Below are 288,358 nucleotides of genomic sequence, written 5' to 3' on the forward strand. Positions count from 1 at the left end.
TTATAAACTGATGCTGATACCAAGTCCCACACTTCTCTATCTCCCAGGGCTCAGTATTATTCACCACCATACCACGAGTATTTCTCTATCTCCTGGCATTTCCTTTAAAACTTTCTTTTTTCTTTCACTTAACAAAAGAATTTATACCTGAACTATAAAACAAAGTGTATGTGCAAATGAAAAAGATCATGATTTGGAAGATGGCAACCATTTTATATATTCCTCTCTATAGATATACGTATGTATTTCATGTAACTAGACTTGGATAGTAAACTGTATATTCACTTCTGCTTCATGGGCGTTCTCTGGGTAGGTAAACACTGTAGGTCTTGTCATGTTGTGATCTCAAAATAGATGAAAAAAGTTTGGTAATGTGCTTTTTTTTTTTTTTTTTTTTTTTTTTTTTTTACAAACATCCCACTACTTTTGAAATGTAACTTTCTTCTTTTTTTTAATGAAGGCGTCTGTGCTTTTATTTTCTAGGTTTTTATTTCCTGACTTGAACACTGGTTCTATCTTGGCGAGGCTTTTGAGACTGTTGACTTGGACCTATGGTTGTCTGAACTTTTTTTGCAGTATAACTGTGATTTGAAAACATGGAGCTCGATGCTGCTAATGCTTACTACTGCTTCAAAGTTTGTAGTTCCCACCTTAATTTTTCCTTTTTCTGTACTAATAAGCAAATCTTATTAAACGTAGTTGTATGACGCTGTGAAACCTTGTGGTCTTTTGCATGGCATCCTTTCCCATCTCTGTCCCCTTATGTACCAGAGAGCTGCCCAGTACTAACTTTGCATTACGCCCCTGGCAACTTAACACATATTCATTCATCTGCTCTCTCTGTACAGTGGATTCATTCTTGAGATTCAGATGGTGAGGCAGTGATGAACCATCCATCATGAACTGTTTCTTTATCTGACAAAACATTTTCACCACAAGGTTTGTCAAGTAGCTGTTCTGGAGCTTTCAACTGAATCACACAAGCTTCCTCGGGAGTGAAACTGAAGTATTTTACTTTGAAAATCCATCTGTCTGAAGAGCATCATTTCAAAAACTGGATTTTTTTCTTCCCTTGAGTTCTCAAATTCAGATTCAGCAAATTCAAGTGTCTCGTATTAAAAATAAATTATATTAAAGTTGCTTGAATATATTCAATTTTAATTGAATTGACTCACCTTCTGATTTAAGATTAAAAGAAAAAAAAGTTGCTCAAAGCAGATCGATAAAATTCAGACACTAAAATTCAAGGTGAAAAAGTCATCACAGCAACTGGAAACCCCACATTCTTCGATTTTCTATCCAACCCTGTGAACCTGAAAAGTTTCTGATACCGTAGAACTTGAACTTGTCTTGAAAGAATTCAAATATTTTCAAATTGATAGTTTTTAGAGATACAAGTTTAGCAGTATTTAAATTATAATATATATTCAGCAGTGATTATACAATGAGGTATTTGGTTGCTTATAAGATTCCAGTTCATCATGGCGTGTCTCTGCTTCATACAATTTTCCACTTTCCTGAGCATTTGAAAGACTTCTATTCATGCCGTTTTAAAAGCTAAGATTTGAAGTTCAGTCTTGACCTTGGAAACTGAAGCAGTCTAAAGTCACCACAGGATCAATGTAGTAACTTCAATTGGTCAAGAATCAGCTCTGAGTCTCAACTTTAAGGCCAATGTGGACGAAAAAACTATCTGCTGCAGTGTCTGCATCCTTTCCTAACATTTTCCTTTGTAGAGTACGAGTGTGTAGTGTAATAAAGTAGGAAGTGGTCCTTTAATATGTATCTCTGTGTCAAGAGGTTCATTGGCATCTAAATCAGTATTATTATTCTTGGATGTACAACCACGCCATCTACTGGCCATCGCCAACAACATACAAAGAAAAAACAGATGTAGTTCAAAGGTCTGTAGAATTTATTACAATTCCACGATCATAAACAAAAAGCAGCAATTACAGAAATATGTACAAGTCTATTATTCTTTTAAAATACTTGTGACAGGTTTCAGGTACCAGTTTCAGCTTGGCCCCATGTTCAGTCTCTGTAATGCTGCTTCAAGTGCAGTGCTTTCCCAGGCCTTTTTTTTCCTTTTTTTTTTTACAACTGGACACCACACAGATCCAATCCTCCACCAAAGCCTCTCGATGGCCACAGCTCATGTGAGTAGATTCTCCTGAAGATGGTAAAAACTAGTGCCACCTGGAGGCTGGGAGTCATTTTGTTGAGCACTAACGGCTCCTGAGCTCAGCAGTCACCAGTGTGCTATAAAAAGCCAGAACACTGATGACATCCTGTGGTTTCTCCAGTGAGCCTGGCACTCTTGCCCTGGTTCCCTTTGTCATACAAAAACATGTTTGTATCTATCAGTCAGAGAGGTGTTGACAGGCGTGTCTGGGTACAGCAGTGCTTTTAAGACTCTGTGATGAGGGGTGGGGGGGTAGAGGGGTAGATAAGGAGGTCCAACTGGGTAATGGCGTCTGAAGCGGTGTATACTTTGGCAATGCAACGTCAGAGGAGGGCAGTGTGCTGTAAGGATAACTAGAATTATGATACACTGTTTGCTTGAGAGCAGAGTAACATCACTGTGCAGTGGTGAGGCTGCTGTTCACCAACACTGGAGACATGTGTCGTTAATGGTATATCATCATCATCATTATACCTTATATTCTGTTAGCGGTTTTGTAAAACGTTTGTTGGCAACCTGGTCGGTTGCTCTAAGCAAGGAATTATGAGATTTCTGACAACATTCAGAAACATCTGAAGGAAATGTTTCAACACTGTTACAGCAGACCAGTGGGTTGTGGAGCACTAAAATATAGATTTAGTTCTTATTTTAGTTATTGCTTTGGGACATGTACTGTAACTAAGAGCTATGAGTGACTCCTTATGGTTAGCCTGTTTAATGGTGTGGGGGTGGGCTTGGGAGTGGGACAGATAATTGCAGCAGTGGGCGGGTCTCCTCAGGCTCTGACCAGGACCTGCTTGGCCAGCACATGGAGGCAGCGAGGGGTGTTACTGCAGGGAGTGCATGAAGCTGTCCAGGTTGTACTCTGTGTCATACTGCTGCTGGTCCCACAACTCTCCCAGGCCGTCCAGCACCGACTTCATCGAGGCCTTCCCTGAGGTCGATGCCGTCTGCTCACCCTTCTCACCCTTATTGTCCTGAAACACATTTATACACCAGGAAGTTAAGCCCAACGTGATGATCAAGACATGCACGAGGAAGTGTGTATATCAGTGATACATAGCAATGTCAGCTACCAGGCTTCTGTCAGATGGTTTTTTCTTATCAGGCTAAGTTGCACAAATGGACAAACATTCTGTTACACAAAAACAGAATAAACTCCCGCAGGGTTTTCACTCCTGATAATTCTCATCTCCCAAATCTTTTAGTTACTAAATGATGGTCAAAACCAGTGGTTCTCAAACTTTTTCACATCAAGGAGCCTAAACTGACACAAATTAGACCACAGACCCCCATCTGATAAGATTTTAGCTTTTAGATGTTTTATTACAGAATGTTTGAAACCCATGACCAAAATATTGTACATTCTGTGTTTGTATTATTTATGGATGGAATTATAGGGAAAATAAGTGATTCCCCTTCTCACTGGGGATCCCTAGGAACCCCCTCAAAGACACCTATGGGCCCCACTTCTCTCCTGTGTGAATTAGCACCTCTGTTCTATTGCTCTGAAATTTGAAGGTCTATTTCTTAGAAATGTGCAATTCTTTCTTCTTTCAACCATGGAAATCTTTGTTTAAGGTGAAGCAGGAAATCTCTGTTATAACCAGCTGCAGGAACCTTGGCCTCATTAACACCTGTACTAACATGTGATCTGCACCTGGATAAATTATCCAGGTAATGACATCTGATCATCAGTCCTTTCTATTTACACCTACATTAACCTGTTTTCCCTTTTCCAGAGACGATGTCCAGATACTTTTCCAGATATTAATATTGTTAATAACGGGTGTCTTTACACCCAATTTTACCAAGTTTAACAGATTAGGCTTTTGAGGAATACAGACAATAACCAGTTTACTTAATAGCATACGGTGGGGCCCAAAGGTCTGAGACCACTTGCCCTCAGACTCCACTGTATGCACGTACTCGATGTCAATACCAAATGTATGCTTTTTGTTTTTAATTGATTAAAAAAAATGACAAAGTTACTGTGTAATTTATTTTATTTTGTGGGATAATTTATTTTACCTTATCCTCCATTATTATAAGAATGATCAGACCACAGTGCCCATCATGAATTTAGGACACTTGTGAGTTACTCTCAACTTCCTAGAGTTGCAACCTGTCTCTGTCCAAAGCCTTTAGCAATGCAAAGACATTAACACTTTACACTGTGCTGACAGCAAAGACAAACTACAGTGTAAACACCTACATAACTGATATTGTGACAAAAACATAGTGAATTTAGCTCCCTGACATCTAGTCTGTGTCTCACCTTGTCGAGGGTGAAGAGGTTGAGGAGCTGGTCTGTGCCCATGCTTTGCAGACTCGTGTTCTCTTGGCTGATGATCGTGTTGGCGATGCTCATCTTGAATTTCTGCAGACCCATTATCTTCTCCTCTAGTGTGCCTCGTGTGATCAGCCTGTACACGTTCACAACCCGTTTCTGCACAAACACAAAAAATGCTGAATGTTAACAGCATGTATGAGACGTGTGGGACAGTCTGCCTCCCTGTCTGTTTCATTTTGGTGCATTTTGCTTCACTGGTTTCAGACAAGAGCAGCAATGTCATACAATCCAAGGCTGTTTAAAGGCCATATTTAATAATGCATGAAGGAAACACTGATGAACAAGTTACTTCCTATTGTGGCAGCTGCAGAAGCATCTCGAGTTCAGCATCATCTTTATGCAATTTAAATCTATCAAAGCAAATGATGATCCAGATGCAAACAGTAGTAGTCAATGACATTGCTAATATGTGGCTGTGTGTGTTCTTTATTCTGCTGTATGCCAAGTGTATCCAACAACAGTACCTGTCCTATCCTATGGGCTCTGTCCATGGCCTGCAGATCCCTCATGGGGTTCCAGTCATGTTCCACAAACACCACAGTGTCTGCTCCTGTCAGGTTCAGACCCAGACCACCAACATGGGTGGTCAGCAGTAGCACGTCAATGGATGGGTCATTGTTAAACCTGAGAGAAAAAAGCCAAGGGTACAGGATCAGACTTTAGTAGAAGCTCACAGTCACAATTAAGTTATTAAATAAATCCATTTGTTGATGGTAAAGCGATTGTATGACCTGGAGACGATGGAGTGGCGCAGGCCGGCCTGCACGCTGCCATCTAGCCTCAGGTAAGTGACAGTTGGCAGTTTGGGTTTCAGCAGGTCATGCTCCACAATGTCCAGCATACTCTTCAGCTGACAGAAAATCAGCACACGATGCTGGGCCACCACTGCCTCAGTGCCCCCCTCCGATCCTCCACCTCCACCAAGACCACAGTCCAACAATAACTGGAGAACAGAGGGTGTAACAAGTTGATCATCAGGGAATGTCTTCATTAAACACAATTTCTTTAACACGCATTCATTTTCATTTAGTCTCAGTTCATTTCATGAAGGTAATGTGTGATAAAAAGAAAACAACTAAGTGTAACTATTTGTAACTTGTCTTCTTATTGTGATGGGAAAGATTGAAACCATCATATGTGCGCTCTCATGTAACCTAATTTTAACCCCTTTGTAGTTAATACTGAACTGACAGTTCCAGTTAGAGCTGAATTGCCCTCGACTGTGGTGAAGGAGTATTTCTTTATCTGCATTCTTGCCCCGCATATCTTGTTTTTCCTTCTGAGAATTTACAACTACCTGTCTGTGCAGCCAGACATCAGAAGCTGCCAACTAGGGGAGGATACTCCCACATCTTTGTTTGCTGTGGTATAGGATGCTGGATTGATCTCTGTATAAGTGCTGAGCCCATTTGCAAATGTTATATTTGAATGAAACCCATAAAGACAGACCTAAATCTTGATTCTTACTTCAGATTTTCCACAACAATGTGAAGCATATTCTAAACTCCGGCCCATACGGGCAGCAGTGATGTGGTGTAGCTGATGTGAAAGCAGACATTCAGCATTACCTGTTTGAGAGCAGAGAGTTTGGGCGCATGCTGAATGTCCCGTAGGCTGGAGTTTTGACTTGCCAGCTGCTCAGAGATGCGTTTGTACTCTGGATGCTGCACAGTCAACACCAGGCTCGGGTGGTTACACAGCTTTCGCAGGTACTGCAGCGCCTGAAGAAATGTAGATATGAAGGACAATGTGACTGCATGGTGAGAATGAGGAACATTTATGAAAAGATAAAGGCATACACAGTATTAACAAGGAATGCTTTGATTCCAAACCACTACACATCTGCTCTGTAAGACAAACGTTTTCATCCAAGAAAATTATTGGAAAGAATGGAATAGAAAAAATTATTGGAAAGAATGGAATAGAAAAACTATTTCTAAGAAAAACCACACTTGCATAATCACTTAAAAAGGTAACTTGGAGTTTTTGAACTCTAGTAACACTATGAAGCAGTTTTTCATGAGTTACTCCCTGTTTTGGTTGTCTTGAGCACAAAGGAGGAGGAGGGAAATGCACTCAACACATTTGTTAGAGCTCAAGGACACACTCTAATGCATTTTGGTAAGTACCCTCCACAGGGCACATTAAGCTCTTGTTGTCGAGCAGATTTACATGTGACGTCCGCAAGAAATAAACATTTAGAAAAAAATGTGCACCTGGAAGACATGGCCTGTGGCCTTCAGTTTGGGCTTTTCCTCCTCTTCTGTAGAGGCAATGGAGATGCTGTCCTCCACACTGGCCTTGGCTCGAGACTTTGCAAAGTCTTCATACAACTGAACCTGCGGGTGGTGAGACAGCAGAACATGTTGTTATACTCATTATCCAGTTGTAGTACCTGTGGAAAATAGTCACAATGCTAGAATCATCTAGTAGAATCATCTAAGCGTTCAGCCCATTTACAGTGCATTAAACTTCCATGGAGGCCTTTAGCTGGACTAATATAATTTGCTACTTTAGGTCAATAGAATAAAACATTCTATATAATTATATCCTTCAGCAAGAAAAATGCAAAGCTGAGGCACTTGAACAAGAGGTAAAATATGCAGGTCCCCAATGTTAATAGTGACAGACCAGCTGTTTGCTGTGTGCACTGGAATTGACCATTAGATTAGAGTCATTAGGGGCCAAGAGTACCTGTAGAGGACTCAGGTTGCAGTAATAGTCCTGAATGATTTTAGGAGGAAGGTCCTGGAGGACATCCTCCTTCATCCTCCTCAGCAGGAAGGGTAGCACCTGCCGATGTAGGGCCTCCATTGCCAGGACACCTACAGGGACAAACCAGTATTAAACACAGTTAATGTCCTCATCTTAATTAGCCTCATAGTAGAAATAGGATGTTGTAAAAGTAATAAAGAGAGAAAATGCCAGTTTTTATATACAGACAGATAGCTGACATACCTGCCTCCTGTTCCCTTGAGGAACTTTTGGCGTCACGACTAGCCAGGATCGGTTTACCGTAGCGAGCAGCAAACTGCCGCTCTGTTCCCAGGAAGCCCGGCATGAGGAAGTCAAACAATGACCAGAGCTCCAGGACGTTGTTCTGAGGATAGACAGAGATTAAATAGCCATGATTTGAATAACAGACACACAAGGAAAGAACTACAGTTTCAAAGACCAATTTCAAGTGAGATCTAAGATGGCGTCCAACCTGAATGGGTGTTCCTGACAAGATGACTCGGAAGTTGGCAGCCAACTGCTTAATGGCTTTGGAAAGTTTGGTTTTCCCATTCTTGATGACATGACCCTCGTCAAGAATACAGTAATTGAATTTGATATTTCTGAAAAATTAGAAGAGACACTTTTACAACAGGATGCCTTCCTCCCAAACACAAAACAGACTCATTATAACTGGAACAGTACTCACCTAAAAAAGTCAATGTCATTCCGTACAACATCATAAGAGGCTACTATGAGATTGTGTTTTTTCACTTGGTGTTGCAACCTGAAAAAGTAAATGTTCATTCAGCTTCACCGATTCTCTCAAGAGGATATCAAATTGTTATGTTAGCTGTACCAAAATGTAATATACAATAATGGACCCAATCTGTATCAGAAAACAAATTATTCAGATTTAAGAAAACGTAAAAATGAAGTAAACTGACTAATCCTCACCGCATTCGTTCTGTAGGAGGCCCCGTGTAGTGCAGCGGGTTGAGGTATTCTTTACTGCAGAACTTGCCCACTTCGTCCACCCAGTGTCCAGTAAGTGTGGGGGGACATACGACCAGGGAGGGCATGGGGCTGCAGTCTGCAGCCTTCGTCTTGGCATATTCCTGAGCCCTGAACAGACATACCACAAACAGGAGGCTGAGTCAGGTTTACTTACACAGCAATTAAAACATAAAAAAGAACCAGGATGAAGATGGGATCAAACAAGTACATCAAAACTGGGACACATCACTGTTGATGTTCAAACTGTCAAACCCTGTTTTGTCTGTTGTTTGACAGTACTGCACGTAGCATTTTAGTCATCAATGAACAACATCTTATACAATGCTTTTTCATCGTTTTCCTTCTCTAGCCAAACTTTGCTTTTTAACTGTGGTTCAACTTCAATGAGAAATTTCATCTGTTGACTTGCGATAGTATTTGATGTCAATACACGTAGATGACTGACAAGAACTCAGCCTCCTGTAGAGATAAGGTTTTTCTCTGCATTGCCAATTGTTTATATTAACTTGAAAAAATTAGGAAAGAAAGCATCAAGTCTTAACCTTAAACTATGTTGAAGTGGTTAGGAATCCTCTGATTTTGAAACAGCAGTAGTATTAGTAATATATCAGTATGCGACACTGATGACATGTAAAAGATTAAAGCTTAAATTAATGACAAACAGGTCTTACTGTTCAATTATAAATGTTTTTAATCAAGATAGACACATGTTCTATAGTGAACAGCCAAGTGTGTGATGTTGCTTCTAAATGGTTCAATATATGTTGTCAAAAGACAGAGGAGCTGAGTCTGTGTGCTGATTCAAAGTAGTTGAACCATATCAAACAGTACTACCAGTAATAGTGTTGTTTGGACTGGGTACCTGAGGTAGTGATCTCCTGCCAGAATGCAGATGGATTGCAGCGTCTTGCCGAGTCCCATGTCGTCACACAGGATCCCATGCAGCTTGTATTTGTTCAGGAAGGACAGCCAGTTCACTCCATCCTGCAAGATGAAACAGAGACTTTTCTCCTGAGTCCGTTAAAGTTGAGTTGTTCAGGACCTGGCAGCGGTGTGTTGCCCCACAGTAGCAACAATGGGAGAAGCTTTTAAACTGGATTTCTGCACTGCTCCATTAAAGAGATTGATGGCTGGTCTCAGCAGAGCTGCAAGCAACCAACACTTCCAGCCAGAACCCACACACATACCCAATCTCCATTTGACAGATTTATATTTGCTCTGTGAGGAAAACAATGTTGTCAGTATCTCTGTTGTCTACATCGCCAGCCTGCAGCATTTAAAACAAAACCTCATTCCTGAATCTGACAGAAAAATGTTCGGTCTCGAGGTGAAGGGGCAGGTCAGACACAAAACACTAAACTGTTCCAACATTTGATTAAATGTGTAAAAACACAGGCTGTTAATCCTTCTTTTACTGCTCGAGGGGGCATCGCAGAGATGCAATGAGCCCAGAAAACTGGCACACACCTGCTGGTACTTCCTGAGCTCAGCCTTAATGGGCACAGGGATCTTATAGTTCTCCAACTTTCTTCCATCTAGCAGTTGCTCCAGGAAGTGGCGTTCTCTGGCTTTCTGACGGATGAGGTCAGCAGACATGGCTGGAGGGTCTGGTATACCCGCCTAGTAGATAAGAGGAAAAACTGTTACCTTCAGAAGCAGAACACTTAATAATGACATGATATCAGTGCATTAAATAATGACTGGTCTGTTTTGTTTGATTAAAAACGCATGGTAGCCTTCTGTTCAGGGTTGGTCTTAAAAAAGTTAATTTTCTAATTCAAATCAATCTTCATTTGAATAATATAAATTCATAAAATCCAGAGATCATCTTTTAATATACGTCTTTTACAGTCTATGGTCCTTGAGTCTCATCACCACCCTTCCAGCACCATGAGATCTGGCGATGTGAGAGACAAAAACATGGCAGACATGGCTCCACTGAGGGCACCAGTCTAGAGCCTTAAGGCAGATGTATGGTTGCTATTCAGATTAAAAAAAACTCTGAAGACAGCGAAGAGTTGGACAAAATCATATGCAAGATGAGCAAGAAGCCGGTATCGGAAGAAGCTGCGTGAACCAGCAATGCACGTTACATGCCTAGCTGTTATTTTTTGAGATGTGTGTCCAAACTGTTGGTCACGTTAAATTAAACAGTGAATTAATGTAACTGCATTGCGGTCCATTCATTATGTAAACATTAATATCTTTAATAATGCACCAGGTTAGAGGAACAATTTACAGCATTGGTTCTGAAAATCTCATTCAAGTAAATGTATATTTTAACTGAAATATCTCTAACTGAATCAATATTGAATCGAATTCAGGAAATCAGTGGCCATACAGCCCTTTCTGTTTCAGTGCTCCTACCTCTAGTGGCAGCAGCCGGATGAGTGTAGCAAAACACTGGGTGGCCATGAAACGAATACTATCACTGGGGTCGCTCATACGGCCCAGAACTGGTACAACCAGCAGCACAATGTAGGGTATGATGTCCACATCCAGCTGCTCCATCACACCTGGTGAGATGTTGGTCAAGGAAAGTATTGTACAGAAATTATACAGCAACAACTGCAGGTGCCCACACCTTCTTCACCCTAAGAGCATTACTGCACATTTGTTATGAAATAAATTGCTCTAGGTACAAGAGCATGACAATGGAATCTGAAGATGTCAGTCTGTGAAGGATACAGGCTAAAGCCTCGATGGCACCTTCCTGTTTGGTGCAGTCATCAATAGCAGCTAACCAGGGGAGTACACACTCAAGGAAACTGTTCATGGTCTCCAGCGTGGCTATCTTACTGAGCACACCCACACAACGTGCTGCCATGTGACGCACCGCTGTGTACGGGTGCTGCAGGCAGGTGAACAGATGTGATAGGTGCTCCAATAGCTACAGTACACCACAAAGAGAGCAGATACATTTGATCAAGGCTCATTCAAGACTTAAAGGCTTAAATTCCAGTAGTTGTCCCAAAGTATGAGAGAACAATCTTGGTGAGTCAGTCTTACCAAAGGTTTGAGTTCAGAAGCCATGGCCCCAGCCATGACCTCCAGAACTTGCAGAGAGTTGACCAGTTCTTGGGCTGCAGTGTCTCCCCTCTCCAGCTGGACCTGCCTATCTAGAACACACAAGAGACACACACTTATCATTACTGACTATATGCAGACCATTTGGACAGTCTCACCTTTAATTTGACCAGGTTCATGTCAATACAGAAAGAATAGTGTTGGAGATATAGCAGTTTTAAGACCTGGGCCCAAATTGCAAGGGTTCAAAAGTAATTGCACATTTGCCTACTAAATGTTTCTTGAGCAGCCGTGTGTCACTTCAACATTATTTCATGCATGAAACAGCTCACAAAATAGGTTAAAATCTATCAAAGACAGTTGATTTGCCAAAATCAACTGTTGGATCTCGAAAAGCAGGTGTGCACAGGAAAACAAGAAAATATCAAACAGGCTGGTCGACAGAGGAGCACAAGTCTTGTGTACAAGCAGAAAATTATTGCATGGTGAGGAAAAAAACCTTCCTGGCAGCATGAGGTGGACATGTTTCCTTTTCAACGATCAAGATACTTCATGACCAGAAACACACAGACATTACCCAAAGTCATCACCTCGTTTTGTAATGGCCTGAGCTGTTGTGTGGGCTGTTATGATAAGAAGGCTACATCTCCCACACAGATCTTTCTATATTAATGTAAAACTAAACAAATAAAAGCTGAGACATGGCAATTTAGTGTAGTATCCATTATTTCATTTCAAATTAAATGTGCTGAAGGTCAGAGCCTGATGAACAAAAATTGGGTAACTTTTCAAATACCTTAAGTTCTGGACTGTACATGAGTATCCACATCAGTACACAAATGAGTGGATTATCTTGAGGAAGTAAAGTGAACTGAATAGACAAAGACAAAGCTGATATTGATCATAGATATTTATACTACTATAAAAACTACAAGTTTAAACTGAATTTTGGAACTAATTGCAACAGTTAGCAGCATTCAAGCTGCATTAAAGGCCAGAAGACTACAAGCCAATTATGATGCATTTTAATACTTGCTAGAAGAGTATTTGACCTTTTTACAAAACACACTAGAAACAGTAGAGAGGAAGTTGCTATTTGGCAAAAAATAAGTTTTTAAGTGTAAGATTCAAAGATTCAAATCTGATTAAACCAATCAGCATACCAATGCACTGATTTGCAGTCACTGCTGTCCTGAGTGGTCCCACTGTGTTCTCCCAGAGGTACGGCAGAGACTTGGTGAGGTCTACACCAAAGTGCCTGGCAACAGTTGTTAAGGAAAACTCTGCCCCTCTTCTTTGAATAAGAAATGGTTTTTTGCTCTGAAAGGAAGAAAAACATAAAAGGGGTAAACACAACATGTAAACAAAGCTAAATGTGAGGTAAATGTTTTCAGTAACCCTCTGTACCTCGTCATTATCAGTGCTGATAGTGCTGCCAGGAGGAAGCTCTGTGGAGGGGGTCTTTGGGGCTTTAGGTGCTGGGCCCCTCTTACTAGTGATTGCAAATGCTGCCCTTTGGTGGCGGTATAGTGTAATGATGCCGCGGGTTTTGTTGACCATGTGATGCATGCCGTCTTTCTCTAACCCACCACCTAACAGCATGAAAAATAGAGAGTGAACAGCATGCAAGCAAGCACTTCTTCATTGTTGACACATGATCAGAGGGCTGTTGTTCTTTTCTTTTTACAAATGCAGAAAGCCAAACTCACCATGTCAATTTTGAAATCCTGCTGTAAACTGACAGATTATTTAAAACGAATGAAAATAAGCCAAAGCTTCAAGGGCTCTTACCTTTTGCATTTTCCTGTGTGGGGGGTACGGGGCAAGCAGATGAGGGTGTGACCGAAGAGTCCACGCAGGCCGAGGCACAGAGGTTTTTGATAATCTTGGGGTTGGGGCATGGTGAGCGTCCAGCACACTGCTGCAACAGCTTGGCTATAAAAGAAGCAGCATAACCCTGAATCAAGGTGTTCTCTTCTCGCTTGATGGCCTCCATCAAAGGCCTGACCAGTGGGTTGAGCTTGTCAGGAAGCACTTGCAGGTTAATCACCGCACATGCCGTGAACATGTGGACGCGCAAATGCAGCTGCTGCCATTCTGTGCTGGTCTCCAGCACTGTTGCCTGAGCCTGCTGTCGTTTACTGTCCAGCGCCTGCCACTGTTTAGACTTCACATTCAGACCTGCTGTTGACTCTGTAAAGATGGTGGTTACCTAGGGAACAAGCGAGAGGAGAAACTGAGTGACTGGAATGGAAACGATCGGTTACAGAGTGCAATATCCATTAACCTCTGGAGCTGAGAATCAGCTGTACCAAACCGTTAATACCAAAGCTGTCAGTTCAGGAAATAAAAACCTTGACAGAAAACAAATTACAGTTGGACAAGATTGAAAACTCATGATAATAGCAGCCAAATACAGCCACCTACTAAATGTGATGACACTAAAACAACAATGAGTTGTTTCATACAGTTACAATGGACAGATTGTTCCAATTAGTGGTGTAATGATATGCAAATTTTCTGTCTTCTTTCAATTTATTTTTTATAAAGCTTTAACATTAAACAGTAAGACTCGATTGATGATTTTTCAGAAATTACAGTGCATCTGAAGAGCTAAATTACACTGCTAACACCCAAAACTGGACGTTAGTTATTGACACAGGGTGAAGTTAGTAGGTTCACATGCCTGTTCAAAAACATCACATATAGTTCTGCTTTAGGTTTGATCTATCTCTTTCTCCATTTACCTCATTTCTACTGAGTTCAGGATGAGAGTGGGTGGTGAAAAACTTCAGCTGCATATGTGTTCATATGTATGTGCATGTGTGGACTGACTTACCAGTTCATTGGCTTGGTCAATGGTGAAAACACTACAATTGAGGCGGTCTTGAAGGTCTATTTGGGCATCAGCTAGCAAAGCAATGAGCTGCTTGCACTCATTCTGCATGCGTGTGAAGGGGATGGCGATCTCATCATAGTACAACTGCTCAGACAGAATTGCCAGAAGACGAGGCTGTACCATGGATGACACCACCTGACAATCCTAAGAGAGAAATTGGAAAAGGTAAATATGCCTCATTCTGTTATGCTCATACCACATCCAAAAAGTGGTAAAACAATTTATAATGATTCGACAATAAACAAACTCAATGCTCAAGCTATTCACCTTCTGCAGTGCAGCCCACTCGCAAAGCACCAGAGCCACAGCTATGCGCTGCAGGGCAGACTTGGAGTTGAGGTGGAAGAGCAACAGATGGCCTAAAGACTCAGCTGGTCGGATCTCCTGAGATGCAGCGTTGAGCTGAGGGTCACAGATACACCTACACAGAGCCCCGAGCAATCTGGATTACAAAGACACAAAGAGAGCAGGGAAACACCGTTAGGACTGTTAGCATCTTTAAAAACAATTTTTCAAGAAATTCAAGATTTTCTTTGAGAGAAAGTCACAAGTTCACCTAAAGATAACTTTTTCCTTTTAAAGCAACAACCCAAACTTACTTGGCAGCCATGAGGCGAGCTCGCACCACTACATAGTCCCTTGTCACTGGGTCATCTGTCACCGTCTCTGCACCCGCTATGTACTCCTGGACCGTTTCCTTCACCTGATTGGTCCCCTGACGTGCCTTTGTACCAGCCTTGTCCTGTTGCATCAGCAAAACATTATTTATTACGCCTTAATTAAATGGAGTTCATCATAAATGTTGCTTTGGGCAGGCAAAGTAACAAGCAGCTTATAGCCATCACTGAATTAACATGTGTTTCTCCTTCTCTGTTTAAATACAAGCATGTTGAATCAGTTAGGTCCATGCAGGGTAAAGCTGTTCTCATCTCTAACTTGCATTCATTCTCCCTCAGCAATCAGCCCCACCCCATTAAACAAACTGACCGTGACTTCCCTGCTGTATTTTTATGCTCCTTACAGGAGCTCCTCTGGCTTAAAAACCAAACATAGAAGCCCTGGCTGTGAGATTCTTCTGTTACCTTCACACTGTCTGCTAGTCTGCCACCTATCAACCTCAGTGAGGTGCATTAATTTTGTCTGATGTGAAGTCACTTGCATCATTTTGGTAAACTCTGCAACAGAAACCCCCTACCATCCTCACAGACATATCACACTGACATTACCACTGCACACCCACACAAATAGTGAAGATCAGCTGAGACAAGAAGTATGTAAGAATAAAAGTACAAGTCTGATTGCTATGAACCTTGGAGCGGGCTTTCACTTCCAGCAGCATGTTCAGGTCAATAGGAATGTGTGAGGCCTGCATCATGAGACAGAGCCAGGCACCCATCCATGGACAGCTGGCTGCTACCACGTACTGATGTGGCGCCTGAGACAGCAGCTCCATCCACACCTGCACACAAGGACACGCATTAACAAAACAAAGCAAAATCCAAAAGGTCATTCATATAAAATAAATGAAAAATGAGACTTGTGAAAGTGAAAAAAAAAATTAAAAAAAATAAAAACTTAAAATGGAATTGTAATGTTTCTTTTTTTTTTTTTTTTTTTTTTTTTTTTTTTTTTAAAACAATAGTCATAATGTAGGTCAACTTATTAGTTTTACCTCTCAGAGGAAATTATAATGTGGGTAATGCAACAAACCTTTTGAATCAGTTCAAGGATTTCCTCATTGCTCTCCAGTATGCAGGACTGGAAGATGTGCCGGAGCATATCTTGTAGGATGGGGTTGATCCACAATGCACAGCTCTTAACAAAATACATAAACCACATGCATGCTGTAAACAACTGTTATCATCACATCGTTTTTGCATTCAGCCTAGTGTCAGCTGCTTTCAGCTCTTTATCTGTTTGCTTCTCTCCTACTCTCTGTGCTCACATATACAATATTTTAATTCAGCTGAATTCCGAAAAAAGCTGTTATCTCTTTCTGTTTGACAGAAAACGGAACAAGTTTGAAATAGTGACTGAAACGTGGCCCATTAAATCCTGATTTTATAACCATGATGTGGTGACTTACAAAAAATCACAAAATCACCAAAACACATAAATTAAAGACAAAGACTGCTGTGATTTCACCTATATTTACTTGTATTGATCACTCAGAGATAAAGCTTAAAGTGACAATATCTTTCTTATTTTGTCTCTTGAACAATGCACAGCCTCTGTCTGGGTACCAGGCTGCTGCTCCACCTCCCTGCCACTCACTGAACAAACTGGACGCAGAGAGAGGTGTGCCTCTCGCTCATGGAGCAGTACTGGCGACTCTCCTCCAAGGAAAGTAGCTTAGGTTTGTCCAAAATTGTGCTAGGTTTGTCATGGTGTGCTTTTCTGAAAAAGAAAGAAGTTGCTGCAGGGGTCTGAAAAGTTGAAAAATCTAGCTACAAATGTGCCAAGTTGGCAACACTGCTTATTCACCCCCCATTCATTTTGACAGCAATGACCAATGTGGAAAGTTCAATTCTCGGCCAGCCAATCAGCAGTGTAACATCATGACTCAGTGACGCGGCATTCAGCTGACCAATGGTGAAATTTGATCACTCACTTAGTCACTGACTTTCTCAGCCCTGCTGTTACAGTCCAGCAAAAAAAATGTGAATATAACATTGGTTGTTGTGAAGATAAATAAGCCAATTGTATAACACTTTGTTAAAACAGTATGTAGAAAAATTAACAAGTATTTTGTCATACATAACATGAATTTCCAATACCTCTAGGTCAAATTTACCTGGTCAGCCTTAGACAGCAGAGTGAAAAGGGTTTCCAGTGCTGCACGTCGTACTGATGATATAGTGTGTCTCAAGAATGGCCAAACCCGAGGAACCAGAACTGTTAGTGACTGCTGCATGCTAGAGTAGACAAAAAAAGTGCATCAATATAAATATACAGTCAAGAAAGGTCATGAAACACTGTCATTTAAAAAAAACCCCAAAAAAAACAAACAAACAAATTGAATAAAAGATTGCATTTTTACAAGGTTACACACTGAACCTCTGCTTAGAATCAAAATTCAGTGCTCATCTAATTGTGTGTTGTTTGTAGCAAGTCTGTTCAGAGGTGGCCATGCATTGTCTGACTGTGCGCTTTTATGTAAATAAAAGATCAAATGAAGTTCTGCCAACCTCCTGGCACAATGGTGAGACTCGACTCCATAACCACACAATACAGAGGAGATCATTTGCCTCCCTTCAGCTTAATGACAAAACAGATGAGCAATAGTCAGCTTCTATATGCCAAGGCCACAATGTGCATAACTGCATTTGACATGTCACACAATCGCATGTCTTCTAATCCACCGAAACTTTAACATACTCGAATCAGATTTGGCTACAAATCTGCAAACTTATCTCATGAAAACACTGGACTTCACCATAGTTTCAACATGCATTGCACAATACAACCCCCCTCATGGCACTCTTCACTGTTTCCCTTGCCCTTTTTTCCCCCCCCTCTTCTCACACTTCACTGTTGCTTGGAGTCAGCCAAATTTATCCAACAGGTCATTCATTTGACTTTTATGCTATGAATCCTTCTGTTTCAGGAAATTTGTATTTTGAAATCAACATCTATTAATTTCTCATGGTAAAACATTACTACTGTACTTTCTAGTTTACACAGCTACAACCTATGAAATCTAGCATCTATCTTATGTCAAATTACTTCTTTTTACTAAAGGTCACACCAATTTTACAACATGTTGTGCTGTCAGTGAAGTGACTTCCTCACTCAGTTACAATACAAATCTCTTGGAGTCTCCTATTATTGAAGAAATCAATAAGAATGATTTTCAGACTGCAGTATTTATTAAATTACCTTCAGAAACTAACCTGCACTGTCGGACCTGTGGATAGGTGAGCAGTGATGACAGCAATGTCATGATGCTGTTGGTGGAAGCAGTGAGGTCATCCAGGTCTAAAAGAGCATCCCATAGTGTGTTCACTATAAAGGGTACCTGAGAGAGACAGAATTTTACAACTAAAGTAAGACCTCTGAAAATAAAACCTGGATGTGACACACTACAACAGAGACTAAAACTCAGTTGTTAATGGTACTCTTTGCCTCTCTGACCTTATTTGGCAGTAGCTGTACCAGGCCTTCTACCACAGGGATGAGGGATGCAGCTGCCACGGCTCTGACATCATCATCTAGGTCCTGCAGGCCTACAGTGATGGCCGGGAGCACCCGGGGCAGTAAGACAGAGATCAAGTCCTGAAAAACAGAATGGAAGAGACAGATGAAGATCACCACAAATGTATGGCTGTGAGATCAGAAAGAATGGCCTCTACAGTGACATCTCTCTATAAGGAGCACATATGTCCTACCCCCACAGTTTGTATTCATGACCATATGGCGCTCAAATCAAATACATTGTAGAACCATGCTATGCTTATTTCACAGCTCATCGTGTACACACAGAACAGGTGGTACCTGTCGGACAGCCAGGGCATATTTGATCCCTAGCAGCCCTCCATGACGGACTTCCCACTGGTCCTCTTTAAGCAGATTCAGCAGGACATCTACTGTCATGGAAACACCAGTTTCATTCATGTGGCGAAGGGCCACGCCAAGCGTCTGGGCACACGTTTCCCTGACAGGAGCCACCACCTGAAAAAGGGAGAGATGTATAAATTGGATTATATAAATTTAGGAGGACATCTAGTTAGACTCAGACTAGCTGGATAACTGGTTAGAATATATTTGGCAGACACTTGTCAAGTAGGCCAGTCAGCCACCATTTATATGACACATGATGCTGTTTGATTACTTATTCCTTACAGTGTGATATATTCATAACAGTGTCATTATTTTAACTCTCAGTGGAGGGCTTTGTATTACCTCTTATCAAGATGTACTAGTATGCCCAAAGGAGATTGTTAACACACCTTGAAACCAAAACTACACAAGGTCAATACACCGATTCATTTCAAGTCTGTTGTTGAACTAAATAATGTTTCAGAGAGTTTTTCACCCTGCCAGGGATAAAATTAATGACGAGACATGGGACGCAAGGGGAAAACACAAAATGACTACTTAAATATATATATAAAACTACAATGTCCCTTAATCTGCTCAACTCCCATTGACCATTGATTATGGTCATTTCTTTGTAATAATTATACATCAGTCAGTAACTTTTCCTCAGACATCCTGTTCAGTTTTCTGAACAAACAAAAACAAACAAACCTACCTCATCAGATACAAAATCCCCAAAGCGGTCTAGAGCGAAGACACAGAGGAGCCGGATGACCAGGTCCTCTATCCACTCCTGATGCTGCCGCAACATCTAAACCGAAAGACTTCATGTCATGTTCAATTCTCACCGATATGTTGAAAACCCTGAGGAGAAGGATAAAACATACCTGTTCTCCAGTGCTTCCCACCAGCTTTCCACCACCAGCACCATGGGACTTAAGGATTTCTCTAAGACCTGTACCAGCACCATGACGAACCTGTAAACAACCACATACAATACAATTTAATTTGTTTACATTACACAGCATCATATAAAAAGGTGGTTCTTTATAAGCAGGTTTTTACCATTTTGAGGGCAACTTAAAAAAGGATCAAAGTTTCTTTGGCTGTGTGTGTGTGTGTGTGTGTGTGTGTGTGTGTGTGTGTGTGTATTATATAAACAATCAATGTATTATATATAGATTATTCACACAAATTATGAGACTTAAATTTGGTAACAGGTCCCAATCCTGAATTTTTATGTTTTGGTGTTTACAACAGATTGTTCCTTTAACTCAGCCCAACTCCTCATGTTCAACTGTGTACTGTGTACTATCAGTTAAAATGAAGTATCACATCATTTAAAAAATGCTTTGTTTTTACCTCCCATGAAGGATTGAAGAGGTCATTGCATAGCTCCTCACAGAAACTCTCCAGAGGCCACTCATGTATCTAAAGACAATACAGCCGAACATCAATTTCACCTTTATAGAATTTGCACTGTTTATATATTGTCATTTATACCAGTCATAGAAATGAAATTGTTGAAAACTTGACATTAATGAGTTATTGGCTTCTTTTACCTCTTCTAAAAGATTGGAGTTATCTGGAACGTTGTCGATTAAGACTTTATGCTCTGTTGCCGGTTGGTCAATAACTACATTGGTGGTTTTTCTTCTTTTCTCTTCAGGTTCACCCTCAAAACTATCGTTACTAAAAGACAGAGAGATCACAAAGTAAATAATCTTATCTTCAGAACTAATCAAATTTACATATAAAAGTTCCAGATCTGTCAAGACGAAATGGGTCCAAACCTTGACAACAAAATACACATTTTGCTGTATATGAAGAAACAAAGATTCTTCAATATGTATAACTTTCTCTCAGACCCAGTATAATTATATCTACCTGGGTGAGTATTTCAAGAGATCTAGATGAAATATGACGATAACACTCTGCAACCATAGTCAAACATGTTGTAGATACACAGTATGCATAATCATACCTCTTTTCATTTGGATCCATGTCTCTGGATCGTTGTTTTGCCACTAGTTTAGCCATCCTCTTAGCCTTATTCTTCTGACGACTGCTCATGCCTGGCCGGAACTCTGAGTCAATCAACTCAGCAGCATGAATAGGCTGAAAACAAAAACAGTGGAGCTGATTATACATTATTAAACGAACATTGACATCATTGGATACACTTTAATATAGAACAGTACAGAATGAATCATTTAACAAATTAATTCTCTAGTATAAAAGAAAAACATGAATCTCTAAGTGGTCAATACTGCTTCAAGTGAACCTAACCCCCCCCATCCAAATCAACAGCGGCTCTTATAGACTAACTACAATCCCCCTGCTTATTCATGCACAAGTCATCTTATTGTTTTATACTGTACAGGACTTTATGCAGGCACAGACTGTCTGTTCATGAAGCCCCATACTGCCGGTTCCATTGCAGCTACCTGTGCCACACAAAAAGTTTAGAGGATTATTATTTGTGGCACATTTGACGAACGACATACCAATGAAGCAGATATATAAAAGGTGTTCACTGTACTGTATTATTACACTGACAACAATGACAGAACAATTTACAATGTGACCCAGCCCTTCCCAGTAAAGGCACACAGACAAAAAACTGGAAACACAAAAAACAACCAGGTTTGATTCATAACAGCTTGAGGAAAAAAAAAAAAACAACTGATTCACCAAAACCACTGTCAGGCCAAAGAAAAGATGACACAATCAACATGACCATTATACAGCTCTTTGAGCAGACATCCTGTTCAGACAAGCCTTAGTGCTACAATGCAAAAGGTGTAAATTAACATAACATGTCACGAGTCACATTTGTGCCTCTGCACTTCACAGCCTCTGTGTTCGCAACACAAGTCAGCCTGCCTCTCTGGTCTTTACTTCATTCAAGTTGGCCAGATAAGTTAGTTAAGGCCATGACCTTAAACCACCATATCACTCACTACTCACTACACAGCAACATTCAACTGTCCGACAACAGGCAGCCACTTCCTGCAACAAACTTCTGATTATCTTCACCTATTTTTAAACTTGAGTCCATCCAAGGCTACAGCATGCAGTAAGAACCACCAAAGGACACAAAGTGCATACTCAAAGAATTTGCTGAGTCAAAGCTAAGAGTTTAAATTTGAGACCCACTACATGGTTGCGGGAGCTGGATCCAGCTGTAGCTTTGCTTCCATGGGCTCTAAGACCAGTGGATTGACAGTTATAGTCAAGGTCCTCGTCATTGAACAGCTCCTCTGTGTCCATTCCAATAGCAGCACCCATGTCCAGACCCAACTTCTTCTGAAGAAGCTTCCTCTGGCGAGCCAAGCGTTCCTTAGGGTCCATCTCACCTGAGAACATATGACAGGAAGTCAGGGGAAAAGTTTAGATAGGGTGGAAAAATGGAGGAAGGGTACATTGTATCTGTGTGAGGAACATTGTGTGTGTGTGTGTGTGTGTGTGTGTGTGTGTGTGTGTGTGTGTGTGTGTGTGTGTGTGTGTACACACAATAGTGTCACTCTGGAGCTATATGCAGCTAGGAGGCAAACTGATTAAAGGTAGGGCCACAAATAAATACAGGAACAGTAGCAGAAATAACCCTGAAAGTCACCTAGAAGTTGCTAAATTTAGTAAACTTCAACAGCACAGGGCACCTTGAATTAGAAGTGAAAGCAAGTCACAGAGAAACAACTATTGGTACAACAATACAAAAAAAAAGACAAACTGACAAAATGTTCAAATTCAAATGACCAACAAAAGATAAGGATGAGTAGCTTTCCTTATTCAAATTATATTCAAAGTCATGACTACATAGCCCAGCTGGATGTAGGGATGGGTACTGAAACCCAATTTTAAAAAACAGGCCCTGCAGCTTAATTACTAAAGACCGCAGTATCGATAAGATCAGACGTTATTAGTTCTACTCTCGATACAGGGGAAATTAAGAAAATTAATTTCCTCTTCATTATTGCCACATAAAAATTATCTCGCACAATTTATCTCAGCAACTCTGTTTCTGATTTAGACAATAGTTTATGATGCATTTTCATCGATCCCACACACACACCTCTTGGTGACAAGGGCGGAGAGAACGAAACATTCAAAAGTGTGGTTACATTTCCCTGGAGTCGATGCTGACAGTGCTCACTGCCACAAGTGCAACAAGTCTTTTGCATGTCAGGGCAGAAACACGAACAATCTATCAAAACATCTAGAGAAGGTCCATCACGTACAGGCGGAGAAATGCAGTTTTGCCTAGCTCGTAGTTCATCTGTCGTCTCTCCAGATATGTTAAATATGTTAGCAGTCTGGAGGCCACACACTGAGTTAATTTATATGAACATGGGTTAATGATTAAAAGCAACCATTAATCAGAATGTTCAGAGCATCAACTGAACTGTCGTTCAGAAATTCCGTTTCAGCTTCAGATCACTCAGGGGTGGATTTAGTGATTCGGGGGTTAAAAGACTGTCGAAGAAAAAGTCCTGTAGTAGATCATTACATTCGTTTTACATTTCATCACTAAATCAGAGACTATAATAGTGATTTGTTCAAAATACGTCTGTTTCTTTTGCTGTAAAAAAAAAAAAAAATATTTCAATAGCCACATTGCGTATGATAGTGATTTTTCAAAAAAATAATAATGTTGGAGTTTGCTACCCAAGAATCTTAATTTATATACAGTACATACAAAAAAAACAATGTTAATTCTGTTTCTTTTTTTCCTATTAAAAAAGACAAAAAAAACCCCAAAAAGAACTAAAGTACCAGATCAATGAGCAGTATCAGTAAGAGTATTGGTATCATTAAAATCTATACCATTAAATTCATTAAAAAATGAAACCTAGGCTTTGCTGGTTGTGTGGTATTTCTGTTTGCATCAGAATCAGCTCCAGATATTAGTGGTGATGTTGCTGTAATCCCCTCTTCAGTTAATTACCACATATCACTACCTACAAGTGTGTGTAGTGATGGAGGTGGGGAGTAAACCTGGTGCACGATGTCATGACAGATTCCACAGGTTGGAAAGCGCAGACTTAAAACCTGCCAATTTGCAAACCTACACAAAAACTGACACAATGGAACATTCTCTTATTTTTTTTTCAACGTGTGTGTAAAAGTGTGCTAATTTTGATGTTACTACAAACCAGTTTTGTCATCCTGTAGCTCAAACTCTGCCCCAGCAGATCCCAGCAGAGAGGCCCCATGTTTGAGTAGGCGGGAGATGTCAAAGTGGTAGAAACTCAACCGGTCACAGGAGGAGTCCTCTGGTGACAAGTCTTCACAAGACTCTACAGGAAACAAACAAACAAGTCTCATCACTGCACATTTGTCCCTCTACCTACTTAATGAATCTGAGGCCACTTCTACACTAATGCAGATAAATTTGACATGGTATCTTTTCCCTCCAGTACCAATCAACTGAACTAAAACAGCACAAACAACTGACATCACATGCATTGTTAACTAAACCCAAGGTATACAACAAAGCCTGATATCATTTCACAAAAACATCTACTGTAACTAAAAAGCCAGTGTCTGATGTGGCACATACGCACCACCCAGAGTCCACAAGATTAGTATTTCAGTGAACAAGTCTAAGAGCTCACCCTCTTTAGGCTTGGGTGCCGGGTCCCACTCAGGAATATTCTTCACAATGGCCTCTACAGCTTGGCCTGCTGCTATACGAGTGTCCCAGTTGGGACTCCTTAGGTAGGTCAAGACCTTGTAATTGAAAGAAAATAGATTTAATTTACTACATGTACAACTTAGACTGAAACTGTCTGACCTATAAAGAGAAAGTAAAATGGCCAACACAAAACTTTTTTGTCCTTTTGTTGAGATATTGGGGACCCTCCCACCCCCCATTATTAATATTTTCAAATATGCAGAGGATGACATTATCTTGGAGGCTGATGATAGACTGTTAGGACGATACATCAAACACACACTTTTGATAGGAGGTTGTTGAGTTCATGCGGGTGCAGTTTGACCACTTCTCCAAGCTGCTGGGCTGCTGCTTTCCTGGTTACTGGTGTTGTTCCGGTGTCAAGCAGGATAAACAAACGATCAAGTCTAAAGACAGGTTACAAAAAACAAAACAAGTTCAACAGAAACCTCAAAGACAATGCACAACGCACAGCACAAAACAGACAACATCCTGGTTCCTCTTCTTCAATTTTTGATGCTCTACTGTGCGAGGACCACTTCCAAGCTTTGAGCAAAACCAGAAAACCAGAATAAATTACCTCAATCAATATGATCTTTGTTTTGTTTTTTTCATTTAATTCTGAATAAATAAAAAGATAAAATAAAGGTTTCTTCATTATCGCAAATGTTCTCAATGTAACACATGCACCCATGGATGAAACTGTTCTCTATTATTAATTGTTTGGCTTTGCACCAAGGTAACCTGTTTAATGATCCTGGTCTTTCACTGAGGTCATTAGCGGTCTATTAATAAAGTGGAGTGGATTAGGGATGTACGGGGCGTGACCCCAGATACCAGTAATACTTAAGCTGAACTACAGATTACTCTATTTGCTATGCAAAAGACCACTGACACCACGTGGAATTATCACAACAATCAAAACGGAAAGCACTAGCTGAGACCACATCAAAACTAAGTAAGCCAAAGATAACACTGGTGCATTTAGCAATGACGTTAAATATTACCACGATGTGAGCATCAAGGGCAGGATGCAAATTTACCACTTGACAAGCTGCTGTGTTAAAATTTGCACTGAGTAAACCGGGTTCCTGTTCCGTTTACCAATATTTGTTGTACACTGGTAACAAATGAAGGTATCTCATGGTTGCAGACTGGCTTTCCTGACACAACTTCACTGTAACGTTAGTTAACCGGTATTTAACGGCAGAGCATCAGCAAAGGACTGGGAGACACTTAAGTGTGAAATTAATTTTAACTGACACTTCGCACCTGCAGTGAACATGAGTCCAAACTGACTTATGAGCCCAGTCCGTCCCCGGCCTGCAAACTCAAACCACGAGTAGTGACTAAGTTACACCATAACGTTGGTCTGTTAGCTTCCTGGCTGCTGTTAGTCAGCCGTCGCCATGCCATTCTTTGCCAAATCAAAAGCTAGCAGGTATTAGCAGGTTAGCTAGCTAATTGTTAATGAAAGTCGGAGAGACAGAACCGAGTCAGTATGAGCGTAAGTCAAACTTACCTTGATACAGCCATGGCCAAAAAATGTATGGCCTTTCACGTCCCGCATTCAACAGGCAGCCAGTAATTTGAGGCGTTCTCCTCTTTTCTGTTTAACGTTTCCAATGTTACAGGCTACAGTAGATGAAGTCATTAGCTAGTTAGCAGCTACCGCTAGCTAGCCGAGGCCCAGGCTTCTGCTTGTGGCCACCCCAACTCTGTCTACCGAAGAGAGTGACTTCACCACCAATTCATGGCTTCAAAGTTACCCCTCTTGTCTCTTCGGTATCTTCTCCCACAAAATATCGCCGAGTACCGTACGCATATCAATCTATAGCTCAAGCTACCCTTCAGAACTCTTCGCGGATAAATATTTTAACCTAATAAGATGTAAAGAGTTATTTTGTTGCACGTTGAGGGCGACCCAGAAGACTGTTTTTATATGAGGAGCCATCTTGCATTTATTCCTTCCTCCATAGCAGGCGGAGGCTGATTGGCTGGAAGCATCGGGGAGAGCCAATCAAAAAGCACGTTAAAAGAGGAAACGAATGGAAAGGAGAAAAAAAAGAAAAGGGATAGTTTATATTTTTTCCCTCATTGATGTTAGATACATTGTTGAGCTTAACGTGGCTCTAGTGCATTTAAAAACAAAAAATAACACTTACTTAATTAGGTATGCGTGCTTATGTATACGTTTATGTATGTGCAAGCCAGATATAATTAATTTATGTTGTCTGAATTAGAATACTGGGGCTCTGTATACCAAATTGCTTTAATTGTTTTTACATTTATTTCGCTATACTTTGGCTGTATTAACGTTGCTTACAGTTTTATTTTTGCAAGTGAAGCCTGAGCTGTCCATGGTCGTGAGGAGCCAATGGCTTTCCAATCCGTTGCATAGCCTTGAGTTAACAATGGCAGAGAATGGTGTTTTAGAAACCATTGGTGTTCAGCAAAGGTTAATCATGCTTAGTGTTTCTGATAGCTGCTGTTTTGGTGGTCTTAAGCAGGATTATCCGGCTGGGCAAATATGCAGACAATTAAGTGGGCAAAAGTTGTGCTGCTGGCATCTTACAGATGTAGTATTTTCAGTATGCAAATAATATATTATATTGTCCTTGCAGTATGACAACACAACTGTCAGTACACCTATCAGACACAGTCACACAAACCTGAACACACACACCCACACCTTACAACAATTTAAAAAAAAAAAAAAATCATTTATCTGATCATATTATGTCTGACTTTTTTCCTTATGACTTTTTCCTTTTTCTTGCTTGTACATTTTCTAGTTTTCTTCCTGAGGTCATGCATGTCCTTCATATGACTGCAGAGGGTCCTCAGATAAATGGTGCTTAAAACAGATCTAAACCAACACATTCAAAAAACTATGAATATTTACATTTAGCTGATTGCTGTCGTGCCAGTTTTTACTGACTCTTGTCTGTAATTTCGTGACAAACTCATCAGTTTGAGTTTACTAAATCTCTTTCATCATTACAGCAGTACAATACAACACAATGTTTTTCACAAACTACTGGAGCAATAAGAAACTTTATGGGGGGTTGGTGCACACACCCTTTTATTTCCGTAGCTGTGTATGTGAGTAGTTTACTCAAAGTTGAAATGTTAGTGTAGAGAGACCAGGAAAAGAAGGCATGGCTTTATGGGTGACCTTTTCTCAGTTTGTCCTCATAATATTTCATGGTCTTTTAAATTGGGAGACTTTCATGTTACAGATTTTATTTCTTTCTCAGAAGTTTAAGCATCCCAAAGGAGGAGTCCTATTTTTCTGCCATAAATGTGATGATGGACTATCACAGTACTACAGTATGACCTCTGTTGTTTGAAGGTTTATTCCTTTTTTCTTCTTGCAGCTGTTTGTTTAATTCACAGACCAAGGTTTAAAATCTTGAAAACCGCATTTTTCAGATCTGCAAAAATCCCAAATAATTTTACTGATAATTATGTAAAATCTAAAACTGTCATATGGAGGAGGGAACACTGCATACATGTGATCACTCTAATATCACACAGTGGATGAACACCAAACGAGAAACAAAGGGCAGGTTTTGAGCTGACAGAGTTGCATCTAATATCTAAATGTTCATCACTGTATGAAAGCATCACTGCACAGAGTAGTTGCATAGAGTTTGAATTGGAAATGATTTTATCACATAATGAGCATCCTGTCTGTTTGCAGAATGTTGGTTATGAAACATTGTTATGCAATATCTAAAATAAGCACAGAGCTTTGCAGTTTGGAGTACTATGTGTGCTCACATTTAGATTCCACTAAATCCTGTTTTATCTCTTTGGGGCAATGCAAAAGTATTAAGTATTATTAAATGATCAACATGCTTTTCTAAATAGGAAACCAGTATGTTTAGCCCATGGTGTTGGTTGTATTTATCAATTCATTGTTTTGGTTGTATTTAAGTGTAATTTAAACGTGTCCATAATCCATGACCCATTTACCATAGCAGCACCTTTGACGGTAAATGATAAGAGAACCATGACAAAAATTAAAATGCAAATTTTTTTTACATCATTTATGTTGTTTATTGAAAAATTTGTGGGAGGAAACTGGAGCACCCAAAGAAAACCCACGCAAGCACGGAGAGAACATGCAGTCTCCATACAGAGAGAAGGCAGCTGGTCAGTAGACTGAAAAACACAACTTTCCTGCTGTGAGACAACACTGCTAACCATTGAGCCAAAGTGCTGCCCTCTATTAATTAACTTTAGTTGCGTAGTTCTTCTTCTTCAGGGCCTTGCAAGTGCTGCATCATCAAGCTCCTGAGGCCTGTTGGTTGCTCCCATTGCAAGCACCCTATCATCTCCTCCTGTCTTCCACCCCATCAAAGCCAACAAGGCATTGTGTCCTCTTTCCTTCCTTTGACAAAGCAAGCTCCACTTCATCAGTAAAGATGACAGAGGTCCGTAATTCTCTGGCAACTGCAAAAAGTGCTTCTCACCTTCTCCCACTTATTTAGAGGGCAAACTGGCAGCTTTGATGTTGAAGAATTTGACTCGACTGCTTTGGCCAGCATGGTCCAAATAAAAGCAAACCACTTGCTTGAGCTCTCAGCCCAGTAAAGAGCTCTGGCATTAAAGCAGGTAGGATGACAATCTCTTGGAGTGCTTGCTTGGCCATATCCTGTCCCGCAATGTCTTCAAAGGATACAGACGCTCCAGTGCCAACAATTTCATTCTGAATCGAGTTGGCCAGTGTGCTGTCCTCATATCCCTCTGTAGCAGCTGTTTCAACCTTGCTGGTTTTCCAATTTTGAGCTTTTCCCACCTGCAGGGTCACCTTTGGATCAGTGGCTCTAGTCGGGGGGGTTTGACAGCAATTGATGGTCTGATGTTAGTGGCCACACCATGCACTGCAGGCTGGCTTTTAGGACCAGGTTTTGGTTGTTGACGAACATGAGTTGAGTTCTTGGGACCACTACTCTATTAAGATGCCACTGATAGCTCAACAAGGGTAAGCCTGTTTTTTGCCATGGCAAGATTTTTGATGATTTTATCTTGAAGTCTTGGTCACACTGAAAACCTTATTCTGTGATCTCTCCTGCAAAACCCTTTTCAAGCACATTAATACATTTTTTGCACCACAGCACAGCCTCCCCCTTTTCACCTGTATCATCTTCAGCAATTCTTAATGTCCCCCTATACTCATCTGCATATGCTAGTTTTTCATAACTTCACCACTGTCTTTGTTTTTACATGTGTTACTGTTTACTTGTTCTAAGCAATGCATCCGTCAAGTTTGAAGTTGATTAGATGAGAGGTTGTCAAGAAAATCAAAGGACAGACAGACATTAGTAGGATTATTTTGCTTATATTTAAGTAAAATTAGAACATGTCCATGTCCCAGACATGACTTAAACACTGCAATATTGAGATGTAGCAGCTCGACTTGAGCATAGCTGGGCTTAATGTCACCCACCACCCTCCTTTCAACACCTCGCAATAACACATGAATATTGAGCACATTTATTTTAGAACTGACAATGATGCTCACTGTGTTTCAATCTGAACTGACACTGTTTCACCTCCTGATGTCAGTTAATTGGGCAACAGAATCCAGAAACAGCTAAAAAAAATATATCTAAAAACAGACAAAGCTTCACAATAACATTGTGCGTAAATGACATGATGAGTTTTATTTGGAGAAAATTATAACTTGAGTATTTGCTCAGATGCCCGAGGCAGATTTTCCTCAGGAATACCTGCAGATAAGTGGAAAAAGAGAGAAAGAGACGGATCTGTCTTATGAAAAATATGATGGATCTGGTCATAAAACATCTAAATTATAGCTGCAAAAGTTTCTATCACTATAGAAACAGTATCTTGCTGTGTATTGTATGACCTATCAGGCCTCTTCATCTCATCTGAATACACTGTTGAAACCTCACTCACATATTCATACTGGCTCTTACTGTATTTGTGCCACCTGCCTTTAGAAGGCAAATAGATCATTAAAACTAAGTGAAAAAGAAAGATTTTGACATAATGTAATGACAGAAAATATATTTTCAAAGCTTTTAACTCAGTAAATCACCTCAATCTATGTAATAGGTTTATTAATCCTCCTTCATAGAGTGGACAATATGATTTTCATGAGGCTCTTTGTATGTAAAGAGCTGATGAATGTGGAGGAGGAGGATGCATCAGTCTCTGCTGCATGAAAATGTGATGGAAGTCCTGATGTGATCCCTGTTTAATCTGTGACTAAGCTGTCCCATGTAACACTATTACATCAAAATCACACCAGTGAACTCTCTATAATACTTAGATAGCCTATGGTATTACAAGACAAGGCTTCTTTGATGGTATAGTATAGCAGTCCATTTCTGACAGTGACCTCAAAGTTAGATCTTCAATATGCAGACCCCCAAAAGTCCAGGGATGTCGTCTGTGTGTGTTTCTCTTTTAGACAGCGATAGTCCAGCAATCTGTCTGAACTGGAGACAGTGCAGTTCATCTGTTTTAGTCAAATGTCCCACTCTGACTTGTTGACAACACATCATTAATTAACTTCACCTCTTGTGAGATTAAAAGGTCTTTATAAACCTAAACATTGAAAAACCTGCTGTCACCTGCTAACTAACTAATTCACTAACTAACTAACTAACTGACTAAATGACTGACTGACTGACTGACTGACCCACTGACTGACTAACTAAGGGTTTAATCGGATATTTTATTACAAATCTGAGGAGTCATTATGTATGTTTTCAATCTTTCATTGTCAGGATTATCCAAAAAATAATCCAAGATGAAACCAAACATAAAGTTACTATTTTAAATACTCCAGCATTAGTGGCACTGGGAGAAGTAATCACTCTTGTGTGAACACAGGCATTATTTGTCATAGCTAAAATGACGTAAATGGTTTTGTTATTGTCATCTCTATAATTATCTCTCCACGAGAGAAAGGGTGTTTTAGCGATAGCAAAGCAAAACACCAAGTGTGTTGGCACCTGTAATGTACCAAAGTGAGCCTTGGATCAGTCCTTGCACCCATCTCCCGTTGTTGTTGTCTTGTGAACAGAGACAGAGAAACGTGAGCTTTCACCTGGAGGCCCTGAGGGAGCAGTTTCACAGTAGAATAGCTTGATAAGTCAGACTGCCTCCAGTGTGTCTGTGTCGGAGCATCACCCATTATTCCATTTGAGGAAGAAATATGTCCAGTTTTTTGTTATTTCTTATTCTGTTGTTCCTTCTATTTCTCTAGCGTCATCTTTGCTTCTTCAATTTGAATCAATTAAAAAACATGGTTTCCCCACAACTGATGTCACACCCCCAGTCTGGTTAAAGAGACACAGCTGTTATACAGGTCACTAATTCACCACTAATGTTTAACTATAAACCTCTTGGGCTTAAATGCAGCATTTATAAGATAAATCGAGGCCTCAGAAATTAGTAAAGCAGTTAGCAGTTAGTAAAATTAAGTGAGTATCTTCCACATCTTCCAGTTACTGTCTTTTTAGTGCAGAATTCACTCTTTGTGTTATTATCCCTGCACTGGAGTTCAAATGAGAGAATTTGTATCTTTCAGATAAAACTCTTTTCCATATAGTCTATATATCCTCACATATCTGTGGTGTCCACAGGGGTTAATTTTAGGTCCCCTCCTATTTCAGTCTATAAAGTTCAATCAGGAAGAATATCTTTATGCCTCAGTCCTTCACAACTCTCTCTTGCTCTTTCCCGCTCTCATTCCACTTCTTGTGATCAGCTAACTTCAGGTGCTTTCCAGTAACCAATCAGATTTCGTTATGATCTCAACCAGCCAATTACATTGTCGCTGTCAAACTTTAAAATCTGTTCTCCTCTCTCCTGCTGTCAGCTGTCATTCAGTGCATAGTGCTGCAACCGTCCTCCACACCATCCACCTCCAGTCTTCATATCTAGTGCCAGGTCAACATCTTAGACTCCATCAGACTGGCTGTATCTCCAGGGCCTGTCAATCAAGATTTCGCGAAGTGTTTTATGAATAGAGAGATTTAAACTGTGCAGTTGCAGTTGCAGTATTTCCATTGCTAATGATACTTGGAATTACAGTAATGGAGGTGTGTGTGTTGTGTACCTAAGTTTAGACAAGGTTCTAGCTCCTGTCAGTATGACCAATCATTTTATCACTGTTTCAGTTTTCTCTTTTCATCTGTGACTGGACGGTTCATTGGCTTGCTGAACACTGGCACCAAGATAAACCACACAAGCTCTTTCAGAGGTCACCCTGACTCACCAGAGGATGACATCACACTGAATATTACACTCATATATGTACATTTTGAATGTGGGAAATACAATTTGCTAAACTATGCTAGTGCTTGTTTTTTAGTGCAACAGATGGGTGGGTGGGTGGTTGGGTTTTTCACATAAAACATTTGAGCAACCACAGAAAAGCATGTGAAAGTCATTGAACTCCTTCCTTTTACAGCTTGTCTCCTGAACTTTGTCTGGAAATGTAAATGAAAAAAAAAAAAAAAACTCATATGGTTTTGAGATTTCAAGTTTCCCATGCTGCCTGGTGGTCATCCTCTTGACTACACACTGGACTCTTTTGACTGACAAAAGCATGAACACAGGGCCAATAGGTATTTTGAAAGGTGTGTGGATAAGTGGCTTCTCTACCCAGACAGAGGAGGACTTGGTGAACAAATAAGGCGGTGAAAAAAAGCAGAGAAGAGCGGTGTAGCTGCCTGGTTGACATCATAAATCTTGGTCCACCTACTGGTTTGGCTTCTGAGCTGATATCCAATGTGTCTGGGCGGGGGGCGGCAGCGAATCATAAGCAGCGTGACGACTTCAGTCCTCGTCACTATATTCATCACTCTGCTTCCTCCTCCACAGGAAACTCTGCAGCTTATATTCCCAGAACGGAAATGCTATTTTAGTGAGTCTGCCACATCATGACATGTAAGAATCAGGACTGCATCAAAGGTTTACTTGGCGCTAGACCACATTGTTTTATAACAGGAACTGATTTTAATTAAGATCTCTCAAGACCCTGACCCTAAGTATAGCCACGAGTCCAGAGTCAGAGGCAAATAACAAAACACTGAAGTGGAAGGAAAACAAAGTCATTTGGAGTTTATGTAACAAAGCAGAGAATGACTTTGTGTCTAAAGTTGTCCTCTGATGTCCAGGAGAGTGAGGCATGCGGTTCACCCCAGAGGTACAATTCTGATACACTAGAATAAATATTTAGCTTCTCCTTTCCCAAGCTTTGACTGACCAATCCTATTCACTGAAATAAGATAAATTAACTGTGCAACTTTGACTTATCTCTTGAGAACAAAAGCTTATTTTGATGATTTTTAAGAGGCAATATTGTATGTGCAGGAGCAGCGTATCAGAAATATTGAAACACATAGACTGCTGACATGTTAATGACATCACTGAGTTTAATGTCAGAGCTTATCTTTCAGCACACATGAGCTGCAAAGCCACAGAGAAGAAAAGCCTCATCAGAAATGTGACACATACTGCCCTCTGCAGACTGTGGGTTGACTTGTCACAGGACATAAGCTGTTAACGATGGTATATACTGTATATTTACTGTGTGAATCACTTACTGCACAGAGTGTATAGATCACAAACAGTATAAAGAGTTATTGACTGGTGGCTGTGTTATGTGTTTGGCTCAGTATCGAGTACAAACAGAGCAAAAAGGTTCCTCAGAGTAGAATAGAATAGAATAGAAAGCCTTTATTTTCATTGTATTCAAAATACAATGAAATTGAAAATGCTACACCTGATTGGTGCATGCAAGTTAAGAAGAACACATTGCACAAAATATATCACACAGTTAAAACCAACAAAAAAAACAAAAAACAAATAAAAACAATAAATATAAAGTGCTAGTCTTCAGATTGCACAGTCCACAGTAATGATTGCACTTTTTTTTTTTATTTTGTACGTTGATTGAGAGTGTGAATGGCTTTAGGAAAGACACTGCTCAGGAGTCTGGGGGTCTGAGTTTTTAAAGTCACCATACATTACCATACTTATACTCAACAAACTGTTATTGTGACAAATTAAAACCAAGGGAGACATTTAAAGGAATGAGTACAGAAACATAATTAATGCAGATGTATTCATACACGTTCAAACGATCAGTGAATGGTTTGAGTTTTCAACACCAAATCATTATTTGTCAGTTGTCAGTCAATTGAGTTACGCTGTCGAGTTTGTTTACATCAGATCTGCCCTAGGTGACATGCAGTAGCAACTCTTCTGAGACCAGAACAGATATGATCTAAACTTTTCCAACAAACAGGAAATATGTTGCCATGGATGAAGTGAGTCAAGCTGTGGCTTCAACTTCAACTCTTTTTTTTTTTTTGACCATGTTTGTTTACATTTTGGAAAATGAAGTGTAGCGAATGAGCTATTTCAACTTTCCTGTTTGTTATATACCATTGGATTCAGTGACAACTCTCACTGGATCACTGAGAGTTGAGGGGCTTCTTTTTCCACTGATTTCTAAGCAGATTTATGGATGTTTATTTGCAGTGGTGTCATCATGTCTTTGTGTTCAGGTCATATTTGATGACTTGTTAAATGATCTTCTTCATCTGGTTTGGAGATCAGTTTGAGTGTTCAATATGTGAATAAATGTAACCAGTAAAATAAGACATGAGGAGCTCTCAGCAAGGTTGGAGACCCCTGATCTATTCCAAGGAGCACTGAAGCTGTACTGGAGCCTCGGTTCTGCATTTATATATTTTTTTCCCCTTTCATCTTTTACCCATGATGCATTACTTTTTGGACAGTTTATACTTTTATTTGATAGAGAAAGTGACAGAAAATGAAGGAAGAGAGAAATGGGGAATGACATGCAATAAAAATGTGCACTCAGAATGTTTCAGTTGCAGTTCATGGTCAGCACCTTACCCTCTTGGGCACCCTTACTTTCACTGGATTGGCTTATTGCTTGTCTGGACATCTCATTTTTTATTAACTGGCTGCTCTCACTGCTGAGTTGAGGACCAGCCAATATGTCAAATCCAAAATTGCTTCTGGGTTCGCTGCCACTGCAGTGGGGACGTTTTGTGACTTTCATGTCAAAAACAGAAACAGGTCTGTTCTTGATATTTCTATTTCAGTCAAATATAGTTGATTCATTTCGTTTCATGTTTCCCAATCCTTGTAAATACTGATGATTATGCAATCAGTTGATATGAGAGGTCAGGATATTTTTTGTGACTCACTCGTCTACACATACACATCGTGTCACTGTGGGTCAAAAATATGCTTGAAGCCTCTGAACTTCAGCCAGTGGTGGAAAAAGTACACTGATTCTTAACTAAAGTAGAAGTAACAATAACACAATGTGAAAATGCTCTTTACTAGATGTTAAAGTCCTACATTTAAGGTTTTACTTTAGTCAAATTACATGGATGTTATCAGTGTAATATCAAAAAAAAAAAAATTCAGCTAGTTGACTTCTGTTAAAACAAGATGAAATTATCACTCTTCTGTGACAGATTTTTTCACTTGTTTTAAGAAATTAAGACTTTAGGATCCAGCAATAGACTGCACTGTGCACAATGTTAACCTAATTCCAACAATCAGATGAATGTAGTTGAATGAAAAGAATATTTCCCTCTGAATTGTTGGAGTACAGGTAGAACATGGCAGAAAATGGAAATGCCTAAAAATTGTACAAATACTTGACTAAAAAGACGTTTGTTTTCTCCCACAGACACTAAAAAAGTTGATGCATGGTGTTGTCCTCAATCACCCATGTCTAAGGATTTTGATACAGCAATTATAAGATCAAATTTTAAACCAGAACCTATTTTAGCTAATATCATGACATATCAAAGAAAGAAAATAGAGAGATATTTCAGTTCAACTAACACAGATTTGTATTTAATTTAAAACTATCATCATAGGAGTGCACAGCACTGACTGAAATCCTCTGTGTACAGAAGAGCAACAATTACGCAAATAAATTGTGACATCTAGAGGAGTATTTTCTTTCCTAGTTTTACAAATGACACTCATCAAAAAAAAAAAAAAAAAAAAAAAAAAAAAAAAACTCAAGGTACAGAACACCCAAACAAACTGTGCTTTCTTATCTCAACCACAAACCCACGTAAATCCCTTTCGTTACTGCCCTTTTAACTTAGCATAGTAATAGTCATGAAGACTCTAGGCACAAGGTAAATATGTTCAATACTTCTGAGGTACTTTGGCTTAATTAAATACAAGACTTTTGGTCTGTAGCTAAATTATACAGTAACACTAGTCGGTACAGTGGTGCAAACTCTGCCTCTAATCAGCTCACAGCAACATTCACTCCTGATATCTCAAACATCTTGAAAAAAAAAAAAATCCTCACGAAGGCTCTCCACAGAAAATTACAGCAGAGTATCCATATTGCACGTTGCGTACACCTTATGGTTCAAAGTGCTGCACCAATCTCATCAAGTCTCTTCAAATTAAAAACACGCTTTTCCCTTCAGTGTATTCTGTTGTGTTCAAGAGAAACACATCGCCACCTCTTTTCTCTTCCTCCCCACAAATGAAGAAATCCATCATCTGTCAAAGCACGGCGCGGCGCAGGTGTAGTGCATGCTGACTTGGTAAGCCCTGTTGGTGATGTTGGACTTTGGATCCAGTGAGGCGGTGATGGCCTGGGTGCTGCCGTGCTGGGGGCCGTTCGGAGCCTGCAGGCCGGTGGTGGAGTGGCTGAGGTAGGAGGCAGGCCTTTGGTTAGCCTGCTGAGGATACTGCACGCCAGGCCGGTGCAGGTACTGGGCCACAGTGGCTGTCTGGCCTGAACTGTGGTACACCATCTGCTGCTGCTGCTGCTGCTGCTGCTGCTGCTGGCCGGGCTGCTGGCACTTCTGCTTGTTGGCCTCTTTGACATCACTGTCATGTGCACTGAGTAAGAAAAACGGACAAAGAGTGGCACTGTTGATTAATGAAAACATCCAGTGCTACAGGAAGAGCACTGACTTGTGTCTCTAGTTGAATGTGTAGCGTGAAATGTTTAGGCTACTGTCTGCTCCTACTGTGTGTGAGATCCTACTGTCACTGTGCTGCGTGTGTCAGCATGTACTGGGAGTCGTCGGCATCTATCTGTATCACGCTCACCAAGATAAACTCCATGTCTCTAATTGTCCCTGTTGACTATAGTCATTTTGATCAACAGTATGGAATTCAGCGTTATCTGAGCCACACACACGGATACGCACATGAGTAGCTTCTCAGCACACGGGACGAGGTTCTCCCATGTGTAGCCTGTGAGGTGCTGCAGGCGGGGTGGCCACGTGGGGGACAGGTGGAGGATGAGGCGGGAGGCGGCCACACACGCAGCAGCCACCAGTGAGGGGGCAAAACACAAAAACACATGATCTGAGGGGAGAAAGAAAAAAAACAGCGATCCATCACCACATGCAGCGAGAAACTGTACTCCTCTGTAAAGGAAAAAAATGCAATGTTACTTCATATTTTGTCAGAATGGAGAAGAGGCCAGAATCTGACTTTCTGATGTTCGTTTTACCATATAAAATATTATTAAGCCATAAAACGTTTCATGAAAAGAACATATAACATTTTCTGTAACTACAAAACAGAGCTAAAAACCAAAAAACGGCAGTAACTGCTCTCTGGATGTGTAGTTGTGGATTTTTGCTTTGTATTGCTGTCCAGACTCTAGTAACTTTACTCTGGTTTAGTAATTTGTGGGTTGTTGAAGCAGCTGCTACACTCATTGTCTCCCTGCCACAGAAAGACAGCCAACCAAACAGCTACAACAAGAGTGCTATATCAAATGAGAGCTGTGAGAGGGTGAGAATTAAACCAATGTCAAATCTGAATAATGTCTTTTGATTTAAACTCAAACTTTTCTCCAATTTTGGGACCAATGTGAACTGCTTCAGTGAATACTATAGGTCTACTATAGGTCTTTTGATCACCTATGAGACCTGAAAGTCCAAATACCATTAAAAAAAACAACTTACCTTGCAGGGAAACCTCCAGGAAATAATCAGCATACTTGGCCATGTATAGTTTAGTCTTCTCCAGGCAGGTCATAGGCCAGCCATCATGGAGGTCTCCCTCATGGACAGCTATGGACAGGCAGTATTCTATGAAGTGAGCAGCTGTGGGCAGGTACAGGTTCCACTGGAAGGTTTCCAGCAGGAGCAGCTCCATGTGTAATAAACCCTGCTTGGTCAGGACCAGGTTCATGGAACTCATGCAGCCCAGATTGTTCAGGATCTCCAGCTTTGGAACCCGATCCTCCCTTTCCTCAAATTTACCTGCAGAGAGGAATATTTGAAGGGTCACAAAACATAACCTCAATGCACACTGATTAGTCGGAGTCAGTGACACTTACTGGCCAACAGAAGACATGAGAGTGAGACCATGTGAAGCTGCTGCACTGTGACATCATAGCGGTCCATGAAGAGGTCCAGCAGGTAGACGGCCAGGTGTCTGGCAGCAGGACACAGCCTGAAGCGGTTGCTGACGATGGCGATGAGGTCTGCAAAGTATCGTCTCAAGTTCAGCTGAGGGGACTGGCCTTTGTAGGATGGCAACTTGAGCTCCTGTTAGAGAACATATTGTGTTTGAGATCTCAGAGCACACAAACTGGATGGCCATTAAATTCTAGTTCAGTTATAATCTGTTATAATAATATGTATACACAAAACACTTTGCAAAAATATACTTAATACAAATGCACACATTAGAGCCAGACTGACAAATTGGTCTGGGCCATTATTAGATCATCACAGATATACTGATATCAGCATGTGTCGCCTGGTAAGTAACAAAATACAAAAATGTGCTTGACATAATTCAGAGACAATATCTCCATTACACAGTTCTGTCTGGAGAGCAAAGACAAGTGCAAAATCACCTTCTGGTTATAGATTGCATGGACAGTTCTTATATATAAATTTAAAAACTGAAAAGATCCTTTATTAAAAATGTTTGTGTATGTTATGTTATTTGAAAAATGGACATATATCAATATATCATCAGATTTTTCATTGGTATCTACCTTTAAAATCTCCTATCTAACACAAACAAACACAGATATGCGAAAACACAGATATCCAACACATAGAACTCAGATTTAACAGGGGATGACGAGACGATAAAATACAAACAAATGAATAAAAATACATGAAACAAAGACAAACTTTTATGCATAAATTTGATTTAAAAAAAACACAAGATTAAAAAAACAACAACTCATGGCTAACATTTTTTTTCTGTTTTGGCAGCCATCACCAAATTATTGTGTCCCACTCACTTTGTACCGTAGCGCTTGGTAAATATCTGCTGCCAGTTGTCCTCTCCACCATTGGTCCTCCAGCTCCATTTAATAAAGCGCTTTGGAAACCTGTGAGAGGCAATAACAATCAGCTAATACCTGGTGCTGAGGATGTTCTGCCCATGGAAAAAAACAGTATCCGATGCACAATGACACTTTTAAACTCGGTGTGGGTGTCATGCAACACCCACATAGCTGTTCACGGTGGCGGATCAGGACGGGGCACCGTGATCGATCGCCTGTCGTTCATTGTGTTTTCTCTAATCTAAGAAATTAAAAATGTTAATGTTGACGGTTCAAAAGTGGAGACTCACCCAACGAGCACATATGGTGAATGTTACGGGCAGTTTCACTGAAGTAAACTTCAATTCAAACTAGCCGAACATGCTTGGCTACACTCATTGTTGTAGTGTTGTAGTCAGCTCAGCACGAGTTCAGCAAACGGTACTGTTACCTTCAAGTGCTACCGGAAACACTAACTTCATGTTTCCGAGCGCATGAACAAACAGCGGAAAACCCAATAAAGGTGAAAAGCACAAAAAATGGTGGTAAAATAGGTTGGATTTTTAACCACCCTTTTGATACAAGGCTACATTATATATCATATCTTATTATGTTTTCATCTTGCCTATTCGCTTAAAACAGACTAAAAACAGGTTCATGCAGCCTTGATCCACTTTTGAAATTGGAAACCTACACGAATGAACGCCTTGGTAGAATGTTTTTAGCAACTAGCCTAATATCTAAGTCCGAATTTCTATTGTCTCTCAGAGGCAACTTCTGTGAGTGAGAATTTTTCCTATAAGCACTTGAAAGCATCATTCCATCGCTGGGACTGATAGAGCACACAGGACGCAGCCAATTACAAGTGAGTATAACAACTGTCAATATCCAATCGCTGCATAGATTGCCGGCAGCCAGATGCAGCCAATACCCAATAAAAGGGAATGGAAAAATTCTGATTTATGAACTCCAGTATTACAGAGCAAGATGACTGTAACATGTGAATTGATTGATGTCCGGAATTTAATTGGAAAATAAAATAATAAGAGCTGTTTACTGTTGATTGAGGATCTGATCATTATTTCACTACATGCTTTTCTAAAAGCCAAAGTGAATTTTTTTAAAATTTAAAAAAATATTTTTTTTACAGAATACAGAGTTAATTGAGGACAATTGCAGATATCCCTACAATTAATGTCTCTAAAATGATGCCACACAAAATGTTTCTATAAACCAGGGGTCTCCAACCTTTTTTACTTTGAAATCTACTTTGACAAATTAAAAGGGGCTGAGAGCTCCTCATGTCTTATATTTCTGGTTACATTTATTCACATATCATATCAAAGAACAGGACTCAAGTTGAGGTTCATGCACAGCTTGACTCACTTCATCCATGGCAACATATTTCCTTTTGGAAAAGTTTAGTATATATCTGTTCTGTTATCAGAAGAGCCGTCTCCTACGGCAGATCTGATGTAAAACAAACTTGACAGTAACTCATTTGATTGACAACTGATGATTATTTGCTATTGGGGGTGTGTCTGTGTATTTGATTTAGTTGCATTTGGGGTAAATTTAGTGATTGAAGTTGTGTTGCTTAAAGTTTGTACTCTGCATCCCTGGTTTGCTCATACTATATTCTCAGAAACTTTGGATGTGCTCTAACAGGGGGTGAGCTACTGGTAGATTGCAAGCCACCTGCTATTAACTCCGTAGATTCATTGGTTAAAATGCATCTGGTTTACTTCCCTTCAGCTGCTATAAAATATAGACTGAAATTCCAGATACATTAAGAATACATTTTTGGACAAAAGAGCAGGCCACAGCAAAATGCTATTCTGTAGCATGTGAGATATCTAAACACTATGTTGCACATATGCAGGTTACAAACATTTGAACTGTGTTTTACCTTCTGTTTATCTGGCAATGCTGACATAAGCCAGGTCAAATTGACCTGGGACATTTTAAGCTATTTGAAGCAAATTTAAGATGAATATATGCCATTTACCCAAGCTAGATCACACTTAGCTTTAAAAGTAAGAAGAGAAAACAACAACACTTGTTTTGAACGGATATTGTCAGTTTTCACTTCTACAATTCTGCTATCACTGAACCTGTTTACCTTGCTCTCTTACAGTGGTACCGAGCCACCCAGAGCCCAAATGCACACCAAATGAATCCTTTAGTTTTGTGTCATAAATGTATAAAATATGGTGCAAATCTGATCAAAGAGCAAAGAAAATACATCTGTGCATGACGCATGTACCTGTGCTTATGTGTTTGGACACACTGCTGTGACAGAAACATTGAGATTTAGCTAGTTTTACAATAAATGTAATCACCTATTTTGGTACATGTACTATACTCAATCTAGTTTCACCAGGGCAGTCTGACCCCGTCCTAATAGATTAACAATAACAATATTTTGTGTGTAGTTGGTGAAATGTATTCCCATACATACTCCTCCCAGAAAAGAAGCCATGCATGTTTAATGTTGACAAAATGCTCAGAGTCATTTCAAATTCAAAATGGGTCAGTTTGCCCCAGCAGCACAGCACAATTCAATTTGACCCAGATAGGTTAAAGCAACATCAATGTTACACAATGGCTTCCCTGTCCTTTGAGAGAAAAAGGACTTTCATCTAAAGCCATGTTGTCCCATGTTACCAGAACAACTCAATTTGGCGATCACACATAAAAACACTGTTTGTATATGTCATTAAAACGCTCAGAAGATTATATATATCAATTTCAAAGACATGCAATATTCAGTAGCTTTGTGTGTGAAAAAATTAGATTTATTAAAAACCTCAATCTCACTGTGTAGTATAGACATTTATTGCCAGGAAAATTAACTATAAAGCATGTTCCTTTTGATATGTTTTTATGGAAACATTGAAAATCTACTGAAAAGAGACATCATAGTTGTTCCGTGTTGTGCTTAAACAATAAAAAAGAGCAGTCCAGAGGTCGTGGCTGCTGCTTGCAGGGGGTGAGTCTTAAGAGGATTGGTAATACTATCTGCTCTGTGGTAGAAGCTGTTGAGGTGGTGGGTAGTCTTGTTCTTAAAGGATTGGAACTGTGTCCCAGAGGAAACAAAGGGTGTCCTGGGTGGAAAGAGCTGGGGTCTGTCCTTTCTCTGCCTTTCTTCCCCCTGGTGTCGTGCAGTTCCTTGTTGGAGGGCAGCTGACAGCCATTGACTTGCTCAGGAGTGTGAACAACCCACTGTTGTTCTCTCTGTGAACAGTCTGACAGAAATACCAAAGTTGAGGATGTCAATGGGCTGTCAGTTATTGATATTACATTTGACCGGCAAGTGTAACGATTCCTGAGTGTTTGCAGAGGGAACTTTATCTTTTCAGGAGGGTGTTTGTGATGCCAATGACTCATCTGGTTTCTAAGTTTAAAGAATTGATTTTCTGCTGTACATCAGAGGTTCCTTGGCAACTCAAAGGCTCATCTTTACCTTATCTTGGTTTTGGTATGGTTCTTTTTCAGGTTGTAGGCAGCACAAAGGTTATTCTTCCCATGTAGGGTCATGCCTATGATTTAGTAGCAAACCTACTTACAATATGTCACACAGGAATGTGACACATAGACTGGACTGGAGTCCATATATTGGCAACATGTGTCTTATAAGTCAAAAGAATACATGTACAAGATACATGTAAGCAGTATAGAAGAAATGGTAAGTTATAATACATATAAAATGTCAGTAAATACAAGATAACATGATGTTAAGTATGAAAATGAATTGCTACATGTATCTAAAATAGTTAATTAAATATGTTTTTACCGAAAAGATCACTGGTGTGAACTACAGTAATCTACAGCCTATCATCTAGATGCAATAAAGTGTCTCACATTTACTGAACTCAAGCCCAGCCGGCTATTTTTATGGCTGTTATTGAACTGTGGGGCGCAGCACTTCATTTTGTGTATTTGTGAACTGCTGGACAGACACAAATGGCATCCTGCTTCTCTCTGTCATAGCAGAAGTATGCTACAGCCTCATTTCCCATGTGTTTTGTAAGACAATGGGTTTAACATTATGCACTTTACTTGCCTGGGCTAACAAGACGCATTCCCTGTTGAGCTAAACACAGTTTCTTTGGTTTTATGCTAACTATGGCCATATCTTTAGTGTTTAAAAATGTAATATTGTAATATAGCTTTATGATTTAAAGGGACAATGTGTAAGAATTGTCCGTCTGTCCAATTCATACTCCAAACAAAAAGGGGGCAGTTTATTAACAGAAAGTTGGAGTGTCAACCTCTATCGTAAGAAACAAGGAAATGTAGGCCTACTCTTTCGCCACTCCTCTCCTTTCCCATGTGCCATAGTTGGACTGACGATCAGGCATACCACACTGCTGCATTGGTTGACAAGTGGACCATCAAAGAATTCATAACGTTTTTACAAGCCCTCTGTGTGTACCTGTCATTCACGGTGCGCAATGGAAGCGTGATGCATGCACATTCTGGGACTGGGCTCCCTGGCCACTAACAACCATTTTTCAACACTCACCCTCACGTTGGGCTAATGTTAGCTTGAATAAATCTAACCTGCATGGATTGGGGAATAATATTTTCCACACAGATTTACCTTGCAATCTGATTATGTAACTGGTATGTTGTTTGCTTCAGTTATGATTACGATTTCACACCCTGCCTGTCCAATCAGGGAGATGGGGAAGATGTAATAGTGGCAGGAGTAGAGGATGAGCCCAGAGAGGTCGAGGACTGGGCTTGAGGAAAGAGTGGAGGAATATTGCCAAGCGAGGAGGGCAGCAACACAGGTTTATAGCCTACTCACAGTTACTACTTTTTCATCCTCTTATGTTGGACTGAGGGCAGACTACAGTGACTCACTATTGCCTGTTGAGGTACAGAGTTGTATTGTAACATGGGACAGGCCAGGGCTAGTGGGTTAGCATGCTAACTTCAGTAGATATCTCTGCAACACAATACATGGACCTCTTGAATATGACATGTAAACTGTTTTTTTTTCACATTCTGTTGATAATCTTGATAAGTTTTTAATGTTTTAAACTAAAATACTCACACATTGGCCCTTTAAAACAAAAAGTAGAATAAGAACAATTTAAGAAAGTTTATCAAAATTCATGCATTTTTTTCTTTCAGTCATTTTAGTTGATTGTTGTTCTGCACATTTACACAGAAGTTCATTTTACTTGTAAGATGCCCAGGACCCTTTAACCTTTTAACCAACAAAGCCCTGGAGCGCCTTGTTCAGAGGCTGATATTTGTATTTTCACCCCAAATCTGCACACTATTGCAGTATTTTTAACAATTAAAGACATTTTTCAATTATATAGTTCACCTGGGTGTTGTGGTGGGCCCATAGACTTAATATCTGGGGCAGATCACTGCAGGGGTCTTGCCTGGCAGCATTACATGGAGACATCGAATGTATTTGACAGTAGACATATTGTAGTCGAACTGTTTACCATCCTGCTCTCTAGACTGACCTTAAACAATTAAACTGAGGGATAGCTATCAGCTGGTGAAGACAGCCTTTATTGTAGGTTTATTAAAGTTCACCTGAAATGCAATTTTACAGCATTTTGTTGTTGTTTCCCCTTTTGCTGACATAAGTGAATTATGTACATCATTACATTAATGCAGTGTGAGCAGTGTTTGCGTAAAAACAAGTCGGTGTGGCTGTAGGCCCCAGACAGGACGGCTCTCTATCAGAGGCACCAGCTAAAGGCTAAAGGAGCTCAGAGGCTGTAATCCCCGGATGAGACCATCATGGCTGCCACTCGCTGAGCTGTCAAGCTCTCCACAAAAGAAAAGGTAAAAACCGAGACAACTACACAAAGAACTACAGCTTTATTATTTATTTACACCAGCCGGTGCGTTTAGCTGCAGCAGTAACTCGATGCAAAGTTAAAGAACGGGTCTGGTGTAACTTTGTCGCCACGCTTTTTACTCTTCAAGTTATTTCGTCTTTCTAAGCTCTTGTGCGTCACGTTAATTCAAATCACTCAAACGTTATTTCAGAAAACGTTACAGCAGTTAGCTCGGTTACTTAGTAACAACGTGTGTTTTCGTGCGAAGGGGAAAAGGGGCTTTTACGGTTTCACAGTGTGATAGTTTTGTCTAAACTTCACTATTCCCAAGGCGTTTGTTGTTCGTTACAAAGGCAGTCTCATCACTTTGTTGTGGTCAAGTCAAACTACACAATGGCCGCACGATTCGCCGATTAATCTGCTGCTAAAAAAGTACTGCCTAGTATTATTTAAGTATTTTCATCAGTGCATTTCTTAGCTTTTGGTGTTTTTTAGTCGCACCTCGCACCATAGCGCATTTAGTTGTGTTTTGAGCGGAGTATGAAGTTTGTTACTACTGTGCGAGCAGGTGAGCTTAAGTGCAGTTTCCTGCACCTGGTGGCTGATAAGAATCGAAGTTCCTTGTTTTATACCTGATGTGAGTGTGATGAATTAATATCCACGCAGAGCCAGTTTGAACCGTGGCCAGCAACAGGTGGACTTAGAGTAAAATAGCATGCAGAGTAGGACTGTGAATGCAGCCTCTGTTTATGGGTTTAGTGTGTAACTGCAGTCTAGCACACAGAACATGCTGGGTCTTTTCAAAGCATTTCATGACAAAAGTGAATGAAACAAGCACTCGGAGTTGTTGCATTCATCTTGAAGCTGCATTATTTTTAGTTGTGTTTTTTTCCTGCACTTTCAGAAAGCTGAAAACCCACGGTTTCAATGGATACTTCTGCAGCTACCTCCACAGGAGATAATAAACACCGTTTCATCAAGAGGACTAGAAACTGGCACAAACGGCTCCACCTCAGGAAGACCGCCGTTCAGCCCCCAACTATGCAAAGTAAAGATAAGCGTGGACCAAAGAAGATAGCAGAAGAATGGGAGCAAAGCAAAGTGTGGCCTTCATCAAAGAAGACCCCCCAGAAAGCACAGCAGGCTAAGCACAGGACAAATGACAGCGGAAATACACTTAAGTTCATATGCTCTCAATGCAGGGACAACTTGGAATATGTTCCCAAAGATTTGGTGAGACACTTTGAGGAAAAACACAGAGGGAGCTCACCAGTTTTTTCCTGTCATATGTGTGCTTTTAACACACACGACTTCTCCTGTCTACAGGTTCATCTGTTAAGCCACAAGGACACTTTTTCTAGTTGCAGCATTTGTAATGACAACGTTCAACGCACATGGCCAGAATTCAGTGCACACCTGACTAACTATCACTGCCATAATGGCAAATATTCATGTGAAATGTGTCAGAGATTCTCCACAGAGGACGTTAAAGTATTTTTAGAACACATATGTGTGCATAATTTGGGCGTGGAAGGAGCTAATGATGATCTGTTGCCACCCACGAAGGACAAGAAACAGATTGGGCCTAAAGCAACCACTCAGACTTTATGTTGTCAGCACTGTGGCTATGAGGCGTCTCAGAAATGGTTGATTACTAAGCACATTAAAGCTGCCCATGTTTGCCAGAATGGTAATCAGAGGAAGAAGAAGAAGGAGCTTCATTCCATAGCAATGAAACCAAATGACCCAATCCCAAAAATGAAGCCTAGATTAACAAGAAGTGCAGTTAGGGAAATGTGCTGGCTGACACAGGACTGCCTGTCTCTGCCAGGGAGAGAATTCCTGGATAAATACTGCCATCTGTCAGATCCACAAACAACACTAGAGGAGACTCAGCAGTTTTTGATGAAATCTGTTGCCGGGGAAACCGGTGACCAGAAATGGACCAAGGCTCTTAAGACTGTTTTGTCAAATGTCCCTCAAGAAGTGAATCTTCACCCAAAGTCGGAGAATGGCATCATGTCGAACTCATCGGATCTCACTGTCCTCACGGTCAAGAACAAGATAACTGTAGCTCAGCACGGTGCTGCTTATGCCAAAAGATTGAAAAGGATGACGTCATCAGATAAAGAAACCGTTTTCCCCGAAAGTGCTGCTGATGATACCCGGGGTGTCATTGACCAAAATGGGTGTCAGTCAAATTTGAACGATCATATACCTTGTCCACAGATTGAAACCAAACTACATAATGATGTCTCAGTGTCAGCCCAGAGTGAGGCATCCGAGTGCACTCAAATGCAGGAAAACAGAGAGAATCAGGAATTAAAGGCTGATAAGGAAATTGAGGAACATGGTAAAAAACACCAGGAGCCTATGCATGAAGAAGTGATTAATATCTCCAGTGAGCTTAAGCTGAAAAAGGAGAGCGCAGAGCAGACATCCATTCATAAAGTCCTACCAAAAAATAAGAGACGGAAAAGAAGACGGAAACGAAAGACAGCATCTAAAAAAGTGGATAAAAGATCATCAGGACTGCCCTTAAAGATAGTCTTGAAGAAGAATCCTGTAAAGGAGAAGCAGTGGGTGTCACAAAGCTCCCTGTCTCCATCAGGAGATGGTGCCATGGAGGACTATCATGGGCTGCCAAGTCCTCATAGAACAATGGAGACGACAGCAAAGCTTCTTCAAAATGCGCCGCTGACAGAAGTTCAGCAGAAGAAATGGACCAAAGCTTCCAAGACTGATCCTACTGAAGGCATCACTTCAGCTCTGCAATCGAAACCAGGGGAAGAGCTCATCCCTGGTTGTGCCGCAAAGCCATCGGGGTCTAAAAATATGGCCGAAAATGAGCCTGGCATGCTCGGAGGCTCGTCGTCGACCCATCAAGAAATACAAGATGACGCAGAGAGGTCGCAAAATTTCTCAGAAACAGAGGTTGACAAGAAAAGTTCAGCTGCTAAGACGGGACAGTCAAATTCGACAGCTGAAGTAGAGATGTGCCCCAAGAACGTACCCTTCCAAACATCAGGCAGTGGCATGGACTGCCATGTGTCGGACAATAAGAGGAGTCCAGCAGCTGGTGGAGTGACTCCTCATAGCAGTTACACACAGTCTTCCCCTGTTTCCCAACCTGTTATTACACCACAGGGTAAGACTGCAAATTATAGTTTCTACACAGACATTATGGTTAAAGATTTAACAACAACGGTATTTTCTTGACATGCATTTTAACATTTTATTTAAATTTTACATTTAAGAGCACTAAATAAGCTGTTTGTTTGTTTTTTTTTTTTTAAAGCATTTTGAAATGAGTATTTTCACCTTATATCTTACAGGTAATTTAAATCTGGAAGATCCAAGTCTTGCTCTTTGTTTAGATCAGAGAGAGACAGAAGTGCCTGCAGACTCCTGCCCAGATCTCTTGAGCAGCACCCATTTGCCTGTGGGGAAAGCCATCCAACAGGAGCCCTCACCAGCCTCTGGGCATCGGTGGCAACCGGCCCCAAGAAACCAAGAGAGGACCCTGAAGTTAGTAGCCATAAATCCATCTCAGTTGGTAAAGCGTCCAGCGGGAGACCAGCCTGTCGTGGTGCTAAATCATCCAGATGCCGACATCCCTGAGGTGGCCAGGATCATGGAGGTCGTCAACAGGTACAGAGGAGAGGTGCAGAAGGTCATGCTGTCCCGCAGGACTCTGAAAGCTCTTTCATCCATGAACAGCAAGGTCCCTGAGACAAATGACCCAACAGATGCCCCAGCTGACTCTGTGCGGCTGGGTAATAACTCTGTACAGGAGAGGTTTATTTTGAAGATGAAACTTCGCAGGTTGAGCAGGAAGAAGTATGAAGTAGTGGGCGCAGTCTCTCCCAGCAGGGACGTTGCAACAAAGTTTCGCTGCTGGTTTTGTGGCAGGGTCTTTGCGAGTCAGGAAATGTGGATGGTCCATCGGCAGCGACATCTGATGGAGTGGAAAAGGCCAAACTGTGAAAACTCTTGAATGTCGCACACACTGGATGAAAAACAAAAAAAAAACTAGTCTGGAAATAAGACGACGTTGCAATACAACAAAGTAATAATGGAAACCGTGATTATCCAGTCTCCTCAGTTTTTTAAGGTCTTAATAAAGAGTGGGTGTTGTTTTTTTTTTTTGTTTTTTTGAGGAGAATCAAATCATTGTCATGCTTCCTGGAGGATTCATGTTCTCAGGGTAATTTAAACATTTACCTTTGTCTCTCTCCCAGTAGCTTGATATAAACTCTCTCTACAGCCACATGGATGTGGTGTTGACAATTTAGTTCTTTGTATTTTTTTTGTATTTTGTCTACGCAATAGCTTTATTTAAGGTGATTTAAGTACACTGTCGTATGGAATCTTGTATAGAACACTGTCATGTATATTTGCCATACCATCTTATGGATCAGTTTATGTACGGGTAGGCTATACAGTGTGGTAGCTATAATATTTATGTTTTTGGAATGGGACGCAGAGACCCACAGGTTACTCAGATATACCAAAACTGTGTTTAAAAACAAAAAAAAGGACAATAAGCTGTTTTATTCAACATTTATTTATGAACTTAGATTTAGTCTTTATATACTTTTCTTTATGCTTTTTTTGGGCCTTTGGATGAATCTGGATTTGTACAATTTTTGTATTAACTACAACGAATTATGTACAAATCTGTAGTAGGTATATTTTCATTTTCATTCATTCAGTGGAAGCAGATATCCCTTTAGACACGATTAATTTTAAAACGTAAACCGGTGTTTTGTGATGTAGATCAAATACTTGGATTTTTAAAGATTAAGAGGCCTGGATGATTTTTTTTTTTTTTTTTTTTTTTTTTTTCTTCTCAGCGAGTTTCCTCTCGTTTGACTTGAAATGATAATCTTATCTTTTAATTGCACTATGAAAGGAGGATTTATATTTCCTGTTACCTCACCTTATCAGGCCTAAGCCTTTTGACAATCTCAACCAGTGTCCTACTGTGGCTAAACATTTCCTTACGCTGCCATGATCCCTCAATATTCACAGCAAAGGGAACTGTGGCTCCTCTGTATGTGTGTGTGTCAGTCAAGGAGAATTGGACAGATGTACCTAAATTGTGCATGTATCCCCGGCTCTGGAGTGTCAGTAACTCGCTGTATATGTATATATCTATACATATATACATACATATATATATCTATATATATATACTTTTTCAATTTAGATAAAAGATTTATAATTGTATATAGTCCAGCTAGAGGTACTGTAAAATATTACCAGAGAATTTTCACCAAGTGCCTAGGAGTTTTTATTATGCAACCGATGTGCATGAGTATGATAGCATTACTTGTTGAACGGAGAATAAATGAAGCTGTTGTCATTTCCTGGTTGTTTTTTGTGATGACTGAAGATGTGAGCTGAGTGATGAAACACAAGAAAAGAGTTTTATTAAAACAAAATATACAACTTTGTGTTTTTTTGCTCTAAAGTACTGCTGTCATTGCTGGATTATTTGTCTACCTGCTTCTCTCTGCTACAGCAACACTGTCTTCTTCCTTGCATTAATTTGAATACACTTTTTACTGACAAGCATTAAAAAAATCTTAATAAAACATGAGTTAAAAAGTCGTCTGAGTCAGTGCTACTTGAGCTCTGCATGGCCAGCAGTGCAGGCAAGTCCGGCGTACAGTCCTGTGAGCAGCACCTCGAATTAACAGTGCGGGAGGAGAAAAGCATCACGTGATCAGTTCTGTAAACACTCTTGACAGTAAACACAGCAGGTCCGTACGCACGAGCCCCGTCGCTCGGCTGTTCACCAGCTCGTCTAAGGCTTCATGGGGTAGCACAGCTTGGTGGCATCCTTGGTGTAACTCTGGCTGTCAATCAGCACCAGAGGAGTCCTCTGGTGGTTCTCAATGATGTGGCAGATGCTGGTGAAGTACTGAAAGAAAAGGAGGAGGAGGAGGAGTTGGTCGTTTGAATACTGCTGAAAATTATCACAGTCAGTTAATCAGCTGAAATTTTATGTTTTCCAAATGTTGCTCTAAGCTTTTTTGAATTATTTTAAAAGCTGATTTACGGGATGCTTCTATGCTGCCTTCCAGGAACGGTTGAGGTGTTTAATGACAGTTACATTGTCTGTGTGACACCACCATTTTTTTTTAGCCGACCTGAGTATTACAAATTGTGTTCATTTTTATTTTTTATTTGATTATATTTAAATAAAAAAACTGAATCACTTCCCCATGAGTTTCAGCCTTCCTATGCTCAATATCTAAATGTGTTCACTGTTGCCAGGAACACAGAAGAAACTTAAGAACAACTTAATGTAGAATTAAAATGTTTACCACAATCTACTCTTCAAATCCCAACTTCAACAGTCTTTCTTTGAGAACTGGATGAAGGCCTTTTTTAACACATTCTGACAAGTGACATTAGGAAAAGCATCAATGACAACATCAGTGATGGCTGATTTCCATTTAGCTGCTTCAGTTTTAGGGTCCTGGTATTGTTCATGCTGTCTCGGCCTATTTACTATATATGTGCGCCATACTTCCTCTTCTCCATTTAATTTGAGTGTGCAGAGTCCGAGAGTGAAATTTGTGCTCGATATAGCAACCTCATGATTTCCTGCTCAGAACCCCACAATGTAATGCGTCCCATTTTACAGATGTGAAAACAACTACTGTGGGACTCCACAGCTGTCAGTGTCCAGCCACTGTCACAGTCATAGCTGAGTGGAAAATGAATGGTATAATATTATTAGTTACACTGAGTTACACCTGTGCTTTTCCTGTTATGACAAGTCAAAATGTGTATTGTGAAAAACCCTATTGTACAGTCTGATGCAGGTGAGGATATGATCTTACATGACTGAACATGCAGTAAAACCTACCTTACCTTGCCTGAAGGAGGTGATGATATAGTGACATTAGTATCAGTACATTAGTATGGATTTAAGTGTCCAATGGTTGAGCTGTTATTTCAAAGCCTATTCATCCTGCATATAACTCAATTCTAAACTTTATTTGGCAAACTAATACCACTATAGTCAAACAATAATAACATCTTTAATGGACTTATAAACCAACAGCCGTAGTCAAACTTTACTCCCACCTTTTGTATAAACTTTATTACTCAGGGGAAACTGCCCAGACAGAAGTAAACATGGCTCTTTTGTATATACTTAAAGCATTGCGGGCAAAGCATTGATTAAACCCTTCAAACTCCAGGGTGTAGACCAAACTGTAGGCCACAGCGACCGACACACAAAGTCAAAATGAGAGAAATGAAACCCTCTCCACTCTTACCTCCTCTCCTCTCTTCTGTCTTCCCAGTGCATACTGCTGAGTGTTTGGTATGAAGCGGATTGGTATGTTGTACACTCTGCCCTTGTAAAACACCACTAAAGTGTAGGGCTGATGTACGTCTTGGCCCGAGCTCTTCCTCACCATAAACGCCCCGTCCTGAAACAGAAAGCACAAAGCACTCACAGTCGGACCCAGCAGGGGGGTCATGGGAAATAATCCACATAATGCTCAGTTGGATTAAGAACAGTAAATAAAAGGATTCTCACTTTATTTGAGCGAAGCAAAGCGTCATCAGCAGTCTTGCGGTCACATGCGCTGGCATACCAGGGCTTGTTATAGACATCTGCATCCTGAGAGTCAGAGGGAAACAGAAGAATGTTTAACATAATATAATTTGTTGAGTCATTTAATTCATATTTACAATGTCATGTTTTATATGCATCACCTTATCTCCGTCTAGTGGTCCATTATCAGCAGAAACACGTTGTCTGTCAGTTGGTCCTGGGACATTAGAGACACAAACATTATAATTATGGTGCTTTGTTGTGATGTAGCTTTTAGAGTAATATAGCACATAAAGTTATAAATATGCAAACATTTTGTGTCTAAACTCATGTCACTTTATGCAAATGTATAAAAGTCCTGTGCATATGGTCACACAGACACGAGGAGCTGTACTCACTGAGGGAGGTAAACTGGGGAATAGGAATCCTGCAATAGAAACCACAAACAGAACATACTGCAGTAAATACACAGCACAAAGCTGTGATTATAGGCAATTTCTCTAATTCAGGTAGCATTAACAGTGTATAATGCACAGTGTCAGTATAATGCAGAGTGTAGAACTGCATGTTGCAGTTCTTACTTTGGTCGTTTCAAGTCCAGTGTAAAAGCTTTGGGAGGAACTTTGTGGTCAGTTTGCATCACAGGCAGCGTTTGGCCTGTGGAAATCCAGACATACACTAATTAATCTACAGTATGTTTACTATTCAGTAAAACATGAAATCTGTAAATAGGTTTTTCCGTTGCTTCAAGGCTTATACTGTACATATTTAACCTGCTTTATCTGTTTATTCACCCCCTTTTAATTGGAATAGATTTAATGTGGAAAATCTGCAAGTGATAATGACTTCTGTTTCATCTGAACTCATCAGTGTACATAAATAAACGCATGTATGTAAGTGCAGCATATGTACGTACAAGTATGTGTGTAATTAGATCATCATCGAGGCATCAAGTGCGCAACTCGGCCACATTATTGTATACAGTATTACACACAGAGTAAATGAAATGCATGCTGGCCACATTTTAATGTGGGTTTCAGGGAAAGAGATCAGTCACAGGAAATAGATGGCACTAACTGGCTGATTGTCCAGCGTTTAATAAAGGCTCGCTCTGGTGCGACGAATAATGCAAATGAATGTTAACACTTACTTTCAAATTCCCTTGGCTTTGATTCTGGCTTCTGCGACAGACAGACAGTCAAATACATTTTTTAGCATCATTCAACATTAGTTTATCATATGAAAGATTTATCTAATAGTCCAAAGTAAAATACAGCGAAACAAGGATGATATTCCAGGTTATTTGCAGCGAGTATTTTGTCTTTGTGCATTAAAAAAATATTCCTACCGGCCTTAGAGGGGGTTTTGGTGACCTCCTGAAAGAAAATGAGATGATCAGACATCCACTTATTCCCGTTTTAATTTAAACAGGTTTCTCTATATTTACATATAATCAGAAAAATGTTAGAGAAGTGGTGCTTACTCTCTGGGCAAAGGTTTGGGTAGAAGCGGAGGAGGACCCTCTGCAGGTTTAGGACGGGAACCTAGAAGAGCATAATAATAATAATAATAATTATAAATAATAAATAATAATTTAAATATAGGTGATCTACCAGTTTTTATGACTGTATAGGAATCTAATACTCCTGTGCCGCTGACTTGCCACTAGATGGCACACCATACTTGAATGATTCATGGTAGAGCTCTGTACGCAAGTCAAGAGGAGAACAGTTGTTTGATTTAATACTCACTATCATCTGGATCGCAAACTTCGTATTCGTCGTCACCTGTGGGCTCCTGGACCTGCAAAATCACAAAACCAAGAAGTCAGGGTCCTCCTGAACATGCGACGCAGATCAAACACCTCATTTGAATGAAATCTTGTACGTTTGTCAACACTTACAGGAGTGGGAGATCTCCTCATATTCACTCTAAAAAGAAGCAACAACTCATTTTTAGTGTAGTAATGGGAAAAAAAAAACAATGTAATAACTTTAAAATGATCTTATTGGGACCTTTCTAACAGACAGTACCTGGGGCTGGGTATCGGAGGTAAAGAGTGTGACTGTGTTGTGGGGATTGGACACAGCCTGCAAGGTAGATGCAAGGAAATGATTTGTTTCAGAGTCTCGTCGAAATTATTTCCAAAAAGCTTTAATCTCACACTGAATGAATGAACTGAAAGCGTAAGACTGACCTGCTTGTTAGAGGAGATAATGAGCTCTCCTGTAAAGAAACCATAAAATGTCATCAGCTTTTAATTCCACATATAAAAGCCCCTTAAAAATACTTGTTAATTTTGTAACAGCTCACCTCTTTGTCGGGAACTTCATAAAAATCTGAAAAAAAAAACCAAAGCCAAAATTAGGCAGAACCACAAAAGCCTCCATTTGCTGCTGCATTTTGTCATTGCAACAGCATCAGTACCTGGCTGAGGGCGTGTCTTGACTGTATCTCACTGTAGTGTATTTGTAAAGGAAGCAAAAGGGGGGTTTGCATAATATAAGCTATTACTCAGATATATTATATACTGCAGTAAGACTCAACATAATGAAAATGATGGAGGATCATTTGTGTTGGAAGCGCAGAATAGAATATATTGTATATGGGAATGTTTTTGGGTCAAAGTTATGAGTCCAGTTATGAGTTATAAGTCCAGGGTCATTGGTTTGGTTTAGAAATCCCTGTTTTATGTTTATTAGAGGACAGATCTGAAAAAACAAACACTGTAGCCTATATCATAATGTGTTCAGTTTTTATAGTGGGTATTACTGCAGCCTGTAGAATTATTTAGAGCTATAGAGAAAAGCTAAAGCTCCAGATCGAAGATGACTCTATGCTCAGTGGATTGCCTGTTTAGATTTCAAGTATAACCAAATATTTCCCATGACCATAAAATGATTTCATTTTACACTCCTGTATGTGATACTTTTTACACCATGTCTTGGAATTGCACAAAATTTTGTGCAGACAATTAATTTTTAACAGACAACTAATTAACTGTAATCATTCACCCCATTATATCATGCACAGTTTCTTTAGTACAGTATTCACTTGAATGGGAAAGTGGACTCATGGGTTTGGACCCCACTGTACATTCGACACAGGGTAGTGACCAGTAACCTACCGGGACTGGGTGAGCGTTCTGGTAAGGGTGTAGGCAACATGTGTCTGTCCCTCCCCGCTCTGCTCCCAACATGCATCTTATGATCTGAGGAGAGGCATGCAGAGAATTATCTCTCTCTCAAATTAAATCGAAGGCAACTGGACTTGTATTTGTCTGTGGAAGACGTTTCGCCTCTTATCCAAGCGGCTTCATCACTGATGAAGCCGCTTGGATAAGAGGCAAGCGGCTTCATCACTGAGGCAAGCGGCTTCATCACTGATGAAGCCGCTTGGATAAGAGGCGAAACGTCTTCCACAGACAAATACAAGTCCAGTTGCCTTCGATTTAATTTGAGAGAGAGATAACAATGACCTGGACGAATGAGAACATTCACAGACATGCAGAGAATTATTCATTTATTTCACATATTTTATTCCCAAAGTCTTTTTCCTCTATGTTTGGATGTGTATCTTACTGGCAGGTGGATTCTCTGCAGGCTCTACGTAGTTGTCGTCATCATTGCTGCCGTCTGGACTGACATAGTCTTCCTGCAAAGCAACATATTATGAAAAAAAGAGCAACATCCACATTTAATATTCAATGGAAGCTATTTACCAATACACAGGATATGTTATCCACAAATAAGAAGAAGCCTGTGGTACAAATTTATGTAAACTTGAGTTTAAATGCTGCTTTACTTCGTCGGTCCCCATGTGGGTGGGCTCAGGGGGAAGTTGTCTGGAGGCTTTGGCTGGGCGGAGGGGCTTCCTGGGTGGCCGGCTGGGACGGTTACGGCAGCTGTCTGGAAAGCAGAAGCAGAAGCAGAAACAGGACATCAGCATTTGCATGAAGCACTACTCACAAGCCCTCTGTGTATTGCAGCTTTGGATGAACAGTGTGTCTATTGAAGAGGCTCAATAAATTAATTCCACTTCTGCAAGAAGGGAGTGATGACTACGAAGGAGAAAGTATAAAACACATAGAAACTCAACACATGCAAAAATTTAGATTGAGCACTAGAGGAATTAATAAAAAAAACTCAACATATTCATATTGACAAAAAAGTTTCAGTTATAAAAAGCAGTAAATAGTGTGCCGTGCAGATATGACTGTACTGACCGAGGTACTCCCCCCTTGGGATGGAAGCAGAGGGAGTTGTGGGGAGGGCTCTGTGGCTGGGTGGAGGCTCATAGCTGTCATCCTGGTTTTCATGTGGATCCTCATACGTGTCATTATCCTGGAAACAACATACTTCAATGTTACAAACAAACAAAAAACAACTGTTTGAATTACTTAACTTACTTTATTACTTTCATTTTTCCCAACTTACATAATCAGGTTCAGACAGTTGATCATCACTGTCCCTGTCATGGTCTGTAAACAGAGATTTAAAGGGGTTTCATTACAAAGAGGGAAATATGAGCCATAGATGGGTTCAAATATGTAAAAGCAGATATCTGAATAGTGGATTTCATCATATCCAGCTGTTCAAAACATATTAAAGAGCAGCATTAAATTCATAGGAGCAGGTTTACAAGTAATCTCAAAACAAAGCCTCAGCAGGTCTGTTGAGGAACCAGCAGAGCGTGTCTCCTCACCTCTTCAACTGCTGAAAAACCTCTCGACATGTGATTTTATTACAATTTGTGTGATCCAATTTGAACAGGAGCTTGACACAATTAAGCACAGTGCGTTCCTGAAAACAACATCTGGGAACAGCTGCGGTGACATATACTTGTTGTCTTGAAGCTCAGCTGCGAGCGGAGTGAAACTGTGGTAAAGTTCAACGTGGTTCTCCACGTGTTCCCTGATTAAAACGGTCTGATCAGTCAGAAGTTTATAATCCCATGTTTCCCATGTGTCTTTGCAGGAATGGGGTGAAAGAATGTGGAGTGAACCCGGTCTGACAAGTCATCAGAGACAAAGAAGTAAATGAAAAATGATTAATGATGTATTAAGTGTATAAACAGTGAATGAAGTGAATAAACAACAACGGTTAAAAACAACAGCTCTTGAGGCTGTTGTGAATGTAAACACCATGGTGCTGATATGAAACTTACACGGTGTGATTGTCACAGGCAGAAGTATCTCAGTGAACATATCATCTCCATGATGAAATTAGAATCTTATCAAATCAAAATTTTCCTCAATTCAGTTCAGTGATTTTTGAGTCTTTTTCAGTTCAGTTCAGCACCAACACACATCATCTTCTCCAGAGGTGGAAGTACATTTATTACACTTTGTTACAATTTTGAGTTACTGAGTATTTTTATTTATTTTTTATTATTAATTTAATACTAATACTAATACTAATTCTAATACTAATGCTACATTACACCAATTTGCCTCTCTTCATTGGCTCCCTGTCCACGTCAGATCAGACTTTAAAGTGCTTAAAACCATAAACCTTTTATTCCATCTCGTTCTCTGGGTTCTCAGAAGACGGTCGTCTGCTGGCTGCAGAGGGCCCCCCCCTCATCTGGAGCAATCTCACTGCCTACATATCAGACTGTCTGACACTGTTGAAGCTTCATCTTTACACATCATCATCAGTTAGCACCGTATTCTGTTTGAGTGTTCACAGACTTTGTACCTGTTACCATTCTGCCACTTAAACCCCGTGACTACAGTAGAGTCCATGTTGTCCTGCTGATGAGACTGTCAGCGCTCTGAAAAACACACTGCATCTGTCTAACTCTGTTTGCTTATTCCCTCAAGCACATGAGTGTCCAGGCTGTGTGTCTTTCTCTGTTCCCCTTCTCTCTTTCCTTCTCTTTCCTCTCTTGTTTTCGTTTCACCTCTCTCTCTCTCAGCCCAACCAGTCAAGGCAGATGCCCCCCCCCCCCCCCCCCCCCCCCCCCCCCCCACCTTGAGCCTGGTTCAGCAAAAGGTTTCGGCCTCTTAAAAGTTTTTCCTTGCCACTGTCACCACGCTTGCTCATATCCTGAATCTCTGTACATGATTTGACTGAAGTTTGACTTGACCTGATAATATAATATACTGCCCAGCGAGTCATTTTACTTTTGATACTTTAAGTATATATATTTTTAATAACACTTTGTACTTGATTTTAGAGTATAATTTAAACAATCTCTGGATAAAAGTGATTTGTTATCAGTAAAGACACTCCGTCATGTTAGGTTTGGATAAAACCAGGAAAATTGCTGGTTATATGGTGATCTGTGTGAGTTTGAAATTACACTTCTCCTGTATACTGTACATGTGTTGCAGAGACTCGGTTGTAAAATTGTTGTTGTAAAACCTCTCTGTACTCTTCTTTTTTTTCCAACTTTTCTCCAAGTCGGTTTTAAAACAATGCTCAGTATGGTTACGTAGAATGGTCACAGCAACCAGTAACTCTTTCAATGTACATATGGGTATTTCAGCAGACAGACTCCAATAAAGATGTTCTGTCCGTCAACCACAAGACTCTCCACTAAAACAATTATATCATGTGTCTCTGGGAAATCGTCAGACAGCGACTTACAGCCGCAGCTTCGTTAACACCATTTGATGTGGAGGCAGTGATGAAGACGCAGCTCTTACCTCTATAATCTCGCGCAGGTACCTTTGGAAGTGGTTTGCTTTTCAGTCTGCCACATAAAGAGATTTTGACAACAGTGATTTGAGTGTGAACACATCCCTTTACTATTAATACAAGATGTCAATTCTAATAATAAGATGTTGAGATTTCAAGTATTAGAGTGTAAATGTTTAAGTACTGACACTTTGTCTTGGTGAAAGACACTTTTCATTTCCATACATCACAGCACACACCTGTGCTGTAAAAGTGTGAACAGTCTATATTTACGTAAGCGTACTTAGGTGACTAATGTGCATTTTTTCCAGTATGAGAATTAATTCAGTGCCATTACACTATCTGTCCTTATGTGTCTACAGGGGACTCATTTCAGGAAAGGAAAGTGAAATAACAGACATCTGTTGAAGTTATTTTTGGTTTGCGGGTCTCTCTCTCTTATTTCAACGATTGTGAAAGAGGAATTGACATTCTTCACTGATACATATACTGTATACACACGATATTGGAGATTTTTTAGATCAACAAATTTCCCAAGGTTTGTATTTCACTTAACAATACATGAATTTACACTGATGTATTTGCACTGTGTTTTTTCCCCCCTTATATTTAGCATATAGCAGTAAAGATCTGGAAAGTGTAGACACTGACCTTCTTAGTTTATTCAGTAAGCTGCCATCGTTTTTCTTGATGTCTTGAACGATCTTCTGAAGCTGCCTGGAAAACACATAATAATTTGGTACAGTCATTCAGAAACAAGGAAATGAATTTTGTAGTACTATGAGCGGCCCAGGTTTCAACCCTTTTGTTGCCTGTGGTGAAATATTAACAGATTTTTCCAACACTGTGCTGCACAAATGTAAGAAATTGTGGTTTATTTTGTTGCCAAAGCACCAAATGTAGTCACAGTTTGGCAGTTATTACAAAACTGACAGCGTGTCATCGTCCACATGGATAGAAAAATTCAAATAAAATTGAAACTCTTACCGAATCTTTGCTGTGGCAGGAGCAGCAAGTTTACCTAACGTATCCATATTCATATTTAATGCGAAAGTTTGCATTTTTTGGTTCTCATTCCTGGTGTGCATTGAGCCTGTACTGCCACATTGTTGACAGCAACTTAAATGAACGCTGTGTTTGGCTAGAAGTCGTGTCTTTGTCATAGAGGGGAGGGAATTTGTTCTTTTCACCTCTGTAAGAAAAAATCAGTTCTCTTTTCCACACCCCCCTAACACACACACACACACATACACACACAGATTTCAGTGATCACACCGTGTTTATTTTCATTTCAGAACGTACAGTACTATCGTCTGCAAAGAACTGTATGACCACATTTTAAAAGCTTCCTTCCTCACAAGCGGTATAATTTCTGATGTTATTGCTGCTGGACGTCCATGACTGTTTTTAACTCTAAACAGGTCTATGTGTAAGGTCATGCATGATCAGTCATGGAAAGTACCATGTTGTAATCCTGAGGATTTTCTATATATAGAGAATAAGAGAGTGCACAATCTTTCCTGTCACACTGGCAGGCAGATGATCTATTACAGCATGTGTGTGTGTGTGTGTGTGTGTGTGTGTGTGTGTGTGTGTGTACATATCTTTCTATGGTTGTGTGGACAAATTTTGGTTCAAGATTATGGTTGTGAAGAGATTTTGGGAAAGTGAAGAGATTTTTGGCTGGTCCTCACAAATTCAAGGGGCTGTTTGATGGCTAAGACTTGGTTTTGGGGCTAAGGTTAGAATAAGGTTTAGATCATTTCATTGAGATGGTTAAGATTAGTGCAGTGGTTCCAACCTATGGGCCACGAGGGTTTTGCAAATGGCCCGACAAATCAGTACCAAACTGTACCAAGCAGTACAGCCAAAAATGTCTTCACTTTCCCAAAATACCAAACAGTATAGTTTGGTACAGTTTTTTGTAATTATAAAAAATTTAAATATAAGTAATGTTTTTAAATGTCTTAAAATGAAATGATTTGAACAGCTTTATAATGTTTTCAAAAAACTTTCATTGTTTTTTTTTTCATATTAAGGCCTATTACTGCGATAAGCTTATGACAGGAGATTTTATGTTGTCGCTGACTGGACCACACGGGACACTTGTATTGTTATGGGGTCCGATGTTGGTCACTAACATTTCGGAGATTTGCAAATGCACCGCGAGTCGGAAAAGGTTGGGTACCGCTGGGTTAGGGTAAGATGCTACAGAATGCATTATGTCAACAAGTGTCCTCATAACTATGGAAAGACCAACATGTGTGCCTACATGTGTATGTGTGTGTGTGATCACCATGCTGATGTTTCGCAAAATAATGTCTGATAAATGCCTGCTCTAACTCTAATCACAGTGAACCACAGCAGAAGTGACGAACCAAACATGTTGTCTGTGGTGAGAAAAAGTCCATACTGTGGATTTTTAAGGAGCCAACTGTGCATGATTCATAAGAAAAAAAAGCCTATAGTCAGCATTTAGTCTGGAGCTGCTCTGCAGGAAATGTGAATAGGACACCTGTATGCTTATAAGTGAAATATAAACTTTGTTTTCCAGCTCATTCTTTCTTTCTTTGTTCCACAAGTTGTTCCAAAAGGTAAATTTCTACATTGAGTTCAACTGTCCAGGAAGACCAATGGACACACTGCACGCTATAGAAATAACATGTGGCTTCCTTGTTCAACGAGTGTATGATTAATCACATAAAAACAGGAACTCAAAGAGAAAAGTATGGGTTTACTTTTGGACTGACAATATTTTTGAAAGAATTTAATTGAGCGAAATTTAATTTGCCATATATGTGCAAGATATACTGTGCAACATTTTTTAAATGCAATTTTAATTTGATGTTATCAAAATCCACCATTAGTGCCAAGATTAAAATAAGATAAATAAATAATTTTCAGTGAGTTCAAAAGAAAAATCTTACCTCATATATAATAAAATGTGAAATGGATTTGGAAATGGATTTTCATTTTTACATTGTAAAAATTAAAATTTTAATTTTGTAATAATTTTAATTTGTGTTAAACCATAAATTCACACTGAATCTTACTTTCATCATATTTTAGCTGAAAGGTGCATTTTCAGACACAAATGTCCTTATTAATTATATATCAATTATAAATATTACATATAAAATGCCAAGTGCCAGTTCGACTGACTGACTCATTTCAATCTAATAGTGTCAGTTTACACACACACACACAGACACACACAGACACACACAGACACACACACACACACACACACACACACACACACACACACACACACACACACACACACACACAGACACACACACACACACAGACACACACAGACACACACACACACACACACACACACACACACACACACACACACACACACAGACACACACACACACACACACACACACACACACACACACACACACACACACACGCTCACATAAACATGCATACACGTGGGGATACATGAACAGGAACATTCATCACAAACAAGAACAAACATGCTGACAAATGTGCAGGTGCAGTCAGACAGGCAAACCTCTCTACACACATCTGCATAGACACACACACACACACACACACACACACACACACACGCACACGCACACGCACACACACACACACACATTAATCCAGCTGTATGTGTGTACAAGTACAAACTATTTGCATGTACACACACAAACACGCACATTTCTGAGGCATCCTGTTATTTTAAAGTATTAAGGTTTGGATGGTATTGGAAGTATGGAGGTTTGTAGACATAAAGCACATTGCCCTTGTGTATAATCATGTCATTTAAATTACTCAAATACTAAATCAGTACTAAAAATAGATAAATAAATGAATAAATAAATAAAAATAATGACAAAAAATATGTAGACTATCCCAATCAGTATGAGGAGCATTCTATGTTTTGTCAGTAACTTCTGTGCTCCTGAAATGTGTCACTCTCATGACAGCAGCAGCAGACGATACAATACATAGTACCCAGTACAGCACAGTACAATAAACAAAAACAAAAGAAAAGAATTGCTGGGTTTGTGGGGTATGATTGACGTGTGTGATGACAGCGGTATAGAAGTGTTACTTACGGTTGGTGGATGAGACTAAACTTGCTCATGTCACTGTCAGACAGGTTCTGTGAAATCATCAGAGAAAGTCAAGTGTAAACACACGGTGACAAGCTGGGGATAAATTAGAGATCACAGAGTTCACATTCCTTATAGCAGAGATGATACTGCAAGTGTGTCACCTTCACTAAATACATGCATCCGAGCAGTGGTGGTAGCAGCTGTAGAAATGCATTACCTCCTAGCTAGCAGGAGGTGGCAGCATCTCACTAAAGGCCATTTCAAATGCACGGTTAAGTTTTTTTTTTTTTGTAACCCTCGTTTTATTTCTGGGGAGCTAATATGGGAGATGCAGGGTCAGAGATGGGTGCATACATTAAATTCATACATATATTATAATAATATCTAGCAGTACTTCAGTTTTGTAGGTCAGATATTGCAGCACCTCCATGGAGACGTTGGTGGTTGGGTGCCTTGCTCAAGAGCTCATTGATGATATAAAAATAGGAGAATGAGCCAAATCTGTAATATTTCATTTATTCAAGACAACAATGAAGCTAAGTGTTATATGGAAGAAGAAGAAAAAACAGGATTTCAATTTCTATAAAGAGAAGCACAGATAAAGAGATGTATTATATTTTCTTTGACCTTATTTCCCTTTTGTGAATAAAAACCTGCTGACTTTCAGGTGAAGAGTTTTCTCCTCTAACCAAGAAACACATCACCATATTACACAATTTCACAAAAATCATCAAACATTTAAAAAAGTTTAACTGACTACTTGCTGCATTGTAATATCTTTTTTTTGTTGCATTTTAATGTCTGTGTTACAGTAAGGCAATTCAGATTCATAAATGAAAGGAAAATGATTACCATAAAATATGCAACAAATCCCACTAAATTATGTATTTCCCTCTTCATTCATAATTCATTGCTCCAGGTCGTTACTTGCTCTGTCGCTATTCTGTTTTATATTTGTCGTAACGTGATGAAGATCCATGACAACAGATGTTTGTAAAAGTCTTTATTGTTCTTTTAAGTTTGTAATGTGTCAAATGAACAAATGGATAAAAGCTTGTTAGGAGAGGTTAATGTGTGAGGTACGGGTCTAATATGGCTAGTTAATTGAGATATGAATAATGTATGGATGGCTCTTTATGTGCGGTGTCTCCTGTGAAACATGTGTAATGTACTTTTGAGATGCCTACAGTTGATTGTGTGGTAGTTTTTCAAAGCTGTTTATAATTTATTAGAGGTATTCCATGGGGTGTGAAGGGGTGGTGGAGGCTTGATAATCCATTACCTTAGTGTGTGAATATGCATGCAAGAAAAGCATGCATTTGCTGTAGCCCACAGCACAGTGAAAACCCCCTTTAAAAACTTGTTATTTAATCATTTGTAAATCAGATTGAGATCACTTAATATGAAAGGCTTTACCTCCTTCAAAGAACTGAACCTTGGCCTCACAGATACACACTTGATCATCCCACTGGCTTACAGGGGAAAAAAATCCTATCTGTATAAAATCAGACTTAGCCTTTTGACACCGAATGAAATATCAAATAGTCCGCCCCAGTGGATACTCAGGCACTGCTCCCACATTGAATTATTTATAGGATTGTCTGTGCTTGTTCGAATGAGACACAACGGTTTTACAAGCTGCAGCCTCTCCTTTGTACTATCACCCTCACTCATAGAGTGAAACAACGCTCTTAATCACATTTTAATTTTTACACCTTTTTATAACTTACATACAGTCCAATTAATATGTGGACACAGTTTTCTTTAGCTTCTTGAATGATGTGATCTGTGTAAATAGTGATATGGATAGAGCTGTAGATTATTTGAATGTGTGCTTTATTGGTCTTTATATTTTTTCCTGCTTCCTTTAATAGTGCAGGTGGGCTGATTTTAACATCACCTGCACTGGTCAGTGATTTTAATCCCATCTGGAGTGAATATGTGGGTAATATTCCACCCCCACCCCAGAATTAATTGCAGCTGTAATAACATACTAGTTTTATGTGGACCTTGCTGGTCCTCCTGTAATTTCACTCTCATCTGGAGCAACATCTTTGTCTTTTAAAATGGATCTGAAGTAGAGTTTTTTCCACCAAAAGAGCTGCTTTCCCTTCCACTTTTTTTTTTTTTAATCAGCTCAGCATGAAATTTGACTTTTGTGTGAAAATGTTTTTGCTAATCTCATAGTCAGAAATGTGTTAAAACCAACCTGTCGGCCTGTTTAATAGCCAGCATGGTAACAGAGAGAAATTAAAGCTATCAGGAATACAAAGCATCTTCAACTCATTAAATTGGCTAAACAATAGGCTACTCTTATCTCTCTAGTTCTCTGTTTTCACTTTTATTTGTAGCACTTTCATGTGTACAACAAAATGCAACATTAAATATTTTCCAGGCGAGTCTGAAATGAAAAACTGACTCTAAGGCTACTGGAAATACTTTTGCAGATACCATTTTTCAAAACTAAACAAAACAAACTAATTGGACAAATGATAAATTTAACCTGCTGCTTGGCTCCAGGAAATGTTTAACAAATTTCATGGCAATCAACCAAAGGTTGTTGAGATATTTCAATTGGTACCAAAGTTGTCGGCTTATATCAACATTGCCATCCATAGAGATATGTTTGTAGCATGGGTAAAAAGACATTCAGGCTTGGACATATATTGTCTGGATTGTTTCTGTTGTCTAGAAATGATGCCATAGGAATAATTTAAAATCCTGAAAAACTGTTATCATCAGCTTGTTGTAAGTTTTGCAATTGCTATATAGCCAAAATTAGCATCAACAGCTTTTTACTTATCAGTCTTGCTGGTAGCTTCAGCCACTGTTGTGTTTACAAGACAAGTGGTTATAAAACGTCCTCTTAGCAGCGTTACTCCCTCAGGGCAGCCTGGGCACTACAGTGACCTGGTATCGGAAAGTGATGAGATGGGGCTAGCTGGTTAGCATGCTAACTTCAGTAGAAGAAAGGAAGTGATAGAAATAGAAGCACAGTAAGATGGTTGCAAGAGACAGCTCTTGGTGAATAAAGGAATAAAGTTTGATGCTGAACTCACAGCATTTCTTCTAGACTGGTAACTAAACAGCTGCTAATGCTAACGTTAGCTATAAAGCAATAGCAAAACCATCAAATAGCTCCTTTAAATTATGGTTTCCAAAACAACCTAATATAGCCTACTCCATATGCTTACATTAGAATGGATTTGCAATTGGACAGATCTATTTCCTTGAGTTTCAAAGACGCCTTTGCTGTCATCTCTGCATATAAGATGACCCGAGGCCCATATTCTCTGTGTACAGCTGCCAAAGCTTAAGGTACATTACCAAGTGTGAAATCTCAGTTTCACCCAAAAACAGGCACATGAATGACTGCTTTTTGTTTCTGTTCACATGTGGCTTGCTGTGGGAATGGCAAACAGTGAGCAGAGGGTTAGACATGAGGAACATTTATTAATGCTTTCCTTGATAATGAGTTTCATTTCACGATACAGAGAACAGCTTCGCAGCTACATGCCCACAAAATTACCATTGGTTCTTTCACAGCAGTTGTGCAAGGTCTCATGACTGTCATTTTCACATGTTCACATATCCACACCAAATGTCCCAAAATTACAGGTGTTACAAGATAATTCTGGCTTAAGAATAATGTTCCTTTAAGAATAATGTTTTTCTCTTTTTCCTCTCCAAGGGAACTATGTCAAAATTCAAATTAGATTTAGTGAGGGTGAAGTTGGGACTGTATTAACACCTAATCTCTCGTGAAAATTATATTCGTTCCCTCTCTTTTCAACTATACCCTATATACATTTATAAAAACGTCCCCATAAAGCACATATCATTTGTAGTTCAAGCATTCCACTGTAGACGTCTGATACCAACAACAAAGTAATCATGTGATTTCTATTTCAATAGATGTGTGCATAGGCTGTCTTTTCTGAGTGGCCTTTGTTTGTAGTGTTGATGTCATACACAGACGTTGAAAGTGACTTCCTAAACCAGCCGCAGCATCACAGAGATGGAGGCTGACAGTTCTTTTGATCTACTACATGTCTCTTTTAATCTGTCTACCTGTGTGATCGAACATGGCATCAAAAAGATTGAGATTACCTTTATCTCTGCTTTGCTGGCTGACTGTCATTCCTATCAGCACTGTAGTACACTGTAGTACATTGCCACCCACCACTCAGACAGAATTAGATTGTGTTTTTTTTTTCTCCCCCAATTTTGAACTGATGAGGACACATTGTAGGTGTGATGTGAAGAGGATGCATTTGAGGCAGAACCTGATGCTGCCTTATGACAGCAGTTTAGATCTGTATTGCCTACTTACTTGTATCTATTTACGTAAGGTTTTTATGACCTTTGCTCCATCTACTATATAAACATCATATGAATATGCAGAGTAAGCCAAAGGCAAAGCTCAGCAGCAGCACACTCTCTGGATGACATTCAGACCCTCTCTGCCCTTAGACACATGCTGAGTGGAGCTCCTGATGAGTCAAACACAACTCACTATAAACAATTTCTCCTCCTTTTCTGCTGCATTTGTAGCAAGGATAAGTTTAAATAATGTGATCATGTATGTATATCAAATTCAAAGGAATGCATTAATGGTATAAAGATTCTTTCCGGACATATTTTTAGACATTGAAATATTCTCATGTTGGTGTCTGATATGATTATTCCACAGAAAACTTAATTACAAACTGTCTCCTACATCACTGAAAAGCCCTCTGTCAGACATGGGCACTAGAGGTTTCAACATCACACTTGCATAAGTTGCTTGCATGTCTGGTTTCCAAAGCAGCTGCGATGTCACGAAATCCTGTTTGTACATGAGTCTTAACAAACTTTACCCCTTCAGATATTGTAAAAATGGCCTTGTAGTGACAGACTCTGCACACACATCATTCTGCAGTGAAGCGCAAACATCCAAGCTAATTGTAAGCAAAACACATTTTAGAGTGGAGGGTGGCTATAAGTTTTTGAAGAAAAAAAACTTATATAAATATACACCTAAGTATATCTGTTTTATTTCACACTGCTTTGTAACACAGCATTGATTCGATCTATACTGAAGCATCAAAGCGTTTACAGTTTCTCTTGTAAAATCCTCCTGAAAAAGAAAGTGACATTTCACTGCTACAGGCAACTGTGAAAAAACGTCTGCTCTTTTTCTGTTCTGCCAAAAAACAGAAGAGGAACTGGATAATTACAATAAGCAGCAACACTCATGCTTGAAGAAGTAAAGAGCACCACCTACTGAAACGCACTTCATCAACAGAAAAGCCGAGATAAAACTTGCCTTGAACTGACAAATGTCTTTAGAGTAATGGATTTTAGAGCTAAAAATGTTAAAACATAAAAAACTGTGAGAATACAGATTGATGATTAAATATTAAAACTTTTCTAAGAAGTATATGAAGTAAAGACAAAGTACAAGGACACACAAGGACAAAGAGAGAAATCACAAATAATACTCAGTGTTTTCTCTTAATAATTAGTAAGTATAATTTTGGCAGGTAATCCATCAAGTCAACTATATATTGTCATGTTTTAGTGGTTTATGTGCTACTTTTATTATAGTGTTGTTTTTAAATTGTGTGTGTATGTATTTCATTGTTGAGTTTTATGTATTTTAAATGCCTATTGATGGACAGACATTGCAAACTACCTTAGGCTATAAATACTGTGGTATGTGGCATTGGATCATGCAACTATACTGTACTTGCCCCTGTACAGATAACATTGTATAAATAAATAGTTTATAAGAGCCTCTCCTAACAAGACTAAGCCCTCCTAACAGGTCAGGAGTCAGTCATGCTAGCAGCTCTGTGAGCTAAATACTAATGTCAGCGTGTTAGCATGCTCACAGACTGGGTGGGTTTCACAACTTGTCACCAGACCAGCTTCTTCTTCTTAACCTGTAGGACTGGCTCAAGGCCCCGAGCCTGGCTACTGGGGCTATGAAGGTTGTCATACCTGGTCGCTGATCCTGACTCTGGTTCTCAACTCTTGGCACTATTTTTTTTTCATTTTCTCACCTGTTAGTGGTCTGTATTTCCTAATTAATGAAGCAGGCCCTCCCAGTCCCTAACAGACAGGGCTGGCAGCCTGTAGCCAGTGCCAGGTTTTAGAAACCAGAGCTTGGTTCAGGGACCAGGTTAGAGCCTGAAGTTACCAAAAAAATGGAGAGGGACTTAATTGTGGGTATACATGGAGAGGGATTAAAGAATGCCCAGACCAGGGACGAAGAGTTGGGGTTTAGACTTGAAGGGCCTAACACATGGTTCTTGTATTGGGCTCTGCTTGTCAACCCTTAGCATTGGCTACAGGCTCCCAGCCGTGGCTGCTTGGGCATTGAAGGGCCTGACACCTGAACTCACCTCTGTTTCTCAACTACTGGAACTGGGTCTAGGCCCTGTCTGTTTTAAAGTGGGCAGGTCTCACACCTGGTCACCATACCAGCTTCTTCTTCTTAACCCCTGGGACTGGCTCAAGGTCCCAGCCCTGGCTGCTTGAGTTTTAAGGGTTTCATACCTGGTCCCTGATCCAGACTATGGTTCTCAACTCTTGGCTTTAGTTTTTTCATTGTCTCACTTGATGGAGGTGTGGAAACAGTTTCTCATGTTGTTTAATTAATGAAGCAGGCCCTCCCAGTCACTCACAGACAGGGCTGGCCGTCTGGGGCTAGTGCCAGTGGTTGAGAACCAGAGGCCAGTTCAGGGAGCAAGTGTGAGACTCTCCAATGCCAAAGCAACAAGGGCTGGGGGTCTGGAGACAGTACCAAGGGTTGACAAACATAGCCCAATACAAGGACCAAATATGAGTCCCACCCAGTAACACCCTCTTTCTTCCTCCCAGGTCTGGGGAGTAATTAGTCCCCCTCCATGTGTACCCACACTTAAGCACCCCTCCTTGGATCCCTAACTAAAGTATCAACAGGAACATTTTGAACAGGTTTTGAATTAATGAGAAAAAATGTGAGACTGTTTCCACACCACCGTGATGTGAAAAATCAAAAATACAAAAACTGCCAGTGGTTGAGAACCAGGACCTGGTGTAGGGACCAGGTGTGAGGTCCTCCAATGCCCAAGCTTGCAGGGCTGGGGCCTTGAGTCTGTGCCAGGAGTTAAGAAGAAGAGCCAGATACAATTTCGGAATTCAGAGACCCTTTGTCCGTTTACAGTTTTCTTTCAATTACTAACAACTAAAACAGTTTTCATAAAAGTAGCAGTTTAAGGAGTTCAGTATTATTATAATAACTGTTTATTTAATTACATTTAAATTCAATGGAGAAAACGTGTGTGTGTGTTCACATTTAAGAAATGTACATTTAATTAATCTGTTACTGTAAATGGCTTTATATAGGTCTTGTGTGTGCAGTGAGTTGACAGAGTTTTGCTGTCAGATTGTTGTAGCGAAATTATTGTGTTTCTGAAGAGCTGTGGTGTCTCCATAACATTCAGTAACTTATATCTGAAACAACTGCAGCTTCAAATCCTGTGTGACATTATGATACTATCTTGACTAATGTTAATAGTACCAGTAGAGTGCAATACGGTGAACCAGGCTGGGACGCACTTGTTGTCCAATGCTTTTGACTTTACAAGTCACAAAGCACTGAACAACAGCCTGGTTCATCACTTCTTTGTGCCTTCTGGAAGCACTTCTGTTGTTTAGCATGTAGCGTGTAGCATGTAGCATGTTTCTGTATTTGGTAGTGTTGGGAGTATTTGCAGCACGTGAATTGCAGTGCATTGAGCTCTCAAAGCCTCTGTAGCAGTCATAGTACAGCTACCAGTCATATTGATAGCATTCTAGCTGCAACGACTTCTTTTTTTTTTTACTTCTCACTTGACGGTGGTGTGGAGACAGTTTCTCATGTTTCCTCATTAATGCATCACCTATTCATAATGCACCAGTAGATACTTTAGGTATGGATTCAGGGAAGGTACGTATATGTGGGTACACATGTAGGGGAACTGAGGAAAGCCTACACTCAGGAGGAAGGGTTGAGGTAAAACCCAGAACAAGACAGGCTAGGCTGGCCACCTGGAGGGAGTGGCAGGGGTTGAGAACCAGAGGCCAGTTCAGGGACCAGGTGTAAGGCCCTCCAGGGCCCCAGCAGCCAGGGCTGGGGGTCTGGAGCTATTGCCAGGTGTTGAGAATCAGAGCTTATTTCAGGGACCAGGTGACAGGCGTTCTAACAACCATGAATGACAACATTTTCAACACCACCCTAAAGTGAGCAAAATATGGGAGGGGGACAAGTATGGGTACAAATGGAGGGGAACTAAGGAAGGCCCAGACCCAGGAGCAAGGGTTGGGGTGTTGACTGGGAGGCGGGGCCAGTCAACACCCCAACCCCCCTGATCTCTGCTTGTGAACCCTTGGCACCAGCTCCAGGCCTCCAGCCCTGGCTGCTTCGGCCTGGGAGTGCTGCACACATGCTCCCTGAACTCGCCTCTGGTTCCCAACCCATGGCACTGGCTCCAGGTTGCCAGCCCTGAACTGTGCTCAGTTTAGGGACCAGGTTCAGGTCAGGGTTCAGGGTTCAGGGTTCAGGAACAAGGGTTCACTGAACTGGCAGATCCTCTAAAGGGCCATCAGCGTGGAAGGGAAGCATCTGTGATCTGCCATCTTCAGGTCTCTCTACAGATGCTCTATGGACAGTCAGAGATTTGCCAGACATAGTACTGTACTCAAACTCAAAAGTAACATTTCTGTCTCATCAAACCAAAGAATCTTTTTATTATGCTTTCAGACTGTCTTTTAAATACTGTTTGGCAAACTCCAAGTGAGCAATCACATGCCTTTTACTCAAAGTGGTATCCGGCTAGCCACTCTACCATAAAGGGAGGTAAAGACTGATTAGGGCTGCTGAGATGATTGACCTTCCAGAGCTTGGAGTACCACAGCAAAAGGTCTGAATACTTTTGTAAATAAGAGATTTCATTTTTTTAGTTTTTAATAAATGCAAAAATGTTTAAAAATATGCTTTCACTTCGTCACTGGGGAAAATTTTTTTATCCATTTAGAATTAAATCTAAAACACAATAAAGTTTGCAAAAGGTGAAGGGGTCTGAACACTTTCTGAAGCTGCTGTATATGGCTTATTATGTTTACCATCTTACTTTAGCCTGTTAGCATGCAGATATTTGCTAGTTAGCCCTAAACACAATGGCAATTGGTATACAATGAGAATACCTAATGATAATGAATCATTAGTAATTATTATTTGGGAACCTACAAAAATGTTTGAGCCAATCCATACAGAAGAAACATGTCACTTCAGATCTAAAAATGACAACCCACCATAAAGTAGGCGTCATCCTCTCAAGACCACTAATATTGCACATTTTCACTGCAATCCATCCAATCATTGTTCAGATATTTTAGTCTTGGCCAAATGGTGGACTGTCTGACTGACATTGCCATCCATAAAGCCAGACTATTAGTAGTGTTGCTACAAGCAGAAAATAATGAGTCCGTAGTATTGAATGAATAGGTTATAGGTATGGACCCACCATAGTCATCAGAATTTATCCTCTATGGACTTAGAATATGTGCAGCAAAATGCAAGGATATCCATCAAATAATTGATGAAATATTTCATTCTGAATCTCAAATGTCAACCTCATGGTGGTGGAAGAAGAAAAGCCGGGGGATCACAAGAATTAGTATAATCCATCCTCTGGGGGCCATGAATGTTTCTACAAAATTCCCTGGCAATTCAATAACTGCTGAGATATTTGAATCTGGACCAAAGAAGTGGACAGTGAAATCCATACAGCCATACTCTACAGGTCTGTAGCTGGTTAAACTGAAGGTGTGTGTGTGTGGTCGGCTGAGCGGCCATTATGAAATATTCTTGAGCATGTGCTTATCAGGGCTTAATAAAGCTCTGGTGTACCGACTGGATCTGTAGCTATGGCATCTATGAGTCAATACACATATTGTATGTATGTGCATTTTTCAGTTCTGCACTGGGATCCTGCACATCAAAGCCTCTGCTCTGAAACATTCATAATTTTGACTTGTAAAAATCCACAGTGAGCATATTTGGGAGAGATAGGGGGAAGTAGTTCAGTGATGCAATGTCCCACCTGAAATGAAATCACTTCATAGTCAGTGATGAATGAATAGAGGTGTTGATTGAAGCTCTCATTTGTTAGAGTGACAAGAGGTGTTTATAAGTGGCCACTAAAAAGATGCAAATGAATGAATGCTTCTAGAGAGAGGCCAATGCACAGGAGTGCATTACTCTGGTATCATTACGCCCCTCAAAATACTAAAAATTAAGAAGTTATAAAGCCGTGCTTAAGCTATTTCACTGCATAAAATCCTCTTCTCCCTCATGACTGAAGCAGATTTAATGATACTTAACTGAAATAAGTAGGGATCACAGCTTTAATAGGCCCGTGATTCACTTCACAGCTCTCACTCTCTCTCCCAAACTGAGACACACACAGCTTTCACCTGCACTCATTGTGTCAGCCCTCAGAGATCGTGCATACAATGTGGAATAATGTGACAAAGCAGTGAGAATGATATCAAAGCAGAAGTTGCAACTGACTTACTTCCATATTAGAGGGATCGCTCAGTACAAACTGATGTGAAGTAATTCAAGCAAGGGGGTTTGCATTAGTCCTGTTTCATATCCTGTAAACTCTCCTCTGTTTGTCAACTTTGTAGATTTATATATTACTGCTTAGGATTCATTCAATCTAAAATGTATTCATCAATTTATTCAAGAAATAGAAATTTAAAGGTTTGGGATTCATGTATCTACTCCTCCAAACATAACTGACTTAAAATAAACTAAAATAACAGTGAAAATCATACCAAATTTTTGGCATTGAAAATTCAGTTTTTGTTTATTTATTTATTCATTTATTTTTAGCGAAACAGGCACAAACAACTCCAGGAAATGTAATTATGCTGTTGTTTTTAATACCTTAATTATAATAATAATAATGATTGCTTGGGAGGATTTGTCCATTTTGATGTAATTAGAATAACAAATTGAACACAACCACAGCCCTGATCTGATCCTGAATGGATTAGCAGATTATGTAATGGCAAAGAGGGATGGAAAGAGTGTTTTCTGGAAAATTTATGTGAAAGAAGAAAAAAATGCAAGAGATTGACTCACCAGAAGTCTTTGTCCATTAATTCTCAGTCTTTTTACAGTGCTGGCGCATTCTTGCATTTTGTTCTGAGGGCAGGAAACACATTGATTCAGTTTCCTGAATTGACATTTACATTTAAACACAGATTTACTGAATTTAATTCCAAAACACTTCCTGTCATGATCACTTTGTGTGAACACTCGCTGGAGTTGTATACAGTGTGTATAGTGTGCATGATGAGAAGCTGTCAAACATGATCCACTACTGAAGAAGTGAACTTTTAAATCAGGGGAAAATAGGTCAACACTCCTCCATAATATCCACTGGCTTTCTGATAGTGCCTCATTTCATCTTGTACTCACCTTGCACATAAAGAGGGCCACTTGCGCCTGGTCCCACCCCTCACACTCTTCTCTGGACGGCAGGTTCATTTCTGTCTCAACGGGGAACCTCAGAGCAGGAGTGAGCTTTTGGAAGTACAGTAATAGACTGACTGGTCACGCGTCACGGCACTGACACACCAGCCAGCTTCAGCAGGGTGAAGTACGCACAGGGAGGTCACCTCATTAAAGCCAAAAGATATTCTCTGTCTACGCTGGAATGTGGAAATTCATGGTACTTAAAAAAACCAAAAGAAATCTAAACTTGTAGCTGACACTGCAGTAGAGGTATCCACAAAAGGGAAGCAACAACTTCCTCATAGTCATTATAAATAGAGTACACTTAAGAAACAAAAGTGTCATAATAGAGTGTCCCATCTTAGGCACGCTTCATTTACCATAAGGCACGGTGTTAATTTTACTATACATTTTTGCACTCTATATAGAGTGTGTGTTATTTGGAAATTTTCATCAAGAGAGGAAATGGGGAATTTTCTTTGTTGACTAGCATCTCAGGTACAAGAAATATGACTGTGATCGGGCATGTCAAGAACCAACACCTCAGTGAGAAATCGAAACATATGATAAAATACTTTTAACTTACATTTTCTGTTTTATCAGACTGAGTCATGCAGTGTTGGAGATGACAAAGGTCCACTGCTGAATTTGGTGATTGGCCCTTTTCTTACTTAATGTTAGCTATATGGATATACTGCACCAAGCAGGGTTAGTTTCTGATGTAATTTAATATGTAATCAAAGGAACAGATTAACATTTTGGAAAACTTCTTGCCAAGATTTAATGAGAGTTGATACCTAAAAGTTGCCCACTTACGCAGCCAACAGATACATAGCAACAGATGAGCACAATGAGCAACAACCTCTTCAGGAATGAGCTTTATCAGAGGTGCTCATATGAAGATTTTCTTACCTTTGAAAATAAAAAGTTGTGGTTTTGATCAGTGGCTGACTGCAGTGACCTCAAATTAGTGAGTGTTCAGAAGGTAAGCGAATCATCTTGGCTCCATACTACATACTAAAGCATAGACATAAGATTGGCATCAATCTTCTCATCTAAATCTTGGCAAGAAAGCAAACAAGCTTATTTACCATTCAACTGTTCAGTTAATTCAGGAACTGAGTATGACAGTGATGAATGGTCGGAAGTTGTTTAATTTGTTTTGTCAAACTACAGAATCATCACTTTTCTACACAGACGACTACAGTTGCTTTTTTTTTCATGCCTCTGCGCCGGCGACAGCCAGGGCCAGAGGCTCTATGTTTTCAGATTGTGCGTCCCACGGTTGTGAACGTGATGTCTCAGTAACACCTTGTGGGAACTTCTTTAAATTTGACACAAACATTCACTTGAACTCAGTGATGACATGATTAGAATTTGGTGGTCAAAGGTCACTGTGTCCTCACAAAACATATTTTTGGCCATAACTTCACATTCTAATAATGACACAATGTAATCCATAAGGATAGAATGAAGTGATGACACTTTATATCCAAAATTTCAAAGGTCAACTTCACTGTGACATTATGATGTTTTGCAAGAACACTTCTTACCATTATTCGACGCTGTAACACAGGAAGGTGAGACTGTGACTCTATTTCCTGCAGCTTGGCTGGTCCGCGGACTTTACAACCATATCATTACTTCTTATCTACATGTTCCAGTTATTTTCAGCAATGGTGTGCATGTGTTTGGTCCTCTGTTTACTCGACACCAAACTGAAAACTCTTTAGCTATCGAATACAACCTTAAAACACAGCCACACACTTAATATGTGAATGAGGAATGAGGACGTATATAAAATAAAACAGAAGGAAACCATTTCTTATCACTTCTATTTGTTAAGTTTCATCAGTAGCTATACAGTCTTTTACTTTGTTAGGAAGCATCCTCGACCTGAAATATTATAATATGATACAAAGCAGTAACTCCTCAGCAAGAAAACTGGATAATAAGACTCACCTTCAGGCTGTGTGTTTTCTCTTTTTTGATGCTCTGTTGGTTATTGATTCCAAAATATTTAATTCACAAACCTACTGGACCTGGCACTTTTTGACATGCTGTGGGAACAAACAGAAGAAAACAAACAGCTGTCAAAACAATGCTGTTTGCTCCAAGCACTGAGGTTTTGATTTTATATGTTTTCAACATAAAAATCTATCTATCTATCTATCTATCTATGGATGAGGACAACACTTTTTCCCTTTTCATCCAGTTCTTCCCTTGTGTTATTCACACACTTAGCTTTAAAGCTTTACTCTAGTCAACATTTTTACATAAACAACACTATGTAACTAATGTGGAAAGGGTTTTGAAACTGATAAACACTCAAATCTTTAGCTCCCCTCAGCTTTATAGAGTATTTGGTAATTGTTTTAGGATTTTCCTCTAACGAACGTGTTTCCAGCAGGAGCAGACAGCTGCGGTCACGGGTGGCATGAGTAAAAATGAATTAAATGCAGGCAGGAAGCGAGTGAAATAAACATGAGAATGAAATTAACAGAAACAGAAATGAAAATAAATGCACATCCCATCGTAATTGCCTACGAGACAGCCTACCAACAACCAACCTATGACAGCGCAATTTGCAAAACAGCAGACAACCTCAGAAAAGCTTCATGCAAGCCCTGCTTCAATAGAATCTGCATCAGTTTTGAAGTGAGTGACTGTGTAGCCAATGGGTTTAATTAATCTTGCAATATGCATGGGTTTGCTCTCAGCTTTCCTGCTGCCTTTTCCCAGTGGCCAAAATGTATTATAAGGTTACTAATCCGTCTAATTCCACACTATCTGACATCACATTGTGTATATATTTTGTATATACTGTTGTTTCATAAAAAATATGATATTTACACTGAGTGAAATATTCACACCCAGAAATAAATGTTTTTTATGGGTGCACTATTCCATCAAATGGAAAAACTATATAGATGAGAGATATTTAGACCCTTTACTCAATTAATAATAACAATAAAACAAAAATAAAATGACTCCTTTACAAGTAAAATTCAGGTGTTTGAAGTAGTACTATCAGCAAATGCATTTAAACCTGCAATAACGATTTTGGCCACTTGGGGCAGCGGAAACAAGTTGTGGACACAACATTGACATACATTAGTGTTCGTTTTTAAAGCTATTTTTAAATTTTGTGTTAGTCTGTGTCCTCAGATCAAAGGTCTATTTGAATTTTTGTCATATTAATCAACCTCATCCTTTTTAGTTACAGTCATTTGACTTAAATATTTTAATCTTTTTTAGGCATCAGAAAATTAATTGACAGAAACATTGTGAACATTTAAGTTAGTGGAAAGGTACAGCAGTCCTGCAATAAATACTCCCCTTATAATGTTCAGTTTTGTCGGGACTGTGTTATACTTATACAGTATGTTTATAATAGGTTGTACACTACTATTTAAATAAATTTGTGAATAAAATACTTGAAACCTCTTTGCACACAACACAAGCTGGTACCATTCAACTGGCTACTGCCGAGCTAACTTAGCTGGCTAGGCTAATAGAGGGGTGTAACTCTAAGTAGCCATAACTTTAAGTACAGGGATGCAACTATACTGTAAGTTGTGTCAAATCACACATACCCTACAAACAGGACAAAAATTACTGTTTAAGACTAATTCTCTATGATTTAATGAATAATTGCTACCACTCTGGTATCTTTGCTCTCAGGCTAACTTATGAAGGAAGGATAACGACAAAGGCGTCACTCCTAACTGGTGGACTTTATTCAGCCGAATTGGGTCTCACAAAAAACATTGACGGAATCTCGCGGGATTTGAATACAACACTACACAAAGGTGTCCTGTGATTCACGGACAGTGCCAGCTTTACAAATGAGGATGTTACACACTCCACATAAAATATTTATAAGAAGTATCAATTTAATGTGATAAACTATCATTTGCCATCCATTCATTCTCTACTACTTATCTGAGTCTGGGTTGCAAAGGCAACAGTCTCATCAGGGCTGCTCAGATGTCACTCTCCCCCGACACTTCCTCCAGCTGTATGCCAGTAGATGCTAGCCGCCATGCAGACTGGTAAGATGGATCCGTCTCACCCGCAGGTTGGTTCTCCTGTCAGTTTCGGAGCATTCATGTAAGGCGCTTCTGTCTGTTAATGTAAATGTGTTTTTAAAACATTCAGCGGGCCTACAAAGCAGCTAGCTAGTAGATGGCATGGCTAGCATCGTCAGCATAGGTGAGTTTTGCTTAAACAGCTTTCACACTGGACTGGGACTTGCAGTGGCCTGACATAACATGAAGTGGGTATTTTAAGTATTTCAAGCTAAAGGATCCTTTTGATTCCTCCCAGTGATTTGACACGTGAGCAGAACAAGAACTACTGTCCCCAGCTGTAGCCCAAGATGGAGTTGCCGTTCCTCTGCGGGACAAGAGACCTCCCTGCCGGTGAGCAAGTCAGCAGCCACTAAACTTTCTAATTGAGGTATGTACCTATAACACCTCATAAAGACAGTATTATGGGTGAAAAGTAGTGGTAAGCTAACAAGCATCTGAAAGAAGCTCAAAATACTCAAAAGCTCAAAGATAGGAATCACAGCTTCCAGTCAGATCTTTCACTACAAAACCAGAGCAGAAACAGGATGCAGATTGTGATTAAGATTGTGGACTGTGAATCTAAAACGAGCCTCACTGACACCATCAAGTTCTTTTCCTATCACTGTGTATTTTACGTTAGTAGCTAGTTTGGGGAAGTTCTTTAAAGGTTATTTAAAGAACCTAGAAACAAAAAAATGTACCTGTTTGCTGGGTCGTCAGATATTGTTTAATAACTTCAGTTTTGTATTGTCAGTGTCTCATCTTCATCATGGGAAAAAATAGTTGTCAAATATTTCACAATTTTCACTCACGAAATTAACATTGCAACAGTTGTTTATTTACACATCCATGGGCTACATTACCTTTAATTTGGAGTTGTGTTCACATGGTGAAAGTAGTTCAATATTCACTATCTTTTAGCTCTGTTTTTAGTCTCTACCAACTCCTGGGGAAAATATCTGGCTCTTTATCTGCTATATGCTCCACTATGTTCACTAAGTAGTCTCTAATTGTATCTGTCTGGTGTTTGGTGCAAAGCAGGTAATGGACAGTGGGTTTGTAGAGTCTTTTACCTGAAAACAGTGGCCTTGTGTGGTTGAAAAACGACACTATGAAAACCAAAACAGTAAAGTTAAGAGTCGGGTAGCTTAACACTGAGCTGAAACTCACTGTAAAACTCTGAGGGAGCTGAGGGAAGCTGCAGATTCAAAAGGGGTTCATCACTATCACTGTCCCCCTTTCACTGTCAAATTGTTTTCATATTTTCATTTGATATATTGTTATTGTAAAAAATATCAGTTATAGCTGCTTATCACATGTAGAAGTAGCCCACTCGCACACACTGGCCCCATTTAGTGTTATATTTCAACATTGGATACTGACATAATAATGAAGATGTAGCATTTCAATTTCACAGCTGGTCGAGGTGGAACTAATACACTGTTGTTGTTGAAGAAAAAAACTGAAAGTAGCAGAGTGTAAGTATAAAGCAGCATAAAATGGAAATATTCAATAAAGTACAAATACCTCTAAATTGTAGCCTACATTACTTGTAGTAATGTACTTATCGAATTTAAACCACTGGGTGTCTTTAGCATCATTTTCTCAACCTGACATATTCAGTATCTGCTAGAATTAACATTAAAATAAAGTGAATAAACTGAATATGTATGATAATTATAATTATCAGATGATTTTATCATGCACACATAGAGCTACAGTAGAAAGTTAGATGAGAAATTGGGTTCGTTGCTCTTGCAGTGATTGCTACTGGCAGTGTAAGAGCCATTTGTCTCAGTGATGTTCAAATTTCATCGGTCTCTGTCTGGATGGGGGCCAGCACCCTCATATACAGCTGAATGATTGGGGGGCTAAATCGTCAAACAATTAGTGGCGTCTGCCCTGTGACACCCGTTAACCCCCGGAACTCCGCGCTAATGAGAGCCGTGTAATAATTTCTGTGAAGCAGACAGAAGCAAGGTGTGCTTATTAAAGCGAAGAAATGAACAAAGTGGTAATTAGATGTAGAATCAAGGCCTGTAATGATGTTTTTTTCCCCCCTTCACCTAAATCAACAAATCTTTCCTATTTGCTCTGCTGAAGCAGATGCATCATGTTGTAATTACCTCTTTGGAAACAAAAGGAATAGATGAGTTCAACAGATTAAATCCATTTTCAGTCTGCGTTCCTGACCACTGCATATTCCCTGGATAAATGTTCCTGATTATCAGTGGCTTGCATATACAGTACCTGTGTGTGTGTGTGTGTGCGTGTGTGCGCAAAGGCCGTTCATGAGCTTTTGGGATCTCGGGGGAAATGCCCACAAAGGCTCTCATTTTAGGCAGTAAGCTAATTAAAGTGGTGGAGCAGATGGTGCAGACTTGGTCCGGACATAATGAGACAGTGAGTGGCGAGACGAACTGGACATGGCAGGACAGCTGTGAGGGGTTTGTGAGGTGACCAGGACTCAGGCATCTCCCAGGAGTGAGACTCCAGCCAAGACAGTAGAGTTACAACTGCAGGAAAAACTTTTGAGTAGCTTTTTAAGAAGCAACTGGATGAGGCTGTGTTTACTTCCTCCAAACGCATGTGTTTGCAGAAAAACTTCTACTACTGGAAGCGAATAATGCCATGCCAACAGGGTGTTTTCATCTTTTTTTCTCACATCCTCAATCATTCGATCTTGGCAGGTGGTTTTTGGTAAACACCAAATCCTCAACACCTGTTGCCAGAAGCTTTTTCCTGTCTGCCAACTTTCACCAACCCTGCTCCAACTGTCACACTGTCCCACTATCAGGCAAGAAAAAAAAAAAAAAAAAGGAAAGCTACAACTGTCAAATAAACAACTGGGGCCTTATCAAAGTGGGTGTTTTTCCTAGGTGGATGTTAAGTGGCACGCAACAACAACAAAAGCACACTTACGCAGAAATTCCTAGAGATTCAGAAATACTTTGGATAGCTCCTCTGAAAAGAGATGTTCCACACTCCCATTGCGCCTCGTGTGAGGAAAAGGTCGAGACCAGTGGAAGCCGGCGCTCCAAGGCGTGAGGGGGTGAAGTTTGAGGATGTCAGACTGTACCTGGTGGAGAGGAAAATGGGCTGCAGCAGGAGAAGCTTTCTGACCCAACTGGCTAGGTCAAAGGGCTTTATTGTGGAAGACATCCTCAGGTTGTAAAAAGCTTGCTATTTTGTTGTTCAGTGACTGAGCAGAGGTTTGGTGCTTAGAAGCTTTTCTGAATGTGAAGCTCAGGAGAACACATTAATGTGCAGCTTAGAGAGATGCAGGGGGGTTGGGGGTGGGTTTTTTTTACACAATTTTTTGGGTTTGTGTTTTTTTTTTTTTTGCTCGGATACCAGTCAGAACAGTTTGACCTTGGCTTTCAAGGGCTTATTTTAACCCTAATGAAATGGAAGGTCATGATACGACTTAAAGGCCTGTTTGAGCATGGCTGCACTGTTTGCAGCCAGGCTAGTAAATGTAAAATGAACTCATTTTATTGCTTAAACATTAATTTCTCATCTATAGAAGCAGAAATGATTGGGATAATGTAAGGATTGTCTATACACAGGTATCAAATTTAACCTGCACCCCAGATATTTATAGTAACGACAGATCAGGCTGTTAAACTATTCCTCTAAAAGAAAAAAAAAAAATTTAGGGCATAATTAAAAAGACCAGCTCTCTAGTGAGATATTCATTAATACTTTGTGGCATTTTCTTTAAAACTTCTCCCTTTTTTAAGAAGTTTAGGTTCAATTAGCTAGTTAGCGAGCCACTATTGACTCATGAATACTTAATTAAGGAAGGGCCAGGGCATCCATCCTGCCTCTGCTACACGTTAGTGGATTTTCCCCTCTGAGCCATAACTCAGCTCCTACATAAATACGTTTAGGAAAGGAAGAAATGGGCTAACGCAGCTACAGCCTGTTGGCAGAGAGAAGACTTAAAAAAAAAAAAAAAAGGAAAGGTAACAGAGCCCACACAAACTTTTTTTTTAATGAGTTTGGTGAAAGTTTTCTGTTAAGTTGCACTTAAGGAGAGATACTTGGTGAGCTTGTTTCTTGTGGTGATGAATCATCCATTGTGCGGTAATTATGGAAGCAGCATGCCTTCTTCATTTTTTCTCCGTCTTCAGTTGAAAGTATCTTTTAAATCCCAAACTGTGAACACTGCGGAGGTCCTCTGCTTGACGTCCGCAACAGAGGCAGGTTGCTTTCAGGCTTGTCATACCGCTGATGCCACCTCCCATTTTTAAAAAGTTGAATTTGTTATTGTGAGCTAGGCAGCTTAAAACTGACTCTGAGCTGCTCTGATGAGCAGGTGTGTGTGTGTGTGTGTGTGTGTGTGTGTGTCTGTGTGTGTGTGTCATTTTCAAGAACTAATTTGACTTTAAGACGTTCACAGTGAGGGCTGCTTTTCCAAATTAAAGTTACCTTAAGGATGAAATTAGCATGTGATTTATATGTAGTCAATAAAGGGTCCTCATGAGTATAGTACAACTAGCAGGTGTGTGTGTGTTTGTGTGTGTGTGTGTGCGTGTTTAAATGCATGCAGTAAGTGTGCCTGCCAGCCGTGCGCCAGCTTGGCCATGGCAGCATTCCCAGAAACACAGCTTGAGCGCTCCTACGGTTACACTTGGCTTGATACAATTGTTTGAAACCAACGACAGGAAATAGAGCGTGCCTGCCTCAAACTGACATGAATTCTGCAAGTCGACAAAACTGATATCAGCTGCAGTTTGATAGCAACACCTCCCGTTATCTAGACTTACACAAGTTATAGGCACGCTGCCTTGAGCATATGGTCTGATACACTGTGTGCATTCCTCTGTGCATGAAGGCATGTGCTCACACGCACGCCCACACGCGCGTGCTCACACAGACACACACGAACACATGACGCATGCACACACCATGTCTCCCCTTGTCCTAATTTCAAGTCTGATGCACATGAACTTGGATCCAGATATCGACAAGTTTGTCCTGGCTGATTGATGAGCTGCAATAAATGCTCTTTCACGAACGGCAGGAAACACACGCCCGTGCGCACACACCCACACACACACACACACACACACACACACACACACACACACACACACACTGGCCTTTGACAGCATAGCACAATTTAGAATATAACCATCACTCTGAAGTTTAAGCTCTCCTTTAGTTGTTATGCCTGTCCATCTTTTGGTTTTCACATTATGTATTTTACAGTGATCAAGGGGGTATATTTACCGCTCTAAATTCTTAATCATTTCTAAAACAACGTTTCTTCAATTTCAGACAATGACAGACAAAAGCAGAATTCTCATTCCTAGCTGGTGACAGTTGTTTTTTTTGAGTGACGTTCCCACTGTTGCTAGCAGATTTCATCAGCTGTAGCTAGCTGGCTAGCTAAATGTTCACATCATGATTCGGTTTGAAAACGCATCCTCCGTGTGACTTTTTAATGCTTTCAGTTGTAAAGGGTCTCAACTACACTCATGATGCCTATGTTCATATTGTCTTAAGCTAACGGGTTAGAAAAGACACGGAAACAAAGAAAAATCATTGCCCTTGTGTTGCAGTATAGAGCTTCTAAATCCTTGTGTAATCTGTAACCTTGTTTTACACATTACGCATAGATATTCTAGCTTGATCTAATTAATTTTACATTATTGATTAATTTTATCTACCGTCTTACAGTGATTATCTCGGTAAAGATGGCTCATAGGAGCAGCTGTGAAAGGCAAACAGATGAAACCTCACCCTGGTGTAAAAATCTGTTGTGGACATACGTGGTCTTAGATATGCTTGTTGTTTTTTCGCTTTTGGAAGGGATGGCGAGGGTGGCCGCCGGCGAGCAGGACAGAGAGACGACTCGAGAGAGTTCTCCATATCAAAGACCATTGACTTAAGCCTGTCCTTGTGTCTGGGCTCAGAGTCCCACTGATTCAGGGAAGTACAATCTGGTGCTGGGCTTGCATTTTTGCTCATTTAACATGCCAATCTGCCGTTTTACATTCTGTGTGGCTAGGCGTTAAGATAAGGATCCAAATCAGGGGCTGGATTATATCTTGGTAAACATGGCACAAGGAGACAATGCTTTTTTTCCCTCTATGAACGTCAGTTTTGTTCCAACATAGCAACTCAACCCCTGGTGATCTCAGAGGGAAATAAACCTGAGAGCCAAGTCTCTATTACTGTGGTTAGACAACTGTTCACGGCCAGTGAGTTTAAGCTTTTGTGCCCCTTAGATACCTCAAATGTGTCTGTGTTAGAGGCTCTTTGTCCATGTCTTTGTACTGGGAAGGATTTTATTTTTTAAACACGGACCATCAGTGGCTGGACTGGTATGCCAAACAGCCAGAGGATTAGTTTCGCCAGTGATTTGGTCAATTAGGCCTCAGCCTGAGCTCTGCTGGGACCTCCCTTAAGGAGTCTTTCCACCGATTTACCCACGTCAGGAGAGAGGAAGAGGAGGAGTGTGGCGAGGGTAATTATGCACGGCTGGGTGCTCTGATTGGGTATGGTAGTTAGACTCTGTTGCAGGAAGCAGAGGGGAGGAGACCATGATAAAAAGTCTGTTGAACGTCTCGGCGGAGCTGTAGAAGGCACTGGTTGAATGAGTTCAGCTATCAAACAGTGGAGGGAGGCACTGAGGGTCTGTGCTGATTGTTGTTCACCCAGTGTTGATCCCCAAACAGCACGGATAAGACCATGATGCTGAGATCTGAGCTGCATTTCAAAAGCATCACTTGAACTGTTCCCCTCTCTAAAGGCTGCTGAGAGCAAGACAGGAAAGTTTTATTTTGTTAAATCAAAGAGCGAAGGGAATCTTCCAGTTCCTGTGAATCCTACTAATCAGTAAATGTGGAATCAAGGCTTTTTTCTGCTTATATTTTGCACTAAGAGAAACATAAAGACTTAAATCAACAAATCAAGCTCTTATATGAGTGAACAGGTCAAACACAAACTCAAAATTTTCTGCCAAAGTTAGAACAGTTTTGGTTCTTTCATCTAAGAGATTTCTGTATTTGTTTTTTTGTATGTGCTCTTCTCACTGGTCTTGAGTGGGCAGGCTTCGCTGGGAAGAATTTTGCAACATTTCTCTCAAAATCAGATGGTAGTTCAGGGGCTGTGTTGTTGGGCTACAGACAGTCAAATCTGATAATACCACTGTTCAACTCCAAAGAAATATCACATAAAGATGTTTATTAAAACTTTAATTCCAGTTTTTAATTATTTGTTGTCATCTTATGTTTCAGAGAAATACTTACTAAGTTTTCAGGGGTATTTAAGCAGCTATAATCAATATATTAATTTTAACAATTGATCACATGACTGGTTGAAGGGGGTCGCTCATGGTGTTGAAAGCACAGAGAATTATCACCTGACTAAGCAGCTCTATAGAGTTCCGCAGGGATGACGTATTTTTGTAGGCCAACCAGGAAGTTTGGTTTTATAATTGTTAAGGCCTAAATACAACTGTCTGAACTACACCACGGTGGCACGACCTCAACGTCACCACCACTAAACTTCCAACTTGTAGTTTGATTTAGCTCTGACCTCTTCTAGAAAAGCCTTTCTTCTTACAGAGTTAGTGATAGTTTGCTAAAGCGTCATGACTGGGCTATTTACTGACGTATGTTATCTTGTAGAATAAAACATGGAAATATCTTAAGCTTGTGTTAACCACAGACCTTATTTCAGACATCTAACCAAAAACCCATAGACCGGAGGTGCTAAAATGCCGGGTTTTAGGACTCATTCCATTCCTTTTCCACTTTTTTTTTTGCATCTTTCAACTTCTTGTTCTTGTTTTTTAATCTGCAGATTTACTGTTTTGGTTTACTCTTACTTTTCACCAATTAAAAAAAAAAACCCTCTAAAACCCACTGTACACTACTTCCCTAGCATCAAATGGCAGAAAGACAGAGCTGGTGAACACAGTGGCACATTTAGCAGCTAAAGATCCAGATCCAGAAGTTGGTGGGGACCAAAACAGAGATAACAGAAGAGTGAATATTAGAGTTTTCCAAGGTGCCTAGAAGCACAAGCAGTTATCCATATAAACTTCAAAGATGATACTATGTTGGTGTTGTGTTCACAGATTTTTCTTCCTGCTACCCACAACTAACAAAAAAAAAAAAACCTTGTCTTCTCCGGTTGTAGCGATGTGGTCACTCATATCGTGTCAGAGGACACCGAGGCTTCATCTCTGTGGACATGGCTCAAGGGGTGCGAGCTGAAGAATCTACCCAGTGTGCACGTGTTGGACATCAGCTGGTTCACTGACAGCATGAGAGAGGGGAGACCTGTTGCTGTGGAGACCAGACATCTCATTCAGGTTTGTGTGTGTGTCACAAGCCAGACAGAAATATCCAGCCACATGTAGAGGAAGCACTAGATGGCACTACTAGTTTTTTTATAGGGTATGTCAGATAAGCATGCAGTACTTGATGCTTTGAGGAAACACAATCATTTATTACTTTTTTATGCAGGAAAGGCACATTGTGGAGTTTTTCTGTATATTCTATATCTACATATAATGAATAAGCTTCCTCTCTTCTCCCTGCAAATCTATAATGTCGGCCCCCTGACAGGGAGGACAAATCTAACTTCCCTCTGTCTCTGCTCGTAGCACCACATTTCACCTTTCTGATAGCAACAGAAACATCCCCCATATTGCACGGGGGTGTCAAATAAACCTATCAGCTGGATGTCTGGGCTCCGAGCATCCCCACTTAGTGAAACGCATATACATAGACACACACACACACACACACACACACACACACACACACTGTGTTTTCCCTTGCGGATGGCACTACGAGAGCTTGGCAGCATATGGATCCAAAATAAAGAAATATGTCGTCTCTTTTTCCTCCCACAGTGGAGAGGGAAAAACACTCAACTCCTGGAGTCACGTTTGCCAGGTTCCATCTACGTTTCCTCCTAACAGCCTGTGACGGCGTTAATGGTCACAGTGACATTCGCTGTGTTTATGCCTCCATGTGAAATCCCCCAGAAACGCTTTCCTCTTGCTCTAGCATTGTTTCCACATAGTCACGTCAGCGTGGCACATCAGTGGCATGCTTTTAGCCGGCTGCATCATTAAGTGACAAGGCTAATGATGCCATGCTGGCATTTATTGACCCATCTCCCCAGGTAACCACAAGCCCACTTCTCTGCTTGCTTTTGTGATGCCTTTGCTCTCCGAAGCCAACAAGGTAATGCGCGGTGGCATTTATCTGCGTGGCGCTAGGAGATTGTTTTTTATGAGAGATAAATCCATTTAAGGGGCTACCATGAGATAAAATATTCCCTAAAATGGCTACTTCTCGGGCACATTTGCCTGCAGCTCCTTTTGATAGTCGGAAAATGCAATGTATTTCACAATCATAGATATTCTACAGCAAGTTGGGGAGGAATTTTAAGCATTAAACCTACTGAAATGTAACATTTTCCATTACTTCTTGGCTTGCAGAGAGGCTGCTCAGGCTGTTTAAGCGGAGAGGTGGTAAGATGTAAGAATATGCTGCCTAAAAAGGAAGAAAAATGGAAATGATTGCCAGGGATTTAGAGTTTTCATCTGGCTGGTGAACATGTGTCTGCCTTTACTCTGTGGTTAGCAGACAGGTCGGCCGGGCGACTGAGGAGGATGTTAGTGTGTAGGTGCGTGGGTGCAGGGCCAAGCAGACTCCCTTTAGAGGTGGACCCCCTGTGACCTTTGACCCTGCTCAACAGCCCGAGAGGATTGCATTTACCCACCTGAGTGCGCCTCCTCTGCCTGCGTGACAGGCATCATAATGACGGGAAGAAGAAGCCTGGGGTGCGTAGAGGAGGAGGCTGCAGGAGTGGGTGAGGTCCTGCGACGCTTCCTGTACCTTTTCATCTCAGCAGATGGTATGTGGAGAAATGAAGCCGTGCCATGTAGGCTGCACACATTGGTTTAGTTACATCTAAGCCATACAGCAAAGGTTGAGAGGACACAGGAGAGAAGGCCATGAGGGGATACGCTGCCTCTGAGATCAGTCTGAGAGCTTTAGCTGCCACAGAGTTATAGGCCTGTAAAATATCCAAGCCCAGATGGGGAAAACCAGCCTCTGCATGCTGATGCACAGGCGTTTGTCTCCATGGACCCACAATACCATATTGGATTAAACAAACTGCAGCTGAGGTGGAAAAGTGAGGGAGAGCCTCCTGTTGTATTTAGAAGGAGTGCAGTTAGGGAGTTTCTAAGGCATCTTTACTTTTGATTGGCAGAAAAATTGTGCTGTGAAATATATTCAAAGTTATTCCATTTTTTTTTTTTTTTTTTTTTTTTTTTGGGGAGAACAGGAAGGCTCCTGGCAGAGAATAAATGATGAACATTTTTTGAATCCCTTACTGATTGATTCAGCCCAGCAGTGTGAGAGGAACCAGGTCTTTTCATTATCTTTTTGAGACACCCCTGTTCCCTCTGCAGCATCTATCCCATTCAACACGGTGCGGTGACAGTCTCTCCATCTTCCTCTTTCTCCTCTTCTTCCCCTCTCTGTATCATTCTCCCACCCATTCCATGGGTAATTTTATGGACACAATGTTCCCTTTTGTGATGTCTAATTGTCTGCAAGAATATTAATATTACATTGGTAATCCTTTTGACACATATATTACAAATGGGGAACCATTTCTTCATAGAATGAAAAGGCAATTTACAGGAGGCAAATTGGATGATGGCAAGCAGATTTGTAATGCCACGGGATAGGTAGTGTAATGGATTTGGATGCCACCAGACTGTGAGATGAGTGTCATTAGCCTGTTGCCCTGGAGACACACAGTCATAAAAATAACTTCTCCAAGGCAAATGGCTACATTTTTGTGTAATTCAATTTGAACGCTTGGCTCTGCGCTAGTCAGGAGTAACCTTACACACATTTACACATTTAGCCTGTCAACAATTTGCCAAGACTCAGGAATTAGGACGATATATGACTGTATGTATGTGTGTGTTCATGAGTCTCTGGTTGTCTGTGTACACAGGACATCTTGCCCACATTTCCAGGAGGTCCTACAGCCACAGTTTCTCAATACGCCTGCCAGAGACGGACAACCACAGAAAACAATAACAAGATTTTCACAGTAAGAAAATGCTATCTCACCTCACTCGACACACAACTGCACTTTTTCATGTTGGCCCACCAGAGGCTGTACAATGTAAAAAAGCCCGCTAATCTGTTCTGCTCTAATTGGATGGATGGCTCGCTTCACTCACCAGCGCTCTGACACAGCTCTCCCACAAAATACATTAACCTGCAAATGAGTAGCATCTGTAGCTGCGGCACGTCGGAGGTGGAACAGCTGACATGCCCACGATCCCTGGCACGGGGGACTGGCACGGACACGCCCTGTGGCGCCGCGCGCTACGCCAAGATGGGCGATGGACGTGACACTCCTCACAAGCAATGATGGATCTGTCCCTCTGCCATCTGGTTGGGCAGAGGTGGGGGTGGGGGTGGGGGTGGCTGAGGTGGGCAGCCGAGGAAGGAACGCTCAGGTTCCCACATAGAATAGGGAAGTGGTTAATTGGCTTAGGTGCTGATGAGCGTGAAAGAAAGGGGAAACAACCAGGTCCTGGTAACATACCTGCAGGTGCACAGTGGGAAACCAGGAACGAGCCAGTAGGGGGTGGGGGTGGGGGTGGGGGTGGCTGAGGTGGGCAGCCGAGGAAGGAACGCTCAGGTTCCCACATAGAATAGGGAAGTGGTTAATTGGCTTAGGTGCTGATGAGCGTGAAAGAAAGGGGAAACAACCAGGTCCTGGTAACATACCTGCAGGTGCACAGTGGGAAACCAGGAACGAGCCAGTATCTACATAGAGTCAATGTATTAAACAAACAAACAATAAACCACCACAGAGCAGCTTGCTGATTGTATTTGACCTTCATTTTTGATAAGTGATTAATCAATAAGGGCATTTATCATGCAACGATGCCACATTGTTGCTGTTTCCAGCTTCATCAACGTGATGCTTTGCTGCCTTTTTATCACTGTAAATAGCCTGACTTTGCTTTTGGACTGTTCACAAGCAATTTGAAGATATCCCTTTGGGAAACATGACATTTTTTTTTCCTGACATTGTACTGACTAAACAATTAATCTAGAAAATAATTAGTCATAAAATAATTGAAAGATTAAGCTATAATAAAAAAAGTAATTACTTGTAAGTTTAATAGTGCTGCTGAGACCTTGTGCAACATTCACTGTCTCGCTAAAAGAAGAAATAGAGCATATACTCAGAAATGCATGAACATTGGTTTACTCATGCATTTCCCTTTTGCTTGTTTTGATGCTATATTTGGCTCAGAATATGAAACTGGAGGTCTGAGATGTGCAATTTCACTGTGAAGTCACTGGCAAACCTATGTGTGTGTGTGTGTGTGTGTGTGTGTGTGTGTGTGTGTGTGTGTGTGTGTGTGTGTTTGTGTGGGAGTGTGGAGACCTGCTGATGAGCTTCTCTAAGACCTATTAAGCACAGCTTACCGAGGGCTTGTTTGGCATCTGTTCCATAATGACTTTCTATTTCCCACTGACGGTAAACCTACATAATAGACGCACACACACATGTACAGAAATTCACCCACGCGTATTGAAACTCTCACACACATGCACAAACATGTTTGTTCACGTGGGCAGATGAGTGGAGATGTGCGCACCCACACATGTCTCACCTGCAGAGGGCTGCTGTTCAATTTCTTATCCTCTGTTTCTTTCCACATTAACTCCATAATTAGCAATCCCACTCAATTTCCCCATCCCCATGATTAACTCATTATCTCCACATAAAGCCACATCAAAGAAGACTTTCTGATGAGAGAGAAAGGTTGCACTAGATGTGGTCTTGAGGAAGCCAAAGGTAAAGCGCAAATACTGAGGCAGACAAAATGCAATTACTTGAAATATCTTAGTCAGACAGAAATAGAAAACTTAGTTGCCTTACCCTTTGACTGTAAAACAAGTCTCTGATTAGAAATGAGGCACAGCAAATCATATCATCTACTGTACTGCGATAATGAAGGGGCGAGCGATTGATCCACAGCGGCGAAGCAGTCCTTGATCTGCCCTGCCGTCTGCTTGATTGTGAGAGACAATAATGATGTAATCCCAGTGAATACATGTCTAATGAAAAGGCTTTTAATGGTGCTGAGATACTTAAAAATGCTTGTTATGTGTGTGAATGTGTTTGTGATTGCATTTATGTTCTGTATATGGGTGTGTGCATTTAACCTGTTAGTATGTGTTTGTCATCCAGAGTCAAATTGAAATTAGCCAGTGCCGCTGTCACCTAGCAACAACAGTTTGTCTTCAAGTGATGTCCTGAGGGTTTTTTTTTTTGTTGTCATTATTTATGTGTGTATCTTTATCTTGTTTGCAAAAAGAAAAACGAAAGCCCATGCCACTCCAACATTTGCACTCAACTCTTACAATCTGCACTCTGCGAGGGAAATTTTGTTTGTGTAACTTCAAAAGATTTGCACAATACATAACATATATATCAACAAATAAAACTGAAAATAACAGGAATTTAGACATTTTAGAAAAATGCTTGTCTCTGCTGACCCCACCCCCACCCTCCCAGCCCCAAGAGCTAATGTTTCATGTCAATAATGCAGACTCCAGAGTTAATAGAATTCTGTAGAACATCCACAAGAGGGGACCTTAAACTCTGTGGGACATTCATTTGTTAGAAGGACAATTACTTTTTCCAAGATGTATTCATCAGTCAGTTAAACTTGAGTCTCTCAGCTCAGTTAAGTGAGTCTCTATTAACTCATGTTCAGCGTTACTCTACAAGAGCATTAACTAACAAAGCAGCTCTTTCACAAAATTACAATTAGAGCTAGCAACAGCTTCTCCAGCAGTATGCTAGCAAAACAGTGTTGGCTAACAGGCTATTACACTGAAAACAGCTATTCTGTGTATTCTGACATTTGACAGGAAACCTCCACCTGCAAAGGTCAATTATTCTTAAATTCATAAAGGTTTATATTTGTAAAACATTCCTAAAGCCCAGAAAAGTGATTTTGTGTCTGATATTGAACCTTAACTGTTATTTTTTTCCTGTGTGTTCACCAACTAGTCTCTAGCTATGTCTGTCTCCTGTTTGGTGCTGGGCATTTAGTGGGTTTTTCGAGTGCGTTTGCTGAAAGCAGTTGCCTCCCATGGCCGGAAACAGTGTTATGAGAGCAGTGAGAGTGAACAGTAGAGCTGTAAAGTCACAGGCCTGACATTTGAAACTCACCATAAAGCTCCATAAAGCTGAGGGAAGCGGCATATTCAGGTGATAATTCTCTGTAGGTTCATCACTAGGAGCGACTTTCACATTTGTCACATTTACCTCATCTACACCTGTTGATAATTATGGGTGATTGCAATTGGATAATGCTTTACCACATTAAAGTACAGATGTAAAGGCACCTAAGACGCAATGAGTAAGGATTGTGATCTGACAAAACCACCTCCAGAGTGGGTCAGGGACGGATTTTTGACAACACTGAACACAAGTGTAAATGCGATTGCGTCGTCAGTCCATATTCAACAACTACGTGGGTGGAAATACGTAATCATGTGCTACTGTTGCAAACCAGTGAGGTGGTAGCTGTAGGCAGCTACCAGATGGACCAACTGTGTGCTTTCAGTTTGGTCCAACAAAAATATACAAGTGAAACTTGGCAATTTGTAGTGCAACCAAGCTTCCTCTTCCTCTTCCTCTTCTTCTTCTGGACTGAAAGATCAGATCTCACTGTGGACTCAGGAGAGACGTATTAATACCAGGGTGAAATTATTCATATCTAGATACATTCTGGATATGATGGGCTTTTTAATCCCAGATGTAAATGAAGTAATTGTTGTCACATTTTCATCTTAAACATTATTATTATAAAAATACTGACGATTGCTACGTTGCTAAAAGATTTGAACTCCTAATAGAAAGTGCTGCAGTAGATACCAAATGTATTAGTAGAATATGAATAGCAAACCCCTTCACTTTTCCAGAAAGATAATGAAAGAGAGATTGGAGCTACAGAAGCGCGTGGAACAAACAGGAGGAGGTGTCAGGACTTTGACTCCGTAGTAACTGTTGTAACTTTAAACAAACACATCTGCAACAATTCGGCAAATACACTTTCTTTGGCAAGAATTACAAGAGAAGATTGATACCACTCTCGTATCTGCGCTTTAATTATGGAGCCTAAGCCACAGGGGGATTCGCATAACATCAACATTTCAAATTGAACCCATGGCTTGTTTTGGTAGTCTTACCCAAGGACAAACAATAAACCCATATAATTCTCACCACTATCAAAAACCAATTTATTTAATCAACAAGACCAATTTATTTTACAAAGATACAATGTAGTAAGGCAAATATACACTACCCAGGGGCTTTAGATGACGTGCGTGTATTCATGTGTATGTGATGGTGCACCACTGTGTTCGTGTGTGCTGTTTATGCATACAACTGTATGTGTGGAGCGATCCATTAGACAGAGAGAGGAAGTGTAAGAGGAAATAACCTGCGATGATTTTTAGGAGGGGGGGGGCATCCGGGGCCGGCAGGGTGTGATGGAGGAGGAGGAGGAAGTAGGTGTTGGGGGGAGGTGTCAGGATCAGGAAGAGAGGATGAGCATCATCTCAGCAGCAGCACCCCAGTGAGGTGTCAATCACACACTGGCAGCAAGCGGCCCTTCATTCCACAGCCGTGCACTATTGATTTATTCTTCCCTGCTCCCTCTTTATCCCTCACCATCTCTGCCTCGCACTCCCCCACCCCTCTACCCGTTCATACTGTGTTCACTCTCACTCTTGTTGTCTCTTGCTGTATTATTCTCGCCGTGTGACTGGGAAAACCACAACTCTTTGCACGAGTACACACACACACACATACACACATACACACAAGTCAAGCTCACACACTCTCTTGTTGTATCTGCTCAGCCCTCTAGTCTTCTGCTGTCATAATTTTTACCATAAACCTGGTGCACCATGACACAAAAATTGACATTTGTATCTTGGTTGATTGACATGCAACATCAAATGTTGCCCTACACACACACACACAAACACACACACACACACACACACACACACACGGAAACATAGAAGCACGCACAGTATGCCAGACTAATGAGGAGAGGCAAAGGAAGAGTTAGTGGGAGGAAGAGGTACAGGGAGAAAAGGCTAAACATCCTGAATTTGTTTCCCTGCAGCACAAGGCCTCAAATGCACTGATAGCAGACACGCCACGGATGAGGAGCTGGGTGGATGGGGGTATGGGAGCACTGAACCTTAAATGCATCAAATTGATTCCTTCCATCCCCCAGCGGAGTTAGCATTCACAACTTAAAAAGCCAACAAACAAAAAGCTATAAGGATCAGAAATGGGTCACACATTGCTGCTTTGTCAGTACTTGTTTAGTTTATTTTGGAAAGATGTATGAAGGTTTACTCTTGCCTTGACTAAATCTTGTTAAATTTCATATTAAAATGCTTTGAACTTTTCTTTGAAGGTGCTCTTAGGGAACAAGTTAGACACCGTGCGTTTCATCATTTGAGGTAAATCTTGAAATTATATGAAGAAAAAAAAAATTGAGAATTATGCCCTCTACTTATTCATTAGATATGAGAGAGATAAAATCCATCTCCTAGCTGTTAATCGTGTTAAAACTCTTCTCTGTGGGTTCTCTGACCTCCTTTCGTGGTTTCTCTCTGCGCGTGCAGTGTGATGGGCTGCTGTGCGAACATGACTCGCAGGCATGTCCGTGATATCCGATGGCGGGGGGTAAATCGGCGTGCTATATCAACGTCCCTGCGCACCAAGTCCCCCTACCAGCCTTAACTCCTGATTAATTAGATAAATGCATATGCAGGGTGGGTTTTCAAGCCTGCAGCGCTGAGTTCATGCAGTTGCTACAACAACATGACAGTTGACAGGCCAGCTGCAGCGGGTGTGTGTGTGTGTGTTTATGTGTATGTGATGGTGCACCACTGTGTTCGTGTGTGCTGTTTATGCATACAACTGTATGTGTTGAGCATCTTAAAATCCTGTTTTTCTACAGGTGAGAGAATTAGGTGATATAACTGGGTGTTCGTGTTTTAGTCACTTCATCCACTTTCTTATGACAAGCATCAACAAGACACAATAACTCAATCAAATCACCCCTCTAGTATAAAATCATTTCTGATTTAAAGAAATACACCATCATTTTTAGAGGTTTGCTTTTTATTGCTCCTGCAATATAATATTTTGGCCACTTTGGGGACGCACAAGAAGCTGTAACACAAAACTGACATAGTAGATATGTTGATTGTGTTAGCAAACAGTTTCCAATTTGCATATCCAGTAGACACAGTAGCATTAGTTTTGAGTTCAAATATCTGGCTCTTTAGCTGCTAAATGCTTCACTGTATTTACCAGCTAATTGCTTACTTTCCCTGTCTGCTGTTTGATGTTGGGTAGATGCCTAACATTAGGTCTATTATAGCTCTTTTGTTGGGAACTACAGTGGCCCTGAGAGCTGCAACTTAAGAAGACACAACACGCTGCAAATTCAGAAAACATCATCAAACTGACAACACATGCAAATACACATAACACAACAGAAGTGTTTTCAGGGGACACTAAAAAGTGGTGAACCTGGCTGGGGATTGTTCAATGCCCAGCTGTGACTTTTGAAGTTAAAAGTATTGGATAAAAATATTTTCTGCCTTAATTCCAATAGTTAGAAAGAGAGAGAGAGAGAGAGAAAGGAAAGTCAGAGAGAGAGAGAGAGAGAGAGAGAGAGAGAGAGAGAGAGAGAGAGAGAGAGGGGATGATACAGCGCAAAGGGCAAAAGGTTGGACTTGGACCCAGGTCGCTACGATTAGGATTACACCTTGCTTTTAGCCTTAAGCTAGGCTAAAAGCTATCTTAAGCTAGTTTAAGATAGGCCTAGCTTTGTTAATTAGCAAAGACTGGAATACTTTTATAGATTATTGCTTGAATTTTGAGTTACACCTCTGTTTGTGTATGTGACGCCAACTTTTAGCTTTTATATCTACCTTCACTTTTAGCAGAGAGCAAAGAAGGGGGTGAAAGGGCATGCATGCAAATCTGTTTGCATTATTTTGAATTGATATAGTTCATTCTCCCCATAGAGAATCTTACATTCTTATTCTACTGGATTTTATACCACAGAATGTCTATTTTTGATAATCCAGAGTTTAGCCTGTGGTTATTATTAAACAAGATATTTCCAGACAAACCTCTTGTAACACACCCTGCACACTAAACACTGGTACTACACAAGCGTGCCCTATCACCTATCCAATTATTAGCTTGCTCCTCCTATTTGTCGCATGCTGTGAGGAGAACCCAGCTGTGCGTGTGTGTGCTTGTATATCTGTGTGTATGTGTGTGTCAGTTTGTGCGTGTGTGTGCTGGGATGTAAAGGGTGGTTTGCTTTCCATGTGCTGCAGTAAACGGGTCATTGCGTCTCCTGGGAGAGCTGGACTAGAGTCGGCTGCTCACTGACCTGAGGCTGCACGTCTGCACAGGACTGCTGCTGGTGCAGTGACCTCAGATTGTGGCTTGGCTAGAGGAGGGGAAACGAAGGCATGAATATGGCAGAGTTTGTCCCGAACTTTGGTCACACTGGGCTGCATCAAGTCCAGGTCCTGGATTTAGAATTCCTTAGCCTGTAGTGGCTTCCAGTATGTGTCCTTCAGGCACTGTGCTATGGCAGACTAGTTTATCAGCTGTGTGGTATTTCACTCATATGAATTTCTATTATTATTATTATTATTATTATGCTTAAACATAACTAATTCATGCATTACATAAAGGGCAGAGCGGTAGCGTGCTGCTGACCCAAATGTCACTAGTGATTACAGACTAATTTCTGAGCTCCTTGTGCTATTTAAGGCTTTAAAGAAGATACAACACACTGTTTCCTCTTCTTAAAGCTACACTAAGCAATATCCTGTTACTGAACTTGAATTAAATGAATCCCAGTACTGTGAAAGGTAGTTTCGATCCTACTGAGAATCAAACGTTGTCTCCTTTGGCTGCAAAGTGACAACAGGTCATCAGCAGCACCTTAAGTCTTCCATTACTATCTCTTTCCTAAGTTCAGGGTCAGTGCCACACTGTCATGGCTTACGGGGACACTTGAATAGAACTGAGCAGCTGTCAGTGTTATTAGTAACACCTGTGCTTTTCACACTATGACAAGTTAAAATGTCAGCTGTGAAAAAGGACTATTGTACAATAGCTGCCAAGCCTGAAAAGGTGGTCAGAGAAGGTAAAGGGCTCTAAGTGAATCATGCATTAGAGCAGAGTTTTCCATAAGCGCCCAGCCTGATGTCCAGATGGCCGGACATTAAAACATTTCCAGTCTACTACTCTCCAACTGTTTCATGTCATGTCACCGTCACTTTTTATAACCTTATAACCTTATAACTGTAACCTTTAACCGGATGAAGGATTTTAGTCTTGGACGTCTGGCTCTCAAGTTCCTCTCGCAGCCCCTCCCTAATGTTCTGTGTCCGCCCAAGAGCATCAGAGAAACACAGATTTTTATCCTGAAACTGCTTGATTCAAGGTTTTTACCGGGTTTAATGACCTGGTCCGTTTGCTTTGGAGAAGAGGGGACCTTTGTAGATAATTTGGCTCCTGGTAAAAACCTCCTGAACAATGAAGGAATTCTAACCTTAAAAATAAAATGGGAATGAGTTGTTTAAGAATTTAGACAACAACTCCCATGATCCCACGCTAATTCATGACATCATCGTACTCCGTCATTTGTTATTGTTTTGATTGAGAGATCCTTAGCGGCCAAAAAGTGAACTTTAGAGAAAAAAAAAATTAAATTATTAATTAATAATTAATTAATTAATAAAAATTATAGACATCTTTAGCTCAAGTTGTTGGGCAGCAGTGGTAGCACCCCCCCCCCCCCCCCCCCCCCCCCCCCCCCCCCGTCAACCAGCTTGGCTACTATTTTCACCCAGCTGGACATTGCATGCACTGGTGGAAATCCCTGTTAGAGCCCTGGATAATTTCTCAGAAGTTGGTGGAACAAACAACAAGAAGGGAGGGAATTAGCCTGAGAGACCAAAACCATTCTTTGTACCGGGCTGTAAACACGTTTATTTCTGCTGTAAAGTTGGACATTTTAACATGGGAGTCTAAGGGGATTGACTCACTTTTGGAGCCAGCCTCAAGGGGCCATTCGAAGAAGTGCATCGCTTTACATCTTCCATCGTGAGTCTGACGATGTTGCTAAATTGGTGGATTACTCTTTTCAGGCATCAGTATACTCTTGTAGTTCTTGTCAGGTGGCTTAACAGTGTCTGAGATGCCCTTTCCCCACGCCTTTCTCTCCAACACGAGGGGGCTGAATCTGACAGTTTCAACATTCATGCCCAGTTCATGCAGTGATGCAACTTCCCTCTCAAACTGTTTCTGTCACTTTTTGTGAATATACTGTAAACAAGTGCAACACTATGAATTCCTTGTAGGAGAACCTGAAAGTGTGTACTGTTATCTCCATATTTATTTATTTATTTTTTATCAATTATCATATCTCACCTCTCTTTGATGATCTGAATTTGAAAGTGTCCATTTGGAACAGCTATAAACACTTTTGCCTCTGGACGTGGGCAGACAACACATGATACTAGTTCTTGTCAAGCCTAACCTGTCCCTTAGATTTACATTCAGTGAGTGCTGGAAAAAGAAGACGTAAGTATGATGCCCATGTTGTTGCTTCTTCTTCTTCTTCTTCTTCTTCCTCTTGCTTCATGTTACCTGCTGCTGAGCTGTAAAAACGAATCAGTTCGATTTACATACAGTATTTGCAGGAGAGCTTCTTGCAATGTTCCTTTATTGCTCCACTAGGTTTTCAACAACACACAGTGGCTTTCCAGTAATTACAAGATGTTCACAACCTTTCACAACCTTTGTCTTTCAGTGCACTATCATGACACCTGTTTCATGTGTTAATAATTTGCAAAAACATTAGCTGCAAGCTGGTGGTATACTGTTGCTATAAGGTTGCTTTGAAGCAATTTAAGTTAGCATTCAGTTGAACTCTGAAAATAACATCAATAAATTCATTGCTGTTTTGTCAGAGGCCTCTTTCATGTGGGTCTGGCTCTTTTGATGGGTGCCACTTAATTCAACTCTTTCAGTTTGACCCTTTGTAGTGAGAACAGGTGGCTTTGCTTCTGAGCATTCTTTGTTGCACAAAAACTTCATTTTATCGAAGGAGCAGCTTTGCACAGCATCAGACCTCCTTCATCATTATTGTTGATGCATGGAAATGGACTGAACAGACATAATACTCCGCACACAGAATTTGAATAGGTTGAAGAAGGTAGAAAGAAAGAAGAAATTGCTTTATCCATACTGGGTTTGTAAAAATTCAACACATGGCAAGAAGCAACTTCATCTTTGAGGTTAATAATAAAACTTGTGGGTTGGGGTAGAATTTCTGAAGGAGGCGTACAGAGTAAAAACACACCAAATTAAAATGACATAGTGAGATAGCACATCAACACAAAATTCAATTATCACATTTCTCTCATTTAGAGAAGCACATAACACTAAATGCTTAGGGGTTTGGCAAGAATACATTTTCATGCAGTGACACATTAGCATTTTGAGTTATATGCTTATATAAATGAGTGAAATGTGATAATTGTACAAATACTCTTTTCCATGATATTTTAGACGTGCTGCACAATTTTTTTTTTTTTTTTTGAGCAGTTTGAGTAAATGTTCAAAAACTGTAGTTTTTCTCCCTAATTGTTGTTAATGTTTTTTTTTTTAATGGGTTTAAACTGAAGAAACTACACCTGGCACCTTATATAAGTAAGAATTTCATATTCTTGTTTCAATGAAAACCAGTTTGTTTCATTCAGGAAGGTGGTGTTGGCAGTGATGGAGTTCTCATATTGCAGAGAGAAAACCCACCTGCAGCTCTTCATTCCTCCCTGCACCAACCTGCTCCATCCCAGAGACATTCAGACAGAAACCTCATTTGAAACACTTTGTCATAACCGACATAAACATATTACCTGTTTAGCTAATGAGTGGCTACACTGATGATCCAGCTCTTCTGTGGTGACATGTTTGGTTCTGCAACAGTAGCTCATCACTTGAGCAGCAGCAAACCGTGAAGTGATCCAGCTGAACACGGCGCCAACTATTCAGCTGCATGCCAGTATTAGAAAGTGTGACAGTGGAGTTGTCCCATGAAGTGATTTTCTTTGCAATAACAATAAACTTTAAATGCAAATGATGTTGACCCTCCTAGTTCTAGTAACTAGAAGTAGGATTTAGTGAGGATCATGTGACCATTTATTAAGCATTTAATAAAGTTTTACCTATAACTCTTAAACAATGAAATGTCGGAAATATTTTATTATATCAATTCTCTTTTCCTCATGGCAATATTAAGTCCAGTCTTTACCAGATTTAGTACGTAATAGATTTTGACCCCAAAAAAGTCATTCATTTGTTTTTAGCTCTATAAATGCTAAGAAAAAATTATAAATTGCCATAATTCCTGAATGCACAGTGCAATTAAAAGTAAATCTATATGACTCACACACATCCATTCAAGGAGCTATTTGTAAGTTTTGCTATTTCTACATAGCCAACATTACCAAGACTGGTAAGTAACCAGCTGTTAATGCGAAGAGCATCATTGCATTTGCAAGACAAGTGGTTACAATACGCCCTCAAAGCAGTGCCATTCAGGCAGACTGGACACTACAGTGACTGGTTGGTATTAGATTGTGACAAAACGGCTGCAAAAGGGTTGCTTTCCACCTCTGGAGACTGCTGTTGGTGAGTAAAGGAGTAAAGTGTGATGCTGAGCTCAGCACGCAGCGTTTTTTTTTTTCTAGACTAGTAAGTAAACAGTTGTTTATGCTAACGCTGCCTATGTAGCAATAGCAAAACTTACAGTTATCTCCTTTAAGAGCAATGCTACAAAACTGGATCGCAGTTTGTCTGTTGACAGTGCTATAGTATCAGTATCATGAATACATTTCCATATTTCAGTTGTCATGGGGTCTGACTTGTTGTAAATACAACAATATACAACAAAGCTGTGAATACAACATGGACATGTTATCTCCTAACGGTGTAGTTAACAATTAACTTTTAACTTTAACTTTTTTTTTTTATCAATTGATGCATGTTTAGTCCATAAGATTTAAAAACAATTGTCAACTAATCAATCCAGCTAATAGTTGCAGCCCCAAAATTGATAAGATAAAAATTGTCATTGGTGAAAATGTAAATTGTTGTGTTCACCAGCATACAATGAATTTTTGACAGTGCTGTTACAGAGCAACTACGAGAGTGATGAGAGTGAACCAAAACAGTGAGTTCGTAGAGCTGATGGTGAACTGCAGAGTTGGAGGTCAATTCAATAAATTTTTCACTATAATTGCAGCACAGCTTTTAATAAACAACTTTAGAATTAAAAAAAAAAAAAGAGGCGTGTATGGTCTTAGCAGAGTTGTGCTCTCTCTGTATGTTCTCTACAGTAGATACCTTCATTCAGGGTTTGAGGGTTTGTAAAGGGAAAGTCAGTGGCTGTCCCTGTGGGCAGCCTGTTGTGAACAAGTGGAAAATGACAGATTCCAATCTGGTGTTCACCGGCCTCTAATGTCTCTGTCCGGTCATCCAGAAGAAACCAACATGCAGCAGGTCCTGCTGTACAGTGACAGCAACAGGGACAGGGACAGGGACAGAGAGGGCTGACAGGGGAGGGAGGAAGGAACTGGAGGGAGTTCAGTACTCTGTCTGGTTTCCTGTCTGGTTCAGTGCATCTCACATGTGAATGCACACCTGACACATTTTCGATTGGTCTCTTACTCCCCTGGTTTTCTCTTCCTTTGTGTAAATACAGTAAGCCTGCCTTATTTAACATACGAGTGAAAATCTCTATTTTTGCTATCTTAGCTACTCTCCTACATTATTCTTCTACCTCCCTTCACCTGTCCTTGCCTGCCTCTCGCCATAGGAAGCGTTTGAAGTTTTGGCAGAGAGCTATGAATTCAACGAGATCGAGGGTCCGTGTCTGGCGTTCAGGAGAGCCGGATCTGTCCTGAAGAGTCTGACCTTTGAGGTGCGGAGTCTGGGGGACACTCAGGATCTGCCCTGCCTGGGGGAACATACTAAGGAACTCATAGAGGTAAGGCCGAGAGTCCACTCAGAGTCCAGCTGACAGCCAATTCATCTGTGTGATGTGTTGAGAGTCATGTTGTCATGAAACAATAGTGCTCAGTTTGGGCGGCCGTGCTAAATGCACAGGACAGCAAACATTTTTAGTCTTCTGGGTTTGATTTTCTGACAACGTACAGAAGCTTGTGACTGTAAAGTTTTCAGACGCTGCCTCTCAAATTTTCAAAGTGTTCAAATCAGTCCCTGCTTGCAAACAATACATGATGTAATGTCTTTTGTGATGGATCACATCTCTCACCACATGACTTTCAGGTCTCTTAAACATGATTTTCAAACTGTTGTGAAATGATCTAAAATCAGTGCCTGCCTTGAAGGTAGGAAGTCGCTCTAAACACTTTGGAAAAGGCATTGGAGAACGGCCAGCAGCGATGCTAAATATAGGAGATGTGATTGATGAACTGAAACAGTCAAAATTAATGCTGCAGTAAACCATGACCTTTATGGACTTTTATTACTGATTTATATGAAGTGCAACAACACTGAGAGAACTGACTAACTCCACTATAAAACAGTAACCCTGGCCACTTTCTAATTTAAGGTATACACACATTTGATATTGCTGCAAAGAACAACTTAACCGCCTCATGGTAACACGCTTGATTAGATAGTTAGGTCGTGGTGGTTTTGGTTAGCTTCTGAACATTTGAATTGTATAATGTATGTGAAAGCTAATACGTCTTTGCTAGCTAGTTGCAAGAGTAACAGAAACACAGCACATGAAGAGTGTCGCTATCTGCCACCAATAAGCTATAAAAGCCGATGAAGTTATAATTGTAATGCAATCTCTTTTTGCCGAATTGTGTTGCTGTCAAATTGTATTTCAGTTCTATGAAACTACTGTACATATTATTAATATACATATTAACATTCAGCAATATGTCGAGGGGTGATTTAGTGCTGCATTATATAAATGACCAATATCTGACTCTTGTAAATTCGGGGTTATGATCTAAGTCAAAGATAAATGAATAGCTGACAGAGTAACAGCAGATGTACTTCCACTTAAAGTGAAACTGTCAAAGAGAGAGACGAAGGCATTTTAAAAAGCAGCAGCTGTATTTTGTCTCGGGACAGTTGCTCCCTGCTCTTGTTTTAGAGATGCATGGAACAAAGGAAAAGGTGTGATGCACATGCACATGCACATACATCGCAAACATTTGACCCTTTTCTTTTAGTTTGTAAGGAAAGATGTGATGAACAACTACTACTCAAATAACAGCAAGCCCATGAAGATAAAAGTCATCCTGCTGGAAAACAGCACACATGAAGGGCCCACTTACTGATACTAAAATAGTTCTGAACAAATGCAGCGTTTAGCCCTGTTTGAGTAACATGTGCTAAAAACTACAGTGCCTGGCAGGAAATTACTGACCTTATTTAAAAATGAAAATAAATTTTTGTGACTATAAGAAAAACACAGAATAACACCAGTATTATTCTTTAAATAATGTGCATTCAGTGGACGTCAGAGCTATAAGGAGGCAATTAGTGTGACACTGGAGTGGTACATAGATAGAGTGCTGCAGGGATGATGTATTTTTGAAGGCCAACTCAGAAGTTAGCATCACCCTGGCTCCTTGACAAAAAGCCAATGGGATTTTACGATAGCCTTTGGATTACTGCAGAAAATAAACTGTGTCAAACTAAAGTTTATAAACACGTGCATGTTTCGTTCAGCAGGATAATCACAATCAAAAATGAACCACTTTTATGATGTATGAAGCCTATACAATTGCCAGAGGTAAAAAGCTAATCTTAGGCTATAAACAAACTCCACCACAGTCACATGACTTAACGTCACCACCACTAAACTTCCAACTTGCGGTTTGATTTAGCTCTGACCTCTTCCACAAAAGCCTTCCTTCTTACAAAGTTACTGATAGTTTGCAAAAGTGGGAGTATAAACACAACGAGGCTGTAAAGATGGACTGGTGAGTAGATCGGTTTTCGTTTTCAGCTTGATGATGTTTAACGTCCCTGACAACCTCTGTAGTCTCATTTAACCACTTGTTAGCAACTGGCCTTTTTAAGAGATGTAAGAACTTAAAGAAATCACAACTGGGGTATTTACTGATGCATTTTATGTCGTAGAATAAAACATGGAAGTGTCTTGAGCTTGTGTTAACCGCAAAAACCCATTCAAAAAAAGGGAGAGAACCGGAAGCGCTAAAATGCTAACCGGTTTTCCAACTGAAGTGATGGCTGTTGGGAACATAGTCACCATATACTTGTTGACAATAAGAAAAACATACAACAACACCATCATTCATCAATGTACAGTACCAGTCAAAAGTTTGGACACACCTACCCATTCATAGGTGTTTCTTTATTCTGATTGTTTTCTACATTGTAGAACCGAAGACATCAGAACTATGAAATAACAATATGGAATTAGTAGCCACCATTTACCTTGATGACAGCGTCGCACAATATTGTGATGATCTTAAGCAGCTTCCCTAAGGCAGTCGCCTGGAATGCTTTTCAATTAACAGATGTGTCTTGTCAAAAGTTAATCGGTGGAATTTCCTGCCTTCTTAATTTGTTTGAGACCATCAGTTGTGTTGTGTCCTTGAAATGTTGCTATACAGTAAATAGCCCTATTGGACAACTGTACTAATCCATATGATGTCAAGAACTGCTCAAATAAGAACAGAGAAACGACGTCCATCGTGACTTTAAGACATGAAGGTCAGTCAGTCGGGAAATTGCAAGAAGTTTGAATGTATCTTCAAGTGCAGTTGCAAAAAACATCAAAACTATATATACTGAGTTTTAGTTTTTTTGGCACATTTTTGCTCTGATAGAGAGACCAGCTCGAGTCTACAGGGGATATTTCAAAACAAAGGTTTTTGCTGGAGAATTTCTTTAAATTTGTCTCTGATTGTTTCTGTGCACTGTCAAGAAGAATGTACCTGAATCTTTCTTCTTCTAACATTAACAATCTGAACAAATATGCTTCGTGGACACTGAAGTGGAACATATTGCAGAACACATTTGCTGTGAGGTATTGAGGGTTAAAAAAAAATTCAATCTTTCAGCAAGATATCAAGAATGGTTTTGAAATCCCGAGTCCTAGAGAGACGCGCTAAGAAAACTTGCCACACAGATGCTCACACATGAGCGCACACACTGACAGGCATCACACAAATTTACCTTGTCTTTTAAGGGGGAAAAAAAAAAAGGGAAAAAAAAAGTCTTATTGGATCACTTGGCAATCATCCCATCACCTACAGTCGTGCTCGGGGCAGAAATCATGGCAGGTTGTCAGAGGAAGTGTCGAAAAATGTTTGCTCGGAGAGAACGCCGAATCCCTGTAGGTGAGCTCTGCAGTCCAACTCGCTGACACATTAAACCTAACATACACACTCTGAGCAACTTTCAAAATCTGTCAAATATCTCAGCACTGATGCATTAAACAAAATAACATAATTGTACCACAGAGGCCAAATTAGACTGCCTGCGACTGACCTCTCCCTCTTGTTGTTCTTACATGATTCAGACGTGCGCCCAGCGGTGGAAGTTTTTTTTTTTTTTTTTTCCACTAGGTTGTCTCTTTGAACAGATCGCGGCTCAAAACAAGAAAATGACATGACACGAAAAACAAAGTGAAACCAAACAGAGTAAAAACAAAACACTTGATGTGCCTTTGAACATCGGAGTGACACTCTGTCAGCAGCGACTGAACCGCTCGCCGCTGACTGAACATCCAAAGTGGAGAAAAGATATAAACCTACTGACATGAAAGTCTGGGAGCACTGAGGCAGGGTTGGGGATGAATAGTCAGTATGTGTTTTCTGTGCGTGTGTGTGTGTGTGTGTGTGTGCGTGTGTGAGAGAGAGAGAGAGAGAGAGAGAGAGAGGCGTTGTGCATGTGACGGAGTGTGTCTTCCCCGGAGCAGGGAGTGTGTTGAAGCATTATCCTTGTGTTTGAGGTTGGACTTAGCTTGAGGGTTGAAAAGCAGAGGTGGACGGGTGGATGCATCATTGAGCAGTGAAGGCTGCTTTAAACTGCACTGTACTCACATTCTGGATCGGGTTCACTGGTTCATTGAAGCCGGATGTCATCCCGTCACGCACGGGCTTAAAATGCACAAACTTGCTGCTTGTAAACCGCACAACACGCAGGGCTCATTTCCAACATTAACAACTTTTACAATTTCCCCGCGGAAGATGGTCGATATTAACCGGATAACTGCTGTCTGATTTTACGCCTTCACATAATGAAGACAGTTAAAATGTGACCAGCAAATTACTGGTGCTCTGCTGAGAACAGGCAGACAATTAAACGCAGAGCAAAGTTGTTTCAGAGGAAACAATTGAAGCTGGGGAAAATATTACCTTGGGCTTTTTATGAATGCCATAAAATCGGTGTTAATCCCAGGTTTCACAACAACAAAGTCATTATTTCCTGAAAAGAAATTAAATGAGGACACCTGATTTAAGTGGAAACTGTTTGCAAATGTGCAGCAAATTTGGGGCCATTTGTTAATAGCTGATGGAACATAAACCGAGAGGAAAACATGCCGATACTGACACCAGTGGTGTTTTCCTTTTAATAATGTCATCTACTTTTATGTTTTGCAGGAGATCCTTCGATATGGCCGCTCGTTTGAAGTTGAGAAAATACTCTCTGATGAAAGGTATCAAACACTAAAGGTCAGTAGAATGAAAAACAACTCCCATCGTTCATGTGCTTTCTCCATTCTGCTGCCTCCAAATCACTGTGAAAACGATTTTGCATCCGCTATCTCTTAAGGACGTGGCGCTCTTCAAAACTTTGAATGCTAACCCCCTCTGAGAAGAGGCTGTCATTTCAGAGCATGTCTGCTTGATTACGTCCTTACCTCGTTTCCTGCCAGCTGTTCACGAGTGTGTTTGGGGTTGGACCTAAGACGGCTGAGAAGTGGTACCGCAGAGGGCTGCGCTCATTCAGCGACGTTCTCACAGAGCCCAGCATTCAACTAAACCGGATGCAACAAACTGGTACATCAACATCTCATCGTCTCCACTCTGCCATTCAAATTACTGTGCTGAAAAATACAACTCGAGTTTGCTTCCAAGAAAGACTCAAAGGCCTAATCGTTAAATTTCTCCAGAGGAGGCCTGCATATCATTTGAGGCTTTTTTTTTTTTTTTTTTGTCCCTCTTTTGTCCCACAGGAGGTTTTCTTATGTGAGGCTCTAGCTGTAATGTGTTTTCTCTAAAGCGAGATGAGATGTGACCAGCAGGGAGTTTACAGTGAAAACACAATGCAAAAGGCAGCAGGAGTATTTTTAATAAAAATCAATGAATAGTGACTGTGAGGGGGGAATGCTTGCTGTGGAACAAGCGCTCATCAATCAGCTGGTCAGAGAGGGCTGTGAAATCAAAGAGCATGCGAGGCTGCTGACTTACAGTGGAAAAGTTATGATTTGTTTGACATGTAACCTTATAGGTAACCTTATAGCAGAAGGGTTAAGTGATGCACATGGCAGTATTGCATAGTTTATGTGAGGATGGTCATCATGTTGAGTCACACAGATTTTGTGATGTTTCTACAGTTGGATGAGAAAAAGTGTAAGAAAGGAGCTGGAGGACGTAAGAAACAACAGCACCAATTTTCTTTTCTTTATTTCGGCTCGGGGGATGTCGGTGTCAGTCGTTCTGTCAGTTGAGCACTTTGGTCCAGGCTGAAATATCTCAGCAACTATTGGATGGATTGTGATGACATTTGGTACAGACATTTATGGTCCCCTAGAAGATGAGGCTTATTGACTTTGATGATGCCCTGACTTTTCCTGTAGCACCACCAGAAGGTCAAAGTTTTTCCTCCATCCTGGTAAACAACTCAACATCCAGTGGGGTGGACCGGCACAAAACTGTACAGGCATTCGTGGTCCCCGGAAGGTGCATTCTGCTGACTTGGGTGAACTCTAGTGCCATCATGAGGTTGACATTTATTTTCAGTGTAATGTCTCCACAAATAATGAATGTTTTGCTTCCTACATTACAGCACATGTCCCCCTCATGATGAGCTGTAATGAATTTTGACTTTGAATCTAACACCATCATTAAGTCAGAGTTTAACTGTGTCCAATAATTTGGTTTATGACCAAATATCAGAAAAACTAATGAGATTCCCAGCAGTCTCAGCTGTGCTTTGTACTCTCTCTAATTAGCAAATGTTAGCATTTAGCTCAAAGCGCTGCTGTGCTGTGCAGTACAGCCTCACAGAGCTGCTCTCATGGCTGTTGAATCTTGATCTTGTTTCCTAACATTTAATCATATTATTATGATACTGGCCGTTGTTTCCGCAGGGTTAAAACATCATCGGTGTTTTCATCATTGTTTGTCACTGTTACCCATGTTGCCCATGTTCCGTGTTGCACATTTGGTAATTGGCACAAAGTGAAGCTGAAGCTGATGATAAATAATAAAAATAATAATGATAATACATTTTATTTATAGTCAAGGCACTCAATGACATCTTACAGCACACAGTAGAAGAAATAAAATAGAAAGTACAAGGCATAAAATACAAAATAAATTACAATAAATAATAATTAATAATAAATACAATTGCATTTGATGCTAGTGATGGAATGAAATAGAATAGGCAAGTTTGAATAGATGTGTTTTAAAGTGGGATTTAGATAGGAAGAGAGTCAGTATTACAGATGTGTTATAGAAGTGAATTCCAGAGGCAAGGGGCAACACGGTTAAAGTCTCTAAATCCCACAGTTATTGTCATGTCATTAAATAATGTAGTTCATTTTGAAGATATTTGGCAAGATTATTAGATCAAGATCACAACTTACAACTATGCCGTGGTGATGGCACTAGAAACCTAGAAACCATCTTTCGGAGACCATGACCATGTCCGGGCAAAAGTAATAGTCATCCATGGGTCTTGAGATATTTCAGCCTGGAGCAAAGTGTCATTGCCATCCCTAGAGCCATGCCACTAGCCTGGCTTAAAAACAATCAAATAATGAATTGGTTCAGGAGGGAAACTGAAGCAAGTGCGGAACAAGAAGTTTTAGTTTAGAGCATATTTTTCTCTGGGGTGATGCAATTCTCAAATCTGAAAGGAACAGCTGAGTGAACAAAAATACAGCGATGCAAGAGCAGCCAGACATGCAGATAACATCGGCTTCAGTTGCTGCCAGTGATAGAAATCCCACAGAGCGTTTAACATACATGGTTAAATGTCTCTAAGGGGAAACACTGATATGCAGCTTTTCATTTGTCTGCATCATTTCTCTGCTGCTCAGAATGTTACTGGATGCTCACGCCGTACTGTGGCACTGCATGAGGCGGTAATTCAAAACATGATATTACACTGCTTACTGGGTCCCATTCAGTTGAAGCTCCATCTGATAATGTATTATACTGACAGACATCTTCATCAAACTGGTCACAATCCATCATTGGGAACACTGCGGTCTGCGCTCCGTGCAGAGAAATAATGCCAGTTTTTGACATGGAAAATGTGTTTGAACCCTGATCTCGCCACCGTGTTCTGTAAATCTTGAAATGGCAGAAACATGAATTATCTTATTCATTTTACTGCAGCACAGACAGAAATATCATTACATTTCTTCTTTATTAATTGATGTTGTTGCTCCGTCTGTTGTAAGGGTAAAAAAAAAAGGGAATTGATGCTTTTTATGTAGCGAAAAAAGAAGAAGAGAAAATACAAAGTGAGATCCATGAAATCAACAAGATACCCATCAATCCATCCGTCATAATTTAGCTCAGTCTCAGTGTAATCCTCTTGTGACTGCAGGAGCCAGCACATCACATTTTACCTTACTTTTAATTCACCCTGACTCCCCACTTCCCCAGAGCAAATGGCTGTGATTGATGGCTGACTGCCAGACTAATAACCACGTGGTCTTTTCCCTGCAGGTTTTCTGCATTATGAAGACATCTCCAGGGCTGTCAGTAAAGCAGAGGCCCGGGCCCTGGGGAACATTATTGACGAAGCTGTCCATGCGATCACACTGGACGCCGTAATATCTCTGACAGGTGGCTTTCGCAGGTACAGGACTTGTCTCCTCTTTTCAGTGTTGATATGAGGGTTGAAACAGAACACTTCCATCTCCACTATTGTTAAACTGATTTTGGTTACGCAGAGGGAAATGCAAAGATATTAGAAACGTCTCAGGAAGTCTTCTTCTTCAATCCCATGTGGCTATCACTTATAACTAACTACTGTCACAGCTCTGTGTGTGTGTGTGTGTGTGTGTGTGTGTTGGTAGATGCCTTAGAGCTGTTGGTGCCTAAATGCATCCTCCTGTTGTTAATAATTAGTTGATAAAATTGATTTATTTGACATTTAACTCTGCTGATTATCACACTCTCTTTGTTCTCGAACATAAAAGATAGAAACTTGAGTGCACAGCGCAGGTCATACACGTTTTTGCATTTACATTAAGACGCTGAAATGCATTACATTGTCAATCTCAGAGTGAATGGTGAGTGCTCTTGTTAAGCTACCCACTGTGCACTACTATTTGTTCACAGCTGGTTCCTCGCTTTTGTCGCCTTTGCGCTGCTCCTTTTTTTTTTTTTTTTTTTTTTTTTTTTTTTTGTGTGCGCTGTTTTGTGCCTCAGTAAGTGTGGAGAACTCTGCTCTGTGGTGTTGTAAAAGTCCAGCCATAACCAGTGGCGTGTGCAGTAAATAATTCAAAAGCAGTCTGCCAGTAAGGACAGACGCTTGCCTCTTAGCAGGGGTGGCAGAGCTGCCATGGCTTAGCTGATGATCTTTAATAGCGGCTGGGCTTCGAGCTTTACATGTTGCCAGGGAGATATCTCTTTTTTTCCCCCCATAAACCTTATGAAAGATTCACTTTTCTGTCCAGTTTGGCAAAGGATGGTAAAAAAATATCATAGAATGACTTTTAATGTAACTTGTACTGTGCCTACACGATGATGCTAAATGCTAATATTCTAAGCTACTATAACAGCTACACAGGTGGAGAAGTCTCATCAGTTCTGTCCCAATTCCATATTACATACTAGTTTTAGTGTGGAATAGCAGTGGACTAACACTATACACTAAAATGCATAGTACTTTATACTGTGTTTGCAATTCATGTACAAGAAGTCTGTTTCATACTAACAGGAAATGATACAGTATTTAGAGTACAGTACTGAATCAAACTGAATTTAAATTGTTGCTGCCAGTTAAACTTACAAAGAGAAAGCTAAGAGTTTCAATGGTTATTTTTTGTTTTCTGAAGTGTCTCTAGAGCCGTTTCACGACCATCTATGAATAGTTTAGATTTTTTTCCAGCTATGAATAGCTACAGTTTTACTTTCCCAGTGTGAACACACTACATACTCAAAGAGTTGGCTTAGAATTAGCATGTAATATGGATGTGGGACCAGTGTTGCATAATTAACTTGAAAAATATAATCATTTACTCATTACATTACTCATTACTTTTGTCGTTTAGCTCAGCTCTTACTAAGGGTTCTTTAAAAAAAAACTCCAAATCCCCCAGAGTCACATGGCACATGTGAAGAAATAATAGACTGTAAATAAAGATGGACGCACCCTTGGTAATGTCACCCATAGGTTTCGTGTGTGGAGCTGAGACTTTTTTTCCATGTCTGTTTAATAACCTGTCACTCAAAGAGGCCATGCCCTCAATTATGCAGAACTTTTAGCCTTAATAAGAATTCAAATGGACGAGCTATATTAAAATTCACCCCCTGTACAGTTATCATGAAAGGGGAAATTAGCTATAGAGTCTGAAACCGTTTTTCGTACCAGGCTGTAAACATGTTTATGTCTGCTGTAAAGTTGGGCATTTTAACATTGGAGTCTATTGACTGATTGATTGACTCACTTTTGGAGCCAGCCTCTGGTGGCCATTTGAAGAACTGCACTGTTTTTGGCACTTTCATGTTGGCTTCATTTTTCATCCCTGGAGGTTGCCGCTTGGTAGAAATACAAAACAAAGCATTATGGTTTAAAAAGCAGCCGGTCTCCATTTCCACATCAACTTTCCACCTCTCAACAAAACCAGAGGATTTCAGAGAGTAGACTTACCAGTAGGTCATGTGAGCAAGCCCAGTAACAACACTAAAAAAATTAATTTGACAATTGCAAGTTGTCCAGGAATCACATTTCTCCTTTTTTGGTAGAAGCTAACTTCCTCATCTGGTCAAACCAGACCAAGTAATATTATAGTAGTAAAACCCCTGAATGTATTGAACTGAGCAAAGGTGCCTTTTACTGCTTGTGAACTTTTTCAAGAGGAAATTTTGCGTTATTTCTCCTCTCAACAGTTACATAGTCTCACTTCAATGCCCAGATCCTGGTGTCTATTTAATTAGTCTCTGTGGTTGTAGGTCCATAACTTTCCCAAGTAAAGATGGTATCAAACAGCACAAGAAGAAAAAATCCAATATCTCTAATCTTCAAAAGAATAAATGACAGCAGGAATGATATCTGATTATGTAAATATCTGCTCCTCGGGGGGAAAATGTGGTAAAAGAGATGAGGAAAGTGATTAGAGCATCATGGATAGTTAACATCTAGAATGAAGGGGAGGAACAGCGCTAGATTTATGGGCCAGGAGTCTGCTACAAAGCGTAAAGGGCCTGTGAGAGAGCTTTTATGGCAAACTCAGGGAGATGAAGCACACATTTACTTCATCTCATATTTGGTGTAGGCTTGGGGAGTATTACGTGAGGCCTAATTGGAATCATGCAGAGCTATAATTGAAGAATGATGACTTGTACATTATAAGTCAGTAAGTGAGTAATTTACCTTTATCTTGTTGAAAAGCTGATTCTCCAGACATGGTTTAAACGCAGCGGGAAGCGTTAGAAGGCCCATTACACCAAAATAGTGCATATGCTCTCCAAGATGCCAGCAGCACCACTAATAACCCACTAATTCTCTTCAGTGTGACATATTTGAAAATGTTCACTTCTAAAGTCCTGTCAAAGCTCGATTTAATTACCTATAATTTCCAGCCTGATGTAGAGTCTCTTATTAACTTTATCTTTCCAGCCGATAGCCCTTGTCAAAAACGGAGATACGCACATACTATATACCTCTTTAAATAGATGTACTCTGCTCTGGCAAAGCTTTCATCTCTGGATAACATACACAAAGAAATAACGCGGCTCCCGAAAAGTTTCATGAAATGAGCGTCGCGCTCATGTAAACTCAAGCTGTCATCCACTTCAGAGGTAAACAACATGGCGAGGATTTGTTGATGCCACTGACATTAGCCTTATTGAAAGGACAGCTGTGGAAGGCGGGTGACAAGTCTTAAAGCGGTTTTGTTGGGTGGGGGGATTAAAAATAGATTAGGCTTGAAAATACAGCATCTATCACCACTGTGTGTGAAAGGCTCACGTGGTGTCAGCGGAGCACTGTATTTATTTCAGTGTGAAGCTGGCAGGTCCCTGCTGTGGATCTTATTTAACATCAGATTGTCTGGAATAAGACTCAAAGTGACACTGATGAGGGGGCCGATGGTGTCTGCTTTCAAATCCTCAAACAGGGACTGAGTCCCATTGCATTGTTTCCCTGGAACAACAACTGAGATAAGTAATCCTTGTCACTTCGGTTCGGGGTGTCGTGATTTTTTAAACTAACTCTATTATCAGCTTACAGGGGAAAGAGGAAAAGCAAGCTGTCCGATAATGACGTATGGTTGAATTAAACTTTGCACTTAGAAGGTGAAATGCACGGTGACAAACGTAGCCGCTTCCACACATATAGCCCCTCTTAACTGCTGCTGAACTCTGTCCTTCCTGCAGATGAATGCATTCTGTGAAATTTCCAGTCGCAGCAACACTTCCCACGTCTGTATTATTCATACGTGTCGTCCACACAACACTTGTAAATAACCACATGTATATTTTATGGGATTTGTGCAGAAAGATTTAATAATTGAACGTTTTCTCTCACGCAATAAAAGAGTAGACCGGCTATATTCACACCAGGTGTTTAGAGATCTACTGCTCCGCTCTCCGCGTTGCACTTAATTTAAAGAAACTCCGGCGGTGTTACCGTGCTCAGTCCATCAAAGCTAATATTTTCAGCTGAATCTTTCTGAGCCTTATTGCCCACTGACCAGGAAGGGATGCTTAATGCTAAATAAAAACAGTGCTCTGAAGGTGCTCCATTAGAGGCAGAGAAGAAGGAGGGGATGTGCCTGACATGGTGTTGGCTAATATCCGCTGACTGGGGTTGAATTAGAGCAGCTATCTGCACAGGCCCGACACATACCAACGCTCTGATGCAATCAAGAAGGAGCTGTCTTCTCAACTAACCATGAATTCCCATGTCAGCCTCTCACTCGCAACCACGCTTCGATAACATCAGGTTGTTTGTTTTTTTTTTTTAATGCTGATTGGAGGTAAACTGAATTTATGCTGATGATCCCTCCGTCTCTTTCCCGCTTTGGTTTTTTGCTATTCATGGCACACATTTATGCAGTGCACTCAAGTGAGTTTTGCCAGCGCAGCAGAGGCTAGCAGTGAGATTCACTCAACAACTTGAGTGCACTGTACAAGCTGGAAGTGTTGTAGAGTCTCAGCTTTGCCAGTTAAGAGTTTTGGGGGAAAGCTGCACATTCAGCAGATGGAAATCTGTGATGCATTCTCAAATCGCTCTGTACTACCAGTCAACTCATTGAAGAAGTGTAAACTCTTCACAAAACTCCTACACGAAGACCACTTCATTTAATGCAAATGTAAAAGTGAGTACTCCCACGTCTCCTATTATTTTAGAAAGAGAATAAATTATATACAGTCACAGTGCAAATGACTGTGACTAAAGCAGCATCTGCTGAGTGAACCTGTGAGCCAGGCACTCAGTCCGTTAATGCCACAGGGGTACATGCTCTCTGCCACTAATGCTAACCATTAACATTATCATGCCTTGTGGAGCTCTAATGGCTGTTTTTTAATACTTCCTTGCTCCTTGAATTAGCCATGGTGACCTTTGAAGCTTTCCCACAAGTCATTCATGTCTCTCTCCATCCCTTTAATGTTCCTCTCTCTTGCCGCCGTCACTCATTTGTTAGAGGCGGCGAGGAGAGATCAAACACGGAGCCTCGCTGCTGCCGAGGCTTCTTTGGAACATATCGCCCCCTTGTCATATCCCTTTTGTTATTAGCTGTGACACTAGTGCTGTATGATTGTGCCTATCGTTTATCATATAACTGTTTGTGCGTGTGTGTGAGTGGGTGTTGGGTAATGATCAGTTTGAAATGATGCCTGGCTTTTTGGCAGGTAGCACCGGTGTAGGCGAGGCCTGGAAGAGGAAACCTTTGTCATTTGAGGCTGGAACTTCAGCTCTGGTCGTTTGTGTTTGTTGTGTCTTTGTGTTAGCATTGCTGTCACCTTCATGGCTGATGGAAAACCTGCCATATGAGGCTGCTTTAGTGGGGGGGGGGGGGGTTATAATCAGTGTTGCTGTTTAACGTTCCATGTGACTGCTGTTTGAGTCATCCTGGAGCCTGTCTTGGAGCATGCACTGAGTTAAAGGCATGGAAACACTTTCAGCACGGCCAGTCCATCACAGGGCTTACACACACACACACACACACACACACACACACACACACACACACACACACACACACACACACACACACAGAGACACATTCACTGTCATATTTACACTTTGGAACAGTTTCCACTTTGCCTGAGTTATATGTGTTTGTCATAATTCTCTTGTCATCTTGCTTAAACGCTGAAAACACCAAGCCATAAATAAAGCCACTCAATCCCCCGTAACTGGGAGGCACACGTCTTTGTGTCTTTGATCATTTGAATTATTGAGACTTCACAGGAAACTTAAACCACTGAAGTCTGCAAGCTTTAATATATTTTTTTGTGAATCGGGGTGTAAGCAGAACCGCGCACACGGGCTCACTGTGTAGACTCACGTGGGTGTGGCCAACTGCTTTTGTAATTGTTTGGACTGGAGGTGAGCATGTGCAATCCTGGCACAGCATGCACCAATCTGGAGAACTGGCTGGAACATGATGAATATGTTGCTGGTAGGAGGAATACATTATCAGCAGGTGGGGATGGAGTGGGCTTCAGTGAAAGCCAATCAAATAAGCTCCTCTCGTGTCCTTCAAAAGCACAAATGTACAAATACAGATTCGCTTCCAAGGACAGGTGATGCTGCTTGTGCACACAGTGTTGATGAAATTCACATTTCATGGAGCTTCAAGAAAATGCTGTCACCATGTGTTTAGCAGTTAATGCTATAATTTAGTAATTAGTAATTTTTGCCAAACGTTCATTGGTAAAAATGCAAGGCAACTGGACAGTCTGGCATCAAAGGTACAACTGTCCTTATGGGTTCTTACAAAAGCCAGTTAAACAGGGAATTAGAAATTATTTATATACCGTCAGTAAATTCTTCCCATAGTTCCCCCCTTTTCGGTGATGTGATAAACATCAAACAAAACTATCTATTCCACAGATGGCCTGTGACCTCTGTCCTGCATTTCCTAATATGCATCTCCTCTCTCAGGCTACTTAATACTATATGGGACCTTTAATACTGTTCTTCTTCCTATAGCACCCACTGTGCCTGATGTTAACTCCAATTTGGCCTACTCATCAACCATTTCTAAATTTGATACAGTGATGGACAGTCCTACATCCTAATAGCCAGTAAAGCTTTGCTTTCACCTTTGAGGGTCAGCAACATGTATAGTATGGCAGAGAACTGTCCACTCTCTACAAATCGCTTTCCCCTAGTGAAGAAGCCTGCAGAACAGACTCCATTCTCCTCTTGAAAGGTCATAGAGTGTTGCTTGCCAAGCTGCTGGTTTGTCAGCCAAGGGTTACCTACCTGAGGTACACTTATGGACGTATGACAGCTGTATTCAGAGACTTGAAGGCTCCATTCATATCTGCAGCCTTGGGCTTGTCAGACTAACATTTCCCCTGTATGTGCATGAGAACGAAGGCTTCACCTCAGGTATTTTGGTTCAGAAACTTCTCTCATTACCACTCTGTTGCTTTCTATTTGTCTAAGCTGCCCCCTGTAGTACAGGATATCTTTAATGGTTTGTGAGCTGTTGCTGCCACAGGTGTCTTCGCTGAAAAGTCAATCCCCGTTGTGATGGGCTCCACATGTAAAGTCCTGTTCATTCTGGTGCCACACAGCTGTTCATAGATCATAGATCAGGCTACGAAGGGACCGCTCTGTCCAGCTGGAGTGTTTCCGTTCATAGAGCTCCACTTTATAACCATCGTGTTGTGTTCATGATGGTTGATACAGCTACATCACTTTGGCCTGATTCGTTGCAAACTCCCAATATCTTTCAGGTTATGATGTAACCATTGAAGCAGGTGTTATGGTGCTCCCACTGCCTTCTGGAACAACTGCTCAGTATGCTGAGTTGTACGTCCAGACATGTGCCATGCATTTTGCATGTATGCACAGCTTTGGTGCACTGTGGAGACTAAGCGGGTCTATATTATAAAATATGCAGCTCACACAGGTGATTCCGTTTCCTAAGGTATCATGTCAGTGGACATTGCTGCTACGGTTATCCAAGAAAGGTTGAATCGAGGCCAGTGTTGGTGTTATGTTTTCACAAAAGATTCCAGTTGAGGCATCCACAAGCTTCAAATGCATCCTCATGAATGAGCGCAAACACCTGGTCACAAAGATGAACACAAACAGCCCCAGGATCCAGGAATAACACAGACACAGTGGGTGGTGGAGAAAAGATGAATAAACATTGTCATCCCATACGTCTGCGGAGTATCTGAGAAACTCCAGAGGATCTTCAACGAGCACTGCATCCACGTGTTTTTTCAAACCCAGCAACACACTAAAACAAAAACTGGTTCCGCACACCCAGAAAAGCAATCTAGTGTATTCATAGTCCAGTGCAGTGAGGAATGTGCAGACCCATATATCTGTGAAACCAAACACCCACTAAGCAAACACATGGCTCAACGCGGGAGGGGCCAGCTCCTCAGGTCAAGACTCGGCAGTTTGCCCACACCTGACGGATGATGACTAAATAATACTAATGTTTAACTAAATAAAATGCACAGCCAAGCAGAAAAGTTTGAAGCTCTCATGAACCTATTTTACCAAACCTGCTGACGATGCCAAATTGATGAATAAAAAAAAAAAACACATTCTCTGGTCAGTCTCCGTTGACTTAAATTAATGTATTTATTCTGGGCCCAGGAAACAACCTCTATTCGTGAGAAACAGTATAGAATCTGCTTAACTACTCCTTCCCCCAGCAGCCTGTTGTACCGAACTGCAGTGAGGACAAGGTCATAGTTAGTGTCTTCCCTGAATAACAAAGTCCAGTCGGAACAGTTCACAATAAACATATCTCAGACTGTGGGCAGGCTGGTGTCAAAGGTCACAACAACTCTTATGAGTTATCTCAAAAGGCAGCTGAAATGTTATTCAGTAATTATTTATATGCATTTCAATAAAGTATACCACACTCATTGTAACAAAATAAATTCCAACCCTGAAATTTATAAACCAAGTCATATTTCTAACCCACAGCGTGTGGAAGGGTTTCTGAGGTAAATATTAGGACATACATATATAATACCAAGCGGCATGTTCAGTCATTGTCCTGAATAACAGGAGTGATTTGAAATCTGTGTGTTGTCAGTGATTTGTTGGGCTGATTCCAGACAGAGGTCTGGCTGAGTTTTTTGTTGTATCTGTTCCTGCCTGATAATCACTTGATAATCACTTACAGTACTGAAACAGCCCTTTGCTGCAGTTTTGCTGACAGAGAGAGCGCATTGTGTGAGCCCAGTCAGACTCCATATGGGTCTGCTTTATGACACAGATCCAAGTAGAAAATGATGATTCTCATAAAAGTTAAGCTGTGACAGCTGCGGCAACAAAGAGGGAGCATTTACACTTAACAACTTAGTACAAATGACTTGTTTGAATAATGAAAAAAGTCAGTGTCATTAGCTTGGCCTGTGCTTTTAATAGCTCCGTCTGCCACTTTCCCTCTTCATCAGTTAAAGATCGAGACTGAAAGATAATTCTCCTCATTTATCCTGGATGCAGTGAGTGTGTAACAGTGTTGTGTTTTTACCTCCAGGGGGAAGGAGTTTGGCCATGATGTGGATTTCATTGTGACCACGCCAGAGCTGGGGAGGGAGAGGAGTCTACTACCTGATGTTACTGATCGACTGGAACAACAAGTGAGTATGTTCTTTAGTTTTTTTGCACTTAAGAGAGGTAATGACTATGAACTATGTTTTGTGAATCAAGTTTAGAGTTTATGAAATTAGTTTGGTATTGGTTTAAATCCAAATCACTGACTTTAAATATATTTTCGAAAAACAACTTACTGAAGTAAATAGAAAGGCACAGTTAAGTGGCAGAAATAACAGAGTGTACAGGGCGTTGCAGAATACCCTCTTGGAAACTTGAAAGTGGATGAGTGTTTCATTACAGTAAATAGGAGTTGTTTGAACACTGTTTTGCATTTAAAGCTGAATTACTGGAACTGGTATAGAGTTTTTTAGAAAGCCAAAACTTTGGAGTCCATCTGGGCGTTTGTGTTTTCATATCCTGTCCTATCAGTCCATTTTTAGGTAAATCTGTTCCTAGTATACAGCGCTGTACCTAAGTAACTTAGATCCACCTTTTTGCCTTATGAAATGACATGTATTACACGCGTGATCATGAGGCTAAAATTGGGTTTGAAGAAGAAGATACCTACAGAATACATGAGAATAGAATAAATCAACATCAGTGTACAACATAATGTAGTTCTGTACTTTTAAACCTACTATTAAATTAGGACCCCTCTTGACATGATCTTAATACAAATGTAACATTTCAATCCCCATAAGGTTATTTATTGCAGGGCTGTGGTATTTGATTGAATTATGTTGTACAGGCGTTGACTCTACTATCTCTCTGTAAGTTAAAACTTATTCTAGTTATAAGATAAGTATGAATGTCAAGATTCACGCATCACAAAACAGGTTGCAACACAAAACCTACTTCTAGCTAGATTACACTCCTAGATATTTACACCTACACCTATGCACTGATGGATGTAAGTGAAGTAACTGGACCAGCTGACAAACTGCATGTTAGCTTGCTAACAACTGACCCATGTAAATCTGAGGAGTAAAATGGCTAACATGGAGCACGGTCGGTATGTTTACATAAAGGTGTTGATATAAATACACTACACGACCAAATAGCATTGGTGCAGTTAGTATAATCAGGCATTTCCTATTCATCCTAAACTGCACGAATACTACCAACTCTGACACTCATACTTTTCATTGTACGTTTATAAAGAATTGGCAGTCAAATTTAATATATTGTTTGACTGGATAACAGTTTCACACTGACTTCCTGTTTATGTAGTTAATTGATTTTGATTGGATGATTTTAGTTTAGTTAGTTTAGTTTTTCTTAGCTGAGAAATTATTTTAAGTTTTAACGGTGTGACCACATTTAATAAATCACTAGTTTGAAACTAGCTAGCACTTACAGGAATTGACGAAGGACTTTAAATATAATTGGCCATATTTTGTGGCAGTGCACTGACCAGCGCAACTAGCACTCTGACCGTTCGGTATTTTCCTGACCTTGAATTGACTAAACTTAACTGGACACCAAGGAATTTTTTGTAACTGTTGCCAACTTAATGACTTTTTGTGAAAAAGTCCAGCAATTTTTTGGGCAAACCTCCTTCTGCGTCTACTCTGTTGAGTGCGTGGCAGAGAAGCGGCGTGGCCACTGACATGTACAAACACTGTTGGCAAGGGCCATAGGTGGAGGGTGTGTTTTTTAGAATACTTCTTGCCTCACACCTGCCTCCGTTATGTGTGCGTGTCCCCTGCGTCGCTGCTACCACCAGCTCTATCTTTCTACACAGGGTTTTCCTTGGATAACAGCCATCAGCAGGCTACTCAAATGTTGGATTTCTTTTCATTATAAATTCATTTCTGATATATTTTTGGCATAAAATGTCAATAAAATGCCACTGTCTCCATGTGCAGATGCTAAAATGGTTTAAAAAATGTATTATTTATATTTTTTCATGCCTGTGTCATATTCAGATTGAGCCCCGAGATTGAAACTATAGTGAGAATTTTAATGAATGTTGCTAGTATGATGTCAATACGACATTAACAGGTCTTTTCTCTGTCTGTTTTGCTGGGAACTGCACGCATCACGTGAAAAAAAGGCTAGATGACAAATCTCTAGATCACCCAACGCAGCTGCGAGGCAGTGCGTCCGCTCTAACCCGTTTACATGGGTGACTAAATGAAAGCAAGTATGTTCCGCAGCCGCCACACACACACGCCATGCAGCCAGTGTGTTCCCAGCCTTAAGGACACACTGTATCTCTGACTGCAGTTCATGCTGTATGTTTCGCTAATAAGGCATTAAATGGAGTTTGTCACTGTTCCATCATTCAGAAATGTGTCCTTGGAAACTTACAGCTGCCTTTTCATAAAACTTAGACAGACAGGTCATCGCGGTTCTACTGATTTAGCCGCCTTTAATGGAAAGAGATTTGGAAAGGGGAGTGAATCGGGTAAAAGAGAAATAGTACAATCCAGCAGGTTACTTTTAGAACTTTCAGCAGGACTTTCAAGGACCGTAGACAGCACTGGAGATCCTTAAATGGAAAATGGATCCTTTAGTGGCGAATGGGCACAAAAAGAGAGGTGGGTGAGAGTAGAGAAAAGGGAGAAGATTAATGTGGGAGAGAGACAGATAACGGCTGATTGAAGCGAGAGAGAGAGAGAGTAGAAGGTGAGAACAGTGGGAAAATGTGTGAGTGAGAGATAAAAACCCAGAAACAGACAATGTTAATGGCGGGCTTTGTTTACATACACTCAATGGTTTAATTATTGGCTGTACTCAAATGATGACAATTATTTGCTGCTAATATCACAGTAATGTGACAAATATCAATGTGCTGCAGAAGTGTCCAATTAAAACCCAGCGTATGTGGACACATTTATCTAATTACATTAAAACGAGGTCTGAATCACAAATGTACAAACACAAGTCCAGTGTGTTCATATTTATAACGTACTGATTTTATCTTGTTTTGTAATAAAAAACAAAAACTGGACCTGGTTGTTGTTCAGCCGTGAATAATGACCCTGCCACTCGTGATCCTGTGAAGATCAGCAAAGCGTTTCTCTCGTGTCCCCGTTTGAATCTGAAAAAAATTCCACACTCTCGTCCAATGCATGTTTGTTGCATTTTTTTAAAAAGCCATAGCAGTTTTGAGGAAGTAGAATTTTATTAAAATATAATTTACAAGAACTTGAACTTCATGTCTCCATGTTTCTGTTGTACAAATGTAAAATGCTAATTTAAATGAAACTAAACTAAACTAAACTGCCAGAGGTATTCCAAACAAAAGACAAGAGGCTCTTCTGTTATACCCAGACTGAACTGTTTTCTTCCCTGTTAAAAAAAACATGTTTATTTTGCACTTAACATCACTAGCATTTATCGTTTCTAAAACAGTTTTTAATAGCAGACAGGTGGGAATTAAAACATAAACAGTCACTGGTTCCAGTCAGTAATTACTGAAAGGCAGTAAATAATGATAGTATTAGCTACATCTGTGTTAAACAAATTACAATGTCTGCTCTGAAAAAAGGTCTATTCAACTGTTTTCACTTCACTTTTCAATAGGCTGTCTGGAAATGCACTGACTCAAAGCTGAAACCAGACCTGCACTTTTAAGAAATCAGGGACAAAACTCACAGCACTTATTTTAATGAAAATGCATTGCGAAGTTCAATTGAAGTTAAAATGAGGCTCCAGCAGTCTGAGTTTTCCAAATGAAGTGGCTCTCTTAAAGAAATGACTGTCCTTTTAGTACAAAATTCCCTCTTCGTATTTCTATGGACAGTCTTTCATTGCTCAGCTGTATAGGAGGGAAGGCGGTCACAGGTTGGTTTGTTGTAGGGACACAACTATGGTGTTAAAACACCCTCAGAAATATTCATAAACATGTGTTATGTAACACAGTGATTCGTATCTGTACATTTAATTTACAACTCGTGTATCATCATTTGTGTATTTGGAAAGCTCTTCTCTGCATATGTGAATTTTGTGTGACACAAGATGGACACAAAAGGATCCACAGGAGTAGGAGGAGATTCAGAAATATAACATTTAAAAATGTTAAGCTGACTTACATATGATGATACACGAGTTATAGATTAGAGGCACTGATACAGATTTATAGATACAAATCACTGTGCATTTATTTGTGCATTGTGTTTTACCAGTTAAATAACTTGGCATTTGTTTGTGAATAATTTTTGACTGTTTTAACACCAGCATTAACACTCAGTTTAGCTAACTCAGACTGCTGAGGCTTCATACTGTCTTTGGCTGAATTTTACAACACGTTTTTGCACAAAGAAGAATTGATATAGGTTGTCTCGTGCAGTGCAGTCACTCTAGAAAAGTTTGAGCAACATGATCAGGAGGACTAATCACAGTGTCCGGCAGCTTTTTCACATGTATACAGCATTGTTCTGTGAAAACTATGTGTCTCTAAAACTTTACTTTTACTATGGCCCTGTCCAGACCCAGCATTAAGATGCATCTAAGTACGTCTCTTCACACCCTGCATTAAAATGCGTCTCCACATGCATCTCGAGTGACCACTTATGATCGGATCTCACTTCCCTGCTATAAACACGTAGGCCTGCATCATTTCAGTTTGCAAAGACCAAATGTGCCAATATATATTTTATGCGTCCGCCTGTATGTGAGGGTCCACTAGGGTCAGGTGATGTAAATTTCATCATTGGAGGGTGTACGTGAGGCTCTGCAGACATCCACATACCCACCAATTTGTTATGTCCCTGCAGACGGTCCACACGGCCGCTATGCTACAAGGAACCAACTGCACATGAGCTGGAAAACGAACATGTACACTGAGTTTGAAGAGAGGCTGTGTGAGGCCGTTCGCCGCCACCCTCACCTCAACAATTCATCTTTAAAATAATAAATACAGCACGCCTATGGTGGTCTGTTGTCAGTGTGTGTGTGTGTGTGTGAGAAAGAGTGAATCAGTCTGCTGCGCACAAGCTGTAGTATGACATAAGATTTAACTCATGTGATAATGTGGTGGGCCGCCACAAATAAATCAATGAACTGACACTGTGAGATCTGTAAAAACATTTTTCAGTTCATTGTGAAACTGTGTTGGGACTAATCAGACTGTGGCAGAGGTGATCAGTTGAGCAGGCGGCCCTTCAGTGTGACCCAGGGACGCATTTGCATTCACATGTGCAAATGTGGCCACATGCAGCTCAGACCACCTCCAAATGTTGAGTGATCGGATTTCAAATGTGTCCACGTGTGACCACATTTGGAGGGGGTCAGAGCAGATTATGGTAGCATTCTTTTCCCGGGCCACATTAAAAAAAAACATCTACTCTACTGATGTCCTCTGCCGCAGCCTTGTCCCACAAGTATTTTACTATTTCAGATGAGTATAATTGTATTCCGTAGCCCGACTGGTTAAAACAACAACACGTTTGGTCTTTGCAAACAGAAATGATTTACAGTGGGTCTAGAAAGTCTGACCCTACTTACCCATTCAGGTATAGGTGTTTATTTGCATATAGAGCGAGGAAGTGAGATCTGATCACAAGTGGCCACTTGAGACATATGTGGAGACGCATTTTAATAGCAGGTGTGAACTGACTGAGCCGTCCACTTGTGTTTGGATCATCTGAGACGCATGTTAATGCAGTTCTCAGCCGTCTCCTGTGACTCTGGGCGGTGGCTCTGAGTCTATACATATACCTGTTTGTACAAATGAAATACTTCACATCATGCAGACAGCTCAGTTTCCACTGAACACGATGACACAGCATGTGACATCAAAACTGGATCTCCAAAACCAAATGAAAATACATTATGGACAATATCACTTACAGGAAATGTACAGTACCTGACAACTGGTGAAAAAAAAAAGAAGGGGAAGGATGTGGAAGGAATTTTTTCTTTGTCAACACAGTCCCCTCCGTTAGATAAATGCGTAGTTTGGAGGTGGTCATGAAAGGAGACAAGTGTTTGATGAAGAGCAGGACCACGCTGTCTAGTCTAGCTGCCGGATTCTTTTTTGTCATCACTGGGTTTAAAAATAAATCCCTCTGTCCTCCACCACTTTTCCATCTACACCTCCACATGGCTCCCCACTCCTTCAGAGGTCCATCCAGATGATAATTACCTCCTACTCACTGTATGTTATTGCGGGAAGCTCACACCTTTTGCAGCCACTTAGATTCACTATAAGTGGAGGGAAAAGGAGGTGAAGGTGTGAAAGTATGTGTGAATGTGCGGGGATAAGGAGGTAGAATGGATGTGAGACAGTGAATTAGGCAGGTAGGGCAGGTGTTAAAAAGGCTTTAGGAGCCTAAGAAGGGACGGCGTGATACAAGTGGAACCTTTTTCTTCTCAGCAGGCAGGATGGAGCGGGGACTGGTCTGCAGGGACGAGGACACAAGAGACAGTGATTAAGTGGAGGTAGCAGAGGTTGACTCTAAGTCGTGTAACCTTGTCATCTGCAATCAAGCCCCCGGGGGCCCACGTGTCTTCACGCGGGCCTAATATCACGGGCAGTACCCCCACCCCCCACCTCCCCACCCTTTCAGCACCCCTCATCAGCCTACAGGGAGTTAAAAATACATCTATCTAAAAACGTCCTTGTAAAAACGGGTTCATCATTTTTTTTTTCTCTCCTCTCTCTCCCTCCTCCTGCTGATATTCTGAAAGCATAACTTGGGGGCAGAGGCAAGGTCACCCACCAGCTTCTGTGGCAGACAGATGAGATTCAGCTTGGCCCTGGTAATAGCAACGGAGAGACGGAGAGGGCCATGTTTCATCCTCCGTCCATCTGTCATCTCCGTCTCTAAATACTGTATAAGTGCTGCTTTCTGGAGGCTGAGCCGCGTATGCATCGCCGCCATTATAATGCCATTCAGCTCAGGCTTTGTTGTTCTGCATTTGATGCGAGTCGATGTGGTTAGAGATCGGAGAGTTTTCCCTTTGGTTGAATAAGTTGATTCGGGCGGAGCTGCCCATATAGCTGAGGTTATTTTGCAGTCACATGGAGTTACTCACTGTGAGATCTAAATAAAATCTGAGCAGTAAAGGCTACTTTGACTGACATTGAGAGGACACACAAATCGCTGCACTTTAATTTCAGCAATCAGTCTCTTTCATTCTGGCGAAGCTGCAAATCAAAGTCAAAGCGCAGTTCAAACAGTCCTGGCTAACACACGCTAATCTGCGACTTGAAGGCAGGTTTTGAAGTCTCTTTCTGTGAGTCAAAGAGAATGCGAGATGAGATCTAAGCGCCTTGCGCTCGTCCTCTGGATGCAGGTGGCTGTGTTGGCCACGGCGACCACTCTTCACATCACCTCTGAAGAAAAGACCCTGAGTTAATAATCAAATAAAAAAAAAAAAAATCTCAGCTTTTAGATCACAGTTTCAAAAGTCATGTTCACTTGACTCTTTTTTTCTTTCAGCGCTCAGAGGCAAAGCTTTGGGGGAAAGATTATCTTCCCGCTGTCCTCCTCTGTAATTCCCTCTGTAAACAGTTTTGGTGAAATAAGCTTACTCTCAGATGCTCGCTGACATTACCTGCTGTGTGGGAGATGATTACAGAGCGCTACTGGGCTAAACAGCCCCCGGCGTTGCTGAGACGGGGAACTTCATGACATCCTGTTTTTATGGTGGATTTGCGAGTGTATGTGTGTCAGACACAACGAGAGAGAGACTGAGAGAAAGCAGCGCAGCTGTACTGTATGTGCGTAGGCAGGAGGGCTGAAAACCTCATTGAACGATGGGCATCCATATTCAGGTACTTAATGGTCTGTGCAACTGTCGCCATAATGCATTAATACCTTTCTCAGGAAGGCATCAATAAGATTCAAGGCTGAGAGAAATGTATTGCCAGGAGGGACCGAAATATCTGCTGGAATACAGGAATAAGAAGTGACCTACATTTGCGGCCCTATGTATGAGATGGGTTGCAGACCTTCTCCCACAACTTGTCTGAAGTGTGGCTCGAGGGGATTTTAATTTCAGATTAGTCAGTGTTTAAATGCTTTTATGCCATCATTCTGGCCTCATTATCTAAGTGGGAGCTGCCAGTGCCTTTAGCTAAGCTTTTACAGAACGTAAAGGGAACTTTAAGAATCCCTCTCCCTGCCTATTATTGGAAGGTGAATGGTTATCTGTAATTGCAGAGGGGGAGCGATCCAGAGGTGCAGAAGAGGGTGGCATCAAGAACTTTTTGCCTGTGATTGCACGACAAACGAGTCCACCCCTGAAGATAATTAGAGGAGGGAGCTGGTGATTTCTTTGAGATCTGCTCCCTCTGCGCGTCACTCAAGGTTTTCACCGTCACCACCTTGGATTTCTCACTACCCCCTTCCCTCACTGCCCTCTGGGAAACGCTGTCCTTGTCTGATAACGTGTGCGGCTCGACAGAGGCAGGACTGTTTAGCAGCGGCTATGCTGACAAGGTGTTTAATGTTTTGTGATTAACCTAAGTCATCGGCTGGACAGGCAGAGCGGCTGCTCACTGCAGTCGCTTCCCCAATTATTGCTCTTTAAGGAGCGTGTGGCAGATTTATAGCCAGTGAGAGGAGAGTAGTATCCCAACAATTACGCCGGGCGCTGGAATTAAATTGACAATTTGTAATCTTAATCGCCTTAATACCCCTGCATCCAGGGAGAAGCATAATCAGCCAGGGCGAGGCCTGGAGCAAATCAATTCACAGACTCTGTCGTTTTCTTCGCTCTCCTTTTCTGTCTCTCCCACTATCTACTCATCCACCTATTTCTTACTTTCGCTTACAGGTTGAACGCTCTATTCTCTAACTCTCTTGCACTCACTCCATTTCACTTTTCTCTACACTTAAGCTTTGTTTCTCATCAGTGGCCCTCTCTCCTTCAACACACTGACATCTTACTTGTCAGAGATTTCCATTATCTAAGGAGTAGAACCATTTACCAGGGAATGGGCTTCAGCCATCTACCATGGCTGACTGGAGGCTCATCTCTCTATTGGATCTTACACTCAACCGTCCCTTTTTTTTTTCACCACTCCAGGCTCAAATCAGTCTGATGACAAGTCTCAGCAGATGTTCATACAGCAGTCACAGAGTCCTTTTACCGACTTACCTTTGTTCGTTTGGCATGACAAAAGTTGCATTTTTTTAAAGTTGAACTTATCCAATCGAGCTGATTTGCTCTTGATTTAATAACCGAGCAGATTTCATTCATGAATTCATTTCACAAGTATTAACATGACTTACTGCAGCTTCTAAAAGATTGCTCCTTTTGACTTTTACATTTTTTTTGATAAATACACAATCAATGTACTTAAGTGCGCTAAAACAACAGAAGACATGTCTGATAGAGACAACTGTAGTGGTTCAACTGTGGGCCTCTTTTTTTCACCATTGTTCACAGGCTTGGTAGAGATGCAACCCGATATGTTGTAAATGTTTTGTTTTTTCTCAGAGGACTTTTATGTTTTTTAGCAATTTATTTCTCTAAGCAATAAATCAGACTTATAAATCCTAATTAAAGATTAGTCGGTAATGGCTGAAAGCAGCAGCTGTTCCTATTCATTTGGCCCAAAATACTCAAAAATGCAAAGGGCATGCTTTGACTTGCATTATGACTCTTGAAATGTAATTGATAGGTTAGCCACACTCAACAACAGTGACCTGTTTTACTTATGGTTGAATGAAAGTTCTGTTGTTGTTGCCATAGATTTTTTTTAATTTTTTATCAGCACATCATTTTCATTACACTGCCTGTTACACCTGTTTGTGTTTGAAATGACTGATTATTATTTGATGCTACAGTGTCATATTTATCTGGATTTACATCCCAAAGGACACTGCTTTAAAAAATTTTTTTCATCAAACTATAAAACAGAAACTTTCATAGTTTGAGGGCAGCTAGTTTTTTTGTTGTAAGACCGTTTATTGGCCCAGGAGCCAGATTTTTGCCCACAGTCATACCAGCAGCTTTGTTAGTCTGTACTTAGGAACAGCAGCATTTGAAGCTTGATGCTAATGTCAGCATGCCAACATGCTCAAATGGTGATGTTTAGCAGATGTAATGTTTACCATGCTCACCATGTTAGATTTGTGTGTTAGATACTAACATTTACTAATTGGTAAGAAGTACAGCTAAGGTTGATGAGTGCCCCTAGTTGAGCTGATGATGGGGTTAAATGAGAAGTCATGTGATCACCACAGTTACAATTACAATTCATCCTGAGGAGCACAGGAATGTGTGTACCAAATATCTAATAGTTTCTAAGAAATGTCTCTCACAACCACAAATGTCAACCTCGTGGTGGCGCTAGGTGAAAAATCACATGTTCACCAAAGAATTCATTGTCTGGGGACCATGAATGTGTGTACCAAATCTCATGGCACAGTAGTTGTTAAATATTTCAGTCTGGGCCAAAGTGGTCCATGTACCCACCGACTGATAGACTTTCCAGAGCCACACCATTAGAATACATGAGACAGTCACATAACCCATTCACATGAGGAAAAGAAAAAAAAAAGCACTATTAATCAGACCATCCATTAGTCCACTAGGCATCCTCCTCCTCGAAATTCATCTCATTTCTCCACTCACTATTTTAAGATGGCAAATATCCAACCTCGTTTAAAGAAACATAACCTTGACTCAACCATTTTCAATACCTCCAGGCCTGCATCTAAGCTGCCTTTTATCTCCAAGATCATGAAGAGTCTGATTTTAAAGAAGCCCACAGTGCTCATGGAAAGCAATAACATTTTGTAAAAATTGCAGTCAGGTTTCTGACAGTACCACCACAGCACTGAAACTGTGTGTTGAGATTGTGAATGATCTTATAACGAAACTAAGAAACAGGGCTACGCTGCGTGATAGGGCTGTTGTGGTTAAGTACAGCATTTTGCTGCAAATGAACCCCAAGTTTTTGCTAGATTTCAAATAAAGGGCTGTACATGAATTGGTGTACCTAGGTTCAATTCTAGGTCAGACAGTGGGAGCAATTGTCATCAGATTTCTGGCAGACTGGCAAGCATAGCTTCACTGACAGTATTCATCCTGTAAAACCTTTGTACTTAGACATTAAAGGTCCCATATTGTATAAAGGTAGATGTCCATGTGTTGTTTGATTATAGAGCAGGTCTAGGTTCTATATTAATACTGTGAAAGTATCAAAGCGCTCAGTCCACAGAGAAATGCACACAGCCTGTATTCAGAGACTGAACTAGCCATCAGGACTTCTGAAAGTTTGTGGTGTCACAACACTCAGCCATGCCCCAAGCCCCGCCCACCTGGACCCACCATCCAACCTCACAGGATTTGGTTTCTCTGTGTTTACCTGAAATCTGCTATATTATCATATAATCACACAGAAAATAGTCAGCCAATCAGAAGAGAGGCTCAGAAGAGCCTCCTCTCTTCTGATTGGCTCACTGACCTGTTGTTACTAGAACTCCAGGATGAAGCCTGAGAGAGGAGATGTAAACCTACATTGAGATGGTTTTAGTTCTTAAAACCACAAACACATCTTATAATAGATACCAACACTTCAAATTAAACACCTTTAATGAAAATTGCATCACTTTTAGACAAGTGTATGGGACTGAATGTGACCAAACTTTCCACAGCTAATTTGTAACAGAAAAGAAGTTGTTTTGATTGCCTGGACAAAAGCGAATCTGTTGGTGCTTTAACAAATAACATCAAGCCACGCAGTTAAACATTTTACTATAATTGTGCCTTTTGATCCAAGTTAAATCTTCCAGTAATTGAGTTTTTTGAATACAAATAAAAAAATGAAATTGTTACTGCCAGTCAGTGACAGACATCATCATGCAGGCTGTTATATCCTCCTGTTGTCTAAATGACTGTAATACTAACAAAACATGACGTGGGTTTGGAAATATGTTATCGATCAGATTTAATTCTGATCAACACCTTAGATTTGACTCCAGTACTTTTAGCCTTCTCTGATCTAGCATGCAGACTGTGATCCTCAGATAGGGCTGTTTTTGGCTGCTCTCAAGTCAGGGGTAAAGATGACCGGGTTTTTGCTGTCAGGGTCCCTGGGTGATCACTTGAGCTCGATTGAGTGGATGCCCTCCTTAAAGTTGCTCCCCAGGACCCATGGGGATTTTTCATAATTTTAGTTGCACGACTAAAACTGAATTTAATATTTATCTTCATCCTATAAGTTTTCCAACCATTAATGTTTTAATCGTTATGGAGAATACCTTAAGGACTGACGTGTCTGGCTGATATATAGTAGTATATGAAACTTAACATAAATTATTAACTGCAGATATTCATGCCAAATTGTTTTATTTCTCTCTCTTTACCAGGGCATTTTGCTGTACTGTGACTACCAGGCCTCCACCTTTGATATGTCCAAGCTTCCCTGCCACAGGTTTGAGGCTATGGACCACTTTGCAAAGTGCTTCCTGATCTTGCGGCTGGAAGCAAGCAAAGTGGAGGGAGGTCTCAACAGTACCGAGGAGGACAGCAGGGGCTGGCGGGCGGTGCGCGTGGACTTGGTGTCGCCACCTATGGATCGTTACGCCTTCGCTCTTCTGGGCTGGACCGGATCCAGGGTACGAAGGACTGTAGAGACTCAGTGGCAGTGAGGTTGCTGCAGGTGGAATCCATGAGTAGAAAAAAATGTAGAAGATCCTCTGTTTTTAATGATTAATAATTTATTGTGTGCCAACATCATGTAATAAAATGTTTCTTAAGTGCAAGAACAACATCAGGATCAAGGTAGACTTTATTTTACCAAAAGGAGGTTTGATTTGCAGTCTGTTTCTAAGAAGTCAAACGTTGTAAACATCTAAATGACCTTGAAAGAAACTTGAAAGATATTGAAAATACACAAAGTTGAGCAAATGTATACCACTATAAAAATAACATATCTGTAATGTCTGATATCCAAAAAGCCTCTTGCTACTGACATACAAAGGTAAAAAGTCCTCCAGGAAGACAAATGCATTCATTATTTCCTTTCAATGCCATAGAAACAGACAAATGAAACAGATATTTGATTTCAGACTATTGATCTTTTTCTTCCACAGCAGTTTGAGAGAGACCTGAGGAGGTTTGCTCGATTAGAGCGGCGGATGCTTTTGGACAACCACATCCTGTACGACAAAACCAAGGTACTCAGTGCATCAGTAGATACACAAGTGGAACTGATGTCTTTCTTAGTTAACTAATAACATTAAAAAAAAATCATAAGCATAATATTTATACTAGCTGTGTAGGTTAAACATGACACAATGTTGCATGCAAATATGGGTCAAACTCTTTTGTCCAGGCTGAAATACCTCAGGCATTCATATATATGACATAATTACTATAATGTAATGATTTATGCAACAAAATATCTTATAACATACACAAAATCTTTTGTCTACTCTGTGGCATAATCCACTTCCGTGCATATGTCCACACAGCAAAAGATGCCAAAATAGAAAATAAAATATATATAAACAGCTCACCGTACAAGCTGCAAATTGAAGCAGGTAGCTGAAATATGTTTGGAATTAGATATCTAATTTAAAACATGTTTACTGGATATATGGAACCAACCAAAGAGTATATTTATTGAAAAGGGATGAGGAAGGCACAGATTTCTTTGGTAAGGTATGGCAGATCACATTTCTCTTTTTTTATTATTATTAACAGCAAAAAAAATGGCATTTCAGTTTTTGGATATGGGACCTTTTTCTGTTGCATCCTGACTTCATGATTCAGACAGGTGAGATAGGTACGTCTATTTTTACACTGAAGTCCTGAATGTCTAAGCTTATACAGTGATTTACAGCCTTGGTCACTGGTGTGCTGGTGAACACGTTGCTGTGATGCAAATTTCATTCATCACAGAGGTTTTGCTAGTGGTTGCTAGGAGCAGATAATGTTTTTTAAATGTTCATCAGAGGAGTATGTAGATTTAGGAGAGTTGTTGCTGTAAGACAACTTACAACAACTTGTACAGTTGTGTTGATCTATCCATGTTTGTTGCTATTGTTATTATGAAATAATGTAGCTAGGTAGCTAGCTGGCTATGTAGCTAAGGAAGACGATGTCCCTAGTAGGCTACCACTAGCATGCAACGTGTATTCCTAGCTAAGTCTAAGGTGCCAGTGGGCTAGTTTTTGGTAGCCTTGCTAGTTTTTCTAAATAAACCAACTGTTCCTGAAACATTTATCTAGAGCACAGGCATACATGTGGCAAAGTTTGTGCAGTATCCAGCCAGTTTCTTTATTGTTTCACCTCCGTTCCAGTTTTGACAAAGCAGTAGTCACGCTTAGCCAGACCATCTCTCTGTGCCGTCAGGCTGCACCCATTATCATTCTGCTACATGGGGAAAAAAACACTCTGGCTAAATTGCATTTCTGAAATGAATCGCGGTCGTCTTGGGCAGCGCTGAGCCCAGGATGCAGCGACAGTTGTGCTGCAAATTAGTGTCAGGGGGAACTTGGGAACATCTGTCCAAGGGGAGGCAACCACTGTTATTAAAATGGTTAATTCCCTGCAAGGAAAATGCCACAAAAAACAGTAAAAGACATATGTCTGCTATGTGGTTAAATGATCCAAATCTTCATCAAAACGTACCCTTTTTCAGCATTTAGGCTGTTAGCTCAGCAGTTGTTGTTTCCTGAAGCAAAGAGGGGAAGCGGAGGGGGAGGAGAATGCCTCATGAGATACGCGGCCAGTGGCAGCCTATATCCAGTGAATCAGACTAAAGCAGTACCAAAGTTCATCTGAAACAAACGACAGACTTGCAGCTAGCCAGCCTGCCTCCAAAATATGTACTCTCCATGTACAGTTGTACAACTCAGTAATTTGAGGTAAATGTGTATTTTATCATCAACAGGGACACAGAGGAAAGTTACTACACATCAGGATCTAGTCTAAATAATACCTGTTTGATAGGAATTACTTCTCATTCCGCCTGTCATAGTCATGCAAACAATGGCTCTATAAAAGCGTAAGCCACTGAACAGAATGTTGACACTGATGATGACTGACCGTAAACATCTTATGTGGAACTTTTCAGTCCTCAGAACAGCAGCGAGCTGTATGTGATGTGTGTAGGAGGACTGTGAGGTACTGTGGCAACACCACAAACCTTGTTAAGCATCCGAGATTTAATCACAGTACAGAATATGATGAGGTTATGCAGCAGTGGTCTAAAGAAGAGGAGAGCTGCTGCTCGGGTGAGACAGTCCTCATTCAGTCCTTTGGCAGCGGCAGCATTATCCAGGTACAAAGAGAGAGGAGCTATTGGTGACATTTATCACTGTCACTGACTGTAAATTCACATCTGTCCAGGCTCCAGTTTATGGTCAAACAACTGGAGCCGCTCACACCCTTCAAACTATTCCTTTCATTCAGATTGAAATAAATAAATGCCAGCTAATTAAATAAACATGGTTATGAAATAAGTAATGAAATAAATAAATGCTGCAATAAATATATCTCCGAAGATCAGTGCCTCACATCACATAACCCTCAGATCAATTCAATAAAATATTTATCAGTGACATTATTATTTTCAAAGCCCAGGATGCTGAAGTGGCCGTTTTATTGCCAATAACACTGTATATTTTAATGACACTCACATATCCATCTTAAATGATTTGCTCTAGAAGCAACAACCCTTACTTTACTACATGTAGGCATATGAGCAGCCAATATGTTCACTGACCCAGCCTCATTTGTTTTGACTGGCAGTTGACAGATTCACAGACTCAATTATGCATTTATTATGGCATACATTTTTCTTAATGTGTATTTTGCTGCTATTTTTTTTTTTTTTTTTTACTTAAAATTCAATAACAGGAATTCTATATAAGACAGTAAGCCTATGCAACCTGTCGCTTCCTCTCCTTTTAGTGTATTTTGTACAAAGTATCGATATCGTATTGTTACTGGAGATATCATCCTGGGTTTTACTTGGTATCGGATCAGAGTGGTCTAGTGGTCTCAGACTTTTGGACACGTCGCATTATATGTCCAGGCTGGTAGAGCTGTCGTAACAGCACACCTGCATGTTTGATGTTTTCTCCTCCTCCTCCTGTCACGACCGTTATACCAGAGACAACCGTTGGAAGGAAATAGTGGCCAAGCTCCAGCTGCCAGGTAATATTTTTCTGATTGAGCAAGCTTGTTCGTTTTTTGGCACTGGTGACTAATGTGTGTGAAAGAGGGAGAGGGAGGGACGGAGAGAGAGAGAGAGAGAGAGATAATATGAGCTTCGTTTGGTAGCCAAGACAAACCTCTACCTGATTGGAGGAGCTTTCTGCAGGTGCAGTGTGAGCAATCCGGTCGTGGCTCGACGATCGGACTGCAGGGCTTGAGCACATAAACTGTGACCTTTGACTTTACATCGCAGGCGGTTTACTCGTACAGTATGCATTGGAACTTAACACCTACATTTATGAAATTGCAGTGTACGTAGGGTATGTGCATGTCAGGGATGCTCATTTAAAATTTTTTCCCTCACAGATAGCTGACACTTTATAACCGACCATTAACCTACAAGATTAAAAATGTACAGACGAGTATAGACAAGTGTCTGTAACCCATTAAAAAACTCTTTTATTTATTTTCTTAACTTTTTTTCATAAGAAGGGGTTTATTTTTACATTTGGAAAAAAGCAGCACAAACAACAACAGAACAGGAGGATTTATGCATTTCTATATCACCAAATTTCTGTTCTCAAATCCTCTGTAAAATATACTATAAAATATACTACTATCTATCTATATAGTATACAGACATAGAGGTGGAGTATGTGAAAGACTGAATCAAAATCCACCATCAGTGAGTGCAAAGGCCATCGGATCAGTGTTTTCCACACTTCATACTATTGGGTGGGATCTTCCACATCTCCCCTCTGAGTATGTGTTTAGAGTGAATTACTGCCAAAGCACCAGTCCTCAAAGGTTATCGGAAGGATTAGGGCCTGCATGTCCAACAGCCTCAGAAAACTTTGACAAGTCATCTATTCTGTGCAATATATGTGTCGACTCTGAGCGAGCGGAAAGTTGACACTGGAGCGAGAACAACATTTTTAATAATAGCACTGTGTTTAGTGGGAGGTAGGTGGGGTTTAGCAGGCCAGACACAGTGCTCCATCTCACACACACACACACACACCTACACATACACACATATACAAACACTGCACAAGTGAATGCAGAGTATACATGACTACATCAGAGCAAGTGAACAAAACGCATCTTAATGTTTCAATATGTAAAAGCGAGCTTGTTAATGTGAAGGTAATTGCATCAGGGAGTTCATTTACACATTTCGAAATTAAATAAACCACATCTTACCTGATACTATAAATGCGCGCAGTGAAAGAGAGTAAATGTATTTGCAGCACAATTTAACCATTTAACTCTTTGCTTGCCTACAATGCTGGAGCTAATTAGGTTTTCATTAGGAACTCCTCTGTTGGAATCATGTACTGATTCTGCTGCAGGAGGGATAAAACAGTGGTTACGTTTGTTTTCCTCCAGTGTTGAAAGTTTCATGTAGTGGTGATAATAGCTGTTAAAATGGGCTGTCATGGGCAAAACAGTCGAGTCTTCAGTCATGGCACATGAGATATTTTTATCCATGCAAAGAAGTAATTTTCCACATGTGAAAATCAGTTTTGAAAACTGGTGTGATGAGCTCAGAGGGAAGGGTGACAGATGGCAGGGATTTTTACAGTTACCACGCAGAGAGCAACAAGTAAGAGAGTGTGAATTGTATTCAATGTAATTGAAGGAGCTATATAGCTACAGTTAGCACGAACAGCTGTTTATTTAGCAGTCAAGAGCCTCAGCCCTCGTTGTGTTTACCATACAAGAGGTACTGAGCAGAGCTACTTCTTCAGGGCAGATTGGAGGCTACAGTGACGCAGTATCGGAAAGTGACGAGACGGGCCAACTGGGCTGATCAGCGTTAGCTAACCTCAGTGGAAGAAAAGAAGTGATGGAAAAAGAAGCAAAACAGTAGGAATGACATTTGATGCTGAGCTCACGTTTCTTCTAGACTGGTAATTAAATGTTAATGGTAATGTTGGCTAAGTAGCAATGGCATCATTTACAAATAGCTCTTTTAGAATATAGCTAATAGCTAGTTTGAGATGTTTTTGTTTTTTTTGTCAATGAAGCCATGTGCAGTCTTTAATTCCAAGTCATTTATATGTCATATATAAGCTGGAGTTACACAACCTCAGCTGTGTTTTATCCTCATGATAGATATACAGCTATGAGACAGTGAGATATACTCCCTACCACCAAACAGACCCTTAGACCCTAAACTCACAAACTTAATCAAGGACTAAAACTATTTTGGCCATTTGATTTTGTATTTCCACCACATCTGAAGAGCTGAGAAAATGAGGCAAATTAGATCGATAAGACATTAGAAGTGGCTTTGTTTGAGAGGCCACGTTTACAGAGTCACTTTGTTGTTTTTTTGCTTGTTTAATGATGTTTGATTGTGACATACAGAGATGCTCTGTTGTTTTATTTGCTTTTCAGTACGTTTTGAGCCAATTATTCTATTAGCCTATTGACAGAACATTAATAGCAAACAAATTTCAATCAATTAGTCATTTAAGTCATTTATTAAGCAAAAATCCACATCCTTGCTTCTCAAGTGTGAAGCTCTGTTTTATATTTTTTATAAACTTTGCGTGATTGTTTGATTCATTTTTGATTATTACTATTTCTAGCCATGCAGAGAAATCATTTTCTTAGAATCAGTGGTGACAACAGGTGTGATGAGCTCGGAGAAAAGGTTGACAGATGGCTGTGATTTTTACAGTTTCCATGGAGAGAGCAGCAACTAAGCGAGTTTGAAAAGTAAGCAATACAACTGAAATATATCTAAATGCGGACCAAACATATAAGACACACACAAGCTGGTTCGACATGTTTTGATAATTAAAGCCACGCGCAGTCATTGTGTTAAATCTACACGCAAGTCATTTGTATGTTGTACATCAGCTGGAGTCAGCTTTCTCTCATCCTCACGAATCTGACAGCGAGGAGTGAGATACAGTCCTGAAAGTGGCTGAGTGTAAACTTAAAAAAGATTGACATGACTCTTCAGCTGAAGAACTCATTAATTCAGCAGGGAAAAAGTTTATAGCAGTGGCAAGACGACAACAGAAATTCCAGGGAACCATCAATCTTTGTGACAGGCATCTCCAAAGCTTGTGTTTATCCTATCCATGTGACTATTCATTGCATCCTGTAAGGCAGCCCCGTCTCATTTCCAATGCATAGGGCAGAGCGGCAAGCCGTTTGAGTTGCGAGCGGAGCGGGACAAGGGTGTAAGGCGTATCATTGCACGGATCGACAGGGGAGACACCCTGTCACTGTGATGTCCCGTCAGCGGCTCCCTGGGGACAGAGGTCAGAGTCCCCGGGATCACCGGGTGGCAGCATCCTGACAGATATTATACACAAGCAGCCAACTCAGATGGTGTTTATTCAAATGCAAGGACAGAGCCAGGCTTGCTGACAGAGCAGCCATCCGTGCACTGGAGTGGACTGGAGGGGGGATATCACACACACAAACACACACACTGGAGTCTAACAGAAATGTTGCATGTTGGAGTTTGATGAAGTAAGAAAGTATGTCAAGCTGTAGATTCTATTAAGTGTGAAGAGGGAGGAAATGTGAGAACAACGGGAGATTAGAGCAGATAACTATCAGCTTTTGAGGACTTTGAGGATTTTAAAAGTGCAGTAAAACAGCCCAAACTATTTATGCACACGCACACACACACACACACACACACACACTCGCTCGCTTAAGCTGTGCCATCAATTCCCAGGCTAGTTTCAAGGTCAGCAGACAGCTTAACGTGGTACATTCAGACAGAATCGCACGACGGTGTGACCCGTTTTTCATTCCTCGCTCCACATCACAGCCGTAATTAACGTAATGAAGATCAATTAACTGTCCTGGTGTGCAAAGCTGACTGTTCGCCTTGGACAGGAGAGGAGGAGAGTGTCTCCTCCTTTGTGTCCGCTCTCATCGCTGTTAATGGGTTGGATGTATGGCTCAGGACGACACGAGGATGGTGCTTTCATCTTTTTTTTTTCCGTGTTCTCTCTAATTGGCCGGAGGTTTTGGAGAGCTTCGGCCCTGCTCGTGTGACTGGTGTCAGAGGAGCCGGGCGGCGACGAGGACTGATGTCTGCTTTAAGTGGAGGCATCTCAGCTAAGGACTAAAGGCGGTCATTTAGAGGACTTTAATCTTGTGCACTTCAGACAGGCTCTCAATGGGTACAAGCTGGTCTCTGTCTTATTATAAAATGCTTAAAAAAAGATTAGAAGGCTATATTCAAACTAATGATCTCCTCCCAATTAAGAACAGACTCAGGAGGAATCCTTGAATCGCTGTGGGACGGGGGGGGATTGACAGCTGTCTCACACAGAAACAATGACACAACAGGCATTTACCACTGTGATTCAGTTTGCTTGCACCGGGCAGAAATGATGTCATTTGGACACAGGTGGCATCAAAAAGCAGCAGTGAAATGGCTGAAGGTGCAGGTTCTGGTCCAAAGCAGGAACATATAATACAAACCAATTACAGGGAATGACTCCACAAAGCAAGGCTTTATGGGTATCAGGAGATGGAAGATGGGGGGGGGGGGGTCAGCTGGACTTCCTCGTGCTCATAAAGCCTTGTACAACAAAAACAACAAACTATAAGCTGTTTTGAGAATATGTGCTGAGGAGCACCGGCCCCAGCTCTTTGATAGTAAACATAGTTATATTGTGATGCTAAGTTTGTTCTGCCTCAACAATTTTCCTCAGTGCTGCTCGTTTTTCCTCCTGCTGCCAAATCCTCCAACCTCACAGGATGACAAGTTAGCAAACTTTCATACGCAAATCAGTCACTTAAAGTCCATTTTGTGTTTTTAATTTAATATATATACCACCAACCCTTATATTTTTTGTGGCCCAGGAACCACATTCAGGTCCTTGTTCCTCTAATGTCAAGCTCTTGCTGTGGAGAAGTTTTCATGTACCTGGTGAAACATAACTGACAAAACACAAAAATGCAACACAGGAAATCTTTTGGCACCTCCACTCAAGTGGAGTTTGCGTTGGGACACCCTGCCAGCAGTAGCTGACCTCTAGGCGTCCTCTGAAAACACACTGCCGGCCAGCATCGGTATCCGGCCGCCACAGTTGAGCTTTAACTGAAGTGCAGGTCTGAGGGAGTGGTGTCGGCCGGGGGAGCTGGTCCTGGGATAGAGGGAGGTGGGAGGGTTCAGCGTGTGTCTGTGTGTCCTCTGCTGTAAGTCTGAAGGTTTGTGATAATTAATATGTGTAGTGGGCTTGATGAATGAGGACAGGTGGAGGATTTCATCATGCCTAGACAGACTGACTCCCTCCCCGGGCAGGAGGGATCCATGACCTGCCCAACACCTCGAAAAAACACACCCCTCTATGTGTGGCAGGATCTACCCTTGAAACTGTGTGTGTGTGTGTGTGTGTATGCTCAGCGGTGCAGCTCAGGTGTTCCCAGGCTGCAATCCAACCTGTACACCTGTTAAAAATGTGTTTCGTTGCCGTCTTTTTGTCTGCCTATTAATGCATACTCTCACATGCTATGTGCATAAAGTGAGTTATATACTGTGAATATGTGTGTGTATCAGTATGTGTCTTTCTCAGAGGGTAATTACTCTATGTCATGTGTAGGAGTGTGATTAATGAGGTTCTGGTCAAAAGGCTGTGAGCATAGATGTCCTGGCTTTAGTCCTGAGGCACAGTTACTGATATGAGAGGACCTTTCATACTCTCTCTCCACCTGACAAATCTCTAGCTCTACACCACACTTCAGTAACCCAGTGTTAACCAAAATACAACAATGCCTATGTAAGATCTGTTGCGAACAATAAGAAACTTATACCGTAGGAAATAGAATATAATTAAATTAGAATTATAAAATCTACTTCATACATCTATAAAAATAAATATATAAAGAATGTTTTCTTTTTCTTCCTATTCTTTTATTGCACTTAAAGGTATAATATGTAACTTTTCTGCATTAGAATGTATAAAAATGACCTATATAGTTTATTATGAACTAACATTGTCCCAAATGTTTTCAGCAATTTTCAAATTTCAGAAACCTCAATGTTTTTACCAAACTTCTAAGACTAACAAACTTTTAGGAAAGAAAAAAGAAAGAACGAAACTTGCTCCTACTTACAGTGAGCAGCTCTCAAGTGATCACATGATTAATCACATGTCTGCTCGCAGCAGGAACAGTCAGAGACGAGGCTTAACCCCACATCTGGCCCATTATCTTTTCTTTAAATCCCCAATTCTTTTTTGTTACGTGCTCTCTTCTGCAAAAGTATACTGTAGATGATTTTACTCCAAAAACGTGTCAGAATGTGTGTGCTCACCTCTGCCGTGCTGCAGCCATCTACTCTCCACCGGTGCAGGAGGCCTCTGGAGCGCCTAAATTTAAAAAGAGCATTTTCACATCATAAGAAATTTCATAAATAGATTTCATTTCTTACAGCTGTGTCAGACTAAAAGTGAAAGATTTCTATCTCCCATAGTCCCAAATGTAACCATTAGCAGTTTGATAAATACGGTGCCAGACCAAAACCAGTTTAATTTTTGATATTTTATTCACTATTTTTGTCATCTAGCCTAAGAGTGTTATTAAATACTAAAACTTATTTTCTAAACCCACAAACTCTAAAGTGAAATTCCATGATTTTTCCATCATTAGTAGGTTTCTGGCTGTATTATGTTATTTAATGACAGTTGTAGCAGTTAAAGACGCTCAGCTGTATGTAGAATATCTGGGGTGAAAGCAGCACAAACTGTGTTGGTTCATTTCTTTTACAGAAGAAAAAAATCACATAGTGAAGAAGAACTTTTGAGTGGTGATGTACTGTAGTTGCAAATAAAACATTTTCTGCTGTGCACAGATTTGATTAACAACCAGTGGCACGAAGGTCCAAGAAATTGCTTTTAAATTTTTAACATAACTAAAGGAACATCATTTTCTGTATTGTTCAATTAATTTTCCCTGAAAAGCGTAAAAAATGTTAAGTAAAAGTAAAGACAGTTCTGTTATCCTCAGCATGTTCCTCCACTACTTCCTCTCTCCATCTGGCCACCGGGGTAACACGAAGCTCACTGTCAAATTACAATATCTTGGATGTAGAGTGCTCACAGCTCTTTCGACCCCCCACCCTCCTTCAGCCTCTGAGCAGTGGATGAGTGGACAATAACAGGGCAATTGCACTGGGCTTTGGGGAGCGGCGGTTTTTCGAACGCTCCCTCGACTGGCGCTCACGCAGGCGGTGTTTGCACTGAGGATGGGAGCCACCTGGAAGGAGGCCCCTCTCAGCGAGCACAGGAAAGGGGAGGAGAAGTTTAATTTAGCGGATGGTGGCACACGGACCCTCAGGGTGTCACGTACTATAACGCACACACTCGCACACACCTGAGCGTACGCTGTGACAGACAAGCGAGCCAAGGAAGGTGCGGTCTCTGTCCTCAAAACATCCCAGTGGCGGGCTGGGAGAGCTGCGGAATTAGGCTTTCATAAATGGAGTGATGTGTGGAGTGGAAGCGGGGCGGGTGGAGGTGGGAGGGGGAGGGGGAGGATTGTTCACAAACCATTCACATTTGCAAGCTTTTCATCTCGACCTTGGTGGCAGGTCTGTTCTCGTGGATTTTAATTAACAGAGGTAGCTAAATAGACCTGGCGTCGCTGCGTTTGACAGAAGAGACATAGATTGTGATGTTTTCTCTTTTTCAAGGTCACAAGTTATTTCCCATTCATTCAGCGCTCGCCGTGCGACTATTAGCTTTCAACCCAGGTTCATCAAATTGTATTTGGTGCAATAGTGAAAGTATCTTTTTTTTACCGGTGATCATACAAAGAGGAGGATTACAGTAAAAACAAATCAAAAAAAGGAAACCACACACATGGCTGCTGAACTACACACTAATTTGTGCACCTATCTTAGCCTTTAGAAGGATATACTGCAGAGGCACCATTCTCTAGAATAAATGAGAATAGTGGCATCACCACCACCAACCTCTCTGCCTGTGATTATAAAAGAATAAATATGATCCCATAGCAATTAAAAGCATGCAGCGATTTCATGCTACTTTATCATCATTTCTATTTCCTTTATAGACCTTTAGCTGACAGTTTTAATCCAATGCATTTTATAATAAGCAATAAAAAAGCCTTAAATTATTCCTGTTCATTGCCCACATTCTAAACAACCAATAGGAAGGAGAGCAGGAATCACATTGCTAAAATAAGACATGTACCCAATTCAGCTCATGTGTCCTCATGATATTAATATGAAATAAAAATGAGGCGGGCTGAGTGTAGCCAAGGAGGTGGAAGCCGGAGGGAAAGTTAATTTTTTTTCTTTGTCTTACACAGATACAAACAATATGTAGAATTTCATTAAGCACACTAAGTGGATTACAAGTTGTTCCATTGTCACTGTTTATTATTGCGGTAGTAGAGTTTTCCAGGAACATTACACTGGTAATTGCTACACTGGGTATTTTATTTTAGGGAACAGAAATTGATTTAAAGTTTTTTTTCTTCTTCCTTTCCCTCTCTTCCTCTAGGCTTCCTGCTTGTTTGTGGATGGTTTTATTATTGGGGCCGCGGTTTGTTAGTGGTTGATTTTGCAATCAGTATTGGATTGTTTGTTCTCTTTGCTTTTAACCCTTTCTCAGCCACATGAATTGTGGAGAATAAAAAATGCATGTGGGTGCCACAGCTTCAGTCTCAATATCATTTATAGCTTTTAAGGAACTGAAATGACCCAGATACAAGTATTTTTAAGGTGTAAAGGCGCGCTGTGATGGGAATATGTTGAGGCATGTAGTTCCCCTTTGGAGGTGATCAGGACTGGTGTGTATAAAGACACTCAGAGTAAAATGTTGGTCTTAAAGTATGCAAATTTGTAATGTACTTCTAAGCAGATATAAGTGTTTAGAGGTTTTCCTGCATAGAGAATCAGGAGGCAGCCGCCTCCGTCAAAATTTCGTGCCGCCTCCAGCTCTCGACAAATTTTGACAGGTGTCTTCATGGAAAACACTGTTTTCTAACAAGCATTTCACCCGGTGGATTTCTAACTGCAATTGCAGCATTGCATTACACTGTATCGTAATCAGCACAGTGCACTGAGAAAGGCGCTGCCAAAACTATTTTTCCCCTACAGCAGTTATGTCTCAGCCAGCAGCGCCCTTATGTTTCATGGCTGTTCAAACAGGTGAATATTATTTCTTTTGCATCCAAGCGTCCAGTTTCTTCAAAAGATTCCCTAAATTACCGTTACATCCCATCAGTGTAATGTTTTCAGCTTTGCAGACATGGCTCATAGAATCAGTGATTACTTTATGTGGCAGGCTCGCAAAGAGGAGAAACATGAGGGCAGGTGAAACAGTGCAGACATCATCCATAGTTGGACTGACCATAGGGAACAACATGAGAAAACCAGTCCTCTCTGTGTGCCTGTCATGCGGGGTATTATTCAATTTTAAGAAGCTAGCAAAGGCAAAGCAGCTAAAACTAGCTCCACACTATTTTACCTCACCTGTGCACGACGGCTACATCGCTGAACTGCTGCTGCAGCTTGCGCGCATGTGTGTCCACACTGCCAGTGTTTCTGTCGTGCCTTGGATCATCATGGCATCAATAATAATAGCAATCATCCATCACTGATGAGCGGACTCAAGTGAAGTGAAGAGTCGTAACCAGAAAGCAATCTCATGATTTTTGTTTACACCCGTTCAGAGTGAAAGAGCAAAAGACAGAGAGATCGATGTGCAGAACCACAGATATTGTCTTTTTCATTTCACACATTCTTCATTAACAACAATGCAACTCAGCTGCCCCCCGTTCAGTTGGAGAGTCAGGTGTGTTTTGATAGTCTTTTGTCTTCAGCTCCGTCCGGCACTGACTCAAAAGACATCACTATAAGATAATATATATAGTATAATATATATAACCAGCTCCCTCTGGAGTTTAGATAAAACTTTTACACATGCCTCAGAACTTCCAACACCTGTAAACTGACTTTGATGTTTAAAATTGATAGGGTTCCCCTTTAAACTAACAATTTTAATTCGACAATGTTTTCTGTGTATGGGAACCACTGCAGTCTTTTATTATCAAATCCTAAAATGATTTCCTAATTTTTATGATTACATCCCAAATAACAAATATCTCTTTTATCAAAACAACTGTGGGGGCAAAGTTCTATATTTTTACCATTTATACGTCATGTCTTATGTTTACAAATACCAGCCCTCGAACAGAAACAGCCGCACCAAGAGGTAATTCATATTTGTTTTAGTGAGTGAGAATCCATCACAGTTGCAAGTTCCACTGTCATCACTGTTTGGAGAAATATCATCAGAACACTTCATTGGCATGGGAGTGTAATGTATATGTCGTCATTGTTAGTGGAAACATCCTCACCGTGGGCAGAACAGTTATCACTGTGGGCACAAATATTATCACTGCAGATAGAAATGTCATCACCATGGGTATCATTGTCATCACTGCAGGTAGAAACGTCATCTCGTCATCTCAGGTAATAACATACTCACTTTGTCCCCTACTCCTGGTCACAGATGGGCGATTATCATCCCTGGAGCCAACAAGAAACTCACAAAAACATCACCCTGTGATGTGACAGCACTGTCCAGGCAAAACTGGGCAGTTATAAAAATAGAGCAATATACTGCATGAAGACATCTTGGAGCAGAGGAGAGCTGGATGAGGAGTAGCTTCTTAAGATGGGATAAGACGGCAGGATTTAAAGAATCTCAACATATCTCATATTTACAGACTGTCCGCTCTAGGTTTCTCTCATAAAACCTTGTCTTATGTTCCAAGAGAAGCTCCCACCTAGCTGTGAGATAAGGACAGGAAAATTATAGGTTACAAGATTAATTTGGATTTGTAAATAGGATTTGTAAAATTGGCCCATCTCAAATGTTGCAAACGTGCATTCTTGGAACGTGTGGTTACAAACCCAAAACAAGCGTGGAGCTACGCCAGCAGTAAAATCCTGCAGTAGTCATAATTTGGAGGCAGGAAAGTGAAGTGAGAAACATGTGGATGACAGAAGGAGGTGCAGCTGCGGAAACCAGGGGCTGGAAGCATTCTTAGTGTTCGCTGTTGAGACGATCAGCTTTTCCTTCTAAAGCCGGTGCTCACTCTTGTTGCTGTGACGTTCTGATTCAGTTTTGTTTTTGTTTGGTAACATCATGATGCTTTTACTTGCTGTTGGAGCTAGTGTCTGCTTGAAATGAAGAGTAGTTCAACCATGTATAAAAGCAGAAGTATTTATATCCGTTCCAAATGGCCACACTTCAAAATTGGGTGAATCGTCCGTCACAGGGGTAAGACGATGTGAAATGTGAAACTGGGGACAACTGCACACACTTTTGAACAGTTTATCCTTTAATGGTTTAAAAGAGTTGCACTCAGTTTACACTCAAGAATAGAAAATCTTTCTTTTTAGTTTCACGAAATTGAGGATGTGCAAGTTTGCGATTTGCAGATCATTTCCTCCTCTGTTCATTTGTGTGAAAAATCTAATCTTCTCGGAATCACAACCCAAATATGAAACACGTGTTAATATAATGCAGTGCGACCATAGTCTGTATATTAAGATGGAGAAGAAGAAGAGAAGAAAAGACATGATAGAGACAGAAGTGAAACAATAGGGTTGTTTTCCACCACTGGAGACAGCTCTTAGCAAGTAAAGGAATAAAGTCTGATGCTGAACAGCGTCTCTAAACTGGTAAAGAAACAGCTGTTAATGCTAATGCTGGCTATGTAGCAATAGCAAAAATTACAAAAAGCTCACTTTGAGACAAGACAAGACAAGACAAGCTCACTTTGGCTAAGATTTAGCATTGGGTAACACCTGTTGCTTTATTGAGCAAGTAATCATCATCTTCTGCTTCTTTGTCTGTCAGTATAACGATCAGTTTGTAAAAAGCCAACACACTTTCATCATGTGGCGTGACAGCTTGATAGATCGTTACATTTGACTCAGTTAAACCGATTCATGCTAAGAAGGTGAAAACATTTTTTTTTAAAACATTATTGAGAGCAATTATAATTTCCAGCACCTTACCCTCAGTTCGTACTGTTAACAGCTAATTATTTTAATGTTTATATGAAAATAAATGATTGTAGGCTGAATACATTGTGAGTACTGTCTGGCCAACCTAAATTCCAAATTACATTCATAGACAACTAGTGTTAACAAGTTACCCTACTGATGCTAATGTTGTGAGTTTTAAGTTAGGCTAAAGTTAGCTTGCTAGTTAACACAAGTTTGCAGACAAAAATGGCCGACTGACAGAGAAGAAGATCCCTAAGAATGTCTGTAAGAACGGCTGACTGCAGCATCAGGTCGGTTTACAATGCTGCCAGTGAATCATAAATGAAAATGTAAATGAATTAATGTCGTCTCTCTGAAGCTGCTAGGATCAGGCTGCTCCCCCAGCACATCTAAGAGAGTTTTGACAGCACCTATCAATCACAGCTGTCAATCAATGCCGAGCCACACCCCTTTGTATATCATCAAATAACATAACATGAATAAATAAAGTAGAAAGACAGGCAGCTCTTCTTGTGGGAAAAAAAAAAAAAAATCAGAGGTCCACTTTAATATACAAGGACACTAGTTTGCCGAAATACATTAGGTAATTGTGGCTGTGATCATTACTGGGGTAAAGGTCAAACACTACCCACATTCGTGCTTTGGACAGGATTAAAATCAGTGATCTGTGCAGGTAATGTTAAAATCACCCCCACATCTAGAGAAATAAACCCAGTCTGAATGGAGCTAAAGTTTTATATGCATACTTAACCTAACAAAACAACAACAAAGACCCTGCAGAAACGTGCACCCTCCTTCACCCTATGTCAATGTGGTCCAACACTAACAGATTCATGCAACAAATGTGTGCAATTTCCACACAATACTGAAGAAAGGATTACTGTGACTAGCTTTTAAGCCTGATCTGGCAGATAAAAACCGCTGTGTCAGAAAGGTGAGTCTGAGTATCACAACACTGTAGAGCTGCTTGGCTTTTGGAAAGTGGCAATCTCAAAATGTTGGTTATAAGGGGGGGACCGCCACTGGAAGATGAACATGATAGGTGTTGGGTGGCTCGGGGTCATAAGAAGTAAGATAACATCACAATACAGTTGTGGGATATAACAACCAATTTGCCCTGGCCAACACAATCTCCTGATGTCAGTCCCTTAAGATTGCACACCTAGGGATGAACTTGAATGAAGCATCTGTAGGAAGTAGCTAGGGTAGAAATAAGGGACACCCGTTTGATACTTTTTCTGAAGCTAGAATTTTTTTTTTTTTTTTTAATGTGTAGGCCATGTTTATGAATGATTTAGGATAGAATTATATCGTTATTTATGTAGATGTTTGAAATTTGTTACTGTATAATATAGGCTAACATAGACCATAAAATAGCCTACATTTGGCAATATACAATTAATTAAACAATTGGCTATACCACGTCTGCCTCGGGGGAAGTCAGGGGTGTAAGGAATTGAGCGATTCCACTTACACTGTGTAGTCTGCTCTTTAGCTGCCTGGACATGGGCAGCACCTGCAGCCTGCTGTTTCAGATCACACATCCCTCCACGGGCGACTGAAAAATCTGTATGCGTCGCCAGGGACAGAGCTGACCCAGCAATATTCTGTCTCTCATTCAGCCCTAAATCTCGACAGCCTTGTACGTTTCACTTGTGGACTTTCAGACATTTTTACCAACAGACTGAGGGTAATGCCATCATTACCTGTAGAAGGTGACCACTGATGCTGACGTCATGTGACGTGTATTTTCCCTACTGCTCTCCAATCCACTTGTAGGCTATAACTAGCTTGGTCTTACTTGACAGTACATTATTCACAGCACGTTGAGGACAGTTTATAAATGAAATGACATGTACAAAAATACAGGACAAATTACAGCATTTTATTTTGAAATACAGGACGATCCTGTATTATAGCTTCAACCCAAGAGGCCAGTATGTGTTCTTTTTTACATTTGGCTGTAGTTTTGACAATACTATAAAAGAGCAACAGATAACAGTAGCAAGTGTCAGTGTGCGAACATACAGTCTATGGGTGTTCCACATAGCGCTGCCCCTAGAGGCCTGGAGCACTCCCATTGTGTTGTCTGGATATGCAGCGTTCTTTCTGTTGCATTTGTTTTGTGGGTTTGTGTGTTTTTGTTGTTGCATGGTTTCTGTACATGCAACGAGTTTGCTGTTTACTGTTTCTGTTTTGGCTTCCTGCAGCTCGATTTTTCATTTGCTGCACGTTTCCGCTGTTGTATTTGTTTTGTATTTTTACGTGTTTTTGAATCTGCATCTTTTCTGAATTTGCAGCTCGTTTCTCCTAATGGAAGTGTTTTGGGCCGTTGCAGCAGGTTTACCCTTGTCGGCCACTGTAGGTGGCAAACCTAGAAGTAGCATCCACCAACATCAGCATCGTCAACTCTTACGTCTGCATGACGGGTTTACACGTGGTCCATTTCTGAGTCACTGCCATGATGTGTGACAGTATGTCAGGACCAAAAGTGGTCATAAGTGGAACTGAACAAGGCTTTCTGACGTTCCACACATGTCGAAGAATAGATTCTTTACCTTGTCACTGTAATGACAATGGTGCAATAAAACAGCAAAGTCTTTGTGAGTAAAGTTTTCCGCCGTTATAAACCTCCTCGCCTTTTCACATTCCGTGCATAGTTCTCATCTAAAGTAGGATCTATTCAATACAGACTACAAAGAGTATAGTACCACCGAGAACACAGATAACAGCAAATACAATCAACTTGTTCATTATCTGGATAGTATATCCTGATCCAGATTGTGTTTTAAGGGGTGTAAATGAGGTCTTGTATGCTTTCCAAGAAAGCAGTTCCATTAGAACAATGTAAGTGCTTTGTTTAAAGGCACAGCAGTTGGTAAAAGAAGTGAGACAACTCTTTTACTTCTGCTTTCACACATACCCATGCAATCCTTAAACACATCGGAGACCTCCTGGTTTCATCACTTATCACGGCACTTTCTGCTGCATGTTATCTGTGATAGTCATTTGCTTCATGTCTGTGTGTGGGTGCTATAATCACAATCTCCTCTACATGGCTGCAGTGTCTTTGTCAGTGTCTGTCCATGTTAATGCCGTGGGCACGCAACAGGTCTGGGTGTCTTCTTGAATATATTCTGATTAAAAACCCTGTTCACCTCTGAGGGAGCTGCCACTCCGCATTACAAAGTCAGGAGATTGCTGCACATATTTCTTATGTTTCTTTCCTGCCAGTCAAAAAAAAAAAAAGGTTCAAGGAATTTTCAATTTCAGGGATTTGCTTTGATCATGCCAGTTTGGACGTTTTCTGTATCCCTGAGTTGGTCTTGAAAGGCTCTGACTGTAAGATGGAAGCCAAATGGAATGATTGCAGACAGGTAAATCAGCGTGGATGCGTGATGGACTATACAGCGACAGCATTCACTGACTGTACTGTGATGGTGACATCTCACTCCACTCCTGGCAAGTCCCTTGTCATAATTTATGCTCTACTGTTGTTTGGAGAAACACATTCAAATCAATGCTCGATGCTTACAGTTTTATTTTATTAGAAGTCCATATGTACATATAATATAACTGGCTCAGAACCTGGCTTCTGATTGGCTGTTTTTCTGAGTGATTGAATAAAAATATAGCAGATTTCAGGTAAACACTCAGAGAAACCAACTCTAAGCTTGCATGGTGGGTCCGGATGAGCTGGGCATGGCTGAGGGCGGTTACTGCTTTGTTGTGACATCACAAAGTTGCAGAAATCCCTACAGCTCATTTTAAGAGTGATTCCAATGTCATCATAGTCATTGAAAATTCAAGATATTTATGAGCACAAATGTGTGAGAACCCTCCCTTCCCCTGTTCGCTCCAACCAACCAAGTAATGGCGCCCCTATGATAACTGAACATGCAAATATGGACATTCATTTCAGGATACAGTTGCCATGTGACTGGGTCATTCCACATAGAGGTCAGAGAAACAATTAGGGGACTTTAATAGGAATCACTGGGGAGTGTGAAGTGGGAGGGCTGCTGCAATAATGGTGCACGGAGGAAGCCTAGCATCACAGAGCCAGTTAATAAATGCTTTAGTTTTATACTGATTCGCTGGTTCGATGATAACCTTTGTTATTTTTTTTTTTCTCTTTGAGTTTCAAATGTTTTTTTGTTAGGTTTTTAGTACAGCAGTGAAATGGCATTTAATCGGAGTAAGAAAAGGTTCCAGAAACATTGCTTTCCATCAGGCTTCTCAGTCATGCTGTTCACGACCATTATACGCGTTATGCGGCACACAAAGAACAACCAGTGAAGAAACAAGACGAGTCCACAGCAGTGCTAGCAGCTCTGTGAGGCTGTACTTTGGCACAGCAGCGCTTTGAGCTAAACACTAATGTCAGGATGCTACTGAACATGCTGGATTCAAACTGAGTGTCATGTAAAAACATCAGTGAACTGGTAACATGTGATGTGCTTCATGAAACAGTGCTGACTTCCACATTCTGTTGGTGGAGAAGATTTTGTTCATTGCCTTTGTTCATGGGGCAACCAGGGGCAAAATGCAGTATCACAGGAGAGGGGACATTTCCAAAAAAGAAAAAATCTGCTGAAAATTGTAATTGATGTTGACAGGAAAAGTATATTTTTCAATGCAGTAGTTGCCTAGTGAAGCTTTCAGAGGCTGGCATGTGATGCTTGATGTGTGAACGTACGAAGGGAAAGGCAAACAGTCGTGACAATAAAACAAAGGAGAAAATGAGAGAGAGAGAGAGACTGATAGAGACACATGAAGAGAGCGAAAGAGACAGGATGGCTCTGCTGCCTTTCCCGCAGACTCTTATCCCTGACGAGGCTGTGTCAGCAGGATGGTCATCTAATCAGCCTTCACAGTGGGACAACTACATCAGTTAGCATCAATGATAAATCATATTGACAGCTATTGCCTGACAGAAGGGGGGTAATGATAGAGGAGGGAGTGTGGAGCTTTTGAAAAATAGACTGAAATTAAGGGGAATTAAGGGGAAAAAGAAGAGTGATGGACACGGAAAATTTCTAAAGGAAGCACATTGAGGATAATTGCGTGAATATTACCTGTTCACTTACTGTACTTGAATTCTACCCCCCCCCCCCCCTCCTAGATGTCACCCGTTTCACCACTGCCACCTCACCCACTGCACCTCTGCCTCCACTTCTCCAGCTTCCCATCCACCCACACAGTGCCTGTTACGAGCGCTTAATGGTTGGAAAAAAAAAAAAAGGATGGGAAGTATTTATAGATTCTATTGAGCCTGTGTTTTGCATGACTAAAAAAATGGAACTCAATAGCAGGCTATTACCCCCCCCCCCCCACTGAATCCTACAACCTGCTGTCTATTTCCTCTGGAATTAGATTCTACAGAAAAAAAAATGAGTTGACTCTGTGAACTTGGGAGATGGAGGGAGAGGCCAATCATAATGAAAGAGAAGGGGATGTTGGAGGTGGGAGGCATGGGGGCTGGGCTGAACCAGGGTGTCGACTCACTCAGGAGACAAATCCTGCTCCATTATTGATGAAGGTGAATGGCAGAAGGTTTCAGGAAGGCCACGGTTTTGGGCCATGTCCGCTTGTTGTGCAACATTAATTGACACGGCCCTTGCTGTGGCACAGGCACCGGCCTGTCCGAGGCTCCCGTTTCAGTTTGCCCCATGATTTATTTACAGGGACACTCGACTGAACAATCGTGTGGATGATTCAGGCTTATCTTGTGGTGTCTGTGCTATCGTCTCCTCTAAAAGCCACGGGTGGTTTCACTGTAGAATACCGGGAAAGGTAAAGTAAAAGACAAGTCTTGTTGTAATTAGAGGTGGTCAGCACATCTGTTATATTGACTCTCTTCCTATCTTCAAATCCCACCTCAAAACACACCTCTGCAAATGTGCCTATTCTGTTTAATTCCAACACAAGTGTTCAATGCAATCATATTTATTCTAATTTATTTTGTATTTTAAGCCTTGTACTTGCCATGTTATCTTTTACTGTATTGTAAGGTGTCCTTGAGTGTCTTTAAAATCAGCTGACTACACTGAATCACCATTGTCACTGACCGAAGCTGTGGTTCCCCTGTGAGCGCTGTTGTCTGCTTCAGCTTGATTATTTTCTGGTCAACAAAATATACATCATAGGTCCATGCTCCCTAGAACCAATTAACGGAAGTGTTTTCTGATCTGACGCTCTATCGGCAGGACAATCTCATTTGTCTGCCTTCAGAAACGGTTCATTTCCACTAGTACGACTCTGTTTTTTAATGTGACAGCACTGAGTTAAAGTTTGGTTACAGTATTAAGCTCTTGGTTAAACTTATGGAATTATTCTGGTCCTGCTTTACGAAAACAATGTTGAATGTCTGCTGGAAACAAGAAACTATAAATCCGTCCGATGTTTTGTTGACCTGTCCGCCACCCCCACCGCCTACTTACCCGAACTTCGTTGCTCTCTGACATCATCTGACTTCCTCCTTTGCTCCCATCATAATGACTGCTGCCTGCACTGTCACTGAGTATATAAACATATGTTGTTTTGGGGAACTCGCTGAAATAACTGATTATGTCGTTCTTCTTGGGAGGAAGAACACAAAAAGCCACGGAGACAAACATGATGTGATAACTCTGTTGCAGCAGTGCTTGTAGAGGCCTCGTGTTTCTATGGGATGCCTCCGGTAGAAAAAGCCTTGGCAACTGGCTATGTGCCTCTCTTCATCAGAGGTTAGCCAGAACAAGTTAAGATTCATCGTCTTTTCGCATGGAAAAACACAACACGGTGTTGAAAAATGCTAAGGCTTTAGTGCACGTTCTGGTGTACCTGGCTGTTACGGCCTCATGTCTACCTCCTGTGGCTCACATGGTTGACGAGAACCACAATCGCAGTAGGTGTCTTTCTTTTTTTTTTAATCCCATTTGCTAAAAGGGGCAGCAGTGACCCAATATCACATATAAAGTATACAATGGAATTCATGCTTTATTTTTTAATGTTTTAAAACTTGTATATTTAGGTTTAATAAGAGTAAAAAGTGTTTGATTTGGCAAATGCACATCTGGTTAACTTTCCCTCCTCTGGTAAAGAGCGGCACACAGCTGTTTTTCCTTAGGATTTGTCAAACCTGCCGGCTTCTTCTCATCCTTGAAGTCTTTATCCACTGTCTCCCGCACAGTGGATGAAACAGTGCCAGACAGGGCTGCTTTTGTACTGAACTGAACATAACATAATCAGCAACTGACTTAAAGTGGAACTCCACTGATTTTACACATCAAAGTATATTTCCAGCTGAATACTACAAGTGTGGAGATGAGAAATGTCTGGAGGTGTGGAGTCAAGAAGAAAATAGCTTACCAGACCTCTGTAGCCCACCCGCCATCTCTAGGTTAGCAGCTCCAGGCTTCATTATCCCCTGCTAGCATGACGCACCTGAATCTCTTACCCAAGTGTCGGCCGTTGAGTTGCACTGCTCTTAAACTGTCCGTGTTGTTGGAGATCAACGCTAAATCTGAAGGTACTACTAAACTGATGATTAAACATTTTTAAACTGGACAGAACGAAACCATTTGAATCAGCAAATTGATTGTTAATTCACAGCTTTTAGTAGTAATCATGGTCTAACAAGCTGTATAAATGTGATATATAATCATAGGCTGTATACAGAGATGGATGTAGCCCCCCCCCCCCGTGAGGTCACCTATAGGTTTCTGAAGAGTGGTTTTGAAGCTCAGAGTCGCCATCTCGTCAGTGCCTCACTCCGCCTGACTCCCAGCTAATCAGAAAATGGGCAAAGAGGTGCGGCGTGTGTGATCCAGGCTGTAAACATGTTCATTACTGCTGTAACATTGGGCAGTTTAACGTCGGAGTCTATGGAGATCGACTCGCTTTTGGAGCTTCAAGTAGCCATTCATGGAACTGCACTTTTTCACACTTCCCTGTTGGCTTCATTTTTTCAGCACCAGAGGTTGCTGCTTGTATATAATACACTTATGTAAATATTAACTCTTATTTAACTATGGCTGATTACCAGAGAGTACATGAAGGGCTGCCAGTATTTTTCAAAAATGTCTAAATGTTTCATATAAAAACTGTCTGTTTGGCGATGCTGTTGTCAGTTGATGTCATACAGCGATGATTCAGCCTGTACCCAGTTCATGAAAGGTTGTACATGAGCTATTCTGAACACTGTTTACTGATCAGAGCCGTCCTGGGCACAGGTGATGCATTTTCTGTTTGCGGAATCAACAAATGTGGTTGGTTTGGATGAAATATGAGAGGGCAAACGAAGATAAGAAGCTGCGGTTCATCCTGGGCTCTATTTCTGCTACGGTGCAGGCGAGAGGATGTGGCAACTGATTTTTTTTTTTTTTTTTTTGTCCCCCTGTGGCCAGAGTGACATTGTGTTAGAACCAGGGTGTGATTAGGAGCAATACATAAATCATCCAGTGTAGACTCTGACATGAGTCATGACAAATCAGATCACTTCTTTTCATTTCCTTTAAAAGCAGACTGTGCTCTGAGCAACCACGTGCTGACTATTTTGTGATAAACAGAAAAGTTCAGAGCAAAAATCCATCACCAAAGATTCTCTGTCGCAAAAACTTCTCCCAGCTGGACTCTGAGGTCAACACAGTACACTTTATGGCACCTTTAATTAACTTGGCAAGGAGGTATCGCATTTGTCTACATGTTCCCATGTGACATTTTTAAGTTTTAGGATCTCTTGATCTCTGAAAATAAAACAGAAACTTACTGCTTCATCTGCCATGAAACTCTGACCGAGTCTCTGTGTAAACACATGCCAGGACCGCGACACCAAAATTACCCTGCACTGCTTGATTATTACTGACACACACTATATTGCACCTTTGGCTCTCTGATGTTACATTAACCATCACAGTGAGTTACCAAAACACAAAATGAGTGCCATCAAGAAAATAAAGCTACAGTATGTGCATGTGGCGAAATACCTCCACAAAGCCCAGCACTGTGACAGAGAGAGAACCCAGAGTGACCTGATAGATGAATGTGCTGTGTTCTCATATTTATATATATAGATATAGATGTATTAGTGGTGTTGCGATGTACTGATATATATTGATATTGTATTATGGTTATGGTTGCAGACTCTCTCTCCACCTCCCTACATTCATATTCCATTCGAATTAATTTGCCAAAAAAGAGACAAAACACACAATAAACAAAACTGAATATGAATTTGATTTATAGCATCATTATATTTTGTTTTTTTTTCTTTCAAATTACCTATACATATTGTGACTGTACATATTGTTATTGTGAATTATTTTGGCCGCAGTAATCGTTTTGTGAAAATATAATATCGTGATATCCTTAATATATATTTTCAACATAAAACGTAACAGGTTTTACAGAAGGATCTTAAAGTTATATTTACAGCCAAAAACAGAGACAAAGTAAAGTCCTTGCATATAGTGTAGTTGCGGAAGTTGAAAAGTGATGGGAAAACAACAGTCCCATCCCATGATTTGCTACTTCTCCCATGGTGTGACTTAACAAATGACTCAGGAGATCCTGGTTCATATCAGTGAGAAAATTCCCAAACAAAGCTCATATTTTGCCAATGTGCTCTTTTAATTGAGCCCAATGAAAGGAGTGCTGAGGCAGCAGCATCCGATCACACTGTCTGGAGCAGGAAACAAATTGGTCATGCAAAACCAGCTCCTCTTTAACAAACCAATTAATTATTTATGGGCTTCAGTGGAGCAGAGAAAGTTAATTTATTGTTATCATCAGAAGAGTGTTCTGTTTGGGTCCATATGAGGACGAGTCAAGCTACAATTACAGGCCCTGCAGATTAGAGTGAATTTCATACGACCTTGGCGGACAGCCAATCTGACACGTCACAAGTTCACTAGATGTCTCTGGACTCCAGTAATGGCTAATAAATGCATATTAAAATGTTGGCAAGAAATAGACATCTTGCCAGAGCAATTGTCCAAGTTGACATGTTGTATTTTCTTCCTACTACTTTGCAACAATACCCAACACTGAAGTCACGGTGTACCGACACACCCCGGAGTACACTTCTACATAAACACGAGGTGAGAAGGTGAGAAGTTCAACCACTTGAGATCAGCACAAAAAAGATTTTCAGCTGCCAAGTTGCTTTTAAAGCTGAAAATATCTGTAATGAATATTTTTGTAAATGAAATTAATGAACAACTTCTTATGAGCTGTAAACCAGACTATGAAACTTTTGCTGAACACCGGTCACTGTGCGCTCATGTAGTGTTGCTGGTATGTTGTCAGTATCACAACATCTCAGCAGATGTTTTCTTGGTCTATTTTTGCTGGGAACCGCGTGCGTCAACAATAGGCGAGATACCGAATCTCAAGATCATGCGACGCAGCCAGGAGGTGTGCGATGTATGTGTCACTCTAACCTGGCCTAACTCATAGTCAACATTATTTCTTTTAACCATCACCATGATTGTTCTATAACCTTAACTGAAGGTCCTCTAGTCTTAAGAAAGACCATGTTTTAACTCAAACCATGTTCATTCCCTAAACTTCACTAAGTTGTTTTGTGCCGAAACCCAACCAAACCTTTACCATAGCATCGTCAGATCATGAAACTGTTTTTAGACTAGTTGTTTATTTTTCAGCAATTTATCAGTGACATATCTCTTGTGGCCGTAGGGTCGCTAATTCAGGAAACACTCCCATGGGTCGTATCAGAGGGTGGGGACAAACGACTTATATGGTCATTCAGGTTAAAGTGAAACCTTTCGAATAAATAAATGTGTTAACTTTTAATGTGCCAACAAATAATTCATTTCTTTGCATTCATGCTGAGCAGGAAACATCAGGATACACTGATAAAATATGTCATGAATTGTCATTTCAAGTGCCAGAGTTCTGCTTTGACAACATTATAAGGACCCTGGAAGAAAGCTTTTATTACACTTCTCTCAGACTCCGTGCTGTATCTGTTCATTACCTTTGGGCAGCCTAATCAACTAAATAACTTTGATTTGCAAATGTTTACTCCTCCACGGGAGCAGAGAGCCATAACACCAGGGATGTCAAGTGAGGATCCCATTGTTTCTGATTAGGAATTCATTATTTGCTACCCGTCTGCCTCTCTGCCCAGTGCATGGGCTGATTAGCAAGCCGAGGAAGGATAGGTAATGACGATAACACTAAACTCAATAGCTGTTTTATAGGCAGCGGTGCTTTATGATGCTTGCACTAATTGCTGGTGTGATTAGCGAGGTGTCTTTGCCCTCTCTGGTTGCTCAAGCTGTCCTGTGAACTGAGCTCTCGCAGACTGGAGCACAGGGGGAAGCGTGGGCGTACGGCGGATCGTTACAGGAGGAAGACACAGGGGTATAATTGACTTCCCACTTTTTCTGCCCCTGTCAGCCCTTTCCTGTGTGCCGCAATAAAGACAAATTAACTTAGAGGCAATCAAAGGATTTTTTTTTTTTTTCGTTGATCTCCTGACAATAAAGTAATCTATTTCTAACTGTCAGTGAGAGGAGTCCAAATGAAAAAAAAGGAAACAGAACATTAGCTGATTTGATAACCTGAAATTTGTGTGGAAAAAAAAGTGTACCTTGGGCTCCTTATATAAAGGAGGCTGTCTCCAACATGAAATACATTAGCTTGAATATCTTCCTCTCACCACTAGACCTGAAAATAAAGCATATTTAAACTGATGCTTTTGAAGGCTTTTATGTGTCTACCTTTTAGTTTGACCTCAACACTTGTGCTCTTGATACAGGGCCACTGCTTATGTGGCCGAGCAGACAGTAGGACTGAAACCGAGATAATAGCAATTTCACTGAGGTTTCTTGTTCAGGTACATTTTCCTACCAGTGAGTTTGTATAAGTGGATTTGCATGGATTTCAGGTTGTGTTTGCATGCTGCTCCGTGTGACCTTTAGCATGGTTTCTCTTAGCAGACTTCTGCTTTCCTTTTGTCTCACCATGTTTCTAAACATATCTCTCTCTGTCTAATAGTTAGAATTTCAGTGTTTATATAAGATGATACATTGCATATTATTTATTTATTTCTGTCTTACAGTTGTAAGTAGAGTTACAGAAGGCCTACACACTTAACAGTTAAGCCAGCATCCTAACATCACATGTATAAGGTGTAGACATGCAGTAACAGTCTACAATAAATCTGCGTAAACACTAAGATGAGAGTTAAACAACCATCTGTGTTTGTCCATAGGTCCTGCGTTTGTTCACTGTGAACTGCACTGTAAAATATTTTAAGCATCTGCTGTAACAGATTTTGGTCCATTTGAGGCAGGGAAGAATTTACACATTTTCATCCTATAATGTAGTTATGTGAAAGTGTTGGCAAACAGTTGCCTTATCAACGCGTCCAGCAGACATGGACCAACAGTAGCTTTCATTTGGAGTCATAATTCTGGCCACCTGGTGAACATGAGTCCACATAAAGGTGATTAAATCTGCGCATCTATCTTCTATTCCTCCACCCCTGATAACACGGCATTCTTCTCCCCTCAAAACTTTTCCAACATGGCCTCCAGAAATCTGTAAATCTTAAAACACTGGCTTGGTGTTTCAGTTTGTTCTGGGAAAACTGACCTTTTCCAAAACAGTGACGTAAGCCCAGTGAGGGAGTGTGCCACTTAAGAAGACTAGACTAGTCAAGATTAGTCATCTCTAACTTTCTTTGTAATCATGGACTTTAAACTCATTATAGCCGACCATATAGCACAGCTGTTCTCATTAACGTGTAGTTATGTTGATTTTGTCAGACGGTGTTGTGACCATTAAATACACAAATTGTTTTCAGATGAATAGGTTTATGATGACAATTGAAATTGACATCATAAACCTTTGTTGTGTTTAGCCTGGCTTTTGTTATAATCAGTTACAACTGCAGTAGAAGAAAGAAAAACTTTGTGTTACGTTTTAAACCACATGCCATGCATGCTATTTGCTTAACATGTTTCTTTAGAACCTTAATTTAATGAGTTTGGTAAACTCAGCAGGACATTAATTCAACTCAAAATACTTCAGTCATGATTATCCATTCTTAAGTGGGACCTTAAATGATTTTAAATCGACAGCTTGAAATATATAAAGCTTATGTATTTACATGTGTTAATGATATAACATACTGGAACTTATTACAGTTTCATTACACCAGTAGTGAAAATGCTTATTTGGTTTGATATTGAGCTTCCTTCATGCTTCTGTCCTTCAAACGCTTGCTGGCAGGTTGACTGGTAGGGTTGAGCAGCTTTCCAGGTTGTCCCTCTGCCTCTTTGTCTCTCTGCCTCCCTCTCTCTCTTTGATGTGTCAGTTGAGTCGAGCTGGAGTCGGGCAGGCGGCCATGTCCATCAGCTCCATCCATCAAGCAGTGGGCCGGGTGGCAGAGAGAGGATGACGGGCAGCAGAGAAGGGGCAGATGTTTTGCAGGAACTGATATGTGTTCACGTCCACGAGGGATGTCATTACGTGGCGGACAGAGAAACATGTAGCTGATTAGCAGCTTATTAAGTCAAGGACACTGGCTCTCAGTAACACACACCTCTTCCATTCTGGCTTGTGGTGCTGATGGCTTGCCAGTCACTGAGAACCTGAGTGTCTCACACTGATAACCTGTCTTTCTAATTAACCACTGCTCTGTTCCCAAACGCTAAGCTCCTTTTGATAAACCACAAAGCTCTGGAATAGAAGCTGCTTCTGCCATTTGAACTGTATTTTCCCTGTGAATGCCTAAAGGGCAGAACTCATAGGTACATAAGGTTTGTGGATTTATCTCTCAGAGAGCCCATACTGTGTTGGGCTAAGTAAATAAAGCAGCATCTCCCTGGGGGCATCTAAGGATTGCAGGAATTGAGGAAAGTGGACAGTGCAGCGGAGAGAGGGCTTTAGCCCTGATCCGGGACAATGGCTAAATTGGTAATGTTGAGAATCGCAGCTGTGCCCTGTGTTTTCCTCTTTAGTTGTATCTCCAGAGTTTCTTCTGTGCAATAAGCCTGGCCATGTGCTGTTAGAAATGGGGATTTACCACAAATCATATCCACCTCATCCAGCGCTCTCCTTTCCCTCCTGTTTTCTTTCATTTCTCCTCCACTCCCCTGCCTCCTCTTTTTTTTTTATCTTTATCATATATTTCATATTAATGTTTAATAGAGTAAAGCTTACAGCCCCGTAAATTGCAGCGATGTGTGTCTGCATTTCATGTGTTTTGAGTGGTTAGAGCAATAAATGGACTCAGGGTTATGAGAACAGTGAAAGAATACAGGCAGTAGTGGACCACTTAATGGGCCTTGGGATTGTTTCACTCAAATATAAATACTGTTTCACCAACAATACAGTACTGTTTGTGAAAGAGGGATAATGTTTTCCAGGAAAAGACTGATTAAGTGTGTTTGTTTGCAAGCGGAAAGAAGATGAGTGATGGAAACAGAACTAACCTCAGAGTCCACCGATAATTTTGCTTTATTACATCTGTAGTCGTATTTTTGTACTTTCGGCCATTATTTCTATCATCCCGAAGGTATAAGTACAACAGAAGAGAAAGGAACACAAGCAGTCAGATGGTAATACAAGTAGCACCCGTTGACTCTAAACTGGTCCTTCATCTTCTCTTAACTGAATCAAATCTCTGATGTCCATCTCAATAAACGTTCATGATTCTGCATAGAAAACATGAAAATATACTTCTTTTAACTCTGGATGTTTTCTAATAATTTAGATGCTCTCTTAAGAATCAAAAGTAATAATTGTCAGTGGTTATAGTCATTGTGTTTACATGTGCTTTAAGGGAGCTATTTGTAAATTTTGAAATTTCTACGTAGCCAGCATTAGTATTAAGAGCTTCAGCTTTTACCAGACAAGAGATTATAATACGTCCTCTGAGCATTGCTACGTCTTCAGCGCAGCCTGGACGGTACAGTGACTCGGTATCAGAAAGTGACAAGACAGTCACTGGGGCCCAGGGCTGGGGCTAGCTGGTTAGCATGCTAACTTCAGTAGAAGAAAAGAAGTGGTGGAAATAGAAGCAACACAGGAAGGGTTACTTTCCACCACTGGAGACAGCTGTTTGTGAGTAAAGGAATGAAGTTTGATGCTGAACTCACAGCGTTTCTCCTAGACTGATAAGTAAACAGCTGTTCATGCTAATGCTGGCTGTGTGAGTTTCTCCCGTTCTCCCACCCTTATTTTGAAAGTAAATCTCTCTTATTTTAACTCCATGACTGATGAAGATGAAGATGCTGTTTCCTGACTTTGTTCCCAGTGCGTGTCTCTGAGAGAAGGACGGGATGCAAGGACACATCACATGTCTGTTCAGTGGTGGAAACCAACGTACTTGCTACAGGCTGTTTTCTTTTTTGTATCAGTTTCAGTTGGAGTTCTTAGGACACATTTCTAATTTCATCCACTTAGTCCACTGTTAATTTCCCTGTCTGCAGTCTTTTATCCTGCACATGCACACTTGTAAAAAGCCGATTAGAAACCTGGGTATTTGCAGACATTTCTCCAGGAGAAATCTACCTGGGAAAACCAGATTCGTCTAATCTCCTTGTTTGTTTCCACAGCTCATAGTGGAAACACTTTTCCTGTGCAGTGGTGGATTTTTACCGACCTTTTGAATGTGCTCACTTTCACTTTTACTTCCAAATAAAGCGATTAAGATGATTCGGCAAAATTTTTTTCTTGCCCTCATTCCTTGGCCACGTTCCCAGATCAATAATTTTGTTCAATGTTTCCATAAATGAAAGAAACTGGGGCCAAAACTACAAGTAGGACGCAGAAAAATCAACCTTAAACAAGCTTTAACCAGAATTAACTTCAAAAAGATGAACAGAGCCTCATGCAGCGTGCACCCAGACCTCCCTGCCGCATGGCTAACCTGTCATTTGCATTATAGAAAACAAGCCCATACGCAGGGAGACGTGTCTTGTAGTGTTTTTCCCCTCTCCTGGCTGCCTGCTAGTTGCTCTCGGTTTTCTCTGCCGTCGGCTGGCAGTGGGAGCTGACGTGCTCTTGGTTTTTCTGCCATCCCTTAGCAATGTGTCAGGTCCAGTTTAGCACTTGAAGGCAGGATGTGTCAGAATCACAGACCTCTCTCTCTCCAGGCTGTCTCACTCCCAAGGTGAGTCAGGCCTCGTCACCACTCCTATAGAGACATAACCCATCACATGGCGTTGGTCGACGGCCAGTAGTTAATAGCCCTGTCATGATTTGTCAGGGAAAATACTCATCCGCTGAAGAGTGCGATCACTTAGAGCAAGGTTAGAGTGTTTATGGGTTGGAAGGGAGGCGGGCGGGCAAATGTAAATCTGTACAGTCACGGCATGTTCGGGCCTTGGCACAAAGTGGGTGAATAAAATCCTAAATTGAAATTGACAGCTTGCAGTGGAGACAGAAGTCCAAACAAAAGGGTGCGACTACAAGACCTGAACATTGTCAGGAATAGCGAAGCTTGAAGTTGGGAATCTGTGGATCTGCTCTGGTGTCACTGAGACAAATTCCTGCACATTTATGCACAAGTCAATGACTTTCTGTTTGTTTGTCCTCTCTCTAGAAAGAGTTCCTGGCAGCTACGACTGAAAAGGACATCTTTGCCCATCTGGGTCTCGAGTACATCGAGCCTTGGCAGAGAAATGCGTAGGCCTCCGCTCCTCCCCGGCTGGATGATACCCTCTGCGTACATCAGTGTTTATCCCATCTGCTTGCTGTTCTGCAGCTCTCCTGTGATTCACTTTCAAACTGCTTTTGATTTCCATACACTTTTGTGTTGTTGTTGCCATTATTGTTGTTGTTGTCTGGATTACATGCTGCTGTATGATTCATAATTCTTCTTATTCGCCACTGTCTGTTAGCGGGTAAACACCCTCCTTTACCATTCATGTCTTGCCTGTCTGTAAGTGTTGTAATCATAGGCAGGACACAAAGACAAATCAGTCAGAGTACGCATCGCCTGGGGTGCCATCGAGGTGCAGGAGAGAGAGAGAGAGAGCGAGAGAGACTGAGAGAGACACAAAAGAAGCAAAGGAGGGAAGGGGGTGACCACAGCGAGAGAGGGAGGGTGATGGAGAAGACAGGAAGCGAAGGGAGACGTGAGGGGGAGGGGAGCTTTTGTTGAGCAAAATGTTATAATCACCCTCCTCCTGGCAGTAAAGTGCTCAGTGGGAAGCTGAGCCAGGTCTCCGGGGAATTGAGAGGCGGGTAATGAGCTTCAGATAGAGGAGCGTTCGGCATCGCCATTTAGCCTCCATTTAAACCTACGTCCACTGGAGATCATTTAGCTGGCATTCCACCATCCAAAGACCCAAAGCCTCCGCTCTTGTTCCACAATGAATCCCCCTTCCCCAGATGCTCGGCTGAAATTAGAGGCAATCAGCTGCACCGGGAAATCATGAAGAATTCAGATGGAAGGTAAATGAGTCCACTAACCACATGGATGGATCTTGGCATTCACAGTGACTCTGGCTCCAATGCATAAAACATCCATTATCTTATTGCTTTGACTTTGCCTTATGTTTTATGTATGATGGTTGCTTATCAAGATTTGTGTCCTTATTTTTCAAATGTACGGTGGCCCTGTAGGACAAGCATCCACTAATGAACAAACTTTATTGATCCCTGTGGGCACTTTGGGTAAGTCTGACTTGTTTCTCCCAGTGATGACACAACCTGCCCTGCTGTCCGCACCCCAACCCACTTTCCCATGATGCTCAGCCTCTGGTTTATCACATGGTGCCTCAATGAGAGCAGAGACAGATGAGAGCGAGGCATTCTAGTGAATCACCCTATTTAAAGATCTTTAAGTAGAACAGTCCGGCACTTTGAGGACTTGACCCGGGCCCTCCTCCCTCCGCCCTGTCTTCTCTCCCCCTTTTGGTCTCTGTCTTTCTCTCTCTCCCGTTGTGCTGTTCACTCAACCTCGCTGACACAAAACAAACTTTAAAGGCTCAGGGTTGCAGTGTTAACCAGGCACCCTGCTCTCCTGGGTTATCTAATGTTTCTGCTTTCAAAAATGGGGGATGAAGTTTTTTTTTTTTTTTTTTTTTCCACCAAAAAATAGGAGATCTCTCCAGAGTAAAATAAAATCAAGCTGACCTCAATAAATTTACATTTGTCCTGCTCTCTTTTTACTAATTGTTTTTCAAGTGCGAGTGGGATTTCTTTCTTCTTTCACATTAAATATTCACTAGTGTAAAGGGATTTAGAGGCTGTAGCACTCAATTTAAGAATTCACACATTGTTGTTTTGGTCTTAGGGAGCCTTAAACTGTTTATAGAGCTGAAAAGCAAAGAATTAAGCGCAGTGTGGCAAAACTATCTGCTCCAAAGTCCTCCATTGCACTCCCTACGGAGCAATATATTTGCAAGGTATCACAGATTATTAGGTGAGACCATCTTCTCTCTTAGTTACTTTATCTGGCTACACTGCAGGAGATGCCTGTGAATGCCTAACAATACGACTGTACTGGAGTATGTCAACACTTAACCTCAGTGAACCTCAGTGAATTACTACTTAAATACAGAAAACTGATTACCACTCTTAATGATCTTGTCATTGAAACTCCACTTGATGTTACTTAGTGTTAAGTATGCCAGGTTTGTGTGTTTTCTGCAGAAACAGGGCAATTATTGAGAGTGAGATTAAAAGAGCAGGGTATAGGGGAAGCTTGAGCAGGTGATGACAGTCGAGCTGTGCTACACATTGTCGGCCAGCTGCAGCACTGTCAGTAGCATCCGTGAGATGATGAATGGCAGTGGTGGAAGAAGCATTCAGACTGTTCACTTAAGCAAAAGATACAAGTGAAAGTCCTGCACTCCAAATGTTACTGAAGCTGCAACTACAGAAGATAAATGGACTTAAAGTATTAAATGTAAAAGTGCTTAAATGTCCTCATGAGTGTAATTGTACATTATAATATTGGACTGCAAGTTTGAGATAATAGTGTTGGGTATATTTTCCACACTCAGATAAAACATTGGTTTTCCTGTGAATCAGTTCTTCTTTGCTGCTCTAAAACAGCAGCCTACACAGGAAGTTGTGCTGTGCAGCCACTGGCAGCTACTGCTATAGAGCAAAGAAGAAGAACTGATTTCTGGTAAACAGCGTAACATTGGGCCCAATCTCAATGTCCACCCTCACAGACTCACAGACCTGGAGGCGTGTTCCCGGTGAGTTTGTGAGGACTTAGGACTGTCCCACTGTCAAACCATCGAGGGCATGAGGGCTCTCCAGCAGACATTGTGAGCCCTTTATGCACACTTTCTGTAAGGCCGTATTTCTGCAGACTTTGCCTGAAGGAATTACTCAAAGTTCATAGAATTGTGACATTAAACACGGGGTTACCATGGTTATCAGGGGACGCCCAGAAGCGTAAAAAGGCGCAAACAACGGCCATAAAATGCAAGAAATAATACGATAGAAGAACAGTTAACAAACAAGCATTAAATGAACGAACCCTAAATATAGCATTACAAGAAAAAAAGACAGTATATGACAGTATAAACACAGAGCTCAATGTGATTCAGAGCCAGAGCTGTGGAGTTATTCCTATGATGACATGATTAATTCCAAATATCCAAATTGGATCAGATCTGATCCAAAATTTTGTTTACAAACAGGGAGCGAAGGGAGGGAATAAAAAAGTACAATCAAAAGTCCCAAACCCACAATTGAATGCAAATGTTTTGGCATCATCAGGGTAACATGATATAAGTGTTGTCCCATTCCTCTTTATACCATCTTGAGCCCTTGCAGCCTCTCACACTCAGTCACTCTCCAGGTGTGTCAGCTTAGTCTGTGAGGGTTCAGGGCTTTGGGGGGACATTGGGATCGGGCCATTAGCTGTTGGCCCACACCCAGATGCTGTCCTATTCAGATACGGACCTATAAACAATAAATGATTGAGAATTATTAGATTTTCATAGTCTTTCAGTTTCACGGCAGTGGTCACATAACGGTGCTCAGCCAATCATTGCCACTCGATTCAGTGAATGACACACTCACGGTGAGATGAGACGGGACAGTTGGAGAAACAAGTCAGAGCAGCATACGACAGCTCGCAGTAGGAGGCTACAGCAGTTTTAAATTCTTTTCCATATGTTGTCAAGTATGAAAAGACACAAAATAAACAGACGACAGATGACTTGATTACTAATTATTTAAATAGAATTTATATAGGAAGGATTCTGTCCTGAGCTTTTTGCTCCATACAGGCAGTTAATCACTGTAACTGCCATACAACAGCGACAGCAACCATATCACATCCATACAGGGTTAGTGGTATACAGTGAATCATTTTTTAAAAACACATTGGTATCTGATAACTAACTAGTATCTAACTAGTTTATTAAGTAGCTTGTTAACACTTTATAAATCATTTATAAGTTGTTATAACACATTAGATAAAAATGGCAACAGGGACCTGTTACTTGCCAAATAGTGATCCCACATGTATCTGTAATGTCCAGCCTCATATCTCATTAGTGACTAGGCTTTCTCTGTTTCATCCATCATCCAGTGTTTGTACTTGCTGCTTCTTCACATACTTGTGTAAATCATAAATGATATATATTATAATTCATGCTATCAGATTGTTGCACAGTGGATATTAAAATGGAGATGCTTTTTTTGGTAGGTATCTTCTTTAGGCCTTTAGCATTGCAGGTAGATACAAACATTTATAATTGTCTTTTCAAAAGGTCAGTCAGCCTCAGCGTGTCCAACTGTTTGTGACTAGTCGTCATTTTATCAGGAGTATCCTCTCAGTAGCAGCACATCACAGAATAAACACGGTTATGATGTCACAGTGACCTCGCTGGCCACAAGTTCATGAGATAATTAAAAATATATCTGAGTCAAGAGATAGGTTGAAGCATCACTTCATTAGCTGCAGGAATCTCTTGAGTTGTGTTGCGGAAATGAACAGAAGGACGGGGCTGCAGAATCTCAGGTGGGGTTTGCAGATGGCTTACAGCAAACAGCCGGGCTTTCTAGGTATGAAAGAGGAAAAGAATAAGAGTACACACATACACAACTCTGTGTATTGGGGGTCTGGTAGTAAAAATGCCCCAATACCAAACTTGAAAACAAACCTACTCCCTTGCAACAAACTGTCTTCTAGTAAAACAGCCTTGACTTTTATTAGAACATGTTTAAGACTCAAACAAAGTTACACAGGAGAGCTCCTGAATCTTCGATGGTCTAACTATCTAACTATCTGGTGGATAAAATGATTTAACACATTTTATTAACTCATTGTTGTCCACATTTCTGTTTTCCCCCAGAGATATTCTTTTTGCTGGGGTCCAGCTCTAAACCCTCTTAGCAAACCCATTTGTTTATCCATCACTCCCAGCCAATCACATGTGGCCATTTTCTATGCAAATCATTTCCTTTGGCTTCTCGCAGTCTGGCAAACACTCCTTTCTTTTTTTTGCATACTTGATGTCTGAGGTCTGACTGAGATGACAGATGTGTGAATATATGAAAAATTGCTTGCAGGAATTTGCATAAAAGTGCTCGATTTGCTGACAAAAAATGTATTTTGGCATCCAATCAGTTTTCATTTCTACCTATGCAATCATTTCCAATCCCCAGTTTTCTCTCAGCGGCATTCCAGCAGCGGAAGCCTTCAATCATGGCCGTCTGACACCCATTCTTTTAACACCGGCCTGATCCATCATGGCACATCAGTTTTATATTGACACCTTGATGGTATGTGTCTCGCAGCATTGCAGCCTCACTTCTGACCTTTTAACAAACATGTGCACTGGGATTCATTTATGGTCGGATTACTGAATAGGTCTGCTGGACATTGGCTCAGGGCCCCCCTGACCCCCCAGGCCTCTGGGCCAGTGCCTGGCAGACTTATTCAGTAATCCATCCATTTATGTTTAAAGTTACTGTTGCCATTTTTATTAGAAAGTCAACAAATCAACTGCAAAAAGGCAGAAAATCACCACAAAGAGATTCAAAATGACCACAAAGTTTTACAAAATGAGAACAAACCAACTCAAGACGCAAAAATGACGCATCTGCCTTTTGTAGCTGCTTTGCATCTCTTTACGTCAAGGAGGTGTGGGGCCTTTTACGTCTGTGCTCGAGTGCACGCTGTCTCATGACTCATCCATGGATACACTGCATTGTAAGGTCATTGTGCAGCTCTGACAATTTGTCACCGCAGATATTATGAGGTTGATTGAGAGAGCTGATAATATGGGGACGGTTTGCATTGATAGGACGTGCTCAAAGATTAATGGGTGGCTCTTTGAGGAGGACACATGTACCTGGGGGAACATGCATCAGCCATAAAGCTTCCCCAGAGACAGTCTGAAGATAGAATAGGAAGTGTCACTTTCCTCTCAAAGTTATGTGACAAAAGGTCATGATGAACGATGAGTGAGTAAGTGTGTAATGTGAATAATTGTGTGGGCATATTGCTCAGAGGTGAGAGCAGGCGTCTGTGAATGAAATGCCCAAAAAGAAGCAGAGCAGACACACAAAACTAGATCAGTCTGATTATTATCCAAACCATCAATGCAGAGAAGAACAGTTTTCAGCACAGTTTGAGCCACTGGCGTATCTATCCTTTCATGTCAGACATGCGGCGACTGAAAAGGAGAGGACCAAAATAGATTGGGACCAAACGCTGAAAATGTCTGGGCCGAGCTCCTTGAGCAAACTTTTTCCTGTATTGTAACAGAAGACAGTGATTTATTGGCTGTGCTGTAGGGGCTTGAATGCATGTGTTGGGGCCAGTCAAAGCCAATGGGGGAAGGTGACAGAATAAGGACACTGTGTATCCTTGCCTCTCAAGGCCTGTCACAACGTCAACTCAGCCGGAGAGGAGTGAAGTCGATGCTGAACCACGAGAACAGAGAGGGAGGAGGAGACTGTGAGCTCTGAGGCGCCTGCATTAAATACAAATAAAGACTCTCTCATCATGACCCTGTCACCGCATATGCATTCCGCACAGATCTACTTTTGTTCAAAACACATTAAGTCTCACTTTAGAGAGCTGCAACATTTCTCACATAATATACTCTCAGTAACGAACATGTCAAGACCGACCAGTCCTCCAACCTGAACAAACATATCGGTCGTTTTCTCCATCCATCTGATATGACCCATGATTCTCTCCTGAAATAGCGTCCCTATGGCGGCGTACCAGACATTGGTTGTCATGGATACGATTATAAACACCCAAGAGCACCTTACCTACCTTTGTCGCTATGGTTACTATAATAACGGTTATGGCTAAGTTAAGTTAAGGAAAAGACCATGAATTGGGTTAAAATAAGTACTTCCTCAACATTAGACGATCTTTGTTGCCATGGTTACAATAATGATGTGGGTATCTTTGTCAAGAGGTCATGAATAATAGAAACAACACAAACTGCTACTTTCACAACCTCCTCCTGAGGTGGACTTTGTCCCTCCTTATACTACGTGACGGCTGTTTTCCCTTTGCTCCTGTCATAATTACTACGACCACTAGATGTCACCTAGCTACGAAACGTAACTATGATTCATAATAACCTGCTGCACAAGCAGCTTATCGGCTTGTTTTTTACAGAAGGACAGTCTTGTCAATAATGAATAAATGTCAGAAGAAAATGGTTGGAGCTGGAGTTTAATTTCCAATGAGTTTCTGCAAAACGCGAGGCCTTTTAATTTGCCTGAAAAAAAAAAAAACCCAAAACAAATAAAAATGAAGATTTATGTTTGAGATAATTCACTCACAAAGACAAACAAAACCATCGGTGTCACTGTGACTTTCCGAGTCGTTTGTCATTAGTCTGACAAGTTCAGAGTAATGTGCAAAGAAAAAAAAAAAATCATGCACTCGCACACAACAAACTTTAATTTAAGGTGACCTGCTCCGTTCACAAGATAAATGACCTGCATGCTTGATTTCAGGGAGGGTGGACGGTTTCAGAGAGCGCGTGTCCTCCTCCACAGGTGGCAGAGGAATGAGAGGAAGAGGAAGAGGAGGAGGAGGAGGAGGATGAGGAGAAGGAGATGAGCCATCTGCTGCAACATGTCACCACTCTCAGCTCCTCCCTCTGCTCTCTGCTTTGTGGCAGACAGGCGGGGGGGGGGAGTCTGATCTGTTTGTCTTTGTGTGAATGCATGTATACACAGCTTTCCTTAGAGTGAGTGTCCTTAATGTGTTTGTAAATGCACAAGTGTGTGTCTGCAAGTCTGCATTAAATGGTACACCTGTGATGAAATGAGCTTTTCCTGATATTTGCTGCATTATGGGAAATGTAGGATCCAGGGTTTTTATAGCCTGACTCATAAGGAGTAGAGGTCAGGGTATTTTAACCATTGGCCCATTCCCAGTGTCCTCCCTCACAGACTCACAGACTTTGAGGTGTGTTCCTGGTCCAGTGCATGAGGGCTCTGGACTGTCCCACTGTAAAATCATCAATTGCTAGTACACATTTTGGCCCTGCAAGTCTGCATTTCTGCAGACTTTGCCTGAGGGAATTACGAAGAGTTCATTGCATTGTGACGTTAAACACAAGGTTACCATGGTTACCAAGGAACGACTGAAAGCATTGAAAAAACGGTAGAAGACAGAGGAACGGTTAACAAACAAGCATGAAAGGAACAAACCCAAACAGTGATGATGGTATGATGATGAATCCAAATGTGCTTTCATCAGATCTCATCCAACGTTAACATTTTGTTTACAAACAGGGAGCAAATAGAGCAGGTAAAAGATGTAAAATCACAAGTCCCAAACCCACAATTGTGTGCAACATGTTTTGGCATCGTCAAGGTAACGTACTATGTGACAAAGTGATGTCCCTTTCCTCTGTATACCATTTTTGAGTTCAGGGCTTAGGCCCAATCCCAACAGAATCAGAAACTTATTTAAGCAAAGCATATCCAATGCAAACCAGTTGGTAACACCATAGATTGTAAATAAAGATGGTCGTAGCCTCCATGACATCACTCATAGGTTTCTGAAGAGCGGTTTTGAAGCTCAGAGTGGGCCGTTCCGCCGCCGCCATCTTGCCAGTACCTGACTCCGCTAAACTCCCGGCTAATCCAGAAATGGGCGAGGAGGAGGGGCGTGTGTGGAGCTGAGACTTCGGTGCATGCCGGCTTGTGGCGAGCATACGCTCACCCACCTTTCACTCAAAGCAGCATGCCCTCAATAATGCAGAACTTAAACTATTATTACTAAGATCTGACTCACTCTCTTTGTTGGATTTGTAAAATCTGCTCCACAGTCTATAAGTCTCATTGGCATTGGTGGCATTGGTTCACAAACCACATAATCTAATCTTTTAAGTTGCTTCAGGGAGTTTGTAAAGTCACACAACTATATTGCGATAGGTAAAATAAATTTCAAGTCTGAGGGACTTGTGCAAGTGTGTGTGAGTCTGTGTTGGTGATTGAATATATGTCTGTTTGGTTGTGTCTCCATCCTGTGTGTAGCCAGGTGTGTGTGTTTTGTCTGAGTTTGACATTGTCTCTGACTTTAACAGGGTCAGGGAGCATCTGCGTGTGCTTCTCTATATCACACTCTTTGTGTGCTTGCTTCTGTAATTGTGCATCTGTGTGTGTGTGTGTGTGTGTGCGCGTGTGTGCGTGTGTGTGTCTTGCGTGTCAGTCTGTTCATCTCTCAGCTATTTCTGATTTCCTCTCTCTCTGTGTGCTGAGTCCCAGTCTCTCCAGTTGCTCTGCCTGATATTCCAGATGGACCTGCTTCCATATCAAGCTGCTAATGAGGCGGCGCTGTTCATTCCGCGGCTCTTTGAATGGAGGGCCAACCATTTAACCCTGCCCAACGCCCCCCTCGACCCCCATGTATTTTTAGGCTTCACTTCATTTCATGCCGAGTAAACACCTATGTGTGGCCACCCTCGAGGGCCGAGCGACACGCTGTCCCGATGGATGGAGTGAAAAATGAAAACATGAAGAGCTCAGCGACAGTCGGTCTCACGTGCGGGTTGACAATATTCCAGTAAAGTATTACCTTTACCTTTAGCCTTTCTGGATAAGCACACACTTTTCTCAAAAGCAAAGCCGCACCACATGTGTGTTTTATTGACTGTTTTCCTGGTTTGTATTACATCTTGTATTTCTTGCTTCTTAAGGTGCTGTGGAGTTTTATCAGTAAATCATAATTTTTAGGGTAATTACTGTAAACTGAGATCATTGTCAGGATGACTGGCGGCCTCTCTGCACTTAATTTTACATTTGTATGTGTGAAATCTGCTGGGTTACGTTAGTGCCCAGAACGGCAACAGCTTTGATTTTCCGATTAATGTGAAACTCTGTTTCATTTACACGGTTATCATTGCATCATCTCCACTTTACATGAGCTTAAAATTGCTTGTTGATCACTGGGAAGAGCCACTGCAAACGCCTCTCTGCTCTTCATAACAAATAGAAAGACTGAGAAACCCTCACCAGAAAACAGCAGCATTGGTCTCACACTTAAAACAGTCTATATTAAGCTTAGCCTGAGCTTGAAGATTCATTCTTGACCTTTAAAACAGGAGTTTGTAACTCAAGGTCGCTTACTGCTGTAGAGAACATTACAGGTGAAACCGCGAGGACTCTGGACTAGAGACTGAATGAACACCAAAAACACACATCATAAGCTGCCTGCGAGCACCAGACACAAAACAGTTACAGTACAGCACTGTGGTGTTTCAGCCATCTACCAGGAGTCAGTGGACAACTGGAGATAAATCAAGGAGGACATTCACATCACATCCTGAAATAGCGTGCCTGAATAGAGACAGAGGTTATGGAGCCTTTTTGTCAAAAGTAATGTTACATTTTTGGTGTAGTGAATAATGCCTGGTGTGCATGAGATGTAAAGGTGGAAGCAGCATTGCAAAACCAGAGAGGATGTTTTAATGCAAATGACAAACCAGGGTTTCATTGCCTTCCAAAACAGCCCATAAAAGTGCTCTCTGATCTGCTGCACCTATTATCCAGAGAACGTTTGTCACTGCTTTCCAAAATGCACATTAACATTAAAAAATGATTCATATGGTTGAGGTTTATTTCTGTTTTTGAAACTAAGACTCATTTTTTTTTTTTTTTTCTGAAAATACGGTTTGTATTTGCCCTCAGGTTTAACCAAGTATGATACACAGCTGACTGAGGCCAGCTGAATGACTTAACAAGACCTACTAGCTTTATGAGCAGTGTCATGTCAGAACCCCTGAAGAAGCCAACCGGTCTGCATCGGATCCTTGTCTGCAGCTGTGGTGTTTGACTTTTGTAGGGAAGGGAAGACAAACAGAAACACTTGAGCATTCTGGGAGTTAGATACCCTACAATATGAAGCTTCAGCCAGCAGGGGGGTTAGCATGGCATTGCACAAAGACTTAGAATAGGGAGAAAAGCTTGCCTGGCTCTATCTAAAGACAATGGTGATGACAAGACTTCAGGAAGTCACTCCTCCCGGCAAAAAAAAAATAGTCCTTCACAAGCCTGGAAAATCCCAGCTTCTCGAATACACTTTCTGTTTTGTACAAATTAAAGAAATGAGATACAGCGTGTTAATTAAGCACCTTTTCCACTGGTCAAAAAACCCTCTAAGACCCAGTAACATCTGGCCTTTGCCCTCAGTGGAAAAGGGTACAGTCGGCATTCACTCCCGGGTCAAATGACTCTGCAGTAGAAGCAGGTATCTATCGATTCAGGCTCCGATCAGCACTGATGTAAACACAACACCCGGGTGAATGTGCAAATTCTCGCCTGTTTTCTGTGAGGTGGCGTCTCTCAGAGCGCAGACACTGAACAGACCTGACACCTGTTCAGCATGGTGCTATTAAACCAGAAACACCATGGCTACACAGCTGAACTCCTGAACTTTCAAAAACACACATTCACCAATCAAATCGTCTCACACGGAAGCCCCGAGACTTACGGGAGCACCGAACCAGGGATAAGAGGGCGACGGATGCGTTTTACCAGTTTGTGCGGCGGCTAACACCTCACTTTCTTCCCTGTGTCTGTGTGTGTGTGCTCTGTACTTGCATGTGATGCCATTGGTCCCTGCAGTTGTGTGTGTCCCTGTGTTTACCCACGTTTAAAAAAACCTGCATATACCCACTTATTTCGGTGTAGAAAAGGTATTAGAGATGTTGTTATCTCTAGCCATTTCCCTTTATTTACAGTCTTTATGCTAAGCTAGGCTAACTGACTGCTGGATGCTAGTGAATGCACAGATTCCTTATCTCATTCTCCGCAACAGAGCGAATAAATGTATTTCCCAAAATGTCAAGCTCTTTATTCCTTTGAAGGCAGACAAAAGATAACTGGACATTGTTGAGGTTGTTACTGAGCAGTCAAGCAGACATGTCATGTGATCTCCTTTTTTTTTCCACAAGCACTCATTGTGTCAATCTGGATGATTGCTCCTGTTTAATGGATTTAAAAGTGGAAATGGATGTTATCACTGGGCGAATCCCAAGGCATCTTTAATTGTCAGCCTGACACAAAATGAGTCCCTGTCCTAATTTATTTGACTTAATTTATCAACACACGCTGCCTTTTCATTCACATGACAGCTCACTGCAGTGACAGTGGTTGTGTTGGTCTCTGCCTACACACCACTTTTAACGCTAATGTCTCCTGAGGTTTGACAAGACGACTCCACCTGCTGAATTTCCTGCATTTAAATACAGATCACAGGGTAAACCATTATATTGTCCATCGACCACAAAAAAAGCTGGTTGACAAGGCTGCAATCAAACAGGGGGACCGATAGGGATCAGACAGCCGGCTGCAATCAGTCTCCTCACATTTCATTCCTCTCATTCCGTCTGTCTCATTTTCTTTCTTCTCGTCTGAGTCTCTTCTCATGTCACTGCTGCGGCTGATTAGCATAGCAGCCAGACCTGATGATATTTTTGTTTGATGGTGAGCCCTAATGTTATCTTTGAAGAATTGCAAAATCCTTGGCTTTACATTTTCTAATGGCTGTCTTTATAACCATCTCTCTCTCTCTCTCTCTCTGTCTCTCTGTCTCTCTCTCTCTGCAATGTTTCCATGCCACCAAACAAAGTGCACCCTGGAAACAGCCAGAGAAGTGATGAGGGATGGGATTAACTGAGTGAATGACATGTCGGAAATGACTAAATATTTCCTTCCTTATATCGCTGCCTTTTCTTATCCATATGGAATCCAACAGCTCAACACAGCCACAGGAGACAGAGACGTCTCTGTGTGATGGCAGGGATTTTGAGTTTAAACTTTCCTGCACACCTTCCCTTGCAGACTCCTTCTCTATGATGATGATCAGTCAAAGCAAAGGGAATGAAAATCAGGGTGTAATAATACCTGTCGTAAATAAAAATAATTTGTTTTTTTTGCAGTTATTTGCTAGATTCCACTAGAGGTAAATGATATTTTTCTTATATATATCATTTGAGAGAGCTGCCTTTTTAACCCCACCAGCAATGTAAAGGCAAAGCAATTTGATTTACAGTATATAAGATGATTACAGGTAAAGTCATTGCCTGGCATGCGGTGGCGAGTAACATACAGAAAATACAAGAAATAAAATCTTAGAAGATGTAACAATCAGAAAAAAATCAGGAAAAACAATAAACAGAAGAAAAACACACCTACACAAGACATCCACCCCAAAGACACATCACAAACACAGACTAATCACAGGCCTGTAAACACAGGCAGGTTATATGTGAATGTTACTTCTGAGTCTGGACACACGACAGTATCAGGTCAACAGACACCTTGTTCCAGGGTGCAGTAATGCAGGAAGTCAGAGCAGCCTGATCTGGATCTTTAGCCACAGTTAATAAAACACCACATGATGATGAGATCAATCAAATCAAAGGGCGTTGTTGGAAAAATTGTGATACCCTATGACCAGACAGACATGTTTTCATATGAGGAACTGGATGTATCCCGAAATGAACTTGTGAACTTCTTGTTGTGTTGCGGAACTATGTCTTATAATTATAATACTGTCTTATGAAACTATCAGAATATGTACTTCTTCATTTGCTTTTGATGTGACAACGGCTGACATCTCCTTATTTGGCAATGAAGAGAGTCTCTATAGGATGTGTCTTATGTGTATATAAACTGTGTGAACTATGTATTCTTGGAACAATTGCACTGCAACCTTTTTCGCGTGTAACTTGTTCCCTTGCAGCAAGAATAAAGATCCAACTCTTATGAACTTGAGACTTATTCCTGAGTGTATTTGATCATTTTCTTAACTGGAGTGAAAAACAGTGTGTCCTGTCATTATTATATTGTTGTTACTGTCATTATTTTGTGAAAGGAATGCTTGATTTCTCTGTAAGAGGCCATAATGAGTTCCCAAACAAGCACAGATTTTTAAATTTTTTGATATTTGTACTGATCAGCACAGAACAAACTGTTGTTGGCTATTTGTAAGAAGATATCGAGCGCTCTATGTAACAACACAATGCAGTTAATGCCTTAAACTGTCAGAAACATGAGCAAATTAAAGACATGGTCACTTATGAAGACCAGGTGAAAAACATTGACGGGGGCAGCATTACAAAATTAGCACAATGTACATTTCCACTGCACTTATTCCATCAGGAAGTTCAGATTTAAAAAGGAAAACTGTTTAATTTGAAAACTTCTCTCTGCTCATTTAAGACTGCAGAGAGAACAATGTTAATGCCAGGCTCACACCAAACCACCTTTCAAGCCATTTCACTGTCACAGACAAATTTCCAATGTTGGAATAAAATCATGAGAGATTTTTTAGAGTTCTGGTCCGCTCCTGCCATCTCGATCGTTTGGTGTAAGGAACAAAAAAGTCAGGAAAAAAAAACAACAGTTTTCCTCATGTAAGTTTGCACCAGGAGCGTGATGGGAAATAATCTCAAAGGAATCTAGTCTTGCAAATAGTGACCCTGCAAGTTCCCCAGTCCTATACAAAAAACTAATAAAATCTTATAATGTGAGAATAAAAACTCTTGAGTTATGACACATTGTCTTGAGATGTCAGAGGGTTTCGGACTGGTGTATGGTTGGTATAAATTGCTGTGAATGAAATTCAACACTCCCTGCAAAAGCTTCAAATTAAAAGCTGAACACGAAGGGGAAAAATGATGCCATTTGAGCCATTTGAAGGCTTTTAATGTGAAACATCTGTGCTATTATTTTCACTCAGAGCAGAGTGGTGCACTGTGATCCACCAAACAAGTTGAAGTCTTGGTGATCGGACTCAAAGAGTCTCATTAGGGGTGTAAACGAGAGATACACAGATAAAAGATTCTGAACTGAAATATAAACTTTACAATATAATATAATAATGTATATGATATATAATAATATATTTACATATAATATCGTATGATATATAATGTAATATATACTGTATAATATCATATACATATAATATAATCTTTTTAAAAAAGTCGTTTGACACAGTTTACCACAAAGGTAACACTGCCTCTTCTCAGACTCATAACTCAGGCAGCTGTAAACACACAGACATCATACACACCTCACTACAATCAATCAATGAAACACACTCTTTACAAAGGGCTAAAACGGAGGCTATTTAGATTTAAGTTCAATACTCAGATATCCAGCGAAGCTCATCCTCAGCAACTTTTCATCAGGTTTCAGCAGATTAGTTGTGCAGTGCAGAGAACGCTTGACTGATCTGCAGGTGATCCAATGCTGAATCCTGGCACTGTGTGGGAACTGGGCAGGAAAACGAGGAGCTGAACTTAGGGATCGTCTCAAAGGTGCACGCAAGTAGCCGGGGGAGCGTTTCAAATGTTTGTTTTTCATCATAGACACATTAACCTGGCCTCTCGTCATATGCCAGTTTATTCCAGACAATCATACAATGCTGATAGTGATTTTTTCTTCACTCACCTCCTTTTTTTTCACTGCGAGTATATTTTACTTCATACAGATCCTTTAAATACAAATCATGTTTTATTTTCCAATTAATTACGGTAAATGTTTAAAATATTAAACCTTAAACCTATGGGTATTTGTATGAGGAGTATAAACGTCAGTAGAAAACAATGTAAAGTGTGAACTGAAGCCGACGGGACGTCATCTATAAGCCACACTCACCTCCAGTATAATACAGATACAGATACGTGTGTGACATAAACAGATACTGATGACCCTTATAGCCGAGCCAGTGCTTTAGAAATCATGGTATAGAGCCTTTCAGTACATGAGTAGGTGGATTTGGTCACATACATTCAATGTCAAGATGTTTGTACACCGCAGACAGTAACAATAAAAGCTTTTATAGTTTTTTTTTTTTTTTTCTGTGGCAGAAACTTTTCACCGCCATAAGTGCTTCTTTTACAAAGGCCCAATGTGCTTTTCTTGAGTTCTATCTGTCATTATAGGCGTCAACAATGTTTTGAACATTACAGGCCCTTGACTTCGGGCCTGCAGGCTGCAAGGTGACAGCTGGAGGTAATTTACTTTGCTTCATTTTGCTCACTGTTAACGGTTCATGGGATGATAACAGCAGTGCAAAAGCGTTAATCATATTCCTCTGCCTTCAAGAAAGATATTGCTTTTTCTTCCCAGTTTATTGAGTGGGTAGAGGAGGGGTGTGTGTGTGTGTGTGTGTGTGTGTGCGTGCGTGTGTGACAGGGTAAAAAGGAAGGAACACAGAACAAGGTGGAGGGGTGTGTGTGTGTGTGTGTGTGTGTGTGTGGCTGATAGGTGTCATGGGTGGCCGGAGGACCTGTATCATCGATCTGCTACTCGGGGCTTCCTGTACATGAGGTGGCATTAAAATGATCCATGGCCTCTTTCCCGGGCTAATACCAGTGATATTGAGATATCAGACTGCTGTTCCTGGCAGCGGGGGGGGGGGGGGGGGGGGGGACACGCCCACAACAGCAGAGCTCGCACACACAAGCCAGGAGGAGAGAGTTCTTCCACAGGGGCTGAGGTGATAATCTAATAGGGACATTTGTTTTTGTTTCCCGCTCATTTCTCGCTCCTCGCCTCCTCTCTCCTCTTCAAAAAAAAAAAGAAAAAGAAAAAGAAACAACACACACAAAAAAAAAACAACTTTCGTCTTGGGGGCCTGCTGCTGCTGCTGCTGCCTCTGCGGCGTATAAATAACAGTCGCACGACAGCAAAACAAGTGTAACACACACCATCTGGCCCTCCACCGGTGTCTGCCTCAGTCACAGAGATAGGCAGGAGCGGCGTATAGAAGCGGGGAAGGAGAGGATTAGATGATCAAAATGGCATCTCCCCCTCACCTCCAGACTGATGCCACATGGAAGCCAGAAAAAAATCCTCATTGTTTTTTTTTTTTTTTTTCCTTTCACTTAAAAATAACATTTTAATAATAAAATAGCAATTTTTTTGTTTGAATGTGACAAATAATATTCCTCATTTAGATGAATTCAACGTGTGGTAGAGGGTTTATCTGAGGGTACAGCGAGCGTTATCTACCATATGTATAATCACTTCTGGCTACAAATCAAATGAGTCAAGCAGGATGTGGGCTGGAAGCACGCTACCCACATACAGTAGCTTTTTGCACATCAATCTCTACCGGAGGGTTCGGTTGTGTAGCTTCACTGCAGTTCTGGCAGAAAACACCCAACTGTTAATGCATGTTTATTTTTATCTGTGCTGTTATCTCTGTTTCTGCTCCATGAAGTTAAGATGTCTGGAAAAAGCAGGAGTCCCCTCCCCCAGTGATTGTCCTCTAATTAATTTCTTTGATATCAGCCACATAGTTTTCCGTTACTTCCAAGAACCCTGATCGATCCTCAGAGCAAAGCATGAACCCTTACCAAGAATTACTCATCCATCGACAGGCATGGGCAAGAAGGGATATTAATCAATATCAGCTTTGCAACTAACAACCTTGTTATTCTTTCCAAGCCAAACAAACAGAGAATTTGGCTTTGTTTGAGGCTCATTATTAAGAGAGGTGGAGAGCAGGCATTATGCATTGCTATTGATCATGTGTGAAGACAGGCCTACACAGTCAATACCCACACCCATTGAAAAATGGTCTTTTTTTTATGACTGCATCCTGCAGAGAAAAACTGTCTTTCTTTGTAGTCTGTCCTCTTTGGAAGAGCTGCAGCTCCAGTTTATCACATGTCCACAGGTCTGGCAACATTTGGTCAGAGGTGCAGAATAACACCACAAAAGTTGTTATTTACTCAAATGCAGTTTGAGGTGCTTTTAACTTTTCTTCTTTTATTCTCATCTCATAATCGTGTCAGATGCTTCTAAATGGACCTCGTTAAAAGTGCTTTTATGCAAAGTACTTTACAATCTGCCCATTTACACACATTAACGGAAGCCAAAAAGGTGCTGGCCTCACCCACCATCCCGACTACACAAAGACACTTCAACATGGTGACACAAGGGAAATCAAACCACCAAGGCTGTGATCAGTGCACAACCTGCTCTACCTCCTGAGCTACAGCCGCCCCACTTCTCACCACATACCGTGAAATATTTTATATTTTATATTTGGTTTCTTTGAGTGTTTCACCTGAACCCTGCTATATTTTTATTCCATCACTCAGAAAACAGTCAGCCAATCAGAGGAGAGGCTCGGAGCCTCCTCTCTTCTGATTGGCTCACCGACCTGTTGTTACTAGAGCTCCAGAGAGAAGCCTGAGAGAGGAGAAGTAAAACTACATTGAGATGGTTTCAGTTCTTAAAACCACAAATCTTTCTTCTTATGTTTCAACACTTCAAATGAAACACTAAAAGTGGGACCTTTAAGAATATTTCTCAATGAAAACTGGAGTGAGGCCACTGGAGAAAACTTATGAAGCTTAAAAAGTATGTTCTGTGTGATGTACTGTTTACTGATACAAACAAAACAAATAATATCTAAATAGATTTTTGAGTTTTGATCAACGGATTTTTTCCAAGTTAGATAACATAACATTTCTTTCCAAACAAGACTCTTCTTCTCAAAACACTGTGCACAAACATGTGTTGTATTGTCTGTTTCTGTCTAGAACCAGTATGAATGGCATTAGCTGCTGTTGGCTGATGTTTTAACGTCTTAAATCAATAACTGGTGTATTTTCAAAGCTGTTTTGATTCTCGTCTCCACACTCAAGGAGCCACACACTGGGGCCCTATTTTCTTAAAACTGCATTATGTTTGTCAACCACAGACCTACACTTTTCACCGAATGGCTTTGTGACTGTGTGGTAAAGCATTTGAAATTAATCTGAAACCATATAACTCAAAACACAAAGACAGGGGGCCACTTTTCTGGAGCCAATCCCAGCCGACATTGAGCGAGAGGCGGGGTACGTGTTGGATAAATCGCTAGCTCATCACAGGGCTGACATACAGTATAGAGACAAACAACAGTCCTCAATCGCTCATATGTAGATACATTTTTCATATAAATGTAATAGACAAAGTGAAGAATTGCATGCAGAATGAAGTGGTAAACAATTACATGGAATCATTCCACAACATCTACCGAGCAACAACAGCACAGTTCTGGAAAAAAAAAAACATGCTGCTGAAGAATCCTTTTCTGCGGTTTCCTGTGAGTGCCGATGTTAAAGAGCAGCAGTAGCAGGTGGTGGTGATTGTCGCTTGACAAGAGCTGCAGTCATCATTGTGTTTACAATGTTATAATACGTCCTCTGAGCAGCATTACGTCTTCAGGGCAGATTGTTAGCTACAGTGAGTCGCTATTAGAAAGTGATAAGATGGGCCGGAGCTAGCTGGTTCAGTAGAAGAAAAGACGTAATAGAGACAAGAGTTAACACTGGTGTTGCTTTCCACCTCTGGGGACAGCTCTTGCTGAGTGAAGGAATAAAGTTTGATGCTGAACTGGCAACTTTTCTTCTACACTGGTAGGTAAACAGCTGTTAATGCTAATCTTAGCTATGTAGCAATAGCAAAATGTACAAACAGCTCCTTTATCGTCAGTGGAATCAGTCATTAGAGATGTGGGACAAGCTTCAGAGATCTTTATTCGAGCGGCATTACAGCGCCATCATCAGCTGCGGCAGCTGCATCTGAATAAATCAAAGCTGTATCAGTTGCAGATGTAGCGGCTGTACCTTCGACAGCTGAAGCAGCTTCATCCAGGTCAGTCATAACAGGTGTGAATGAGGCTTCCTCAGTTGAAATGGTAGCGACCGGAGCTTCGTCAATCGTCAGATGAACCAGTGGCAGCATCCATGGCTTGATAATAAGCTTTCAACACCGGAGCAACTGGGAGATGAATCTTTCTCCCTTAGACCAACGTCATTTGTTGCAGGTGCAGGTGAAGCTTCATCAGCTTAGACTTCAGTGTGTGTAAGTCCATCACCTGAGCAACTGACAGCTGCATCTTCGTTACTTGATTCAGTGGCAACAGAGGCAACATCGGAAAGGCGGAGGCTGAGCAGCTATAAAAACACAGCTGCTAAAATAAAGAAGGGTTTTGGTGCCATCATTTAATAGCTCGTCCTTTGGCTGACATCTGTACAGAGAATTTATACAATCACATCAAATATCCGCTTATGTTAGAACACAGAGCTCTACAATGAAACCTAGGTATATTAGATGATATACCAGGTAATACTGGCACCTCTGAGGGAATGGCAGGCTGCCGAGGTATACAGTTGCCAAAACACCACCCGGAGACCACATATCCACTACATCTGAGATAGCAAACTAAACTAAAAGATAATGAGACATTTCTGCCAGTAATATTTAAGCAGAGTAAAAATAAAGCTTGATTTTTGAGCTTTATATTGGCACGCTTCACTTATATCACTGTGAAATATTGAATGACTGTGAAATAATCACATTAAAAACAGGCAATTAAGCAATCAAGCTGTAAATCGTAACGTAATCATTTAATAAAGTTAACTGCTAATGTGTAAATTTGTTTGCTAACAGTAGCATATCAACATTTTCAGCAAACACAAAGAAACATAAACTTTTTTTTTTTTTTTTTGGTGATCACTCTAGCTCTGAGGTCACCAGGTCTGGACCCAGATGCCATCCTATAAAAACTTATAAACTATTGATAATTATTCAGTTTTGATGAAGCGTTTATAGTTTAAGTGGCGCAGCTTTTCTAGCCTTTGGCAGTGGCCATGTGATGCTACTCAGCCAATCACTGCAACTCAAGTCAGTGAGTGACTAACACAGGGTAAATAGTCAGAGAAATAAGTGGGAAAAGTGGGATCTAAGAGGGGAAAAAGAGAAAAGGAGATGCAACAACTGTTCAATTGTGTTAAGACTGTTTATTATAAAAATAGTTGAGACTGTTGAAGATGTGAAATGGAGTTCACAAAGAAGAAGAAAAGTGAAACTTTTCTAAAATCAAGCACTTTAATTTTAGATGCATATTTTTCAAAAGCTCCCTGTTCTGTATTAATCACTTATTAAAGCTTGATTTTCCTTGAAATGGGAAAAGAACACTCTGATTACTATTAGAAAAGTTATCATTTATCATCCCTTCATGAATTTAACAAGGGCAGTGAGACCGAACCAAAACAGTAGCTGAAGTTTTGGGCCATAAAAACGAAACAATTAGCTAAAACTAGATGAATTGCTCTGTAGCCGAGAGAAACTGCAGTCGGGTGTTAATTCTCTGTGGGTTCTTCACTCTGAGCAGCCCCCTCTCACATCACACACAGTCATTTAACCCGTTATTAATATGAAAATATTTACTTTTGGAGCTTTAATATTTACAGTAGACTCTTTGAGGGCTTTTAAATGTCATTCGTTAAGCTTATACCAATTATAATATATATAAAATAAAAAGAGACAAGTTAATTGGTAGGCTACAAGCTTAAAGAATGACATTCAAAAGCTCATAGAGAAGCTACTATTAATATGGTGGTTTGACCCTTCAAAAGGTCATTCCGGTCGATGGCTGGGTTTTGAAATCTTAGAGGTAACAAATGATGTTTAACGACCTAAGCAGGGTCAGAGGTTAATGGGCAGCGAGGGCACGTTCACAAAATGTCCATAAAATTAAAATGATGCAAGAAATGCCTCAGTAATTAGGAGTAACTATTTTGTCAGGATGTGACCCCTGACCTCTTTGGGCCACTTAGTTGAATTGTGGCAGCTTGAGACCGATTTTATACTTTGCACTGCAAATATGAATGAAGTAGAAAAAACGGACTGAATGTAGATGTTGTCGATTGATGGATGATATTTTCTACACATACATAAATCCTAGCATAAAAACTCAATGTTTATTTTTCATTACATTGCCTTGAAATCTGTAATAGGTTAGCACTCTCATCACATCATCGTACCTGACTCCATCACTCACACTAGTTGTGAATAGTCGTTAACAGATGATATTGGCAATATGAGTGATAATAGTGGTAGTGATAATCATGTCAATAATGTACTGGGAAATATAAATGACACAGATGAATTGCACCAGTTACTTGGGGGGGAGGGGGGGTTGAAACATGCTAAGATTTATTTTCAATAGTGTGAAAATTAAATCACATCCGATGAGCTTCTGCAGCTTGATTCCTTTGGGATTGCATGTATCCAATTAATACTGCTCTAGTGTCTGTGCTAATGAATGACAAAATTCTGCTCCTCAAAGTGTTAATCAAACCACTCCCACATTTCTGTCTTATCTGCACACGGAAACACACACACACACGAGCACACACACACACACCACCACACACACACACTCCACACACACACACACACACACCACACACACACCACCACACACACACACACACACCACACACACACACACGACCACCACACACACACACACACTCACACTCACACACCAGCACCACACCACCCACACACACACACACACACACACACACACACACACACACACCTCCAAAACACACCAAGTCCTACAGAGTGAACGTGACAAGTCTTGAATGCAGAGGTGTGTTTACACGGCCGTGTTTATGGAAGACGAGAGCCCACTGACAGGCAGAGTGATGGACTGGCATGAGAAATGATGGATGGGCAGATCAGGAGGGTGGAGACTTTGCACATGGAGTGCTTGGTATACCGAACTCATAATCGTCAACAAACAGTGCAAACATCGAAAGTCAAATATTTATCCTGAACACCCTCACACCTCTGCTCCTCCCAGTGCGCACACTGCTGCGGATAAATAAGCTCCTATATTACCAGAGAGAACTGCAGATAAAGTTTAATAACATGAAGGTCAGTTCATAACTGGATCTAATAATAATCTACCACACCTATAAGACACAAGATGGAATATCCTTTTTTTAACCTAGTATCTCAGGATTGACTATTATAGCTCAGTATTTAGAGTTGTGTAGCTGAGTGCTGTGATCATGCTTTGTCTTGTCCTGTGTGAGGAGCAACTTGTCTTGTCCAGGTTTCATCCTGTGTCCCTGTGTGACCATAGACTGTATATAAAGATGTTCAGGAAGCTCAGAGTGAGCTGCTTCACCATCACCATTTTGGCAGAGCCTGACTCCACCTAACTCCTGGCTACTCCAAACAAATGGGCGAAGAGGTGGAGCGTGTGTGGAGCTGAGACTTCGGTGCCAGCTTGTGGCAAGAAAACGCTCACCCACCTGTGACTCAAAGTGCCACACCCTCAATTATGTGGAACTTTAAGCCTTAATAACATGTTAACATGTGAGTTTTATAAAAATTCAGCCCCCCCGCACAGTTCAGACATCAGCCGTAGAGACCAAAACTGTTTTTTGTACCAGGCTGTAATCGTGTTTATTTCTGCTGTAAAGTTGGACATATTAACATGGGAGACTGGGGATTGACTCACTGTTGGAGCCAGACTCTAGTGGATACTATGGAAGAACTGCAGTTTTTGGCACTTCCATGTTGGCTTCATTTTTCAGCCCTGGAGGTTGCCACTTGTGTGTGACCCATTAGTGTTTTATTTTTAATAATCAAAAGTCTGTACTGCGCCCTTCACACTACAGAGTCCAATAATTATACTGTGTGCAATGACAGAAAGTTTTTTATTTCTATGTCAGTTATCAGCTTAAACACCCCGATCTCACTTTGTATAAAATCAAAATCAAACTGCAACAGTTATCATCTGAAAACACTCTGTCTCTGTCTGACACAATAGGACACAGACGTTACTATTGTGTTAACTTTGTCACGTGATTTAGAGGTGAAAATACATTAGTCCTGTTCTGCAGCTGGATTTTATAATTGGATGGATTTCATACATTGAGAAAGTCTGCGGCACAGTGATATGATAACTGGCACAGGATGGGACAGTGTATAGTAGCGCTACAAATCAAACCTCTCTTACATTTGCACAACTGTTTTTTTTTTTCTTTTTTTGAGAGAAACATAACTCTTGCCTGCATGAGTTACTCTTTCATTTAGTGGCAACGTTTTTAGAATAAATGCAGTGCTACACATCGCACACAAGTTGTAGGGGGGTGGTCTAGGTAGACGGTGGGTGTGCACCACACTGGATGTCTTCAATCCCACATTTAGGCAACAAAAACACACACTTTTGGTTAAATATTGAAAAAGTAAACATATTCTGTCTCATGCTCCCTCCTCTTTGAGGGATTTTTTTTTTTTCATTTTTAATTTTTTTTTGGTCTTTGCAGAAAATAATATTTGTCTAACCAACACTTCCACCGCAGCGCAAACAGCTTCAGCTCTGTTTTTATTGGTTGAAAAGAGTCTTTTCCTCACTGGTGTCTGTTGTGCTGTTAAGTTGCAGTGTTGCGGATACCCTGCACAAATCAACCTGTGGAAAACAAACTGAGAATGTAATGGTTGGAGTTGTCAGATTTGTCTATTGGAATATTATTATTATGGCCAATGCAAAACAAAACATCACACTGTACACACAGGATAAAGAAAAGTCCACATAAATAATTGAAACCTCACCGTAAGTTTTCCTCCATTTGTGTTTTTTTTTAAAGCATTTGTCATAAACACGATCGCTGAATGAACCACCTTGTGTTGGCTGAAATCTGAGGAATGGCTGCTGCTGACATGACAGCGAGACAGTGATAAACAACACTAATTTCTCCTGCACTGTCTCACTGTATTTATCTGATCTTAATGCGTGACAAGAGGGCCTCTTCTGTAGTCTATTACGACTTTAATTCAACTGCAATACGCTATTTAAGTGGGATAATTACATCTTTGGCTCTCAGTCTGACAGGCATTAAGCTGTCCATGACCGTGTGTGAGGCTTCTTCTGGGCCATTCGATGACAAGTCAAATTAAGGAGAGAAGATGGCAAGTAATGGCATTTTTAATAACAGGCATATCTGTTTACTGAACATTCAGTACATTGTGTAGAAAGCATTATGAGATTAAATAGCTTCAAACCTCATAAAAGTCTGCAGCTTGCTTTGAATTAATCTTGATCAAGTTGCTGTCTAGAATCATTAAAAGCCGTAAAGTAATTCTGTTTCTTCTGGGAATCAACTTCCGAGTGAAATGTGGGGAAAGTGGCTGCATGAAAAGCTCAAATTGAAAAAAAAAAAAAAAGGCTTCAGAAATACTAAATTCTACTTGCGGTTTATCAGATGAACTCACAATGCTGCGCTTCAGACACGCAGTTCTGTCGTACAGCCTTAAATCCTGTGCAGAGTTTTCAGGACAATAGCTGTTAATCCAGGGCATCAAATGTCTAATTTGCAGATGAATACAAACAGTGAGAAGTCGCCACCAGGCCAGAGTTGAGACTGTGGTTCAGCTCTGAAATCTACCGCCAATAGCGATTTGAGCAGATGGTGCACTGCCATACAGAAGGAGTGCTTCCCCAAAGAAAATGACCTAATATTTGGCAACAGTCTCAGAGATGTCAGTTTGAACTGGACTCGTATTTCCACAGGATATTTTCACTGCGCATCATAAAGACGGAAGAAGGGGACAGAGGTTTTACTGGCGAGGGTATGAGCAGACCATAAAAATTGCTGCCATAGTACATTCAGACGGGACGGAAATTGCAGACATGCTCTGGCAAAGATTACATCACCCAGCCTCTGAGGGGCGCCACCAGGGATTTCGGGCCCCATGAGGAGATATCCCATTGGGCTCCACCACCACCACAGGCCACGCCAACCCTGGAAATACCACACTGTGCAGACATGAGGCAGACAGTGGAATTCACAAGACTGATTCCCTCTATGAGAAATGTGCTGAAAGGGATTTTAATGGTAAAATTGAATGACAAAATTCTCTTATCATAAATTATATCATCATAACCATCATAACCAAAATTTCTGTTATAAATCCAATAGAATGCATATATATATTGCATATTTAAATGCATATTTAAATCTCTGCTAGTTTATTATTATTTCATATTGCTATTTTATTTGATCTTTTCTGTAGGTCTCACATGCAAATGACATTGAAATCTCAATCTCAGTGTAACTTTGTGATTAAGTAAAATATGCATACACCATGAAAAAAACATTAAACAGCACAGAATCCTGCAGAATATTGAATTACTGCAGTTAAGTGTGACCACATGACCATATTTCAGTCTGCGTCAAAGCCATGGAGACATACAGGTATTATTTTAATATTGGCTGTCACTTCGATAAAGACTGTGTCACTCAGTTCTTCAAACTATCGGTTGCTTTTGTTCGATATAATGATCATTATGTGGAAAAATAATAACAGTGTGTGAATTGTTATTGTAATTTTTTTTTCCCCCACAGACCCCCTGCAATTATGCCCACTGACATGTAAAACAACACAGTGCCAATCACCTCCTTCAGCTAGGAGTAGGGCTGGCTCCTTGGTGGGGGTATGGGGATGAGGAGACAGGGCTGTTGCGTCTGAAGCTGCCTCTGTTGGACCTTGAAGCAGACATGGGCAGAGACAGCTGATTTAGTATGAATAGTTTGCTGAAAGTTAGATTGCATTGATTACGTATCAGCTAAAAGAGCAGCGATATGTAAACATGTGAAGATCGTATATAGTATAAGTAACTGATGTTAGTGGAGCAAATGTAGCCTCTTTCACCACTAGACCAAGCTAACAGGTTAATTTACACCATTCAGAGACTACACCCACCTGTCTTTGAGGAAAATTGGGTGATATACTCCTGCCCTTTCTTTTCTCTCTCCTGTTTTTTCATTTCTTTCTTTTCATTTTCAGAGGCCAGGTTTTTCTTTAGGAAGCTGAGACATGATGATCCACCTGCTCCTCACTCACACTTCACTTCTAGCAAGAGCATGATACCTGGTTTGGGGCTGCAGCCTCTACCTGCTAAACTAATCCTGTCAGAAAAGTGAAGGCTTTGGGGAAATTACAAGGTTTTTAGTTATAGTGTTATGTAAAACCTTCTTCATTTCCATTAGAAATAACAGATGGCATGTAATGATGCAATTATCAAACATTAAACTTAACATTGCACACGATGACTAAGGATAAGTACGTCTGTGGATCTCATTAGTTTCCATTACATTCAATCAACGGTTAAGATTAGTTTAATCTGTCTATTTCTGAGTCTGTTTATAGAACTGATTCCATTAATCAAGCAGTAATTTTGGTTCCATTCCCATCAGCTCCATCTCCACGACGACTGTCCTTCTGCTGACGAAAGAACAGCTGTGACCAGTGAGAGGATAAAAACATAGCTACAGAAGAAATGTGTTTCACACATGAGCATACAAACACAACACCATCAGATGTTCACAGGGTAGTGGTAAATAATGCTGTCACTCAGCTGTTATAGTGCCACCGCCACATAATTACTTATCTACCTCTGGGCTGAACAATAATAATAATAAAGTTCATTTGTCCTGGAGGTGTTTACTGCATGTGTCCATCACTTTTCTTCTTTTTTTCTTCTTGGAGTCAATTAAGTTTAAAGGCTGATTTTATGACGCATAAGGATCCATCCATCCATCCATCCGTAGCTGTGTTAGAAGCATTTTAACCGTTGGACTTCTAGTATTTATTTTAAATTTCTCCTATTTACCAAGAAAAATGCTTCCAAGAACCAAGGAACTTGTTTTTTTAGTATGTGTGTGTTTGTGTGCCTTTGTGAACAGGTGTGTTGGTATTTTGTTCAAATACCAAACATGTGTGCTGAAACAAAGACTCCTTCTCCAAACCTCACTGACACGACCGTAAAGCACACTTAATTCCAACCTTGAGATGCTGTTATCATGGTAATAACTGGATCAACTTTTCAGCTGCAGCATGTTCTCTCAGTTACGTTTCATGCATAATTGGCAGCTTACTGTGTGGCAATGATTTTTTTTTTTTTTTTAAAATAAGTATGCACAAAGTAAAATCTAAAATCGATGCGGCAGAGCTGAAACATGACTTGACTTTCAGTCTCTAATATTATAAAAGCTCAAAATACAGTGGATCTTATTTCCCATTAAACCAACTTTCATTGAACCCTCCCTACCTGGTCTTTCAAGCAGCACACATCCAGCTTGTAGGCCTGAGGCAGGCCTTTGTAGTTTCCAAGTCAAAGCCAAGTTAACCCTGATGACATCATCAGGGTTATTTTCTCAAATTTTAAAAGCCATGCTCTGGGCAACAAAAGTCTCCACTGGTCTCCAAAGTCTGTACTGGACTCATAAAATGACCAAACAGAAATCTATGTGGCTGAAATTTAGTCTTTAAACCCTTTTACACCTAAAGGTTCATGAATAACCTGTTTTTTTAAACGCGGGTAAACCTGCTATAAACACTGCCAGCACAGTTAGCCTTAAAGTTTGGAGAGGACACACACAACTGCAGGGAGCAATGTCATCACATGCACTTACAGGGCACACACACACACACACACACACACACACACGCACGGGGGAGAAAGAGTGAGCTACTAGCTACTGTGCAGACTGTCTACCGTCTCATCCTCGAGTTAGTGCTCCTGTAAGTGTCTGTGTGAGACGCTTCTATCAGTGATTATGTATTTTCAAAACTTAGGCCAGGAACACACTGGATGTGTGACGCGAGTGTGGTGGCTGACGTCAATGAGCTGCTGCGGAGAAGCACGTGTGTGTGTGTGTGTGTGTGTGTGTGTGTGTGTGTGTGTGTGTGTGTGTGTGTGTGTGTGTGTTCTCACGGGCTGTATCTCGTTGCTGCTCCTGCCAGCTCTCTCCACATAGTTTGCAGCTACTGGAATACTTTAATATCCTGTTATCGTGTTATATACTATCTTATTTCTTACAGAAAAAGTCAGTAAAGTGCCACTGTCTCCACATGCAGCTGCTACAATTGTTAAGAAATATATTCATATTTTTTCATGTCTGTGACACATTATGATTCAGTCTAGACAACAATAGGGGAAGTTATTCAGTTCTGTGTAATTCCTGGTATGATGTCAATATGAAATCAACAGGTCTTTCCTCTGTCTATTTCTCACACTCAGTGTGTCCGCTCTAAACTGTTAACGTGCACCAACATGAAAATCAACAAGTTCCGCAGCCGCCACACTCACACCATGCATCCAGTGTGTTCCTGGTCACACTCTTTGATCCCTGAGTGCAGTGTGACTGCGGCGTGTCTGGGCTTTCAGCATCGTACTGAACAGGTGACAGGTGAGTGGTAACAGTGTGTGTGCTCTGAAAGACGTAGCAGCACAGAAAAAAGGCGAAAAAAAATTGCGTGTTCACCCGGGTGTTGTGTTCATATTATACAAGCGTCTACTGCAGAGTCACCTGACCTGGGGATGAATGCCCATTGTAAATGTTTCCATTGCCAACAAATGCCTGATGTTAGCAGGTCTTAGTGGGGTTTTTTTTTTTACCAGCTATAAGATGTGTGCTATAAAGAGGAATTGTCGTCCTATAAGCTAACAAGTATGAAAACATAAAAACAAAACATTAACATCATTTTATAAGTAATTATTTTTTAGTTCAGTGTTGAACCCCTGTGATAGTAACCAGTACCACAGTGCTTCCCTTGGTTAGTTGCAAAGAGTCAAAGTGTTTGAATCCTGTGGCAGAATGTGAGAGCCCTGCCTGCTCAGCAAACTCTCCCTAAAGGTAATAAAGAAGATTTCTCAAGGGCAATGGCTGAAATTAGCTCATCACTGTAGGAAAAGAAGGGGCTCTCATTATTAGGTCTATCTCCACTTTCTGCCTAATGTAGTGTGGAAAAGGCTCATGCAAATGCAGAGTAAATCCAGTAATAGCTACAGTGGCTTCAGCCCTCACGCTCCCTCCTTACCACTGCCTCTAAAGACAGAGAACAAGCATTTAAAGCATATTCTGCTGCTGTAAAGACTGCATGCCTTTAAATAAACAGGTGAGGAAAATTACTTAATATCTCAAACACTTGGACGTGGTTTACTTTCATGATTTACCTTGTACCATCTTTACTAAGCTTTTCAGGGACAAACACAAGTTTAACCTGTAGGAAATTAGTCTCAGCGAGGAATTATTGATGCTGCTTTGATGTAAACACTCTTCTCTGAGGGTGTTAAAGATTGTTTTCAGGATTTACCGAGAGCTATTTCCTCAGTGCATCAACTGAAATTGAGTGTAATTATTGCCGAGGTTTTCTCCATCATACAGACTTTTGCACTTTTAACAGGAGGAAAGATAAACAACGTCGGAATTAAAGATGCATTTTGCTTGCGGCCTTCGCCCTGTGATCTTAGGACCACTCCCTCATGCAACACACACACACACATGGAACCACAGACATACACACACACGCACACACATCCCATCGAAATGCTGGTATCCTCAGCCTTCCAGTCTTGTTAGGCATTCTGCTCCTGATTCAGACAGGGCTTGAGATCTTGTCTGACCAGGAATACTCCATCCACAACGATGCACACATCATTAATTCTATAAACTTTATGAATTATTCACAGCTACAAATGTACCTAAGCAGCATGTCATTGTCATTATACATTTATCTATATGCTGCTGGTGTGTGTCTGTGTGTGTGAGCATGTGTTAGTCATAGATAGAGCACTTCATGCATTCACAGTAATAGATGCTGCTTCAGAGAGCAGTAATGGAGGACTGAACATAGTGTTTTTGTTTTTACTCTGTATCATAGAAACCATATATTTAAATTTGAATGCATGTGGTGCAGACTGCTATTCCAAGACTGTCTGCACCAGAAAAACACTAGATAACATTACATATTCATCTCTCAGTGATCAGCCATCAAGGTTAAAGTTGAAGAAAAAAACATCTGTGGGTATTATTTATTAAGATTTTGACATTTTAATGCTACTACTGCTTTATCAGTGTGGATGAGCCACAACATTATAACTGGTAACTGGTTTTAATGTTGTGGCTTATCGCTGTGAGCAAGTATCTTCAGATTTTGATTCAAATGTTGCTGAATTTGATTGATGCAGAGGAGTATGTGACATCACATGTTCCCAACCCAACCAACAACCAGAAACTGTGGTGACTTTACCAGATTAGTTTGTGTTCATGTTGGGCTCGACACTCTTGTGGTTGTTGATCTCTTATGGTCATGCAAAATAATGATGTGGTTGAAGAAGACTCATTATAGCACCATGAAACATCTTGGAGAGGAAGATTTCGGTACCTTTGATACTTTATCGTATTTGCATTTTAAAGAAATCTGTGTTAAAGATGTTATATCTGGGAAACATCAAAGCCAGACTGGAGGTTCAAGAGCCTGGGCTGGAATGCATATAAAGTTGTATCATCTGCATAGAAATATATGTTTCAAGTACTGATTAGGAAAGACAATATCATTTATTACTAATGTAAATAGTAATAGATCAAGAGTAGATCCCTGTGGAACCCCATTATTGATGGCAAGAGGGTCTGACTCAGCACCATCAGCTGCAACAGTCTCAGCATGGAACCAAGTGAGTTGGCTATCATCTAGACCTAAAGACTGTTGCTTGTTAAGTAAGATTTTATGATCAATGGTATTAAATGGTTTTGAGAGGTAAACAAAGAGAGCACCACAAACAGTGACATCACAATCCTTGCATTTACCCTAGTTTACCTAAACTTAAACAATCGTAGACGTGGCAGATTAGAAAATGCTCATGAATTTTTTGAAAGCAAATTGGACGACCCGACCAGTCAAGCACCATGTAAATCTCTGATTTATGTCATCTCTATAGAAGAAAATGAGACTGTCCACCCAAGAAAAACAACAGCACCAGTCTTTTCAGTAAGTGCCTCAAAACAACAACAACAACAACAACTCAAGTGATGACTCCCTCAGTCAGATGCTGTTATTAAGGTCAGGGGGAGTGTTTGGGCCAACAAAACATTGCACATTTACATGGGATCTGCTGTTTTTTATCCATGTCCAGCAGACTTGAAATGTTTGTTTCTTATGACAACAATCATTCCTAAACCTTAAGTGTTTTTTTTGTTTTTTTTATGGAACATGAAAATCAAGGTCCCCTAAGTACTTATTTTAAACCAAACCATGATCTTTCCCCAAACACAACCAAGCTTTTTCCCCCTAAACTTACCTAGACCTTAACCATATTGGTGTAACATCATGAAACACATTTATCTCTTTGGAAGAAACAGCCAGTGAATGTAAAACTGCCGAATTGAGGCTGGACATCACATTGTAGGCGCAATTAGAAACCACATATTTAAAGAACTGAAGAAGAAAATACTTGCAAACTGATTCTCTTACCCAGTGTCTTTTACTTGTGCTATGTTTCAAACTAATCATTGTTCTTTGTTCACCTGAAAAAGGACCAATCACAGCAGAAGAAAAGAAACTTACTGATTAAAATGTGTTTGAAGCAAGTTAGTTGTTACTTTCAACCTCTCCTGCCCATTACAAAACTTTAATATTGTACTATTTCAGCCCAGTGTTGATGTTCTATAGGTGACACATTGCCAAAGTTCCACGGCCAAGTGGAAACATTGCACAAATAAAGCCTAGAGTGAGGTTTCAGTGTGTGGTTATTCTTGTCTCCCGCCCCTGTACCACAGATAAAAGCGTGTAAACAGTTTTATTTGTCTCCTAGAACAAAACAGAATTAATCAGCACATGATGTTGTGACAATTCTCACTCTGATCTACCGGCGTATCAGTGACAACACAGAAATGAGCAATAGTTACAGATCTTAATTTGAGTGACGTTCAGTTAACTCGGCTGTGGGACATTGGAAGAGGCATAAAGCAAACTGCTGTTGTCGTCTCAGCCACAGTCTACATGTTTTAAACCTTTAACCAGTGAGGGTTTGCTTGGCTCTTTTCCAGATTTGCCTAAAATAGAAAGAAAGGGAGAAGTGTAGATATTTAACTTGGACCCATTAAGGTCTCACTCTGCCCGTCTCCATCTGGGAGACGATCCCAATCCCAAGCCTTCTTTGCACTGAATAAGAGGACCATTCATTTTTAATGGAGTAAAGAAAGAAAAAACACCTTTTCTCTCTTCTCCTCTCCCCCTGCGTTTTCAATGCCAGGCTGTGGAGAAATAGGAAGATATGAATAAATTAGCTGCAGGATTTGATTTTCTCGGGGCAGAGCATTAAGAAAAGTGTTTATGCCGAGCTGAATGCACTCAACCCTTTTGTTTATTGGAGCCGGACAGTCACAGAGATGCACAGATATATGTGATATTATAATAAAAGTTATTTCTATTATTTTCATTGCACAGTGGTAGTAGTGGCTTTGCAGGCATCCAATGTATCACCAATGGCTTCCTGGGGTACTTATCTATCATTCCCTCTGTGTAATTCATACTTCTCAAGGTTGCAGAATTCTGGAGCATTTTATAGCGTTTGTGGCGAAGTCAGGGATGCAATCCAGACAGGGTTTCTTTTACATATAAACAATCGCTTTCAAGCCCCTTTCATACATGCACCTTGTTATCTTATACATAAATGTGACAGCAATTTAATAATAATATTTAATATTTTAATAAATGTCACTGAGTTATGATGGTGATGATACGCGATTGCACCTAGTAATATTCCATAATGCAGTCAACACGGCACAAATCTAATTAAATACATCTTGTTATGCATTCTTATGTCAGATAGTTGAAAACAGCTGCAGCACTTTCATATGGAGGTGGATAAGTCTCCTCTCCAGCTGAGTCATATTAGAAGTTCCACAAAGGAGAACACCATATTCACACCTTCATTTTTTATTTTCAAACACTGCTACTTGTACGCAGAACAGTATAAAGACTGTCACCAACAACGCTGTAGTCTTCAGTCTTTCCTAAGATTTAAAATGTCATACACATGTGACGCACTAAATCCTATGTTTATTCCAGCAACTCGCAAACAGCGTGACTCTGTGGCAGTCTCTGAAAAAGCCCGAATCTCACATGCTATCATAAAAACCATCGCATTTCACAACACAAAGCAAATGCTTGATTGCAGACAGGCGACAAAGGCTTCCTGTGTCACAGCGGCTGTCACAACCTTGACTCGCGCTGCCAAATGGCTGCAAAAAACGTGATTTATCCTTGGCTATTCTTGCTTCTGCAGGAAAGCAAATACATGTATACATGCTTTTAGAGAGCGCGTTGTCATTTAGACCTTCCTGAACATGAATAATTCAAGGATTCACTCTGATAACTCAAAAAATAATTTCCCGTACTCAGCATTGCAAAATACATTAGTCTAAAATGTCTACATCCCAAAAAGCAAGGAGGATAAAGTGACTCGCAAGCAGCAGCCAGAGTCTCAGTGGAAGAAATATGTTCTCATTCAAGACACACATACAGTAGTATGTACACATATTCATAAGCCAGTAAAAATAATCATTATATCTATAAACTCAAAGATAACAGAAGTAAATGCATAAGCAGAGCCTGCAGAGCATGGCGGCATATGGCACATATGTGATACTGCACAGTGTGAAGTAGGTACATCATGTGCTGTACGCTGTGGCTCCGGTTCATCTGTAACATTCCTGGAGGTCATACACACTGTTAGGTTTGGTAAACAGGGGCATGAGATGCCTGTTTGCTAAATAAAAGATAAGCGACGTCTCTTTCACTTTTGCCAAATGCAGTCATGGTGAATGATGACTGCAGTGTTCAGAGCAATTAAACTGTTGTTCAAGCTTCAGTTACAGCTGAGTGTACGTGCCAAAGGGGGAAGAGCAGGACTACTCTAGGTTACCTTAGATCACATGAGATTGGGTGGAACTAAATTCTGCTTTAGCTCATAAATAAATATTTCACTTCTGAAAGTAGTGAAAAAATGGATGCTGGTGGAAACGACGCTCGAGAGAAACCTTACAGGAGAAGCTTTGAGATCCCTCATTGCTCATGAAGTAAAAAAAAAAAAAAAAAAAAAATCTTAAAGGTTCGTCATAATTTTAAAAAGCATCATTAATAAGGAAAAATGTAAAAACCATATGGAAGTAATAAAGTGGGAAAGCATAGACTGCTGAGCTCCAGTCTAGTTCCAGCTAGTAGAAGTGTTTATTCCAAAATGATTTATGTTAATATTGGGCTAAATGGGCTGTGACTCCAACGTTTCCCCCCTAAGCTTTGGCTCATTGGAAGATCTATGTGTGAGTCTGCTTCAGCCTGCAGATGGCCCATGCAGGCTGCTCAGGCTTCCAGACAGGTGGGTGAGCCGCTCTTCTAATTGATATCCCCATTGTTCCCACTTGGTCAAGCGTGCATCAGTAATCTCGGCGGGGAGAAACAACCCTGCAAATAATGTGTTGCAATTCACAACGAATAAAAGCGGCAGCACTTTACATCTTTGTGATGTATCCTCGGTGGGGATGAACTCACTGTGATTATAGCCTACTATGGAGTTATATCTCACAGGACACCCACATCTTTTGATAACTGTTCATCTTATCTATCAGTAATCTCTCTTTTGATTTGTTTTTGTCCACAGTTCCCAGCCATTATTGCTCTGTTATTGCAATAACATAAATAATTCAAAATCATTTATTGGGTAAGTGCTTTATATGTACTGGAATTTGTCTTGGTGGCACTGGTGCTGAGCACAAACTCAAATGGCTGCTGTGAAAGGGAGCGCTCGTCATGACAAACCTACAGAGAATTATCACCTGTGGCTGTCCTCAGCGCTGTCGGGCTTTTTAGCATCTGTCAGCTCTTCGCTTTACAGTTCTCGTTCAATTCAATACTCTCGTCACCCTCGTGGAAAAGCTCTGATAATCCCATCGTATGCTTCCTGCCCAGCACCAAACGGCAGAATGACAAAGGCTACATCCACCCAAATACGTTTTAGTTTTAAAACGTGCTCTCTTTTACTACGTTTATGTCTGCTGTCCAGACCACCCCTGAGTTTTCAAGCCCCTAAAACTGAGACTTTTGGAAACAGTTAGTTTGAAAACTCTGAGGTTGCGCTGTAGTCTGGACGGGCAAAAACGAAGACTTGCACCACCTGATTGGCTTGACCACCATTGGTGAATGCAACATGGATAAGGAATTACAAACGTTGCTGACCTTGTTGTCCTCACCAGCAGCCGCTGTGCAGCTAAATTATGCATTTTAATGTTGGCGCTTCCTTTGCTCGTCATTCATAGTATTTTCTGCAACTACCCAACGGCAGAGTGGACAATCTGCTTTTTCTGTTTACACCGGCACATGCATGCCCAGTGTACGTGAACGGTCATGTGATGCGTTTTCAGGCACGTTAGTGTGGACGGAGATTAAACAGATGGAGCTAAAACACTCACCTGGACGGAGATTAAAATGAAAACATATAAGTGTGGACGTTGCCAAAATAAATAGTAACATTTTACAGCCAAAGAATCAGATAGTTGGTGGAGGCAAAAACAGAACCTGAATGAGTGAATATTGGACTCACATTTACCAAGCAGACAGGAACACAACTCCAGAGTTAATGATGCTCCGAAATGTGTGAAGAGGCCATTCTGTGCTAACATGCTCACCACAACAGCTTATAATGTGATAACGTTTACAGCGTGTTCTGCTGTACAAACTAAAAGACACATTTAATTATTAATAATAATAAAAAGAAAGAAAGAAAGAGAGAAATCCATGAATGCTGCTTTACCTTTTTGGTAATTTGGTAACTTTGACTAACATCTGTGTGGCACAGACTTTGGCTCGGGCTAAGGAAAGCCGGTTAAATGAAAACTGAAATGCTTAATATTCCACCACAAAAAAACACCAAACCACCATCCCGACTTCAACAACCTTGCTTGCCAACATTTTTGTTTGAAACCTGTTTCTGATCATGTGTCAAATGTGGCCTATTTCTCTTACCTGAATGTGCATTAGTGCAATGTTGAGATATTGTATCGCTGACAGTAAATTATATATCAGGAACTTACTGTTTATAGTAACATGTTGCTTCACGCAGGTCAAAATGATATTGTTTACGAAGAGTTCACATAATTGACGGTGCTCTTCATATTCCTTTTTCAGTGGCAGCGTGAGGAAATGATATCTGTTGGCAGGTGTCCATGATACCTGCAATATTCACGAAAGCTACCATTTCAATATGTAGAGTATGTGTCATTCTCCGTGTACGCGTCAGTCAAACTGAACGGTTTGGGAAACATCCAAAGAGTGGCACATACATATTTGTGAAATGTGTTATGCAACCCCCCACTTTGTGACCTTGTTTTTCTTTCATAAAAGAAAAGCAGCCCCGGATGCATGAAATGTGGACCAGTTGAGATTGCAGAGCAGAGTGCATCTCTGAAGGAGACCATTTAACCCGGTTCAGCTGGCAGCCCACAAATTATTCAGGGATGGATGCTGAGGTACATTCGCATGGTGGTGTCACAGGGAGTTCACGGCTTAGCTGCTCCGCTCAGGTGGACTCTGAAGCCCCCGCAGATAGCCCGAGGTGATATTGGCACCTGTTAATTTGAATGTGACTGTGTGGGTGTTTGCATGAGGGGCATCAAATTGTTTTCTGGTCAGTGTGCAAAGGCTTTTGAGTGGGTATTGTTAGGATTAGCGTTTAAATGTTCAAGAGAATCAGGACAATATGCAACATTCAGCGGTATTTGTGTCCTGTTACTTTTCTTTCAGAAATAAAGTAGTAGCCTATTGTATGTCCTGAAACACAAGCCTTTATACATGTTAACGTGCATACATTCCTTAAGGTTTTTATAATATCTATTTATGATTTTCAGCAATAGACATTTAATATATTCACATTTTGCAATAAAAAAAGGAAGAAATACATATATATATATATATATATATGTATTTCTTCCTTTTATATGTATATATATATATATATATATATATGGGAGCAGCTCTCATTGTTAGTGGCTCACTTCACCATGAGGGATTCACAGGCAACCATACATGTCATTTGTGCTGTTTTTAAGTGGTGAAACAATGAGTGGCTTTTATCACCTGAAACACATTATATCTGTCACAGAGCAGTTTATTGATGTTGGACAACTTAGTTTAAGTGCATAATGTAATATAACAATAATATACAGTAATTGGTAAATTAAATCGAAAGATTATTTACAGTACTCACTGGTTGAATAATTTACCGTTCATTTTTACAGTAATGCAATTATATGCAATTATTTAATTAGTTAATTGTTTTATACCTGTCACTAAAACAGGTGTGTGGATTTCAAATATATTACATTCCTAATATTGAGGAGTAGGTGACGTCACTGCTTTTTAGTTATTGTGCACCTGAACTGTTTTTGATGTTCCCACAAGAGGAGGGTCAGGGGGGATATCAGGTCAGTCAGCCACCTCTCTGTCTCTTACCTTTTTGGACATTGCTTTGTATCGTTTCTCTGTGTGTGTGTGTGTGTGTGTGTGTGTGTGTGTGTGTGTGTGTGTGTGTGTGTGTGTGTGTGTGTGTGTGTGTGTTTGTGTGTGTGTGTATTGAAATAAATTTTAGATTTTTTTTTGGATTGGATTTTTTTATGGATTATGACAAGGGGAGCGTCAATTTTAAGGCTTCGTTCGTTAGAAACTTACACAGAGGTTAGCACTGACCTCGAGCATTCAGAGAAAATGTGTCTGCAAGAAAAAGTCCGTCATTTTTGTCATTGCAGGTGACGGGCTGCTGTTGGGTGGAAAACTGCAAGTGTCGTGTGAAGCATGAAATCAGATCATGGTTGCTCATGTCAGGATGGAGAAAGTTAATTACTGACTGACTTTCTTTTCCACTAACCACAGGGGTCACCACATCAACTAGCACTGAAATCATGAGGATTACAACATTAATCAACTCAAATGGGATTCATCAAGTGTTTTAATGTAGTCCACCATGGTAGAAGAGTAGAGTATTCAGTGCCTCTGCTCCAAAACTAAGAACTATATGTGGGTCGAACGCAGCAGACCCTGAGAACATGCACTGTTGGACATTAAAGCAGCATTAATACAGACTCCTCTTCCCCCCTTGTGAACCACTTCCGAGAACACGAACCTGTGGACACAGTATTAAAATTCTGCTCCATACATTGATTGAACTCCCCACCAGCAGTGGAGGCTGCAACCAGGTTCTGCTTCAGGCAGAAGCCAAATGGATTTTTGATCTGGGCCCAAAACAGCAGACGGACTGAATGAGGGACTTTAACTGTCTCTTTTTCTCTCCATCTCTGTCTCTCTTTTCCTATGGTAGATTCCTATGAATTGTTATTTCAACTATATTGCAATGTTTTATATGTTTTTATAGATTTTCATGTGTTCTGTTCCAGGTAATCTTTCATCACTCCATCTTTTGCTTCTTTTTTTCATGCTGTACTTCCTTTTTCATTACTTCTGGTGTCTGAGTCTTCTTGTAAGTATTGCTACATCCTCTCTAAGTGTGCTTTTACATGTCCGCATTAGGGACTTATTTTTATCTCTTTCCTGTATTTCTCTTTCTTTCACCTGTTCCTATGTCACTATTTAAATGTACAGTGTTAAACTACCATGAAAAATGATTGAATCGCCCAGTCTCTCCTTTGCTCTGCGAATGACAATCCACACTGTTAATAATAGCTATAAATGCATAAAGTCTTAAACAGGCACTAATTATTTTCTCTAACTTTATCACTGCTCCTCTATGTTAAATTCCCCATTAATTAATAAGTTGATAAGCTCATGGAAATTACATTAAGCATATTTTTTTTTGCAACCGATCAAGTTTCATCAAGATTCAGTGACTAAGCTAATTACAATGGAGTATTTAATGGATTTTTGAAAATATTGAATTTGAACGAAAAAACTGCTGCGTGTTATGTGTGAAGACTGTGGGATCTCAGGCTCCATCAGTTCACTGATCTACTGAATCTAATTTTAGTAACGAGCACATGGTTGATTTTAGTCGAGTCAACAGCACTTGTAGTTATACAACAAAGTGGCACTTGATATTGTTCTGATTTATTTTGCAGTTGAGCGAACAATCACTCTCGAATCAAGTGGATTATAATCTGTGGGAGTCGCTTTAATGGGAAATGAGATCTACAGGACAATCAGCTTCTCAACAGGCACAAATCAACTGCACAAGTCTTTGTCACCCTTTCAACCCGATGTACTACAGACTGTGTATAGTCAAGTCAGTCAAGTCAGTTTTATTTATATAGCATTGAATCAGAACTCAGGGCACTTTTCATATAGAGCAGGTCCAGACTTTTTACAATATTATTTACAGAGACCCAACAAATCCCACCATGAGCAACCACCTGGTGACTGCGCGAAGGAGAAACTTCCTTTTAAGAAGCATAAACCTCGAACAGAAGCAGGATCAGGGTGGGCGGCCCTCTGCCTCGACCGGTTGGGTTGAGAGAGAGAGAGAGAGAGACAGAGAGAGAGAATTTACATTATCACACTGGGCATGTTGTAGAATTCTAAAAAGTGCCTACACCTCCATTTTTTTGTTTTCTTCATCATTAACATTAAAAATGATCTCCTCATAGCACAACTCTTGTTTCCCATTGTTTTATAAGATTTGATTAAACTTCAATGGAAATTTGATAAAACTAATGTCACAGAGCCACACTCGAGGGACCTCCTGACCTTTTATAACCCAAACCCAAAAATAAAACTGGTCCCAGAGAGCTTTTCACCAAACAGACTTAAAAACATGATAACTCCTATATGTGGTAAAACATGGGGAACGGTTCCACGTAGATCACAGAAAGGACACTTGTCGGCAACAGCAGGGGGAAGAACAGAGATAAAAGCGTTTACGGTGATAGCGCCATGTAAAGTCCACTGGAGGTCGGCTGTTTGAGGAGTGATTTGTATAAATTCCTTGGCTCGTACCGTTGTCTCCTCTCAGTCTGTTCATCCACACAGTGGGTGGTCAGCCTCGTCCTCTTCATGCTTTTCACACAGTTTCATGCACAGAGTGTTTTTGTACGCTCTGTGCAGACTCAGTTTTTCAGCTCTCCAAATTCAGGACTCAGATAAATTTCAGGGAACAGGTCCCATGTGGTCAGGGTTCAGCGGCCCCCCAGTTGTAGTCCAGGATGAGGCTCTTCTCCTTCCCAGAGAGCCTCGGCCTCCAGAGCTCCAGGACCCTCTGAGCCACCTTAATGCCCGTCAGAGAGCCTACAGCCCGGGCATCAGTCAGCGCCAGCCCCACTGCATCCACCAGCTGCTTCAGGCACTGTCTTTGTTCGGCACCGTGGATCAGCGACTCTTTTATCAACCAGTGCAGAGAGTTAGAGTTTTCACATGTTCTACAGTTAAAACGTGCACAGGATTTAAATACACCCCTGATAAAACAGAGGTAACAGACTTAACTTAAAAAATTAAGACCCAGTTAAGCACGGCTCAGCTTCCAGTCCCAGGTTATTTGCGCATCAGAGAATACAACTGGCCATTTCTCTCCACACAAAATCTGATGGACCTGTGAGTCTCTGAATTCCTCTGATGACGCCCTGTCCTCTTTCCTCTCTGGATAAAAACAGCGCATCATGTGATATCAAGTGTGAACAACCCCATCAGAATTAACCATTTTTGTTTGGATTTGTGCCAATAAACCCGAGGCCATTCACTGCAGAACCCCTCGAATGGTGAACCATTTTGCTCGCATTCAGTGGTGTGGAGGGAGGAGTGAAACTCAACAGCTCGCCTTCTTATCGGGCCAGGTTCTGTTAGTTCTTGCCCTGCATGTCTGAGAGGAGAGTGGATTACTTTATCTGTCCCTGTTTTTTCTCCAGGCCATAGAAAAAGCAAGAGGGAGCATCCATCTTTGTGATGTTCTGAACTTGGCACCAACTAGATCACCCTGTGTTCTGCAGGTTGGCTAAATCTGTTTTGTTTTTGTTTTTTTAAGGTGAGGATTTCAATGCATCCTCAATTTCCTGTGGGCTCACTAGTTCCACAATATCAGTCTCCAGATCTTTTATAGATGTGCTGATGTCTCATGTAACATTAAGTGTGTGCTGACACAGGAGTTTCATTTCAGTCACTGCCTAAGAAAGGTGAAATCACTCTTCCTCTGTCTCAAAGCAGTTCATTCGTCACTAAGAGCATCCCTAAACCTTTTATCAAAAGTTAAAACTGAATTAAAAAGCCAGTTTGCACTTTTCTGTAAAAATATGACATAAAAACAGGAAAACATCTGCCATCAGAAGCCATCAGCCAGATGGCATCATTTTACACATTTTACAAATATTAAGATGTTGTTTAAAGGTCCATATTTTCCTCTTCTCCTGTGTTTTATTTGAAGTGTTGATCCATAAGAAGATATATTTGTTGTTTTAAGAACCAACAACCATCTCTATGTAGTTTTACATCTCCTCTCTCAGGCTTCTCTCTGGAGCTCTAGTAACAACAGGTCGGTGAGCCAATCAGAAGAGAGGAGGCTCTGATCCTCTCCTCTGGTTGGCTGACTGTTTTCTGAGTGATTGAATAAAAATATAGCAGATTTCAGGTAAAACACTCAGTGAACCCAAATCCTGCAAGGTTGGATGGTGGGTCCAGGTGGGCGGGGCTTGAGGCATGGCTGAGAGCAGTGACTGCTTTGTTGTGACATCACAAAGTTACAGAAGTCCTGACGGCTGGTTTTAAGGCTCAGTTTGTAAATACAGGCTGTGTGCATTTCTCTGTGGACTGAGCGCTTTGATACTTTCACAGTATTAATACAGAACCTAGACCTCAGAGCATGTTGGGAAGCTCTCCATGGTTACGGTCTAAAAACTTGTTCTACAGTTAAAATCCCCACCCTAGAATAAAAAATCCTCTGAGCCACAGCCATTCAATTTTCTCACAGTTTTTTTAAAACAACTTCCTCTTTGCTCCGTTGGTTGGAGCATAGGCCGATATTGATAATGATCAATACAAGCTTTGGCTAAAAGAAACATACTCTCTGTTACAAGCTTGACCTCCAGAGAACAGGAAGCCCATTCCTCCACTGAGTTTCATGGCTTAAAATCACTTCCCCTTCACATTCTCTATCCCAGTCTGCCTCATTGCTTCCATCGCTGTGTTTCTTGTAGAAAAAAAAAGAAAAAAAGAAAAAGAAAAAGTACATCAGTGTCTTTCATATACTACTGCCCTTTTCTTTCCCTCTCTTGATCCATTTACATTCAGACGCCTTACTCTGAAAGTGTCTGTCTGTACAGAGTGTGAGATAAAAACAACCAATAACTTTGATAAAAGTAACTGTGAGTACAAGTTTGTTCAGTTCAAAGACTTCCTGATCAGTGATGGCTGAGGAATGAAAAACTCCTTTATCAGGAAAATAGTCCTCCAGTTAAAATGCTGTCATATTTTGTTTTGTTTCCTGGGTTCCACTCAGTTTAACAGGGGACAAATTAGTGGTGTCAGACCCACACTCCTCACTATCACTGCTGTCCCACTGCACCTGCGTCTTACCTGCACTCTGCTTGCTTTTGCCTCACTACACACATTTTTAGCTTTACTCCTACATTTGCATGGAGAAGGTTTCCACGCTGCCTCCTCCTCAACCTGTTCAGCACATACATTAGTTGTTTCACGTGTCCTACTTACCTGTGTCTCTCACATCATTCCCACCTGTTTCTTCCTCTTTCCCACCGCTGACGTCACTCTCACCGACCTCATCCTCACCACATGCCTCATCACTGTCTGTGTCCCGTGTAAATCCCTCACTCCCACTGTCCTGTACACGGTCCCCACCAACAGCGCTGTCTGGGCTGGGCTGCTCTCCAAGCACCATCCCGCTGTTCTGCGCTGTAGCACCAGAGTGCTCCGCGGAACCAGACCGCTTGGCAGCGACATGCCAATCTGTGCCAGTTACTCCCCATGGGCCAGGACAGGCCTAGGCTTTGTGTCACCGCAAAAAAAACATTCCATAACTGGCGAGGAAGCAAAAAGAACATAGTCAAAATCATTAACCTTCATGTGGAAGCAGAGATTGTGGAGAGCTCTACATCCTGGTTGTTTATGATCATGTAAAGCCGTCTCCTGTGAGACCACGTGTTTCAGTGACGGAGATTTACATCCAGAAAGAATCTTTTTAATCAGGGAAACAACTTTACCGTGTTGGGAGAGCTCTCTGCTGAGGAACTAGTCAGTTATCAAAGGAGTCAGCGCTAGCACCAACACAAACATATCATTCATGCTAACACTTGTCTCCATATAAGCCGGTTCACCTTCTCCACCTGGACCAGGAAAAGGACAATGGCCCTTTTTTCATCCAAGCAACAGATTTCACGCTGCTGTGGCCGACCTCCTCCACCACCTCTACCACCTCCTCAGCAGCCAACCTGACCTCTACCACGCTGCACGGAAAGCTGGCACCAACTGTGATGTCGCCATTTACCACGCTGATCTGCCGAGACGCTGGTAGGCAAAAAAAAAAAAAAAAAAAAAATTACAATTAGATTAAAGTACATTGCTGAAAAAGACTGAAAAAGTAAAACATACTCTCTCCCAGCATGCACCAGATGGAGGTCAGGAGGGGCGTGTCGAAAGAGAACATAGCACAATGCAAGAGAGGAGCTCAGTGTATCATGGGAAGTCCCCTGGCAGCAGGGATGGTTCAAAGCAAGTCTAAGCCATAACTATAAGCTTTATCAAAAGGAAAGTTTTATGCCTTATCTTAAACGTGGAGAGGGGGGGGGGTCTGCCCACTGCCTCCCAAACTGGAGGATGGTTCCACAGGAGAGGAGCCTGACAGCTGAAGGCTCTGCCTCCGCTTCTTCTTTACTCTAGGAACCACAAGTAGACTGCAGGAGTTTCAAAGTCCTAACCGCGATGAAGAAATAGGGTTGCATCACGCACATAAGGAGAAGCTTCTCTCCTCTTCTTCTCTGCTAGCTACCGTTAGCCTCAAGGGCTAAAATGTTTACCGTCGCTTGGCAACACTGTCAGCTGCCCCGGGACCGATGCAATCATAATCTTAATCATCCAGATCTTATCTCCTTAATATCAAACATATTTGATAGTATATGTGAGCAGTTCAGTGGGTTTAAGAGTGGATCTGCATGTGAACCCCTCACATTAGCAGATAATCTGGGACAAACATGGGTAAATCTGGTTCAGAACCAGATTTCTCCTCCGATTGCGGGGAGGGGTGAATTGTTAAATCAGCCCAAAACTCCTGTAGTCTGAGTCTGGTTTAAGCCTGCATTCTGGGAGCACAGTGCTGTAGTGGGGTAATAGGGTGCTATGAGCTCTTTAAGATATGATGGTGTCTGACCATTAAGGGCTTTGCAGGTGAGGAGGAGAAGGATTTTAAATTCGACTCTGGATTTTACAGGGAGCCAGTGCAGAGAAGCTGATAAGGGAGAAATATGATCATCTCCTTCCTTGTTCTTGTCAGTACACACGCAGCGGCATTCAGGATCAGCTGGAGAGACTTTAGAGACTAATCCAGCCTGGAAGTAACAAATGCATGGACTGGTTTTTCTGTGTCTTTTTGAGACAGGATGTGCCTGATTTTTACAGTGTCACATCGGTGAAAAAAGGCAGTCGCTGAACTTTGTCTTTGTCTTTTTCCTTTTCTTTTCTTACAATTGTAGCTAAATAGTGAAAATACGAAGTCTAACTTTATAAATGAATTGATTCAAATGAGTTGCAATACCTCCATCATTATGATAAAGGTTCCAACAGTTGGTTAGTACAGGCTCTGTGGATGTGTTTATCTATACAATCTAGACAACAGCTTTGAATATACAGCAAGCTGTGGCCCTGGCAACTCCTGTGAATGACTAACACACGTGAAGCTATGTGGCCACTGAGGACTTCCAGCTGAAATGAAATAAATATACAAGACATACAATTCCAGATGGCTGTCATCACATCACGATCGCGCACAGTGTACAGACCTGATGCTTCAGACCTTGTCGATGCTTTTGAACACAAATATGAAAAATAAATAAACACAAAAAGATATAGGGAGTTCATTACAGCATGCAAATATATTAGAATTTGAAGCAAATATTGCTTTATTCAGTGATACTGTACCAACTCAGAAACTTGCCTCAGCTTCATGGATGAATTATGAGAAAATAGACCCCTAGGCACAGAAATGTAAAACTCCTCCCATCCCTCCTTCATGTGAGAAACCAAGACATCCAGAGTCTCCTTCAGTCTGGATGTTCCAGTTTGCATGTGGTTGTTACCGTTTCTCTGTCTCTTTGTAGTGATTTTGCGCCTCTTTGTAGTCATTTGGTGTCTGTTTGTAGTCATTTGTGTCTCCCTTTGCTTCTCTTTCAGTGACATTTTGCAGGTGAATCATATTCTCAGGTGCTGCACTTGATTCGAAAAACAAATTTGTACCTTGAACTTAAGTTTAGATTGATATTATACGAAATAGCTATAGCACTCTACACAGAATATTACTGGAATTCATCAAAGAAAGCCTCACATGCAGGTTCTAATTTCTTAAATCAGAACTATTCTGCTGTAAATTGCTTCACTAATGTTACGAATTAAATGTTACTGTAGCTTTAGAAAAACCTTGAAAAAAAATACAATCAGGACATTTCTTCTGATCACAAAAGTGTGACAAGTGTTTCAGACTCTTCAATTACATCGGGCTTGTTACTTCTCGACCAGTACTGTTCATCTGCCTGAAAAATAGTCCCTGCTGGCTCACAGTGACCCCCTGCACAGTTCACAGCTCACACATAGTACAGTCGATGAGAAGTTAGTTGAAAATATCCTCTGATGCGCTGCCAACTTGTTTCCACATCAGGTTCCCGCTGGATCTACATATGCAAAATGCTGCAGGTCACCTGAAGTGGATTTGAGAAACTCTTCAACCCTTTACAAGCTATGTAACACCTGCATCTACAAGCAATCACATCATTTCATCATAACAGGAAACCGAACACTGCAGATACGCTGTAATGGTTCAGATTATGAACATGACACAAACATGAGAATGTGGGACCTTAATGCTGCTAGCATGGTGGCTGACCCTTTGGCTTGTTTTAAATCTTTACTTAAATCTTATCTTTTTAAACTCGAAGGTCATTTCCTTTGAGTTATTGTACCTGTCAAACCTAACAACCCAACAGAGGTGCTATGTTTGGAGGTGTTATATGGATTTTTTTGTTTCTACAGTTTAGCATGGCTCTATTGTAAATTTATTTGTCATCAAACCCAAGTCAAAAGTTGAGGCTGTGGAGGGTGAAACATGCCTGAAAACAAATAAATTTGTCACCAGAACCATGAAGATTTGCCACATTCCTCCAGCGCTTCAGTATCTCTCTGTTCATACAGTGTTATTTTGATCTCCATCGCTAGAACCTAGAGACCCTAACAAGTGCACTCTGCACGCAGACAAGCTGTAACTCCCTTAGGCTTCAACATCAGTGTGTCTAAAATATGCTACACTGCATAACAAAAAGTTGAGAAAAGAAACAAAACAAAAACCGAATGAAACACTGAATAAGAAACTATCACACTCAGTACTTCTGCTTTGCCTGAGGATGCAAATAACTTCAAAGATCTGTCAGAGGAAAGGCAAAGATGTAGGAAAAAATTACCCTAAAAGTACTGCCCTTTCTCCTTTTCTTCTTCTTTTATTTCCAGGGATGAGGGCAGAGCTGAATGCGGGACAAAGCCATCATATTTGGTGATTCCTCTACGGTCATGATTATAGAAGTGATCAAAGTTAGCCTGGACAGCTTCCAGCACCACCATGACAACAATATGACTACAAAAGACAAGAACCCCCCACCCCCACCCCCACCCCCTTGGGCCATCTGCAACTGTACTATCAATACCAAGGCACTTTGGCTTTGCATTTCCCTGGTAATCCTGGCCTTCCAGCAGCCACAATAATTAGGATGTTGCATGCACACTATAACACAAATCCATCAAAGGCCTTTGTTCTGTATGTGTGCATTTGCATTATGTGCTGTGCATTGTGTTTTCAAATTATGGGCCAGAGAGTGAATTATAGGCCCAGTGAAATGAGTGATAAATGTACAAGGAGTCCATTTGCAAAAGCCCATACTTCCCCATAATCACAACTTTATTGAATCCACTGTGAGCCATCAACGCAGTTGTTTGCTGAGCCTTAAAAGCAAATAAATATGCAAACACAGCATATCTAGAAAAAAGCCTTTACATGCCATTAAATATTTAGATACTCTGCATAAAATAGTTATAGACTATGTAAACAACGGACACCAACACACACACGTGTGTGTATACTCTCATTTCCTGTTCCATGCATAACACTCATCCAAGTTTTACTCATATATCAGGTTTCCACCTGCCTGCCTACGTACTCTTCATCTGCACCATTTCTCATCTGCAGAAGCTGACATCATCCTCATCATCATCATCATTATTAATGCAGCAAGGTTACATCTAAAAGACTCCAACTTCAAACCAGCTTCAAATCAAACGAAAACTACTCTGCTGTCATCATTATCACAGTGTGACAATGTACAGTATTAGCTCTCTAATGATGATCTTGCCTTTTAAAAAAAAAAATCACATCTAATCCCTGGCACTTATACTGTAAACATGTCACACATTTCACGATTGACTCATTTATTATTCATTTGTTTATCCCAACAGAGGAATTCCTTTGTAAACTTACACCATCATTTCTGAAGGGAACTGAACTTTGTTTCCTGATTGCAGCGATCGCCGTTTAAAGGTCATTATGTAATGATAGCGATCTGGGCAATAAGGCCTGGTTGACTTTAAGATGGATGTGTCCTGCCCTGCTGAGTGCTTGGCAACAACAATGGAAAACTGAGATTCATTCCCTGTCTTTGGGGAACGGATGCTCTGGAAGGCTGTTACATGAATTAATTGGCAATTAGCTGGTAAGAAACCATAGTGGGTTGAAAGTGGAGATGATATAGAGCTCGTGAGCAATGATTAGTTATTTAAAGATGGCCCTAAAATGCCCCTACAACTTGTTTTTGTTTCAAATTGTTATACTTATACACTTCACATTAGGCCTTTATACATGTTTTATTTATATCATATTAAAATCAGTTGAATGGTGAGCAAAGTCCTATGCATTTTTTAACTCCAGTATTATTTCAGCTGTACAATTCCTAACACAAAAATATGTTTTTTTTTAAACATGCCTCTCCTCCCTTGATTGACCTACTTTTCAGGATGCTAATAAGTCAGCAAGGAGACGTTTGGTGTAGCCCTGTCAGATTTGCTCACCATGGGTTTGTATCACACTCCTGTCAGCCCCTTTATTGTTGATGAAGTCTCTTTTTGTCCCAGGGTGGTGAGGGCGTATGGGGGAGTTGAAGCTGTGTCAAACAGAAATAGCCTGCAGGATGTATGTTTTAAAGAAGGGAAACAAAATGCTCTTCGACAACATCGCTTTTGTCAAACAACTACACAGGTGGTGAGTTCAGGAACTTGTGCAGCATTGTTTCATTCGAGTGGAGGGCCTGATCAGTTTCAATCAAAGTAGGCATTTCATGGTTAAAAGGAAAGTTTCAGAGATTTGACAGGGAAGCCATGCACCTCAGTCACTTCCAAATAGCATGTCTAAAAATACCGCTGCCTGTCACACATAGCGGCTCATGTGGAGAGGCTTCATAGGCGAGTGGGAATAAGCTAGTTAAACTAAGTTAACTAAAAACCATCTGAGTGGGGCCTGAAGCCTGCTCTGAGGTTTGCTCTCTAACTTTCATCAGGCCAAGAGCAGGATAATGAACTCGAGCAGTCAGGCCACATTTTATGTTTACAATGAAATGCGACATTCAGGGGCCGGTTTCACAGAGATAGGCTTTGACTGTGGCTAAGACATGACAAACAGTCAGACTTCAAACAGACATCAAAATTCACCTATTGCACAAAGCTGTTTAGTTCTTGACAATCTTAAGACTGACTGTGGTACAAGAATTCTGGGTAAATTAAGACATTTTTCAAAGTGAAAAAAAAAAAAAAAAATGGCTGACCAAGGTACCGCATACAACCACTGAGCTCCATTTACCCCAGCAGATAATGTTTGTCTGTTTGAAGTTCAACAGTTATTAGGACTCTTGGGAAAAAGATTGTAACAATATAAAGAAAAATCTGATTTGGAAATAAACGGCTGCTTTCTCTAAAAACTCTTTCCCTTCTTGTTGTTCTCTCCATTACAATGTTAGCAAAATTATGAAGCACCTTTTCCTGTTTTTTGTTGTTGGGTGCTACTGGTCATAGCAGGTGTAGGCTGGGGGTAAGGTGCTTAAAATTAGTCAGTCTTTATTTTCCTGAAACTAATTTGCTTTAGACTAATCTATGAGCAAAATTAAGACTAGTCCAACTCTGCAGACCAGCCTAATATATCTTTGTGAAGCTGGCCCCAGAAGTCAAATAATACCTTCAGTTTGGACCAGAAGCAGTCACAGGACTCAGAGAGGGGTTTTGTAAATGATTTAATAGGATAAAGTTGCAGATGATGGTTGAAAGGTTAGCTAGGCTGTCTGGTGAATGGAGTAATGGCGATCGGCTGAAGGCTTAGGACCTGTGGTGTGGTCTGGCAGATGAGTTGACAGCGGTGGCATGAAAGGTTAATTTGGCGCTGGAGTCCTGAGGCACAGGAGAGGTTTGGTTAGTTTAGAAGCACGAGCAGCAGAACAAGAAATAATTCAGAATACTAGAGCGGCAGAGACAGAGAGACAGAGAGAGAGAGAGAGAGAGAGAGAGAGAGAGTCTACCACTTGACAGGCTGAACAAACTGGCGGTGAATGAAGGGAGAGCTGGAGTACTTGAACTGAAGGTGATGAGTTGATTGTAGACAGGTGTGGAGAGAAGCCAGGAGCTGGGGGAGGTAAGCCACGCCCTCTGCACACACACACACACACACACACACACGCACACACACACAGACAAACAGAGAACACAGAGAAACATAAGGGAAAGGGAAAAAAACGAAAAACAAACTCAGCCAGAGCCGTGACAACCTTGCTTGAATTGACAGTATGGTAATGTATTAATGTATTAAAATATGAAATAATGCACAAATGTGCTGATTCTCTGGACTTTAAATATGTTACTACTAAAGAAGATTATGTTCTGAATGTCTAATGAGCTTATTTGCAAAGCATGTCTGAATTTAAGTAGCCTGGATGTAATGTGTAACACAAATTCTGGGTGAAAACCACATGGCAAACGCAGGCAGCATATTATCGGTGTGCGATTCACACTGTGGCAGGTGGTACATTGTCAGCTGTGAATGTGTGAACAAAAGCACAATTATAACTTTCCCTCATCACCTGCTCCAAATTAGCACGGCAGATCCTCGGATTCAGCCTCCGCGCTGGACAGAGAGAGGAAATGACAGCTTGGAAATACTTCCTGTCACACACAAAGTGAGTCATTTAAAACCAGACATGCCTTCTTTCTTTTTCCATTGTTCAGCTGGTGATGAAATGATGATGAATGATGATAAACCACCAAACTGCACAAGAAAGTCCTCGTTACATGAATATTTAGACATTTTAGAATATGCCTATATTCTTTCTTGTCAAGAGCCAGATAAAAAAAAGATTGACACCACTCTTTATATGTGTATACGTTAAAAATGAAGCTACAGCCGGACGGTCTTGAGACTAGCTTAGCATAAAAGCTGTGTCCCAATGCGGGGGTTGCATCATTTTGAGAACTACAGTTTTTAAACTGCAAAGGCTGAACAGAAACAAGATGTTCTGGCATATGGAGCATTTTCTCTTTGCATCACCAGCTGTGCCCGACCTTACCGTTGTGTCACAAAACGCAGCTGCTGTCACCTAGCAACCTTGACAACACGTAACTTTTTGTTTTTCCCATAAACTTGAGGCTTTAAGGCCCTTGGTTTTTGTTAACAGTTGTACAGTTAGTTGTTGAACTGAGTGGAACCCAGTACTTACATTTAAAAGTGTCTCTGTTTGCGTTATTTGCTGCCATATTATTTTCATTACCAGTGTGCAATGAATCTTGGGATAGGTTTGGCCATGAAGGAACCACTCGTTGGAGCCTTCGTTGCCAGGGAAAAGAAGGACGCATTTGAAGGAACCGTCAAAATGGGACAGCCTAGCCGCGCCACTGTGACACAATTGGTCTTCAAATTTGAAGGATACGGCCCCTGAATTGGGACACAGCTAAAGACTGGAAACAGGGTGAAACAGCTTGCCTGGCTAGGGTAAAAAAAATAATTGCCTAGCAGCACCTCTAAAGCTCACTGCTTAACTCAAAATTTTTCAAGGTTAAACCTGGACAAAAACCAGGGGTGGGGGTTGGGGTAAAGGAGATACTGTTTCCAGTCTTTATGCCAGGCTAAGCTAACCATCTCTTTCATATTTAGCTCAAAGTCAAATGTCAAACTTCTTATCTGCCTTTCAGCAAGAAAAATGTGTATTTCCTGAAATGTCAAATTATTCTTCTAAGATGTATCTAATATTACATTTCTTTGAAGTCAGATTCACATTCAGCACTCATCTGTTTTGATGCTTCTTGAGCTCCACAGTGAGACAATGCAGCACGTGCCTCAAACATACCTCACAGGTCAACACCTGACACTCCTCCGTGATTTGGCTTAGTTCACGGGATAATCAGAGCGCTCTGGGGTTTGACTCATCAGTAGTCATAGGTCAATGAGCAGAAGAAGTGGGAGGTCACAGCTCCGGGTGCAATCTTCCAGGAAAGTAAAGTGTTTCATCGCCATATGAGAAATTTATGGGGTGGCCTCTTCTGTGACCATGGTGACTGAGTCACGTCGATGTCTGTGGTGGTTCCTACTTAACAGAGTTGTTCTCTGCATATTCAGCAAGTAGCAGCTGAGCAGTCACAATAAATCACCTGGAGAGTTTCTCATAGAGTCACAATGGAGCTTTGAGTCTTTTGAAAAAGTTCATGTCCTTTTTGAATTTTTTAGACTGTAAAACATTGTAAAGATTCAGACTGAACCTGTCCATTTCACAGGTGGTGTCCTTATATCAAAAGGCATTGGGCGATAAATTCCCTCTAGCTACCGTGGATTTTAGCTGCACTAACCAATGTTTTTTTTGTTTTTTATAACTATGAATTAAGTGTATTAGTAATGTAGGAGAGGTTGCTTGTAGTGACAAACTCACACCCATGATTTACATCCAGATGAGTGTTTTAGCTCCATATCAGAAACAAATTGTGTCCAGACTATCACACCTGTAAACGCATATCACATGACCATGCACGCAGGTTCTGTGTGTACGTCGTTAGCTATGGACAGCTAACTTCTGTACAGCTGGTACACTGGGCTGTTTGGACCGAATAAACATGAACTGGAAAGACACAAGCGCAAATTTTGCTTTGCATCATTGGCACAAACCTGACCACTCCAACACAACTTTAAATTGGCATACATCAGTTTAAGCACTCATGCACTTCATGCATCAAGCAAGAAATAGCGAGGTAAATGCAGGTAAAATCCTTGAGGTGAAAGGAATTGCAGAAGAGAATTCTTTTTTTTTCCAGTTTTGAAATATTTTTGAAAGAAAAACAGTTTTAAGGACATGAAATGTAATGGAAACTGTCAGATGGGCCCAGTGTTAACCAAGAGCCTCTTCTGATTTCCCGATGTTTAAATAAACATGAAGCATATGCCACGGTTGCAACAGTTTGGCAAGACACACTGTCCCAAGAGCAACAGAAACATTTCATTGTTTTCAATCCAACATTAAAGCATCTGAACATGTTTGAAGTGATGCAAGATGTTCTAACTTTTCAGAAGTACTGAAAAGGAAATATGGTAACCAGCTCCATTGGCAAGTGATGATGTATTACTGAACAAATCATCATCTCTGTCCCCGCTTGAGCCAAACAGGAAGCTCAAGCATCTCTACATAGTTGAATCAGCGTTAAATTTCAACCACACTCTTCTGCAGGGATTCAATTCTGTACATCAAAAAGCAATGGGAACGTTTGAATCCCTGCAGTAACAGTTATTGATGGATCCCTCTAACATACGCTTTCAAAGAAATCATTATTGTTATATCTGCTTTCTCTTGTTCACATAAGATATCCCAGCAGCCGAATCCCTGTCGGGCATTCCTTTAAAGTTGGTCATCCTCCTTTCACTTCAACTGGAGAGCATCATTCTATTGACAGCTGAGACGCTGAAAAGTCCCACGTCTACTCAAAACAACATGGTGCAATATAGTACACGCACCGTGAAGTGAGAAGGGGAGGATCACCGTCAAACTGAATAGGTTCTCTGAGCTATCAAGACATCAAATACGCTCTTAGTGGGGCCTGATAGAACGATATCAGTACAAGCTGATGCAACACGCTGGGGAATTATGAAACTATGCTCAGCTTCCTCTGCTCAATGAAAATTTCATCAGAATGGGACGAGTCTGAACAGCACTGGTGCGGCTCTCTGGTTGTGTCGTGGAGGCAGATTACACAACACAGCCACGGTGAACACAGCACACTCAAATTACATAAAAGGGCAACTGTAGAGGAGATACTGGCGTGTGATTTTATGCATGTAGGGGTCAGTTCACATATAATCCATCCTGCAATGATCCAGAGAGGAGAAAGAGAACAAGTGGGGTAAAATAGAAGTGAAACGAATAAGAAAGTTATAAAATCCCGAGCTTGCACTGCAGATTTAATCTTAGAGTCTCCCTTAAAAGTTAACAATATTAAGGATATGCTTTTCAAATATCTATCAAAAATATCACTGAGTCAGCATGAAAAGTTCATTTTGAGCATGAGACGCCATGACTCAAGGTATGCTGAAAGCTGTGGGCTGTACGTTAACGCTGCCTCTCGGAGAACGGGCGCCTGATAAATTATCAAACACATCTGCACGCTGCAAAAGTACAGCCTGCAAGTATTCCCAGCTCTTATACCCCACTACTCCTCAAAGTCGGGTCAGAAACCCTTGGGGTCCTAGATTTCCCATATCCCAACATTTTCATCTGGCACAGCACCATATTTTATTAAGAAAGACAGAATTTTAGTCCTCAAACTGTTACCCCATCACTTGAGAGTGCTCTTTTGTGCTCAATTAAAGCTAAAACTGACTTTCTTTTCAGATTTGGATTCCCATGCCAGACCTGCTGGTGCTGACGAGGCTGTGGCTTGCTCAGTGTCCCCGTTTCTCAGCGTTAAGATGTGCATACAGCTTGCCATCTTTTGCCCTACAAACACCATACATTTTTAAGCAATCAAGTATGATCTCTGTCTTTCGCCCTCCCTCTCTCTCTAAAGGTGGACTGAGCTGCCGAAAATATAAATGTTTCATTTGCTCGCCCTCTCTTTGTCTCTCCTTTTAGGCATCCGGCTACAGCAGCCAGGTTTCTGAGACGGTCTCCTGCAGGAAGTAGTCGGTGCAGTCAATGGGGATGTCAGGCACACGCATACACTTCCATTATGAATGGGGAATTTGGATTTGCATGTCGCTCCCAGGCATATCTGACCGTTTCTTTGTAAAAGAGCTTTGTCTTTTTCAGATGTTCTGTCCCGCCTGCGAGGTGATGAGTCTGTTTTTAGACCTACAGACTCCAGCAGACGTTGACAGAGGGTAAGAGAATGACTTCAGTGTGATAATGTGCCTATGATAATGTGTGTGGGGTAAACAAGCGATTTGGTTGGAGTATACTGACACATGTAAGAGGCCAGTATATTGTTTCAGAGCTGCTTGTTGCATGGTTGAGCATGGGAACTATTAACATGAAAACCAGGTAGCACGGTAAGCGACTTGCTCGCAGTGAATTGCGAGTGAGGAGCCAGTGATGCATCATGATCAAGCGGGACCCTCCGGCACTGAAAAATTAAGCCATCATGGAAGAGCCAAAAACTGTAGTTCTTTGAATGACCACTTCAGGCTGGCTCCAAAAGCGAGTCAGACTTCATTGACTCTCATGCTAATATGCCCAACTTTTACAGGCAGGTGGGTTAGCTTAGTTCAAAGTGAAAGAGGCTACTTTACCATCACTAACATCAGTTACTTAATATTTTGGCAGAAAATTCAATGTTTAAAAAACTATTCATACTAAGTCAGCCTGGTGCCAGGTCCAACAGAGGCAGCTTCAGACTCTGCAGCAGCCCCTGTCTCCCCATTCCCAAATCCCTACCAATGAACCAGCACTACTTCCAACTGAAGGTGAGCAGCACTAGAAGAAGAAAAATGATTAAATCCTTTTCAATGATAAAGAGATCTCAATTATATAAGATAGCCCTTAGCACATTATTCATAGAGGGAATTGCATCTTGCATCAAATTGTGAATTCCACTGTATTCAACATGTCTGCACAGTGTTATATTCTCAGGGTTGGAGTGAGCGGTGGTGGTGGGGCCCGATGTGATTTCTTTTCATGGTGCCCAAAATCCCTGGCAGTGCCCCTGTTCCTGCATAACTATTTGTGGTACTTTTTGTGCCAACAAATGAATGCAGCACTATACATGTCTTCCTGGAAAGACTGCCCATCCCATTTTTAAAAGATATTCCATCACCCCCTTGTTCAAACGTGAAGTTGAAGCCCAGACTGAGGCAGCTCTGATGAGGAGTGAACTCAACTTCATGAGTAAAATCTGTACCTTTAATAAAATCTATGCAGTTCTGTGCGTCAGATTTTCTCCAAGGTATTCATATAAACATTTTTAGTCGTTGGGCATATTAATATAATAGTATAGGCCTCCCAGAGATTTAGATTTTGCATTAAGCTAAAATAATTCATTATGTCACTTTGCCACAGATGTGCATTAACACAATATATCCATAGACGTATGAGTGGCAGTGTAAGTAGCATTTCCCGCGGAAAGTCGATGATTAGATAGGATTAGTGTTAAAGTCTGAACTGCAGCTCTGCTAAGGCTGCGGATTGCAGAGTATCAGAGAGGAGAACACCTTGCCCTGATCATCTGACGGCAGACGGCTCCTCCCCGCTCCCTCCAGTCTGCTATGCAAGGCAACGGCTAGGGCACAACTCTATCCGCGTTTCAATAGCCTACACTGGCTCGCCTGCGTGAGCCGGAGACGGAGTCGAGTTATCCACTTTGAATAATCAAGGACTCCGTTCCCCCATCTGGTGTCTGCTTTCAGATGAATCAGTGATGAGAGTGGCCAAGAGGAGAGACCGAAGCTTTTCTTCTATGTGGACCGGCGGTGCGCAGAAGTGCGCTCCATGCTTCAGCATCACCATCATCATCCTCCGCTCCTGAGATCAAATCAAACCCAAGAGGCGCGCTGAGATCCTCACCGAACCCCCCGCGCGAGGTAACCAGATTTTCCGTAAGGATTTCCTCTACTTTGTCTGTGTGAAATACACTGCTCCGGAACAACGCGGCGGCGGCTCTCTCTCTCTCTCTCTCTCTCTCTCTCACACACACACACACACACAGACACACACACATACACATGTTTTTATGCAACACTTGACTCTCCAGCGTCTGACAAAAGGATATTTTATGCGTTTGAGTTCATGGGCGTTTAATTTATCAATTATTAAGCAACCGAGTAAATCCAGTATCGCCTTGCTGCAAGCTGAATCTCTGGCATTTTGAAACATGATCATTCATTCATGTGAAATGAGTGCCTTGCCTTTTCCCTGCAGTTCACATTTAAATCCTCTGTAATAGAGTATTGATCAAACTAATTAAAATGCTACATCCAATAAATTAGCTTTATAAGCTCCCTGGAGAAAAATCATTTGCAGATCCCATGGGCTGTGGCGTTTAAATTCAACTTCACATTAACATGTTAAGGCAATAAAAGTTTTGACTGAAACGCCCAAAGTTGAAAATAGATTCAAAGCTGAAACAGACATTCATAGAAGTTGTGCTCTCGGTGCTGAAGGCTGGTGGATGTGAACTGAAAGATGTCATAGTTTATCTTGATGTTAGCCTACAGTATGTGCTCAAGTCACAGGGCAGACTTAATCAGGCATGTACAACTACAACTGCCACTGTCTTGGTTAAATGCAGCTTTGATGTAAGCCTCGTATTGTGTTTCCCTCTGTACCACGTCTCCTATATCTGGCATCAGACTTACCTAGTGAAACTCCAGTAGGATGCAAATTGCCACAGGCTGTGCAATTCACCTTTAATTATGAGCATGTGGGTGTTGGCCTATGTGAGCTGGTGCTTGAAGCTGCAGGATTTCTCAAAGGCATAAGCCGGTGTTTGACTGGAATAAGTTCTCTGATGAAATTCAAATGAAACATACTGTTTGTTTTTTTTTTCCAGCAGCAGCCCCATCCTGTCCCATGGCTAAAAGTGGGCTTTAATTGGTGAGTGTTTAAAAAAGGTTCATGCTTTTGCTGTCTTTAGTCATAGGCAGCGCTTAGCAACCATGTTCCTGAATGCGGGGTGGGGGTGTTAATGTTCTCTCAGTTTCTTTGTGTAAGTAGACTGCTCATTACTTTGAGGGATGCTGTGTAGTTACTCTAAAGGGTAACATGCACATGCACTCAGTGGCCTTTAGGATCGAACTGTAAATTTACCTGAGAAAATGTTCCTTCCTCCATTCACTTTGAATGCACAAGATATTAAAAATCTTAAAAATGAAAGATCTGCGCTGAATTAATTATAAGCAAAAAATCTGAGTACACTTTTAATCAAAGGGCGGATGTGTTAAAATCAGTAGAAATATAACACGTAATACAATTAATGCAAAAAAAAAAAAAAAATTAAATTGAAAGGCCGTTCTTGTAGTGAGAAATTAAATTGGTCAAAAGGTCAATATGAAAGAGGGGTCGCCCTCGTTATTTTCATACCCGACTAATCAACATGAATGGGGCCACTGTTCATCTGCAGCTGAACTGGGACAGATTTTTATTTTTTTTTTTCTTCCACTTGTGTTTGAACCAAACGCATAAGTAAAGGTGAGGTTAGAGACAATAAATGTTTCTGAGTGCGGCTGTAAAGACAATGGTGGTTTGGGGAGGCGTTATGATTTCTAAATCCCCAAAGAAAACTCAAGGTGTCTCGGTGATGTATGACTGGACAAATATACAGGGTCAGCGGATGATACACCATAATGCGTGGAGAGTTTCATGTGGGAAGGATAGAAAAGAGGAGGAGGGAATTGTCTGGGAGAGAAACTGTTTCTTGAGTACAATTTCCTGTTATTATGTTTTGTTTGATGGAGTTTATCCAGTTGGCTCCACTAGAGCAAAGAGGGGGGAGGAAGAGAACGACAACAAAACAAAAGTGCATTTTCTTTTTCTCAACTTTTTTTTTTTTCCATTCAGGAGCAATAGAAAATAACAAGAGAATGGGATTAATATTTGATGAACTTATGTTTGTTGAATTAGAGGATGAAAACTGTGGCATACGGGAATATTTGTTAAAAATGCAAATTAATTCCTGACTTTTTTTCTCTTTTGTGATTGGGGGTTGTTGGTTGATTCTCTGCCTTATTAGGAGATAAAAGCACTTTCATGTTTTCTGCTGTACAATCTGCTCGATGCAATCTCAAGGGCTTAATTTCTGTATTAAAATCCAAGTAAAATTAAAATTCATGTTTGCTAAGAAATTAGATTATATATAGTTGGCACTTGTTTTTATTTGTGCATTTATTTGTTCAAAAAGAGGAAACGAAGAAAGGTTTTTTTTTTTTACACTTATTTTACTCCAGTGATAGTAGCTACATTTTTGTTTCTCAAGTAGAGTAAATTTTTAGCTCCAACTCACACTGTCTGTGCTGTAGTGTGATTTGTGCAAAATCTGTGTGGGCACTCACTAAAAATAGTTTGTAATATAACTTTAATTCCAACAGCCACATAGGCAGGAAGCCAGCTGGCTTGTTGTTGTTGTTAGCTGCTGCGTAGTACCACCTGTGATTTGAGAGTGCTGTATGTTTCTCCATGATTCCACCTGTTGGCACTGAGGTCAGAGGACTCCTCATTGCTGGTAGTTCTGACACCATGTAGGCTTTTCGAAAAGGGGGGAAAAGCATCTCATATTAAGGATGGAGTAACGGTTAGTCAAATTCACTGAATATCTCCTCACGGTCGTCTAGCTGTCCGTTCTGTGTGCTGGGGAAAAAAAAAAAAAATGCTGTTCCAACACATCCCTGGGTGATGGAGGAAAGGGGGCAGTGGGAGTGAGAGAGGATAAATCTGGCATCTGCCAATTTAAGGATTACCAGAGGAAGGAGAAGGAGCAGTTTCCACTTCTGTTGCCGCCAATCTGTATGGAGTTTTACCAATGGTGGTGTCACCGCGTTGTGTACGCCACAACATAATGGCAGTGTTAAGATGGAGAGAAGGGTGAGGAACAGTGAGAGGAAAAGGTCAGAACAAGAACAAAAATTGCAAAAAAGTGCTTTGATTAGGTAAGAATGGAAAGTCACGTTACCATCAGCGAGGCTCTCCAACAGTGGAGACTGCACAGCCAGACTAGGAAAGAAATCCCACCCTGGACGTACCCACTGGGACCAACCCAAACCCCAAATGACAGGCGCATGGAGGGGCCTTTAAAGAAACTGACTGGGCTGCTGTGCTGGCTATGGGAAACGACCTCATCCTTTCTGTATGTTAACTTTGCAGCACCAACTGTAGCAACAGTTTGCTCTCTCGCTTGTTGCACATCCTGGTATTTGTCCTAACAAAGTGTGAAGGATTGTATAGCCAAACACAAGTTTGCTAGCGCAGTAGATTTATTTGGTTGGATGCATAATTTTAAAGAGGTTACTATGTCAGCTAATGTTACCTTCCTTGTTAGCTTAGCTACAAACCCTCTCTTCTGCCACTGTGGTTTCGTAAAAATGGTCTAAACAACTAACTCTCGCTAGTTTTTACTCCATTGTGTTTGGGATGTTTGTGTACACATCAGTTGTTTGATAAGGTTTTACATTATAAACTTTGTTAAGTTTGTTGAATTCAGCTATTGTGTCGTTGCCTTGGCAGTGTGTGTCGAATTTGGAGGGCGGGGCTTCTGAGTGAGCATTGAAGGGAGGGGTGTGGCCTATTTGCTTTGTTGTTGAGTTCACGTATAAACAGTATTTCTCCAGCATTGCTTACTCCCCTTTAATGTTTGTAGGCTGTACAAGGCTATGAAGTGTTTCACTTGGTAGTGCACCACAGTGATGGTGCCTGTCTTTGCAATGCTGGCTGCCAAATGTCAGTCAGACACTGCCATGGAAACACTCCCCCAGAGGCTTAGACACTGTTTCCACAAAAAATGTACAATTTCTTTAGATGGTAAATTAGGCACAAAAGCTGCAGTATCATTATAGTTTAAATTTCTCAGATTTCAGTCTAACTAGTAGTAAATATTCTCCTATTAGAACCAAGCAGGACTGGTGACAATGGGACAGTGTGAAGGAGTGGCTTCCTCTTGTTTCTATGGTGACCAAGTTCACGAGGACCAGGTATCATTATTACCCCTACACTTAGTCAAATAGTAATTGTCAGCTGTCATGTGCCTGATGAGTGACTTTGATCCGAGCTAATGATGGTTCCGTTCATCTCAGCGCAGCAGGACTTATTCATTATGCTCTCGGCCTGAGCAGAATATGTGCATGATTTCAAAATGGAGCCGTTTGACCTAGCGGATTCTCAGTCCTGCTGGCTTCTTGATTTTGGATATTTACACGGCTATGATTAGGTCAGCCGAGTACAATCACTCATCCTGCATTGTGATGGTAATGTCATACAGAGGCTGATTTTTTTGTGTGTGCCTGTAGAGTTGGCTAGATCCCCTGTCTGGCTCCCCCATGGACTGATTACTGATCAGACTAGCATTTCATATCAGCCTTGTGGGGGGAAATTAGAGGATTAGCAACAACTTCATGCTTATTCCCTACGTATCTCTCAGGCTCCCAAATCCTGTGGAAGCCATTGTTATTTTAAGTAGCTTGGCAATTGAGCGTGGAAGAAAACTCTAATTCTCCCAAGTCTATGGAGATGCGGAGCTGCAGAAAGGGAGTGTTTTGGAGCTACCTCCCTTGCTATTCATACTCTTTCATGGTGTGAAAGTGAGCAACTGAGGGCCGTGAAGCCAGCTGCCAGGACCTCTTCACTCCAATCCTTGGTTCATACATAATAGATAAGTCACTGTAACTTACAGTACAGGGGCATAACTAGGCTAATGCCCAGATTTGCATATTTGTGCCGAAATTCCATAATTCATGAGTGTGCAGCAGGCAGCGGTGCAAAGAGCCACCTTGGTCCATATGCTGTGCGCCATATCTCAAGAGGTTGCATCCTACCATGTGCATCAACAGCATAGTATTAAAGAGGCAGCGGCGAAAACTGTCACTGCCAGGGACTTGGGAGCTGCGTCTTTATCATCAAAAGCCTCAGAGCCTGAACTCAGCCTTTGGGAAAGCCTTATTAAAGGCATGTAGAACCTGATGACAGAATCAGACAACAGGCTTTTTCCTACTTAATTTACTGCCATTCTGAAATAATAGGACAGGGTAGGAGTGTGTGAACGAGGAGTGAGTGGAGGGCAGTGACACCTTCTAGTGAGCACATTTCACGGGCCACTTTTTCATCAAGAGGTTCAAGAAAGCCTGACGCCGCCATCATCGCCAAGTGTTATGAAGTAGATTTATCATTCCACTTGATGACGGGATAAGTTATTTATTCATTACCTTTGTTCTCTGCCTGTCTCAGATGAGGCAGCCACATCCCTCATTATTGGTGACTGTGTGTCATACATCCTTTTTTATTTATTTATTTTCATTTCACACCCATGTCTTGTCGTATTTGTCAGATAAATAGTATCTGCTGCTTCGGAGAGATCACGACCCCGTCATGTGGAGTGAGGTTTGTTTTGATTCAGATGCCTCTGCGCCGCCATATGTATCAATTTATTTTGTGTGGGTGTGTGCGGTTTTGTGAGGCTGAGGAAGGAAAGTAACAGATAGTGATATGAGATTTCTGTTTGTGAAATATGTTGCTCATCTGTCTGCTGGCCTGAATATTTAAGTATCATTTTAGTGAAATGAGGCCAGATCACTCGTTGTTTTAAAGGAGCAAATATTTGTCTGTTGTTTGGAGAAGAACCACAAGTTGTGTAATGTGGTAACTGAAGCCATTTTCCTCTCTTGCCTGCTTTTCCTCTTCTCTAAACACCAGTGGTAGTAATTTTACAGGAACAGATGAATACTCATGAGAACAAAATGTCAAGCGTTGGTCGGTCCTCCTGGCTCGCGGCCTTGCCACCACCAGAAGCAACATTTGACATTTGTTCTAAAGGCGAAGATCTGGGTTTGTCTAAATATGAAATTTGATCTCTAGAGACATTGATTCGAGTTTATTGTGGGAAGGTCAGGCAGCTAACAAAGTCAGCACAGACAATCTGTGCTTTGATTTCCAAGTTAAGCGCACAGGAGATGAGAATAATGACCTCACAGTGTCCTTCAGTTCAAACCTTTTAGTCCTTGTTAAGCTTTCAACAGAGCTGAGCTGGTGTTGAAGTAGAAAACCGATTATAAAAATGTCCAACAGGTATTTTACAAGCAGATACACTGTTTACAGTAAATATTTAACAAAGACTTATGTTATTCTACAGAGAAAGCTTTCTGGTCAGATGTCTCATGCTGACTGACAAAGGGTTTAGCAGGCTGTGCAGGGCCAGGCTGGAGGTAGCTATGGGGTAGCTATGGGCAGGGATGGGCTCTTTTTTTTTTTTTTGTTCAGATAATGGAAAAAGAGCACAGAAAATACCAATACTGTTTCAACTTCTGACTGGGTTACAGCCTGCACACTGCCTACCCCCTCGTCTTGTCGTGTTCAGGCACAAACACACAGAGACCTACAATAGACTGGTGCTGAGGGGGGAATGCAACGCCAGAATTAGCCTGGCTTTATCGTCGTAAGGCATTAAATAAACACTGTGAGGCAGTATATAAGCTCCATTTGGCATTGACTAAACGCAGTTGGGATTTCTATAAGCACGTTCTTGTGTCAACATGTATTTGGCTCTGTTTTGTAATGGGTAAAGCCTCCGCCCTTTGTGAGGATGGTTACTGGTTTGAGTTCCACAATGTGACAGGAAGATGAGCAGCACATTTTCTTTTAACCCTTTTCAGGAGTTGAAACTGAACTCTTGACAGTGGGAGTTAAACACTAATCCCATGTAGAGTAAAATACAACTCACACCTTGAGTTGATTTTAATGTGAACTCACTCTTTCATAGTGTTAACAGTAAAAACTTAAAAAAATACTGTATGTTTCATTTAACAATTATGGAGTTAATATTTCAAAACAGTTAAAAGGTTTTGGGTGAAAACGACTACAAAAACACCATGTTCATTACCACAAATATTCTACTTTCATCTAACTAATTTATAGTCCAAAACTCTTTGTATTTATATTTAAAAAACTTAATAGCTGGGAAATTGTGTGGTCAATGAAAAGAGAAATAAATAATGAAGTAGTTAATTAAAAAGATTAAATAAAAAAAAGAAGTAATTTAGATATTTCAACAAAGAGGAATTTGGTGATGTTGGCTCATGGGAAATCAATAATAAATACTGTACTTTAGACATGGATGACATTTGTTTGAATGGGAAGGGAAATAGGAGACGTATGTTGTGAATGGATGGATGTATGGATAGATACCTATCTACCTACCTACCAAGGGGCTACCATTCTACTCTGTCTCTTGGTTACCTACGGCTAAAGTTTCCCATCTATTGTTTCCACCAGCCCACCCTGACATAGCAGCTAACACCTGCCCTTGGTGCAGGGAGCTGTCCATGGTGCTGAAGTAGACAATTTGTCTTTTTGGAGGGAGAATGCCCAGATGAGCACCTTTCTTTTTCCCACCTCAAAGGGGAATACCTCTCATCTGAAACTTGAAATTGAACTTTGAAATATGATATTCCTCAGGCTTATATATATATATATATATATATATATATATATATTGGCTTAAAGGCATAGAGCTGACATGGAACACTATATGTATATTAAACTCTGAATCTGAAAAAAACAAAGATTTAATACAATACACTGATTGTGCATTTACAATATCAATACTTACTGAATGTGATTGGTAGCTGTTCGTCATTATTAGCGTCAACATTTCACATACTAAACACAGTTGTTTCCTGGTACAAATAGGATATTGCTGCTTCTCACTAATTTCCTGCAGTCTGGTGTCACCTTACTGCAAGAGAATAAAGGTGGTGAATCTTTCCACCCTCTGCCATTTCCTGAAACTCTGAACTTGAAGGAACAGCCAGTGGCCCCTCTAGATTTCAGCAGAGTTAGACAAAGGGTGAACAGAAACACAGCAGAATGTAACGCAATTTCAACTTAAATCCTGTCATAAGCACCATCCTCCATTCGTAGAAACTGAGTCCATGTCAGAGAGGTTTTAACTGAAGTTAAAACTTGGCTGAATTGACAGATCAATCAACAATGAAGGTCTTTGATAGTATGCAATGCAAAACTAAAATCTAGATATTGAAAGGTGTGTTGTGTATAAATGTTATGAACTCTGATAATCGACTTAAGAGAATATGATTGACACAACATTCTCTGCTTCCAGCTTCTCAAATCTGATAATTTACTACTTTTCATTGTCATCAGAATCAGAATACTTTATTGATCCCCAAATAATAATATTATAATAATAATCCGAAATTAGGTTAGGTTGCAGTTACTCCCTAAAGAATGGAAATCTAACAGCGAATAGTAGAGAATAATAGGTAAGATTATAAAGATAAAGATGAAATATAATATACGATGATATATACATAAAAAATAGAAATATGTTTTTTAAAAAAAGAGCAATTTGGGGTCTGGAAAATTGTGACAGGAACTGACATTTATAGACTTAATGAATAAATGATTATTTGGTAAAATAACCAGTAGAGTAATTGACCGTAGCCTTAATATATTGCAGTGCTACTAAATAGCAAGAGCATCATCTCCACTGGGGATGGCTGGGACTTCTCTCTCAATTCTGTTGTTTCAGGTACTTTTTTTTTTTTTACTAAAGTCTCTCTAAACATTGTCCTCTCTCTGTTCAGCCACCACAGTGTGGATGATGTGTCGATCAATTCAATTATTACCATATGCTGCAATGAGCTTAACAAGCAGGAGAGAGTGGAGCTGTCAGTGTTTCCCTGGGTTTTGGCTCCCAGGCTGAGCACAGGCTGCCCTAACTTGTTGGTGGAGGTTGTTAGGGGCTGTATGTGTTACTGACACCAGACCTGGGGGAAATCTGGACTGGCAGCAGGCGGCACACTGGCTGGGGAGTACTGGGTAGCCAATATACAATGTGGATTGACAAAGAGAGAGGGCCAAAGTTATCATCTTACCCAGGCCAGACCTTGTTTATTTCTGAATGATATTTAGAGTTACCCTATCTCAAAGTTCAGAGTGAGTGCAAGTGATATTAAAACTGAAATATTACACAAATTAAATAAATGATTGTGTAACCAGATCTACAATGAGCTACATAAAATATTCTCCCCAAAGTAAAATAAGTGCACAGGAATTCAAAATAATTTAACAAACGTTGATACTTTTTCAAAACAGGTACAAAAATAACGATAACAATCCAGAGTAACAAAGCCAGGTGTGCTAATGTGCTAATTCTTACTGTCATTGATATATTAGCACGTACAATCAGACTTACACTCATCCAACACTAGCAGAACGTAATGTTTAATAATAATAATGATAATAATAATGATAACAATAATAATAATCTTTATCGTTGGATGTTGAAATTTGCCTTTGGCTTCACAGGCTGGTTAAAAACACAGTATTGTATCTCACAAATAATAAATACAGCAACAAATCAGCCCAACATGCACAGTGCAGACGACAATAACAGACATGATTCCAGTGTGTGAGTTCAACAAAGTTATTTCATTTGGTATAAAGGACTTTCTGGAAATGTTCTTGGTTGCGTCTTCCCGAGGGCAGTTTTGTGAATTCTTTAAAAAGGGGATGAAAAAGATCAGACACAATTTGTCAGACACAATTTGTCGAGCTTTCTCTTACACTTCACAACATGGCAATGAGCAACTGGAAACCAGCTTCAATATGGGATTTCTCTTCACCAGTTACTTGCTACTGTCTGGCTCACACACTAACAATATTAACAAAACCTTAAACCGTGCTCCTGACGTTCCTGTAAACAACTACCGTTGGCATGACGACGCTTGCTCGCTTTTTTGGTATGGTATTTGTTCTGAGCTTGTAGTCTGTTCTGCGTTGATGCCTGTAGCCAGCGCTTGTCCCAGCCCTCATCTATGACATCACACCAAAATACAACTACACAAAGATTAAAGAGAGAGAAATAGAAAAGTGTTTGTGACAGTGTCTTTGTATCATTTCTGGGGATTTAAAGATATAATCAGCATGGATCTACCATCTCACTAAATAGCTGAATAGTTTTAAAGCTTATTTAGATATTGGAAATATTGAGATGAACTTTTTAATTTAGCAATGTCCTTTTCCAGATTTGTTTATTTTTCCATTTCAGTTGATAGTATGTTTGTGTACTGATGCTAATCTTGTAATTACATCATTTGTTGTTTCCACAAATCTGCTATGTATGTGTGCAGCAGATGTTGAACATGTTTTTCGTTTATCAAGTTTATTGTTTGATCATTTAATAAGTATAAGCAGTGATAATTTGGGCATAAGAGGATAATGATGATTATTTGTTTTTTTTGCTGATAGTTTTTTATCATTTAGGCAAAAAAACCCAAGAGTGTCATTATATTATAAATGGGATTCAAGCAAATGACAGTAAATAATACAGAGACTGAAATGATTTGGAAATAATTTGTGTTCAAAAAGCTTGATTTTTCTCTTTGTTATTCAGTACGTTAAAGTGAGAGGAGATGATTCATTTCAAATGCATCTTGTCCAAATCTGTGTTTTTCCATATTGATGTATTATTATAAATTAACCCACTTACTAGTCTGCATTTTACTTTCAGGTGAATATTTCATGACATGCATGCAAAGGATATGCTCAATTAACTGTATGGGTATGAATATTCCATCATTGGGATGTGGAGCTTTGTGGCACATTTATACATATTAAAGCATCACTCTGGGAGCAGACAAATACAGTATTTATCATACACATCCATACCAAGTTCTCACACGGGTTTGAGTTGTGTTAACACAGATTTTCCAGTGAATTTTTCACAAATTTTCTTCATGTGTTGATCAGATCTTTTAGTTGGTTTGAAGCATGAACGTGTGATTAAAAAAAAAAAAACTGTCCAAGTTGTAACAGGATAACTCGGGGCTAGCTCAGCCCCAATAAAAAACCGGAACAGAAATTGACTGTCACCTTTACAATGAGTTTTCATCACACCGCTTCCTTTTTACATCACATCCCCTTAATAAACTGCAATAGGATTTCAAGTTGTGGGCCATGATCTGCTCCAGATGTCTGGGACACAGTAGGTATTAGGTATGGCATTTGATGTCAGCTTCCAAGGTTTCAAAGAATAATATACCATCCTCATTTCATCACTGCATGCGAAAGTACAAAGGCGGTGATTTTGGCTATTGTTCGCGATAGCACTGGAGGTGAGCTCAGGTTTTCTGGTTTATAGCCTTGAAAGGAATTTGATGAGTGAGAGTAAAAGGTTGAATATTCTCATATGAAATACACTCAGAGCAGAAAACATGTAAATTAATGATTTAGTTGATTGACAAAAAAATAATTAGCAGCAAATTTAATTAGCTGATTAATCATTGAAGTGGTTTTAAGCAAAAATACCAAAAGTTCCCGGGTTCCTGCTGATTGGACAAAACAAGGACATTTAATTCAATTATTATATTATATTATATTATATTATATCCAGGTAAATTGTAGTAAAACTGCTGCTCCACCAGTTGCTGTTCCTGGTTGATAATATTGCTTTTTTGTTTTTGTGTCAAATGCAAGAAATCTGTTGTTATTCCCACTTTGCTCTCTGAACCACTGGTGAGGGCTGAACAATTAATCGTAATATTTTTGTAATTAGGGCAATATCCAAATCGTAGGAGCTGCAATTTGTTTTTGATACAGGTAAAATGTGTCACAACAGACCATAAATAAAGTATTGTGGTGTTACAGAGATGCCATATCATATTCTCCAGATGTAAGGGAACATGCTTATTTGGTACCAGCCTGAGCAAAAATCACATCATCATCATTTTAATATTTTTTTTCCTCAGTGAAAATAAAATGCAATTTCCAACTGAAATCGTGACTCATCACAATTGCAATATATCTGCCAAAATAATCCTAATATGATTTTTTTTTTGCACATCGTTCAGACCTACCACTGGTATGCTTTGAGGTGTCTTTGAGTTTTTGTCACTGAACTGTGTTCTGCTCAGAGACGTCTGTGCAGCTGTATCTGTGCATTGAGGATTTCCAGATCAACAGATGCAGTCGCACTGGCCTGTGATTTAATGCAAGGAGCCCTCCACATGGGAAAACTCATTGCCCAGCAAATTAAACCATTACCTCCCCAGTTGGAGTTAAATATGGAGAAATGACTCATTTAATGTCTGATTACTCCCTAATACAGCCATCTAAACAATGGCAGCCACTCACTCCCCACCAGTAAATCCTGCTTCTTTGCGAGATAAGAGTGGCGGTAGCTTGTCAGGGTCACAGTGAAGTTTTATTAAAAGATGCACGCTAAGAACGCAAAAGAAGTCATCTGTTTGGATTCATTATGAGATGGCTCTCTAGTCTGAAGATTCATCTTCATTATCTAGCCAAGCACCAGGCAGATAACACTGCCTCATTTGCTTTCAGAGCCTCAATTTTCCCTGAACGATAATGCCGCCTCTCCTTTTGTGTGGCTGTGGTAAAGACAAGCAAGCCATTTTCAATATGCATGCAGGATTACAAAGGTTAATCATCAATTTAAAGCTAATCTTTGTTAAATACCAATAGAAGCATGGTGTGTGCTCGAGACAGATATAATCAGGCAAACCCCAAAACAATCCTCTATCTAAATGAAGTGAAAGATGGTTAATCTAGGCTTTACAGCAGGGGTTGATGAGCGAGGAAGAGAGAGGATTGCATCACACTTCTCCACTGATGTTCCATTGTTTCACCGTTTTCTAAATTTAGTTGGACTAACCTCAGAAACTGCACCACTTCTTGCTGTGTTTTTAAGCAAAATTAGGATGAGACAGTCTCCGAGCCCTCGCTCCGGCTTTGAGGAGTCCACTGGAGAAAATGTAACCCATGTATCCAGCCTTGATTCATTGTTGCTATGGAGTTGAGATAATTATGGAGTTTTAAAATTATGCAATCAAGGATGAGATCCCCTCTCCCCCTGTCTGGGAAAAAAAAGTGTAATTAATTTTCTCCTTCCTTTTTTTTTTTTCTCTGTGAATATGCAGGCGACTGGGAACACAGGATTCACACAGGAAATTAAAATTTGAGCTATAGTTCCCACCCTGTTCATATTTGTCAAAGGTGGCACTTCATGATATCAGAACACAGTGTGACAAGATTTTTAATGCTAAAAGAATATCGCACACGCTGGACTGTAGCTTCCAACATGTTTTAATTAGAATGAAACAGGCGACATGTCATCTCTATCAGGCCAAAGGCCAGAAGGACAAAGAGCAAGGTTTTCTGTACATGGACACCAGATTGATTACATCATGCTCAATCAATGCATGATATGACTCAATATATAATCAAGATAAAATACATTATCAGTGCCTTAAAGGATCACAAAAATAGTCCAAAAAAATATCTCAATAATATGTTATAAAAATATATGTACAGCAGAACAAGCAGGGGGGGACAAAGTACACACCTCAATTACTTGAGTCAAAGTATAAACACTCCTGGTAAAATATTACTCCAGTTCAAGTGAAAGTTGTTTTGTCAAATGTTTACTTTAAGCCTACTTTTTTTTTTTTTTTCATGTCAACACATTGTTGTATTGTTCCACAGTGTATTTACAGAACTGAATGACTCTGCAACAATCTACTGAATGACTGACTGACTGTGGAATAAAAAGCCAGTAGAGCGTGTTACAGTGTCGATAGAAATGGCCATAGAAACACAGTTGACTCAACAAAAGGACGGCCAACTACTGCGAGTTGTCTGTTTAAAAGTTTATCTGGAATGAAACATAACTCGACGTGCTTGGATGATGAATTTTTGTAGGCGGAGTTTGGTGGTGGTGAGCACAGCAAACATTTAAAATGAAGAGATTCTTTCTTGATTTCTAAAATTTCAAACATGGACTTAAGACGAATGGTCTCTGGTGAAGAGTCTTCTGTCTCATCTTTATCTAACGTAGCCCTCGTTACACTGCCCAGTCCAAACTGAGCCGGGCAAACATGACTGACAGTGGAGGGGTTGGCTGCGATTGGTTTTTCTCCTGTGACGAACACAGTGTATGGTCTATTGCATTTTCAAAATAAAAGAAATTTCATTCAAGAGAGTAAAAGCTCTGCTTCAAAGTAACGAGTACTTCAAAGAAATGTAGTGGAGTCAAAAGTATAATTGTATTTTAAGAGTAGTGGAGTAAAAGTAAAACTCCATTATACTCCAGTGAAATACAGATACTTGAAAATGAATGTATCCAAGTAAATGTACCTTGTTACTGTCCACCCCTAATAACAAGACTATATAGGCTATAATTTGATAGACTAAATTTAAAAGGCAAAGTTTTTGTAGACAGAATTCAAAGAGAAATTTAAATGAAGTAAAAAATTCATTACACTCATCCTCTAACATTTTGTCCTTCTGAGTCATTGGTTTTCAAAAGTGCAGAAAATCAAAGTTTTCTATTATATTTTGTCGAACTTTTTGACTAACAAGATAAGCCCAGGAACACTAAACATTGCATTTCCTATTACCCTAAGCCATTTAAGTCTCTTGGGCAGGAATTTACAATAATGGGAAATAGAATCAGCTCACCTTAATGGCTGAGGCTGTGATTCCATTGACAAGGTAGACTCCTTTAATAAAGATGAGCCCCCAAGAAAATCAATAACCTGAACTAATTTCTAAAGGACTCAGACTTGTCTAGACAAACAGCATTCACACCTATAACCAAACAAGCCTCACAAGGCCCCTTTTTTCAATGATATTGCTTCTGAGAACACAAGGCGGTTTCCTGATCTTTCGCTCCTAGATACGGCAACAAAGCACGCCAACGAGCAATCCTGCAGATGCCCTTTCTCTGATTCTTTTTATTCCCCCATTAGGCCCTCCGATGCTGGGTCCACAAACCTCTCTAATTAAGAATTCGTCTTCAGCAAATTCCCCCATAAAAACGGCCCTCGCTGCAGAACGTGGGGTGATAAAAGGAGTTATTGGGCCTGCGACCTCCTTTGCCTCTTATCTCCCATAAACACTTCAGTAGGTTTTGCAGGACCATGGAGGCGGTGGAACGAGCAATAAGCCAAAGGGGAATAGAGTGGGGGGACTCGATGACTTATTCATGAGGAGCATTGCAACAAGAGGGCACCGATGAAATTGACAGTGAGAAGTCCTCATACTATAAGTTGTTATGTAGTTCTGATAAGACTTGTCTCATACTTGAAGTTGATTAATCTTTGGCCTGGGCTTCATTTCAGTATGCAGCATGGTGATTTTAAAAGGATAAAATACAGAGTGCTTGTGCTTTTTTTTTTTTTTTTTTTTTTTTTTTTTTTTTGGTGGGGAGAAAGAAAAAAATTATATTAAATATTCATAAGCTGTACCAGGGCTCTAACATTAGCTTGTGGGTTTACCATCACACCAGCAGAGACAAGGCTCTGCTCTGCTATGAAAGTCACCCTGCTGAAATGACACGATGTTTTATTCCTTCTATCTTCTTAACCTGATTCTGTCACATACCCAGAGCTTGCACATGCAGGGATATTGTCATTAAATCGCAGACAGGTCTTTTCAGCCATTTAAATGAGTTTGAATTCTCCACATGTACCTCACTTAACGGCTCTGTTTTCCTTTTCACACGTATTAAATTCAGTTAAAGCCACGAGTTATTCTCTTTCTTTTTTTTTTTTAACCCACACCTCATCTCAGTTTGTGCATGCTCTAGTGATTTGAACTGATGGCAAATCCCACCTCGCTATGCAGGCTGAACACAAGAAGTGTATGGTGGGATTGCATTCAAACTGAGAACAAGAGGAGAAAGTATAAAGTAACAGAGAGTGCCAATACTTGTGGTTAGCCTTCCTTGAAAATGTCTGCGAATAGAGCCGTGCTGCAAGTTCATCTTAAAAAACAGATGTGAACCTCAGCTGGCACGAGAGTTTTCATCTCCTGTCAGGTAAGAGTGGAAAATTTAGCAGCGAAGGTACGGCCGACCAGCAGCGGTGCTACTTATAAGCAGTGGTGTGGGGCAGCGCGAAGGCAAATGCAGTAAACAATGTAATGATAGAGTTTAGGACAGCCACGTGGAGCGATGATGGTTCACACGTCTCTGCCCTGGAAGACCTCTGAAGAACTCCCCGCCAGAGAGGCAGAGAGTCAGCACCAAGAAATGGAGCTGGAGATTGTTATTATAGATAAACACTTCCCCGTACAATCTAGTTTGCCCTGCAAGTGGGAAATTACAAGGATGTTGCTCAAAGTTGAGCTCGGAGGCGACTGATTTTATTTGGCTCCAAGGTGCCAGTTTCACCAGCTGCGCTCAGCAAATGATGCTGAGCGCAGCTGCTGACGGTCATTTTGAGAATATATAGAACACACTTATATATTTGAAGAGCGTGAGCAATTTTGATAATTCTCAGTTTGTTTAATTAAGCAAAGAAAGAGAGATGGAGAAAGAAAACAAAAGAAAAGTGCTCAATGTGAGGATTTGCTGTTTTTGTGTCTCATTACTTTAAAGTGAGTATCTTTGGATTGGTTTGGACTGGTTTGAATGGTCAGGCTCTCAGACTTTGTGATTGGCATTTTAGTTTTTAGTTCAGTTTCAGCAACTTATACCATCATATTCACAATTTTGCCTGCCCCCCCTTCTCTTATATCTACATGCTTTATAAATAATTCAACACAGGAAAAAAACAAAAGATCAATATCAATTTGGGAAGTATAAATTGAAAAAACAAAACGATTCTCAAAATACAAAAAGTGCCATTATGTATATGTATATCTACAAAGAGGTAAGATGAAATGGGAAGACAATGATACATGTACTGTGTATGATTCAGATCATGCAGAGGGATTCAGATCCCTGCACTGTGTTAGTGTAAGCTGTAGCTGTTACTTACTGGGTTGATTTTCTAAAAATGTATTTACAGTGTTTATACAATTAAACATTTACATATTCATGTTTGCACAATCATTATGTACATATTTACAAGTTTAGATATATTTCCTGCGCATCTTTAATAACAGTTGTAATCTCCTGAATCCATCTTTGTAGTTTTCTTCTCTTATTTCTTCTCCGTCTTTTTTTGGGCACCTTAAACACCTCTCCCCCCAAATATTCGTAATTTAGGGCATGACCAGAATTTGAGGGTACGGTTACCAGTGTTCGTACCACAGTTTCTCCAACATCTATTTGGAAAGTATTTGATAGATGAATAATGGAAATTGTAAGTTGCAGCCCTATATGCTTGATAAATCTTTTTCCTAATGACTGGAATATTTTAAATTAAAAATAAAAGTTTGCAAGGATCATGATTTTTTCTTTTTTTTTTTCATAAATGTACTGTGCCACGTTTTAAACATCTTATGTCAGCCTCTTTAGTACAAAACCCCCCTTTGTTTTGACATCTATACTAAAGTCTAACTATGGAGGAGATCGACTTGATTTGTCTCAGACCGCTGAAGCCTCATATTAGCTTCAGATAAGCACATTAGTTTGAGATCTCTTAATGCAAAAAGACCTTTTTCAGTGCACATATGAGCACCTGAGTATTTTTCAGAGACTTGAAAATCTGTGAACGTCTCCTTTAATTAAATGTTGTGGATATATATGAAAGAATGACTTGGCAAGTTTTCCGACCCCTGCATCAATAAAATGCCTAAAGCCGCCTCAGCCCACACCGATCCCTCTGATCCTGTTACAATCAATGACCGGCATGTGGAGCAACAACTTGAATTACTTATGCAGATGAGGTGGACTGATGCGGTGAAAGTTCAGGTTCAAGGTCTTTCTCTGCGTGGCTCTGTCAGTGTCACTCTTTCCTATTTCTGACCCGCATATCGAACATTCACGCCTCACAGACTTGTCATTCACACGCACTGCGCAAACGAATAAAGCTAATCCAGGCTGTGCGTTAATGTGACGGTCAAGTCGTGCACGCCGGGGGTCAGCTGATGGCTGCTCCCAGACTTGAATCGGATTGTTCTGATTGTTAGTAAGAAACTAGAGGCACTAGATTGTTTAGTCGCAGGTTGCTGGACAGCACTTCTACCTCAGCTTTGTTTCTGCTCCTTTTATATTCAGAGTGGCTACATAGTGTTCTCCCTCTTTATTTACTCTGGTGAATGCTGCAGGGGAGCACCACAACCAGCACTGACACATCTAACTGTATAATGCTTCGACTTGTGATGCGAGCAAACACAGGACGCCCCTGTGGGAAACAGTTTTTAAGCTGAATCCATTATTATCAGCTCACTAACTGCAGCCCCGGTGTTGAATCACTTCAGTGCTTGGCAGCCAAACGGCACATCACAGAAGGTCCAAATACTAAACCTCGGGTTCTGCTGTGCTGAATACATATTTGTGATGGCGGGAAAACGCTGGCAGATCTGCGGCGTGCGCCTTCCAATGGGATGCTGTTGTGCCAGAGCGAGCAAGGTTTTCCAAGTTATGTAGAACTGCACACACCAGCTGGAGTTTGTGGAAGTAAGCACAAGATCTACGCTGACCTCCTTGAAGAAAATACCATGCCCCCGGTGTACGCATACCTTAGTTAATATGTATTATTGCTTTGCCCTGGGGTGCAGCTTGCACAGTCCATTACTCAAGACTAGGCTAAGGTGGAATTACTCTCATTGTGTTACTTAATGCTGTGGATGAGCTGTGAGATTGATGGTATTTAATAAACAACACTACAAGATCATAAAAGTCTCGCATTTTTCTGCACTTTGCTCATCAGAGCTCTGATATCTTTGTCAGCACCCAACAGGCCCTCACATAGATTTTTTTTTTTCTCATTAAACTATTCATCAGATTGGCCTCATCAAAGATTAAGAGTATCCTCACAGTTCATTACAACATGCCCTGCTTTTTATTTGATGAAGTAATTCATCCATAATGTATGTGTATATTGCAGTTTGCAGGATGCCTGCGAGACTGGAGAACAGCATCGGCTTTTCCAAAGGCTCAGACCCAAGAAGAGAGAATAAAGTTGGTGCATTTGTTTTGATTAAGTCGGCATTTCAGAGAGTTCCCTCTGCGATGAACTGTAGAGCAATTACTTTACACGGAGAAGATCAAAATCATCGCGGGAGCTAGGAAAGGTTTGATGGGAAAAGCATGATAAGGATTACATGAACATTAAATTGGCTGAGAAGAATTAGCTTTATCTCGGTGTTGGTGATGTGGAGGCTGTAGCAGTGGGGGGATGTTGATGCTGTGGAAAGCAAAGGTGCTTTATCAGAAGTGGCAGGCTGAATGAGGATCATCAGGCTACTCTCTGATTGAATTCCTTCTCATAGTCTGTTGTTGTTTCTGACCGACCGAGGGACACTTCCCTGAGTGAGTCAGCGTCCCCGGGATTGGTTGCCTCCACTCATCCAAGGGTGATGAGCGAGTCAGCCAATTTTATCTGCGAAAATGCCTCCTGGGAGTCCAGACAATGTCAGTTGATGCTTGAAATAAATCTCGGAGCATTGACAAATGTCAAAGCTAAACTGGAGGAAGCCTGGGCCAGGGAATTCAGCGAGGTAACAGAGGCTGCTAAGGGGACGCTGTGTCAGTTGAACTATGGTGTGTTAAGGCTGGGTAACTGGAGGGTTGTTGCCGTGGTGAAATGGCAGTTTGTGGCTCTGTGTAGCGTTGTTTGACCCCTGCAAAATTCAGGAAAACCAATGACAGTTCTATTGTCAAAATTATTGAAAAATGGAGTGAGATGCTGTTTGTTGATACAACTCTTTCATGCAAATTTTGCCAGTGTAGCATAAACATATATTTGTTTATGAGGCACAGGCCTTCTTCGAGTTGGGCGGCTCATGTTCGACTTCGGCACAGATGGCAGTGGGCAGAAGGATTGGTAATTGGAAGAGACAGCGTTGCACACGGAGCCATTTTGCAGGAAAAAAATGAGCTGAAAAGATCACTATCATGTGAAGGTTTAGCCCAATGTATAGAAGAGCACAGTTTAAAAACACTGTAATTAGTGCCTCGGGCCACATGTGTCTGGGTGTACCAGCAAATGACAGATTACACCCTATCCAAGTCCGTAATGAATGCCTGTGCGAACATGTGGGTGTGGATTAGGTCATTGTCTTACTCATACGCTCCCAAAATAGCCAAATATTGCTTACCATCCAAGCTGCAGTGTAATTTCTTCTCAAAACAAGGAAATGTTGTCTTTCCATCCTCGGTCTCAGTGTGGGAAATGCTGCTGAGGTGTCAGATAGACCCGTCTGTATCAATATTAGATAACACCTGTCCTAATTATGGCATAGATCTTTTCTCAGACTCAAGGTTGAAAGTCTCCTCAAGGTTTTCATCGTCTACCCAATACATAACGCACCTATCAGACCTATCAGTACAATAGAATAGAGGAGGATAGAATAAACTTTCTTATCCAGCTGAGGCAGGAAAATTATCTTTGCTCTCACCCAGAAAAATGAAAATATAAAGTTACATCACCATCACATTAACAGTAGAGATCTCACCCACATCAAACATCCGATGAGCATAGAGAAACTTTACACTCTCACCGGGATAATGTTAAAACAAACTGACTGCACATACACAGTGAAGCCCAAACATCCAACCGCAGGAAAGAAATAATGTCTAATTCTATTGCTGGAATTGATTTAGCCAGAAAGAATGTCACGAGAATGAGGACCAAGCCATTTAGCTGGAACGGTGGGAAAAAAAAGTTGTGCATTTAAATACAAGGGTCAAACAGGAATCAATGATGGGCCAGGGTGTGTTACAGTGAGGAATCCAGGAAGTGAGACTGGGGGGGAACCTAAGACAGACTGAAAGAAATGCAAATATGAAACAAAGATAATAATTTACGTCGTTGATAAGATACAGTAAATGTAAATACTGTATCAGGTCAGTCAGGTCAAAAACAATTGTTGATAATCGGCGAACATTGATGTTTCGAACACTTGATGTTTAGTTTGAGATGCTTATCCACCAGGTGGCCCCAGAGGGGAGTATTACTGTGATGCAGATTCCTGTGGCAGCGACCTGTCAGTTTATTAGGTGCACCTAACTAAAACTAATGCACTTAAACACAACAGCTCTGCAGTGAATCCGACCTTTATGCCACTTATAATGTTCCGTTTGTGTTGAAATAGTTTTAGAGAGATGTTGATTCAACTTTACGGTCACTTTGGAGGCTGCAGATTATAGAGCTGTTCAACTGTATCATGTTATACTGACAGGTATTCATATCACTGAGGTTGGACTAAATAACAGGAACACCCCTCTGCATCATAGTAATGCTTCATCAACAGCACCACGAACTAGGGTTCATTGCAGGACTTCTGATTGTATCTAGGTGTACCATCATGATGCGCCTGTCGCACCCTGGATCGCTCCAGCATGATTCAACAATGACATATTCTCCTCTAGTTGCTAAACACAATCTATTTAACAATCTAGTTTAGGTAAAAGAGAGTACAATGCATTCAAATATTCAAAACAGTTGAAATGTCAAAAAAAAAATCTTTTGGCTAATGCTAACCAGTGCAGTGAAAGCTCTGAGCCTTTATCCAGGAAGAACTGGCTCTTGGTCTTGGACCGTTCAGCCTTTTTGCCGTTTACCACTGAATGGCTCCACAGGGAAGCCGGAGGGTAAATGCCTTGCTTTTGGGCAGCTCAGTCAAGGGCACCTCTGCTGTAGTTCTTAGAGGAGGGAGAGCATTACTCATTCCCCACTTTCCTGACCAGGCTGGAGATCTAAAGTGGCAACTCTCTGTTCTCAAGCTACCACAGCCTCCAACCTATAAACTCACCAGTAAGTGGCTGTAATATAACAGTAATCTAAATAGATGGGGACTACTCATTCATTATTTCTTAACATCATGGTCAAGTTAGCTTGGTGAGTGGATTAAAATGCTCCGCAGCATTCAAGGTGTCCCTTTAAAATCCCTTGCATACTGATGCAGAGTGTATTTTTAGTGTTTTGGATACTTAACGTGTGGCAGGGAATTAAGGATTTTTCTGGCCTTCGTTTGCCCCAGAAATGAATATGAGCAGTTTTTCTTTTTTTTTTTTTTTTTTTTCATAATGTTGGTTTCTGAGCAATATAAAGCTGGGGACTGTGTTGTATGAGACATATCACTGTATCTAAGAATAAGGTCAAGGAGGGGAGAAGAAATCATGCATCTTGATCCTCAGTGAGTCACTAAAGCCGTAACTTGTAACAGAAATTAATAAATTGAGCCAGTAATCCCACTGTGAGTGAAATTGCATTCATAATTTAAAATATATCCTGTGTGTGGGAGTACAGTTTCAGAGTTACAGTTGGATGTGTGTGGGTGGGAAATATATTGTACTGGCTTTTTTAGGGCCTGGAGAGAATAGCTGAAGAAAAAAAGGAGTAGGAGCAAAGGGGAAAGTGCAGAAGAAAATAAAATGAAGGTGAGTGTGTTTCTGCATCCCAAGTGATAGTTTTTTTGGGAGAAAGGTCAATGCATTTTAAAAGGGATCATCTAACAAAGCTGTGAGCCAGCAAAACTGAAGATACGCAAGTCCGAGATGAAAAAAAGGCAAAGAAACAACCAGGAGATAAGGAGGTCTGTCACTGCTCTCAATTCTGCACCAGATTACATTTTTTGTCTCGGGCCATGCTGACAACAAAACAATCCGCAACCTCTGTTGTAGCTAAATATGTGACCGCAAAAAAAAGTAATAGTAATAATGATTAATACATTTAACTTGCTCACTTGAAATCAATCCTTTTAATAGCACAAAAGCCACTCTTTGTAATCAAGCTTTATTGCACTGATAATTGTTTTGTACTAATGTCTCTAATGAGCACCCATTAAAAAAAACAAAGCTGCCCCGTACAATACCTGCTGCCCACCACAGTTAATGGCAGGGGGCCCTGCTGAATATGAATGAGGGTTTGTTCTGTAGATGTATAGAGGCGGCTGGTTGGGTTAATTAGTGGGAACGTGGTTTCCTGTGGCGCTGAGAACCTGTAGAGCCCTCTTCTAGTCCTGGTGGGACATAATGAATGGTGCAGGCTGTGCTGTGTGCTCCGGGAGTCGGCAGCATTTTTGCTCTGGTGCCAGATAAGTTTTCGAGCCTATAGATGATGGTTGCCAAGTCCAGGTCTCTCGTGTGAAGGCTCATGAGTTCAAGTGGAAATGCAGTATAGGGTTGATTTTGTTATCAGCAATTGTGGCTTTGACTGTTCTGAGGTCGATTTCTGTGCCCACTTATTCATAATCAGGGTGGCTGGAGTATGCAAGGCAAGGCAGGAAGACATTGGCCAATTACAGAGTTATTACACATAAAATTAATTCAGTCTGAGTGCGCTAAAACTGGAACTCACTTCTCCTTCATTTATACTGATGACAAGTTCAAGACTCCTTTGCTTCCTTTCCCACATTGCCCCCCCCCCCTTCACTGCCTATCTGACTGAATTTGAACTACAAATACGAAAAATTACCAATGCCCAGCCATTTTAGACAAGAGGGTGGGAATTAACTGCAATCCAGGCGGTGTTAACTGTTCATATAATGGATGCACTGGTATAACTATTTGTCCCCACCCTGCATGCATGCAGCTGATGTTTGGTGCCTGCTGGGCAGATACCGAAACTTCAATTCTCAGTATTTGCTGATACCGAAATTTAAGATCTGTATATCTCACTGTGATTGGGGTCATTTTTATTTAGGCTAACACAAAGCCATGACTTGCTGTCTCACTAAAAAACTGAGTTGGTGGCTTGATGTGACTGATGCAACTGATTGTAAAAACACTGAATTCTAAATTGACAGTGATAAAGAAACTGAATCAGTCGTATCACAGCTGATATCTGATCCCTCATTAACTTGCCAGTACTGATTCAGAGTATCAGGCTGGCGTATCCCTAGTTAATAATCTGCTTGTATTATAGAGAAATAATACAAGCAGCAGAACATGTAGCTGCTCCATAACTGCAATGAGTGCAAGGACATCAACAGAAGCAGCTTGCTTTCAGCCCTGTCCATAGTATTTCCAGTTCCACTTGCATTTTGCCACAGGGAAATTTCATCTTGCCAGTTTTGGTCTGACCACACTGTCACATGCCTTCCTCACCCCTGTGGAGGTTTAAGATGGTGAACCTCCAGAGAGCCTGGAGGAAATGCACAGAAGTAAAATATTCAAACTCCTTTACCAAAAAAAAAAGGAGTGATATATACTTCTCCCAGGCCTCACTGTACCCTTAGGTCTCCCCTGTTGTGTAACCTTCCACTGGCCCCACAGTGTTCAGAGGAAATAGTCTTGGTTAAGTGGTCTGCCAGATAGCGTAGCTGCCATGTGCCAAATGAAAAGCTGGAAAGATATACATCAAGCGCTGAATAAAGCAATAAGGCCCAGCGGAATGTGAAACAATGGCTCCTTCCAGGTGGTGGTGTGCTGTGAGAGGAGTGGGGGGAATTGAATGAGACAGAAAGCTCGTCTGGCGGCCTGGCTGTTAGCATTGGACTTGGCAGCTCTCTGCCTGGGACATGCTGACAGGCAGGCGCGGCTGTCACAGCACATAAGTGCCTCCTTGCACAACCCCGGGCCCTGTAGTGCAGGTCGGCTCTCCTGCGTTCAGCTCACAGGGCCAGTCCCACACTCAAGCCACAGATCGTAGTGTGAATCAGGGGCATGTGTCATAGCCTTAGTTTATATGGTTGAAAGACTCTGTAAGGTGAGAAAGAAGCCACTGGTGACATCCTAGAAATGTGCAATGCACAGTGGTAATTATGTTCCTCATTAGAGAGGTAACTTCTGTGATTAATTGAGCCTGAGGTAGAGTATTTATACAAGCAGAGGCATAAAAATAAGAGTTAATCACTAAAAACAACTCAAGTACACAGATTCAAGCACAGTTATTTTTTATCCATGCTTCGCAAATCGATGATCCTTTACATGCATCATTCATTGACAGTTTCTTTTTTTGTTATCAGATGTACAGCCAGTCAGTAAAGCATAACATCAACATCAAGTACCCTATCCATAGACCTTGCAGAGAGACGTTAATAATGGAAAAGAAAGGGGTTGGATGTTGGATTGGACGCAGCCGCTGAGAGCCACATATTTACATTTTCCTCTTTAGCGCCGTAACATCAAGAAAGGTCAGTCCCCACTGTCTCACAGTCAAAATGTGTTGGGGCTTCCAACATGTTGCAATCATTCTCTTAGCAGCTGTTAAGCCTGCAAGCACTATACATTTCTGATATGTAGGGATCTTAAGTGAAGAGATGTCGTTCAGTAAATAAAACATGGTCACAGCCACTGTCTCTGATGTAAGTGCCGTCAGCTTAGAGGCTACACTTTGCCAAAATTGAGGTGGACAGGTGGACACTCCCATGTCATGTGAAGAAATGTGCCATGAGTCTTTAATGTGCACAAGGTGCAGAAGTCATCATTAATAATTTTCAAGAGACACATCTCTCGGGGGGTGCCATGTACGTCCTGAATTTACTGACAGTTTCTAAACAAAGATGTACGACTGTGGCTCAGGAGGTCGAGCGGGTCGTCCACTAACCGGAGGGTCGGTGGTTTGATATCCTGCTCCTTCAGTCTGCATTTCGGAGTGTCCTTGTGCAAGATACTGGATCCCAAATTGCCCCTGGTGTATGATCGGTGTGTGAATGTGCGTACATGGTAGAGAAAGAGCTGTATGTGTAGAAAAAAGCGCTGCATAAATGTATGTGTGAATGGATGAAAGCGCTTTGACTGGTCAATAAGACTAGAAGAGCCTTAAATAGGTGCTTTCCATTTACCATTTAAAATGACTCATTACTTTCATATTGTTTTATAATCAGTGTGTCTCACAGACTGGCTCTATTATTTAGTTATTTATAGGTATAGTTATTTATTTATTTTTTTTTTTACAATTTTGAAGTTTTTAATTTGTATATCATTTTAATTTTCACTGTTGTTTTAACTGTTAACTTGGTATTTTTATAGAATAAATGCTATCTACAGAGAGTGATGCAGGAATTACCCCCTCCATGCTAAAATCCTAAATACTAAAATGTGTTGAGGTGACTTCCATAGAAGCAGACTAGATTTGAAAATGCATTAAAATGATCTGTAACCTGCCGTACAGTAGCATACAGTAGAAGTGATAGGTAATATGAGCTACTGTATGCATCCAGACTGGTGCGCTGTCCTTCTGTGTGGTGTGTCTGGCAGTCAGTTCCCAGGCAGGCAATATCTGTGTTTGTTTAGATTACCTTACCGTGACCTTTGCTGTTGAAGCTGGATGTTTGCATAGCCCAGCCCGGTTGTTTTGACTAGCACAGTGTAAGCAACAGCTTTCTCAGCTTGTTTATCTCGTGAAAGTATCTGAAGACTTTTGTTTTTTAAATTAATTCCATGACATTTAAAAAAAAATGTTGCTATTCAGCTATTTCAACTCATGGCTGCCTGCTACAGAGCAAAAGGACATTTCTAACATGTCTTTCCTTGGTTTAGTGGTGGTAAACCATTTGACAAGTGCATATTGGCAGTATGAAAACAAGAAAAATATTATATAAAAAGAAAAGGAAAAAAAAATATTTTCCCATGGTTTTGAAGGGCTCTTCAGCAATATTATAAATCTGCTTTAATGCTGTAAATCCTTCTCCTTGTGTTTGCTGAATTTCTCATCGATCTTTCTTGGCATGTATAGGAAATCAAAGTCACCTAGAAGTGGGAACTCATCTGATTTCCTGCGATAAATTTGTCTTTGTACGCCTCCAAATGCCTTCATTTCATTGCTTGGGGGTGCATGTTAAGTGTATTGACTCATGGTTTGCGCTTTGACCCGGTGAAGGAAGACAAAGCACCCTGGCCTCATCTTCTGGCCTCGTCTTCTGGCCTTCAGGCACACTTGCATATCTCAGACACATTTTCTAATGATCTGTTGGACTAAATGTCTTTCAGCTGGAGAAATTACAGTATCAATTGGATGTGACTCTATAGAGTGAGAGGAGAAAGCAGATGGGAAGAGGGAAGATGAAAAGAGACTCAAAGAAAGATGAACTGAGATAATCCTTTTGAGATGATACAGTTAGAACAGACCTGGTTTGTATTTGTGGCTGGATTGCTTTTTCATGGGAATGAGGAAAGTGTCATTTCACTACAATACATTCATTCTGCTTTATATACCTGAAATCTGAAAGCCTTTTCTTTGTCTTTGTTCTCCCCTGCAGATGTGCTGTGGACTGCCGATGATTCCTCCACCTCCTCCAGTTCAAATTCAATGGCAGACAAAGACTGCACTTCCCACTGCTCTTGTTACCCCTGAGCTCACTGAGACAGATCTGGTCCACACCTAAACAACTGTCTACTATATTCTCTTCCGTCTCTGCTCATTTCCGATTCTTCAGTCCATCACCATGGCTTGTTTTCTGGCATCAGCCTTTCTTCTGGTTCTCCAGACATATGCTGCCCCACCTGAGTTTGTCCAACCAGGATTTGACATCACACTGGACCCCATGGATCTTGATTCTGGACTACCATCTAATGTCTCTGGAGACATGCCCTCATCTCCACCCCCAGGAACTAGTAAAAGAGCTCCACATAGTATCATTATCGGGGTACGCAAAGGGGGCACAAGAGCACTGTTGGAGATGCTAGACATACATCCCGAGGTTGCTGCTGCTGCCACCGAGGTGCACTTCTTTGACTGGGACGAGAACTATGCCAAGGGCTTTGAGTGGTACCGTGAGTTGATGCCCTACTCTTATCCACACCAGATCACAGTGGAGAAAACTCCTGGCTACTTCACGTCAGCCCTCGCACCAGAACGCATCTGTGCCATGAACTCTTCCATAAAGCTGCTATTGATCCTGCGAGACCCGGCCGAGCGGGTCATCTCTGACTACACCCAGGTGTACTTCAACCGGCTGGAGAACCACAAGCCGGTGCAAGCCATTGAGAACCTGCTAGTGCGCAACGGAGCCCTAAATATCCGGTACAAGGCCATTCAGAGGAGCCTCTATGACATCCACATGCGCAACTGGCTGCGTCACTTCCCCCTGGAACAAATACACATCGTAGATGGGGACGCTCTGATCCACGACCCCCTGCCAGAGCTTCAGAAGGTGGAGCGCTTCCTTAACTTGCCCCCCAGGATAGTGTCCTCCAACTTCTACTTCAACCAGACCAAGGGCTTTTACTGCATCCGAAGTGACGGTCGAGAGCGATGTCTGCATGAGTCTAAGGGACGTCCTCACCCAGCCGTCAACAGCACCGTCCTCCAACAGCTCCGCTCCTACCTACAGGAACACAACCGAACCTTCTTCAGGCTGGTGAAGCGCACCTTCGACTGGCAATAAGAAACCCTGATTACAAATCGGACTCAAAGGAGCCGCCACCTTGTCTGTGATGAGGACAAAAGGGGAGCATAAAGCACTTTACAGAACTGACACTCAGCGCCCCTTTGAATAGCCTCTTTATAACTACTGTTGTGATCTCTGGTGTCCACAGGGCAGTTATATTTACACGATAAGGCAAAAAAAATATATGAGAAACTGTAACTAGAGGTGTAAAATTAAATGGAAGAATCTCCAAGCTTAATAAATCATTTCTCTGTGCTGGAAGCGTTTAAGTGATCAAATTGCAGCGAAAACAAGTTTATGAAACCGATGAACTTTTTTTCCTCTCTCTTGTTTGATATTCTTGGTCTTGATAATAAATTGTTCTGCTTTCAAATGTAACACAAAAACTGGCATGTTTCTGTCTCTTTCCATTTCGTTCTGGCCATCAAAAACCCCCGAGTCCTCTAACCTGTATTATTTAGGGAGCATACTAAGGTAGGCAGAGGCATTAGAATAAGCCTTTGATTTGCTGTGGTGGAAGTTAGACATTAATGCAAGGAAATGGGTACCCTGGAGCAGCGCTTTAATAGTACAGGAATCACTAATGGCTTTGGACATCGAAGGTAGCCTGCGCCTGAAGCTAAATCAGTCAAAGCTCCGTAGTCAGCAAGCTCAAATCCACAGAGCTTCTGCTGCATTTTGCCAACAATTTGCTCAGGTGTTAAATGTAGTCATTAAAGTATATGCCTAACAGTGCTGTAAATCATTCACAAATGAAACTGTATCTTTGTAGATGTTTTTTTTTTCTTCTACACATTATCTCTTTTCTGAATCATACTGAGCACTCAGTTTTCCCAGAAACATCTTGTCGTCCTGTACACAACAGATAGTCATGGGTCATGTTTCTTTCATTGATTAGGCTTTAAACAGCAGCCAAAGCTACAGCTCCGCTGGGAACCGATATTCATGTGATCTCCCGTCTCTGTCTGCTGGAATAAGCACTATAACTCTCCTGAGGCAAGTAGTCATTGATGCTACATTGGATCCATATCCAGAACAGAACATGGGGGGTGGGGGGTGGGGTGGGGGGGTGATATAACTGTGGGCCATAAAGAAATATGCTGAATATTTATATGGATAGTGCAGTTCACGGGGGATCCGGAGTTTTAAATCATGATTAGTCTGGAAAATTATGTGATTTTCATGTGTGTACACAAGCTCTGTTTGATGACTGAATGAAATCACCCATAGCTCATCTTGCTCGGGGACTGTTCTCCTGTCCGTTCACCAGGGGGCACTTGGAACCCAGGGTAGCTCATGGGGGAACGGTGTGAGTAAATGTGTCTAGACGTGCTCTTTCTAGGATCCCCCTCTGTCGGTGCACACACAGGTGAAGGGCCCATGACAGTTACCTCGTGACCCTGGCCGACGCCTGTCTGCTCTGGTATGTATCACCCAGCCGCTCATCTGGAAGAGAACGAACTGTCCTAGGGCACAAATAGCCTCGCTCCACCACCACCACAACACACACACATTACCAATCATTCCCAAGGTGTTACACTGGCACAGCACAGTGTTTTCATTAAGCAGGTGGGCAGGAAGGACAAAAGGGCATGTTTTGCTTACAATATGAGAGTACACACTGAACAAATTCCCATTTACAGCCTGTATTTATTTGAGGCAAAGTTGACTGACTATGCTTGCTGTTTGCAGAAACACTGGGAGCTGCACAGTGCATCTGTAGCTGTCTAATGTTGGAAACTGAGGAGCTGCAGTCGAGCAATGGGTTGTTTAAGGATAAGGATATTTTTATCAGCAAATCCCCTGAAGTTCATATCATCACAACAAATGCAATGATAGGATCTTTTATGGCTTCTGTAGGCAGAGGCTTTTATACATTACATCAAGCTGTGACTACTCTGGATTTTTTTTTAGTAGGATAATTCAGTGTTGGTTTTAGTTTGTTTATGAGATTTGGTGATGATAATAAAAGGATAAAACGATCCCATGCCAAATGTATCCATGTGTTATTTTTACTGTTTATAGATCGAGGCCACTGTGGAAATTCTGGTCTTTATCGCGTTATTCCAAAACAAGAGTCTACAGTCATGCTAGCTGCTCTTTGAGGCTGTACGGCCACAGCAGCTAGCATGGCTAAAAGCAAGCTGTAATGTAAACTACATTAATCTGAAGCCAGCATTATCTTTATAATCTTTTTGCTTAAGAGCATGTTTTGACAGGGGATTCAATGGAGCAACCATCTGGTTACAAAGTCTGCCATTTAAATCTGACGTGAAAAACCAGCTGAAGTGCAGCCCTGTTATTAAAAACTCCACTGTGTTGTGCGTGAAGTAGTGTTGTGCTTAAAGGGCTATTTTGAGCACAACTTTTTTCGCGCGTTCTGAAAAAGCACATGTAGCTTTGGGCCTGACATACTTTAATGCAAGGAAAGTCATTTGAAAACCCTTGACACTAACAAGTTGCTTTAACTAATGGCTACTATTGAGTGAGTCACTTATCACTACATGTCTTTGATAACTGCCAACCTCAGGCGTAATTAAAGGTTTGAGAGGGTGGTCTGAAGTAATCTGCTGTAGATGTTTTGGCTGGTCTTGTCATCCTAGAAGCCTCTAATGATCTGTCTGGGATTGTGATTGATGAAGCACTTAGCATCGAATCAAAGCACAAGGAACGCTCGCTGCTTGCTAAGCTGTTTGCAAACTAACAGCCACTGTATTTGCATGATACAAGTCTATTACAGAGGTGTCCTTGATGTGAATTAATGACCTCTGTGTCAACATTAGAAGCAGAACCAAGTGCATATTAGGAGTTGACTGACATGGCTCAGCAGGTATACATTAGCTATAAACAGCACAGGTCAGTGAATCGTGCTACATTCAATAAGATGCAGATTGCAGTGTCTTCATTTTTTTTTTTTTTTTAATTCATGAACATTGCAGCATCTGCAGTGTCTCAACAAGTAATTCATTACACACTGAATGGTTGACTGTTTTATAGGATTTCAAGAGTAAGCTCATTGCCAGCTGAACGAGTGCCTTTGTGTTTATTTCTCTATTAAATACCCAGATATTCCACATAGCCGTGCACACAGGTGTGACCATCTGGATGATGCATCTGAGCTCTCATCACTATGAAGCTATTTCTAAAACAGTCCTTTGCAGAATAAAAAAAAAAGAAAAAGATTTTCATTCAGTTCTTCCAGCCAAGACATCAGCCAGCAGCAGTGGGGTGTTTTTAGTTCTATATTCACAGCTCAAATGCAAGAAGCCTGGGGGGAGTGATGCATACTATATAGCCAACAATGCCGTACACAAAACCAACCCACTGAAGCCTTTTACAGCTTGCTTGATCAGAAAAAGAACAATGAACATAAATCTAATGAGATCAGGGACCCGGAAACTGACATGTTTCCCAAAATACATGTTGGATTATCACAAACACAAAAGGCTCAGGAACATAAGAAGTGTAAAGATAAATGTGTTTTTCGCACATATTTTAAAGGCTCCTTGTGTTTTTTTTTTTTCCCTTTGTGATTACTTATTCATTTGTTTGTTGATTTATTTTTCATTGCTTCAGGTGCATAGGGCATGTGTTTGATGTGCTCCCATGGCAGTCTTTACTAAAGGGGAAGGAAGGCTGCTGCTGCTGCTGCATTCAGGTCAAAGGGAGGAGAAATAAACATGTCTGCTTATTTGTGGCTGCATTATAAAAGCCTCTGATTAATCCTTTGAGGCAAGGGAAAGAAAAAGGAGACAAAAAAAAAAAAAAAAAAACCTGAGGTGATCAAGGCTTCAAATGCAGAGCTCGTTGTAAAAAACTGTGTAGGCATGTGTGAGTGGTGGCAAAACGAAGCACAAGTTCTACATGCTGATGCTCTGCGCAGCGCTCTGATAGTTGACCTCTCGCTGTTCAGCAGGAGACAGGATGTCAATAGAGAGTCAGTGGTGAAGAGTTTCAGTGCTCCTCTTAGAAAATACCTTTTACAACCGGTTTATTCACTTTAACAGTCTCCATGCACGCAAACACACATCATGCAAACACTTACCTGGACAGGACTAAAGATCTTAGCAGACATGGAATGATGACAAACATATAAATTATTGTTATGTCTGACATTTCTCAAATTTTTCCATTTTACTTGTCAATATGGGAAATACTGCTTTTACTTCTTCAGGCTTTAAAAACTGAAATTGCTCTCAATTCAATCGCTCAACTCATAGACATACGCAAACCCTGGTGGAGGGTCAGTGGATCCTGCTTTGGTAAAGAACTGTGAAGTGGATGGAGCTATATTTGGGTGCCCTGGTTCCAAAAATTGAACTCTCTTTGATTTTGTTCATAGACAAGTTCATAAACTCTGGGGTTAAATGATCTTTACAAGAGGTTAACAGCTGTGGAAAATATCTGGTTATTTGATAAAAAGCTGAAGGTAAAAGACTGTGTACATCAAAAAAATAAGTTAACTACGACTCCCAAGGTAAGAAACAGCCATCACCCAGCTTAAGATTCTGTTACATGCACCACTAATGGCAGATGGAAGCTAAAGATTAAAACACAATCTGCATCTTAAATCAACTGACTTTTATATTATGAATCAATTCAGGATGAAACCAATAAATGTGTTCTGCATGTTTTGTATCAACAAAGTGAAACAACAGCACACTTTGAATTCACTACCACCACCAGTGGTGGCTGGGGTAATGAATTGTGAGGAGGGAGAGTGGGTTGTCTACTAATTGGACAGTTGTTGGTTCTTTATTTTAGGGTACACTAATAACAAGCCATACTTTGTATCAAATTAAATAAGAAGTAGGAATAAATAGTAGGACTGCCACTCAAAACATCAAGCCAATAGGACGTGTACATTGTCGCAATTGGTTGCTAATGTTTATCTGATCTTTTGCCAGGAGTGTAACATAAACATCTCCATTTTTGCTTAAAACTCATTGATCACTTGATCAGTTTCGTGTCAACTGTCCAACATGAACTGGTGAGCCAAGTTTGCCGAATGGAAAACTGTCGGCATTTCTGCTAACAGCAAGCATGCAAACACTAACTGACTTGCGGCTCTGGGAAGATAGCACAACGCTAACCGCTACCTTTACTTAACAAAGCTATTTGAACCGCAAAAACGAACAACAGATTTCACTTTACCTCTTCACCTCTAAGAAAGTCTAACAAATGTCTCAGTGGGAAATAAAGATGTCTTGGCAGTTTCTAGTGTTTGTGACATATGGGAGTAAAAACAATCACTACCTCCAGCCTCCACGGGACTCTGGACTACATCCAGGCTACGAAGGGGAACGAGCGCCCATGTGACCTGATGTGGTTTGATTTTAGTTTATGGTACGATTTTCCTCTAATGAGCAACAAATGAGTCGGTAAGAAAGTGAAACTATGTTAAATGAAGGCCAAATAATATTTTCCCAATATAATTTAGGATCACATTTGTCTAATTAAAACCTGTGTTGTTTAATGAAACATCATAGGTCCATCAAATGTGGTGTCTATTATTATATAATTTATAGAAAAGCGTCTAACTGTGGTATACTTCAAATCTGACATGACATTGTATTAGATTTCTAATTAGACTGCGATCTTATAAAATGGTGTCTGGTAGTGTTATTAGGATCTCTTATTTGGTTTTCTAATTAGAGTATAATTTGGTGTAATAGTGTCTAAGTATTGTTTACTTTGGATCTAATACGGAATATACGGTTTCTAATCACAGCATAATTTAGGTGTGCGATGCCTAATGAGGGTAGAACTGTGTTTGTTTACTGTCTAATAAAGAACATATTATTTCTATTTTTTTCTAATTAGATACAAAGTACGGCTTGTTATGCTATAAATAAAGTGTGACCGATGTTTCTGTGTCAAGTAAGCATATCATTAAAAGAATAATTTGAAATGGGAACAGAGAATGGGAAAAAGCAGTACAGGAACCAGCTAGCCCTCCCACTTTGCATTTTCAGAGAGGTTCACACAGCCAGAGAGGTTGGAAACCACTGCTAAATATATTACCACACACATAGAGGTGTAAACAGACTCCACCAGCATTATGTTTGTGGTGATTTCTAGTTAAAACCTAACAAGACATGCATCTTCTTTTTTAGTGTCACTTCACATTCAGCACTCTGTTTCTCCATATGTCTTAGTGCTGATACAGCGTATAGACTTTGTGTCTGTTCTTGAGGCTCCAGTCACTTCTCTCCCTCAGCCTCTTTTATCCCTCAATCCTCCCCAGCAGCTCTTGTCTATTCAAATCAAGGGCTGGCGGAACAGTGCCAGAAGGCATTTCACTCTGGAATATGAAATCTACTCTCCTTTGGGTGTACAGTAGAGCCCTGAGTCCCTGCTCTGATTCCTCCACAGCCAAACAACAACAACAGTCTGAATGCACAGCCGTGACAGAAAGCATTGCATTTCACTGCTGGCTTATAGCAGCCCGGGCTCACAGGAACCAAGTGTCACACAATTGCTTTTTCCAGGCGCAGCAGAAAGGGGCAAGAGGGACCAGACAAAAGCAAGAAGGTCTGAGCTCCCTTGAAGTCTGTCAGTCTTTTTGCTGTGCTTTCTCCTGGGATCCCAGCGTTGGATGCTTAGCACTTCATCTTCTTTTTCTGTATTTTTTTTTTTTTTTCATGGTTGCTTGGCTGCAGCACTTCAGGGGTGAAGGTGACATTTTGACTCTGCTAATTTTTCATTGTCATCCCTCATCACTGTCTGGATTTTCATTGTTTTAAGCTCTCTGGGAGCCCACTCAAAGGGTGGATGAGGTTCTTATTTTTAGAACATTAATCTACGTTATACAAATTAAGTATGCTTCACAAGTGGCTCAGGCACCTTCCTATTGCTAATTCATTTCAAAGCACCCCCTGTGTGTTGCTCTATTTGCAGGCGAGTACAGAGATGTGAAGATAAAGTGTGTTCAAAGGGATAGCACAGACTTCAGAGGAAACGATAACATCACTTCAGTCCCCCTGAAGTCCTCTGCAAAGTGAACAACCTGCCCCTTGGGCTGGTTGCTAATCTTCCAGCCTTGTGGCAGCTCCAACAGGTAAATAAGCCAAACGGAAGGAGAGGAAGGCAAAGGGGAAATAAACTACCTCTCTTGGAAATGATTGCCAAAATTATGTTTTTATTTTCAGCACTGGCATTTCATTCAAACTTTTTAAAAAATATGACTCGTGTATTTAGCACATGAACACTTTGTTAAACAGCGTGGGTGCGGAGTAGTCAGAAAGTTTTACACTGATGTGAACGTTTCCACTTCTGTGTTGTAGTGTTGTATGAGGAGAAAGGATGAATATAACAAGTCCCTAAAATGACTTGCACATTTAGTATCATAAAAGCTCGCAATTATTTTAATTTAGTACACTGAACCACTTAATGAAACCTGCATGAGGCAAGATACTTACCCCTGTCTTATCAGACTGCTGCACAAAGTGGAACTGCAGCGGAGAAGAGGCTGGCTGGTGTGCGTTTATGGTTTTTGGCTAAATTAAATTCTGGTGTCAGGTGTGGTGACTGACTGGTGTTAAATCTCGTCTGCCTGCTGGAAAAGAAGTACTAAAACTTCGCAGTGAAATTCAAACGGTCTCCTAAACAACAGTGAGTGAGAGATCCATCTGCACAGAGCTGCACTCACCGGTGTTGGACCTTCTGCCTCTCACGGCCTCTGGTATCGTAAAGTGTCTCCGACCAGCCAGGTGCATTTTACTGATGTTACACTGCAGGACTTTGAGAGTGCTGAAGTTCAGATAGTTTTCATATTTTTGCCTGTTGATACCATTTGAAGTCGTGTATTTGTAAAATTGCAGATTCTAACTTTATAATATTGCAAATGGAGCAGTTTTTAGCATTGTGTATCAGTTTAATGCAAGACGATGTAATGTTAAAATGAATTTATACCTGATTAAATGTTGTGTTACTCAGTATAATACATTCAGAGCTTTTGCTGCTACAGCCTTACTTGGTCTGGTATGACCAGTACAGACTGTTCTCCTGTACAAAACAAGTCTGTAGGTCGTTCGTACGGCAAGTTATTTTGACCCATAGTTACATTTTGTTGATAGGCGACATCTAGTGGATTGATGGGTCAACAAAACACAGGAATATGACACAGGAGAGCGGTGTTTGATTCCCATGTTTGCTTCTATTATCCATGACCGTTCGACATTGTTATTATTTCAGGAGACACTCCTATGGCTCGCATCAGAGGGTACAAAGAAAGGGAATAAAGAAAAAATAACTTGATTGTAGAAAAATAGTTTAAAAAAGTTTGACCATGAGAAAGATAAAAAATACAATCTAAATTCAAGGTCCATCTACCAGTTTTTTTTTCCCATAGCTTTCACTCAAATCTCATGGGCCTCCTTTAGAAAGATGTGAGTTCAGTTGTCAGGGAGATATGCAGCTCAGATGTTATCACTATTGTCAATCCACACTTTGGACCTTGAATTAAAACTGTTTTGGTCAAATTATTGTTCCAAGGCCAAATATTAACTTTAAGACTCAAACTGAAAAAAAAAGTTGATTTATCAGAAGACTTATTGGAAGTTAGAATATACTTGCTGGACGATTTTTTTCATTTTTAATGAAAAAAAACCCCTCAGTATTTCAAAACAGATAAAATGACTTGACAAAAGGGAGATTTTTGCTCTGCAGTCATTAATAATGGTAATTTACAACCCACTTGTTTTCCCACCATGATCATTTACAAGATAATTATGCTGGGTGTTTAGCTAAATCACCATCAACTTAAAAGTAATGTGAGATATATGCATGTGAAATGTTGTAGTATTTTCTGTTGCCCACGTGATTTGGGGAAGTAGTGATTGAATCTACTCCCCTTTACACTTACTGTTCTAACCACTTGTGTTTGGTAGATTATCGTTCCAAATGACTCTCCTGGTGCAGGGCCCCAACAGGACTTTATGACAATGGCTTGAAATAATTTCCTCCAAATCCGCCCAAGAGGGTGTTTTCATCTGAGTCAGAATACATTATTTAGTTTGACCTCCCCTGACAGAAACTGAGGGGTTGGTATTATCATGCATATAAACATGTTGTTCATTTATGCTCCTCTGCACATAGCTCATTGATTCAGAAATTTGGAGCGTTTTGCACACACATACACACACAGTTTTAATGAGTTTCGCCCCTCAGCCAATAAGAGTAGTGTATTTGTGTGTGAGTGGTGGTCGGGAATGAAGGGCTGTAGCTGGTCAACTTGAACACAGCCTTGTTAAAAAGTCAATTAAAGAGAAACAAAGAAGGAAAGGGGGGAAAGAATTGTTTCTCCTCGCAGCTGTTTTTACTTGCAAGGCAGCGAGCAGCCTCGGCGAATGAGTGCATGGATTACTTGTAGGCAAAGCCTGGCTCTCTGAAGAGAAAGAAGAGAGTCCAAGATTATGAGTTTTTTTTTTTTTTTTGGGGAATTTGACATCAAACCCAGTTGTCACAATTTACAATTTCACACTTGCTCACCATTCTTCTCCAGTCCTCATGAGAAAAGAGTTTTTAAGTGTCTAAACTAAATTGTGGCAGGTTTTTACACTGTATGGAGATAATCTAAGCGAACATACACTTCAGGTCATGAGGCTGTGTGTGCTGCATTTTAAATCCAATTAACCTGGGGCATCCACGGGCACATTCAGGGGCAGGGCCTATGGCAGAAAGGGCAACTTGGACAGGGCAAATTAACAGGTTATAAATCTCTCCAATCTACAAATGAAGTGTGATTGAAGAAAAGTATAACCTTGCAAACATATATTTCTAACAGTGCAGCAATATTTTTTTATATGCAAATAAGTTGGACTGGACAGTCACTTCTTTCTCCCCCAAAAAAATCAATATGTATATATATATATATATATATATATAAATAAAATGTCCCATGTTCCTCTGTGCCAGCTGTCCACTGCCTGTTCTTTCATCTTCCGTCCTCTCAGACTTTAGCACTGACATGTGGGTAGAGCAGAAAAAGAAGCAGCTAACAGTCAGGCTCAGCTGTAATTGCTGGCCTGTGGATATGTACAGGGAGCCTTTTACTCTTTATGGGCATAGAGGGCACTGGCAAGACACTTTTGTTTATCACACCACTGCTCAGCGCCCTGTCCTCAATGAGAGCTTCTAACTTATTCTGCTTTGATGTTTGATTAGATGGGACAGACTGAGGCTTCTGATCTAATGCTGACCCAATTTTAATTTAGCAGACGGTAAACAATTGCCGGTCAAGATGCAGTCGAACTTTTAAAGCCAAGTTTATTTCTTGAGCTGAACTTTTTACAACGAGACAGAAGGCAAAGTAAGGTTTTCTTTTTTTCAATCCCATAGAAGGGAACTCGCACGTTCATGCACTCCGTTCACTGACCAGCTGGAGTTAAGTGGGGTTAAGGGCCAGCTGTTTTACTTTCCCCACCCAGATTTATCCCAGGTGAAACAGCATTTATCCTGCTGGGGCTGAACTTTCCACCTCTGTAACCCCCACCCTGCCTAATATTTCAGGAGGAGTTATTGAAAAGCCTTTCTGTCTCAGCTTCTTTAGCTTTCAGGTAGTATTGTTGCCTAACATTGTTTTGTAGCAGGTGTGTTGCTCAAAACATCGAAAACAATAAAGCATTTAATACTTGTGGCAACACATTTGATGTGCAGCTTTTCTCTGAACAAGTTATCGCAGTAACTTTTGAAGTAATTTCTTCAAAACATTCATTTGGACACACGGATGAACTGATTACATTTTGGTGGTCAAATGTCAAAGATCAAGGTCATGGTGACCTTCCAAAACACATTTTTGGCCTCTTGAATGTGATACCTCAAGACCACCTTGATGGAACTGGTGGTCAAAGGTCAATGTTCAAGGTCAAGGTGATCTCGCGTTCTTGTGAATGCAATATATCAGGATCGCCGAGATGGAATTTCATTACATCTGTAACAAACATTGGCTTGGACTCGAGGATGAAATTATTATCACTGTGACCTCACAAAACACGTTTTCGGCTGTAACTCACACATTTTTACACTATTTATAACATAATTTATCTGAAATGTCTGTACGCATGACATTTTATATCTCAATGTTCAAAGGTCAACTTTACTGTGACATCATAATGTTCTGCAAAAAAACATTTATTTAACACCGTACAGAACAGAGGGGGAACTTGTATTTCCTGCAACTTGGCTGGCTGGCAGAGGCATACAGCCACGGAGCGGCAATAGTCTAGTTGAAGTTTGTTTGTTGTTGCAACCCTTAAGTCTATTGCCATGCTAGTGCTAGTAACATCAGCATGGTAGCATCACCACATGCTAACATTTGCTAATCATCATTAAACATGGTCATAAATTATGACCTGATGATGGCCCAAGATGGAACATCAAGGGATCAACGACACAAGTCACCCAGAGGGGAACTTCTGTACCAAATGTCAAAGCAATCCACACATTTCAACTTCATTTTCAGCTTATTTAAAAGGGGCTATTTGCCGCTCGATGAAAGCTTCAGCAATCGCTGACAAGAGGTTATAATACACGTCTGAGCAGCGTTATGTCTTCAGGGCAGATTGGAGGCTACAGTGAGCTGCTATCGGAAAGGAATGAGATGGGCTAGGGCTAACTGGTTAGCCTGCTAACTTCAGTTGAAGGAAAGAAGTGGTAGAGATACAAGAGTTAATATTGGTGTTGCTTTCCACCTCTGGAGAAAACTCTTGGTGAGTAATGGAATGAAGTTTGATGCTGAACTCACAACGTTTTTTCTGGACCAGTAAGTAAACAGCTGTTAATGTTAATGCTGGCTATAAACCAATAGCAAAACTTATAAATAGCTCCTTTAAGTTGCTCTTCTTCCCTCTTTTTTTGTATAGGCCTATATAAGCTACTTTTTAAAGACTTTTTTTTGGATTTAGCTTATTTGACATTCAGCTTAGAGACAGAAAAAGAGAGGTATGACATGGAACAAAGCCAGGGGACACTTATGTGCTGTAAAAAGAGCTGTAAAAAGACCTCAATAACAGAGACCAGATGACATGGTAATTCCATTTTATGAGATAAACCCCTGTTGGTCAAACTTTGGAAAAGCCACTCGTGTAATGTGTGATGTCTGCTTTCTCAATCAGGTGTTTGCTAGTTTGCAAGTGTTTGGTTACTTATAAAAAAAAATGAGGCTGTGTGCGCTGCTTCATATGAGCTGTAGCCTGTGCATATTAAATATTCTATCAAAGCCATCGCAAAAAGGCTATTTTTAGAGAATTTGAAAGTCACCTCCAAAAAGCACCTGAACTGACAATACTTCAGAACGTTTTTCTGCCTTTTTTAATTAGACAGGCATTGTGAAGTGGAGTTACTGCAACTTTTCAATATTAAAAAGGCTTTTTGGCATTAGGAAGCTGTATTCAATCTATTAAAGAACAAGACAATTAATGCCCTATAATTGCAAACTCAGATTTTGGCCCACAGTTTGAGTTAATTGAATAGATTAAGAATTAACCCTAACCTTGGTGGGGAATGACTTGAAAAGGAAGTTAATGAAGAGAGGTGAAAAAAAGCAAGAATTAGATTTATAGATGTGAATCAGTGCTGAAGAGATGAGAATACGCAAGTTTTAATTGAAATACTGATGCTGACACAGAGAGCTCCTTCAGTGGGAAGAGTATGGCCCTGCTTCTTCCAGTGCAAGCTCAAGAGTGTGTGATGTATGGGTTCACACATCTGGGACCACTGGAGATGTATGAACCCGTCCTCCTGTGAAGGGGTGTGGAGTAAATGGCGGGATGAAATAGCATACGAACCCTCCACTTTAGCGGGCTGGTTATTATGATCAAATCTTCTCCGGTGCTGTTCCACTATTGATAAATCATAAAAATTCTTCCACAATGTCTCCACAGTCAAGAGTCTCCCAGTGGATCAGAGTTATGCAACACATTCATTGCACATTCTTTCTGGAGACCGCCCTGCAGAAAAAACGACCCCATAGGTCATGTGTTCATGCAGCTTATTACAACCCATAGTTACGTGTCATTATTAGGTGGTGATTGTGATGTAAGTAACGGAAGAAGTCAGGTGATGTACTATATAGAGTGACGAACACCATGCCAGGAGGAGGAGGTTGGATTAGATGGATGGATCAGCAACATGTGGGACTTTCAAACACTTTGTTTCCAGTTCTAACCAATTGCATCGTTCAATTCCCCAACCTTAAGTGCTTGTTTATTGTTGTAACAATGACAACAAAGGACTGGCACACCTGCCGGTGTAGGAGACGCTCCTAAGGGTTGTGTCAAAGGGAAGCATCAAACAACCTCTATGGATGTCGGGTTTTACTGAAATATGAGGAAATGATAAAAACTACTCATCCCCTTTTATGTGAAATGATGGGGATGTAAGAAATATAAATTATGCATTATGTTTTCATACCCTTCACAATCTTCACATCAATTCAAAATTGTTTCTTCAGCTTAGGTTCCTGTTTTCATCTTTTAATAGCCAATATGCATTTAAAGTTCCAATCCTTAAGATCTGTCCGTAGCTCATCATCTAACAGCTCACTGCCTTTTTAATTTCTATTTTTAAAAGGTACGAAAGTGACTGTATTTTTTGGTGAATGATCACAGTCAATGGTGACACATACATTGTTCCACCAGAACACTTTTAATATGAAGTAGCAGCAGTAAGAAATTCTGTTTGCATTAGCTGTAACTTGCTCTGACTTGTGTGAAGAGAGGGAACAGTACACAGTGAGGCTGATATCAATAACATAATGGAATTATGCTGGAGTGCATGCTCGCATTGTTTCCTTTAAAGTTTAAAGTAAGCAGTTTGAATCCAGCATGGGAAAAACATGCTGCAATAATTATTTATTACTAAATGTAAATACACTGAAGGGCTATTACAGAAAAAAAAGATCAATGAAGTATGAAAGGTGGGGTTTGATTTGTTAAAAATCTTTAAGATTAAAATGTTAATGTAATTCAATTTTATTTTTCATCCAGACCTTTCTTTTAATCTCCAAGGTCAGGAACATGTTTTTTGGTAAAGACATGAATATTAAATTGCATTGCCAAGAGGATTGTCTCTAAGCTTTTGACACATACTGCTGACAAAGTGCAGTGTATGGGCTTTGGACATCTGTAAATTACTGAAATATCTAACCAGAAAAAATCGAGTGTGTGACTTTGATATTCTCTTTCATTCTCCATGTATATTTGTGATATGCCAGCTCCTGTGAAATACAAGCCTCTGTTGTAATTATCCAGTATTACTGATATCTGTCATAAGATGTCAGTGAGACTGAGATCACTCATGAGGATATGTGCGAGAGTGTCACATACAGTAGATAATAAGCTTTTGATACGTTTGAGTAAAAAAGTTGTCAAGAACAAATGGGTTAAAATTATCATATGTTAAAGAAGTGAAACTATATCTGTTACATATTCAGGAATAACCTGTGAATCTGTTGTTGCTAAAAAAAAATGATCTAAGCGTGCCGGTAGACTGAAGTTACTGTTTTGAATTGTGACTTTCCTATTGAGTCTGTCTGTCAGTCTGACAATGCCTGTTTTCCCGGTATAGGTGTTTGACAATTAAACAGACTGCAGGTGAATACAGTATTTACCGACTGCATCTCCTCAAACTCATGTTGGTGGTGATGAAGTGTTGGAACTGAACCATGAAGTTGGTGGAACAACAGATCCAGCATTGGGCATGTTTCCTCATGTTTGTGTTCACAGGTGACAATGGTCCATATTCAAAGTGGTAAAATTAACACCGGACGTTCACGTAAATACCTTGAATAAATAACATATCCAGAATCATTCCTTTATACTGGTGCTGTACTGTGGAACAGCCTGCCATTAAATATGAGGTTGACAAGAATGAGAAGGGCTTTTGGAGGTCAGGGTAGGGCTTATTAATGGGGTAAGGTGACAGGTTATTACCTGGAGCCATTAATCTATTTTTTGTTGTGCTTTTGTGTGCAGTGATGTGGAGATTCATATTTTTGATATAGTTTGAACTGACGCATTTGTAAGTAACATCCTGTGACCATGTTCGTGATAAGTGTTGCTTTAACATGACATCCCTTGGGTCCGAGTGTTTTTTGAGATCATAAATCAAATCAAATTGATTTAAGTTTACAATCCTGTTTTTGCATTTAGTCTAATTACATTTTAGTTCTCATAAACTAGTTTATTTTACTCCTCATCCTCTTGGTCTTGACAGGATTATTACTCACATTTCCAAGAGGTTTTTGTCTGTGATCCAGGACCAGTGAACAGCCCCACACCCTCCCCAGCACACCTGTCCTCATCATCTTGACATTTGGCACAGACTGGACACTATTAGCTGCAAAGTGGGTCCTGAAGTTTGGGTTCCACCTCTCCAGACCACAATCTAACACCTCCTCTGTGTGCTGGTGATGGGCTGATAAATATACCACGTGTCCTCTCCCCCAAACCACCTTTATATGTGTGTGTGTGTGTGTGTGTGTGTGTCTGTGTGTGTGAGGCATCTTGATTTGCCGTGTCAGTATGACAGCCCCAGCAACATCTGGCCTCCCCAGCAGGCAGCGATGTATCTAATAATGAGAGAAAGTGTCAGGGACACACAAGGTGCATCCAGTAGAGTGGGGCGTATGAAGACAACCACAGACTCCCTCCTCAAGCCGCTACCTACCTACACACACACACACACACACACACACACACACACACACATTTTGTCACCCTTATTTCTCCCTAAACCACATGAGGGGGAGAGAGATAATCACATTTTCTGTCAAACTGAATAGGTGATGACAGCTCAGGAAAAAAAACAATAATGATAAAAAAAAAAAAAAATAGGAAAAGAAAAACTAGAGCGATGCAAATGTGCCTGTTTGTTTCTTTTTCTGCAAGCATCAGCTGTCATCGCAGCTCAGGTTTCACTGGAGCAATAACTCTGTCATCCCTGGGAGCTACTCATGAATCAAACCCAGGTCATTTGATTGACAGCTCATTACCCTCCCCTTAACACAGACAACAACCTTGGAAAAATAACGGCGATGCTGGACGAATCAAGTAGAGCCTTTTTTTTTTTTAGATTATTGTTATTGAAGCTGGGCTAAGGGAGGGACGTGGACACAGAGGTGGAACGTTTCCACTTCTCAGGTGATTGTGCCGACTTTTATGTTCTACAACTTTAATTTTCATTTGACAAGAGATGAGATTAATGAGTGGCCTCCCATGACAGATTCTCTATTTTTGTTGATAAGACCATCACAGCCAACTTTTTAGCTTCTAACAGCCGCTCAGTCATTCAAGGGCAAATCTTTGAGGGAGCTAATTTTTTTTTTTTTTTTTTTACAATCTTGCTGATTTATCACTCACAATGACTTGAGTAATTACTTTGACTGTTCCTAAAACTTGAGAAAAATGTATGTGAAGCAGCAGCTCGTTTACTTCCTCAACACATTTCAGTGCTTTAGATCCTACGTCAAGTATGAGGCATTTTGCTGCGAGCGGGGTCAACCTGACCTGTGCTCTGGTTAACCCTCATCAGATATTAGCTGTTGCTCTGCCACTGTCAGACAGTTTGAGGCTGACAGTATATATAAGATGTGCTTTGGGAGTTCTCATTCGTTTGATGAAAACTTGAACAAAGGCATTTCTTTTTTTGACAGGCCGTGACAATGTGACATGAGAAAAAATGCCACATGCATTCAGGGGTACAAACGCGCAAATACCATCCGCTCACATGCAGATACGCACCCCCCCCCCCCCCCCCCCCCCCCAACCTTCATCCCTTCTGTGCCAGAGTATCAGAGGAGTCTGAGAACTCCTTGTTCCATGGAGAGGGCAAACAGCCGCCCTATCGCCCACCTTATCTCAGCGTTCCCACAACCGGCGGAAGGGACGTTCTTTCATACAGCTCTTATCACTGGGCGAGGAGGGGGAGAAGGAGGTAGGAGGAGGATAAGGGGGGAGAGGGGGGGATTGGCAGGAGGTGAGGGCCACTGCTGTGCAAGGCCACAGCCTCGCTTTCCCATGCCCATGTCTGATCATCAGTCTCGCCAGGGAGCACGTTACAAGAGAGAGAGAGAGAGAGAGAGAGAGAGAGAGCTCTCACCTCACTCGAGGTGAGAGATTCACAGAAAGGAAGAGAGAGAGATGAAACAGGAGAAATGTCAAAAACTAGAAACAAACCTGACGACCCTCACATCTCCCCTCTGCAACCCCAGCACAGCATGGGCACCGCATGACGTTAGATGTAGAACGGCAGAGCCAGAGCTCCGCATTTCCATTTCCATCAGCAGCTCTGATGTGCTACTGTTTGTGTCTGGGGTTGGCTCATGTCTTTACGCACACCTATAGTAACGCTGTTCATTTAGCAGCACCGGGAGAGATAGTGTTTGTGTGGAAGTGTGCATACAGTGTGTGTCAGCGTGTGAGAGGACTTGAAACAGGGTTTGAATGGAGGGCGGCTGGGAGGGTCCTGGATCCTGTATGAGAGTTAAGTAATCCTCCACTAAAGAGATAATGTTGAACTGAAGGGTTTCAGTTATAATTCACGGAATACAATGAAATCATTTTCTGTCATAATTAAAGTAGTGACTTGAGGTGACTTTAGCCTCTTGTCCCAGTTTTTATCAGTGAAAATTACTGCTCAAAAAAAAAAAAGCTTCTGTAGAGCACAGCTGACTGTACGAGTGAGTCTCAGTTAGTATGGATCAGCATTTAAATGAGAACATACATTTCCCTCTGATTTGATTATTATGTTCTGCAGGTAGTTTACACAACACAATGTTTAATTACTCTCGACAGTCATGTGATCTGAAATCTACATTTTCATGACATGCACACTGCAGGTGTCCACAAATATGTTTAGATAGACCGTGTTTTAAATGCAGTCAACCACCGTACACAGTATATACCAATAACATGACAGGCCGTGGATAAATCATTAAACCTGCTGTGGCTGGTAAATACTTTGAATAAAATGACAATTCAAATAGTATTTAATGTAGACTCACTCAGTAGAAAACTTTAATATCTTGAAGATTACAGAAAACACATGTTTTTATGTTAACATTCACTAACAGTGAACACAATAAATCAGACTCAGTGAGGACAGGATTAGCAGCTGGGCAAAGTGGGCACCTGCACAGACGTCTCAAACTCTTTAAGGCCTAAAGGCCCCACGTTTATATGCCAGCTGCATTGTGCTAATTTGATTAACTGTAAATGTTTTGAAGCCCAATTAAAAAGCCAAGCGGTGTTTATTTGTGTTTAATTATATATATATATATACATAAATCTAATATCGCTGCATCATTCTAACCGTTTGCTTTTTCCCTCAAGCACATGAAGCACCCAGGCTGTGTTACTTTCTCTCTCCCTTCTCCTTCTCCATCTCCTCCCTGTTACTCTCCACAGGTCCTCCCGCCTCCAGAGCTGTAGAGTCTGGACCTGCAACTGCAAACCACCTCCTGCCCCCATGATCCTGTCTAACACCTGCAGCTAAACCTGCTAAAATGTATTATAATTAACAATGATTATTATTAATGTTATTAGCTGTCATTACTATTTTTATCAGTTGGAGCACTACAGTTGCCATTACTTTACTACTGCTGTTACTGCTACTGTCATTATTATTAATATTGCTATCACTGTATGTTCTTGTTCTTTTCCTCTGTGGGCTCTCCTGCTCTCTCTCTCTCTCTCTCTTTCTGTCTCTCTCTCTCTCTCTCTTTCTGTCTCTCTCTCTCTCTCTCTCCAACCCAACCGGTCAATGCAGATGGCCGCCCACCCTGAGTCTGGTTCTGCTTGAGGTTTCTGCCTCTTAAAAGGAAGTCTTTCCTTGCCACTGTTGCCCAGCGCTTGCTCTTGGTGGGAATTGTTGAGTCTCTGTAAATGATATTATAAAGAGAAGGTCTAGACCTGCTCTATTTGGAAAGTGCCTTGAGATAACGTATGCTGTGAATTGGTGCTACACAAAAAAAAATTGACCTGATTTGAATTAAATTATGACAAACTGACTGAGATGTATGTGGTGCAGGTTAGTATTACAGGGTAAAAATATTTTTTGGTCTGTGGGCTTCTGGGCAAAATGCATTGGGGGAAATGTGTATGTAGACTGGATCACTAGGGCCCCACAGCTCATTTTTGGCCCGGGTGTCTCCCAGCAGGTTAGTCTGGCCCTGCCTGAAAGCGCATTTCAGAAAGTTTATTTTGTAACCAGACCAACCAGATGTTTTACTCCCATCATTTATGTAACAACTACATTAATGTTAAATATCATACAGCTTTTCCTCACAGTGATCATTTCACTTCTTTTATTTATAAGGACGTCACACATTAATCAGCATTTCTGTTACTGTACAGCATCTTCTATTATGGTCTGACCCTCTCCTGGATGACCCTGGATGACCCTGGAGACCCCTCCGAAAACACAGACTCAATCCGAGCTCTGATTTCAAAGGAGAAGACCTGTGAACTTCTGTGCAGCAGCTGAATCAAAGGCCCAGAGACTCGGCCCGGGGAGGCCGGGTTGAACGATGTGCGAACGCTAAATATTTCATTACGCAGCATTTGATCTTTAATTGCCATATTAGTGCACCATTAGCCCTGATCAAACCAAACAGAGCTATTCAACTGCAGCTCACCGCATTGAAGCAATGGTGATGCATGGCAACTCCGGGAGTGTCAGTCATCTCAGACAATAAGGTGCCTTCACGATCTGTCAGCTCCCTGCCAAGCTCTGTAATGTCTGCTTTACTCACTGCAAAGCTGATTACAATGCCTCCAATAATAAAAAGAGAGGTTGCACGCATGCTGAAAGAGGGACTGTCATCATTCATTTACCCAACAAAACAAAAACTTACAGGGTGGAACAACCGACGCATTAGGCAAATCTCTGTTAACACAAATCGATCTTCTCACCGTATGTAAAGAGGCTGGTGCTTCAGTTCATGTCTTTGTGCTGAAGTTAATACCTCAAGTCATTTATATTTTATAACATTATTTTAGGGTCACAGCTAATATCTTTATCCACAGTGACTTACAATGAGCAGGCAGGTAAGATAGTGTCTTATACCTCGTTCACACACTCAGCCGGAGAATATTATTGCCTCCGGGCGCCGAGATCTCCGAGAGAGGCAATTCACACCAAGCCTCATCATACACGCAGCATCTAACTGGAGTGTGATTTTAATGATTCAGCTTCATGATGGAAGAGAGTATGATGGCATCGACAGAAAGTAATACAGTGAAATTGACTTCTATTGCCCTTAAAACTCTGATATCTCATCTCAAAAAAATTAATAAATAAATAAACAAACAAACAAGAAAATTACATAACTGACGTTGTTTACGGTGTGTGAAATATCTCTGGGCCATAAAATGGACTTTACAAAATAAACACTTCATGAAAAATAGCTTTCACCCTGCAGTGTAAATAGATGGCTGTATATGATAAGTAACTGCGAACATGAACTCAATCCATTGTGGGTGTTGTTAGATTGAATGCCAGTTAATAGCTTTTGTTCGCTATAAAAGAGGTTTGACAATCAGCAGTTTGCCCATGTGAGTGTGAAGGAGAACTCAGAAGAGACAAAATAATCAGTGTTCGAATGACAGGTCCATTAGTTTGAAAAGTTGTAAAATAATTTAATATGACAAGATAAGAGGTCTTGAAAATGATGACAGATGACACAACCTGTACTGACACAGAGACAACGATCAATGACAGCAAATTCACAAACAAACATACAGTACATCCAGGGTATTAAGAAAAAGGAAAATAAAATACTTGTAATTAACCTGCAAACAAATCCAGTTCACTTTTGGAGTGTAATTTCTTTACCTCTAAGGGATTGTTTTGTTTCCTCCCATAGTTGAACATTTGGGGAAAAAATTATTATTTACTTCCTTGGCAAGAGTTGAATTGGAAGATTATAACACTTACACATCTGTAACCTCATTGCAAAGCTAGAGCCAGGAGGCAGTTAGCTTTGCTTAGCACTGGAAACAGTCTCCGTGCTGAGGTGATTGCCTGCTAGCTTAGCTTAGTTTAGCACAAACACGGGAAATAGGGGGGAACAGTATTTGTGCTAAGCTAAGTGCCAGCTATCTTCATATAAGTGTACAGTCATTAGAGTTGTATCAGCTTTGTCATCTCTGACTTTGCCAGTAGTGATAGTATAAAAAAGACACCTGCACCAGCTATTAATGGGATTGGTTGGTCTTTTTGTTCATCCAGTAATTTTTATCAGCGGACAAGAAAGTTACTTCACTAAAAAGACGTATGATTTACACAAAAACTCTGAGACGGCGTGGATGGATTGCTTTGAAAAAACCCTAAAATTTTGCCAAAAAGTGCATGTGTCCTCTGTTAAACCTTCGAATAAGCAACGGTAACATGTTTCCCATTTACTCGTTCCCAGTGGTTAAAAAGCTACGAACACATTCCAGCTATCATGAATTAAAGTATAACAGTATTCATGCAGAATAATGAAGCATGCCTCTGTTCCACTGCAGAGTTTTGTTTTCGTATGCAGGGACGAGCATTCTCACGGGGGCCCGGGCCCTCATCAGCATTGCTGAGCAGCAGGGTGAGAGAGATAGAGAGGGAGGGAGCGAGAGAGAGGGAGCGGGCGTACTGGGGCGACCCCACTGGGAACAACCTGGGGACTCACAGCTTTTTGAAGTGGTAATTTGCCCGGACTCAAGGGACGCTCGCCAAATTGAAATGTCTTTTGACAACGTCAGACAGCAACTGTTGTTGAAAGGAAGACAGGGAGAAGGAGAATGAGACACAAGCCCCTCGTACACAGCCTGTTCAAGGCGGGAATGTTGCACCTTTATTCCGCCTCGCTGTTCTGTATGAAAGGTACGAACGCAGACTAAGCCCCGAGTGGAGGTATAGTCCCAGACGTCTGTGTAAGAGCAAGAGCCGGCACGACGGGACGTCACATGTCTGATTCCAGAACGCATGGCATGCCGTCTAAAATCACACACTGCAGCTGCGTTATGTTGCCGTTGTTTGGTTCAGTGTAAACGAGCAAAGCCTGCGTGAGGGGTCTTAACATCAATATGGCAGCGTCTCTGTTTAAAAGGAGCCACAGAGAACGTGAGAGTTGCAGTGACAGGAAAAGAATCATTTCGCTGAATTTTGTTATTTGATTTTTACTGAAATCCAGATGGCAGTGAGCTCAAAGGTTAAAACAAGAGATCTGGTGTGCTCAACCCAGTATCTAAAAAGTATATTGGGTGCCGACCAAAAAGGCACAAAATAAGTTTAAATCACTTTTAATGTGCATGGCAGCAATTAGAAACAAACGCCTCTCAGCTCTTGACCTTCTTCAGCGTTTCTCTGATCCCTATTAAACAGCAACCAGGAACCAGCTGGTGACAAATGACCAGCTGATATAAATCATAGAGACATTATCATCATCACAAGACAAATATTAACAGGGCAAATAGAAAAATACAACAATGAAACATGAGAAATATTTCACAATATGTTGTTATCAAATCCACGATTATTAAAATCTACATCTTCACAACAGAAAATATGAGAACAAATATAGGTTGTGCACATTAAAAGTGTCCCTTATCAGCTTTCCACTGAACATTTCATGAATTTACCCCAATGATTTTACATATGTGAAATGTCAAAGTGATGTCTCTAAGGTCAAGTGTGAAAGAACAGCAACTTTGACTATACTGAAAAAAATCCAAACTCCTGCTGCTGTTACTCTTTGTCAGTAACTGTGTGTCAGATGCAGTAAACGCCCGGAGTAACAGAGAAGAAGAAGAAGAAGAAAAAAAAAAGATTGCAGGCGGTGTGGTCTACAGCCTTGAATGATATGAGCGCATGAATTAGAGTCCTGAAAAAGCCTGAGGTCAAACACTGTCTGGTTTCCATTACAGCTGGCTGTGAGCTACAAATAGATTCCTGTGTATTGCGGAGAGCAGAGAAAGACAATTTACAAACATACAAGCAGTAAAATTAAGCCGAAGACATTCATTTAAATGTAAAATGAGGTTATGCACTCAAAATGTTCACACTACACTAAAAAGAGTTGAGGCAACGTGAGCTTCTGTTGGTTTGCATGTGTTCAGCTTTATGTAGGAGAAGCAGAGCCTGACGTTAAGGTTCACAGCAGCTCTTCATCATGCTCTGTGATTCTCTTCCTCCCTTCCTCGTCCTCCTCCCTCTCAGACGTACACACACCACACCTACACGGAGCAGATGAAAAGAGCTGTACCCGCTCAGAGGTGAGGAGAACTTTTAGCCCCCGGATGCTTGAACTCCTGAGCCTCCTGTTGGGAGCCAGGTGGCGTCACGGTGGTCCGGCTCCACAGAGAACCTGGCTGAGGTGCTTGTCTCACCACTCCGTGGCCTTATTCTGTCAGCCCCCCTGCCTGATGTAGATTGGCCCCTACATGAAGGGGCCCCGGGAGCCCCCCAACCCCCTCTCTCTCCATCTGTTTAACTGCATGACCGGCATTCCTGCAGCAAAGCACAACACAACAAGGGAAACGGAGGGAGGGGAAGTTAAAATTCACTAACTGCTGGGAGAAGGCAGAGGGAGACACAGGAATCCAGACTCACAGCCTCCCAGAGGTGCGCAACAAAGTGGCATCTTCACACTGAAAAGAATGTCTTCATAATGGCAAGCGCTAGCATGGGCTTAGCTATTAAAGGCATTTTTTTGTATCTAAATGACCTTGGACCAACATTGTCATAAAGGAGATAAAGACAGTTATTTCTTCATTGTTCAGCAAGTTACATTGTAGTGAATGCAACACTTTGTTTTTCTAATGCTAACAGGAAGGAAAAAAAATCAATATTTCACAATGTAACATTTTATACCATGGCTCCAGGACAGCTTTCACCAAAGAAAAAGAAAGACAAAGTGTCAACAGCCATGCGAGAGGCTCTGGGAGACTGTGATGTTCATTGCAAAGAAAACGAAACTGTGAGATCGATAAAAGCTGAGGTACAAAGTTTGTTTCAGATTTTTACCGATAAACATCCTGTTTTCAGTTGCACATAAATAAGTTGCAAATAATGACAAATGCTTTGCTGCACATAGAAACTGCTCAGGGTGTGCACTTCTGTTCTTGAATGAGATATATGCTTTCATTACCTTAAAATACAGGCATTGGTTTTAGCAGTGCTTTTATACACAGCAGAATTTATAATATATTTGCAGATATTGGCCATAAATAAAAATATTGGACAAACTGAAATCTAAGACACAGAGGTAGGCCAGTCTTAATTGTGCTTTCAGATGAGTTTATTTCCTGTCAGACAGTTTCACCCTCCCAGCTAACTCTGAACTAAGACCCACATTTCCATGGTAACAATCAGTGGCACCTGCTTGTGACCAGTAGCACCAAATGAAAAAGAAAAGGAAAACATGACTCACAACATTGTGGAGTGAGTAAGGAGAAGGGAAATCATTTTTAGACGGCTCAGTAATCCGCTGGAAACATACAGCAGTCAGGACAACGCCTGTCATTTTCATTTATCCAAAGAAACTATCCTAAGCCTGACTGACAAGTTAGCACGAGCGCTGAGACCTGCCACATGAAGAAGCCGCAGCAGCTCAGCTCTGCAGCAGGTCGGCCCTGCACTCACTTATTTTTGTATTATTAAACTCTTCACTAAATTTTCTCTGTAAAATGTCCATGTAACTGTAACATGTAACATTTTCTGCTGTGAACAAGTGGTTTGACACGGTTGCTTAGTCAGCCACATTTTTTAGCTTGACAAAAGGCCAGAGTTTTACCCAATTTACCCAGAAAGCATTGAAAACTCATCATCTGATCTTGAATGTCTGTACGACAAATTGTGCCGATCCATCATGTAGATTTGAGATATTGAGAATGTGACCTGTTTGTGAGGCTACAGTTGAAACCAATGTCAGTGGATTCATCCTTTCATGGCAATCCATCCACATGTTTTACTGTTTCTGTTGTCAGAGAATGGAACAAGTATGAAATAGTGAGTGAAACACGGCCCATTAAGACGATATGTTAACCAGCAGTCGCTTTCACTTGCTTCTGCACTGTTACAGTCCTGACTGTAGTGATGTTACGTGGGACGTCTGGGCTTCGAAGTGTGTGTCGAGTGTAGCTGAGCTTTTCCGGCATGTTGATGCGTGTTTAATTTTATGACATTTTATAGCATAACCGCACCACGTGACTGCTTTTGTTTGCGGTTTGAACTATGGAGCGACTGCAGCATGTGACTGTGTAAATAAGACCTCTGAGAGAAATGATGAATTTCATAGTTTTTGGTTTATAACACTGATTGACTGGTTGTATTTGCAATTGATCCACTGAGGAAAACTATGATTTCTCCAGTTTGAGGTTTATTGAAATTTATTTTTTCAAGGACATAAGTTAATTGCTTTTGTAGTAATTACTATAAAGGTATGCTTAGAATAAAGATGGTTTCCCTTCCCTGATACTGCAGTATACAAATGTTTGGATTTGCTTTTTTTTACATTCTGGCCCGTAGATGTCGCTCTGTTTACATGAAGCATCAAGAAATGAACCTTTTCTCGAACCACTTTGTTGTGCTGGTTCAGTGCTTCATCAAGCTTCAATCTCACGACCTGATTGTGTGACTGTGCTGTGATTTCGGCCATATTTACTTGTAACATGCTCACTCAGAGAAAGTTGGAAGCGCCTTCATGTCAGCTGCCGTGTGCTCAGTATAAAGAAGTGTGCCTGCAGAGCTGGGCAATACTGCAGGATCTCCTCTACAGAAAGTCGATAAGGTTCATCCTGGAAGTCAGTAGATTTGTTGTTAGCTAAAATGACGGTAAAAGAGTCTGAAAAGTCAGTTAATCTAGCGACAAAGGCGCTAAATTGGCAACACTGAATGTTCAAGCTAAATCATTTTGAAAGAGCAACAACCAATGGGAGAACACCAGCCGACCAATGGTGTAACTTCATCAGTCAGTCACTGACATTCACGTTTATAGGACTGACCCCGCTGTTGTGGTGCAGCCAAAAATCAAAATGTCAGACTCACGGTAACATGAGAGGAGAAGCGGGGGATTACCAGAAACAGTCCTCAGGGAACCGTGAGTGTTTGTACATAATTTCATGGCAGTCTGCTAACCATAACTAGAGATGTTTAAACCATAATGGTGGAGGAACCGACAGAGTGACTAGAGCTAAGCTGCTAGTACGGATGATAATAACGTCTTCACTCGCCGAATTGCAAAACTAAATATAGAAAGTCATTTGCGGCTCATTCTCCCCTGCAGATGCACAGCAGGTTCTTTAGAGTCAACCTGAATCTCTGTTTGTTGTTAATGAGTATGACAGATCCCCCAAATTGCCAACTCAAGCCCAAAGACAAATACAGGTGTTTGTTGTGTTGAGACTGAGGAAATTATTATACCCTCATCCTCATCCTGTCAAAGTGTCAAATTCTTAAACCACATTTTGCCTGTGAAATGTTGTGCTGAGTGAACTCGCTCCTGCTCCCTGGAAGATGTGTTTAGATGAACAAGCAGCTTTTGTTGCCTGTTTTTTTTTTTTTCTTTTCCCATGGAGTGAGACATTTCTGCTTAACTCTGCAAATTTGGCCCCACTCAGATGAAACACTGCAAAAAAAAAAAAAAAAAAAAAAAAAAAAAAAAAAAAGAAAAGAAAAGAAACAAGAGTGGATTTTAAAAGCTGCATGTTAAAATTTACCCAATTAAAAGGAAGCCCTCATGGGAGACATGAGACATGGAGGGAATGAGTCCGTCATTTTGATGTAGTGGGAACTGCTGCAGTAGAGTACACTTGTAAGCCATTGTTGGTTTGTTTTTTGCCATTTGTTTTTTCAAATATGTGTCCAAAGAAGAAGACAGGGGGGAGGATGCTGAACCTTGGATTTAGTGTATAAGTGCAGAACATGTTGATAACAGAGTAGAAGGCTAAATACTGGCTCTCTATGACTACTACATGCTCCAAATATGCTGCTGCTCGTCAGACCTTCATCAAATAGCTTTGTCTCCGTCTTACCAAAAGGGCACGGCTCAGATACTGTCAGTATGGCTATATGACCTCACTTGTTACCACTCACTGCACTGTCATATACTGCAGAATTGACCTAAATGTAATTCAGAGTACATAAGAACAAATATCTACTATTACTCTATATATACAAATAGTGTTTGACCTCAGTCTGCCTCCAGTCAGGGCTTGAAATTGCTGCCACCGAGTGGTAGTGTGCAGGATCTATATAATGTCTCACTGCAGGGCAGGAAACACAATCACTTTGCAAAAAAAAAAAAGGGAACACCTTCTTGCTGTAAATGCAATGAAAAATGGCCACAGATGACCATTCTTATATTGTTTCATACAGAAAGGGAATGAACGACACCACAAGCCACGCGCAGAATGCTGTGTAGATGTTTTTTCCAACATAGAACAAAGAGTCCAAAAATGAATTGGATTTTTCAGAACTTCATGTCTACATCAAAATGCAAATACAAATCACTACCTGCACATGTACTGTAGATTTATAACACTGGAGAGTGAATTAAATAGTCCATCTTTGATTCTTTTGTTAGAAAAGCTTAAATGCATCAAAATCAAACCATTAAACTATTTCATCGTATAATCATCTGTACACCAGAGGAGTTCAGGGTCACTTTCTGCTTACCCACATCAGATAGCTCAGACAAACTTCTTTTTCCTCTTGAATATTTTTTGAATCCGAAGCTCGGCTGTGCAATTAAACAGTGTTTGGCCCCCAGACAGGCGAGATGGAGCGTAGGATTCAGGGCCAAACTGTTGTTTAATATGCATACACTGTACTTCCTTAAATTTGGTTTTGATGAGACACTTTCATAATACTTTTCTCAGAACTTGAATAGAAGCTTGCTGTAACAGGGTTAACATTTCAACACAAAGCCTTACTGTAGATCATCAGCCTCCACAAAGACTGAGACACTCATTTGTCATGTGAAGGATGAAATGATAAAGGATATAGAAAATACTTTTAAAGACGTCGATACTATGCAACTCTCTTTATAGCTCAGAGATATTTTCCTATGTGACAGGAGATGACCTCAACTGGGCCGACACGCTCATCCAAGACAAGTCTTCCTTTACTAAACCCTGTGATATATGACTGCTGCTCTTAATGGTGCAAACTCAGAGATCCAGAGAAAAGAGTTTCATCTTCGGCCGACTGCACTGGCCTTGACATGCCACAACACTCCCTCCGCTACACACTACATGGCCCCTGTGTGTGTGTGTGTGTGTGTGTGTGTGTGTGTATGTGTGTGTGTGTGTGTGGTGTGTGTGTGTGTTTGTCAGCGTCTCACTTCTGCGCACCCTGAGAGTCCTTGTCTAGAGACCTTGAGTGTTGAAAAGCATTGAGGCCCCTCTTCTGGGAGAGAGAAAGAGAGAGAGAGAGAAAAAAAAAACCCTGAACAGATAAGAAACTTTTCCAATGGCAGGAACGAGCCGTTCTCAACTTCTCCCTTCTTCCGTGCTCTGCTCCACCACGTCTGCAGCATGTGCCAGATAACCGTGTAAGATAAATGTTACAGGTGATAACTGGAACAAGTTCACTGCTAACTGGGGGGCACTTGGGCACAATAGACAATGAACTTTGCATAGTCATCTGAGCCGTGTGTATCAATGTACTGAAACAGTTTGTTTTTTTTTCTCTGTCTCCACAGGTGTCTCGCCCTGGCTTGGAAGCAAGGAGGGAGGATAAGTGCTGAGTGAGCAAAGACAACAGCTACTCTGTCTTTCTCAAACATCTTCAAGGTCCCTCAGAAGGATAAATGGCCAACAGGAGGTGCTTTCCCAGGAGAGACTCATCTGCTGCTTTACGGGGTAAGTCCTCTTCTTCTCTCATGTGTGTTATAAACTGATTCCTACCATTTAAAAACTAGAACCGTTTACATCTGCTTTGTGTTTTTTTTTGTTTTTTTTTTAAAGTAGAGCGTGTATTTTGGTTCATTTTTATATTCAAAGCTTTCTGCTTCTGTATGTCGAGTGAATCTCTCTCAGTCAGACGAAGTCAGAAATATGTAAGTCATTACTTCTGTTGCACATGCAGTCATGTAACCGACTGGGTGTTTTACATCTCTGTCCTCCAGGCTCCAGTGTGCGGCGACGGGGCAGCAGGGCTCTTTGCACTCGCTGTTCCTTTTTCCTATGCATATACCTCTTTGAGATGTAACTTTAAAGAGGCATAGGGCATGGGAAAATGGGGCTGCAGAGGTATTCCACCAGGCAGACAGCCGTTTCATCATCTTCTCTGCGTGACAGCTGACCTCAAAGCACACACACACACACACACACACACACACACACACACACCCAGGCTTTAGCTTGCCATGGACTTGCAGAGGAAGACTGCAAAACGTAGACTCTGACACACTGACCAAAGGTAATTTTCGTGTCTCTATGATTCATTTTTATGTAATATCATAAGTCAGATTTCATCATACTCATTCATGATGACATTGTGAAAGTGTGGAATGAGGTAATCTTGTATTCTTGCTGCATCATTGTCCATTGAAAACATCTGTTTGTCTCCGACTGTTTTTGTTTGCTGTTGTTTTTGAATAAAGACATCTTGTTATTAAATACTGGGTTATGCTTCCTGACTTTTTGAACTCTGTAACTTAAGGAGGCTGACTCATACAAAAAGACATTTCAATCCTTTTTATATTGTTACTATTACGGCACAGACATGACTTAGGGCGGTGATACACTAGGCAATTTTTTGGGCAACTCTGATGGGCAACAGTGCCCAAGAAACTGCCTCAGTATTGCTGCTTTAATCCCATAAAAACAGAGATTTCACAGTGTTCTCCACCTCTTTGTTTGCCACTGAAAGTGTTATTGTCTTACACTGCCAAAACTCCCCAGCGTGTCACCACCATTTCTTCAATTTCGTATTTTTGTCAAGCTTAAAACTGAGACTGAGACATTCATTTACATAGTTAGATGAAACCATTAAAACAAAAGTCAGTGGTAGAAAGTGGAAGAAGTATTCAGATCATTTTTTTAATCAAAAACACCAATAATCCTAAAATACCTCATTACAAGTAAAAGTCCTGCTCTTGAAATTACTACTACTCTGAAGAGAGTAAAGTAAAAGTATGGTACTTGTTCTGCAGGGAAATAGCTCTTGTGACTGATATATTATTAGATTTTACATTATTAGCTTGTTGATGCATATGTGCATAAATTTGAGTATTTTACTGTTGTATCTGGTGAGGGCTGATCTACTTTTAAATACTTGGTTAGTGTAGTCCAGTGGTTCCCAACATAGGGGTAAAGGCCCTTTAAAGGGCTACAAGGTAGGTCTGAGGTGCAGGGAGATGATTAATGGGGTAAAAATGGGGTGGATATGCATCTTTGCTCTTGCAGTGACATGCTGGATAATTTGAGCTTTACTGACCTTAAACAGTGATTGAATTCAAACCAAGAGGTTAAAGTTGAAATCAGTAACAACTCACGGACATTTGAAACATGACAAAAAGCCACAAATGGATAATGCTTTTTTTTGTATGGGGCCAAAAAGGTTGGGATCCACTGGTTTCATGTTTGAATATGCTTTGTATTTTATAACCTGGTCATATTGTTTTTTTTTTAATGCTACAACTTAATCTGCGGAGTAATCCAGGAACAAGAACTGTCCAACAAATGTAGTGAAGTAAAAAGTGCAAATGTTCCCTCTGAAATGTGGAGTAGTATAAAAACGCATGAAAAAGAAATGTCAAATAAATCACAAGTGCTTCAAGTAAATGTACTTTCCAGCCCTGACAAAGGGCTATTTAAATGATTAGAATGAAATATGAGAGTTCTGGGGGTTTTCTGGACATTTTCATAATTGGCCACACAATTCATTAAGTCATTCATCAAAATCCAAAGACTAATTGTACATTTACCACTGCTGAAAGAATTTCTCTGACAGCCCTACACTGTCAGTCTGATTCCATCACTACAATCAGCAGATGATGTTGTCGATCTCATTAGCAGCTGCTCTCTCTGAACTTGTGACCGACCTTTGGCCTTTCCCCATCATCCGTCCTCGGCTCCAGCCCGTCTGCTGCCATCCAGCTGCAGCTGCAGCTTCAGCGAGACAGTTAGCGGCTCTTCACCTGCCCACTCACCTGATTCTAAAGGATCAGCGAGACACTCGTTGCCATTCAACTCCCCAACTCTTTGTCCTCTCACAATGGATCGTTTATTAATGCTCTTGTTGCCATTAGTGCCAGGAACCATCCCAGTTAATGCTGCAGACTGAGGTCTTGCACTGTCTGATGCTTTGTATTGAGGTACTGTATTAATGGATGTATGGCCCAGTAAGCCTTTAAATGAATAATGTTTCTCTCATTGTAGTAGTTACTCATGCATGGAATTGTAATCATCTCCTTTGATAATTGTGCCTCCTGGTGGGTGGCGTCAGTATTTATTTTCCTCTTAAATATAGGTGTAAATGATGGGCGTAGACACTACTACACTACAATAATCCCAAACATCACTTGAATCAGGTATGTGGCTGCTCAACAGAAACCCAGCCAAAGGAGCCAGACCTGAATGACACAGCATATGTCAGCGTCTGATAGCCTGCAGTGAGTGTAATCACTCCACCAGCAGGTACTTCCCATTCTGAATCCGAATAGCAAATCATAAGTGAACAAGGCATACAGCCACTTTATGACAGAGTGACTCAATCAGTCACCTATTTAGCTGCAGCCACCTAATGACTTCAATGTGAGGCAATACACACCTCTGGCAGACTCGAGGGCGCCGACCCTCCGCATCTTTCAAGTAAGTGCGAATTGTTCAATCGGGGAAACAATAGACCTCAATGGATCTCAATGATCTGGCATTTAGCTCCGCTTTGATGTCCCTTTGAAGATGCAACACTACAACGAGCAGAGGGCGATCACAGCTCGGAGCCATGCCAACGGACGCCAAAGGAAAATATTTGCCCGTCAGCAGCCGCAGACATCATCTTTTTAACCACTCCCCAGGACTGAGAGACGAGCTGGCCAGAGCCTGTTACTGCTCAAAGTATATGCTTTTTTTTTTTTTTTTATCTTTTTCTTTTTTCTTTTTTCTTTTTTACATGATATGCCATGATGGTAGATAATCCAGGGAATAAGCGGCCTGAGTGTGGGAAAACCGCTCTGTGATTCTTCATGGGCACTATGAAGTTTCTTCAAAGAAAAAGAGGGAGTGGGAGATAGAGAATAAAACACAACATTGTCACAATGTGGTGAAAAGAGGAACATAAACTGCACCATTTGTTTCTTTTGTTAAAGTTGACATCAATGTTGCAACAGATGGTAACACACTGGTTTTCCTGATTTAGTAAAGGCTGTCGATTCTGTGGCCTTGCTATTCAATGTGTTGTTTTCATTATTAGCTTTATTTGTCAACAGGAGAATGCAAAAAGTACTGGACCGATTTGCACTGAACTTGGTGAATGGATGAGATATGGGCCACGGAAGAACTCGTTAAATTTTGGGACATATCTGTATTATTACCGTGAATTTTAATTTTTTTTTCCCTCTGAAGTCTAGTGTATGTTGTTTGGCATTGGCTTTGACGGAGGTCTGAGCTCTCTGGGTGCCATTCTAGTTACTCATGTGTTTTCACTTTTACATTTTTTGTATTATTGTGGAAGGATACCAAAGATAACATAAAAAACCCTGAATAAAACTGATTCTTTTATGCTATAGTTGTATTCGAATTTCATAGAATACCCAATAAATAACAGTTGGAGGAAATATTCCAAACAGTTCTGACTGAAAGACAAAGAAGTGTAAAGGCAGTTTATAGTCTTTAATTCTGTTTTATTTGTGACATAAAAGAGAAAATTTACTGTACATTTACATTATTTTAATAATAAACAAGTTACATCCATATATAGCTACTGTAGTGCTTCAGACATATTAAAAGCAATTATATTGACAACCCCTCTTTTAGAGAGAGCAATGAGAAAACATCTAGATTCTAGACAGGAATTCGTTCGGGAAATGTGGGGGAGTTCAGTAGAAGTGTGGAGCCAGGATGACCGGGTGCAGGGGAGCGGGCGGGGCCGTCCTGTGGAGCGGCTGCAGCTGCGGGTAGAAGCCACTGCCGGAGGGGAGCTGTCCGCTCAGGACGTGGTGCTGAAACAGCAGAGGAGGCAGCAGAGCCGCGGGGACCGACAGAAACTCAGGGCGTACGTCCTGAACCTCCCGCTTTAACTTCATTCTCCTGTTCTGGAACCATGTTTTCACCTGGAAAATATAAACGCAGTCATCAGCTAATGCTCTCATGTGCACAGTTCTGAATTGTAGTAATTTTAAAGCAGTCTAAAAACACAGACCAGGACCCTCTTTATAACACATTCAGGTCAATTGTACAGAGAGACATTAAACCAAAGCTGGAGCAAATTTTCCGCATTTTGCTATTTCTTTTTTTTAAACCTCTGTAATATCTCTGGGGGCTTTAAGACCCTCTGTAACCACTCTCAAACCTACCTGAGTTTCGGAGAGGTTCAGCTTCTCAGCAAACTTCCTCCTCTGTGTAGCACCCAGGTATTTGTGCTTGCTGAAGGTGCTCTCCAGTTTCCTGATTTGCTCGGAGGTGAACTTAGTCCTCATCCTTCTTTGCTGGGTGGCCTCCTCTTCGCTGTCATCTGCCACCTCGCTCTCAGACCCCGATGTGTAACCGCAGCTGTCTGGAAGAAAGAGCAGAGCATTTAATCAACAATGTAAAAAATCATTATACATAAAGGCCTGTCAATCTCAGCTCTTAAGACTCAGTTTGTCAGTGAACTTACTGTTTGGTGAGGTCGGAGAGAACTGGCTTCTTGATTCTTTTGTAAATTCCCTCATTTCACCATGGACCTTTGAATGGAGCGCAGCATCCTTAGTCTCCTCATAATAACTCCTGGAAAGCCACTCAATCGAGAAGTTTGCCATGTTTCAGTCAGTGATCTCAAGGTGTGTGCAGGTCAGTGTTGCGGTCTCTTGGGAGACTCTTGGCCGCTGGGATAGCCTATATAGGAGGGGCACACTTCTTTATTTGCATATGCAAAGGCTTCTCAGCGGAACGATAGAAACTTGATGGTGGTTGTAATTGAGGTTAATAGAGGTTGGGTTGTGTTTTTTCTCACGTTCATGGCTGGCTGAAGATGATCCGGCGCCACTGAGTCTGAGTATCAGTTAGCTGGCATCTCAGACTAAAAAAGATCTCTGCATAAAGTGATTCAGGGCTATATCCGCCACTGAATACAGGATAGTTCACTAAATGTCACATATATAGCCCTGGTAAAGAACTGGTTAAAGGATTCAGGTCCTACTGTGCCTTTCTCCTAGAAAAGTCTTAATGACAATTTTCCTTGCTCCATAAAACGACACATTGTCTAAGCAGTGATTTATTGGTGGTTTAAGACACTGAAACTGACTTAAAAAAACAAAAAAAACATTTTACTTAAAAAGTCTCAAGTATTGTGACAACCTGGCCGCTGTTGTTAATGTGTAGACATTTTCAGGCTGCCGAGGCGGTGAGTGACTCCTGGAGAACAGGCATGAGCGCCCAGCTGTCTGCGCATCAGGCATCCCGGTGATGAAGTCTTTGTTATGGTGGGACTGGGTGGGTGTTACCGCATTCAGAAAGCATTGACAGAAAGTGAGAAAGTTCCGTTTGATGTTTGCTGGCCTATTTGAATGAGACGTTTGCTGAACTGGGTATACCTTCAAAAGAGATACATATGATATATAGAATAATACTTTTCAACCAAACTTAATTTAAAAAATAAACAATTTAGAGTAAAATTGTCTTAATTAGGCTACTAATTATTTCCCTGCACTTGCATCCGGTGTATTTTAACCGGAAATATAAAAACATCGTATGGCGTCAAATAACTTAGAAATAAAATGCTAACACAGGCCCACAGCTCTCCATGTATGAGCTTTCCATTATCTTCAAGTTGTTGTGAATCAAGTTTGCTATCTCCAAAGCTCATCACATAATCAGGTTTTAACCTCAGGCCTCAGACTTCAAACCCAGAGATCAGATTCGTTGGCCACACAAAAGCCCAGACTCTCTGGAGCCTGGCTGCAGGGGCTCCTGCTGTAAGTGTAAACTCATCAATGAGCGGCTTAATTAGGACTAATTGTTGACCATGATCTCCCCGTTAGCTGGCGTTTGAAGTGCAGAGATGAGGACAAACAACGCATATGAAAGCCGAGCATATGGTCGGCCCTTTGTTGACAGGTGAGGAGGAAGACCCACCCAGCACAATGTCTGCATGAGGGGTCTCATCGTGACGTGTGTGAAAAATAAAGTGTCTGGTCTGCCTTTTTGTTACAGTCTGCAACATGACAGTGAATGACACACTATCCAAAGGATTTAATTTATCATGATCTGTTTATATGGCTTCATCTGATTTGGCTTCAGCCACTATCTTCATGATATTATGAGAGAATCAAATCAGGAGATCCACACAATGAGTTGTGATAAGAAGCTTTAGCCTAAATGGACAGCCGCCATCTTTATCAGCTCCTTCTTCCAGCCTCCTCCCTCCTGCAGATGAAAGACGGACTGATCCGTTCATGTTGAACTAATCCCACAATAAAGATAACATCAGTTTCAATGATGTGTGAAGCAATAAAATACAGAGTCCAGGTGCTTCGGTATAGAAGATAAACTTTATTTAGTTATAAATAGACATTTCTGTGAATCATATACAACTTTTAAATAAAACAACTCTGGATTGCACTTTCTTTGGATTGTAAGTGTCTAAGTCGGAAGAGTCTCTTAGTTGACAGTTTGTCAGTAGAAGTGAGGATTGTGGATCATGACATGGGGAGGGTGGTGAGGGGGGAGAGGTTGCTGGAGGACCATCTGCGGGACGGGGAGCGGGTAAAAGGCCGGGCCGGTCGCGGGGTAGTGGGGTCTCTGTCCAGCCATGCCATGGTACTGAACTGGGGGAAGAGGCTGGAACATCACTGATGGGACTTGGGGGGCGAGGTAGTCCTGCACCTCCCGTTTCAGCTTCATCCTCCTGTTCTGAAACCAGGTCCTCACCTGAGAGAGAGAGAGAGCGAAAATAAAAGTTAGAATCCAAACCAATGCGCAATTAAATACTCAGTTGTGAAATGCTGTATATGAAAGAGGGTTGTTTGCATTGAAAATCGCGTCTTACCTGAGTTTCTGTGAGGTTCAGCTTCTGTGCTGTCTTCGTCCTCTCTCCACCGTCCAGGTATTTGTGCTTGTTGAAGATCTTCTCCAGCTTGCTGATCTGCTCGGGGGTGAACTTTGTGCGCACGCGGCGCTGTGGCCCGTCTCTCTCCGCCTCGCTGGCCTCATCCACAGAGAGGCACTCATAGGAAGCTGCTTCGCTCTCGTACCCGGAGGAGTACCCGCTGATTTCTGAAACTGGAGAAAGGAGAAGTCTGGTTATCAACGCTGCTCGTGCGTCAAGACTGCATCGCCGCTTCAAAGTTAGGGTGGGGGGTGTTCTACTTACTTGGTGAGGCGCAGCTTGTTGAATGTGAAGGTGAGCACAGGCTGGAGTCCAGAGGCCTGCTGATCTCCGCTGGCTCCATGTGTTCAACGGGCTTTGATGGTTTGGGTTTTGGCTGCAGGTAGCCCTTGCCAAAAGTCGGGGGACGCGGCTGCACCAAGCAGGGGATGTGAGGTCTGCAGGTCGGCGCAGTATCCATGCCAGCTCCGTGGTCTTCAGTCGGAGTGGTGGTGTGATGGCTCTGGGCCAGCCAGTCCACAGAAAAGTACTTCACCATGTTCGCAGTGCTGCTCAGTGACCTGTAAATCCACCAGATGTCAGAGGGAGTGTGTGGCAGCAGCTCCTCTCCGGGGTCAGCTTTTATAGGGGCCGGCCGCTCACCGCAATTTGCATATGTAGAGGTCCTTGTTAACGCCCGATCGATCCTGATGATTAGGGGTTAATGGCTCGTTATTGAAGTCTTTACATATCCTGTGAGTGTGTGGAGACCTGGCGCCACTGAGTCTGTGAGAATCCCCCTGAGCTCATACATTTGTCCGCCCCGACTGAAACTGAGGGCCCTGCAGAAACAGCTGTACCCCGGGCAGGAGAGGGGACAAATACTTCCATGTTGCTGCAAGGAGCAGCGGAGGAGAGGAGTCAGGACGAGCAGTCTTATTAGGCTCGGCTCAGTCATTTTAAATAATACTCGGCCACAAGAATGCGTAATTTAACATGGATGCAATTACTGATACCCGGGTCTGATGAAGAGAGACATAACCATCAGCCTGTGTTAATGTAGTAGTTGTGGAAGCGGGTGCAGGGGTCCACCTAGGTCCCAATGAAATCCTTTGTAATGTTGTAAACACGTTCTCTGGAAGTTAAAACACGCTTTGATTTGACATAACCTCCCTCACCGTTGTACCACTTCTCCAATACAGTAACGACCACTTTCTCATATGACAGTCACTGGAGATATGCATGTGCTTTAGTTGGCTGCGAAATGACAGTTTTTGAGTGAGGAAAGTTTTCTGACACTTTTTGAACAGTCAGAAACTGATTCATCAGAAACGAACATAGAGCCGCACAAAGAAAGGAGAGATTGGAAAATAGTCCTTTGACTGTCCCATCGCTTTCACTGCTCTCCCTC

At 40.9% G+C, this 288,358-nt stretch overlaps 8 protein-coding genes across 11 annotated transcripts; 3 read left to right on the forward strand and 5 right to left on the reverse strand.

Moving 5' to 3' along the window:
* Window positions 1–2,088: 2,088 nt before the first annotated feature.
* On the reverse strand, window positions 2,089–26,312 carry btaf1 (B-TFIID TATA-box binding protein associated factor 1). Its single transcript, XM_022743765.1, has 38 exons — window positions 25,935–26,312; window positions 24,696–24,819; window positions 24,354–24,468; window positions 23,892–24,035; window positions 21,895–22,094; window positions 20,720–20,853; window positions 20,298–20,427; window positions 20,098–20,166; window positions 19,623–19,712; window positions 19,451–19,546; window positions 18,691–18,867; window positions 18,331–18,471; window positions 18,090–18,214; window positions 16,991–17,111; window positions 15,907–16,011; window positions 15,506–15,655; window positions 14,796–14,938; window positions 14,464–14,638; window positions 14,137–14,340; window positions 13,089–13,509; window positions 12,705–12,889; window positions 12,461–12,617; window positions 11,280–11,389; window positions 10,959–11,160; window positions 10,638–10,786; window positions 9,738–9,890; window positions 9,133–9,254; window positions 8,211–8,378; window positions 7,963–8,040; window positions 7,747–7,876; window positions 7,497–7,638; window positions 7,233–7,363; window positions 6,755–6,877; window positions 6,107–6,259; window positions 5,270–5,481; window positions 5,003–5,162; window positions 4,464–4,634; window positions 2,089–3,162 (listed from the first exon to the last, which is right to left on the reverse strand). The coding sequence occupies exons 1-38, from the start codon at window positions 25,946–25,948 to the stop codon at window positions 3,013–3,015; spliced, it is 5,574 nt and encodes a 1,857-aa protein (XP_022599486.1). The 5' UTR covers window positions 25,949–26,312; the 3' UTR covers window positions 2,089–3,012.
* A 10,666-nt stretch (window positions 26,313–36,978) lies between these two features.
* On the reverse strand, window positions 36,979–39,782 carry ccnj (cyclin J). The gene is made up of 5 exons (XM_022743930.1): window positions 39,711–39,782; window positions 38,787–38,997; window positions 38,410–38,709; window positions 37,642–37,801; window positions 36,979–37,327 (listed from the first exon to the last, which is right to left on the reverse strand). Exons 1-5 carry the CDS (start codon window positions 39,777–39,779, stop codon window positions 36,979–36,981), a joined length of 1,089 nt encoding a protein of 362 aa, XP_022599651.1. The 5' UTR covers window positions 39,780–39,782.
* A 5,720-nt stretch (window positions 39,783–45,502) lies between these two features.
* Window positions 45,503–51,004, forward strand: LOC111220682 (zinc finger protein 518A-like). 2 transcript variants are annotated; one of them, XM_022743856.1, is made up of 3 exons: window positions 45,503–45,554; window positions 46,455–48,698; window positions 48,886–51,004. In XM_022743856.1, exons 2-3 carry the CDS (start codon window positions 46,478–46,480, stop codon window positions 49,545–49,547), a joined length of 2,883 nt encoding a protein of 960 aa, XP_022599577.1. In that variant the 5' UTR covers window positions 45,503–45,554; window positions 46,455–46,477; the 3' UTR covers window positions 49,548–51,004. The 2 variants fall into 2 exon arrangements, with proteins under 2 accessions (XP_022599577.1, XP_022599578.1); XM_022743857.1 differs by having other exon boundaries at window positions 48,928–51,004.
* On the reverse strand, window positions 50,961–75,528 carry blnk (B-cell linker). Of its 2 annotated transcripts, XM_022743858.1 has the most exons (24): window positions 75,359–75,528; window positions 75,020–75,082; window positions 63,859–63,905; window positions 60,428–60,493; window positions 59,785–59,831; window positions 57,569–57,612; window positions 57,358–57,475; window positions 56,937–57,040; window positions 56,714–56,786; window positions 56,260–56,343; window positions 55,446–55,471; window positions 55,330–55,358; window positions 55,166–55,222; window positions 55,036–55,063; window positions 54,884–54,935; window positions 54,616–54,676; window positions 54,481–54,508; window positions 54,283–54,313; window positions 53,714–53,789; window positions 53,531–53,559; window positions 53,294–53,349; window positions 53,115–53,198; window positions 52,849–53,004; window positions 50,961–51,479 (listed from the first exon to the last, which is right to left on the reverse strand). In XM_022743858.1, the coding sequence occupies exons 1-24, from the start codon at window positions 75,425–75,427 to the stop codon at window positions 51,363–51,365; spliced, it is 1,545 nt and encodes a 514-aa protein (XP_022599579.1). In that variant the 5' UTR covers window positions 75,428–75,528; the 3' UTR covers window positions 50,961–51,362. The 2 variants fall into 2 exon arrangements, with proteins under 2 accessions (XP_022599579.1, XP_022599580.1); XM_022743859.1 differs by lacking the exons at window positions 63,859–63,905; window positions 75,020–75,082; window positions 75,359–75,528 and adding an exon at window positions 60,764–60,987.
* A 6,913-nt stretch (window positions 75,529–82,441) lies between these two features.
* dntt (DNA nucleotidylexotransferase) lies at window positions 82,442–165,644 on the forward strand. The gene is made up of 11 exons (XM_022743928.1): window positions 82,442–82,635; window positions 87,625–87,799; window positions 90,478–90,576; window positions 103,517–103,687; window positions 108,321–108,392; window positions 108,596–108,719; window positions 111,627–111,759; window positions 120,821–120,923; window positions 133,158–133,406; window positions 133,884–133,967; window positions 165,558–165,644. Exons 1-11 carry the CDS (start codon window positions 82,442–82,444, stop codon window positions 165,642–165,644), a joined length of 1,491 nt encoding a protein of 496 aa, XP_022599649.1.
* Window positions 165,645–222,115: 56,471 nt separating this feature from the next.
* LOC111220657 (heparan sulfate glucosamine 3-O-sulfotransferase 1-like) lies at window positions 222,116–251,212 on the forward strand. Of its 2 annotated transcripts, none has more exons than XM_022743824.1 (2): window positions 222,116–222,431; window positions 249,607–251,212. In XM_022743824.1, the coding sequence occupies exon 2, from the start codon at window positions 249,793–249,795 to the stop codon at window positions 250,732–250,734; it is 942 nt and encodes a 313-aa protein (XP_022599545.1). In that variant the 5' UTR covers window positions 222,116–222,431; window positions 249,607–249,792; the 3' UTR covers window positions 250,735–251,212. The 2 variants fall into 2 exon arrangements, with proteins under 2 accessions (XP_022599545.1, XP_022599544.1); XM_022743823.1 differs by having other exon boundaries at window positions 222,116–222,416.
* Window positions 251,213–283,759: 32,547 nt separating this feature from the next.
* Window positions 283,760–284,680, reverse strand: LOC111220774 (homeobox protein vent1-like). Its single transcript, XM_022743993.1, has 3 exons — window positions 284,599–284,680; window positions 284,237–284,436; window positions 283,760–283,993 (listed from the first exon to the last, which is right to left on the reverse strand). Exons 1-3 carry the CDS (start codon window positions 284,678–284,680, stop codon window positions 283,760–283,762), a joined length of 516 nt encoding a protein of 171 aa, XP_022599714.1.
* Window positions 284,681–286,535: 1,855 nt separating this feature from the next.
* Window positions 286,536–287,506, reverse strand: LOC111220734 (homeobox protein vent1-like). Its single transcript, XM_022743937.1, has 3 exons — window positions 287,233–287,506; window positions 286,909–287,141; window positions 286,536–286,790 (listed from the first exon to the last, which is right to left on the reverse strand). The coding sequence occupies exons 1-3, from the start codon at window positions 287,504–287,506 to the stop codon at window positions 286,536–286,538; spliced, it is 762 nt and encodes a 253-aa protein (XP_022599658.1).
* Between the last annotated feature and the right edge of the window lie 852 nt (window positions 287,507–288,358).

Source organism: Seriola dumerili, unplaced genomic scaffold (assembly GCF_002260705.1).
Source record: "Seriola dumerili isolate Sdu_G_001 unplaced genomic scaffold, Sdu_1.0 BDQW01000073.1, whole genome shotgun sequence".
Classification (NCBI taxonomy): Eukaryota; Metazoa; Chordata; class Actinopteri; order Carangiformes; family Carangidae; genus Seriola; species Seriola dumerili.

Excerpts from the sequence above, each read along its gene's own strand:
- ccnj (XM_022743930.1), bottom strand. The coding sequence starts at position 39,779 with ATGGAGCTGGAGGACCAATGGTGGAGAGGACAACTGGCAGCAGATATT. Across the intron at positions 37,802-38,409 it reads CCTGGAGGTTTCCCTGCAAG|ATCATGTGTTTTTGTGTTTT; the intron begins GTAAGTTGTTTT and ends TTCTCCCCTCAG. Across the intron at positions 37,328-37,641 it reads TGTGCTGAGAAGCTACTCAT|TGCACATGACAGTGATGTCA; the intron begins GTGCGTATCCGT and ends TTTCTTACTCAG.
- LOC111220682 (XM_022743856.1), top strand. The coding sequence starts at position 46,478 with ATGGATACTTCTGCAGCTACCTCCACAGGAGATAATAAACACCGTTTC. Across the intron at positions 48,699-48,885 it reads ACCTGTTATTACACCACAGG|GTAATTTAAATCTGGAAGAT; the intron begins GTAAGACTGCAA and ends TATATCTTACAG.
- dntt (XM_022743928.1), top strand. The coding sequence starts at position 82,442 with ATGTTCCACACTCCCATTGCGCCTCGTGTGAGGAAAAGGTCGAGACCA. Across the intron at positions 120,924-133,157 it reads CTGATCGACTGGAACAACAA|GGCATTTTGCTGTACTGTGA; the intron begins GTGAGTATGTTC and ends TCTCTTTACCAG. Across the intron at positions 133,407-133,883 it reads TGGGCTGGACCGGATCCAGG|CAGTTTGAGAGAGACCTGAG; the intron begins GTACGAAGGACT and ends TTTCTTCCACAG.
- LOC111220657 (XM_022743824.1), top strand. The coding sequence starts at position 249,793 with ATGGCTTGTTTTCTGGCATCAGCCTTTCTTCTGGTTCTCCAGACATAT.
- btaf1 (XM_022743765.1), bottom strand. Across the intron at positions 14,639-14,795 it reads GCTCGCCTCATGGCTGCCAA|ATTGCTCGGGGCTCTGTGTA; the intron begins GTAAGTTTGGGT and ends TTTGTAATCCAG. Across the intron at positions 7,639-7,746 it reads TGTCAGGAACACCCATTCAG|AACAACGTCCTGGAGCTCTG; the intron begins GTTGGACGCCAT and ends GTCTATCCTCAG.
- LOC111220734 (XM_022743937.1), bottom strand. The coding sequence starts at position 287,506 with ATGGTGAAGTACTTTTCTGTGGACTGGCTGGCCCAGAGCCATCACACC. Across the intron at positions 287,142-287,232 it reads AACAAGCTGCGCCTCACCAA|TTTCAGAAATCAGCGGGTAC; the intron begins GTAAGTAGAACA and ends TCCTTTCTCCAG. Across the intron at positions 286,791-286,908 it reads TGAACCTCACAGAAACTCAG|GTGAGGACCTGGTTTCAGAA; the intron begins GTAAGACGCGAT and ends TCTCTCTCTCAG.
- blnk (XM_022743858.1), bottom strand. The coding sequence starts at position 75,427 with ATGAACCTGCCGTCCAGAGAAGAGTGTGAGGGGTGGGACCAGGCGCAA. Across the intron at positions 57,476-57,568 it reads AACTGTCTGAACCTGATTAT|GATAATGACACGTATGAGGA; the intron begins GTAAGTTGGGAA and ends TGTTGTTTCCAG. Across the intron at positions 51,480-52,848 it reads GACAGAAGAGAGGAGAGGAG|TACTTCACCAGCATCTGCCA; the intron begins GTAAGAGTGGAG and ends CTTTTCTTTCAG.
- LOC111220774 (XM_022743993.1), bottom strand. The coding sequence starts at position 284,680 with ATGGCAAACTTCTCGATTGAGTGGCTTTCCAGGAGTTATTATGAGGAG. Across the intron at positions 284,437-284,598 it reads GCTCCATTCAAAGGTCCATG|ACAGCTGCGGTTACACATCG; the intron begins GTGAAATGAGGG and ends TCTTTCTTCCAG. Across the intron at positions 283,994-284,236 it reads TGAACCTCTCCGAAACTCAG|GTGAAAACATGGTTCCAGAA; the intron begins GTAGGTTTGAGA and ends TATATTTTCCAG.